Consider the following 205,699-nt stretch of genomic DNA (forward strand, 5'->3'; position numbering starts at 1 on the left):
ATCATTTGTAAAGTTAGAGAAGGGCATTCAGAGGGCATTTCAGGCCAATAACAGTGCCATATGGGACAACTAGTGTTAATATTTGGAGGGAAAAATTTATGCTGTGGCCAAAGGTATAGAAAATTCTAAATGAGAAATTTAGAGACCACAGTAATGTCTATTTAGTTATTTCTGGAACTATAACCTTGAGCTAACAATTGACTTACAAGGGTCTGATGCCCTGAGGTGTGAAGTGGAGTAGGAGCAGAACTTGTGCCAGGTGCCACTCCTTCCACACACACCTGGGGCAAATGACCCTGACTGCCTAGGCCTGATCCTGCGGCCTGTCGCCCCTCCCCCCTTCCTTCTAGGGGAAGTGGTGGCGGGCCACAGCCATCGCCACGTGTGGCTGGCGGCCCAGGATTTGCTGGGTCCTCTCTATGGATTTTCTTAGCTATGGCAGGCGTTTTTGCTGTGTCCAGGAGCCGGCATCCTGTGCACAGGTGCGCCTGTTTGCTTTCCCTCCTCCCCTTGTGGGGGTGGAGTTAGAGCATAAGCGTGGCAGCTGCAGGTTTTTGCAAGCGCTTTTGTAAAACAGCTGACTTAAAGTTACGTTAGACTGAGAGGCCTGGCAAACTAGTTGGAATAGCTTAAGTCATAAGGTACTATGCTACAAGTTTTTCATGGGAGGCACGGTCCCAGTAAGCCCAGGGAGGGCAAGGCAGACAGAGACAGAGGACATGTGGTGGGACCATGGAGGAGACAGAAAAGGTGAGCTGACATCTTAGGTAAGGGAGGGGAAGGCAGAGCCTGGAGGCATGATACATGCCTATGGGATTAGCCATCACCTGTGTCTCTAGGCTGCTCCCATTGATTGGTACTGGCAGGCTTTCAGGAAATGAAACCTCCACTCTCATAATAGCTCTCTCAGAGCTGGAATCGCCTTGAGGCCAGAATTGGCAAGGAGTGGCTTGCTTAACTCCATGACAGGGAAAGTTTTTCTCAGGAAGATAGGAGGAGATAGGTATGGTAAGCAGTGCAAGAAGTCAGTTTACATGGGGAAGGAGGAGGTTTGGAAAGGAATTGGTTGATTTAGAAACTGGTTTACAGGCTGATAGAATCTGCTCAGGGGAACAGAAAGTACAGAGGGAGGATGTGAAGTCAGAGAGCCAGATTTAGATGGAGGTATGAAAAGGCTTGGACATAATGGAATCTCTCCCCATCGCCCTGATCGCTCACAGTAGTTATATGTCCCGTAAAAGGTTTGGATTTAAAGACCCAAAAAGGGGCCGGTGACTTTGGTTGTCTAAAGGATAAGTGGGCCAGATTTGAGTGCAAAAATGGATCAATTTTTTCTGTTTTATCTCTGGGGTCAGACCCAAGGTGTCTAAATTATTGAGGTGGCATTTTAGTGGGGAGTCAGATGGCAAAGAGGAGGTGGCCCCCATAGTGGGAGTGGTTGGAAGGATATATGGAGTCACGGGGAGTCCCCTCGTGGCTCGAATATCCTGAGAACGGTACAAGGTGCACAAGAAACAGTCGTCACTGAAAGTGACGACTGACAAGTGGCTTGTAGGGCCCTGGGGCCGGAGGCTGTGGGTCACCCAGTGCCGGGCTTTGCAGATGGGTGGTTTCGGAGACCGACGACAAAAATAGACCCAAGCCGAACAGAGGAAAGGGAATCCCGATCTACCGTCTGAGTCCCAGAGATATGCGAAAAGGGGGGGTGTTTAAACCCCAGAGACACCGAAGGGAGAGACCGCAAAGGGAGCCCAATAAGGGTATGTGGACTCACCAAAGAATGTCCGGTGTTGGATGTGAGCGAGGGCGATCAGGAGGATGCGTCCTGGCCAATCATGTCCTCAGGGTGGTCGTGGGGTGAGTTGGAATGGGGGTCCCACCAGGATTAGTGGGGAGCCTCCATCCGAGTCATGGCACCAAATGTAAGGCAACATAGGCCCCAAAAGTGACCACGTGGAGAGGAGTGATCTGGCCAAGAGATTCTTTATTGCCAGGTGGGAGAGGGAGAGAGCAGAGAGAGCCAAGAGAGAGAGGGAGAGAGGGGCAGGGGCTTAAATGCCCCTCAGTGGGACTCAGCATGATCTGATTGGTTAGGATCTTATGGTTCATGCTGATTGGAGGTTGGGGCAGAAGGAGGATTCAAGCTAGACTTGAGGCAGGACTGTGACCCTGGAAAACAGAAGCTTAAGGGTGCAGTAAGAACTGAAACCTATCAGCGCCATTATTGCCAACAAGTATTTGTGTATTTTTTTGGGGGGAAGGCCACTTCTTGGGATCAAAGCCAAGGCCTTCCATATGCTAGGCAAGTGCTCTACCATTTGAGTTACATCTCCAGTCCCCAGTGCTGGTCCAATTTCTGCTTCCTTCATCCCTACGTCCATAGGTGAGAATCCCTATGGACACATTTAGCCCCTATGCATTTAGCTACTTTTTTGAAGGCCTCTGGCCCTGGATGGCAATCCTAGAACTTTTGCTCTGATTGACCTCTGGCCCTTTTGGTAACTCATTGGAAGCTCCCAGCTGATGGCAACTGTGACAAACAGTATCTGCATCTACCTATAATCCTTGGAGGTAGCTCTATAGAGGCCAGATTCTGCAAATCTAGCATAAGAATCATTAAAAGGCATCATGGGAAGTTCTAAACTTCAGTCCTCCCTGAAGGTTAGTGTCCTGGAGACCGAGCTGCCCAATGGATGGACATAATGACACTGCCATTTATTTTGCTGAATAATAAGGTGTTAGGAAAGAGCCTTCCCTAGTCTGAGCTCAGCATTTTTATTTGTAAAATGAGGATAATAATAGCACTTACCCAATGGGATTATTGTAGGAATTGAGCTAATGCAAATAAAGAGCACCAGGAACCTAACCAGGTAGCTTTTTGTTTTGTTTTGTTTTATTTTTATTTATTTATTTATTTTTTTGGTGGTACTGGGGTTGAACTTGTGCTTGCTAGGCAAGCACTCTATCATTTGAGCTGCACCTCCTGCCAATTGTTTTGCTTTTTTAAGATACAGTCTTTTGGAAGCCAGTGGCTCACACCTGTAATTCTTAGCTACTCAGGAGGCAGAGATCAAGAGGATCACAGTTCAAAGCCAACCCCAGGCAAATAGACCCTGTCTGGAAAAAACTCATCACCAAAAAAGGCTAGAGGAGTGGCTCAAGCAGTAAGAGCACCTTCCTTCATAGTAAGTGTGAGGCCTTGAGTTCAAACCCAGTGCCACTAAAAAAAACAAATCTTGCTATATTGCCCAAGGCTGGCCTCAAACTTGAGATCCTTTTGTTTCAGCTTCCCAAACCCTGGGATTATAGGTGTGCACCACCTCTCTCAGCCCAAATAGCTGCCCTCCTCCTCCTTACATTTTTATTAGCATATAATATTATAGAGAAAATAATGGGTTTCATTGTGACATTTTATACATGCATGTAATAGACTTTGGTGCTATTCACCTCTCCATTACCCTCTCTTATCTCCCCTTCCCTTAATCCCTTTGTTCTTCTACTTTCAAGACTTTTTTTTTTCCTAGACTCCACATATGAGAGAAAATGTGATTTTTGTCTTTCTGAGTCTGGTTATTTCTTTTAACATGGTGTTCTCCAGTTCCATCCATTTTCTTGAAAATATATGTTTTGTTTTGTTTTTGTTTTGAAATTGGTTTCCAGGCTGGCCTTGAATTCACTACATAGGCCAGGCTTGACTCAAACCTGTGATCCTCCTGCCTCAGTCTCCTGAGGGCTCTACCATGCCTAATTTTCCTTCTCTATGGCTGAATAATATACACAGTGATCTCCAACAAAAGTTTTCAGAACCTCCGTATAAGCAGCTCTCTTACTATGGTCAGTAGGGAAATAATCCCTCTTGTACTCTAATTTCAACCCCTCGTACTAAGATTTCAAGTCCTTCACTTGAGCGCCTTTTGTAGTTCCAGAGCTCGTTTTTAAGACCGCCTGTAGTTTTTTTTCTCTTTCTCCACTCATTCCAGGCACTGTCTATGTGTCTGTGAGGGTGGGAAGGTGGCCTGGGGAAGGGGCTCTTGGGAGCACTTCCCATTCCTTTTTTTTTTGCCCAGAACCTCTCTCTCTGTACACCCAGATTTTAGGTGCTGGCAGTGGGGGCAGGGTGAGAGGGAGGCAAGGTGACTTTCTCACCTGGCCAGGCTTTGATATGGGGCTTTCCCCATTTTCACCCGGATTATTCATAACGCCCCAGGGGGACTATTGACCTTTTCTAGAGTAGGAACAGGTGGGCATGGTTGGCCCAAGTTTGAGAGGGGGCCCTGTTTAGAGCTTAATAATCATCACAAAAGCCTTCCTGGCTAGGGTCCCAGTGTCCTGGGAAGCTGGCTTGGGGCTTTCACCATCTGGGTCTTCAGGCTTCTTTTGATCGCTCACTCTACCCTTAGAGGGGGTCAAGGCTGGGCCTCCCTCAGCTGCCAAGTAATGTATAACAATGGCTCCCTGTTACTGAGCGCTTAGCACCCCCAGGACCATGGCTTAAGTACTTTGTAACAATAATGGCTAGCATTCACTGACGACTTATTAGGTACCATACCTATTGTAACACTTTTGGGAGGAAGATACTGTTACTTCCAAGGAAAAGGAGGCTTCAGGACCTTAACTGCTCCAAGTGACCAGGAAACAAAACAACCCTGAGAACACTGAAAGCCTCTGCTGGGCTCTGACACCCATGCTGTCCTCCTCCCCACCACCTGCACTTCCAAACTCTCCCCTTCTCTCTCCCCCTGACATCTTAGATTCCCCTAGTTCTCCAGTATCTGGAGTACTTTTCTGAGCTCTTTCACCTCACCTCAAGCAACCCACTGGGATTTTTCAATAGCCCTCATCATCAATCATTGTCCCTCTAATTATTCATGGCACCCCTAGGGTCACAAAGGAATTGCTTTCCCAGTCCCTCCCAGTTCAGCCAGCCCTCTATCCTTTTTCATGCCCCTGCTAGCCAACCCACCTAAAGGTCAAAGGTTTCCAGTGCTGAGAAAGGGCCCTGTCAATGCCTTCCTTGCTCCAGGGTCAGTGGAAGTGGCCACTTCCACAAAATCCTCTTTTGTCAAGTTCTTCCTTCCCAGGGTGACCAGGTCTAGATCTAACACAGGCAACCCATCCAACAGAGCTGGGCATCTTAGAGCTCTGGCTCCACCATTTGCCAGCTTTGGCTTTGGCTAAATCACTTAGTTCCTTTGTGTCTCAGTTTCCTTATCCATAAATTGAGAATAAAGATAACCCCAACTTCTGCAGACTCTAGTGAGAATTGTATTAGATAATGCACAGAAATACCAAAAGCCAAATGCTGGAAGAATGGAATGGTTTGGGTCATCAGTTAGCACCATTGGTCCCAAATAGAGATAATCTTACACCTCACTCCCCAGTGATAATCATTTCCCTTTCCTGCTAAAGAATCCCTTGGGAGGCCTGGGTAGTGAGGACATCATTTTGGGAAACCCAAGTGGGGTGACTGACTCCATGGTTATTTACTAGTTTTATATCCTAGAACTCCCTAGGAATAACACCCAGGCTGGCTGCTTCTGCCCTCCTGCCATCCCTCCCCACCTCTCATAGATTTATCTCCTAACTCCACTCCTAAAATCTGGCTCTAAAGAGGCCAATGTTTTGGCAATGTAATCAAGTTTGCTCCCTTCTGTAAGGGCCATTCAAGTTGCTTTTGCTGAAGAGCACTGACTCCTTACTTGGGCCCACAAATTAACTAAAAACAGAAGCTTGGCATCCCTGCCTCCATTTTGAGGTTTGAACTTAGGACCTTATGTTTGTTAGGCAAGTCCTCCACTTGAGCTATGCACCCCCCACCCTCAAACATTCTTATTACTTTTTTTTTGCGGTACTGGGACTTGAACTCAGGGCCTACACTTTGAGCCACTCCACCAGTCCTTTTATTGTAATGGGTTTTTTCAAGATAGGGTCTCATGAACTATTTGCCTGGGATGTCTTTGAACCTCAGTCCTCCTAATCTCTGCCTCTAAGTAGCTAGGATTACAGGTGTGAGCCACCAGTGCCCAGTTTATTATTAATTTTTTTGAGACAAGGTCTCTCTTTGTAGCTCAAGCTGGCCTGGAGCTCATTATGTAATCCAGGCTGGCCTCATACTCTCGAAACTCTCTCTTGCCTCTGCCCACTGAATTACAGCTGTGTGCTACTACGCTGAGCTCAAACTTATGTAAAAGATTTCTTGTTGCTTATCTGTGTTTTCTAATTTATTTGCAAATGAGCATATATTAATTCTGTAATGAAGAAGGAGAAGCCCGTATTTGGGAAAAACTTGAACTGTGACTGACTTTAGCCCCTGGATGGATTCCTGTCATCCCAAAGCCCAGTGAACTCCAGAGTGAGAAGCCACAGCACATTGGTAAGTTTCAGTCAAAGGGAAAAACAGTTGCAAGAAAGAAGATAGGAGCACTTCTGTGGACCTGATTTGGATACTCTTTGGTACCCTCAGTTGTACATTTGGAGAGTTGGGGACATGACCTGGCAGTGCTAAGTAAGGGCTGGAGACCCCATCTCCATTTTGATGCAGATAATTGATGTTTCCTTATTCATGTAAATGAATCTCCAAGATAAGCCCCCAGAGATCAGTTTTCACCAGGTGGACCCTTTGGTACTCCCTGACACTACAGGGGCCTGAGCTACCTCCTCCAGAGATGCCAGTCTTTCTCCTATTGTCCTCTTCCCACCCTTTTCTTCTGCCCTCCCCTTTCTATTGTCTCCTGTTCAAGTGGAGAACCCAGGCTATCCATGCGTGTGTGTGTGTGTGTGTGTGTGTGTGTGTGGTGTGTGTGTAGGGGAGTGTGCTCACTAGGTTGATAGTGACTACGAAAAATGGCTACCCAGATTTAATGGGGATAGTTCACATTTGTTGCAAAGCCTCCAAAAAGTCCAGAGGAGGGGGAGGGCGGCAGGGAGGAGAAATGACCCAAACAATGTACGCACATGTGAATAAATGAATAATTAAAAAAAAAAAAAGTCCAGAGGATGAACTTTGCATCTTCAATGGCATCTTGTACAATAACTTCAGGTAGATATTTATTGAGCCTCCCTATGTCATGCATGGCACTAAGCACTCTTACAGCATCATCTGGTGCCAGTCCAGGCCTCTAACCACTGCTCCCTTAACCAATCAGTTCTCTCCCAGCACATGTCACATCCTGTCTTCACGGTTTATGTGCCTCCCCCACTGTGAGTTGAGTCACAAGAGGGAAAGGGATAACATTGTTCTACCTGGCTGTGAATTTGACACTGCCTTGCCCAAGTCTGGCTCACATGTTGCTGAGTACAGGGGAAAATATGAGATGGTCAGGAAGAGGTTTTCATTCTGTGCCCCTAACCTCTCTGAAGTGGGACCAGTGGAGTAGAGGCTTTCAATGACCAGGTTGGCAGGCCGAAGGACACTGGACATTGAAATGGGCATATTAGAGTACTATATTAGACCCTGGGGGGGTCTGCTGGAGTCTAGATTCAGTGCCCACAGAGGCTGCCGGCACAAACCCTCCATCAGCCTGCATTGCTCAGATCTCGCTGGCCTCATCTGTCTGTCTCTGGATGCCAGGAAACAGATAACTCAGTTACATCAGCTGCAAATGCCACTCAAATGACTGTACAGCACCTGCCTCCAAGAACCCATAAATCAGTTCTATCTGGAGGCCTGACTTGGGTCCTGGGGAGGTGGCCACCTCAGGGCCTGAACACCTTAAGGAGGTTGTGGGTGAGGGTTCCCTTCCTTTTCTCCTTCTTATTCTCTTTCAACATCCCAGCTCACTCACCTCCCCAGTCGTCTACCACTAACTCACCCTACCCCAGGGTAGAACATTTTTCATCTGTGAAAGCAAGCACATAGCTTTAGAGGTAGAGCACAAGCTTAGCATGTGAGAGACCCTTGGTTCAACCCACAGCACATACCACAAAAAAGCAGAGTGCTCAAGAATATAGTCCTCCCTCCACATCTGTGAGGAATTGGTGCCAGGACCTCCTGTGGAAAAGATAAGAATCTTATATAGAATGGCATAGAATTGCCCATAAACCATCAATATATCCTCTTTGTATGCTTTATTTTAATTTTTGTGACAGTATCCACATATAGCCCAACCCTATCTCCTTGGATATATTTTGAAATATCTCTAGATTACTTTTTTTTTTTTTTTTTTGGCGTTACTGGGATTTGTTTTGTTTTTGGCAGCTCTGGGATTTGAACTCAGAGCTTCATGAATTGCTAGGCAGGCATTCTACATCTTGAGCCACTCCACCAAACTTTTTTTGTGTTGGGCATTTTCAAGATAGGGTCTTGAAAACTGTTTGCCCAGGGGTGGCTTGGAACATCGATCCCCCAAATCTCTGCCTCCTGAGTAGTTAGGATTACAGGCGTGATCCTAACCAGCACCCAGCTTTGATTACTTATAGCACCTTAATACATTGCAAAATAAAGTCTGTGCGTATCCTATACATATACACTTTTTTTTTTTTGGCAGTTCTGGGTTTGAGTTCAGGTATTGGTGCTTGCTTGGCAGGTACTCTACAGCATACCGCCAGCTCATAGATGCACTTTTTTTTTTTGGTGGTACTAATGTTTGAACCTACACCATGAACCACTCCACCAGCCCCTTTTTTGTGTATGTGATGGGGTTTTTCAAAATAGGGGTCTCTCGAACCATTTCCCCAGGCTGGCTTTGAATTGCAATTCTCTTGATCTCTGCCTGCGGAGTTGCTAGGATTACAGATATGAGCTACCGGTATCCAATTTCCTTTTTTTTTTTTTTTTTTGAGATAGGGTCTCAATATGTAGCCCAGGCTAGCCTCCAACTCTTGATTCTCCCCTTCCCCCCAACCTCCCAAGTGCTGAGATTATAGGTGTGTACCAACACACCCGGCTTCATCAGTGTTTAGTTGAATGCTCAAATGTGGAGCTAGTAGATAAAGAAGAAAGAATGTCATGCTATATTTTCCCTTAGTCTTTACATTTTATTGGTGATAATGGCTGTTCTGGAATCTTAACACTTTGGGATCATTTTGTTGAGGTAGGGAAGGTGGGGTGAGAGGAAGGGGTGTGTGTGTGTGTGTGTCTGTGTGTGTGTGTGTGTGTGTGTGTGTGTGTGTTGGGAATACAACCCAGAGCCTCCAGAATGCTAAGCACATGCTCTACCACTGAACCACACCCCCATCTCAGGAAGGCTTTTGAGTTGGGTCTTAAAAGATGAAGAGGGTTTGGGCAAGTAGAGAAGAAGGTGGGAGAAAGGTGCTTAGGCCAAAGCACAGAGGTTGCAGCAGAGAAAGAGATGAGAAATGATAGGAAACGAGACTGAAAGGGCCACACCAAAGATTTGGACTAAATTATGAGGGCAGAAGCCATTAGACAGTTTGGGGCCCATGGGTGTATTCCAGCAACACAGAAGTGTTAAAATAGTGAATGTTGGGAGGGGGGAGGCTGTGCCTATAATCCCAGCTACTGGGGATGCTGAGGCAGGAGAATCTCCAGTTCAAAGCCAACTTGGGCTGCACAGTGAAACTCTGTCTCTAAATAAACATCTATCTTATGAGGTAGGTAGAATTATTTCCATCTAATTTTAAAGGAAACTGAGGTATGGAAGATTGTTCAAGGTCACAGCTAGAAATGAATTGATCCTGGAGCCTGTTCCTTTAATCGTCATGACAAGGGGCGGGGGTGGGGATCAGGGAAAAGCTCTGAGAATGTTCAGAGATAGAATAGACACTAAAGTCCGCGTCCACCTGCACGTGGGTGTGAGGATGAAAGCGCTCTCATGGATGAAGCCCAGGTTTCTGACTTGGACGCTGGGAGAAGCGTGCAAAAGCACAGAGACATGAGCCAGTGCAAGTCAGCCTGCCAGGGATCCCAGCCCCGAAGCCGTGGCCGCCCTGGCAGGCGGGGACCTGCGGCCTGGTGGGTGGCACCAGAGCTGGCAGCGCGGCGTCTCTCCAGGCCTGGCCCCGCGCGAGCCTAGCGGGCGATTGAGAGCAGCGCCCCCTAGCGAAGGCCTGGCCTTAGCACCTGGACCCGATGAGGTCACCGCCGGGAGGCATGCCGGGAATGGGAGTCACCCGCCACGGGCGGGTCACCAAGGGGCGGAGAGAGAGGGATGGAGTCATCTGAGGACTGGCTGCTCCTGTCCGGCCTGTGTCTCCTCTGGAGACCCAGTCCCACTCAAGTGCAGGGCCTTCCGACTGGAGGTCCCGGACATCTGGCGTCACCAAGAGCCCTGCAGTACCTTCCCCACCTTCCAGCCTGTGTCCTACAGCTGTCACTCTCAGACCTCTTAGATTCCACCTTCGATCCCTTCCTCCCCCTCCTCCGACTTCAACCACGTTTTGGCTCTCTGCCACCCTCATGTTACATCCCATCTCTTACATCTCAAGGCCAATGTATAAGGAGAGGGGAACCTGTGGATGTTCCCCACTTCCAATTCGACCGCTTCTCTGTGTTCCAACTGTGTCTCTCCTAATTCACACCAACATCCACTCCAGGTTATACTTCTGACCCTCTTCAACCCATTTTCTGCCCTGCAGATGGAGGAGGGATCTTTGTAAAGACTCTGTTGTTCCTAGGGCTAATGCTTTTCTGTGCTCCTCCTTTGGTATAAAGATCAAACTCCTGCATCCGACCTACCAGTCTTTTTACTGCCTGGCCCCTGCAACCAGCCCATTCTCCTCAATGCCACCCTCAGATGTTATCCACAATCTCACCTGCACCAAAATTATAGGTGGAGTTTGTTAAATGTACAGATTCTGTGTCCCCACCCTAAACCACCATATCAGAATCCCTGAGAGTGGAACCTGTTTTAGCACAGCATAGTAGAAACCCTCTTCTTGCAGCTCCTCAAGAATATCAGTGTACTTAAACCTGCTGAGGTGGCTCACACCTGTAATCCCAGATAGGTGGGAGGCAGAAGTAGGAGCATGGAGATCTGAGGCTGGCCTGGTCAAAAGCATGAAACCTTATCTGAAAAATAACCTTATCTGAAAAATAAAGCAAAAAGGGCTGGGGGCGTGGCTCAAGTGGTAGAGTGGGAGGAGGCCCTTGAATTCAAGCCCCAGTACCACAAAACAAAAAAAACCTACCAGGGTTTTCTTCCCTCCGTACACAGGACTCCTTTTCTGAAAAATGACACCTCCTCTGCTTCTGACATATTAAATTTAAAAGTCGTCCCTTCCCTGCTGTTGTGAAGTTCTGGGCATACAACAGCCCTCAATCTAGTGGAGTTTTGCCTATCTGCTTTTTTGCCCAACCAGTATGTAAGTTGTAAATGGTGAGGGCTGAGTCTATCTTGTTCACAGAGTGAGGTGCCTAATAGAAGAAGGGGTTTAATAAATACTTGTTGAATATTGAATGAGTGAATATCTGGTCATAGTCTAAGCTTAAGGCAATTCTAGGACCTGGCGTCAGGGGTGAAAAGAAGAAAAACCCAGAAAAAGGCAGGCCTGTGGATAGAGGAGAATGGGGAGTAGTGGGTTCTTCCAGTCCAAGGTGCCAGCCCTAGGGGGCTAGTTCAGGGCACACTTCCTTCCGAGGATTCCTAGGAGAGCCTGGGTCCAAGTATCATCTCCTTTTTTGGTGGTCTCACGACTTATTCTTCTCTGCTGGGAGTTTTGAGTCCTACATCATTTAGGGCAGCTGGGGATGGCATCTGTGTACTCCAGCAGCTCCTTGTCACAGTTTTTTTTAGTACAAGCTCAGTCCAGACAAATAACTCATGATAGCCTCAAGGAATGAAAGGCAAAAGCCAGGCTCTGTTAAAGAGTCAGCCATTGCCAAGCCTCTGGGGAAGATGCTAAGACAAATGTCCTCTGCAGCCAACACAGACCACTGTTGCATCCTGGGCCATTCCTGACCTCTTCTTTCAAGGATGTCTCCATTTATATTTAGTTGAGGATTCTGGAAAGAATTTGAATTGGACCTTAACTAGAATAACAATTTTTTTGGTTGTTGTTGTTTTTGCAGTACTGGGGTTTGAACTCAGGGCCTACACCTTGAGCTGCCTTGTTTATTTTGCTTTTTGGGATGGTTATTTTTGAGATAGGGTTTTGCAAACTATTTGTCCAGGCTGGCTTTGAACAGCGATCCTCCTGATCACTGCCTCCTGAATAGCTAGGATTACAGGCGTGAGCCACTGACACCTGGCTTAGAATAACAATGTGAATAGCAGCTATGATTTTTATCGGATGCTTATCATGTAGCAAACACTGTTCTAACCACTTGACATTTAGTCTCTCATACTTCAAGCAATCCCTTGCAGACTGGGAAACTGAGGCACTGAGAGGGCAAGCCAGCCCATACACTTGCAGAGAGGGATACAAAGCAGAGTGGTTGGGAAGGGGGTACCTGGTGGGTTGTTTGGGGGCACATTCAGCTCAGGACTGACAGTGGTACAGCTCTTCAAATGGAAGGAAAGTGTATCCGGGGAGTCCTGGTGATGATAATTCTCTGCCTACCAGCCTAAGGTGCTGGGCTTGCTCCTCTGGGCTCCACACCAACTGCTTCTTTCCTCTGTGATTCTGTTTTAGAGGTGAAATGCTGTGGCTCAAGGACCTGGAGCTGGAAGCGCTGACTCTGTTATAGTATTCTCTCTCTCTCTCTCTCTCCAGGACCTCATGAATGTTAAGCTCCTTTCTCCAAGGAGTGTTGCTCAGTCAATTCCAACCCAGTCCACTGGTCTCTAGTCATAGTTCTAGAGCACGATTAAGCCCAGATATAGGAGTAGCTATAATTAAATTCAGTCTTTTCCCCAAATAGCTCCTTTCCCAGTCTCACAGGTGCCCCCAGAACACAGGACGGACACAAAAGAGGGAGATAGGAGAGAGATAGAAGCCCACCTATCTGTACATCCTGGAGTAGATGCAGCCATCTGCAGCCCTGTTTTTATAACAGGTACTATACTGCTTTTGCTGAAAACCTCAGACTCCTTCCTTGACCTACAAATTAAAAACAGGAGAAAAGCTTGACATCCCTGCCTCCATTTTATACTTGTCCTTTGCTCTGAGTCATTCTCTCTTGCAGCCATCTCAGAATCACGGAAGGACAGGACTGATTGATAACACCTTTATGACAAGGGAGAGAAACTACCCCTCAGGAACAGTGGAGCACTGCAGGACAAACTACCCCTCCAATGAGGGCAATTAAGAGGCTGCACCCTGGAGCAGGAGCATCAGCTCATGGGAACCAGATTGCTCCCCTCAAGTGATGACAGTGATAAAACCTCTCCAGAACTCCAGAGAGCAAGGACAGAGATAATGACCAACTAGAACATGGGACTGTTTAACTATACTTTTTGCCCCCTGCTCTAATTCTTTGTCTATTTAACCCTGTAGTTCATGTCTGTACCCCGAAGGTGGCTGAAGACGAGCTGAGTGCTTACTCTGCCTCTTCCCACGGCTGCCTGTGCCAGATAATAAATCTTCTTTGCCTTCACCATTACTATCTCTTTATTTGGACTACAGGGGTGAGTGGTGGACCTGACATATAGAATCCCAAGAGTTTGGGCCTAGGGTCTAAAAACTCCAGTTTCAGCTTGTCCCCTGAAGGATCTCTATGCCCCAAAAGACAGAATCTCCTCCTCCTCTATTTAGTCTGCATTCATTCATTCTTGCTTTCCTCAAAGGGAGGGCCTTCTGAGTGCCAGGCTTGGTACCAGGCTCTGGGATTCAGCTGTGAACAGGGACAGCTGTGTTTGTCTTAGTTCAACTAGCCACCAGGTGTCACTAGTGTCAGTCACATGGCTTCTCACAGGCCTGAGAAGAATGGGCTGGGAGAGGGAAGTGTGAATGGGTGAATTTGACCAGCTCTGCTCAGCCAGCCAGAATTAAAAGTAAGTTCTTCACATAAAAAAATAAAAAAATAAAAAATCTACTTCCTCCCCTTCTCTTCCACCATAAAGACACCCTTGTGACTTCTTCAACAGCCCAGATGGCCTGGGACTTTGGGAATTCACAACCTGAGACCAGTTTGAAATTCTTTCTGTAGTCTGTTCCTCACACAGGCTTCTTGCAAACCTTTTTGATAAACCCTGCCCACTCCCTCACAAGGCAGTCTATGTTATTAGAAGTTTCTTCCTGATTTCAAAGCAAAATTTGACATTCACTTTACTTCTACTTCTGCTATCTGTGATTATGAAACTCTTTGGACATTCCCCTGAGTTTGTTTACATTATTTTCAGCACAAGGGTTTGAACTTAGGGCTTTGCACTTGCTAGGCAGGTGCTCAACTGCCTGAACCACACCTCCTGCCCAGTAAGTCTGTTCACTCATTTATGACTGTAAGAGAACTTACTGTGTGTTGACTTTGGGGCCACAGAAGAGAGCAAATAAGGTTGAGGCCTGTCCTCCTGTGGGTTATAGTCTGAGAAGACAATAACCAGCTGGGTGTTGTGGCCCATTCATGTAATTCCAGCTTGAGAGACTAAGGCAGGAGGATCATGAGTTCCAGGCCAGCCTAGGCTACATAGTGAGTGACTCTCAGGCCAGCCTGAGCTACACAGCAAGACCTTGTCTCAAAAATAAATAAATAAATAAATAAAGTAAAATAAAAGGGCTGGGATGTAGCTCAGTGGTACAAAACAACAACAAAAAAGAAAAGAAGAGAGAGAAAGGAAGGAGGAAAGGGAAGGGAAGGGAGAGGAAGGGAAGGGTAGAAAGCGAAGAGAAACGAAAAGAAAGGAGCCAATAGCCAAGCTGGTGGTAACAATGAGCTGACTGAACAGGAAAGACTGGGCTAGCCTGGAACAGGAGTCCAGACCAGCCTCCCCCAGCACAGGAATTGGGAAGGCTTCCAGGGGAGGTCTTCTGTCATCAACAAAGGGGGAGCAATGCCATGCTGTTTAAATATCAACTTTTTTTTTTGTGGTACTGGGGTTTGAACTCAGGGCCTCATACTTGCTAGCAACTATCAATATTTTAAAGAAAATTGGAGAGGGTTTTGCTGGTGCATCGAGCTTAGTCTGCTCACTGGGAAATGCAGCATCATTGTGCAGGGTGAGATGTTTAGGGGACAGAAGAGGAGCAGGAAGAGCCCTGCCAGCAGTGTAGAGAGCATGGAGTGTCTTGCTGGAATGCACAACTGAGGAAGGAACTTGAGGCATGAGGCCCAGAGGAAAGGAAGAACCACCCCTGAGCCCTCAGCACCATCTGGACCAGTGTCCAATGCTTAGATTTGTTCTGCTGTGGGCCTAAGGGAACCACAAGGTCACCTCCCTCAATGCTGACATAACATTCCCACCAAAGTGGCTCGAGAAAGCATCTGCCTTTCGATGCTGACTGGAGGTGCTCTAATGTCCTGCCGAAGCTGAAGTCTTCATTCAACCTGCTCAGAAGCCACAGCATCCTCATGCAAGGACCCCAACTGAGTGAACAAGCCTCAAACTGAGCATTATTGCTCTTCCTCATTTCCTTCTTTCTCGGTTTTTTCTTGTGTTTTGTTTTGTTTTTGCTTTCTAGTATTGGGAATGGAACCCAGGATCTCACTTGTCTACCCCAGAGCTATGTTTGTGTGTGTGTGTGTGTGTGTGTGTGTGTGTGTGTGTGTGTGTGTGGTACACTTGAACCACTCCACCAGCCCTGTTTTGCATTGGATATTTTCGAAGTAGGGTCTCAAGAACTATTTGCTTGGGCTGACTTTGAATCGTGATCTTCCTGATTTCTGCCTCCCAAGCAGCTAGGATTACAGAAGTGAGTCACAGCTGTCCAGCTGTAGTATTTTATTTATTGTTGTGTAACAAATTATTATTAAATTTAGCAGCTTCAAATAACTAATGCTAATCATCTCACAGGCTCTCAGATTCAACAATTTGAGAGAGGCTTAACTGAATGATTCTGGCTCAGGGCTTCTCCTGAGATTGTAGCTGAAAAGTCAGCTGGGCTTCAGTCGTCTGAAGACATGTCTAAAGTTAAGGCTTCACTGCCATGGTGGTTGACTCATATACCTGGTAAGGTATTGCTGATTGTTGGTGGAGGCCTTGGATCTCTCCACATGGCCATTTGAGTGGTCTTGTGTCATGGAAGCTGAATTTCTCCTGAGCAGGTGCTCTGAGAAAGAACAAAACGGAAAGCACAATGCAATTTAGTCCTATACTTGGGAATGGACTTAGGCTCACCTTTTGATGGGAATAGTATCTGATAAATTGTGGACCTCTTTTTAAACCTCCATACCCTGCAGGCACCTTTCCAAAATAACTGTAATGAACATTTTGTGTATTGGCAACTAGAATTTTTCTCTTACAAGGTCCTGAGTTCAATATGCAGCATTCTTTCTTCCCCCCCAAAAAGTCTTTAGTCTTCTAATCTGGGTGTGGTATCACATACTTGTAATTCTAGCACTTGGGAAGATAAGGCAGGAGAATCAAGACTGTAAGACCCAAGGCCAGGCACTAGTGGCTCATACCTATAATCCTAGCTACTTAGGAGACAGAGTTCAGTAGGATCAGGTTCAAAGCCAGCCCCTGAGCAAATAGTTTGAGAGAACTTATCTAGAAAAAACTCACCACAAAAAGGGCTAGCAGATGTGATTCAAGTAGTAGAGCACCTGCCTAGCAAGCATGAGACCGTGAGTTCAAACCTCAGTACCATAGCCAAAAAAAAAAGTATGAGACCTGGGCTGAAGTAGTGGCTCAACTGGTAGAGCACCTGCTTAGTAAGCATGAGGCCCTGAGGCCCTGAGTTCAACTCCCAGTACTGCCCCCAACCCCCCCCCCCCCGCCCCCCGCCGCCACACACACACAAAAAGTATGAGGACAGCCTGGGTAACATAGGGAGATTCCTGTCTCAAACACACATACACAGAGAAGAGAAAATCCTTCACCAGCTACTTGTATACTGCTAATTTATAGACCTTTTAATTTTCACATTCACATTTCTGTGACTTGCTTTCACCTCAATATATATCGTAAACGTTTCCGTGTCAGTATGCAGTTGCTATTTTTTTTTTTTTTTTTTGAGATAGAGTCTCATTGTGTGTCCCAGACTGGCCTGGAATTCAAGATACTGCAGTTTCTATCTCTATAGTGTTGAGTGTTAGGTTACAGGCATGCTCCACCAACTCAGCTTGCCTCATTTTCCTTTTTTTTTTTTTTTGGTGGGACTGGAGTTTGAACTCAGGTTTCACCCTTGCAAAACAAGTGCTCTACCACTTGGGCTACACCTCCAGTCCATTTTGATTTGGTAATTTTGGAGATGGAGTCTCAAGAACTATTTGTCCAGGCTGGCCTCAAACCTCAATCTTCCCAATCTCAGTAGTTAGGATTACAAGCATGAGTCACCGGCACCGGGCTTGCCTCATTTTCTTAAAGAGTTGCTGATTAAATGTGAAGCCCTGGGTTCAAACCCCAGTCCCACCTCTTTATGTTTACTGCCTAGTTATTTACAGTACAGAAAGATTGAAAATAAGTGCCCAACAATGGGTGACTGATTGAATCATGATTTATAATTCTTTATAATGGAATGCTGTGTATCCATTAAAAATTATGATGGTAATTTTTATTTTAATATAACCACAAATATGCCTATAGTATATTCTTAGTTTAAAAAAAAGAGAGGCTGGGCTGGAGATGTAGCTCAATGGTAGAGCCCTTGCTTAGCATACTCAAGAGCCTGGGTTCAATCCCCAGACTCACCAACTCACCAAAAAAAAAAAAAAAAAAAAAAGAGAGAGAGAGAGAGTCTGGGATACAGCTCAGTGGTAGAGTGAGTACTCAGGTTCAATCCCTTGAACCACAAAAAAACAAAAGGAAGTTACAAAATTTCACATCTGCTTGAGGAGTGACTTAAGTGGTAGAGTGCCTGCATAGCAGGCACAAGGCCCTGAGCTTAAACCCTAGTATTTCTAAAAAACAAAACAGAACAAAAAACCCTTCAGAGCTAATGAAATTCAGGACAAATTCTGATAACAATAATAAAATAGAAAATAGGCTGGGTTGGGCACAATGGCTCACACCAGTAATCCCAGCTAATCAAGAAGCAGAGATTGGGAGGATTGAGATTTGAAACTTGCCTGGACAAAATATCGGGGAAATACCCTTATTTCAACAACAAAAAAGGATTTCATGGTGATTAAATATTTTGGAAACAGTGGTGATGACTACACAACACTGTGAATGTAATTTATGCCCTGATTGTACATTTAAAAATGTTCAAAAATGAGACAGACAGGGTGGTGCAAGTCTGTAATATGAGCACTAGGGAGGCAGGATGACACAAAGTTCAAGACCAGCCTGGGCTACCTGGTGAGACCCTGTCTCCAAAAATAACAAAAATTCATATGTAAATTTAAGGGATCTAAAATAGCCAAGACACTGCTAAAAAAAGACATTATGCTAGGGGTGTAGCACAGTGGTGGAGCCTGTGCTTAGCATGTACCAAGCTCTGGGTTCAGTCTGTGCAACAACACAAAATCTCAAACAAAAACAAGCAAAAAGATTACCTAGAGAACTGGGAAATGACTATTTCTGGGTGTGCCTATGGGGGGTTTTCTGAGGAGACTGGCGTGAGTGTGTTGACTTCAAGGTGCTGGGATTTGCAAATACCTAGGTGTAAACCTAACAAAAGATGTGAGAGACCTCTACATGGAAAACTATACACTTCTGAAGAAAGAGATTGAGGAAGACTATAGAAAGTGGAGAGATCTCCCATGCTCATGGATTGGTAGAATCAACATAGTAAAAATGTCGATACTCCCAAAAGTAATGTACATGTTTAATGCAATTCCCATCAAAATTCCAAGGACATTCATTAAAGAGATTGAAAAATCTACTGTCAAATTTATATGGAAACACAAGAGGCCACGAATAGCCAAGGCAATACTCAGTCAAAAGAAAAATGCAGGAGATATCACAATACCTGACTTCAAACTATATTACAAAGCAGTAACAATAAAAACAGCATGGAACTGGCACAAAAACAGACATGAAGACCAGTGGAACAGAATAGAGGACCCAGATATGAAGCCACACAACTATAACCAACTTGTCTTTGACAAAGGAGCTAAAAATAGACGATGGAGAAATAGCAGCCTCTTCAACAAAAACTGCTGGGAAAACTGGTTAGCAGTCTGCAAAAAACTGAAACTAGATCCATGTATATCACCCTATACCAAGATTAACTCAAAATGGATCAAAGATCTTAATATCAGACCCCAAACTCTAAAGTTGGTACAGGAAAGAGTAGGAAATACTCTGGAGTTAGTAGGTATAGGTAAGAACTTTCTCAGTGAAACACCAGCAGCACAGCAACTAAGAGATAGCATAGATAAATGGGACCTCATAAAGCTAAAAAGCTTCTGTTCATCAAAAGAAATGGTCTCTAAACTGAAGAGAACACCCACAGAGTGGGAGAAAATATTTGCCAACTATACATCAGACAAAGGACTGATAACCAGAATATATAGGGAATTCAAAAAACTAAATTCTCCCAAAACTAATGAACCAATAAAGAAATGGGCAAGTGAACTAAACAGAACTTTCTCAAAAGAAGAAATTCAAATGGCCAAAAAACACATGAAAAAATGCTCACCATCTCTAGCAATAAAGGAAATGCAAATTAAAACTACGCTAAGATTCCACCTCACCCCTGTTAGAATAGCCATCATCAGCAACACCACCAACAACAGGTGTTGGCGAGGATGCGGGGAAAAAGGAACCCTCTTACACTATTGGTGGGAATGTAAACTAGTACAACCACTCTGGAAAAAAGTTTGGAGGCTACTTAAAAAGCTAGACATCGATCTACCATTTGATCCAGCAATACCACTCTTGGGGATATACCCAAAAGACTGTGACACAGGTTACTCCAGAGGCACCTGCACACCCATGTTTATTGCGGCACTATTCACAATAGCCAGGTTATGGAAACAGCCAAGATGCCCCACTACTGACGAATGGATTAAGAAAATGTGGTATCTATACACAATGGAATTCTATGCAGCCATGAAGAAGAACGAAATGTTATCATTTGCTGGTAAATGGATGGAATTGGAGAACATCATTCTGAGTGAGGTTAGCCTGGCCCAAAAGACCAAAAATTGTATGTTCTCCCTCATATGCGGACATTAGATCAAGGGCAAACACAGCAATGGGATTGGACTATGAGCACATGATAAAAGCGAGAGCACACAAGGGAGGGGTGAGGATAGGTAAGACACCTAAAAAACTAGTTGTTGCCCTTAACGCAGAGAAACTAAAGCAGATACCTTAAAAGCAACTGAGGCCAATAGGAAAAGGGGACCAGGAACTAGAGAAAAGGTGAGATCAAAAAGAATTAACCTAGAAGGTAACACCCACGCACAGGAAATCAATGTGAGTCAATGCCCTGTATAGCTATCCTTATCTCAACCAGCAAAAACCCTTGTTCCTTCCTATTATGGCTTATACTCTCTCTACAACAAAATTAGAAATAAGGGCAAAATAGTTTCTGCTGGGTATTGAGGGGGTAGGGGGGAGAGGGAGGGGGCGGAGTGGGTAGTAAGGGAGGGGGTGGGGGCAGGGGGGAGAAATGACCCAAGCCTTGTATGCACATATGAATAATAAAAGAAAAAAAAAGGTGCTGGGATTTGAACCCAGGGTCTTGAGCATGCTAAGTAAATGTTCTACCACTGAACTACACCCTGCTCAGAACTCCAGGCTTTCTGGCCTGGGATTCCAGGACTTGCACCCCTGCTTCCTCTCCCAACCCGGTTCAGCCTTGGATTGAGAACTGTAGCATCAAATTTCTTGGTTTGGAGGCTTTCTGACTTGGCCTGAGCCATGCTACTGGCATCCCACGGTCCCAAGTTCACAGACATTCTCAGCCTCTAGAACCACATGAGCCAATTCCCCAAATAAATTTCTTCTCAAACACAGTTTTTCACACAATGATGTTTCTATCAACAAAGGACTGCATATATGGTCCCATAAGATTACAATGAAGCTGAAAATCTCCTATTGCCTATCAATCTTGTACCCTTTATACCTCACAGCCCAATGCATTACTCATGCCTGTGGCTGTGCCAGAAAAAACAAACCCAGTGCACTGCCACTCAAGCAAGGTACAGTACATACAATGATGTACAATACATGATACTTGGCAATGATAATAAATGACTGCTACTGGCTTATGTATTTATTACACTGAACTTTTTGTAGAAGTGTATGTGGTGATGGGAATTAAACCCAGCCCTTGTTTTTTTGTTTGTTTTTATTTTTTTCTGACAGGGTCTGTCTATGTATCCCAGGCTGGCCTCGAATTTATAATCCTCCTGCCTCCACCTCCCCAGTAGCTGGGATTACTGATAATAAATTTTAGAGAAGACTTTAGGGAGCTATAACTGTGCTGGAAATAGAAGCAAGAGCCTGCCCAGACCAGCACTTCCAGGGCATTAGGAGGGAAGAAGAAACTACCAGTTGAACAGTGGCTTGAGAGTAGCAGCCTGTAAGCCAGGCAACATGAAACTTTGGCTTAACTTCCCTCCATAGCTTTTGGCTTTCTCCTTGGAAAACCTTAGGCCAATCTGGAAGAGCTGTGAGTCCTCTGTCTGTCTGTGCAACTGAGTGTTAAGGACAGTGCCACGCAAGCAGCTGTCATGACACTCCTCAGGCCCTGGTCACAACCCACAAGGTCCTCCTCATTCTCCAGAGCTCTACTTTTATCACTGACCCTGTTAAGGTCAAAATATATTCTGAAGTCCTAACCTCCATTATATATGCAATGTTTTCTGTGGTCAATAACACAATCAATACAACAAACTGGTAAGTTACAAAGACAAAAAAAAAGAATTATTCTGGCTCAGGATTCTGGTTCAAAGTCAAGAGACCTCTTATGATGATGGCTTTCTTCTGGCAGAGTCACAAGTTGGTGCAAGGCATCACGTGACAAGAGATATGGAATGTGTGTGTCTCTCCACTGGTCTTTCTCCTTCTTATAAAACTACTGGGATTCCGTCATGGATGCTCCAATCGTGATGTCATCACCTTTCAAAGTCTCTACCTCCAAACACCATGACTGGATTAAGTTTCCACCCTCTTAACAACTCCCAGTGGGGATTAAACTCCAAAATGAGTTCTGGAAGGGACGAATTACAGCAACTCGTAAATGTGACTTTATTTGGTCCTTGCATATGTAACTGAGGTAAAATGAGGTCATAAGAGGGCCCTAATCCAATGTGACTAGATCCTTATAAGAAGAAGAAGCACTAGGTTAAGACAGACACACAGCAACAGAGACATATGAAGAACACCACGTGAGAAAGGAGGGAGAGATTTGGTTCCTGCAAACCAAGGAACACCTGAGACCACCAAAAAGTGGAGGAGGAAAGGAATAAGCCTCTTCTAGAGCTTTCAGAGGAAGCACGGCCCCACCGACATCCTCAGTTCTGTCTTCTGGCTTTCAGAACTGTGAGAAGGTAAATTTCTGTCATTTAAAGCCACTTAATTTGTGATATTTTGATACAGTAGCCTTAGGAGAGTAATATAGATCCCCAAACACACACACTTCAGCCATACCAACCATTTCCCTGTTCCTCCACAGGCCAAGCTCCTGCCTACCCCAGGGTCTTGGCGTGTGCCACTCCTTTCAGAATGTTCTGTACATACACACCCTCCCATATTCCTTCCAAAGTCCTTCCAAATGACACACTTTCAAGGAATCTGGACTTGAATATTTCAGGTTCCCCTCAGAGTAGCAAGCCAAATGCAGCACCACATCTACAGTTAGCCACTTGCTTGAGTTACATTATGCCAATTTTCCCTGCTCAACTGTAGGTACCATGACAAGAAGGCCTGGCCTGATATGTTCACCAGCAGTACTAGGTCATGCCCAGCACAACAGGAAGACATGCATGGGTAAGAGGTGCAGGAACTCCTAGCAGGACATTTGAGCATTTGAGTTCCAGACAAGCAACCTTCTGTCTCTTAACCACTCTCTGGACCTTTTTCTCCAGCCAATCAGGTTAGATCATGGAATGACCTCCACATACAAGGCTCTGGCTGACCTTCCTGCCTCCTTAGCTTCCAACATTCCTTATTACTGGCCTCCATGCCACATCTTACTCTTTCTATATGACTTGGCCCCGTGCCTTCTGTGCCTACAAGACCTCAATTAAAGCAAGTTAAAATTCAGGGATATAAGGCCAGAGCAGTGGAGAGGGGGACAAAAGTGGCAGAGGAGAAAGAGGACTGAGAGAGTGGAAGGAGGTCCCAAGACACTATTGAGAGTTTCTCTCTTTACTGCATAACTTAAACCTGTTCAATGTAATGAGCAAGGAAAAAAAACAGAATAAAAAGCACAGAGCAATCATTGTTAGCATTTCGTCATCTATCTTTCTAGCCTTTTATGTGAGCCAATCAGAGGGAAGAGAAAGTGTGAGGATTCCCGCCAGTATTATGAAATGATTTTCAAAAATCCAGAGCATTTCCAGGAAGCCAAATTGCTCCTGGGATCCCAGGGATTTATGTGAATGTGTTTTCTTCCTGTATCTTCGTGTGATGTGGAGAACAGTCCAGGTAAGGACCCTCTGACCTGGCAGGGCCACCCTAACCCCACTCCCCAGGCCCTTTCCTGTCCTGAAATTAGCACTGCAGTTTGCTTGACAGCAGCCAGACACTTTCTATGCCAAGGGAAAGTGTATGCATGAGACTCGGTGCTGGCACATACCACCCCTTCTCATGAAGAGCACCCACCAGGCTTCAGGTCTTCACTCCCTCACTTACTTAGTTCACCTCACCGAGCCTCAGATTACCCACCTGTAAAACAGGGATAGACATCACTTCTCAGCCAGCCTTCTCCCTTTGCTGAAAAGGCGGCATTTACAGGAAGTAACTGTGCTCTCCCCGCCCTCCCTCAATCCCCAGTCTTCAGAGGTTCAGTAGGCATCTGGAAATTCCTGTCCATTAGACAGGAAGCCTCCTGTGAGGTGAGGGTCGCCTTTGGTCCTTGTGGGCAGTCCTGCTGGGTATTAGTAAAGCTCATTGGAACCTGAGGGGCTTGTGGGGAAGCTGCTGTGCAGAGTTGTGGCTGCAGGTGAGTGAGTGACTTTTGGAACATCCTTAGTTTGGGGATAGCAAAGAGCAATGAAATGGAGCTTTCTCAAACTTTACCTCCACTTACCCCGACCCCAAGACTCGGGCTTGTGGGGGAGTGTCCTTCCTTTTTCCCTGAGAGGCAGGAAGTACCCTTTTCTGCAGAGTATTTAAAACCGTGGTCTGGCGAGGTGCCAGGGCTGGGGTGCTGCGGAGGAAGCTGCAGTTGTTTTTAAAGTTTCATTTTTAGGTTGTGCTACAAAGGCTTGGTGGCTGTTTGCTGGTAGCTGTTGTGCCAGGCTTTCACTGTCTGTCATCTTCCAGGAGCAAAGCAAGCCCAGGAGGCAGAAGGTAGGGTCGAGAGCAGCACAGCCAGAGCCCTGGGAAGCTGGGGTGGGAGCCTTCTGGGGACAGGGGACCCAGGTCCCCAGGGGTTCCTAGGTCGGTTGGGCAGTACAGGACACTTCTAGGTCTGGGTCTGGAATAATGGCTGCCTTCTTTCCTTACCATAATGGCGGTCAGTAAGGCTCAGTGGGATGTACAGGTGTGGGCCCTGCTCTGTTTGCAACAGTCTCCTGGACAGGAGCTGTGGGAAGGTGTGTCCCCTAGAGGAGTCTCCAAGAGCAGCCTATAGCAAAGGGTGAAGATGGGGAAGTACCCAGCCAGGGCCTCAGTCCCAGAACAGCAGGGGTGCACCAGGAACATGGCCACAGATTTCTTTTTTTGGCTGTACTGTGGTTTGAACTCAGGGCTTCATGCTTGTTAGGCAGACACTCTGCAGCTTGAGCTCTGCCCATGGCCATGGATTTCTTGGTGCCTACAGATGCCGTATTCCAGCCTACATCCATCCATCCCACCACCCAGGGGTCACCGGGCCCAGCAGGCAGCCTTCGTCCTGCTGGGGGCTTGCCTGGTGGCCCTTTGGGAGCTAGGAGAAGCCGCATCCCAAACTCTCCGGTGCCTGGTGCTCTACCTTGCCTCCTTGCAGCTGGAACTACTGTTAAAAGGGGTCTGCTGTCTAGCCGAAGAGTTATACCATGTCCACTCCAGGTGATTCCCTCAAATCCCCCTGGCAACAAGATACCTAACAAATGTCACCTCTTTGACTCCTAGTTCTACTCCTCCCTGAACCTCTCTGGCTGGGTTGGACTGTGATCTGGACTTGGTTGTTCCCTGCAGGTACCAAGGAAGCTACTGGAAGGCTATGAGCGCCTGCCTGGGTTGCCCCATCCGCCGTGGGGCCCTGCTAATGCTGTCCTGCTATTTCTACTTCTACATCCCAAACACTTCTGACCTTCCCCTCAGCTGGACGCTTCCCCTCCTGGGCCTCTCACAGGCCCTGAATATCCTTCTGAACCTCCAGGTATAACGCAGGGAGGTGGAGGTGTGGCTGAGTGGAGGCTCTGGCTAGAATGTGACCTGCCTAAGGTCAGTGCTGGAAGTGGGACTGGTTTAAAAATTGGAGTCCTGGGAGTGAAGCCTATGATGTCCTGGGATGGTGGGTTCAGCCACAGTGGAGAAGGGAGCAAGTTGGCAGTAAGTTGGGAAAGCTTCCTGAAGGAGGAGGGCTCTGGGTATGTTTCATGGAAGCTTTTTAGCCTCATCTGCTGTCCACAGGGCTTGACTCGAGCTGAGGTCTCTGCAGTCTGTGAAAAAAATAACTTCAATGTGGCCCATGGGCTGGCATGGTCATATTACATTGGGTACCTGCGGCTGATCCTGCCAGGTGGGTTACCCATTGTGCCTCCATTTCTAGGCAATAAGACACTCAGTCTTCTGTGTCTCCAGAACTTGCTATACTTTTCAAAACATTTTCATGGATTCCCAATGCATCCTTGTCAGCATGAAGAATATTATTATTATGCCTGGTTTACAGTAAGGGATACGGGGCTGAAAGCCATTCAGTGACTTGCCCAAGGTCATCCATGAATGCTTTTTATAGATAAATAGTTATTGTGTGCATTTTTTCTTTTAACTTATGTATAGTAAGGAAGGGATCACCATCATCCCTATTTTAGATTAAAAAAAAAAGTGTGATTCTGAGAGATAAGAGACTGTCCATTATTACATACCTGAGAGGTGAAGATACGATTTAAACCCAGGTCTGTCCAGAGCGTGGGCCCTGGCTCACATGGAGCCCATATGTCTCACTCCTGTGACTTTGTAAGCTAAGGCTGTGGCTCTCCTGTGTCCCATGGATGCCTTGCTTTGGGCCTAGAGCTTCTGCTAGGAAGCATTCTGGAGCTGGAGACCTGGCTCTCTGCACTTGGGAATGCTGGGAAGTCACATTTCAGAGCTCTGCCAGCCTCAGAATTCTGACAGCTATGGGGGGAAGGAGTGGGGCTGGCATGGAATTCAGGAAAAAGAAAAGAGGTAACAGGGTGGTGGGAATAGGAAGAAGGATGGAGAGGGTCTTGGGTACTCTTTCTCTGCAATCTCCTGTATAATGGTGTGGACTAAATCCTGAGTCTCTTTCATCCACACACTGGGGGGGCAAATGGCCTGGGCCTCAGTGCTGGATTGGGTGGGAGACAGGGTTAAAGGGGATGACTTCTTGGACTTCTTTACCCCAGGACTCCAGGCTCGGATCCAAACTTACAATCAGCATCACAACAACATACTACAGGGTGCAGGGAGTCGAAAGCTGTACATCCTTTTACCATTGGACTGTGGGGTACCTGATGACCTGAGTGTGGCTGACCCCAACATTCATTTCCTGCATACGCTGCCCCAGCAGAGCACTGACCGGGCTGGCATCAAAGGGCGGGTTTACTCCAACAGCGTCTATGAACTTCTGGAGAATGGGCGTCCAGTGAGTGTGCAGGGCACTAAGGGCCCTAGGGGTGGGACCAAGGCCCCCAGAACCCTTCTCTGAGCCTATTTCTCCAGTTGGTTCTAGGGCAAGGCAAGATTCAGTTATGAATGATAATAAGAAGTAACATTTATTGCATGTCAGATGCTATTCTGGGTTCATCATAGACCACGTCATCGAATCTTCACTACCACCCCTGTAGGGTAGGGACTGTTATGATTCCTTTTTTACAAAGGAGGAAACTTAGGCTCAGAGACACAGTGAGAAAGTGGACGATTTCAGCTTGAGTATAGCAAGCTCTTGGCCATGAAGCTTCCCTTGAGGAAGGCTGTGAGAACATCTGAGGGATTTTGTGTGTGTGTGGAAAAACAAGGCCTGAGCTAAACCCCAGAACCCATCCCCAGACTTGATTTCTACCTGGAGTGGTTGGCAGTGCCACGGGCCTGGGATCTTAGGAGAAGGATCCGTGAAGGGTGGTTGAGCTCAGCCTGGCTCTGATTTCAGAAGAGGGGTGTCAGTGACAAAGACAAGCCAAACAACAGAGACCCCATCAGGGTGGCCACCTGCCAGGCCACCTCCCTGCTGACTGAGAGAGTGGGGCCTCAGTCCATAGCACCAGGGTCCAGAGTCTGCTTGCCTTGGGCCCTGGCTCACTCAGGTCTTCTTTTACCTCCTTCAGGCAGGTGCCTGTGTCCTGGAGTATGCCACCCCCTTGCAGACCTTGTTTGCCATGTCACAGGATGGCAGAGCTGGCTTTAGCCGAGAGGATCGGCTTGAACAGGCTAAACTCTTCTGCCGGACACTTGAGGAGATCCTGGCCGATGTCCCTGATTCTCAGAACAACTGCCGCCTCATTGTCTATCAGGGTGAGAGGTTGATGGGGTGGAGGGTAGGAGGAGTCAGGGGCCCCAGTATCTCTAGAGAGTTAGGCTATATGGCTGCAGGCTGCACCATTTCCTGGGTCTCCAAGTGGTCAGAGGTTAAACCTGCCCTTTCCTCTCCTGAGAGAGGTCCCATGCTGTCCTGAAACATTAGATTGCTTTCTGAGGTCTTTATCTGTAAACCTCGGTGGGTCCAAAGAGGGGGTGGTTCTAGGACCCCCTCACTTCATCTAGGGATGCCACAGAAAGCAGAGCATTCTGGCCTGCACCCATGGTTCTGCTACTCCTTAACTATGTGACCTTGGGAAGGCCTCATCTCTAAAAGTGAGAGAATGGGAATCCTTTTCCTTTAAAACCACTTCTAGCTCTAAGATTCCATGAAACTCTAGCCCCAGCGGCTAGCGTGGCAGCGGGGGGTAGGGAGGGCTAGAGGAGCTTCCTAGCAATTCCTTTTTGATGCATTCTAGTAGGAGTGTGTAGGGTCCTCATCATCTCCCCCAACACACACCATGTCCCATGTTCCAGAACCTGCAGAAGGAAACAGCTTCTCGCTGTCACAGGAGGTTCTCCGGCACCTGAGGCAGGAGGAAAGGGAGGAGGTCACTGTGAGCAACTTCCAGACCTCAGTGGTGCCTGGTTCCTCTGTGCTGTCCCAAGAGCCCAGGCTTCTCATCAGTGATATGGAACAGCCTCTCCCGCTCCGCACGGATATCATCTGAGGCCCAGGATCACCTCATCTGAACCTCCAGTGAACCTCAAGACTGTTAATTGGGAGCATCCTTCAGCAGATGGATGTTCAACAGAATGATTTCCTCCCACTGGAGCCTCACAGAAAAGAGGCAGGTCTCTTCCCCAGATTTAACATCTCCAGATGAGTTCTATATCTTTGGACAAGGCCTTTCATCCCTCTGAGCCTGTCTCCTCTTTGAAATGGGATTATACTTGTTACCCTGCTCACCTCACACAGGGTTGTTGCAAGGACTATGCATGTGTAGAAGTTTTGTGTAAATTAAATGCCAAGTAAAGTTAAAGGATGTGCCAGTCTTCTCCCATTGACCCTCTAGGCCTCCTCTGCCCTGGGACACTGACCTATCTGGATGGCCCCTGGCTTCTGGTCATGTTGGCTCAACGGGGAGCTCCAGCAGGGGAATGGAGGGAAAGAGAAGGATGAGCCTGGGATATTCATTCCCTAGGTCCCTCCCAGTAGTTTAAAGATCACTGTGGGCTCTTCTGTCAGGCAACACTCAGCAAACCTGTCTATCTCCAGGCTTCTGGAAGGGCCTCTCCTCCCCTACCCATAGCAACAGTATTGCTCTCCACTGGAGTATTGCTGTTTTGTGTTTTCCTTATATCCTGTCCTTTCTCAATATTCCTTCAAAAAAAAAACACTCCTCAGATTACCCAGTGTAGGTGTGTGATTTTTCAGCTGATAGACTCAGACATATACAATAGATTGGCAATAAATTATTCCTGATGCCCAGATTTGCTTTCCCAAATCTTGTACCCTTCTTCATCCACTACAGAGCAGTTGTGGGATGGGTGTCATTTCAGTTTGGACCAAGTCCACCATAGAGAGGCCCTCATCCCACCTACCTTTTCAATGTCCTTGTCTCCAGTGGGAAGCTTGTGGAACAGGGACCAGGGCTGGGCCAAACCATGCCATGAATGGTACACTGATGCATTCTGGAAAAGGACCACTTGCTCAAAGGAGCAAGAACCACTGAAAAAAATGTTCCCAGATGAGAGAGCTTGCAAAAAGATTAGGGAGGAAGAATGTTTGTGTAAGGAGATGGGACATACCCTGGGAGCCTTGGACAACACAGCCAGACACCATATCATAAGTATACTTATGCCATCATTGTCAGGACAAGCTAGTGACGCAATCATCCCCATCTGGGAGGGAAGGTAGCCCATTTCTACTAGTTCTACCAAGGCTGGACTTACTCCCTTTCTCCTACCTTTGTTTTTATCACAACAAATCCATATGCATTCTTTTTTTCTTTTTCTTTTTCTTTGGCAGTCCTGGGGTTTGAACTCAGGGCCTCATACTTGCTAGGCAGGTGCTCTACCACTTGAGCCACTCCACCAGTCCTTTTTAGTAAAGGGTATTTTCAAGATAGGGTCTTGCAAACTATTTGCCCAGGCTGGCTTCAAACCTTCATCCTCCTGATCTCTGCCTCCTGAGTAGCTAGGATTACAGGAGTGAGCCACCCGCGCCCAGCTTCCATATACATTTTTGAGTATAGCCTCACTTTGGAGAAAGCTCCACACTTAAGCACATGTGTCAGAGGGAACCAGCTGCCCCTAAGGATAACATAGCCAAGGAAATCAAGGGGGAAACAGTCTATCTGTCCCAGCAATCTTGTCCCCAAGACTGGAGGATCCTCCAACATATCAGTGACTTCTACATCAGAACTCAGCCCAGAATCAAGGGCCTTCCCAGCTTGACTTTGCTCACCTATCAGCCCCCAGCCTGGTGCCCAGGCTGTGAAGTCTGATGGATCCAGGTTCAAATCCTGACTTCACTACTTAGTACCTGTGTCCAGCTGGATGCTTTAATAAACCACAGTTTGTCCAAGTGTAAAATGAAGCTAACGTGGCATCTCTTGCCAAGGTTGTTGTAAGGCATGAATGATGTAGCATCTGTAGGCCTCAGATGGGCCCACTGTCTAGCACAGAGCTAATCCACAAGAAAGAACACTCAGCAACCCCTCTACTCCTTGCTATCTTCCTTTATTTCCCAGCTTCCCTGACTGTACAGGGGTGTCACTGAGGCTGCATCCCAGAGGTTGACTTGTCCTTAGGAGTGCCCAGGGTAAAGCACCAGACCCTTCATACATGCCTGTCTGCATGTCTTTTGTTTGTTTTTGCTTCTGGTGGGACTGGGTTTGAACTCAGAGCGGCTTACAAAGCAGGTGTTCTATTGCTTGAGCCACACCTCAAGGTTATTTTGGAGATGGAGTCTCACAAACTACTTGTCTGGGCTAGCTTCAAACTGTGGTCCTGCTGATCTCAGCCCCCCAAGTACCTAGGATTACAGTTATGAGCCACTGGTGCCCAGCTTTCTGCATGTTCTTTTTTTTTTTTTAACCCCCCTCTCCGTGGTACTGGAGTTTGAACTCAGGGCCAGCCCATGTTTGCATGTTCTTGACTGCACATGGGTGAGGTTCTGAGGTGCCAGGGAAAGGGGTGCCTTTCCAGAGAGCTACCAGTAAGCCTTGCTTTGTCTTCTTGATCTTCCCTGCTGACTTTCCCCCCTTCACACTCTTCCCTTTTCCAAACAGTTTCCATGGAGCTTCTTTTCCTTTCCTGTTTTTCCACTAGCTAGAGAATTCTGGATCTGGGAAATGTTTTTGTGGTAAATTCTAGGCTTATCCCTACAGATCTATCCACACAGAAAGTGGGAGGTAATGAAAGTCCCCAAACTTCCCCCATCACATCCTGGGAAGGCAAGACAGAGTCAAGTGGGAACCATTCAAAGCCAATCTCTGAACTAAAACGCTGCTTGGGGTTTCCAAGGGCTTTGAAGGTGGTCAAAAAGGCCTAGGCTCTGCGAACTGAAGGATTGCCTTCCAGTGGGTTAAAAGGTGACAGAGTCCTTCCTTCCCTGAATCCCCAGCGTCTCAAGAGAAGGCACACTAGGGTTCTCTGCCTCACCTTTCCCTGGCTGACCTTCATAGGATCCAGGGCATGGAGAAAGGGCCTTTGACATTCTTGCCTGTGGACAGAATTTTCCAAGTTGGATTCATTTTACACCAAAAGAAAAAAGATCAGGGGTACAAGGAGGGAGCAGGGACTCAGAAGGAGGTTTAGGGTCTTTAGGTCCCTGAGGGGAGGGAGGAATTTCATAAGGGCGGTCTTGACCATTGGGAATGCCTACAGTAGCATGTTTCTGGACAGAATCTTCAAGCTTCTTTTATTTCTCCTGTCACAACAGAGCTTTCTCTGTAAATATTCTGAGAGCACAGTTCCAGCTGAGTTCAGTGGCCCTTCCACAGCTCTGACACCGAGGGTCCAATATGCTAGTGCTTGAATTCTCAGTCCAGTTTCTTGTTCTAAGCCAAATTGGGCTAATGTTCCAACTATCGCTCCTACAGATATGTGACTTCATCAATGCTGGGCCTGGGGAAAGGAAGTCTCTGCTGGGCTTCTTGGTGACTGTCCTGGGAGTTCAACAGACGCCAGTGGATAAGGTAGATGCCATCCTTTGGCTTTGGGTCTGGTGGCTCTGTGGAGAGAGTGGCATGGCCTTGGTGCAGCTTTGGTCCAAAGTGGACTGCCACCACAATACACACTGCCAGCAGGACAAAGACAGCAATGATAACGGTGAGCAGTGGCAGCCCGTCCTTTGGAGGTGGTTCCTGGGCCCCACCTACCATGTCCAGGAGCTGTCTCTGGGGCTCCTGCCCCAAAGAGCCATTCACAGCTGGAGAAGCCTGGAAGGGGAATGGCAGAAGGTTGGCATGGGCACGTGTACACATAGAGGAAGACCAAAACAGAGAAACAGAGAGAGATGGACACCCAAAGGAAACTGAGACAGAGAGGAACACAGGGAGGGTGAAAGAGAGAGAGAGAGAGAAAGAAAGAAAGAAAGAGAGAGCACAAGTACTAAACAGAAAGAGAGAGAGATACACAGAGGTAAACACACACATAACAAAGAGAAAGTCAAAGACAGAGGAGAATACAGAGAGGAAAGAATGCAAAGAGAAAAAAAGAAAAGAAAAAGAGATAAAGACAAAGACAGAAATGAAGATGGACACAGAGACAGAGACAGAAAGGGACAAAGAAAGGGGCTTCATTATGATCTGCATAGTAGTTCAGTTCGTCCCCAAAGTCTCCTCCCCCTGCCTTCTCTTCCCAGGTCTTCATCAAGATTCCTAAATAGATTCTGTGTCCTAACTCAGGACACAGAGCACCCTATGGACCACTGTCCCATGTCCTGGACAGTGGACAGTGTACAGCTGCCTCTTGCTGTCCTGGAAAAAGGGAGTCATCGTCCAGCCTCTTAGGCCCTCCTCCAATGCGCTGGAGGCGGAAAGGTGGTGGTGGGGAGGGGACGTGAGCCCCAGAAGCCTGGGGTGAGTCTTGGAGGGAGTGCCTTTCCCCATAATTCTGCCTCCCTACCCCAGGTCTCAGGGTCACGTTCTGTGGGCCTGGAGGGGAGCAGTGCCCAGTGTAGAGTCCTGGCTCTGCCCAGGACAGTCTGAGCAGATCCTGTGCCAGACTACCTCTGTCAAGGTCCCCAGCTCTTTGTAGAAGAACTGGGGAATATGATCCCTACCTCTGTCTGTCTCCACACTGCTAGATGTTGAGGGGGGGAGGGGGGATCACAGTGAAGGATGTAAATCCCCCAGTTAGTGAGGTTGTCACAGGCTTTTGCTCCTTAGCCTCACCTATCCCCACCCACCACCATGCCCAAATACTAGGGCATGGTCCCATCTCTCTGACCCTAAACCCTCAGCCTTCCCTCCTTATGGGTAGGGTCCAGGAAAGGCTGCCAAGGCAAACCCATTTCCTTTTATCTCTCAGTCACACTGTCCCTTCCATTCCATTTCCTACATGTGTCCCTCCCCCCCAGTACCTGCTCCTCCCCTCCTCCTGCAAGACAGAGCTGTCTGGGTCTGGCCATAGAGCTCCCAGGGCAGGGAGTGGGAAAGCAGCTCCGGATGTAAAGGGGGAGAAGGGAAGTTTAGGCAGGGAAGGGCATGGGGCCCCTGCAGGGAGTCAGGCCAGCATGGTAGGAAGGGGTGAGCAAAGATTCTACCTGGTACATTGTCCGAGACTGGCGCAGGGTTCCCTTGGGACTGGAGGTTAGTTGGGCAAAGGAGAGCTCACTGCCCTAGCTCGGCCCCTACCGGTAGCTGCCACGTCTGCCGGACCCACGGGGCACACACCCTCTGCACACACCCTCACCACTCTTTCCCGCGCTTGCACTTCCGGGAACATGTGGGCTACCCTGGGCCAGCCCTTAACTCTGATAATACCTTGATCTTCCTCCTTGGCATGTCCTTTCATACTGTCTGCCAGCTTCAGGAGCCCAGCTGGCCTGCTCCCCCCTCCCCCCTCCTCCATCAGATCCCAGGCACCTGGTGAGGGGCATTTTCCTTCAACCAGGTCATGCTGACTCCCACCCCTATGGATTTCCTGAAGCTACTCTCTTTAATCTTTTTTTCTTTGTTTGTTTGTTTGGTGGTACTAGGGTTTGAACTCAGGGCCTCACCCTTGCTAGGCAGGAGCTCTACCACTTGAATCATTGTTTTGTTTTTTTGATTTGGGGGATTTTCTTTTTTGATTTTTGTTTTTGTTTTTAGATTTTGAGACAGGGTCTCACTCTGTAGCCCAGAATGGCCTCAAACTTGTGATCCTCCTGCCTCAGCCTCCCAAGTGCTGGAGTGCTGGGATTATAAGCGTGCACCATCCTGCCTGCAAAGTGTAGGTTATTATATACTCTCTATGTAATATACTGTATATATAATATACACCTCTATCCAATCTCTTAGTACTTTGGTGCATCTATTTCTAAAATATTAAGAACTAAGGGTTTGGGAGGGGGTGGGGGCAGGGGGAGAAATGACCCAAGCGTTGTATGCACATATGAATAATAAACCAATAAAAAAAAAACTAAGGAACAACAAAAAAAAAAGAACTAAGGGTTTTTTAAAATTTATTTTTCTTTTTTTTTTTTTTAAATTTGTGGGACTGGAGTTTGAACACAGGTACACTACCGCTTGAGCCACACCTCTAGTGCATTTTGCTCTGGTTATTTTGGAGATGGGGGTCTCGGGAAATATTTCTATCAGCTGTCCTCAAAGATCGATCCTCCTCATCTCAGCTTCCCAAATAGTTAGGATTACAGGTGTGAGACACCAGTGTCTGATTTCTATTTTTATTCTTTATTACTTTTTTTTGGTGGTACCAGGGTTTGAACTCAGGGCTTCATACTTGCTAGGTAGGCACTCTACCACTTGAGACACTCTGCCAGTCCTTTTTTTTGTGTTGGGTATATTAAAGATAGGGTTTCCTGAACTATTTGCCTGGGTTGGCTTTGAACCACAATCCTCCTGACCTCTGCCTCCTGAGTAGCTAGGATTACAGGCATGAGTCACCAGTGCCCAGCCCACTTATTGGTTTTGAGATAGGCCCACTTAATTGGCCTCGAACTCAAAGTCCTCCAGCTTCAGCCTTCTGGGTGCTGGCATTACAGGCATGCACTACCACACATAGAGACAGTTGAGACAGTTTTTACAAGAAAAAATTTTGGTCCCAACTAGTTCTATCTCATTCTGTCCCTTGATGCAGGCACACCATCCCCTCTTTATTCATCAGGAGACCCCAGGAACCAATGATTTGATGAAGCAGGAGGTAGCCTCCTGGTTCCTTGTTTCTTAACCAATCTGCCCACACCCTGACATCCAGGCATCCACTAAGACCTCCAAGCTCACTTAAGCCCAGGTCCCTGGGCTACTGACCGGAAGCTTAAATTACACGAGATCTGTTGCTGGCTAGCCCTGAAGCCCTGCTGATTCCTTCCTCATGCAATCAAAGGCTCTGGCGGCCCTCTGACTCCCACTTTGGCCACTTAGATCCTAGCCAGAGGGAATCTGGACTCTGCCACAAGTCCAGGGCTTCACCCACCACTGTTTGCCATGTTCTGTTACCCTCACAGGCACCTCCACTGGGGCTCTGAGTCCAGAGCCCAATTTCTGATCCTTTCCTTCACTCAGCAATCCTGGGCTTCAGAGAGAATAAGAGGAGGGAACTTCTGGGATCCGACTATGTCCCATCCTCCTCCATCACTTTCCTACCTCCATGCTCACTGTTGTGAGCCACTCTTCTCCCCATTCCCACCATCTTAACCTTGATCTGTGCTGACTTAGTTCAAGTGTTACCTCTTTCCAGAATGTACTCTTCAGCCCAGCATACTTGAGTAGCTTTCCTTCTTTTCTATAAATGCTATAGAAGCATGTTTCTTACCTGCTCCTAACATTTGTTGCACCTTGTCTTTTGTCACAGGTATGGGTGGGCTCATTTTTCCAGGAACTATGTCTCATTTCTTGCTATGTCTCAGAGTTTATCACAGTGCCCAGCAGTATTAGAAGAATGCTCTGCTTACCCCCTCCTCCCGCCCTGCCCCCAACACACACATATCTGTTGATGCTCCAGGCCTAAAGGGAGTAGAGCACCTGGGGGATGATGCTCCTGAGCCAGGATAGTGCTCACCAACTCCCTCCCTCTGTCTCTTTCTGGATTTTGTTGTCACAGAACCTCTCAGGATAGGCACATAGGGCTAAAGAATCCGCTCTTACTTCACAGAGAACAAAAGCCCTGGCTTTAGAGGCTTGAATTCTGGAACCAAAGACAAAAAGATGTCAGAGTCCTCCCCATCATCCCTTGGACCCAGAGGCCCCTGACCTAACCCTGCATGCTGGGGTTACTTCTTCTTTCCCACTCCCCAGGAAGGGTAGAAGTGGCCTTGTTGACCTAAGGAAGGTGAGGAATAGCTCTTCTTCTTCACCCTGTCCCCACTGAAGGAAGCCAGGGTTAAGAGACTTCGAGTGGAGCCAAAGGACAGCAACTTGTGAGGATGTCCTGAATACTTCCAAAGAGGGATACCATGACAGACTGAGGGGAGGTCTGAGAGTCCTATGACTTTTTGGCCAGTGGGAGAAAGCCAGGAGCAAGGGCTGCCCACCTCAATCACACCTCACCTCTAGCCTTCTGATAGAAAGCTACAGGTCTGTAAAAAGTGTGGGGTTTCTTTTGTGGGGCAATGAAAATGTTCTACAATTGATTTTTAATTTTTTTTACTGGTACAGGGACATGAACTCAGAATTTCAAGCTTGCTAGGCAAAATTCTACCTCTTGAGTTACTCTGCCAGTCCTCTAAAATTTATTTTATTTTATTTATTGGTGGGACTGGGGTTTTGAACTCAGGACTTGGTGCTTGCAAAGCAGGCACTCTATCACTTGAGCCACACCTCTAGTCCATTTTGCTCTGGTTATCTTGGAGATGGAGGTCTCACGAACAATACACTCCAGTTGTTTTTCCTGGCTGTCCTGGAGCCATGATTCCTATGTAGTGTTTCAGATCCTGAGTGGGGTAAGGAAGGCATATGAGGGAGATAGTGCTGACAGAGACAATAGCTTGGTTTCTGCAAGGTAAATAATTAAACATTAAGGACAATGTGAACAGATTTCAGAGAAAGCTATATAACCAAAAGCAATAGGTTCACATCTTGATGAGTGCAAAGCCAAAAGGCACAGTTGGGGGATAAAAGAGTTGAGAAAGAGTTATATGACCTGCAGCACTGGGATTATTTCCAAATCAACACTTTTCCCAAGAAAAGGAGGCATGGGATTTTATTCAGGGATCCTATAATACTCATATAGGAAAACACATTGGCAGGACACATTCCTGAGTATGCTCAGTTGAAGATGTAAAGCCTGGCCTGATGGAGAAAGCCTGTAAACCTACCACTCAGAAGGCTAAAGCAGGAGTACGGAGAATTAGAGGACAGACTGGGCTACAAAGAAAGACCCTGCCTCAAAAAAAGAAAAGAAAAAAAAAAAAACAAAACATGAACATTTCTAGGCATACTTAGTTCAATATTATAATGAGCCACGTTTACTCTAGGTTACCTAAGAGTCAGCATGGATCAGTGACATTGGACAGTTCTTTTCAAATTTCTCCAAAGAATCTTAGCTGAAACAAAAAGAAAAGCAACTCTGAAGGTACATTAATTCAGGAGTTTGCCTTCGCTAGTGCCTAACACCAATGTCTCTGAGTACCAGAGAGCGCACTTCCTACCCAGATCAGCTGCTTTTTTCTTTTCTTTTCTTTCTTTTTTGATGGAACTGGGGCTTCTTGAACTCAGGGCTTCACACTTGCAAAGCAGGCACTCTACCACTTGAGCCAAACCTCCAGTCCGTTTTTGCTCTGGGTAGTTTTGGAAATAGGGCCTCGAAAACTATTTCCTTGGGCTGACCTTGAACTGCACTCCTCCTGACCTCAGTCTCCTAAGTAATTAGGATTATAGGCTAGAGCCACTGTCACCCAGACAGACCAGTTTCTTTCTTTTTTCTTTTTTATTATTCATATGTGCATACGATGCTTGGGTCATTTCTCCCCCCTCCCCCTCCCCCTTCCCTTACCACCCACCCCGCCCCATCCCTGTCCTCCCCAACCCCTCAATACCCAGCAGAAACTATTTTGCCCTTATGTCTAATTTTGTTGAAGAGAGAGTATAAGCAATAATAGGAAGGAACAAGGGTTTTTGCTAGTGGAGATAAGGATAGCTATACAGGGAGTTGACTCACATTAATTTCCTGTGCATGTGTGTTACCTTCTAGGTTAATTCTTCTTGATCTAACCTTTTCTCTAGTTCCTGGTCCCCTTCTCCTATTGGCCTCAATTGCTTTTAAGGTATCTGCTTTAGTTTCTCTGCGTTAAGGGCAACAAATGCTATCTAATTTTTTTAGGTGTCTTACCTATCCTTATATCTCCCTTGTGTGCTCTCGCTTTTATCTTGTGATCAAAGTCCAATCCCCTTGTTGTGTTTGCCCTTGATCTAATGTCTGCATATGAGGGAGAACATACGATTTTTGGTCTTTTGGGCCAGGCTAACCTCACTCAGAATGATGTTCTCCAATTCCATCTATTTACCAGCGAATGATAACATTTCGTTCTTCTTCATGGCTGCATAAAAATCCATTGTGTATAAATACTACATTTTCTTGATCCATTCGTCAGTAGTGGGGCATCTTGGCTGTTTCCATAACTTGGCTATTGTGAATAGTGCCGCAATAAACATGGGTGTGCAGGTGCCTCTGGAGTAACCTGTGTCACAGTCTTTTGGGTATATCCCCAAGAGTGGTATTGCTGGATCATATGGCAAATCAATGTTCAGCTTTTTGAGTAGCCTCCAAATTTTTTTCCAGAGTGGTTGTACTAGTTTACATTACCACCAACGGTGTAAGAGGGTTCCTTTTTCCCCCGCATCCTCGCCAACACCTGTTGTTGGTGGTGTTGCTAATGATGGCTATTCCAACAGGGGTGAGGTGGAATCTTAGCGTAGTTTTAATTTGCATTTCCTTTATTGCTAGAGATGGTGAGCATTTTTTTCATGTGTTTTTTGGCCATTTGAATTTCTTCTTTTGAGAAAGTTCTGTTTAGTTCCCTTGCCCATTTCTTTATTGGTTCATTAGTTTTGGGAGAATTTAGTTTTTTAAGTTCCCTATATATTCTGGTTATCAGTCCTTTGTCTGATGTATAGTTGGCAAATATTTTCTCCCACTCTGTGGGTGTTCTCTTCAGTTTAGAGACCGTTTCTTTTGTTGAGCAGAAGCTTTTTAGTTTTATGAAGTCCCATTTATCTATGCTATCTCTTAGTTGCTGTGTTGCTGGGGTTTCGTTGAGAAAGTTCTTACCTATATCTACTAATTCCAGAGTACTTCCTACTCTTTCCTGTACCAACTTTAGAGTTTGGGGTCTGATATTAAGATCCTTGATCCATTTTGAGTTAATCTTGGTATAGGGTGATATACATGGATCTAGTTTCAGTTTTTTGCAGACTGCTAACCAGTTTTCCCAGCAGTTTTTGTTGAAGAGGCAGACAGGCCAGTTTCTAAACATAATTTGCTAATAAAAAGAATGAAAGCTCCTTGGAGAAATAGTTGATTCCAGGTCTGGGGCAGATAAAGTAAGTAGAAGATGAACTTGGGACAAACATCTCATTATTCTAGAAAGTAAAGAAGTGCTCAAAGAATGATGGAGCAAAAGGATTAAAAAACTAGTTTGAACAGGCACTTAGTGACCAAAATGGGGACAATTTGAGCAGCAAATTGTAAATTATTATAATGTATTATAACTCACTAATAATACAGGAATATATGACTCCAGGAAAATATGAATTTAAAAAATTAATAAGTTTAAAATCTGATGAGAAATGAAATATTTCCATAGTATATAAGTATCTTTACACAAAATACTCATTAATTTCAAAGGGGAAAAGCATAATTGCAGAGTGGAGAAAGGTGACTGCAGTGGACTGATGTGTCTCTGTTCTAATTCCCAGAACCTGTGAATTGTACCTTCTTTGGAAAAACAGCCTTTACAGATGTCATGAAGCTGAGGACCTTCAGCTGAGGAAATCATCTTAAATTATTCAAATGGGGTCTAAATTCAATGACAAGACACATAGAAGACATGGAAGAGAAGGAAACGTAAAGATGGAAGTTATGTGGCTACAAGCCAAGGAACATCAAAGAATGCTCAACAGTCACCAGAGGAACAGATTCTCCACTAGAGGCTACAGAGGGAGACCGGTCCTGCCGCACCTTGATTTTGACTGTTGTCCTCTAGAACTCCTGTTGTTTAAAGCTGTGAGTTGTGGTCACCTGTTACAAAAGGCACAGGGCACGAATGCACTGGTAGTCACTACCTTTAAGCAAGTGAGCAACATGAACATTCTCAGGAATAGAACAAATCAAAACCGTGCACCTGCCATGAGCGGTGGTAAACATCTGTAATCCCAGCATTTGGGAGGCTGAGGCAGGAGGATCTCAAGTTTGAGGCCAGCCTGGGCTGCCAAGCAAGACTGTTTCAAAACAAGAACTACAACAACAACACATACACAAAGCCCTTGGTTCTATTCCCAGCACCACACACACACACACACAAGTTACAACAAAAATCATCTACCACTTGATAGGATGGAAAGAGAGGGATACAGTGTTGTCCATGCAACATTCCTGCTAAAGACAAAAATCTGAATCTAGTCATGAGAATACACCAGACAAACCCAAATTGAGGGCCATTCTATAAAATAATTAGACTGCAAGCTTCAAAAGTGTCAGGGTCTTAAAAGTCAAGGAAAGACTGAAGAACTATTTCAGATTGAAGGGAGCTAAAGAGATGTGCAATGAGGAGGGAAAAAAATGAGAAAGAAAGAGAAGGAAAAACACCTCTGAAATCTGATTGTCTTTTTTGGGCTAGGATAGAGTTCAGTGGTACAGCACTTGCCTAAGGTCCTGGGTTCAATCCCCAGCACCAAAAAAGAAAAGACAAAAACAAAACCATAAACAACGACTGGGGATGTCGCTCAGTGGTCATGCACTTTCCTCCTGCATGCATGGCCATGTGTTTGATCCGAAGCATCACAAAATAGATAAGTAAATAAACAGCAAAATTTTAAAAATGCAAAAGAGAAAAGGGTACCCAACATGTAAATAACTGTATATATATTGCATGTTGTCACAGACTGGAAGGCATATAGATATGGAATATACTGATAAAAAGAAAATATTAAGGACATAGCATTGTATGATTTTTCTGCTCTTAGGGCTTTTTTCTTTTTCTTGTTTTTTGTTGTTATTGTGTTTGTTTGTTTTTTGTTTTTGGCAGTACTGAGGATTGAACCCATGCTCCTAAATTTTTTGAGTTTATTTCAATAAATATGTGCTGAGGCTGGCTAAATGGCAGGCATTGTGCCTGGTCCTAAGGATCCTGAAAAAAGGAACAATGCCAGACTGCAGTCTGCTGGAGAGATGTGTTTAAGTCTAGGATGGAGAGTAAGAACAGGGTGCTACCTCCTAGGATGGAGGCAGAGGGAGGGATGCCTGGCATGTGGTCCCCTTGTTTTCATATTAGGAGTAACTATAATGTTAAACTAATCTCCCTGAAAGATGCTCAAGTCTTGCCTGGATTGGGAGCCCAGAGGAGGGAGAGGAATGTGGAGAATTGAGAAACTACAAAACATGGGCCAAGCTTAGGGCTCAGTCCTGGGAGAGGAGGACCTGGTCTGGAACAGAAGACTATGGGGAGGTTGGGGTGTGGGAAGGGGGGTTGGAATCTCCAGGTGATGTGTGGAGAGATCTGAGGGATCTCTTGAAAGGCCAGGGTGCTCTCATTGGCCATCGTGCACTGTCCCCAGAGGAGACCAAGCCACACAGTCGTGCTGCTTAACCTCATATCCTCATCTGGGCTGCGTACTGAGCAGGGCCCCTGGAGCCATGCCCAATCTGTTTCCTTCTATTCTTTGACAGGAAGCTCCCGAAGAGCCAGCCCCCACCCCCCACCCCGCCCCAGCACTCCCTCTCTCTTCTCCACTATGGATAGAGTCTCCTCTGAGCAGCTGCTGGCTGGCCACACACCCAGCTGACATGGGGACCACCAGAGCCATGCAGGTGTGCTGGGTGATCCTGGGCTTGCTCCTGCTCCGAGGTAAGAGGTGCCTGCCACTTTCCTCTAGAAATTCCCACCTGTCCCTCCGCCCACACCAAACAGGTTTCCCATCCAGGTCTCTGTCCGCGGGAGGGAAATTCCAGAGCCTTTCTGCCAAGGGCTCATTTTGACTGGGGTGGTGGGCATGACCAGGCAAGAGGTAAAAAAATGATACTGTTAAACCCATTTGTGGGAAGTTTCCCAGAATGAATCGGGTCCGGCATAGAGCCTAGCCCCTGAAATGTGGGAAGTGGCTGGCTGGGTGTGAGATTGAGACCGGAAAGCCCCTTCCAGGCAGGAGAAGCCGGCTGTTACTCCATCGAGCATTCCCTCTGGTCTGTGTGGATACCACAGTCACTCTGTGGACTGTTGTAGCACAAAATTATCTGCATCTTGGCTTTACAGGCAATCGTTGTTTTCTTCTTTTGTATGAAGAGTTGCAACCTGGGAATTCCAAATACTGACTTTAAGCTCCAGTCATAGCAAGAGGGCTTCAGTTTAAACACAAAGAACTATTTACTGCTAGGTGCCAGTGGCTTACACCTGGAATCCTAGCTACTCAGGAGACAGAGATCAGGAGGATCGAAGTTCAAAGCCTGCCTGGGTAAATAGTCCAAGAGACCTTATCTCAAAAATATCCAACACAAAACAGGGCTGGTGGAGTGGCTCAAGCAGTAGAACGTCTGCCTAGCAAGCATGAAGCCCTGAGTTCAAGTACCCTAGTACTGCCAAAAAGAAAGAAACAAAAAAGAAAAGAAAGAAGGAAAGAACTATTTGGGTGGGGGGATGGCCCAGACAATGCATAACATATGTGAGCAAATGTAAAAATGGTTTAAAAAAAAAGAACTATTTACCAAGGAGGTTGTATATTACACAGGGGGTCAGATGAGATGGCAACACCTCTCAGATTGGCTTATGAGTCGTGAAGTGGCTCATAAGGATCCAGTAATTAAGGAGCAGTTGCTGGGAACCATGAGAAGTCCAGGACACTGACTCACAGGGCAGCAACTTCCCTTTGGTCACCCCTCCTCCCTCAGTCCTCTGTGGAAGATTTATGAGGTCGTGCTCCAAGCAGAAGAAAGAGAGTGCCAGAGTGCTCTGATGGGAGAACTAATGGCCCTGCTTGGTGGTATAGTGAAGGGACCTGAATACCAGAATACTCTACTTCCTGGAGAGGTCAGACATTTCTCTGAAAACCCATGGGCTGGGGGTAAAACTGACCACCCTTCCCTGCTCCACACACAGGATAGAGTTAAAGCTTTGAGCTGGGGCTGAAAGATCAGGTTGTGGTGGAAACTGCAGGGGAGGACATGTGAGGAATTTTCACAGGCCTAGATTTCTCCCAGCTTCAAACCCACTGCCCTGTCCCTGGCACATTGCCAGGGCTTCCAAATGCCTGTGTGCTCTCTACCTAAGCCACTATCACCTTCATCCTCTTATCACCTGTTATCCCAAGAGCTAAGAATACTTAACTACCAACTTCACTTTGGTGGACTGAGAAATCCTTTTGGACATATCCATGTCTGAAAAGCGACTCCTCTGTGGGCAGAGTCAGGGCAGTTTTGAAACTTGGAGGATTTGAGAGAATGAGAAGGAAATTTAAATGTCTAGCACTGGTTGAGCATGAACTTTCTGTCAGGTATTGTGTTCGTTAAGTACTTTTATCCATTTTGTTTTCCTCACAACAATTTATGAGGTATTTATTTATTTACTTGTTTATTTATGCTGAGGATGGAGCCTAGGACCTTGTCTATGTTAAGTACACATTCTAGTGCACATTCCAGCCCCTCATTTGCATTTTATATATATATATAGAGAGAGATTTTTTTTTTTCTGGTGGGACTGGGTTTGAACTCCAGGCCTTGTGCTTGCTAGGTAGGTGCTCTGTTGCTTGAGTAACTCTGCCTACTCACTTGCATTTGTGGGCTTGAACTCAGGGCCTACACCTTGAGCCACTCCATCAGCCCTTTTTTGTGATGAGTTTTATTGAGAGAAGGTCTTACGAACTATTTGCCCTAGATCCTCCTGATCTCTGCCTCCTGAGTAGCTAGGATTATAGGTGTGAGTCACCAGCTCACTTGCATTTTAAAGAAGAAAAAACTGAGGCCCAAATCAGACAGTGAGTGATAGTGACAGAACTTGAACACAAGCCTATCAGACTCTGAAATCCATGATGTTAACTATTAAACCATGCTGCTGAGGAAAACAGGGATATATGGTGGGGGTGGACTGGAAGGAAATGAAGCAGGTAGGGGTTAGGATGTGGAGACCAGGAAAATCAGAAATTCCTATGACTAGAGTTCTTTGGTGTCTGTGTGTCCAGTGGTCAGAGGCACTGACCACTGCAGAAATCGATGCTCCCTAAGTCCCTCTCCTACTCACAGAGAATCTTTCAGGTGACAGGTTGGGAGAGGGGGAGAGGACATTAGGCAAAGGGAGGGCAGGCCACTGAGACTTGAGGCTTGTGACTTTGGACCTCTCCCAAGCTTCTAGATCATTTTCTTCCTAGGTAAATGTGGGAAAGTAGTGCTCTGTGACTTCCCGGGCCTTCTAGAACTTAGAAAGTCATAAGGTACGCTCAACCTGATAGTGTTCAGAGTTGCTTTGAACTGACCGGGTTCCCCCAGAATCATCATCAGTTAGAAAGGGTTCTCTCTAGCCTGGGCTTCCTATAAGTTTTAACTCCCTCTGGACCCTTCACTCACAAGGGAATGGGACTGTGAGATCTTAGCCTGGAAAAACATGGCCCAGGGTTTGGGCGAGCTTCAGCTTGGAAACAATTCTACACTATGAAGTAATAGCCCCATGGAGGAAGGTAGTGACTTAAAGAAAATAAACAGACCAGCAAACTGCCACAGGTTGAGTAGGTTCCTGGCATTCAGCTGCCTCTGTCCTCCCAGGCCTGGGTTTTGTGCTTCCCTGATGTGAGAGGCCAAATGAACAGCAGGGCCAGGCCTGGGGGCTGCCATCCCAGCCTGAGTGGAGGGACGGGAACCCAGCTGGGCGGCTCCACTTCCCTGAGTTGTTTTCCTTTCACATTGTTCACAGGTTTCATGAATGATTTCATTGTGGAAAGTGAGCAAACACAACCTGACCTTTCAGGTCTGCCCCCCTGCAACACACACATGTAGTACACATACATCTGCATAGAGGCCCAAGATACACAAATGTACATACAAAAGAGCAAATGAGGGCCTCTGACTGGGGACTCCTGGCAACTGGCTCCTCTCTGAGTTTGGCCAATAATCACCAGTTTGGAAGTAGTCTTGCCTGTGAGAGTAAATTGTGCCCTCCTTCTAGAGCTTTCTTTCCTCCCTTACATGCCTCAGAGCTTGCTTCTTGTGCAAGCCTCTACCTCCCTGACTGGGGAAGGCAGAGAGAGAGCTCCAATACAAGCCCTAAACCCAAACCCCCTTTCATTCACTTTTCCATGTTCCCATCCTTTCCCCTTGGGGCAGGACCAGAATGGCAGTCTTCATAGGAGAAAACAAATGTCTCAACCATACGCTGAACATTAGCCTAGAGACCTACAGTCCTGGGTCCTTGTCCAGACATGGCAAGTCACTTGCCCTCTGTCTTTGAACATGTCACCTGATCTTGTGTCAGGTAAGTGTGATAGCCATGGAGGACTGAAGAGACAGGAAGGAACTCTGGAACTCTGAACCATGAGGTGATGGTGATGGTGCAATTGAGTCACAGTCTTGTAGGAAGCCAGCACTGTGAGCAAGAGCTTACATCCTTCAGCCTTCTGCCAAGTGTGCCTGCTTTCCAGCATGGGGGCTTAGATAGCCAAAAGGCCTGGGTTCTGCTATGGGCTGTGCTTGGCAGGAGACTTACCAAATTTGTCTGTGTTTTGCTTTCTTTTGCAGGCCACAACTCCCAACCCATAGCATCTCAGACCACTCAAGGTAAGACAAACTTGTAGGGCCTGCTCCACGTTTGGGTCTAGGAGTTTAGGAAGGGTGTGAGAGGAGGGAGCTCTGGACCAGTTTCACACTGACCAGGGGTGAATGGGGCTGGGACCAGAGTTCAGCTTGGTCCAGTCTAACATGCCTTGAAAAAGGAGAGGGATGAATGGTTGTTGCTAGATGAGGGTAGGGAGGAAGAAGAAGCTATGAAGAAGAAGAAAGGGGACAGAGCAGTAGGAGGTAGCAGACCCTTAGCATCAGATGATCTGTTTCAGGACTCTTCAGCAGTCTAAGTCTGACCACAGTGCCAATTTCTCCCATCACAGGTGAGTGAGTGGGTGTGGTTGCCCAGAGGGTGACCTCCCAGTTCCCATATCATACCCCCTATCCCCCAGCCGTTCAGACCTGCTTGGAGCCCAGGGGTTCTTTGATGGGTAAGGGAATGTGGTATCACCAAACCCACTTCACCTCCAACTCCCCATACAGGTGCTCTACCACTTGAGCCATGCCCCCAGTCCCTGCGTCTGTTCTTACAGGAAACGAATCTTCCTCAGAATCTGGCAGCCCAAGGCTTCTGCCCAGCACCAGTGCCCCAGGTAACTCTGCCATTGAGACTACAAATGGCACCCAGGGAGGGCCCCATGGGAGAACCAGAGATGGTGTCTAGTCTACAAGAAAATACAGACGTAGGAGAAGGGACAAACAAACAAGGCCTCACACTGGCAATTTCAAAGCAGGGGTAGGGGGCTGAGGGGGCAGGAGCAGAAGGTGCAAGGAGCCTACTTAAGACTTGGGGTCCAGAGATGAATTCCAAAGGGAGTGGCCTCAGGAGCTGAGCCCAAGAAGGAATTAGAAGAACAGGTGAAGACTGTGGAGTGGAGGGTGAGAAGATGTATTCCAGACAGAATAAATCACAAAGATAAAGGTCCAGAGGTAAACCAGAAAATTGTCCCTTCTGGAATTGAAAACAGTAAAGAAAAGGAGGACTTGGGCCTAATGAGCCCTCCCTATGCATGTGCTAGCTGAGGCCCTGAATAGTCCACGCATGTTCCCTAATCCACAGAAGTTCCATATAAGGCCTCACAGGGCCCCCTGGTATCAAGTAAGCATGTAACGCTGAGGTCAAGCACCTTGGATGGTCACTTCCCATTCTTGCTGGGTCTGACTCAGTCCCAGCCACAGAAGCAGACATCAGAACTTGGTGAGTACTCAGGGTGGGTAGGGCAGTGGTGAAGGACCCTGGGTTATATCTGAGTAGGTTCCTTCTTCTTCTCCTCAGGAGGCCCTGGTTCTGGGGGATCTTGAGGCCAGAAACCACATCAGTGGCACCATGGTTTGGGAAATTATGAGAGAGTTTTGGATGGGAGTAGAGACAGGAAGTTGGGCCTGGTCATAGTGAAGGTAAAATAAGCCTGGACCTGCGACTGAGAAAGGCATAGATAGAGAGGGAGGGAAAGGAGACCCCCACCCTAAATGAAGGGGAAGAGAGGCAGAAAATGTTGGGAAAGAGATAGACCCTTCTTGGGGTAGGCTGGGAAGGGGTGGGTGCCTCCCATCTTTGCCATTTGCTTCAGTTGCAGGCACAGGGGCCCCAAATAGCAATGGCAGCAGCAGCAGCAGCAGCAGCAGCAGCACAAGGGGAGGTATGTCCTGTGTGTGCTCACAAGGAAGAGGAGTAGTGGAATGTGTCTGTGACCCTTTCTCCAAGCTCTTGGGTTTTTCACAGTCCCAGATTTATTTGGGAGAGGGATGAGATGAGAAAAGACAAGGAAATGGAGTAGCAGTCAGGCCTGAAGTGCAGTGAGATGAGCAAGGGAAGAAAGGGGTGACATACCTCTTTTTCAAGAGAGCCAGAAAGTGCCCCTTACTTGGCAGCCTGGCTTGTTGGGTCAATGCCTAAGGATAAGCATTTGGCACCTTTCTTTCCTCCTGTTTTAACCCTTGGCAGAACATAGATGACTGTGTCTTGCCAGGTCTGGCTTCCCATCTCTGCAGCATAAATCCATTTTTTCTTGTGGGCCCCCAGGGGTGTTAGGAAACACCCTGAACCTTCTGGACTCCCATGGAACCAGGAATATAAACAACCAGCAGTGCTGTTCACATGACCCCACGTGTCCACAGTTTTGACCTCTGTCCTCATGGGGTCAGAGTGGCAGAGAGAAAGTGTTTTTTGGTAGGATGTGAGCAATGTGCCCTCTTACCTGGGAGAAGCAGGAGGGAAGGTAGCTTGTCTCTGGTAGGCTGAACCCTACTTTGTTTCAGAAACATCTCAAAATGCTACTCCCAGTTCAATCACCATGAGCCTGAGGACAAGGGAAGACTTGGCTATCCTACCCAGCCCCACATCAGAGACGGTGCTCACTGTGGCTGCCTTTGGTAAGAGAAGGAGGGAAGGCTAGGACATGGGAAGTGACCCCACCCCTAGAACTGACTTGGACTCTGGGTCTGGGAGCACAAGTTCAAATCTTAGTTATTCCAGGAGGGATAGGTCAATGAGCAAGACCCTGATGTAAAGGAGGCTCCACTGGCTGCCAGCAAGATCTTGGCTCTGCTGGGTGTCATGTGCTAATGGAAGAATGGCACTGGGCTAAGGAGCCCACTCTGGCTAGGGGCATCAGGGTAACAGCTCATTTATTCTGCAGAGAATTGGAATTCACTTTGTTTCCAGAGCTGTTTATATAGCACTTAGCTAGGAAGGCAATGCTGTCCCCTCTTCTACCTCCCTTCACCTTCGTTCTTTTCCCTGTTCAGGTGTTATCAGCTTCATTGTCATCCTGGTGGTCGTGGTGATCATCCTAGTTGGTGTGGTCAGTCTCAGGTTTAAGTGTCGGAAGAACAAAGAGTCTGAAGGTACTTGTCTTGACCTGCTGGCCTCCCTTTGCCCAGTGCTGAAGAACCCAGAGCTACAGGCCAAGACTGACACCCAGCCTGGGCTGCAGGAAGGAATGGCACATTAGCATCTGTTGTGTGGGAGGGTTCCCTTGGATGGGCTTTGAGGGAAAAGCTGGGCTTCTGAGTTACAGCATGTAACCCTAGTCTGTGCCTTTGGGTTTTTACAGATCCCCAAAAGCCAGGAAGTTCGGGGATATCTGAAAGGTAAGACTGTCAGAAGCATAGAAGAGGAATCTTCCATCTAACCCCTCATCCCCATAGGCCAAGAGGAAAATGCTTTCTGCTTTCACATACCCCACACACCATACAAACCACGTGTCACACCATACCCATCCACACACACACACCATACAAGTGATGTCACAAACACCACACACCACACCATACCTACATACCCACTACACACAGTGTGCAAACCACATGTCACACATGAATATAACACACACACACACCCCACGCATACCATACAAACCCTGTGCCATACACACACATCACACATGCACACCACATATCTCACATGTACAGAGACACCCCACACACACAATCCTGCGGCCTCTACTGAGGCCTGGGCAGATAGTAGGCCAGGACAGACCTGAAGGAAACAATCAAGTGAGCAGAAATGGGATAGACTCTTCAGCCCTAGAGCTAAACTTCTGTCGCCCCTTCATGAAAACTGTAGGAATGCAGATTCTAATATAAGATGTGTCCCCTCTAAGCTGAGGAACCTCTTTTTTGCTTACCTACTATGTGCCACCTACATTGGCACATAATTTATAGTGTTATCTCAAACCTTTATAGTAATTTTCCAAGGAGATGTGACTTCATTTTATACATTTGAAAAATCGAGGCTTAAGAGAGGTTGAAACTCAATCAAAATCAAATAAGTAGGTTAAAAACAAACAAACAAACACAAGCCAGGCACCATTGGTTCATGCCTGTAATCCTAGCTACTCACGAAGCAGAGATCAGAAGAATCAGCGTTTGAAGTCAGTGCAGGGCAAAAAAGCCCATTACAAAAAAGGGCTAGCAGAATACCTCAAGTGGTAAGAGTGAAATGTGACACCCTGAGTTCAAATCCCAGTACCATCAAAACAAACAAAAAACAAGGTTTAAATACAAGTCTTTGGAGTTTCAAAGTACATTCTCATTTCATTATGGTCCACTCCCAATAACAGACTTTTTTGAAACAAAAAAGGTTCAAGTCAGGCACCAGTGGTTCATGCCTATAATCCTAGCTACTTGAGAAGCTGAGATAGGGAGGGTCACCATGGTTGGAGACCAGCCCAGGCAAATAGTTCTTGAGACCCCCCATCTCCAAAATAACTGGTGCAAAATGGACTGGAGGTGTGGCTCAAGCAGTAGAGCACCTGCCTAGCCAACAACCATGAGGCCCTGAGTTCAAAGCCCAGTCATTCTCCCTCCCCCCCACAAAAGCTTCAATTTCAACACTTCACTGTCTCTTGATTCCCTGTTGCACTGCCCCTCCTCTCTCTCCTCTCTGTAACTCCTTTTCCTTTCCTACTTCAGCTGTTCCACGGCCAATGGAGAGAAGGACAGCATCACCCTCATCTCTGTGAAGAATATAAACACGAACAACAGCAAAGGCTGCCCCTCAGCAGAGAAGGTGCATTTTCTGTTTCCTTCCTTCCTGTCCCAAATTCATCTCGCCCTCCTGCTCCCACTTTCAGGCTCTGCTTCCTTAACCAGGAAGGCTAAGGTCATTTTCAAAAACCCGAGCTCTTCTCTAGCCTACCCTCCCAAGAAGTTTACCCTTCCCTACTGTGTGTTTATTTTTCAGGTTCTTTAAAAGTGATTTTGGGTTCCCATGGATGCAAGGATTGCAGCCACCCTGAGACTGTGAGGAGGAAGAGATGAGAACAAATCACATATAAATTATTTTGTTTCATGTCTGCTCTCTGCCCCAAAGGACACTGGCATTCCTCTTGATCTAGGAGCAAGCCACTCATGTGAGAGTCTCCGTTCCACGTGGAAGCCACTCTAGAAATATAACCTACTCCTTCCAGAATCACAGGAGTTGATAGATAGAACAAAAGCAAGGAAAATGATGAGGTGTACAGATCCTTTCTACTTTCATTAAAATTATTTTCTGGTCTGCAATCTAATTTCTTTTAAGGTCTATAGTCCCATACATATTGCTTCTTTTTTTTTTTTTTTTTTGTTCTTTTTTTTGGAGACAGAGTCTTGCTATGCAGCCCAGGCTGACCTAGAACACACTGACCTCAAACTCGTAATCCTCCTGTCTCAACTCCCAAGTGCGGGGATTACAAGCTTGTGCCACCACAACCACTGCCATGCACATTTCTTAACAGAGTATTCTAGCTACACTGGGGCCTTCTTTCCTAGGCCAGGCATGAATGTGTGTTTCTGCCCCCGTGGGCACCTCGCTGAAAATTAGTAAGGTAAGGGGACTTTTTGTAAGGTCTCCCTTTGTTTACCTAGTTTATTATGTAGGGTTGAAGCACTGACTAACCACCTCAATAGAAAAGAGAAATAAGAGATTGCAAATAGTGACCAATCATCATCAACAATGAAGTTTTACATCTACAGAGCAAGGACTTGGGAAATACAGTGCATTTTGTGTTCCAGTGGTGAGGGGTATATGATATGAAGATAAATGTCTTCTGCCTGCCCCAGGATGGATGGGCATCACTTTGGTTCTAGCCATGGGATGAGCACTGGTAAGATTTGTCTTAAGGACAGGTCTGTGACTTCATAAATCCAAACTCCTCTACTTTATCCTATTCAGCTTTTATGTCTGTACCCTAGAAATAGAATTAAGGACCCAAGATTTACTGTGAAGTCATTTTAAAAAGAGGAAAATGAAGAACATATTTGTCTTCTTGGAAATAGGCAACACAGGTTTGGAAATAAATCTTGGTTGAGAAGAATCACAGGAAGAGTTGTCTGTGTGTATGTATGCAGGGAGTGTTTAATTTTATAGCTTTCCGCTAATCAGCATTTTATAACACAAGAACGTAGCTTACTCACTCTGCAGCAACAATATGCTATTTTATTCTAACTTAGACTTTATAACATGATATGAGAAAAAGCCTATAACATTAACTGTTAAAATGAAACTGGAGAAACCTACTGACTTCTACAATTTTCTAGTGCAGGCTGTGCACCTGCTTACGTTCTAAGTAATAAAGACGGGATTGTGAGTGAAGGAAATCTGGCCATAAGGCTAGGCTCTGCCACAGTCTTGCAGCTTAACTTTTGGGGAAAAATCACCCCTTTTGCCCCACCTGTTTTCTTCCTTTTAAATGAAGTGGATGGGGGCTGAAGGTGGTTAAGCCCCTGCTTTGCATACTGCAAGGCCCAGGTTCAATCCCCAGCACCAAAACAACAAATAAAAATTATAAAGCGAGGTCATTGGAATATTTGGGCTTCATTAACTTCACCATTTCCTCTTGTTTTTTCTTTCTCTCAACAGTACTAGGGTTTGAACTCAGGGTTTCATGCTTCCTAGGCAAGGCGCTCTATCCCTTGAGTCACAATTCCAGCCCCCTTCCTCTTCTTATATTCCACAGCTCTGCAAACTCTAGATGTTAAGTAAAAAAGGAATGTAATCTGTTGAGTAGAGTTCACTCTAAGGGCCAGAGACAAGGTGACTAAGTGACTCTGGGTAAGTCTTTGACATTCTCTGGACTTCCTTCTTCCTGTGTATCAACAGAAGACAGTGATCTTACAGGCTCCTGGGTAGGTAAGATGAATAATAAATGTGGATTTACTTGGGAAGTGAAAGGACTAGTCAGCAATTGTAGAAGACCACCTAGAGCACTGCCCTAGGTGCCCCACTTGTTCCCCACCTGTGGGGAGTGTTGACAGGTGAGGATTCACAGCTGCTGCTGACTGGCTTGCTGGGGGTGAGAGTGGGGATGTAGACATGGACCCTGTGCCTTAGTTCTCCCCCCTCCCCAATCCTGCTTCCATTGCTCCTCACCAATAAACTCTGAGAGTCAGATTTTCTGGAGAACCCAACCTATGTAGCAATACTACAGTTTTTTTTTAATTTCACATATATTTCATTTAAATCAGGCTGCAAAAGGCACATGACATACTAGCCAGTTCCAGAACAAAAAATCCATCATTGGAATAGAACCTTCCAGATGACATAACAATGTCTAGAAGTCCTGGATTCTGTTTGAATGGTTATTATTATTCTGCCATGAGCACTTAGTTCAGCTGCTTAGCATAATGGACTAATCAGGTCAAGGACATGAGTCTCACTCTAGGTAACTCAGCTAATGTCTCCATTACAAGGCCACAAATTTTCCCCTGACTCTGGACAATGTCCTGCAAATATGAGCTGTTAGTCCTAAGGTATTTATCTGTGGGGGAGGGGTGAGCTGGTATTAATATCTTTGAGATGTAAGGCTCTTACCCTGCTACTGACACAGCAGTACATTAGCCATGTTGATCTTCCTGTTGCTAAGTAACTTTATCCTTTGGGGAGGAATCGAAGATAAACTCAATCCCGAGTTCTGCTTGTGAGCAAACTATATTAGAGGGGGTTCTTTGGAGGATCCCACTATTTATGTAAACACAAGACCCCATCTCTGACAGGAAATCCGAGTGCAGCTTTCTGCTGCCCTTGTAGTTTCCCTGAGATCACATCTTTTCCTTGATGTCTAGACAACAGGATGGTGGCCATATACAAGACGACTTCCTCCCTTTTCTTACACAGGATTACATGGTCCTAAAGCAAGAACAGGTGTGTATGTGTAGTTATATAAAATATCCCCTCATTTCTTTTTCCATCCTATGGGAAAGCAACCAACACACTCACGCAGGAACACAGGTCCCACCCGACAGAAGGGGCATTTACTCAATATCTTTCTTCCAGGCCTGGATGAGGCAAACCTGTTGCCAGCAAAAGTTCATTGAACTTCAGCAAATATTTTACAAGTAATTGGAGAAAATTGATAGAAACTTGGCTTTACTCTGGTATAGTTCTCAATTCTATGTGAGTCTCTGGAAAATATTTGTGGCCCTGATCACCAGTCTCTTCCTGGATTTATGGATGTCTCTCTCTTCAAACTTCTTTCTGCACCTACCTCCTTCTCATTGAGAACTGGCTTGGAGACCCATATTTCCTTCCCAGAAGCTTGCTCCTTTTTGCTGCTTACTTTCTCCTGGCTTCTTCACCCAGTACACTTTGAGACCATAGCTTCATCTTTTACCAAACATAGAGACTGAATTTGACGATGGAGATTATTTTTGCTGAGTGCTTTGTGAGTATAAGCAACAACTGGCACAGAAGTGTTTGAATGTTGGAGTTTTGGAGTCTAAGTTTGTCCAAGTGATACAGTCAGAGATAGATTCGTCTAGAAGTGTTAGTGGAGGTGTAAATGAGCTGAAGTGTACATTTTCATGGATCTATCTGAAAAGGCTGCAGTGTTAAGCCATTTTTAACTGTTCTAGGAATAAGTGAGTCTAGAGAAGAAGGGGTGGTGAGGTTTCAGGAGATGGGAGGAAGACAGTGCTCCTCAAGAGACCCCCCAGCTTCCCAGATCTTGTCCAACATTTTTGAACCTGGATTATGAACCTAAGTAATTCTATACTTGTGGTGCCATTTCTCAACGTAGCACCGCCCCCCCCCCATCCAGCTACTTCTGACTTAAGGGTTCTCATTAAGTACTTTCAAACTTCAGCCCTGTGCCTCTGGAATCCAATGTGTACGCTACCTCAGTTGGCCGTCTTCTAGAAGCTTGTTGTCTACCCTCCCCAAAGCAGAAAAACTTCCTTTTTATATCCCTGGTCAGGTCACTCTGTAACAGAACACTAGTGGCTCCCTCAGGATCCAGACTTCTGTAAGTACACTGCTGCCTGGAATATTTGAGCTACTCACAGGTCCAGAGTCCCAGAGTTGGGCCTTTGGCTCATTTCATGGTTTTGGTGCCTCCCTTGCCTCTCAAGCTTAAAAACATAATGTAATCCATCTGATTATAATGAATGATCCTTCTCATACTGATTTACTTTGCCATCATTTGTTCTTTTTGAAAGTGGGGTGAGAGGCCAGGTGCCATGTCTATAATCCTAGCTACACAGGAGACAACTATTAAGAGGATCGTGGTTTGAAGTTAGTCCCAGGCAAATAGTTTGTGAGACCCTATCTTGAAAATACCTAACACAAAACAGGGCAGCCCCAGTATTGCCAAAAAAAGAAAAAAGAAAAAAAAAGAAAGTGTGGTAAGATGACCAGCTTTAGCAGTAGGAGTCAGGTAAGGTCTAGGGTACAGAGAAAAGCAGCTTCCCAGCTCTTTTGCTAGTGTTCTGTTTCTTGTCCTACTTATAGTAATGATTGCCAGATACGCTGGCATAGGGATTCAGGTAAGACATATCTGGAACCTTATAACATACTCAAAATATGCCCCCCATCACTAATTTGCAAAGTCAAATCACAAAAAATAGTTTCTTTTCTACCAAGCTAGTCTATAGTATTGGTTGGCATTTATCAAGCACATACTATAGCCAGATAAGATGGTAAATGTAAACCTTATTTCCTACAGTAGTCCCCATGCTGACTCCTTTACTATACCAAAATTTCTCTTCGAAATAAAATGAAAATGACTAATTGTAAGGAAATGTGGGCCCCAAAGTGACCACGTGGAGAGGAGTGATCTGGCCAAGAGATTCTTTATTGCCGGGTGGGAGAGGGAGAGAGCAGAGAGCCAAGAGAGTGAGGGAGAGAGGGGCAGGGGCTTAAATACCCCTCAGTGGGACTTAGCATGATCTGGTTGGTTAGGATCTTATGGTTCATGCTGATTGGAGGTTGGGGCAGAAGGAGGGTTCAAGCTAGACTTGAGGCTGGACTGTGACCCTGGAAAACAACAGGAGCTTAAGGGTGCAGTAAGAACTGAAACCTATCGGCGCCATTATTGCCAACACTACTTATCTAGACAGCTGTCATTTTCTCAATACTTATGGAGGTGGGATGGGGACAAAGCACTGTCTTTAGATGCTTCACTTGTAATTGATGTTACAAATGACACACACTAGTTTGGTAATTTTCAAATATGGGGGCTTTTCTTTTCTTTAGCAGACCACAAAATATAGAACAGAAAAAAGCAGAGCTGCTTTGATCGAAGAAAGGTAAGGTTGTAGCGACATCTCTGCTGTGCCTTCTCCCTTTTTTACTCCTCATATAAAATCCCAGAGACATGTGTTCACTGAGCCTTAAGAGCTCCACATTTTTAAACCACCAATCTAGTTTTATCTCATCTTACAGGTGAGAAGACTGAGGCCAAAAGAGGAGGAGAAGGCAGTCAGTTAGGGTCACATAATGATTTGTGGGAAAACCCCAACTATCACCCATATTGAACTTCTAGGCCAGTGCTTTTCCAGTGAGAGGCCTTGACATTTGAGAGTTCTAAGTGAGCATGACATCAGTAGTGTGCCAAGGCTATGACTTCAGGGAAGGGCTAGACTTGAATGTCATCTGGGGCTTTTACCCTTCTGGTTTGGGTCCAGGGCTATACATTCCTACATTCGCCCTACTCCCCCAATGCCTAAATAGCTTTGGGTGATATAATTGATTTGGTTTTCTTGGGTAAGATCTAAATGAATTCCGGGTAAATTTTTTTCCCCAAGGTAATTTTTGTTGGGAAACAAACATGATCATTTTACCTGTTTATAGACCTGCTCTTTGGCCATCCCAACCCACTCACCTTCCTGCATGCATGAGGACACTAAGTTCATTCACCTATGAATGCAGTGAAAGTTGCTTTTAAATTCTTTGCTAAACCTTATGCAAACCAGGGTGGATAACAATAAGAATAGTTTTTAATTTCCTTTTTTACTAATTTAGAGCTGCTCCTTCAGAAAAGAATGGGCCAAGGAAAATTGATGGCTGGAAAAAATTCTCAGAGGGGTGCTGGAGTAGAATGGTATGGAATAGGATAAGAAATGGCAAAGAGGGGCTCTGATGCCTACTCCCAAACCTGCCCTTTCTCTACCCCTAGCCCCTAGCTGTCCTTCTGATGCTTAAGGAGCTGGACTAGGGGAAAAGAAGGGGGTGTGGGGTGGGCATATTCAGACTGCACTCTAACCCCGTAAGTCTACTTCTATTTTCATGGCTTTTAAAAAAAATTTTTATGTATTTATTTTTTATACAGTGGCACTAGAGATAAACCCAGGGCCTTGTACATTATAGACAATATTTAACCATCGAGCTACATCCCCAGTCCTCTATTTTCATGGCTCTTAAACTTCCCAGAGGTGGGTTTGACATTTCCAAAGCCACGTCTGAATCTCTAACAGAAAAGGCATTGGTGCTATTACTTTCTAGTGCAGTTTGCGAAGCCCTTCCCAGACAAGACCCTCGATCAAATCCGCTGGATGTTCGCAGGGTTAGACAGGGCAGAAGCCACTGTCCCCACTCTGTAGATGAGGAGGAGCTGGGAGCAGCGCAGCAGCTAGCTGGCTGCACCCCACCACCACCACCAATCCCCCTCCGAGGATCGAGCCTCTGTATCTGTGCAGCCCCGCGGACCTCACAAGTGGGCCTGCCGGGAGTTGTAGTCCCATGCCTGCGGCGGTCCACACGGACTGAACTACAATGACCAGCATGCCCCGCGCTTCGCGCCCCCTTCTCTTTCAGCCTCGGGGACCTGGGAGGCTCCGCGAACCTGCCGAGTGGGAACGGATATGGCCGCCACCCTGGGCAGCGGGGAGCGCTGGACCCAAGGTACCAAGTCCTGGACGGAGGGTGGGACAAGGAGGTATTCCAAAGAGATCAGGGATGGGGCTCCTGAAGGATCGCTAAGGCCAAGATCCTGGGCCTGAGGTGAAGGAGGCCTATGAGAAGATGCTAAGCCTGAGTAGGGTTCCCGATGCTGTGGGGGACCGCCCAAGGCAGAGGCCGGGGGCCGGAAACTCGGAATATTTGCTCAAGCCGGAGTCCGGGCTAGGAGCCCAGAGACACCTGTAACGACTTGTTGCCTCGCGCCCCCAGCCCCGCCCCGGCCCGTGCCCCGCCTAGAGCCCGCGGCCGCGCGGCCCCTCCCGTGCCTGGGAGACTGGACAGCTGGGGTGCTGCGGTCTCCTGCAGCTTGCTTACCTGCCTCTTACCGATAACTCTTATAACTTCGCCAGATTGGGCCGCCTGACCCTCAGTCTGGGTTTGATCTTGTCCCTTCTACCCTCATCAGGACCAGTAGGTTGCCCTCTTCCAGCCTACAGTCGGGCAAAAAGTATTGATCCAATACGTGTTGTGTATCCCTATTATGCTGATTCTGCAGGGAGGATTTTACAGACATGGGCCCCTGAGCTCAGTCCACTGGGAGAGTTTGACGGGGTTAACAGCCAATTACAAAACAGAGTCAGTTAAGTCCTGGGCTAACCCGGCAAGGTCAGGGACTTGGGGAGCACACTGGCAAGACACCCAGCACAGCCTGGGTGTGAAGGAGCCTTCATGGAGAAGGTATTACATCTGAAGACACCAAGGATGCGTTGGAGTTAGCCAGGCAGACTTAGAGGAATAGTGTCAGGAGCAGTGGATAGTCACTAAGGACAGTAAGGCAGGAGAAAGCCTTTTCCAAATCCTCCAACAAAACAGGATTGCATGTAGTGCTTTTTACATTCTGTAGGCGTTGTGATTTATTGAATCCTCATCCACTGAACTGTAACTTCTTTATGGTCAAGAATAGGTCTTACCTGAACACCCCTCTGACAGCCAAGTGTTTTGGTACATAATTAGTTCCATAACTGTTGGATAACAATTGAACTGCTCACTACTTTAAATCTTAGGGGTCAGGGGCATGGCAACAAAAGTTTGCTTTATGAACAATGTCACTAATGACCATGCAGCACAGAGAAACTGGCTTCCTTCTGTGCTGCACTAAAGGCAGGTTATTGGGTAGATGCTTCTTCAGCCCCTATTCTGTCTCTAAGTCAACATGATTTGCTAAATGACCGTTCTATTTGTTGTGCTTCATGCTTCTGGCATTTATAAGTTTTCTTGGGTATGTGCTGTATTTTCTGTATAGTTTCTCATTCAGTTTTGAATGGATACTTAAAAGTCAACATGATGTCCTTAACCTACTCCTCACACTCACTTGCTCATACCTATAAGTGATACCCATCACTTGTCATTGCCTGAGTTAGTGTCCTGGCACAGTCATGTTTGAAGATGCCGGACAAGTAAGTTAGGAGTTAAAGCAAGTTCACACCACAGACCAGGAGTTAAGAGTAAAGCAAACACAAAGTTTATTGAAAGGATAATAAAGCACCCTGATGGGTGGGACTTCTTGAAGAACAAAGCCAAACAATGGCTCAAGTCTAGGAGACGATATAGTGCATGAACTGACTTAGGGCCAACTATTCCACTAATATTTGTGATTGGTTGTGAATAGTTCCAGAGAGTTAAGTCAGGGAGCAAAGTTGATTTATAAATCCAGGTGTGATGTTGCATAACTGTAATCCCAGAATTCAGGAGGTTGAAACAGGAAGATCACAGTTAGAGGTGCTGTTGCCTTGCAGCTTATGTTGATGCAATTAGAAGAAACAAATATGCAGAAGACAGACTTCCTGAGAGTCTTGACCCCTGTGGTTGCTGTAACTGCATGAAGGCACAAAAGGAAAAGAAATATGAGAATGAGCGGAATCAGACCCAGACCCGGCTGGGTGAAGGGAGCTCCACTTATACTGAAGAACAGCTGCTTGGGGTACAAAGGTAAGCGTGCAATGTGATTAAATTGGTGTTTTTTCTGTAAAGTGTTTAGAAGAGTACTTGGCACAGAGGATGTGCTAAATAAGTATTGACATTATTACTGTCGTTATTGCTGTTGTTATTGAAGTACAATAGTTTCTTTACTTCAAAGGGAAAACTGAGTAGAAGTACAGTGCAATGTGAGCTGTCTGTCCTGCTGCGGCTTTAAGAGAGGCAGAGGAAACCAGCTAGACATCACACATATTTATAGGACATTCTATCCAACAGTCACAGAATACACATTCTTTTCAAGGATACATGGAGTATTTTCCAGGATAGAACATTTCTTAGGCAATAAAACAAGCCTCAATAAATTTTAAAAGATTGAAATCATACACTGTATGTTCTCTGAAATCAATTAACAGGGAAATTTGGGAATTCAGGATTAGTGGAAAGGAGACCATAAACCCCAAAAAACAAATTCTGCACAGAATAAATCACAAGGAGGACTGGAGATTTGGCTCCAGAAGTAGAGTACCTGCTTTGCAAAGTGTGAAGTCCTGAGTTCAAACCCCAGTCTCACCCAAAGGAAAAAAAAAAAAAAAAGAAATCACAAGGAAAATTAGAAAGTGCTTTGAGCCAGACTCTGGTTGCTCACATCTATAATCCTAGCTCCTTAGGAGGCAAAGATCAGGAGGATTGCAGTTTGAAGCCAGCCCAGGCAAATAGTTTGAGAGACCCCATCTCAAAAAACCCATCACAAAAAAAGGGCTGGTGGAGTGGTTCAAGGTCCCAGTACCACAAAAAACAAACAAACAAACAAACAAAAGAAAGTGCTTCGAGTTGAATGCAAATGATAAAACAAAACATACTAAAACATAGGGGATGTGATACAGATAGTGATCAGGGGGAAATTTATAGCTAAAAATTCTTTTTGTTTGTTTGTTTTTTTTAAATACCTCAAATTAATAACCTTATCTTCTGCCTTAAGAAAACTAGAAGCCTGGCAGGTAGCATACACCTGTAATCCCAGCATTCTGGAGCCTGAGGCAGGAGGATCAGGAGTTTGAGGCCATTCTGGGCTACATAGTGGCTGCAAAAAAAAAAAGAAAAAAGAAACTAGAAAAGGAACAAACTATATCCACATAAGCAGAACAAAGGATATAATACAGAGTAGAAGTAAATGAAATAGAAGATAGAAAAATAGAGAAAGTTAAAATCCTAAATTTGTTCTTTGAAAATATCAACAAAATTGACAAACTCTTCACTAGACTGGTCAAGGGAAAAAAAGAGAAGACTCAAATAATTAAAATCAGGAATGAAAGAACATCACTACCAATCTTATAAAAATAATAAAGATTATAAAAGAATACTATGAGCAATTACATGTTTTATATGTCAAAAAATTATATACCTAAAATGAAATGGATAAATTCTTAGAAAGATACAAACTTCTGAAACTGACTCAAAAAAAAAAAACCCAAAAGCAAAAAACACAGAACACAGAACAGATGAATAGACATACAACAAATAAGGAAACTGAATTAATAATAATTTTTAAAAAATTTCCCACAAAAGCACAGGCTCAGTTGACTTTGGTGAACCCTAACAAACATTAAAAGAAAAATTAACACTTCATAAACTAAATATATATATATACACACACACAATGATTGGGGCATGTTGGTACAGACCTGTAATCTCAGCACTCTGGAGGATCATAAGTTTGAGGCCAGTCTGGGCTACCTAGAGAGTTTCAGGGCCAGCTTGTGCTATGAGACTGCTCTCAAAAAACAAGTAAAAGGAATACTTCCCAACTTATTCTATGAAGCCAGTATTACCATATAAGGGAAACCAGACAAAGACATCGCAGGAGAACAAAACCGTTAACCAATGTACTTTTTGAACATAAACTTAAAAATCTTCTTCAACAAAATACTAGCAAATCAAACCTAGCAACATATCAAAAGGATCATGGATGTTGATCATCCATGATTTATATCTTGCAGTACTGGAATTTATCCCAGTATTGCAAGATTTTTTTAACACAAAAATCAGTCAATGTAATACATGATGTTAATAGAATAAGCAAGAAAAAAATACTCATTTCATTAGAAACAGAAAAAGCATTTAACAAAATTCAACACTCTTCCATGATTTAAAAAAGAAACCGTCAAAAAACAAGGACTAAAAGGTAACTTCCTTAGTCTGATGATGGCCATCTATGAAAAACCCACACCAACCTTATATTTAATGATAAGTGACTGTATGTTTTCTTACCAAGATCAGGAACAAGACAGGTATGTCTACTCTTAATGCTTCCATTAATTTTTCTAGAGGTTCAAGCCAAGGCATTTAAGCCAAGAAAAGGAAATAAAAGACATCCAAATTGAAAAGATAACATGGTCTTGAATACAGAAAATCCTAAGGAATCTGCATGCACACAAAAATACTATTAGAACTAGTAAATAAGTAGCAAAGTTAAAGGATACAAGATCAATATACAAAAATCATTTTTTTGCATACTAGCAATGAAAATCTGAAAATGAAATGAAGAAAATAATTTCAGGCTGAGGGTATATGTAGCTCAGTGGTAGAGTACTTGCTTGCCTGCCATGCATGAGGACCTGGGTTTGATTCCCAATAACACATACACACACACAGAGAAAAAAATCCATTTCTAACTACATCAAAGAGAATAAGATGCTTAGGAATAAATTGAACAAGAGAAGTGCAAAACTTGTACATTAAAAACTATAAAAATAGCGGAAACGCCAGTGGCTCACACCTGTAATCCTAACTACTTGGGAGACTGGAATAAAAAACTATTATTGCAGTGATGAGCAGGAAGCTTAAAATAGGGGAATCTGTCCAGGCTGGCCTGGGCAAAAACTGAGACCCAAGTTCCAAAATAACGAGAGCATAGAGGCATGGTTCAAAGCAGTAAAGTGCCTGCCTCATACGTGTAAAGCCCTGAGTTCAAACCCCAGTACCACGAAAAAACAAACAAATGACCAAAAAACACAACTATAAGATTACCTTAAAAGAAATTAAAAGAGCCAGGGGTTGGTGGCTCACACCTGTAATCCTAGCTACTTGGGAGGCTAAGATCAGGCTACTTGGCTCAGTTTGAAGCCAGCCTGGGCAAATAGTTCTCAGGATCCCATCTCCAAAATAACCAGAGCAAAATGGACTGGAGGTTTGGCTCAAGTGGTAGAATGCCTGATTTATAAGCATGAAGCCCTGAGTTAAAACCCCAGTCCCAACAAAAAAAGAAAAAAGAAATTAAAGAAAACCTAAATAAATAAGAAGATATCTTATGTTCACTGACTAGAAGGCTTAATATTGGTATTATGATAATAATTCTCCAATTGATTAGCAGATTCAACACAATCCCTACCAAAATCCCAGCTGTCTTCTTTTGCAAAAATTGACAGGCTTATCCTAAAATTCATACAGAAGTTCAAGGGACCCAGAATATCCAAAACAGTTTTGAAAGTTAGAAAGTTGGAGGATTTATACTTCCCAATTTCAAAACCTAGTACAAGGCTGCAATAATGAAGATATTTGGGCTAACATAAGGATAGACATACAGATCAATGGAATAGAATCGAGAGTCCAAAATTAATTCTTGTATTTATTTTTGACACGCGTGCCAAGACTTTTTTGTCTTTTTTTTTTATTTTCTCTTTTTTGTGTGTGTGCGTATTAATTATACACAGGGGTTTCACTGTGATATTTCCATGCATGAAGATAATATACTCTGGTCACATTTACTCCATTACACTTTCTTATTTTCTTTCCCCCTTTTTTGAATAATTTTCAATGGGTTTCATTATTCTATTTTCTTCTTCTTCTTCTTTTTTTTTTTCCCAGTATTGGAGGTTGAACTCAGGGCCTCATGCTTGCGAGGCAGGAGTTCTACCACTTGAGCCACTCCACCAGCCCCGTTACTCTATTTTCTTACATGCATATGAAGTACTTCCATCCTGTCCACCACTATCCCCACCAAGACATTGCCAGGTGCTGGTGACTCAGTTACTACTAGTTACTCAGGAGGCAGAGATCAGGAGAATCTCAGTTTGAAGCCAGCCCAGGCAAATAGTTCAAGAGGCCCTGTCTCGAAAAACCCATCACAAAAAAAGGACTGGTGGAATCTGGTGGAGTTGCTCAAGGTATAGGCCCTGAGTTCAAACCCCAGTGCTGCAAAAAAAAAAAAAAGACATTGTAATGGGGGAAAAAACAGTGTTCAACAAATTTTGTTGTACATGAAACAAATGAAAGAGAATGAACTTGGACCCTGATCTCAAACCATATACAAAAATTAATTCAAAGACCTAATGTTAAGATCTAAGTATAAGAGCTAAAACTATACAGCTCTCAGAAGAAAACATAAATGTAAATCTTCATGACATTGGATTAAGCAATGACTTTTTTTTTAGATGTGGCACCCAAAGCATAAGTGACAAAAGAAAAAAAATATGTAAATTAGATGTTATTAAAATTTAAAAGTGTTGGGATGGGGATGTAGCTCAGTGGTAGAGTGCTTGCTTAGCTTGCCTGAGACTGTGGGTTCAGTCTCCAGCACTACACACACAAAGAAACCTTAAAACAAAACAAAATCTTTTGTACTTTAAAGGATACCATCAAGAAAGTGAAAACTGAGCCTAGTGCAATGGTGTGTGTCTATAATCCCAGCTATTTGGGGAAACTGAGGCAGGAAGAGCTGAGTTTGAGGCCAGCCTAGCTTATGTAGACTCCCATCTCAAAAAAATTAAAAAAACAAAAAAAGTGAAAAGTCAACCCACAGAATGGGAGAAGATATTTTCAAAATATATAGCTGATGACGGACTTTTTCTCTTTTCTTTTTGGCAATACTGGTGTTTGAGCTCAGGGTCTCACATTAGGTAGGAAGGTGTTCTACCACTTATGTCATATTCCCAGCTGCTTTTTCTTTGGTTATTTTTGAGACAGAGTTTCAAGTTTTTGCTGGGGAAGGCCTACACCTGGATCCTTCTACTTCTGCTTCCTGCATAGCTGGAATTATAGGCATGCCCTACCATGTCCAACTTTTTGTTTTGAGATGAGGGTCTCAATAACTCTCCCAAACATCCATACCACCTCAAACCTGAATCCTCCCAATCTCATCTTCCAAATAGATAGGATTATAGGCATGAGCCACTGTACCTGGCCTTGATGAGGGATTTTTATCTACAATATATAAGGTACTGATACTTTTCTACTTACAATGGAGTCATATCCCAATAAACTCACCACAAATTGAAATTATTTTTAAGCAGAAAATGTATTTCATACAATTAACCTACTGAATATCATAGCAACACAGTACACTATAGAGTATCAGTTGTTTTTGTTTTTTGATCTGAGGTCTTGCTATGTTGCCCAGGTTGGCCCTGAACTCCTGGGCTCAAGCGATCCCCCCATTTCAGCCTCCCAAGTGTCTAAGGCATTGCACTCAGCTGGAACGGTATCCTTGTTTACCCTTGTTACAATGCAGCTGAATCAGAGCCGAGGCTTTCTGTTGCTGGCTAGCATGACAAGAAAGTAATGTATAGCATATGCTAGCCCAGGAAAAGAACAAAATTCAAAGTACTGTTTCTACTGAATGCTTATTGTTTTCATATGAAAAAGTTGAATCATTATAATACAGGGACTATTTGTACTCTTAAAATTAAACAATAGAACTGGTGTAATGGCTCAGGTGGTAGAGTGCCTGCCTAGCAAGTATGAGACCCTAAGTTCAAACCCCAGTGCCATCAAAAAAAAAAAAAGAATGATAAAAAGACAAATATGACCCATTTGAAAAAATGGGCAAAAGATCTGAATAGACAATAGTCCAAAAAATGTTATACAAGTAATTAATAAGCATATGAAAAAATACTCTTCATTAGTCATTAGAAAAATGCAAATCAAAACTACACTGAGCTGAGCATGGTGGTGCCACCTGTAATCTCAGCACTCAGGAGATGAGGCAGGAGGATCATGCGTTTGAGGCTAGTCTTAGTTATAGCAAGTTCCAGACTAACCTGGGCAATGTAGGGAAACCCAGTCTCAAAAAACAAAAAAAGGGCTGGGAATGTAACCCAGCAGTACAGCGCTTGCCTAGCATGTACAAGGTCCTGGATTCTATCTCGTGCACCATAGAGGGAAAAAAAAAAAAAAAACCAACAATTTCTGAGATCAAAAAGTTCAAAATTTGCCATTCTAATCTAACGTACTAATCTATACTTCTCACATTTATCTGTTATGAATCAGTCTTCAAAAAATTGTTAGTTTAAAAAAAAAAAAGCAAGATGAGGAAAAGTGATTGTTTCCTTTAGGTAAGGAAAAAACTGGGAGTTGTATATGGATTCTCTATAAACAGCATTCACAGAACACTTCTAATGGTGGTTGTCCCTGGGGTGGGGTATGAAGGGACAGGGAATGAGGAAGCAAGAAAGATTTTTCATTTGGTGTACTTTAGCACTGTTGGTTATTTTTCTTCTACCGTGTGTAGATACTAACTTTTAAAATGCATGCAGTTAAAAAACATAGCCATAAGAAAAACAAGAGAAATAAAAAAAAAAATAGGGTAGTGCTGATTCTTCTGTGGTTCATCTCGTAAGATCTTAGTATGAACTTCAATGTAAGAGTTAATACTTGTCCTACCTACTTACAGGAATATAGGAAGAATAAAATAGTAGATGTAAAAGTACTTTGAAAGGCATTAAGGTCTGGTGGGAGGACTTGAATGTTTCACTAGTGGGTTTGCTTGTCTCACAGATGGGAGGGATGTATTATTTGGCTGTTCATTGTATAAAGGGGCCTTTGGAGATATTAATATTTCTGATTTTTTTTTAGGATCAAGAAGTGCAGAAATTACTATGAAATTCTGGGAGTTTCTCAAAATGCTAGTGATGAAGAGCTTAAGAAAGCTTACAGAAAACTTGCCCTAAAATTTCATCCTGACAAAAACTGTGCTCCTGGAGCAACAGATGCTTTCAAAGGTCTGATCCTGAACTGCTGCTTAATTTTGCCCTTTTTGTCCCAAGCACTTGAGAGTGAACCAGGGTCTTGTGCATGCTAGACAAGCACTCTTACCACTACTACTGAGCTACAACCCTGCCTTTTTTGAAACAGGGTCTTGCTATGTTTTGCTCAGGCTGGCTTCAAACTCAGTATCCTCTGCCTCAGCCTCCTGGGTGCTGAGATTATAGGCGTGCACCATACCAAGCTGTAATTCTTCCCTTTTGATGGTTGTTCAGTAGCAAGTTGTGTTTAGCCTTTCCTGTAGTTGATTTATTTATTTATTTATTTATTTTTGGTGGCACTGGGGTTTGTACTCAGGGCTTCACACTTGCAAAGCAGGCACTCTATCGCTTGAGTCAACCTCCAGTCCATCTTGCTCTGGTTATATTGGAGATGGGATCTCCAGAACTCTCTGTCTGGGCTGGCCTCAAACTGCAATCATCCTGATCACAGCCTCCCAAGTAGCTAGGATTACAGGTGTGAGCCACCATTGTCCAACTCCTGCAGTTGATTTATAAGGCCATTAAGCAAGGTTTTCCTTGCACACCTCTTAAATATTAATAATCAGCATACCTCCTTCTTGTTTTCATCTACTTACTTTAATATTTTTTGTAAAAAAGATTTATTTGTAACACCCTTTGGGATCATTAATTCAGACAACATTTATTGAAGACCTTCTATGTGCCAGGTACCAGACTGAATAAAACAGACAGGGTTCTTGTGGAACTTAGAAACTGGTGGTTGCCATAAGTAGGACCCAGGCATCACTCCCAAACTTCTGTGACTGTGGAACTCTGCTTATGAAGCCTCTGTTATTTACATGTTCATATGAAAAAGTTGTATGTAAGGCTGGTGAAATGGTTCAAGTGGTAGAGTGTCTCCCTATCAAGTGTGAGGCCCTGTGTTCAAACCCCAGTCCTGCCCAAAAAATAAAAACAAAAACAAAAAACATTTAAAGGAAAGAAAGCTGTGTATAAAGGACATGAATACAGCTGGTGGCTCATGTCTGTAATCCTAGCTACTCAGGAGGCCCTGAGTACCACAGTACCACAAAAAAAAAAACCCCAGTGCCACACACACACACAAAAAAAAGGACATAAATATAGTTATAGATCAAAATTTTTTCTGCTGATTTCCATTATATTTTCTTAAAAAATATTTGGACTTATAACACACGAATACACATCTTACTTTAGTGCTTCCCCAGGCCAGATGCTGGTGGCTCACATCTGCAATCCTAGCTATTCAGGAGGCAGAGATCAGTAGGATCATGGTTCCAAGCCAACCCGGGCAAATACTTCATGAAACCCTAGTTCAAAAATACCCACCACAGAAAAAAGTCTGCAGAGTTGCTCAAGTGGTAGAGCACCTTCCTAGCAAACTTAAGGCCCTATGTTCAAACTCCAGTACCACAAAAAAAAAAGAAAAATTAAGTAGATAAATGAATGAATAAAATTTTACAAAAGAGCTTCCCCCACAGTGAAGTCATTGATTCAGGCAAGAATCAACAGTGTATGCTAAACAATAGGATGATAGGTTGTTGTTTCATGCCCTCAAAGTATCACCCCACAGAATACTGACTTACAAAGGAGAAAATTTCCTTTATAATGGAGACATCTGGCTGTCACCCCTTCAACCCAGTGATCCAACTGAACATCACTAATACTGGTAACTAACATTATGTGGTACAACACTAGTATGGTATTTTTGCCCAAGTGTTTGACCTGAATCTAATAATGAGGAAATTAAAAAAAGGAATATACTTTTTATTCTTAAAAAAATTCAATATAATGAAAATCAAAAAAGCTATAGATTGTTCTAGATTGAAGAAAGTAGAGATTTAAAACCAAATGCAATACATGAATCTTTCATGGATGCATCAAATGACAATGAATTGGTGTTCATTTTCTTAGCTATGATAATGGTATTGTGATATAAAAAAAATAGTTGGGTGCTAGTTTCCTTGTTTTTGTTATTTGTTTTCCGGTGCTGTGGATTGACCCCAGGGCCTGGAATTTGCTAGGCAAGCACTCTACCACTGAACTAGACCCCAAACCCTGACTGGGGTAGCAGTATGGCAAATGCTAACAACTGATCAATCAAAGTGAAGGGTATGCAGTTTTTTGGTTTTGGTCCTATGTTTTAAGATAGGGTTTCACTGTGTAGGCCAGAGTTGTCCTGTAATCCTGATCTCCCTGCTTCAGTATCCTGAGTGCTGAGATTACAGTCATGTATCAGCAGGTCCAGATTATATATATATATATATATATATATATTCTATTTTTTTCACCATTTTTATAGGTTTAACGTTTCAAAAAAGAATAAAAAGTAAAAGTAAAGATAGATCTGAGGATTTTTTCTTTTTCTTTTTTTTTTTGTGGTACTGGGGTTTGAACTCACAACTTCATGCTTGCTACTAGGCAGGCACTACTTGAGTCACTCTGCCAGCCCAGATCTGAAAATTTTTAATCAATATTTACCTCAGAGGACAGCTACCTTTGTTGATTTGCATTATGAATCTAATGCTCCCCACAATGTCTCCAAGAAAACATAGATAACCCACGTTCTCTTTACACCTCCATGTTAGGTTTTTCACAGACTAATACCATTTCTTTGGGAAATTTGCTACATTTCAAAGAATGTGCTGTTTAAGCAACTTGTTTAAGTTTTGGGTTTTTTTTTTTTTTGGCTTGGTTATTATTGATGTAAATACTAACACAATTTTGTAGAAGAATCATAAAGTGCTCTTTCTGTGATTCTGATAGTGTTGGCACTAGCAGGTATTTGAATTACAGGTAGAGTATGGGGATGTCTTAAAAGATTTTTCTTGCTGTGCACTGGTGGCTCATGCCCATAATCCTAGCTACTTGGGAGGCAAAGATCAATAAGATTGTGATTCCAAGTCAGCCTGGGTAAATAGTTCTTGAGAGATTATCTCAAAAAAACTCAGCACAAAAAATAGCTGGCAGAGTGGCTCAAGCAGTAAGATCACCTGTCAAACAAGCAGCAAGTGTGAGGCTCTGAGTTCAAACCCCAGTGCCACCAAAAAAAAAAAGAGAGAGAGAGAGATTTTTTTGAGGTTTCTGTTGATTGGTGATATTGATTGTATATTTAAATGAAATTAGGCAAAGTTTGCACATTTGTGGATAGGGAAGGAAAGAAAATATATATAATCTATTCTGTCTTTGATCCCTCATGGAGACATTACAAGTACTTTTTTTTTTAATTGGTAGTACTGGAGTTTGAACTTATACTTGCCACTCCATTAGCCTGCAAGTATATGTCTTAATTTCAAAAAATTTTTCCCAAAAATAAGCTGAAATAAGACTATGAGGGGGACTTTATTTTTAGCCAAGCAGAAAGGTTTTTACTGATGATTCTATTCAGGAGATTATTGTTGACTTTAGTTAGAATACTACTGCTACTATTTATGTGTGAATTGTTTCCAATTGTAAAGTTCTTTTTTTTTTTTTTTTTTGTGGTACTGGGGTTTGAACTCAGGGCCCCATGCTGGCTAGGCAGTAGCTCTTCCACTTGAGCCACTCTACTTTTAACAGTTCCTTCTAGTGAGTTTCACTGTGCTATTTCCATACATATATAATGTAACTTTGATCATATTTACTCCATCCTGCTTTTATCACCTTCTTCTCCCCCCACCAACAACTGGTTTCTCCCTAGTAGTCCCACTTTTATAACCATGTCATATTGTTATTTTTTATTTTTATTTACTTTTTTTTTCGGGACTGGGGTTTGAATTTAGGGCTTCATGCTTACAAAACAGGCATTCTACAGCTTGAGCTACACCTCCAGCCCATTTTACTCTGGTTATTGTGTGTGTGTGTGTGTGTGTGTGTGTGTTCCTTGTCATTCAACCCCTGGTCTTCATGAATGCTAAGCAAGCTTTTTACCTCTGGGCTAAGTCCCCAACCCCAAGAACCATTTTTAATGAATGAGAGTGAAAGCCAGTTGAAGAACACTTCCCAACATGTCTGAGACTTGCAGTGACTGGCAACCTGAACTGAGGGGTGAGGTCCTGATTTTTAGGTCAGCTGGGATAACTCAAGAACTCTTTTTCTTTTTTTTTTCAGATAAGGTGTTGAATTTTTGCCTGGGACTAGCCTTGCACTGTGATCCTCCTACCCTATACTTCCCCTGTAGTCCTGTAAGGTGCTTAAGAATTCTAAAGAGTTTACTCTCACTTCAGCAGCAATTTTTAGTTTGTTTGAGTCCAGTGCTGGTTTTGGCTTACCAAAGTAAATCATGGACGATTTCAAGGCCAAGTAAGCACTTTGGGGAACTTGGCGGACTTAAGCATATCTCCTTGGACTCCTGTGAAGTTGTCCAGTACCAATCTGCTTTGGCCGCATTGCTGCTGTTGTGATCACTCTCAGCCCATAGCAGAGACTGTGCTCATGTGCTACTTCTTGTTGGTTGCAGCAATAGGAAATGCCTTTGCAGTCCTGAGCAATCCTGACAAGAGACTCCGCTATGACAAATATGGAGATGAGCAGGTGACTTTCACTGCACCTCGAGCCAGACCTTATAATTATTACAGGGATTTTGAAGCTGACATCACTCCAGAAGAGCTATTCAATGTCTTTTTTGGAGGACATTTTCCTACAGGTTAGTTTCCCAAAATGATGATTTTTTACAAAAAAAAATTTCTTAACTTACAGCTCTCAGCAAGCTACTGTTTGGAGATACAACTAGAGCTACAGTGGTTTGGTGGAAACAGCAAGAATTTGCAATCAGTTGAACAGTAGTTTGAAGCAAATTTCTACTCTTCAGCTGTGCATAATATTGGCCAAATCATTTAGTCTCTCTCACTCTAGTTGATCACCTGAAAAAATGGAGCTGATAAGAATATTTACTTTGCAGAGTTGCTGTGAGGATTAGAGGGAGTTTTTTGTTTGTTTTTTTGTGGTACTAAGGTTTGAACTCAGGGCCTCACAGGTGCTTTACCACTTGATCCATGCCTTCAGCCCAAGATTTGATACGTTTCAGTGCTTTGTACATCAATAGAAAAATGCCTGTTATTATTTCATTATTACAAAATAGCAGTTAGAAGGATAAGTTAGAAAAGTTCCCACACTTACTATTTGGAAACACAAAGGGATGGGGGATGGGAAGGGAGGGTAATGGGAAGGTAATTATGATCAAGGTTTATGATATATATGTATAAAATGTCACAATGAAATCCACTATTTCGTACAATCATTATAAACTGAAAAGAAAAGTACCCCACAGAGATTTGGAAGTTGGTATAATTCAAGGCTCAGGAAGTAAATTGAATATTTTTTGTGGTGCTGGTTATGGAACCCAAGGCCTCATGCATACGAAAAAAGTCCTCTACCACTGAGCCAAACCCCCCAACCCTATAAATTGAATTTAATGAGCTGCTATTAAAGATACCAGTGACACGAATCTGATATTGAGCACAGAAGGAGACATGAGCATGCCAGTTATAATTCATGGCCCAAATGCTCTCTCTCTTTTAGCCTTTCAGGGTTCTTGCCTTCACTAATTTTTTTTTTTTTTATACTAGGGTCTCACTATGCAGCCCAGGCTGGCCTCAAACTGGAAATCCTTCTGCCTCTGCCACTTCACCTGTTTAAATGAAGTCTGGAGACTTAGGCACATTCCATACCCAGTTGGCTTACTTGACTTACCTACTGTTTTATTTTTTGACTGACTACAATAAGTCAATACTCTGTTCTCAAATAACCTAGTTGGGAGCAAAGACCTTGAAAAAGGCCAAAAAGGAGTATTTACCCATATCCTTTACTATTTGCTTTCTTTCTTTCTTTTCCAGGAAACATTCATATGTTCTCAAATGTGACAGATGACACTCACTATTACCGCCAGCGGCACCGACATGAGAAGACACAGACACGGAAGGAAGAGGAAGAAGATAAACCTCAGGTGCCTAGGGAAGAGAGGAGCTGCTGCTCATAAACAGTTTTCTTGAGCCTACCTCAGTGGTGTATAATCTAGTTCTAGAAGTTAAACCTGAGATGTGTTGCTAAAATGTGCTTTAGGGAAGCAGAGGCCATAAGAACAGCTGGATGATTGGTCTGAATAGGCTGGAATGGTAGCCCCGCCCCCACCCATTCATTCTTTTGTGGCTCTCCCAGGATCTCAGTTTCCCTGTGAGGCCGTCTTAATGAAGGTTTTCTTGACTATAGAAAATAGAAACCACCTTCAAAATGTTCAGAACTAAAAAGGGTGCAGGGTGAGGAATCAAGGGGCTCTCATGAAGCCCAAGGGCCAGAAGCATAGCGGGCCTCCTGACAAGCAGGAACCAGGAACTGGCTGCTCTCACGCTCCCAGGCAGTTGTGCTCACCATCGCGATTTGAAGCCAGATTATGTGTTCCCACCACTCTGCCTCTGTTTTGTTCTTTCTAAGTAGTCTGGCTTATTCTCCTTCCTCTTGCAAATAGCCAGTTCCCAGTGCCTGAGAGTATGTGTCCTTTCCTCAAGTAATGTTCTAGTGGTGAAGGGTAAAAAACCTCAACCCCAAATTCCCAAGGAGGAGAATTTGATTACCCCTGCTAGAGTTAGATGTCCCTCAGACAGTCAGCTATGGCCAAAGCAAGAGAGTTGCATAACACTCACATGACTCCTAGCGCCCTACCCCTGGGAGAGTCATGGACCGCTTACCTAAAGGTATCTGTGTATTGGTCTTAGAAAAGGGGGCTGCAGGAGGTTTACTGAGTATAAGTCCGGGTTGTGGGTGGGCCTCCTTCAGACTTCTCAGCAGAGAGAATACAGTTTGCTTGGTATTTCCAGCTGAAAGTATAGCCTTCCCAGAAAAGTCTTGGGCTTTGTAGACAGTCCTGTGCATTGCATTGGTAATTTGTATTTTCTTTGGAATGTCTTTGTATTTATATTTTAAATAAGGCTTATATTGATGAAAAACACTTACACCAAATACTTTTTTTTTTTTTAGACTACATATTCTGCATTTATTCAGTTGCTTCCAGTTCTCGTGATTGTGATAATATCTGTCATTACTCAGCTGCTGGCTGCTAATCCCCCATATAGTCTATTCTATAAATCGTAAGTCAGTTATTTATAAATCTTTCTTGTGTGTGTGTCAGTACCTTGCTTTGTAGCCTAGGCTGACCTCCAACTCACAATCCTCCTGCCTCCGCCTCTCAAGTGCTAGGATTAGAGGTATGTGCCATCATGCCCAGTTTATAAATATTTCTTAGTAACAATGTGGAAGATGAAAGACTTGAAGGTTTTGTTGATATATTACTAACATTTTATTTCACCTTTCATACAAAACACTGATTTTATGTTTAAAGGAACGGCCCAGTAGTAAAAGGGCAGACTCAAAAATACTGAAGGCAGTTTCCTGTGCTCTTCAGATGGATTATTTTGTTCTACAGTGACATCATCTGGTTAGCTTTAGAATGGCAACAACTGGTTTCTGAAGGATCAATAAAATAATTTACAGTTCAAAGTAAATCTTTATCTTACCATAGTAGAGTTGGAAAGGAACCCCATAAGCTTTGAAGTAGTATTGCTGGATCCCTGTTGGCTTAGAATGATGGTAATTGGGACTAGTGATTATTTTCCATTTTAAAAATTGTATAAGAACTTTTGTAAATGCCACAGTGTACCCTCACCCAGCACAACAATAAAAAAATATATAAATAAAATTTTTAAAAATCACCAATAAATAAATAAATAAAAATTGCAAGGATGGAACATTTATTAGCCATAGTTAAACTATGCTATCAGCTTCTTTGCTTTTGCTGAAAATATAGAAATTCATTGTAGTCTTATTATACATATAGATTATATAAACTCTCATAGGAGTTTTTTAATTCTTTTTTGTTGGTTTGTTGGTTTGATTTGATTTGGTATTGGCATTTGAACTCAGGGTTTCAAACTTGCTAGGTAGGAGATCTACCACTTGAGCCATACCCCCAGCTCTTTTTGCTTTGGTTATTTTTGGGATAGGGTCTTGAGTTTTTGCCTGGGTCAGTCTGGACCATGATCCTTTTGTTTATTCTTCCTGACAGGAGCATGCCACCACCCCTAGCTATTGGTTGAGATGGGGGTCTTGATAATGTATTGCTTGAGTGGGCCTCAAATCCTGATTCTCCTGTAGTTCATTCTATGTAGCTGGTCTCAAACTCACAATCTTCCTACCTTAGCTCCCAAGTACAGAGATTATTGGCATATACCCCATAACCAGCTCTTGAATTCTTCAGTTGATTTGGTTGTCAAAATTTGGTCCTTAGACCAACTGGCAATAAATACTCAGCTGGCAACATGTTAGAAATAGAAACTGTTAGGCTCCCCTCCACAACTAATTGAATCAGAAATTCTGGGGGAAGGCTGGAGGTATGGCTCAAGTAGTTGAGCACCTCCCTAGCAAGTACAAACCTTTGAGTTCAAATCTCAGTACCACCAAAAAAAAAAAAACCCCAAAACACTGAGGGTAAGGACCAACAATCTGAGTTCTAATAAGCCCTGCAGATAATTCTGGCCCACACTAAAGTTTGGAAATCACTGGATTTTCTTAATTAATAAAGAGTTATGAATTCTTATTACTCATTATTATAGTCTAATGGACAGAAATCTTAAAAAGTGGAATTTATGCAACACAGCAGGAAAGTCTCTGTTGGTGATCACTATAGGTTGAAGACTATCATTCTAGGTCAGTATCTTCCTTTTACAGAAAACAAAGCTGAGGCTCTTGCCATCGGGTCACAGTGGCCTGATGCCTGCTACTTTCCAATTTCCCATGGTTTTCTAAATGGGACTTTGACCTCCTTCTTGATAGGTCAATGGAGTACACACTAACCCCTTCCTTCTGCTTCTGCTAACCCCTTCCCAAAGTGAAGTGAGAATAATCATGGCCTGAGCTCCAAGATGTTTGGCAAGATCCTTAAATAGGTTAAAGGAAAGGATGCGGAAAGTCCAAATATTGTTCCTTTATGTGGAATTTGTCACCAGGTTTTGGTGTCTCACACCTATAATCCTAGCTACTTGGGAGGCAGAGATCAGGAGGATCAAGGTTGAAAGACAGCCCGTGCAAATAGTTTGTGAGCCCCTATCTCAAAAATACTCAACACAAAAAAGGACTGATAAACTGGCTCAAGTGATAGAGAGCCTGCCTAGCAAGTGTGAGGCCCTGAGTTCAAACCCCAGTACCACCAAAATAATAATAGTAATTATAATAATAATGTGGAATTTGTTCAGTTTGAACAAAATAAGCTTGGAGTTTGCACATTGCTGTCATATTGAATTTGAGCTGCCTTCTATATGTCCTTATGTTTAGAGTTTAGTCAACTCAGACTAAATGTTTCTGAGCATCAGATATCATTGGATGTCGTAGGCCCGTAGAGAGCCCTGAAGCATCATTGAAATCCTCTTAAGTTTTTTGCCATTCTCACTTAGCAGCTATGTATGAAGTACTTTTTATCATGTGTTAAAAATGGGTTCTAGGTTGGAGCAAGTTACATGTTTTTTTGTAAGTAGTTTAACACTAATCAGTTCATGCAAGCAGCATTTACCAGTAGCCTATTCCTTCAGGTACCATGCTAGGTCCCACACAATAAAATAAACAAATTATTTCTTTATCTTTTTTTCAGAAAGAGTCTTGTTATGTAGCTCAGGTTGGCATTAAACTCCTGATCCTCCTGCTGCCACCTCCCAAGTGCTGGGGATTATAGGCAAGTGCCACACTTTCTGACGCAAATTGGGTTTGTTTTGGTTTTGGAGGGGATTTTGTTTTGTTTGGTTTTGTTTGGTTTTGGTTTTGGCTTTGTTTTATTTATTTATTTTTTTGTGGTAGTGGGATTTGAACTTAGGGCCTTGTGCTTGCTAACCAGGCACTCTACCATTTGAGCCATTCCACCAGCCCTCAAATTGTTTTTAAGCATTCAGCATTCTACTTTTCTCATAGAAAGACACATAAGAGAAGAGAATGCCTGAATAGAATAAACTAAATATTCTAATGTAGAATTCACAGTATGAACTTGCTCATATAATGATAATGATGACTTTCTACTTACTACTTGGCTAGGGGAATAATAAGTGTTGGTTATATTAGCCAATGGTGTCTGCATCTGCCCTGTAGAGAAGTGATCATGATATGGAGACCAAAGCTAAGAATGAGATTGCCAAGTGCTACAAGCTTACCTGAGCTCCTCTCTGTTTCAGGACCTTGGGCTATACCATTTCTAGAGAAACTCAGAACCTGCAGGTACCTTACTTTGTGGATAAAAACTTTGACAAGGCCTACAGAGGAGCTTCTCTACGTGATCTGGAGAAAACAATAGAGAAAGATTATATTGATTACATCCAGACGAGTTGTTGGAAGGAGAAACAGCAAAGTAAGATGTTGTCAAAGGAACTTTTGCTGGTAGCTATGACCACCAGCCTGAGGTGTCCCCAGCTTCCTGATTCCTCTCTCTCCTTGTTTGGGTTGTATGCGTTTATGTGAATAGAGACAGAGGACAGAGGCCCATTCAGGATACTGTGAAAGAAGGGAAAGTTTATTGACAAGATGCATGTGGTCAGGACTTGGAAATCTTAGGAACTTAGGCAACATTCATCATCTGCCTGTCTGTCTCTTTGAGTCTCTACCTCTCTCTGCTGTTACCTTCCCTTGTCTCCTCCAGTCTTCCTTCCTCCCTCCCTTCCTTTCTTTCTTCCTCTCTCCCTCCCATGGTCCATTGTGGTCACTACCCTCCTTGTTGCTCTCCCAGCATCCTTAAGCCCCAGTCATTGGCCTCTTTCTACATCACAAGCTTTCTCATGAAGTTCTTAGTGTCGTCTGGTTTGATCCACAGTTTCTGAATTCCATATTCACGATGGAAATCTGATTGAGCCAGCCTAACTTTTTGAGCCAAACCAAACATTTAGAGGTTGCTGGTATTGAGTTAGGTGTCCACTACACTCACATCTAGTCAGCTGTGGACACAGAACAAGAGTGACCCCCTAGGTCTGTCCTTTCAGTAAAATGAATGTAAGCAGGCCTGCAATTCTCTTTCCCTCTGGAGATTGGGGATGACAGTATCTGCAACTTGGCTTACAACTCCAGTTGTTACTAGGGAGTGTTGGCAATTTACAGTGGAAGTCCTGTTTGTCTGCCAGCAGCTTTACTTTGTATCCCACTTGAATTATACACACAAATTACACACACACACACACACACACACACACAATTACTAACTGCATCTTTGCAGCTTTGGTTGCTTTTTCAAAGCAATTGTAACTTAAATAGTGGGTATCATTAAATACCTGTCTAACTGGGCACCAGTGGCCCATGCTTATAATCCTGGCTACTTGGTAGGATGAGATTGGGAGGATTACGGTTTGAAGCTAGCCTGGGCAGATAGTTTTCAAGACCCCCATCTCCAAAATAACCAGAGCAATATGGACTGGAGGTGTGGCTCAAGCAGTAGAGTGCCTGCTTTGCAAGCATAAAGCCCTGAGTTCAAACCCCAGTCCTACCAAAAAAAAAAAAAATCAGGAAACAGCCTAGTGCAATGCTGTCTATAGTCCATAGTGAGAGACTGTTGCACAAAAAAAAAAAAAAAAAAAAAGGAAAGAATTTGTGACCAAGATTAAAAGCCTTAGGCTAAAGGCTAAAAAGAAGTATATATGTGGATCCAAATCAAGGTGAAAGCCACAGTATATGTTCTAAACATCTCATTGTTCTGGACACTAGGAGGGCTTTTAATTTATTTTTTTCTGCCAGAACTGGATGAAAATCTGCATTTCATAGTCTTAATGCATACACACCACATTCTCTGTAACAATAAATTATAGAACTATGCAGCTGAGTATAGTGGCTCAAATGTGTAATCCCAGCTATTTGGGAGGTGCAGAGCAGGAAAATCAAGGCCAGATTAGGCAAAAAATGAGCATGACCCCATCTCAATGAACAAGTCATGTGTGGTGGTACACACTTGTGGTACGAGCTTCATGGGAAGCCTTAGGTAGGAGAACCACAGTCTGAAGCTGGTCCTTTGCAAAAGCACACAACTCTTTGTGAAAAAAACTAAAGCAACAAAGGGCTGGGGGGTGTGGCACAAGTGGTAGAGCACCTACTTAGTAAGCTAGAGGCCCTGAGTTCAAATTCCAATATCCACCCCCCCCCCACAAAAAAAAGACGTAGAACTATGCAAAGAGTTCACAATAAGGATTGCATTGAAGATGGTTTCTAAGCTTACGTTCCCATCCATTTGAGACCTGGTTTCAAAACTGTGGCACTCTCCAGGTACAAGTAAAATTCTGATGAGTAAGCATGATGTGTGCATGATGTGTGTTCACAGGTTCCAAATGGGGGTTGTCAGCAACATACCCCTTCAAAGTCTATTTCTGGCATTTGAGTACAATGGCTGTTAGGAGCTTCCACACTACCCAGTGCCATTTGAGAACAGGCAGCATCTGCCCTCTGAATTCAGCAGCAAGTGCAGCCAGCAAGGTTAAATTTAGCACTTAGAGCTTGTAAAAATAAACCCACTTGAGAACAAAGTTAACTCTTGGCAAAATACCAAATGGAAATTGTTTTTATTAAAGTTAGCCATTGTCTTTTTTTAAATCTTTTATTTATTTCTTTTCTCTTCCTTAGAATGCTTAATCTGGGTGAACTTTTATGGGTAATCCCTGACTATAAACATTAATTTCCCTGTTTACTCCTTCACTACTGCATCTGTATAATAAAACTGATGCCCGGGGAAGTGGCCATGCCACCAGGCTGGGCAGGACAAAAGTAACAGGCAAGAACTGTCTTCTGGCATAGTCCAGCTGAGCTGAGATCCTGGCCCTGACTGGCTGAGGAACACTTCTTTCCATGCCCTTGAGCAGAGTAACAAAGTAGGTAGAAACCCAGGCTTTGAAATGGGCAAAGGATTAACTTCCTCCTGGAGCAGTTATGGATAACAGGTGACGGGGTGGGTATAACTCTTAGCACAGTGTCTAGCACATAATAAGCACCTGATTTCTGGTGAAGCCCAGGCTTTGCATGGCCTTGTACTGTAGATGAAGTGACTCTGTCTCATGGGGCTGGATCATGGGGATAGTTGGGACTTGCTGGGGGACTTTCCAGCTGTCAGACTCTAGTCTGGACTCTTGTGCAGTATTCTTGGGAGAGGCTCTGGGACTTGCTTCTCTTGGTAGTTTGCCAGAATCAGTTTACCTTTAAAGTTCAACACTCTGTCCATTTGTAACCATGACCTTCGGGGCAAGGAGACATTTTGTTAAGGAGAAAATGTGGCTGGGGCCTGGCTCAAGTGGTAGAGCACTACCTAGCAAGTATGAAACCCTGAGTTCAAACTTCAGTACTGCCCCCCCAAAAAAGAAAAAAAAGGTGTTCTTGCTAGGTAGGCACTCTACTATGCAATGTGATGTTTGAGAAAAGCACTCATAGACGTGCAGTTATCTTTCATCAGCTGATATAGAGTTCCTTAGGTAGAAAATATTTAATGTTCTCTGGAATGGGACTTCAGGGAATGAGGCATTTAGAAAAGGTCAATAAGCAAAAACACCTAAGGAAATTGTTTCAACAAAGAGCAAAGCTACAGAATTGGCTCCATATACTGGTATAACTGAGACTCTAAAGGCCCAAGGGGTAGATTGATTTCATGAAGACCTGCTTAATTTTTTAAGTCAGTGCTTTGTGCTGGCAAGGCAGGTGCTCTACCTCTTGAGCCACACCTCCAGCCCCCTTGGAGGCCTTCTGAATAGGTTTCACAGGCCAGCAAAGCTTGAGAAATGGAATTAGTGCTAAGGGCTGGGCAGGACACAGAAGCAGACTTTTCATTTGGGTGCAGCACATGATCCTTCATGAAACCCTGTCACCTGCAAGATGACTGTGCCAAGGCAGGCCCTGGCTAGCAGACACCGCAGGCACCCTCGCCAAGGGTGAGAGCACATTGTTCTGTTGCCTGGGAGACTTGCAGCTTGCCAAGGCGCTGCTGGGCTAGCGCCCAGGTTCTGTAGCCCCATTGTAGAGGGAGGGTTCTTGTGCCTATCTACCCCTCACCCTGTTGCCCTGCACTTCACCCACACTTTGAGCCTTACTTGGTGTAAATACAATCATTGTGAGCAGAAATGCCAGGCAGTGTTTTGTGTCAATAGAAACTTAATCAGTAAGCAATGTCCATCGTTCCTCCTAGCTAAATTTTCTTTTGTCCTGGCAGTTTGCTGATTAATCAGACAGGTGCTTTTCCTTCCACCAAGAAAAACAAAATTTGTCAGCAAGATGCTTAAGAATGCGTGTGAGAGAGGGCCTGGTGGTATGGTTCAAGTGGTAGGGTGCTTGCCTAGTACAAGGTTCTGAGTTCAAACACTAGTACCCCCCCCAAAAAAAAAGAGAATGAAAAACAAAGAATGGGGGAGAGAAATTGAGACTGTCTCCTCAGCTTTGCAAAAAATTTAAATAAATTCATTTCTCAATTAAAAAAATGAATAAGAATGATAAGCATATTTCAAAATGATTAAAATAGTATTTTCCCAAGTATGGTCCTTTAAACATTGAGTAGCTGCCTGCTCTCAGAAGCCATGCTGCCAACCCAAGCATGCGATCCTGTCACTATTCAACACATCTCTGAAGGTGTTTTTCAGGTGTTCCTCCCTGAGAATATCTCTGTAAAAGAATAAAAAGTTGGGGCAGCCCAACCACCATGGAGTAAGGAAATATAGCAGAGATTCTATTCTAGTTAAAAATAGAATGACCTCTACCAGGAGGAGAAAATGAAATTCATTTAATCAAGGAGACAAAGATCACTGGATCCAGATGATTTCATTTTTAAAAGAGCCCAGCTGCCTTTGGTCTTTTGAGTTGGGGACCCCACATGTGGTAAGGGAATGAAGAAAGCTGTCAGCAACCTGGCCTTCTGTAGATGCTTCCCCACCAGAGGGAGGCCCTGTGTCATGTGTGAGTTATGATCCAGCAATGCTGGGGAAAGAATGAAGCAGTTGTCTTTGTTTCAGATGACAGGAATAGGTGATTGGACTCTAGTCCCTCCAACTACCATCAGAATATCATTGACAGGAAGGCCGTGACAGTCTCCTGTTACTGCACACGTGCATGTTTCCTATGTATGCTGCCAAATGTTTTATTGATAGGAGCTAAGTCCAATGCTTTTATAATAGAGTGCAGGTACTGTAAAACTACAGGAAGACAGGTGTCCTTAATCCTCAGCACCTGAGTACTCCCTAATGTATGTTTCTTGAATAAATGAGTAAATGTTGCTTGAATTTAATGGGAAGAAAAAGCATTAAACACACTTTGATTCCAGAAATATTGGAAAGAAGGGCAGGAGGTGTAGCTCAAGTGGTAGAGTACCTGCCTAGCAAGCATGAAGGCCCTGAGTTCAAACCCCAGTACTGCAAAAAAAAAAAAGGAAAGAAATATTGAAATGAAACAAAGAGCTGCACACTTTGATGAATTGGTTGCCTCTTTTATCTTTCAGAGTCGGAGTTGACAAATTTGGCAGGATTATACAGAGATGAACGGTTGAAACAGAAAGCAGAGTCGCTGAAACTTGAAAACTGTGAAAAACTTTCCAAACTTATTGGCCTCCGCAGAGGTGGCTGAGAGGATGATGACCTGTGCAGGGTTGGGGTTTTGTTACTTGTTACTATTTATGTTCCTAATTCCATTTTATAATACAAAATTAGGAAAGTTGAACATTTTACTACCTTGCTAACTTTGCTTGTTGGACAGAGTTGAAGGAGCTCAAGCATGGAGGCAGACTTGTCATCACAGAATCTTTCCCAGTAAGTGGTTCCTGGAGCAGGAACAGTTCATTTATGTTACAGGAATGGCAAAGCATTTACTCAGCTCCTCTGCTCCATGCCTACCCTGCCTCTGTGACTGCAGTTAGGGCACCCTAGAGCACGTCCCTGTTTTTTCTTCCTCCTTCTCATCTTTAGTGAAGTCTCAGTACCCAGGCATCCCTAGGCTTAGCTAAAGCAGCTTCCTGTTTTTTACAGCATCTGCCAAGAATTATGCCCTTCACCACATTAAAGTCATCATCTCCCCCAAGATTCAGCCCTGTAACTTAAACTATTTAGCCAATAGTTTTCTATTTTCCTAATCTCGGTTCAGAGGATTCAGAAATTAAAAACTGTTGAGCTGTATGATAGTTCAGTGGACAGTTCAGCAGCAGGAAGCAGACCCAAGGGGAAGGTAAAATGCAGACTGATTTTCAGCCCTTCAGTGCAGATTCCTTAGTCTAAAACAGAATCCAGAGAATGTTCTCTGAATCATTTCCTCTTTGGTATCATTACCCTTGAACTGAGTCCCTATACCCCAAAGAGGTATAGCGGTCAGACCCATAGCCATCTAGCACATAGCCAACCAGCATGGTTGTGGCTCAAGCCTAGAGGTAGAAGAAGAAGATGCTCGCTTTGTGGCCATGGAGGACTAGTGTTGGGCCTTAAGCAGTCTTTTGATTAATCCAGTGTCTTATAGTTTGTGGTATGAAATGTTTTATTCAATATTTATTTATTCAGTGCATACCATAAAGCAAGAGTTCTCACATATATTTTTTACCTAAATTTTCTACACAACTTTGTGAAGATTATCTCTGTTTTTATGAAGGAGCACATTGGCCCAAAGAGGATGAATGGTTGACTTGAATTGTACGATAGGTAATGGCAAGGCTAGATGGCAGGCTGCTTATCAAGTAAAAAGTGTAAGAGATCGCCCTCATTTCTCAGGTGATTCTAGTCAGATTGGCCAAGCAGAATCTTTTTCCCAGGATGCCTCTGTCCTCTGTATCCTTCCTATGGCAGTCCTGCATTCATTCAGGATGACTTCTCTACTGGTCTTTAGGAAGGAGGACCCGCTCTACACAAATTGAGGTTCCTCAAAGGCAAAAGGGCAGCCTTTCCCACTGGTGACAGAAAGAGCTAAGGCATTGCCTGGGCTGTGTGATTCTGGACCAGGATTGAGCTGCCCAGATTATCATGGTCTCTGAATTATAAAAGGACCAGTAGGTGACTGTAGTTTACACTGTATGTCTTCTTTGGATTGGAAGAAAAGCTCCTATTGGAAGAAGCAAAATGAGTTCCAAAGTAGTTTCTCCACTCAGGTCATATCTGTGATTTAGGCAGAAGTGTCTAGCATGATTCATGACTCAACATATACATGCTCCACAAAGTCAGGAGATGGGTTCATGAGTAAAGAATGAGGGCTGTGGTGGCTGGTAGGAGACAACTATTCAGCTCTCCTAGGGAGGGGTAGCAGTTTGAAATAGCCAGATTTTGCTGCCCAGATAGGTCTATCCTCCTGGCTTTTTAAGGGCCTCTTTGACCTCCTCTGAGTGACAGGGAATTTACACTGTAAAATATGCCGTGAGCCAAACAGGCTTATGGAAAGTTTATATATATACAAAAATCAAAGTCCTTCTCACCCTAGCCTCAAACCTCTGCTAGAAAATGGGCCATAATGAAACTAATTTGACAGCGTAGAAGACTGTCCTCTAGATGCCCGTGAATAGCATATTCATATGTTTTGTGGATTTCATGATAGCGATGAATTATCTGTGATGATACTAATTAGAGGCAATACTAATTCCACCAAATGTCATACTGATTGTCTGTAACATTGATAGTACTGCTTTATTTATTACTAATAGACCATAATACTCACATCCGGTTTTTCTCAAGGGAACCATATTTTCTTTTGGTTGAAGAATAGTTTAATCTATTTGGTACTATCTAGAATATTTGTTAAACTGTTAATTTCCTTGATTGTATTGTAGATGGATTGTCTGCATGGTGGTAAAATAACTCTTTCCTCTTGCCTACATCCTTTGGAAGAGTTCCTGACAGTATAACTCTTTAGATAAGGCTTTTCTTGCTGTCAGATCATGGCACACAGCTTGTGACTTTCTTTCTGCATTGCTGCAGATTGTACAAGTGTGATGGTAGTGGGACAAAGAAATAAGGTTTGAGGCTCACCCAGAAACTGAACTGAAGCTTCCATTCAGATGAAGGTGCTCTCAGCAGTGAGGAGGGGAAGATGAAAATCTTTCTTATCACAAAGAACTGTGCAGGTTGAAGGATACCATGTCCCCACATTAGCAGCTCTGGGGTTCTTGTGCCCAAGCAAAACAATTTCTAAGCTTTCTTGATCAGCTCCAGGCCTCACAGCTTGGGTAAAGGGACCAGAAAGAAAATAATACTGCTATACTTTCTGTTGGAAACTATTCAAAATGACAGTGAACTCCAAACTCCACCATGGGATCCAGCAGCATGGCCACGCTATGTGCTATTCTCGTTTTCATCTTCACATTCCTCAGGAGTGGCACTAGAGGAGGCATTTAGGGATTCCAGCAGCTTTCTGTTACAAGTGGCCACACATCTGAGTCCATTGTCTTTGCATGCACTGCTCCTCACAGGAGCTAGCACGTAATATGTATTTATTTTAGACTCAGTTAGGGTATCGGCTTAGTGTTCTGATAATATTTTTGGAAAGGGCCAAGTTATTATTCATCTTAGTTTTTGAGCTTGCATTGTTGATACCTCATGAAGTGGCCACCAAGTAGCCATAAACCCATGTGTTAGATATTGATTACATCATTTGCATCACACTCAGTCTTTGGAATTAAAAATGTGAATGTTCTATGACTAGAGTCAGGGATGACACAGATGAAATGATGAAATCAGCTCCTGGTGGAGTAAGACTCCAGAAAAATCTGGTCACCTGATCCATTGCATCTAGATTGAGTGTATTTTAACAAATAAAAACATTAAATGATTTTATATAAAAAGAATGGCTTTATATTTTTCCTTTGTTCTTTTATCTTTGCCTATGGCATCTTCAGGCACTGCACATACTTGACTCCCTTGGAGCCACTTCCTACTAGAGAAGCTGATAACCACTGCTCCAGTCTTCCTCCATCCCTCAGTGGAATTATTTGTGTTTAGAACAGTGCACAGCATGGATGGTATCATGGCTTCCATACTTTCTATCAGATAACAGCAGCTACAGATATCACGGCCAATCTGCAGAACAAAACCATACTTAGCATTAAAAAACAAAACAAAACAGATCCTTGTTGACTTTATTCCCAGTGGCCAATATTTAGGAAAGTCTTGGTTTAGAAATATGGTTCCTTGTATTTATATGAATCAACTTGTTTGTGATAGCTTTTACTTGAAAAAAAAATGGACATGAGTTCAGTTCAGTGAAGGTTGAGAACTTGCTCTGTCAGGTGAGCTGAGCTAATGGTCAGGGAACAAGTGAAACCTAACCCAGAGGCTCCTAGATTAAACATCTAGTGGACAAATGAGGCTTTAGACAATGCACCCCAATGGGGTAAGTGGAGAGAAATGCAGGGGTAGGGACATGGCTCAAGTGGTAGAGTGCTGCCTAGCAAGCATGAAGCCCTGAGTTCACTCCTAATACTGCCAAAAATAAAGATATAGCAAACCCCGGGGGAAAAAAGTCAGAAATCCAGGAGACTATGTGGTACACTGAATTTGGTGTTGCCAATGCACCACAACTAATTTTTTTTGTGGGGGGAGTAGTACTGGGGTTTGAACTCAGAGTCTACACCTTGAGCCACTCCATCAGTCCTTTTTTGTGATGGATTTTTTGAGATAGGGTCTCCTGAACTATTTTGTCCAGGCTGGATTTGAACCTCCATCCTCCTGATCTCTGCTTCCTCAGTAGCTAGGACTACAAGCATGAGCCACTGGCACCTAGCTACCACAACTAATCTTCATGCCATTATGCTGACTCTTTTCAAATTCAGGCTGGCTTCAAATAGTAGAAGGTAGCAAAACTGGTGGCTTCCATTTTTGTACTTGGGAAGAAGCCAGCCAGCATGTAAGTCCGGGTACCCTGAAACCACTATTGCTAACCACATGTAGAAGGCACATAGAAGAGAACCAAGCAGCAGAGCTGACAGCAATAAATGAGAACCCAAATGTATAATGCAAGTTGAGCCATTCATGTCACCTTAGCTGATGGCAGAACAGAAATGCTCAGACTGCAGATTGTAGCCATAGACAACCAAAACACATTGTCAGCCTTTTCCCCCATATCCCTTCCATCTTTAAGACCTGTTATTTTTACCTCCCAAACATCCTAAACCTACTTTCTTCATCTCTGAAACCATTGGATTCCCAAACTACCATCCACTTTCATTGTAGTAGCCTCCCAAGTGTTCTGTAGGTCTCCACAGGCCCTCTTAATCTATATGCCTCACTGTAACCAGAGAGATCTTTTCAAAGCATAAATTGGATCATATCACCCTCTTGCCTAAAATATTTCAGTAGCTTTCTTTTGCCCCCAGAATTAAAACTATAAAAGTTCTTAGCAGGCCTAGAGTGTTTCATAAGGCTCTGCCAAGTTCCTGGCCTCTAATCATTGTCCTATAAATTCTTCTCTGACACACTAACCTTTTAGTTACTACTCTGCCAACTTCTGTTGCCCCAGAGTCTGTGTATATTGTTTCCTCTTTTTAGAACCTGTTCCCACTCACTTGCCCTATTTGCTTTACTAAATGCATTCCAGTTATCTTCATAGGTTTCAGCTGGAACATCACTTCCTCCTAGACATCTCCCCTCCCACAGATGCTTGCCCAGACTAGGATATGTCTCCCTATGAATTCCTTTCATTCCACTGTTAGCACTTGTCATAGCTATAATGCTATTTATTTGAATGATGGTATAATTTGAGATTTGTGTATTTATTTGATTATTGTCTGACTCCTCCACTACACTAAGTTCCAGTCTGGTTTTATCTAAGATGAACCTTGAAGGGAATAACATGCCATCTGACACAAAGATTTGCGCTGGAAGAGTAGCCCAAAATCTTTGATACTACTGCTATTAATAGGTGAGTGGAAGCCAGGTGCTGATGACTCACACCTGTAATCCTAGCTACTTGGGAGGCAGAGACTGGGAGGATCACAGTTCAAAGCCAGCCCCAGCAAATAGTTCTAGAGACCCTATCTCAAAAATACCCAACATAAAAAAGGGCTGGCAGAGTGGCTTAAGTGGTAGAACGTCTGCCTAGCAAGTGTGAGGCTCTAAGTTCAAACCCTAATACTTAAAAAAAAAAAAAAAATTAGGGGAAGCCAGGTGCTAAGGGCTCATGCCTGCAATCCTACCTACTTAGCTGTTTGCAAGACTGAGATTGGAAGGACTGAGGTTTGAGGCCAACCAGGGCAAATAGTTCTAGAGAACCCAATCTCCAAAAATAATCAGAGCAAAATGGAGTGGAGGTGTGGCTGAAGCAGTAGAGCACCTGCTTTGTAAGCACAAAGCCCTGAGTTCAAACCCCAGACCCGCCAAAAAAAAAAAAAGAAAAAGAAAAGGTAAGGGGACTGAGTGTGTCTTCTTCCTCTGAATTATCATTTTGTGTATGTGTGTGTAACTAGGATTTGAAGTCAGGGCCTTGCACTTGCCAAGCAGGCACTCTACACTTAAGCCATGCCCCAAGCTCTCACTCACTTCCCTTGAATCTGGACTGTGTCCAAAAAGTACAGCAGAAGACTGGAATGTAGCTCAGTGATAGAGTGTTTACCTAGCCTCTAGCCTGTGGATTTGGTTCCCAGCAATTAAAAAGAAAAAAAAGTAGCAGAAATGACACTAGGGCTTTTTGCTGGAAGCAGAGTGTGCTATCATCATGGGTCCCATGCATGCTCCCAGGAAGGGCCTGTCCCAGTCAGCTGTGTCTTATCTCCGAACATCCCTGCCTGACTGAACCTGCCTGATGTCTGACAATGTGAAGGAGCAGATTTACAAACTGGCCAAGAAGGGCCTGACTCCCTCACAAATTGGTGTGATCCTGAGGGACTCGCATGGCGTTGCACAAGTATGTTTTGTGACAGGCGATAAAATCTTGAGAATCCTTAAGTCCAAGGGACTTGCAGATGATCTTCCAAAGGAGTTCTACTGTTAAAAAAGCTGTTGCTGTTCGAAACTATCTGGAGAGGAACAAGAATCCATCTGATTCTGATAGAGCAGAATTCACCGGTTGGCTTTATTTTATAAGACCAAGCCTGTACTCCCTGCTGATTGGAAATGAGTCATCCACAGCCTCCGCCCTAGTGGCATAAATTTGTCTTGTATACTCAAGCAATAAAATAATTATTTCAATTTTTAAAAAAATGACACTAAACCAGTAATTAGGCCTTTAGATAGTGGTATTTTCTGGTGTTTGTTTTCTTTCGGTAATGGAGATTGAATCCAGGGCCTGGAATATGCTAGGCAAGTGCTTTGCCTCTTGAGCCATGGCCCCAGGTCCTGTCACTTCTCATGTTTTTTCTTTAACCCAACTACCATTCTATGACAAAGCCCATGAAGAGGAACCATGACCCTTACTCAGCTCCCAGCTGACAGCACCAATGGGCCAGTCATGTGACTGAGACATCTAGGAAGCAGAACTTCTAACTCCAGTTAACCATCCTAGCTGTAAGGAATAGAGAAAAGCTTTCTCCACTGAACCCTGCCCAAATTGCAGCTGTGTGAGCAAAGTTATTGTATATGATTTTTTTTTTAATTTGAGGGTGTTTTGTTAGGCAGCAATAGATAACCAAACCATCAACCAGGATGACAAGCCTGTGCAGAAAGGCAGCCTTTCCCCAGGACAGGATCATAGAGCTGTTTGAGATATCATGTTGCCCCAAATGCATGAAGGGCAGCCTGTTCCAGTTGATGGAGGTGAACGTTGACTGGCAAGAGACATCAAGCAGCACCTCATGAAAGAAAGACCTCAGGCAGGGAAGAGAACATAGTTCCTGGGGTCACTGCCCTAGAGAAATGTACAGCTTTGTCCAAGGTGATTCAGGTGAACATTCACATTTAGTAGACAAAAGTTCTGAGAGGACTCTCTGCTGGGCACACACAACCTACACAGCACCGTCTAGACCCATCCTGTTCAACACAATAGTCACTAGCCACATATCTGTTAAATTTTAAATTACAACCGGGCACTGGAGGCTCATGTCTGTATCCTAGCTACTCAGGAGACAGAGACCAGAAGGATCACGGTTTGAAGCCAGCCCTAGGAAATAGTTTGTGAGACTCTATCTCAAAAAACCCTATCACAGAAAAAGGGCTGGTGGAGTGGCTCAAGGTGTAGGCCTTGAGTTGAAGCCCCAGTACCACAAAAAAATAAAATCACAGTGGTGTATACCTATAATCCCAGCACTAGGGAAGTTGAAGCAAGAGGCTGACAAATTCCAGGCCACCCTGGTCTACACAGTGAGACCCTGCTTCATAAGACCAAAGGTTGGTCTGTAACTCAGAGGTAGAGTGCTTGTCTAACATAGAAAAGGCCCTGGTTCAATTCCCAGCACAATTCAATTCCCAGCACCACAAAAATAATTTTTTGGATCCAGGCACTGGAAATCAAAAGGATCGAGGTTCTAAACTGGCCCAGGCAAATAATTCATAAGACCCTGTCTTGAAAAAAATCCATCACACACACACAAAAAAAAAAAAAAAAAAAAAAAGCTGGTGGAGTGGCTCAAGCAGTAGAGCCAGTGTATGGCCCTGAATTCAAACCCCAGTGCTCTTCTCCCCTCAAAAGAAAAACGCAAAAATTTTAAAAGGTTAAAAATTTAAAAGGGTTAAGAACATTATTTGATAATACTGAGCATAAGTGTGAATACTCAATATACACTAACTTTTCTTATTTTTACCAAGCAAGTGATTGCTTTGTCCTTCCCTGTCTCCATTTTACAATTCTCCTTCAAGCACCACTTCAGTCCTAATTTCTTCCTCATCAAGGCTCTCCTCGATATGGTCGCACAAGGATCTAATGGGGCTGAGTCTGGTATCAAAGCATGAAGACTCATGCTCTCACTCTCGGTTTCTCTTTATCCTCATCAGGTAGCTAAGGCCTCCTAAGAACTGTGTGTGCTCCAGAAGACTGGAGTCTCGTACTACAAAAGTTGGAGATTAGGGTAGGAGAAACAGACTTGTGAAGTTAAACATGCACGGGTGCATAAACTGGCCCTGGAAGAAGGCTGAGGATCCCTGTCTGAGTATTGCCTGCTCACTGACATTTAAAGTGAGTAGGACATCCGCACTGTGCGAGAAACAGAAGTTAAAACAGATGTGTAGAAATCCTGTAAAATTCTGAAGGGTTTGTTAGAGGTTCCTCCTCCGGCGGCTCCTTTAATTATATGTCTGCTTTTGTGGTGCTGGGGATCTAATCTCTAGGCCTCCCAAGCAAACCCTCTACCACCGAGCCACACCCCCCCAAGCCCCAGGCGGGTCCTTTAAGAGGCGGGCCCCATTCCTGCTAACAGAGAAAGTCCCCGCCTCCGGTTGCCAAGGTGCTTTGTGGCGTCGCATTCTCATTGGCGGACAACGGTGGTGAGGCAGCCAGCGGCGGCCATTTCCAACGAGCTGGCGGGGGCTAAACATGGCGACGCCCCTCGGGTGGTCGCAGGGGGGCTCAGGATCTGTGTGTCTCGCCTTCGATCAACTGCGGGACGTGATTGAATCTCAGGAGGAACTGATCCACCAGCTGAGAAATGTGGTAGGCAGGCAGAAAAGCTCAGGAGAGGCCAAACCCCAGGCCTCACGGGTGGGGCGAAGCCAGGCCCTGTTTGGATGCGAGGGGTGTGGCCAGAACCCATGCCGAGAGCGTCATCGGGAAGAGGCGGGGCTCGGATAAGCCTTGGCTTGGAGGGGTGGAGCCAAGAGGGGAGAATTTTCGGGAACATTTACTAGAAACTTTATTATTTTATTGTGCTGGATACATTGTGGCATTTCCAGAAGTTCTCATAATGTATCAAGTATATCATACTACTAGGAACTTTTAATCTAAATCAAGTAACATTCTCTAGTTTGGTTGCTACAGAGCCTAGAAGGTATTCATTGAACCTCTTTTCTGTTTTTAGTAGAGATGACTTCACTGACTCCCCAAGGCCTCACGTGCAGAGAAACTATGTCATCCCCTCCATTATGTGCACCCCTCCCCAGTGTCAAATGCGGTGCCTTGTTGAGTGCAGTAAGCACAGATTTAGCCCATGACCCATGTTGGCTTAATGGTTTCCACCCCCGCCAGGACGTTTTTTTCTTTTGCTTTCTCAAATCCCACCTAATGGAGGCGCAGGTTACTTTCAGTGCTGGTCAGATGGAGTTCATGGTTTTTGTTTTTCTATCTTGGTGACAATGTTGAGATGTATCTCCATCTCATATATAAAACTGGCTTCACATCGGTTTCTCACTAATGATTCTTAGACAACTTCTTCCCTTCTGGGAAGTTGGATGTGGAGGAAGAAAGAGACATGCTCAGTTGACTACCCTAACACCCTACTTCTGCAAAATGTGTGCAACTCTAGGGACTGAATTGCCTTCAATTCTCTAAAGGTACCCAGATCTTTCTGTTTTGACAGCCGACCTTGGCTATGTGTTCCCATCACTGGAACACTTCTCTCTACCTCCTTTCACTCATCCTATTTAACAGTCAGATCTGAGGACTAATGTCACCTTCTCCAAAAGTGATTTTCACCCTTCCCCAGGCTGGTCAGGGACCTTCTCTGGACACTACACCTCTTTGTGCTTTCCCTCACAACCTATAGAGTGTTAAGTCTGGCTGTGGGCTATCTCCTCCATGAGCTGGGTTGCTCTTTTAAGGCAGCACTTAGATCTGGACCTCAGTGAACCTGTGGAACTGAATTCTCCCTCCCCAGAGGTTGCCAAATCCTGGGTGCCCTGGGCATCATCCCATTATCTGTCCTTTGTCCTGGTCCATAGAGGGCACCCTTCTCACCTCAGCCCTAGGCCCTCTCTGAGCCAGGCTCTGTTGCAGATGGTTCTCCAGGATGAAAATTTTGTCAGTAAAGAAGAGTTCCAGGCAGTGGAGAAGAAACTGGTGGTGAGTAATAGCCTGTTCAGGCTCCCAATCTTCCCTCATTTCCCAAGAGCTGTTTGCTTAGGCAGAGTCATTAAGTGTTGAACTTTGAGAACCTCCAGCCCCTGTAGTGAGGCCAGCATCTTCCTATACCTTGGCTTCTATATGCTCCACTGAGAAAGGGAGCTAGTTAAGAGAGCCTAAGAAATTCATTGTACCTTGGGGTAATGAGTGACTTTTGCTGCAGGAAGAGAAAGCTGCCCATGCCAAGACCAAGGTCCTCCTGGCCAAGGAAGAGGAGAAGTTGCAGTTTGCCCTTGGGGAGGTAGAAGTGCTGTCCAAGCAGCTAGAGAAAGAGAAGCTGGCCTTCGAAAAAGCGTGAGTGGACCTCAGGAGGGGGTGTGGAAGTCAGAGGTCTTGTCTGCCTGCTACTCATCTTATCCTCCCCACCCAGGCTCTCCACTGTCAAGAATAAAGTCCTGCAGGAGTCTAGCAAGAAGGACCAACTCATCACCAAGTGTAATGGTAGGCGGGAGGCCCGCACTGCCCCCCAAGCTAACATATATGGGCTCTTTCCTAACAGCCCAGCATCTGTGCCAAAAGCAAGGTTTCACCCCAACTTCAGTCCCCGGATGAGGATACAGGCAGGCCCACATGGGCCACACCTTCGAAAAGGCCTTCAGGGACCAGGCAGGTCACGGAAATGAGGGAAGCAGTTGGTGTACAATATTCTTCACAGCCATAAAGAAATGGGCTCGCTCCCATTTTTCTGGAAACGTATGACCTCCTTACTCCACCTTTTGTTTTCCCACTTTTGATAAGTATTAGAAATGGTGCACTTTACTCATAACCTTGCCGCAAGAACAATAGGACAAGCACAGTCCCACTGGGGAGCTGTTAGTCTCAGAATCAGGGACTCAGTAGAGGACTGGGGACTATGGTGACATGAAAGCCATGCCTTCTCTCAAGGGTTTAGTCACACCCCTATGGGAATGGGGGCCCAGGATTGCCAGATCTTTGAAAAAGGAATCTAGAAACCAAATTCTAATGGAAGCTTTTCTGACTCGTTAGTGTTGGCCTTTAATTTAAACATTTTAAGAAGCATTGTGTGGACCAAGTGGCTACCAGTTTGCAACGCTGCTGTATACACACACCTGTGGCCATTTGCTGGCTCTCTTGGTGCTTTGAGTTGGGCGGCACTTTTAGAGTCAGCTACCCAGTGTCCCTAGCTGTCAGGAAACCCTTTCATTTTCCTAAATGCTGAACTCCTCTTAACCAGTTTGAGTAGTAGATATGAATTCCATACACAGCACTTGCTTCATTCACTGTAGCATATATCAAGTAGAATAGAGACCATCCCAAACCCAAGCCCAAGCCCTGGTGGGGCTCCCAGTTGGAGCTCAGGGCAGTCCTAACCTACCACTCAGGCCTTCTGTCTCTCCTGGTGAGCATTCTCAAATGTCTTGATCTGGTCAGACAAAGCTGGCTCCTGCCAGAGCCTCCTAAAGCCCAGCAAGTAGTGACTGCCTCCATACCCAAGATGCTGGTACCTTTGTCCTTCTCTCCCTGGGCGTCTGCTCTACATCCCCCACAAAGAACCTGTGGTTCCCTCCGGTAAGGCCAGACACCTTCCCTGTAGAGTATTTCCTACAGGGAAGACCAGTCTAGGTTGCAGGGTTCTGTGTCCAGTTGCATATGTCATGGGGATAGGATCTAGCTGCGTCTCCCCCACCACAATGTCCTGCACCCCTCCACTGTGAGGCTGCAAACTCCCTACTGCCTCCCCTTTTTGGTTTCACTTTAGTTCTGACACTTTGTTTTTCTCAGATTTTTTAACCATTTTCTCATGGGGTGCTCCTGGCTTTTATTTTAAGAGTTACACAGATTTCTAGTTCTTTTCCCAAAAGAACTTTAGAAACAATACAGATTAGCTGGATGATCTTGGTCCTGGTCCTGTCATACAGTAAGCTCATGCATGGTTTCTTCTTTTTTATGGCACTGGGGTTTGAACTCAGGGCCTCACTCTTGCTAGGTAGGTGCTCTACCACTTGAGCCATTCTGCCAGCCTGAGTTCATGTTTTCATTCTCACCTCATCGCCTGTGCCTCTTTTCTCTTTCCATTGACTTAGTGCCAGATCTCTTCTGGAAATCTTCAGTGCATCAGCATTTCTGCATTGTCAGAGCTTGTGTTCTGGTTAATCCTTGTCCAACCTTTATTTATATATTTATTTTGTGGTGCTGAGAAATCAAACCCAGGGCTAGACAAGTACTCTGCCATTGAGCTATATCCCCAGCCTTGCCCAGCATTTAAAGGCAGTGGGAGCAGGCACGAGTGGCTCACGCCTATAATCCTAGCTATTCAGGAGGCAGAGATGGAGGTTCAAAGCCAGCCTGGGCAAATAGTTCATGAGACCCTATCTCAAAACACCCAGTACAAAAAAAGGGCTGGCAGAGTGACTCAAGTGACAGAGCAGATACCTAGCAAATGTGAAGCCCTGAGTTCAAATCCTAGTGCAACCAAAATAAATAAAGGCAGTGGGATTTTCTTCTTGTGTAAATCAGAACTTTCCAGGGCTCCACAAGGGGCAGTTATATAAATGAACCACCGCTAGGTTCTTGCATTTTGATACATCCTTGCATCCATTATGTGCTTAATATGGGGGTACTTTTTGCCACCACTGTCACACTGGGTCCTCCCATCACACTGCAGAATAGGGCCTGCTAAAAGATGAGGAAACAGGTCTGAGAAGGGAAACAAGTAGCCCAAAGTGGTAGCATTGCCTCATCAATATGACCTTTATTGAAATGTAGTCTTGCCCTGTTCTCTGATCTGTTTCAGAGTGTTTTATTTTTTTGTGGTGCAAGGGATCAAACTCAGGGCCTTACATATGCTAGGCCAGGGTTCTACCACTAGCTGAGCCACTCCCAAGCCCTCAGCTTCTGAGGTCAGGGACCTTATCTTCTCCCACACCCCCTGAAGCCCTAGCACAAGCTGGGTATCCCGTTAGTCCTCAGTAGGTCTGGCTAGACTGAGATGTCAGTAGGTCTGGCTAGATTGAGACAGCTGAACTAGGTGATGTTTCGAAGTCCTAAATCCCCAAGGGACATCACCTTTAATCATTCCACAAATAAATTTAGTGTGTACCTACTATATGCCATGCCTTAGGGAAAAAGCAGTGAATAATTCAAAAATCCCTGTCCTTATGGATCTTACATCCTAGGAGTGTAGGAGACAAATGAATAAAATACATTGTATATTAGTACAGAGATAAGGAACAAAGTGCAACAGGAAGAGGAGATAGGAAGTACTGGGAAGGGTTGTAATTTCTAGACTAAGGGTCTTGCTAAAGAGGTGACATCTGTAAAGAGCTGCAGGAGTTGAGGGCAGGAGCTAGTTCATCCTCCTGCTTGAGGAGGGCCACCCACTTCCAAGAACATTTATCTGCCTTCAGCAGGTGAGGTCCAGAATACAATGGTAAAGTCATTGATATAATTATAAGACATTGTCCACCCTCCCAAGACTACATAATAAACTCATTCATGCTAAAGTATTAGCAACTGTTCATAGAGAAGCCCTGGGTGGGGGCAGCCAAGTTCCAAAAAGCCCCATGAGGGAAGGCCCTTAGCTCAGGATGGGGCCCATGGGATGGGAGCCACCCCTCCTCCCTGCCTCTCTCCCCCTCACAGAGATTGAGTCTCACATTATAAAGCAAGAAGATATACTTAATGGCAAAGAGAATGAGATTAAAGAGTTGCAGCAAGTTATCAGCCAGCAGAAACAGATCTTCAGGTGAGGGGCCGGGTCAGGCTGGGGGTTGTTAATGGAAGTGGGGAGCCTGACCTCTGGCCTCTACCCCGGGCTGTCTAGCCTACCACCAGCTGGCTCCATTTCAGGAATCATATGTCTGACTTCCGGATCCAGAAGCAGCAAGAGAACTACATGGCCCAGGTGCTGGACCAGAAACATAAGAGAGCTTCAGGAACACGGCAGTCCCGCAGCCACCAGCATCTTAGGGAAAAATAAAATGCTGATCATCTTCCTGTTCTCTGGCTGTAATGCCCAACTTACTTCTCTGCTCTGAGGAGTTCAGCCCTGCCCTTTTCATCCCTGTGAGTCCCTCACCCCTCCAGGGAAGGGGCCGGAGAAGAGACAGCAATTCTGCCTGCCTTCTAGGTCTTAGTGACCTGAGTCCAAGGCCAAGCCTTGGGCCACCCCCTGCCAGGCCATTTTGGAGCTCAGAAGGGGATGCCTCCAGTCCCTGCTACTTCCCTCCTCCCCTTGGGTAATGGTAGGGTCCATGGAGTAGGGGGCAGCTGTAGTCTAGGGGAGGAACTGGGTCTTTGTTGTCTAATAGTCATAGCCCCTTGCTCTGGGTGTTTAATCCTTTCCTACATAAACAACCCTGGTTACCCCAGTAACATCCCACTCCACTCCTGGTAAATTTAGCTCTCAGGGTGGCCAAAGGACAAGATGGCTCTGTGTGTGTGTGTGTGTGTGTGTGTGTGTGTGTGTGTGTGTGTGTGTGTGTCTGTCCTGAATCTGGGAAGTCAGCTGTTACCATATAACGTTATACCTATACATCACATTTGCACCTTATTACACCCCCAAACCGAAGCTCACTAGTCTTCACAAATGGAAGGAGGGAAAAATGACAACACTGTTGATTTTTAAGGTGGGGAAGCAGTATGGGAAAGAGCCACGGCTTGCTCAAGTTGCACAGGCAGGAGTGGATGCAATGGACAGGCTATGTCCTTTCAGAAGCCATCACTAGTGTGCCTAGATGGTCATTTGGACACCCATGCAGGGGATCCATAAAGCTGAGTCAGATTTGTCAAGGCTAGCCTCTGTTGGGGTCAGTGTGAGGGTGAGTACAAAGGAGAGGCCACTGTTCTTGCTGCAGGGCTGGCTGAGGCCTGAGTCATAGCAGGACCTTGAAACCAGAAGTTTAAGGACAAAGTGGTGCCCATTGTGATAAGACAATGACAGGTGGTGGCTGCTTCTCCACCAGCACCTGTCCTTGGCAGGAATGAGGGACTTGTGGAGCACAGGGATGTTCTTGCCTGGGGGAAGGGGGCTTTAGGAGAGAACCACACAAAGGAATATTCAGGCCTTGTTCTCATGCTTAGGCAGCTTGTGAAAGCTAGAGCTGTCCACTCCAGCCCCTTCCTATAGGTCTCACTACAAGCAATGGGTCTAGGCAGAACTTTCCTAAGGCCCCAGCAGAACTTTTGAATTTGGGGTAGACATTTAGTGATGCAAAGGGTGTGTGTGTGTGTGTGGTGGGTGGCTCCCTCAGCTAGAGATTAAGAGCTCTAGTCAGCATCCATCAGAGGGCCAGGGAGTGGGGAAGGTTGCCTTACAGTGAGGAGTGGCCCAGGGAGGATGAAATTACTATGAAGACCTGAGTTCCCTGGCCTGAAGGTCGTCGTGGTCCACACCTTGAAGTGCACACTGTAGCGCTTCAGCTCAGGAAGGCCACTGCCGGGCAGGTTCCTCACCTGGGATAGGTGGGGTTGGGCCTAGCTGCTGGTTCCAAAGTTTCCAAAATTGAGCCTGCCCGACCTCTGACCTGTCAGCCAAAACCTGAAGTCCCACTCCAAGCGCTCCGCCAGTGCTGGAGGAGGTTGGCATGGGGGTTAGAGAGGATGGGGTGCAGGGCCCAGGTCTCGCCTGCTGCTATAACCGCTGGCTCAGGAGTGGACGCGGCCGCTTTAAGGCGCTCTGAACCTACGGAATCCTCGGGCGGGGCGGGGACAGTGCAGGCGCCACCAGCGGAGGCACTGCAAGGGAGGTAGTGCTGCGAGGTGTCCGGCCCACCATGCTGACCACGCTCGCCCCGCCAGCCCTGCTTGGGCTCCCAAGGCGGCTGCCTGCGGCCCCCGCACGGCGCCAGGACTCCTCGGGTTCGTCTGGCTCTTACCACACGGCTCCAGCTTCTCCGGAGCCCCCGGACGCTGGGCCGGACGCAGAAGGCCCGGCGAATTGGCTCTGGGTGGCCTCTGGGCGGGGGGCGGGCACGCAGCCTGTCCTGTCCGTCAGCGCCCAGAATAGCCGCCAGCAGCACTGGGCCGGCTCGGGTTTCCCCCGAGGCCCGGGCTCCGACCTGCCGCCACCCCAGCCCCAGCTGCGCATGCTGCCGTCGGGGGAGATGGAAGTCATCTTCGGTGCCGGGCCTCTGTTCAGCCGCGCGGGCACAGAGGATCACGAGGGGCAGCAGCTCAATGCGCCAGCCTTCAGCGGTCCCTCGCTGCCTGGACCTTCGTCTCCTGCCCCCGTGTCACCGCAATCCCAGCCCCCCGACGGTGGCTCCCGCTGGGCCACCTACCTTCAGGTGCGGCCCCGCGGACCGAGTCCTGCGGCCTCAGCACAGTTCGAGTGTGTGGAGGTGGCGCTGGAAGAGCGCACCGCGCCAGTCAGGCCCCGGACAGTGCCCAAGCGTCAGATAGAACTGCGTCCCCGGCCTCGGAGTCCCTCGCCGGCGGCCGGCGCGCCGCGCCCTCGGCCGCTCTTGCGAACCGGCTCCCTGGACGAATCGCTGGGCCGACTGCAGGCCGCTGCGGGCCTCGTGCAGACGGCACTGGACAGAAAACTCGGCCCCGTGGCCCCTGCCCCAAACGTTACTTTTAGGCCCACAGGGCGGCCAGAACGTAAGACTCAGGAAACGACCCGCAGCACCCGCGTGGTCCTGGAAGAGGCTAAGTCTCGGCCACCCCGTGCACAAGATAGTTTCGTCCCCGCCAGAGCCCCACGACCCTGGCCCAGCCTCCGCGAGCGCGCCATTCGGCGCGACAAGCCCGCGCCCGGGACCGAGCCGCTGGGGCCTGTTAGTTCCAGCATCTTCCTGCAGTCTGAGGAGAAGATCCAAGAAACACGCAACCAGGAACCCAAAACTCGGTTCCCGAGAGAGACTCCGGATCGAACCGTCCAGAAGGCACGTAGTCCACCTTCCCAGGCTAAGGCCCCCAGGGAGGGTCGGAACAGGGCTGTGAGGCCGAGGAGTCCGTCCCTGCCATGGCAGGCTCCAAATGGGGTCGTTCGGGGTCCTCGCTGCCCGTCCCCCCAGAACCTGTCCCAGTGCGATAGGACGGTTTGGAGGGTGAGTAGCCCCACCTTCCCAGAAGCATCCTCCGCGTGGGAAAATCAGAGTGCTGCAGTCGAGGAAACTGTCAGCAGGAGAAGCCCTACTCCTCCAACTCTTGCCCCGTGGGCTCAAGGTATTGCTAGAGCAAGGAGCCCGTCCCCCGAAGCGCCTTCTCCGTGGGAAGTTCCGCATCCGGCAGTCAGGGATGCTGCAGGGCGGGATAGGGGCCCGTCTACTCCAGCCTTGTTCCCAGGGGAGGCACCAGATCGGCCTACTGGAACGCGGAGCCCCTCGCCCCGAGAGACCTGGGGACCTGTAATGCAGAGCTCGCCTACAGCATTTACACGGGAAGCGATGAATGGCGTAGCTCAAGAGTTGGCGCCGCCTACACCACCCGCACCCGGGACTCCAGAACTAACCGAGGTGCACGGTCTGCACACACGGGAGATTCCGGATCTTGCCTTGCGAGGCAGCCCGCCGTCCCCAGAGGTAGATGCACCTGAGCCACCCCGCATCCATCTCGTGAGCATCCTGGGGGACGACGATGCGCGCCCAGAAGCCTTGGGCTCCGGAGAAGCAACTTCTGCACGTCCGCGCGTGGCCATTCCGCGGCCGCGAGACGTGCGCAAGCTAGTGAAGACCACTTACGCTCCAAGCTTTCCGGCTGAAAGCCCAGGCTCCGCGATGCGGGAGCCTACTGCCGACCCCTGCGGGGAGGAGGGCGGGGCACCCAAGACACGAGAGCTCCGGGAGCTGGGGTCCCCTGCCCCGGTTCATTACACTTCAGTTTTTCTCAAGGACTTTCTGCCGGTCGTGCCACACCCCTACGAGTCCCCAGAGCCTCCGGTCCATACAGTCCCCCGGGATGCCTCACAGCCCAATGGGGTCCTGAGGCGGAGAGCAGAGAACAGCACCGCCAAACCCTTCGCGCGCACTGAGATCCGCTTGCCCGGCGCCCTGGCCTTGGGCCGACGGCCCGAGAGAACCCGGGGAGCCGCAGTGCGCCGTCCTGGCGGAGAGAAGCCGGAAGGCGAGGCGCAGCACCTCATCGCAGACGGCGAGGGTCGCACCAGTCCCCTAGGCGGCGCTCGCACCTCCCCCCAAAGGTCCCCAATAGCGCCAGTAGCGACCAGACCACCCCGCCCCGGCTCCCCTCCGGCGCGCCTCAACTCGAGCCCTGGCATCACACCCAAATTGGAGACAACCCCTGTGGCCCTCGAGCCCGAGAATGTCGCCCAGGCGCCCCTCCCGCCAGAGCCCCAGACGTCGGCCGGCAGGACCGCCCAGCCCCATCCCCAGCCCCGCGCTGCCTCGGCGCCTCCTACGGACCGGGTCCCGCAAGGCCTCTCCCAGGGGAGGCGGAGGCTGCCGGGAGCGGCGCACCCGGGGAAGGTCCTGGTGGACCCGGAGAGCGGCCGCTACTACTTTGTGGAGGTGCCGCGGCAGCCGAGGCTGCGGTTGCTCTTCGACCCCGAGAGCGGGCAGTATGTGGAGGTGCTGCTGCCGTCCTCGTCCCCGGCGCCACCCCGGCACGCCTACACCCCGCTGGCCCTGGGGCCCGGCCTCTACCCTCCCGCCTACGGGCCTATCTCTGGCCTCTCCCTGCCCCCGTCCCCGAACCTGCCAGCCCTCGGCAGCCCCCAGCTCCCCTGGGCTTCTGAGGCTGGATCCCTGGACGGGATGTTCTACCTGCCGGTGAGCGGGACCCCCAGCCCTGCTCCACCTCTGCTCCTCTGTGCCCCGCCGTCCAGCTCGGGTCCCATACAGCCCACCAAAGGCTCTGTGTTCCCATTGTGATGCCCGGGGCCTGATCCCCATGGAGTCCCTAGATGGCCTTGGAGGTTCTGGTTTCCAGTCCCCTGCCTTCCTTTCCTCCCATTAACTCTTTCTTTGGTCTGTCCTAGACAGTCAGACCAAAAGTGAACTTCAGCGAATGTATCCGGGACCCCTGGCTGATGGGACTGGAGCTCAGCAAGTGCCTGCCTACTTCCTCTCCCAACAGAAACGCAAATCCCTTCCCCAGCATTCCCAGGGTGTGGTGTGGTGTGTGTGTGTATGCCAGCCAGCCAGCAAACAGGTAAAAGTGGGGAACAGACCCAATAGATGTTGAGGGTTCCCAGGGGCAGCAGGGACAGGGCCACCCCCTAGGTGGTGAGCTGTCTGTCCTCCCTAACACCGGTGCCAGCTGATGTGCGACAGAACAGTGGGCACTGTTGGATGGAGGGAAAGGACTCTGGCCTTCAAAGTTGTTGTTTTGTATTGCTCGAGACAGATCACAGTATATACCCAGCAGGCCACCATAGCACTTGAGATCTTCATGTCTCAGTCTCCAAGTGCTGTGATTACAGGCCTGCGCCAACGAGCCCAATATCAAATGCTGTTCTTTTGAAAGGAGCTGCGCGCGCTCACCTGGGAGGATGTGAGAGAAAATGGTCAGTGTGGCTGCAGGCCACTCAGGGTCTGAGAAAGTGAGCTGTGAGGACAGCAGGTGGAGGTGGAGCAAGGAAGTAATACAGAGACGGGCTATGGACCAGCCTGGAATTGGAGGTGGGAGGACTGGGGTGAGGTGGGGCCTAGGTGGTCATGGTTCCCAGTCGGAAGCTTGGCTTCTCCTTCCTTCCTTTAGCTGAGTCTCTGGTTTCTCAGCTGAGCTGGTTCATGTTGAGGGTAGGACTTCAACAATTCCTACCCAGAGAGGGGACAGGTGAAATGAATCACCAGGAAGTACTTATAAGAGGGAAGATGGGTTGGACTTTTGTCCCAGGGGGGCCTCTTGATCCCTCTGGGTGGCTGGAAGGTGAGTGAGGGCTGGCAGTAAGAGAGATGCCTCTGTGTGGGCTAGGCCAGAGGGTCTTGAAGCTCTAGTTGTGTCCACTCTCCCAGGGACAGATGTGGCAACAATGCCCAGGGATGGGCTAGCAGTGCAGGTTGGTCAGAGCACGGAAAGACCCAGAACCTGTGCTCCAACTACCTTGAGCCTCTGAGAAAGGCTGAAGGAACAAAGGTGGAGGTGTTCTGCATGAGGTGGGAGGTGGTCTGCCTGGAGGCTCTGTGTAGTTCTGAGCCTGAAATGACTAGGCCTTGCTGGACTGGAGAGTGTGTGTTTTGGAAAGGACAGTTCCCCTTAGAAGCAGTGTCAGGGATGAGGATCAATGCCTTCCTTGTTCCCTTGGAGAGCCTAGGTCCCTTGGCGTCTCTGTCCCCTCTCTCTGGACTGGAATCTGACTAGAAGAACCATGAGTCTTCGGGAATATAGAATAATCTTGACATCTCTTGGCCAGAGACACTGGTGCCAACGGTATGGAGGGAGCTGGGGCTACTCCTAGGTGCTTCACCTCATCCTGGTGTGCAATAAATGGCTGACTATGGAACCATGGTGGCTGAAGTAATGACTGATGTAAGGTGCCTAATTTCCTACCGTCTCTTCTATACACCCTCCACAATGCCCTTCCAGGCCTGGTATGGACTGAGTAGAGGGGACCCTAGCCAGGGAAAGAGACCATGTATACTTTCACACACTATGCCTCTGCCTCACCTCATGTAAACTTACCTCCCAGGGAGGCTGGCAACCACACCTATGGTCACAATCTTCCTGGTGACTGAATGGGTTTGGGGGCCTGATCAAGCTGGATTCCCTCACAGCATGGCTCCTCTAGCTGGGTAATTCTTGCTTTCATGTCCTCAGGGGCAGAATGAAGATGTAAGTTCCCAACTGCCTCCTCCCACAAAGTACACAGTACCAGCCACTTCGCCAGGTCACAGCAATGTAAGAGCAATCAGCTCCCATGTGTCCATGCCCAGGCTCAGCCCCTTTTACCTCATTGTTCCCAATCTGTGAAATGGAATTGAGACTGCTGCAGCCTGGGTCCTGTAGAGAGACAGCACACGTGGCATCACCAGGGCCCAGGGGGAGGAGAGAGGATGGGAGGAGTGAGGTGTCAGTTCCCCATTGGTCTGGGCCACAGACAGCACGCACATGCACACTCACATCGGCTCCCCAACCACAGTCCTTGTTTGCTGAGCCAACTCCAGAGGCCATGAAGCTGTCACTGCCACTGTTGTTGCTGTTGGGTGCCTGGGCAGTCCCAGGGGGCCTTGGGGACCGGACCTCGCTCTCGGCGACTGCACCACAACTGGATGATGAGGAGAAATACTCGGTCCACATGCCTGCTCACATGCGCTGTGACGCCTGCAGGGCCGTGGCCTACCAAGTGAGTCCTTCCCTTCGCAGTCCCACAGCCCTTGTGACCCTCCACCTACCTCATATCCCACCACTGGTCTTTGATCCTCAGCCCCCACCACGGAGCATCAAGCCCCAGAGTCAGCCTTCTACACTATTGATATCCCCACCTCACCTGAACTGCCATGCCTCAGTTTACTCATCTGTCTGCCCAACAGAAGGCACACAATCTAGGACACTCCCAAAGAATCTGGAGGCCACAGGGAATCACTCACTTGTCCTCTTCAGATTCTTTCCTGTCTGTACCTCCTCAGGTCTGGACTCCCTCTAAAACTCACGGAGGGTGGGGGGGTCCCTTCATGTATGTGTACGTGGTGCCCACGTGTAGATTGCGTGATTACTGAGTATACGAGTGTCTCGGTGCATACTTGTCCCTGTTCAGCCTGCTTGTGTGCCTGGATGGATCTTGTGTGTGTGGGTATAGGGGTGGGTTATGAATACATGTGTCATTGAAGATTGGGCTACAGTTTTGGTTTTATTTTGCTTTCCTTGGTTTAAAATAACATGTACTACTGGGCAAGTATACCCTGGAGGATATGCCCAGTGCCCAGGCCTAGCCTTCTACTGCAGCATTTCCACCAGATGAGGGAAGTGGACCCTGCCTTCATTGGCTTTGGGGACCAGGGATGGGGGGAGGGGAGGGGAGGTGTCCTGTAGCCTGTCTCACAGGTGTTTCCGGTTCAAACGGCTCCCTTGCCACCTCATTCTCCCCAGACACTTGGGCTCCTGTCCTCCCCTCCTTCCCCCAACTGACCATCAGTCTCCAAAGCCTGGCTCCTAGTCTCTCCTCATTCCAGATGTGGCAACATCTGGCAAAAGCAGAAGCTAAGCTTCATAGTCCAGACTCCAGGGGGCGCCAGGAGCTGAGTGAGTCAGTTTACACAGACGTCCTGGACAGGAGCTGCTCCCAGAGCTGGCAGGAGTGAGTCACCAAAGCAGCCCTAGCCTCCCTCTTCCAGGGGCCAGGGTGCTGAGTGCAGACCCTAACCCTCCCACTCACACGTGCACTGTATGGAGTCTCTGGCCTGAGAGAGGGGCTGGCTGGGATGAAGTCTGGGCTCTGGAACTGGAGCAAGTGGGAGGGTGGATGGTCAGCAGAAAGGTCACTGTGTGGTCTTGGGCCAGGGCTTGCCCTCTCTGAGCTCAGCAAATGCCAGTGTGCCAAGCTTAGTGTGGAAACAGGTCCCTCCCTGCCTGGACTCCCACCAACACCATAACTCATTGCCTCCCTCCCCACTGCCTTCAGCTATGGGGTCCGAGAAGTGAACCAGGTGAAACATCTCATAGGCCCAGGGCTTAGCAAGGAGCCAGAGCCAAGCATCAGCGTGGTGATTACCGGGGGCCTCTGGCCCAGCAGGTAATGACAGGGATGCAAGAGGGTGCTGGTGGGAGCCCTTAGAACCTTAGTTTGTTCCCCACTTCTCGGTGGGGCTGGACAGTCTGAGGCTCTTGCTGGGCTTCCCTAGGCTCTCCACGACATGTATGTACTACCTGGGAGAGTTTGGAGAAGAACGGATCTACGAAGCCCACCAACAAGGCGAAGAGGCTCTGGAAGCACTGCTTTGTAGGGGTGCCCATGCTGCCTGCTCGGAGAAGGCACCAGTCCCAAGGAAAGAGCTCTAATCCATGACTTCTCCTGCCCCTGAGGGGAAGCTGGGGCCTCCCCTGGACTTTCCTCATTCCTCTCTATCAGTGTCTGGAGGGCAGGGGGCCTGGCTCAGTACTGCCACTGTCCTCCCTCTTCTGCTCAGAGGCACTGAGACTGGGAGGGACAAAGTCTTCCTCTCTAGATTCAAATAAAAAAAAACCCAGTGACCTTAAATTGCTCTCTACAAAAGATATTTGGGGGCTGGATGCCGGTGGCTTATACCTGTAATCCTAGCTTCTTGGGAGGCTAGGTTCAGGAAAACCAAAGTTTGGGCAGAAAGTTCATAAGACACTATCTCCAAAAATCACCAGGGCAAAATGGACTGGAAGTGTAACTCAAGCAATACAGCACTGCTTTGCAAGTGCAAAATCAAAGTCCTGAGTTCAAATCCTAGTCCCACCCAAAAAAAAAAAAAAGGTGTTTGGGGGTCTGGGAGGACAAACATTGGTGTTTCTGCTGACATCTCACCTACATTGGGCCAAATACACATCACTACGGTTTCCAGAGGTGAGAGAGAGTTGACATGGTTGGAAATGTGAGCATTATGAAGGGTACATGGAACTAGTCCACTGCAAACATAGATTCATCAGGAGGAAAAGAAAATCAAGGGACACTGCAGGCAGCCACCTTGTGGCCATCCGGACATCTACAATCTGTGCTGCTCCTGGAACAAGTCTCCCTGATCAGTCCCAGCATCCCTCTGTACTCTGCCAGCAGTTGATATGATTGATTAGGTCCTGGGTGCGCCCCTGGGACAGGGCAGGGCAGGGCAGGGCTCCCAGAACCAGCTGAGTTAACATCTTGATTCTCATCTGACTTTCTCTAGAAATTCTCCTTCTCCAGAGGCCATGCCCTTGGGAAAGGATCCCTAGGCTCCTGGGTCTGAAAACCTGGAGTCAGGTAGTGCTGCAACTTTAGTTTCCTTTGTGTCACTGATCCACCGATGCCTGGGTAGAACAGAGGCAGAAAGCGAGGCTCCGACAACAAGAAAAGAGCTGCAGACCATTCCCAGACTGAGTAGTGACAAGGTCAGGAGGGGATTCAGACTTTGAGGGTGGGGCAAGGTCGGCTATTGGAGGAATGGGAAAGACCGTTCCCTCCCAGGGCCTGACCATTCCCAGGCCCTGGGAACGCCCCTGGAGCTCCAGTTCTCCACATCCCATCACCTGTCTAAGATCTACCTGATGTCCTGCCTTCCCTAGCCTGAACCCCAGGGACCAGGAGTGCCAGGGCCCAAGGAATCGGCTGAGCTGTCAGGGGTATGAGGTGTGGGTCTGGGAGGGGGCCTGGGATGAGGACCTGAATGATTCTGTGTTTATGTAGAGTGACTTGGAGACTGTATCAGAGTCTGGGTGCTGTGGGCCCATTTGGGTTTCCAGGCAACTTGGGTCATGTGCAACTTCCCCATCTATGGGTGAGGTCTGGATTGAATCGTGTGATGTGAATTGTGTGATGAATTATGAATTGGGTTGAATTGTGAGGTTCACGATTCAATTGTGGGTGAGGTTTGGGTGAATTGAACTGTGTCTAGGGGTGGGGTCCAGCCCCACTACCCCCTGCAGAGCACTGGGAGGTGGGGGCAGAGGCAAATGCTGAGGAATTGCAGAGGCTCCAAACAGGTTAGAAGACTTTAAGGACCTGAGAGCCAAGAGGGAAAGGAGAGGACAGATGAACAGAGGAAGGAGCCAGGCTCAAAGTTGTGGCATGAAGCTGCTGGAGAGCCATGCTGCCTGTGACTTCAGCCTGGCCTGTGTCCCACCTGGTCATGGGCACAGCAAACTCAGAAGTAGGTAGGCCATGAAGTGGCCAGGTAACCCAGAGGGAAGCAGGTGGGATCCCAGGTCTAACTCTCACCAGCTGAGGAGCTGAGCTGTATCCTCAGGCCCTTGGTTCAGTCCAGGCTGGCCTGCTGACAGGGGAGACCGGTTGGACATGGTACTGGCTTCCCGGACTGTGTGACGCGCAGTCACTCAGGGCCCAGTGATTAGAAAGGCCCCACCCTCAGTTGAATGATCTGCTCTCGCCATGTTTTTTGTTTTGTTTTGTTGGTGGCCCTATTATTCTATGTGGAGAGAGATCACAGCTGAGTTTGAAGGCCAACCTCACAGAATTTAATTTTTTTTTTTTTTTTTTTTGCAGTACTGGGGCTTGAATTCAGAGCCTACACCTTGAGCCACTCCACCAGCCCTTTTTTGTGAAGGGTTTTTCGACATAGGGTCTCTTGACCTATTTGTCTGGGCTAGCTTTGAACCTTGAGCCTCCTGATCTCCTGAGCAGCTAGGACTATAGGCATGAGACACTGGCGCCCAGCAAGGACTGTTTTTCTACCTGCCTGAGTGGCCTTGGTCAAATCATTTTATTTCCTCAATATAAAAGGAGATCCACATGACAGCACAGATGTAAACCTGTGTATCTCTTGCCAATCAATCATTCCTCAGTAAGGAGAATGGTTATGGCAATGATGATAAAGATTAACTTGTTATTCATATAAGCAAGGAAGGGCTTTGTGTGGAGGGTGATTGTGATAAGTACCCATTCCCCCTCCCTTTCCTTGTCAGATTGTCCCCTTCTGTCCCCCGCGACTATGGCAGTCTCTAGGAACACAAGAACTGGTCTCATGCCAGGCTCGGATGCAGGCAGGGAAGGGAATGCTCAGGAGACAAATGTAGCCTAGACTTGGGTGGCCTTTACCACCAAAGCCAGGGTTAATACCTTACCTCTGCCCGATTCCCCTTTCGCAATCCAGAGCTAGGGACCTGGTTACAGATTTACTTCAAACAATGTCTGGTGTGTGGAGTAAAGTCCTTCTTGGCCTTTGTAAAGTCATCCTCTCTTCTCCTTAGGAGCTTCTCACACCTGTGTCCTACAGATGAAGGCTCAGGAGGACCCCGAGGGCCAGATACAGGTGCTGGGGGACTGTGTGGGAACTGGGTGGGGGCAGGCAGGTGAGGGCTGGAGGGCCTATATAGGCCTGTCTGGGTGGGAAGAAACAAAGTTCTGATGAACTTCATAGAAAGTGACAGTCCAGAGCTGAATGTGGCAATTGGGGGATGGGGTGAAGGTGTAGTCTTTAGCTATGGGACTGGCTGACTTGAGCTTGGGGGTCAGTAGGGGCCCAGCCTCCTCCCCAGTGACACCCCTAAGGACCTCCAGGGGGCAGCGGTGGGACCAGAGTGGGCTTATGCACTGTCTTGGCCCCTCCCCTGGTGCCTCCCAGGTCTTCTGACTTAGGGACCCACCCCTGGCTGAATGCATGGGATCTGCAAGCTGTATGGGCGAGTGCAGTGTGTTCATCCCTTCAGGAAGCAATGTGAGATGTGGCCAGGTCAAGTGACCACCAGGCAGACAGACTGTAAGGGAGGGTGGGCACTCCATGCTGCCCACTCAGCCTCTGCGATCGATCATGGGGTGCAGTGGGCTTTGCCTGTTCATCACGCCACCTAAGCTGGTACTCTCTCTGCCCCAGCATGACTCCCCAGGCTCAGCAGGGACTTCCACCAGGGACCCACATTTGTCAAAGCCTTCGGAGCCCCAGTTTGACATGTTGTACAAGATTGAGGACGTGCCACCTTGGTACCTGTGCATCCTGCTGGGCTTCCAGGTGGGCCTCCCTCAGCGCCTCCCCACTCCCAGTTGCACACACCCCAGGGATCCTGGTCCTACCCCAAACCAACAAGGTTATTTCAGGTGAGAGAAAGAGAAACTTAAGGTCAGTACAGCAAGTATCACCAAGCACGGGTGGGAACAGGGAAATGGGATCTGAGAGGGTTGTGGAGTGTTGGTGACAGGGAGGTAAACCCATCTGCAAGAATAACAGGGTGAGGGAGATTAGCACCCCCAAGAGTAGTGAGCAGTAACTCTCTAGGAATCCCTGTGGGGAGTGTCAGTGCAGTGACACACAGGCAGGGTGGCCCAGACTCAGGCCCAGTGAGGCAGGTATGAGGACCTAGGGTACACCTGTTTCTGTGTGAGCTCAGTGGCCCTTGCCTCATGCATTCCTCTGTCACCCTAGCATTACCTGACATGCTTCAGTGGCACCATTGCTGTGCCCTTCCTCTTGGCGGAGGCGCTGTGTGTGGGCCACGACCAGTACATGATCAGTCAGCTCATCGGCACCATCTTCGCATGCGTGGGTGTCACTACTCTTATCCAGACCACACTGGGTATCCGGTGAGCTGCCCGTCCCCATTCACAAGTGTGTGTGGCACATACACACAGGAGTGCACAGGCATGTGCACTGTGACCCATGGGGCAGGAACAGGTGGGCTCAAAAGCTCAGGGGACTTTTATGGAACAAAAAAAATTCAAACCCCCATCTGCTGCTCCTATCCCCAGGCCAACCTTACAGCTAGGCAGCTGGGCCCTTCAATCCAGGGGGTCCTGCTCTGGGGCTCCTCAAAGATAAGGAGTCTGCAGGTGCAAGGGAATGTGCCCTACCCTAAATGCTCAAGACCACCCTCTTCCCTGTCTGCACTCTGAAATGGCCAGCAGGCCTGGGGAGCTCCTAGTCCCATGTGAACATCCCTAGCCTGGGTGGTAAAAAGGATGGTTGTTTGAGTGGTGGGGAAGAGGACAGTGGTGAGCAGAGCACAGACACCAAAACTGAGCCTTCTGCTCCTCATGGTGGGGAACTGGTGTGCAGCTCCAAGACAAGGGCCAGCTTTTGAGCTGGAGCAGCCATTTGTTTGTTCTTGCCCCCTGGAAATGTTAGACAGTCCTGCCTGGATCTTCAATGACTTTCCTCTGCCCTGCCACTACCCGTGCCCGTGTCTCTGTCTGCTCTCTATGCCCCTTCCTCCCAGTCTCCCTGTCTCTATCCCCACCAACCCTGTCACCCCTGCTGCTCGGCGATTGTCTTTTAGGTTGCCGCTGTTCCAGGCCAGTGCCTTTGCATTTCTGGTTCCAGTCAGAGCCATCCTAGCCCTGGATAGATGGAAATGCCCCCCTGAAGGTGGGCATATTTTGGGGGTCTGGGCTGGAGGAGAGGGGAGGCCCAGGGGCTTGAAGGTCTGGGCAACTGTCTCAAGTTCAGACACCAGGGTATATTCATGGAAGTATCTTCTATCCTACTCTGTCTCTTGTTTGTGTGTACCTGTCTTTGTCCCCAGAGGATATCTATGGTAATTGGAGTCTGCCTCTGAACACCTCTCATATCTGGCAACCTCGGATGAGAGAGGTAGGTAGGAGAGGCCTGAGGAGGGGCTAGATGGGAGTGAAGACCACTGCTCAGTTGTGTGATTCAACTGTTATCCTGATAGTGGACATAGTGACTTATAGCTGATTTTTTGCCCTTTTAGATCCAGGGTGCGATCATGGTGTCCAGCACAGTGGAGGTGGTGATCGGGCTGATGGGGCTGCCTGGAGCCCTGCTCAACTATATAGGGCCTCTCACAGTCACCCCCACTGTCTCCCTCATTGGCCTTTCTGTCTTCCAAGCTGCTGGTGACCGAGCTGGCTCCCACTGGGGCATCTCAGCTTGGTGAGAGGCACCAGACCTGATCCCTGCCTACTCCCTGTACCTGCAACCCTTGCATGTTCTGCCCTCTTTGTCCTGGATCCTGGTACCAGCCTGGCCTACCAGCCACATCTTCCTTTTGCCTCTGTCCTCAGCTCCATTCTCCTGATCATCCTCTTCTCCCAGTACCTGCGCAACCTCACCTTACTGTTCCCTGTGTACCGCTGGGGCAAGGGCCTCACTTTCTTCCGCATCCAGATCTTCAAGATGTTTCCGGTAAAGAACTGGAAGGCGGCTGGGGCTGGGACGCAGACAGGGACTGGTCCTGTGCCCAGGGCAAGGGTATGGACAGCATGGGAGCCTGAGAGATGAGGTGCGGCCAGAGGCTGGAACAGGTGTTGGGGCTGGAGTGTGGATGACAGTGGGGGACTCAAGCGGGGGTCTGGGCTGGAGCTGAGTAGAGACAGGTCAGTGTGGTCAGAGACCTCCAGCCCCTACAGTGCGCCCCTCACCCTACTTGCTTCAGATTGTGCTGGCCATCATGACTGTGTGGCTGCTCTGCTATGTGCTGACCCTGACAGATGTGCTGCCCTCAGACCCAGCAGCCTATGGCTTCCATGCACGAACTGATGCCCGAGGGGACATCATGAGTATTTCTCCCTGGATCCGAATCCCCTACCCAGGTAAGCAACTCCCTCAGATCCCTCTGCCTCCAACTGTACCTGAGAGACCCCTGGTGACCTCAATTCAGTTGACAACACAAATAGCATTAGCCACATATTTATAGCATGCAGAATAGTTTTACTCAGACAATGCCTTACTCCAGGTCCAAATAAGCTCCCATAACTGAGCAGCTCCCATTGCAGCTCAAGACCCCTACCAGCCCCCTTCTGGTTCAAGAACTCCCCTGTCCATTCCCCACGCACCACAGACTCCTCACTGTATCCATCCTCCTCTCTTCTCCCAATCCAGGTCAGTGGGGTCTTCCCACAGTGACTGTGGCTGCTGTCCTGGGAATGTTCAGTGCCACACTGGCAGGCATCATTGAATCCATTGGTGATTACTATGCTTGTGCCCGCCTGGCTGGCGCACCACCCCCTCCAGTACATGCTATCAATAGGTATGCTCACTTGCTCTCCCCCACATCTGATCCCTGGGGGGCCACTCAGGGAACAAATGTAGGGATGGGGATGAGTTTTAGACAAGTAGGCTTGGGCAAGTCACTCACACTTCCTGACCTTGTTTTCCTTGCTTCTGGAATAGGGAGGCCCTTATCACTTACTACATGATTGTTGGGAATAGCTAAGTAGATAAATGGAGTCCCAGGGAAACCACAGTCATTGACAACCTTCCATGTACCAGTTTGTTTGTTTGTTTTGACACTGGGGCTTGAACTAAGAGCCTACACCTTAAGCCACTTCACCAGCCCTTTTCTGTGATGGGTTTGTTCGAGACAGTCTCCCGAACTATTCGCCTGGGCTGGCTTTGAACTGAGAGCCTCCTGATCTCTGCCTCCTGAGGAGCTAGGATTACAGGCATGAGCCACCAGCGCCCAGCTGTGCCAGCATTCCAGTGCTCCTCTCATGCAACCTGATATCCGTTCTGTGAGACAGGGACCCTTATAGCCCCACTGTACAGATGAGGACATTGAAGCCCACAAGTGCCTAAGGGAGTAAGTGCCAGGGCACTGGAAGTCGCACTGAACTAGCGCTCTTACTACGGCTTCTGACTCCCAGACTTCTCTCTGGTCTGGAGTGTGGAGTACTACGGACCGATAGTGGCAGCCGGCACAGTCTTAGAAGGGCAGGCAGCCGACGTGGGCAACGGAGGACACAAGCTGATGAAGAGGCTGGACCAAGACCCTCATTCACCCTTTCATTACAGGGGCATCTTCATCGAAGGCATCTGTTGCATTATCGCCGGGCTTTTGGGCACAGGCAACGGGTCCACCTCATCCAGTCCCAATATTGGCGTCCTAGGGATTACTAAGGTGCCCCGCGACAAGCCAGAGCAGCACAAAGTCCCATTTGGGTTCCCAGTGTCTCAGGCCCCGCCCCAAAGCCAGTCCCGGCTTTGGCCTAGCCCTGCCCTGTCTTTGAGAGGCTTCGCCCCCGCATCAAGCCCCAGTCCATACGGGCCTAGTGTCTTCGGCAGCCCCGCCCCCGTAACTCCCCCCCCCCGCCGCAGCCCCAGCCCCGCCCCCGTAACTCGCCCCCCCTCCCGCCGCTGCTCCAGCCCCGCCCCTTTCTTTGCAGGTGGGCAGCCGGCGCGTGGTGCAGTACGGCGCGGCTATCATGCTGGTCCTGGGGACCATCGGCAAGTTCACAGCCCTCTTCGCCTCGCTCCCTGACCCTATTCTGGGGGGCATGTTCTGCACCCTCTTCGGTGAGTGCCCGGCGCGGGCCCGAGGAAGCGGTACGGGTCGCTGAATGGTGGCCTCACCCAGCCGCGCAGCATCTGTAGCGGTTCTCCTGTGCCCGCAGGCATGATTACCGCAGTTGGACTGTCCAACCTGCAGTTCGTAGACATGAACTCCTCCCGCAACCTCTTTGTGCTCGGATTTTCCATGTTCTTCGGACTCACCCTGCCCAATTACCTGGACTCCAACCCCGGCGCCATCAATACAGGTGCCTTCTGGCTGTCGACTGTCTCCGGAGGTGGGGCAGGTGGGTGGGCTCAAGACTGAGCACGCGGGCTGGGAGTGTAGCTCAGTGGTAGAGCGCGTGTCTAGCACGCGCGCGTGCAAGTTCAGTCCCCAGTCCCACAAAACAAAAACCAAACCAATCTCTAAGCACAGCCTCCTCCCTTAGAGGCTCTACACAGGTCGAGCCACAGAGCCTTCCCAACTCTGGGTGTTAATCAGCAGCAGAGTGGCTAATTACTAACTGTCCTTTGCTAAAACACTTTGTGGACAGAAAGTTTTACATGTGCTCATTTAAATTTCATAACACCTCTATAAGACAGACACTGTTATCATCTCCATCTTACAGAGGAGGAACCTGAGGCTCAGAGAGGCTAGGTGGTATGTCCTAAATCAGTAACTGGCAACTGGAATTGAACACAAGGATGGGAAGTACAGATATGTGCAAGTTAAGCCCTTAACCAAGGTTGCACAAGTGAGAAGTCCCTAAGCTCTAGGCAACATCCATTGGCCCTTGGCCTACTCCACAGGCATTCCTGAAGTGGACCAGATTCTGACTGTGCTGCTGACCACGGAGATGTTTGTGGGCGGGTTCCTTGCTTTCCTACTGGACAACACAGTGCCAGGTATGGGTCAGCTCTGGGAGGGAAGGCAGAAATAGGCTGGACTCCAGCAACTGGTCCTGTGAATGGTTGTGACTAGATCTGATGCCATGCAGGTCTGCAAGGAGCAGATAGGCTGGTGGAATGCCCATGGCTGGGAGGACAAACAGAGGCAGACATGCCTCCTATGTCTTGAAGAGGGTGAGGCCATGAGAATTATTTCTGGGTCCTGGAAGTAATTTCCTAGACTTTTTTTTTGGTGGTACTAGGGTTTGAACTCAGGACCTTGAACTTGCCAGGCATTCTGCCACTTGTGCCACGTTGCCAGCCCTTTGTTTTAGTTCTTTTCCAAATAGCATCTCACTTTTAGACCCAGGCTAGACTGAATCTCCATTATCTTTTTTTTTTTTGGTGGGACTGTTTGAACTCAGGGTTTTGTGCTTAACAAAGCAGGTGCTCTACCACCTGAGACACATCTCCAGTCCATTTTGCTGTGATTATTATTATTATTTGCAGTACTGGGGCTTGAACTCAGGGCTTACACCATGAGCCACTCCACCAGCCCCCACCTCCTTTTGTGATTTTTTTTTCGAGATAGGGTCTCGAGAACAATTTTCCCCCAGCTGGCTTTGAACCGCAATCTTCCTGATCTCTGCCTCCTGAGTAGCTAGGATTACTGGCGTGAGCCACTGGTCCCCAGCTTCCCAGAAATGTTTTGATGTGACATAATAAAATTAAAGCACTTAGCACAGAACCTAACGCACTACAGTTACAGTGTTAACTTTAGCCTTCCCCAGGCTTTGGCAAAATAGAAACTCAGAAAGTGACTCAGCGTGGTAAAGCACTTGTCTAGCACTTGTCTGCCTTCCACCAGAACCCCCTCTCCCCTCCACACACATAAAGAAATCATGGATTCAACAACTTTTTAGGATCAAACAGTATTTTTAAGAGATATTTGAGGGCTGGGCATGGGCAAGATCTTGGGCTAGATCCCCAGCCACACACAATTGACTTAGAAGCCTGCCTTAGGACTAGATTATGGGAAGGCAGTAAGAAGGCTTGGGCCTTGGTAAATGACCCCCCTATCCTTTCCAGGGAGCCCAGAGGAACGAGGCCTGATACAGTGGCAAGCTGGAGCCCATGCCAACAGTGAGACGTCTGCCATCCTTAAGAGCTATGATTTTCCCATTGGAATGGCTATAGTAAAAAGGATTGCCTTTCTGAAATACATTCCTATCTGTCCAGTATTCAAAGGATTTTCTACAAGGTCAAGAAAGCAGCCTTCAGTCCCACAAGACACTCCAGAAAATACAGAAACTGGGTCTGTGTGCACCAAGGTCTGAAAAATTATTTCCAAGAAAGGTAGGGTGTGTCCACAGCTTTTGTGGGAGGGCTAAATAATCAAACATTGTTTTTGTAAAAGGAAAACCAAACTACTCATTTTCCATTTTTGTGACCTAGTATCCTCAAGGGGTAGGTGGATGGGTAAAATGTCAGTATGTATTTTCTGGGTGAAATTCCTCAGCTGTTTTATAGTGAGAGGAGAAATTGTCACCTGGTGTGGGCCACTAAGTGGCTGTAAGTATGCCAAGATATTGATCCTCCCAGATACCTGGGCCAAAACTAAGCCAGCAAGCAGTCATGGGCAGCCTCATCCTTGCATTCCAGTATACTGAACAAATACCTGACATTTGATATGAAAAAGGTTGAGAATACCAACACAGCAAACCAGCAGGAAAAATCCTCTATTATGTATTAATTGTTTCAATAGTGATCATAAAATTAAAACCCTCTGAAATGAATTCAGTTACCCTAAAACTATACCAGTACAAGCTCTGATGAGATGATTGTATGTCTATAGGGCTTCAAAATACGTGGGCAGCTGATGCTCTTAAACTTTCCATCTCCACCTGGAATGCAGAGGCCTACCTTTCTAAAGTGATTTAAATGTGCATGTTTCTTCAGACAAGAAAAGTTCCAAGAGAGCTGAGCCTAGACTTTTGTTTTGTTTGAGACAGGGTCTCTGCCACCCAGACTGCATCCAAGTGCTGGGAATGCAGGCATGTTCCATTGCTAGGCAGATGCTCTACTGCTTAAGCCATGCCTCCAGCCCACTTTTTTTTTTTTGTAGTTCTAGTGTCTGAACTCAAGGCTTCATGCCAGCCCTTTCTCTCATCTAGGAAAAGGGTTTCTCGAACTATTTACCCAGGCTGGCTTTGAGCCGCAATCCTCCTGATCTCTGTCTCGGAGTACCTAGGATTACAGGTGTGAGCCACTGTCACCTGGCCAGCCCATCCTTTAATAGTATAATAATAGCAATCATTGTTATGACAGATTGAAAATTCCTTACCCAAAATGCTTGGTATCAGAAGTGTTCCAGACTTTGGAGTTTTTTGAGTTCTGGAATATTTACATAGGTTTTTCTGGTTCACCATCCCTAATCTAAAAGTTAAAAAAAAAAAAAGCTCCAAAATTCAAGCCTGGGCTGTTAACTCAATGCTAGAGCACTTATCTAGCATGTATGAGGCCCTGAGTTCAATACCCAGCACCAAACAAAATGCTCCAAAATCCAAAACTTTCTGAGTGTCCTTTCAGCTTTTTTTTTTTTTTTTTGCTGGCAGTGGGGTTTGAACTCAGGGCCTCATGCTTGCTAGGCAGGCACTCTTATCACTTTAGCCACTTCACTAGCCCTCACATCAGCATTTTAAGAGACAAAACTAAGACACAGAAAGGTTAAGTAACTTGCCCATGATCACTGGATGCTCATCTGGGAAGTGTGGCTAGAATCTTTGCTTTTTTTTTTTGGTGGTGCTGAAATTTGAACTCAGGGCCTTGTACTTGCTAGATAGGCACTCTACTACTTGAGCCACACACCCAGCCCAGAATCTTTGCTTTTAATCATTAGATCATAGTGCCTAGTTCCCTAATTGGCGCCGATTACACTACAGTGTCACAATTTGGCAGTATGAGGAAATGAATTCATTTTCCCCTGAGTTCAGAGAGAAAGGACCTGTATGCCTCACATACTGGGAGCTGGCTTTGTCCTTTGTAGCACTAAACAGAGGGAAGTGATTATATTATGGTTCCAAAAAGAACAGACGTAAAGCATGACTGTTCCAGAGTTTCTTTAAAAACCTGCCTATTTATTAGTGTTGAGGTAGCTATTTAAAAAAAAAAAAAAGATCCCATTGGGGTTGGATGTGTAGCTCAGTGGCAGAGCAGCTGCCTACCCATGTATTTTGGCTCCAGCACTGCCAAAAAACCCAAAACACAACACAACACAAAACAAAAAAACTCCACCCCATCATGCCTTCCATGAAGAGTGTGAGCTAGAAATTACTGTGTAGTATTCTTAATCTTCAGCTCAAAAAGCTCAAGAAAAGCCAAGTGCTGGTGGCTCACACCTGTAATCCTAGCTACTCAGGCAGTAGAGACCAGGAAAATGGAGGTTCAAAGCCAGCCCTGGCAAACTGTTTGTGAGAGCCTATTTTGAAAATACTGAATATAAAAGGGCTGGCAGAGCGGCTCAATTGGTATAGTGCCTGCCTAGCCAGCATTAAACCCTGAGTTCAAACTCCAGTACCGCCTAAAAAAACAAAACAAAAAAAGCTCAAGAAAAGTTCAGGGCCTTGCACATGCTAGGTCAAATTCTCTGCCACTGAGCCATACTCCCAAGCCCAACCAGAGTTTTTTAACACAGCTATCTATGATCGCCCCGATACTGCAGTCTCAAGCCAAAAAAAAAAAAAGTAAAGGCAGGGCTACAGAGTTTATTTTAGTGCTGTATTGTGGATAGACACGTGCACAGCAACATACTTGCTACTGTGTGTTCTAATGAATCCTGCTCTCTCAGCACATTTTGCCAGCAGGGTTGTCCTGAAGTACTGGGCCCACACTAAAATGAGTATCACCACTGGAGAAGTCTGCAGTCCAGCACCAATAAACACAAGCATCAGCTCAGTTCTACTATTATTTATTTTTTTAAATATTTTTGAAAAAATATAATTTTTTTACAATATTTTCAACTTAAACACTATTCACACTGAACACGTATGGCAGCTTAACCTACCCAAATATGAAGTTTAAGAAGCCAAAACTGTTCTAGCTTTGTTAAAAGAAAAGTTGTGCTGCAGACTTTTGTCATGATGGTTAATAAAGCAAGGAAAAGCACCACTCAAATCATGTTACAGTCTTTGTTCAATTGGATTATGGACTGGTGTTGGTCCTAAGTTAGACTTCACACAGTTATGGCTATGATACAGTTAATCCCCTCAAAGGATGAAATTCTCAAATCATATATCCTCAGACATAACGCCAGGAGAATTCAGTATGTCTAACATTATAACATACCAAGAAAGCCAGACTAGCTTTTATCAATCACCAAAGACACACTTTGTTTATAGTGAATTATTTCAAATTAATAGACCTTCAGAAAAAAGGAGATTTAACAATTAGAATGTAATTTAATGTTACTCATTTCTACAAAGTATACACATTAAAAACTGTTAATCTTACAGGACCACTTTGGCCTCGAAGAAGAAAATTTAGTAGGAGTTAGAGGTTTTTAACTTGGTTCTTTGTCACAACTTGACTGGTGCTTCTTTCCTCACTGTCTTTACATTAAGTCAATTCTATTTTCAGGAAATGTTTGACAGCTTTTTACTTAATAACAGTCTCAGCACTTTTATTAAGCATGCAAGACTAACAAAAACTTTGGCAATGCATAAGTGTAACACAGTGACAAGAGAGAGCTTTTACAATTAAGTCTTCTAATACTGCCTTCACAGTGTGGAAATTGTGCTACATCCACCAAAAGAGGGCCCCGTCTACTCAAATATTTTAGTACTTCACCCCAGGAACAAACTCCTTTGCATTTGGATTCAGATTGCTCTTGACCTGGAAAATAAGTACATAAAAAAAAAAAGAAAAAGAAAAAAAAAGAAGCAAGTTCATTACAGATGGCTTCATATACTCAGAAGCATTCAGCCTAGATCCACATGCAAAAAATATCTTCCAGAAAAATACAAAATAAAAGAACCTGGACTGTAAGGCTACGCAGAGAAAGAAAATTGTATCAACCTTCTAAGAGAAAGGAGGAACTGAAACTAAGTTTAAGCATAACCAGAAATTCACTAACTCCACATAAAATAATAGAATAGTACTGAATAAGGAATTCTGTTAATTTAATTGTGATACCTGACTTTTGTAAAACACTTTCATACCATGGAAACATGTTAAGTAAGGGTTGAAATTATGTCTAAAATAATGGGGGCATTGTTGATGAATTAATTTTATTTTATGATCCTCACTGAAAACTTAAGAGTTGTCTTTCTATAATTGCTGTCTTCTAATTCCTACAGGAGGCACGGTATGTAACAGGAAAAGAAAACTACATCAGGAGCCAGAAGACCTAAAATTGAAATCCTAGCTCTGCCCCAATCTAACTTCCTATATAAGCTTGGATAAACCAGACTCTGGGACTCCATTTTTCCATCAGCTTAAAAAAAAGGGAGGAAGGGGCCAAAGTTGGTAAGAATTACAGAGACTTGTACTAACATTATTCTAGGTTTCTAAATCTTTACTTTCCTATGCAGACATGTTAAGTGTATAGAAAGAATAGCTAGAAATGCTCTTCTATCACATTTTGGGTTGTAAGTTGATAAAAAAAGAAACCAGGACAGATTTCAAGACCTAAGTGGAGGTATTTTGACAGTCTTTTACACTGAATTTGATCCCATTGTTACTTACTTTAAGACCAAAACATAATATTAAAACAACATACTGGAACAGTAATTTTAGTTTCATAATTCACACACAATTTTTCTTGGGAAGAGTACAATGTCTCTTCCCCTGGGGGAAATGTATCTACACTTTAAATGTACAGTTTAGAGATGATAATTGTGTGGAGTGCCAGCTTAGCATGCTTGAGGTCCTGAGCTTCTTGATCTCTAGCAACACACACACACACACACACACACACACACACACACACACACACACACACACACACACACAAGGATGAAGAAGAGCAGGAGAAAGTATATGGTTTAAATAAAAAAGCAGCATTCTTGAATGTAGAATCTTTTGGCAACTATTAAAAGTGTTAGGAATGAATTAATGTAATCTCACATTGAGTGAAACCAACTAGCTTCAACTTCTGTTATTTATAGATTTATACTGAGTCCAGGTTAAAGTTATACATCAAGCCTAGCAAAGGGCTTTGTTCATGAGGGAAATCAGGATTACTTGTGACATGACTAATATAGCCATAAGCAAGCATGTCTCAACAGACTCAACTGGATTACTGACATTTACTGCAACAAAGACTATACCACAAGGAAAATTTCAGTGTTCTCCATACAGTAGTTTAAGAAGAATGGTTTCCAAATGTCAGGTGGGAAGGATGGCTATATAATAATCCTCTACAGTGCTAGGTAGGTGCTCTACCACTTGTGCCACTCCGCCAGCCCTGTTTTTTTATATTGGGTTTTTCCAGATAGGGTCTCTTGAACTATTTGCCTGGGCTGGCTTCGAACCTTGATCCTCCTGATCTCTGCCACCTGAATAGTTAGTATTACAGGAATAAGCCACCAGTGCCCAGCCTCTGGAGTGCTTTTTAAAAATTAACACACCTAAGAAAATTGATTTTCCAAGTGAGGGATACAGCTGAGGGACTGATTTTTGTTTCTGATGCTTCATAGGTAATTATCATGTACAGATTAGTTAACTACTGCAGTGAACAGAAGACAATTGCAAAAAACACTTAAGAGTGCAGTGAGAAAATTCCATATAACTTATCTTGAAGAATCAACTACAAATTATAAACATTCAGGCCTACAGAACATTTTGTTTGACATTAAAATAGTTCTTTAATCCTAATTTTAGTGAAGGACTCTTAAGGATATGCTTTAGTGCTTATGTTTACCATAATTCTCAGGGAGGGAACATTGAAAGTAACAAAATGTGACTGCAGGTTTGTGTCTCTTCTGCTAAGAGCTTGTAAAATTCCTTATTATATCACAGCTCCAAATGAACTGGGTACTTGAATGAAAACCTGGGTCAAAAGAGCTCTATGAGTTTTTTTTACCTTTGAGATGAAATTTTTCAAATTTTTAAGTTTCACCAAATGTTCAGATTGAGATTAAAGAGCAAAATCCATCATGCTAGTTTTGAACAGGCAAGTCACATGGTAACACTATATGTGAATTAATTAAGACATGTAAGTATCCTACCACAACTTCAACGATAAAAAGGCAACCTCTAAGACTAACTGTAGCAAGGAGTCTGTTTGTGGTCTAAGACTCCATGGTGTTGCCAGAAGTTACCCCTTGTTTAAGTGACACTGGACGCCTCTGCCCCCACTCTTAAGAAGCGGTACAATTTTGGAAGGGGAAGAGACGTGGAACTCTTCTTAAACAGATGGTAGCTGGTCTTTCCACTTATGGGAAAGATGAGCTAGTGTCTAAAAAAGATGAAAAATAACTTTTTACCACAAGATCTTCCAGAGAAGAGCCATCACTGATAACAAGGTCATTAAATTGGTCTTGGATTTGGTCCATTGTTTGTGGGAGATCTCGAGCTGGAATAAACCACTCATGTTCTTCTTCTTCTTCCAGCATTTCTTGGAAACAACGTTCAATAAATTCTTCTTCCCACAACTCCTCTTCTATCTAGATTTTCAACAAATAGAGGATAAGACATCATTAGGAATGGCTTAAAATGTCTTCACATAAGCCATTTAAAGCCATAATGTTTGGCCTGGTGTGGTAGTACATGCCTGTAACCCTAGCATTTGGGAGGTTGAAGTAGGAAAAAGGTGAGTTTGAGTCAACCTGAACTCTATATAGTAAAACCCTATCTTAAAAACACAAAAGCAGGTCAAGTGCTGTGCCTCACTTCTGTAATCACAGGAACTTGTGAGGTAGAGATAGGATAGTGGTTTGAGGCTAATCTGAGGCAGAAAGTTAGTGAGACCCTATCTCAATCATAAAGCCTGATGTGGTGGCACTCATCTATGATATCACCTAGAAGAGATGGTATAGACAGGAGGACTCAGTTTGAGGTCAGCCCTGAACAAAAATGAGAATTCTACATGAAAAATAACTATAGCAAAAAAGGGCTGGGAGCATGGCTCAAGTCATAGAACACCTGAGTAGCAACTGTGAGGCCCTGGAGTTCATGTTCAGGTGGAACATGACTATAACCTCCATACTCCTCAGGAGGTGGAGACTGGAAAATGGACAGGTTGAGGTTCAGTCTGGGCTCTGTAACAAGAGCCTGTCTTTTTTTTTTTTTTCCCTTCGTTAGGTAGGACTGGGGTTTGAACTCACGGGCTTTGTGCTTTCAAAACAGATGCTCAGCTGGGTGCTACATGCCTGTATTCCTAGCTACTGAGGAGACAGAGATCAGGAGGATCACAGTTTGAATAGTTTGAGAGACCCTACCTTGGAAAAACCATCACAATAAAGGGCTGGTGGAGTGGCTCAAGGTGTAGATTCAAACCCTAGTACCACAAAGCAGATGCTCTACTGCTTGAGTCATACCACCGATGCCAGTCTCAGGAAATAAAAATAAAGCTCAAGGCCCTGAATTCAAACCCCAGTACTGTCTGGGCTAGGGATATAGCTCAGTGGTAGAATGCATGGGTTTGATCCCCAGTATCAGAAATAAAAACATACAATCAAAAATAGTGTCAGACTTTCTCCTTTACTTCCATGCTAAGGGGGGAAAAAATGCTTTCCAAAAAGATCTAAGATGATCTCTTAGGATTTTTCTAGTCTTTACTTCTCTTAGAATACATTTTCCCATTGAGGGCGGCAAGGAATAACAAAGGAAAATACAAAGGAAGTAACAAAGGAAACTTTTAACACTATATAAACCCTCATCCAACCCCAAAATGACTGAAACAAAATCTTATGTGGGGTAGGATCAGGGAATTGTTAAGTAAAAATAGCAAAAATACTCCTGCCAGGCATTGGTAGCTTAAGCCTATAATCCTAGCTACTTAGGAGACAGAGATCAGGAGGATCACAATTCAAAGCCAGCCTGGGCAAATAGTTCGTGAGACCCTATCTTGAAAAAACTCATCCCAAAAACGGGATGGTGGAATGGCTCAAGGTGTAGGCCCTGAATTCAAACTCTAGTCCCACAAAAAAAACAAAAACAAAACAAAACAAAAAAACCCCTCCCAAGTGATCCTAGCATGCAAGAGGACCTGGGCTCAATCCTCAACACCATAAAAAACTAAATAAAACAAAAACACGACACCACAACTGATTCTCACGAAGTGAAGACTGACTGTTTTTACTCTGGAATGTCCGTCACTGGATACAGAGAAGTCAAGCAGGTTACTGATTACCAAAGACCATATCAGTGGGGAGTTAAGATGAGAACAGATGCCAGAAATATGGAAAAGACAACATTTATATGTGTATGAGCATTCTCTACAGAGAAGAATGGTTCCAAATTTTTCAGGCTGATTAGACTGAAGTTCTCAGGTTAAAAATAGTAGCCAGGCACTTGTGCCCAACACCTATAATCCTAGCTGATCAGGAGGACCTCAGTTTGAAGGCAGCCTAGGCAAATAGTTCCATGAGACTCTATCTCAAAAAAAAAAAAAAGAAAAACAACCTAGCACAAAAAAGGGCTGGTGGAGTGGCTCAAGGTGAAGGTCCTGAGTTCAACCCCCAGTACTACAAAAAACAAACAAAAAATATAGCATAGTTTTATACCCTAATATCTTTGTCTGCTCCAGATTTCTGACTTGCACTGCAATCTGATTTGTACAAGGTAGTGGTTTCCAAACTTACTTGCCAGAACCACCTGGGAGCTTTTTAGTTTCCCAGGCTCCACCCTAGTTTTCCTGAATCAGAATCTCCAGGGTGGGACTCTGAAACAAGATGCCCGAGTAATTTTAATGAGCAGGTAAGCCTGGTGGTAATCAGCAGCCAAGTAAAATAGGAGTGGTGGCACATAAACCTACACACTTCAACCTGTAAACGACTAGATAAACACACGTCAGAGCCAAGGATAATCTCATTATTTGAGGACTATAGTGAGCTATAAAAAGAACAGGTCTGTACAAAAAACTAACTTGTCTGTTGAATTCCTCTTCATTTTCCATCCACATGTACTCTGCGAATGGATTGTCATCTTCATGAGAATGACCATTAATAATCACATCTTCATTGATGATGCTTGGGCTAGTACTGCTGCGACTTGGATCTTTCATGGTTGGCGTTAGTTGTCGTTTTTAACCTTAAAAGTAGAACAATACAGTTAATTTAGTCAATCAGTTAAATTAATTAAATTAACAATTTAGTTTTTTTTTTTGGGTGGTACTGGGCTTTGAGCTCAGACCCTTGTGCTTGCTAGGCAGGCATGCTACCACTTGAGCCACTCCACTAATCCATTCTTTCAGCAGCATCATGGTAAGGGTTTACAGGGTGTGTAAACCTTACCTATGGTAAGGTTTTAGATGCACATAAGTTAAGTAATTGAGAAGTTTCCTATTTTTTTCCCAAATGCTTTTAATGTTTAAGTAATAGCTGAGGAGAAGGCTGGGGATCCAGAAGGGTGCTTGCCTAGCATACACAAGGCTCTGGGCTCAATCCCCAGTACCCTCTTCCCTTTCACCCCCCGCCAAAAAAAAAAAAAAAACTGAGGCCAACATGTTTTCGGATAATAGTAAATGAAGGTAGTCAATTGCTTACGTGGAATCTTCAAACCATCCATTTTATTTTACATTTGACATCCCCTGCTTTAAAAACCAAGCATGAGCCAGTGCTGGTAGCTCATATCAGTAATCCTAACTACTCAAGAGGTAGAGATCAGGAGGATTGAGGTCTGAAGCTATCGCCGGCAAATAGTTCGCAAGACCCAATCTTGAAAATACCCAACACCAAAAAGGGCTGGTGGAATGGCTCAAGTGGTAGAGGACCTGCCTAGCAAGCATGAAACAAAACAAAAAAACCAAGCAAAAAGCAGGAACTTATAGCTCGTACCTACAATCCTAGATACCCGGGAAGTTAAGATCCAGTGCACTGTGGTTCAAAGCCAGCTGGGGAAAATTTTTATCAAGACCCCATTTCCAAAATAACCACAGCAAAATTGACTGGACTAGAGGTGTGGTTCAATTGATAAGAGTGCCTGCTTTGCAAGCACAAAGCCCTGGGTTCAAACCCCAGTACCCTCCCCACCAAGTCTGCTCTGAAATATTTAGTCATCATGAAGTGATAAAAAGCAAACTCTTTTTTTTTTTTTGATCTTATTGGGGTTTAAAGCAAATGTTTTTTATAACTGATGTTAGTTAAGTCCAGAGATAGAAAGTAAAAACAAACTTTTAGTAACCTCTGAATTCCTCAGCCCCAGCCTCTGGATCTTTCTGGAAGTTCCCACTGTGTTTTTTTCTCTAGATCTAGCTGAGTTCTGCTATGTCTGGATCTCCCTAATATACAGTGTTTCAGGCATCAAATCTCTTTTTATGTAACTAAAAGTAGTGTCAAATATAGTAGGTCTTGGTTTCTTCAATCTATGCAATAGCATAAGCTAGTTGATTACATCTAAAAATTAAAGATAGGGCCAGGCACTGGTGGCTCACGCTACCTGTAATCCTAGCTGCTCAGGAGAAGCCAGCCTGGGGCAAATAATTCGCCAGACCCTATCTTGAAAAACACTTCACAAAAATAGGGCTGGTGGAGTGGCTCAAGGCGAAGGCCCTGAGTTCAAGCTCCAGTACTGCCAAAAAAAAAAAAAATAAATTAAAGATGGGGCTGGGGATGTAGCTCAGTGGTAGAATGCTTTAAGGCAGTGGTGCTCCATCCCCAGTACCACCAAAAAAAAAAAAAATTAAAAATTAAAGTATGAAGGATTCACTAATATTCTACCAAGTCATTAAGTTTGAAATTACTAAAAATAGATTTATGTATCAGCCAGACACTGATGGCTCACGCCTGTAATCCTAGCTACTTGGGAGTCTGAGATCTGGAAAACTGAAGTTCTAGGACAGCCAGGGTTAATAGTTTGTGAAATCCTATCTCCAAAATAACTAGAACGAAAGTGGACTGGAGGTGTGGCTCCAGCAGTAGAGTACTTGCTTTAGCACAAAGCCTTTAGTTCAAACCCTGGTCTCACCAAGGTGAAAAAAAAAAAAAAAAAAAAGGTCAATTGTATTCTACTTCCCTGGACCCTACCTTTCTGAAGAGCATGGGTCAGGGCTAAGTATTGGATTCACTCATCCTTCCTCATTAATACATTTTTTTGTATATTTCCTAGTTTATTTACCTATTTTCCCTCTCTTTTTTTTTTGGCCAGGCAGGTGTTCTACCACTTGAGCCATGCCCCCCACATCTTTTTGCTTTAGTTATTTTTGAGATAGAGTCTCTATTTTATGCCTGGGCTGGCCTGGACTGTGATACTCCAACTTCCACTTCCTGTGTAGCTGGGATGACAAGCACCTGCTACTATGCCCAGCTTTTTATTGGTTGAGATTGGGTTTCTAGGACTTTTTTCCTAGGCTGGCCTCAGACTATAATCCTCCCAAATTCCACCAAATAGCTAGGATTACAGGTGTGAGTCACTGTGCCTGACCCTTTGTAGTTTATAGCACTGAAAAAAAAAAGTACTAAAGAACTTTAAGAGTCACTTGTACACAAATTCAAGCAGTAGTGCAACTTGTACCAAAGAAAGGAAACAGTATACCTAATATGAGGGCAGAGTTTACAAAGCCTGGAGAGCTGGGCGCTGTGGCTGACGCCTATAATCCTAGCTACTTGGGAGGCTGAGATTTGGGAGATCAAGATTCAAGGTCAGCCTGGGCAAATAGTTCATGAGGCCCCATCTCCAAAATAACCAGAGCAAAATGGACAAGAGGCCAAGCACCAGTGGCCTGTAATCCTAGCTACTCAAGAGGCAGAGATCAGAAAGATTGTGGTTCAAAGCCAACCCAGGTACAGTTCCTGAGACCCTATCTCAAAAACACACAACACAAAAAAGGGCTGGTGAAGTGGCTCAAGGTGTAGGCCCTGATTTCAAACCCCAGTACCACACACACACAAAAAGATGGGAGGTGTGGCTCAAGTAGTAGAGCAACTGCTTTGTGAGCCTGAAGCTGGGTTCAAACTCCAGTCCAAAAAACCTGTTGAGGTATACTATCCCAAAGTTATCAATTAATATCAAAACTAAAATCTCAGGCTGGTGGAGTGGCTCAAGGTGTAAAAGCACTTGCCTAGCAAGTATGAGGCCCTGAGTTCAAACCCCAGAGCCACCAAAAATATTTTAAATTTCCTACTAGAATTTTTTCCCCCCTCTTAGAGTAAGGTTCAGAGGAGAGACCTGTTCTGTGTGTGTTGCCTAGCCCCTTAATTTTATGGACTTACACTTACTAGGGTATCTGTTCATGTAATATGAAGGGTCCTATCCCACATCCAGCATACGTGTTATTTTCTCTCAATACTAAACACTAATATCATCATGGTGATCAAAATTTTGCTAAGTGATTCTCAACTAAAAATTACTGGAACTGTCTGGCCTAGTTGTTATATGTATATGAAAGACAGACAGACTGAGAGGTGTGTGCTAGGGTGTCAGGAGAAAGAAACCATGACTTGGGTTAGAAACCGAAGCATTGTAAAAGCATACAAGTCAGAAAGCAGACAAGAGATATCTGATATTTTTACTTATTAAATCTGGGTGAAATAAAACTATTTTGATAACAAATTTTGACTAAATAGTAATGAGTTCCTTTAAAGAAAATTACTCAATCCTTTATGTCAGGTTACCAAACACTTATCTGCACATCTTTAAACAAATTACATTTTAGATTTTCTTCAAACACTATAAATAGCAGGCTTTGATCCTGTTTTGGAACTGAATGGAACTTTACTGCATCTGCATCTGAATCAACCAATAAGCTATGTTCAAAGATACCTTATTCTTTATGACAGCCTTATTATTTTCCCAACTTTTATTCTATCTGGACTTATACCCATTAAATCCTATCTTTCAGAAGACCACAGTATTAAGAAATACTGGATACACCACTTACATTTTTATTTAAAAATAGAAAAAAATGAAGTTTAGCACAGATTATAAGGTCAATATTCAACTGGAATTGGGATGAATGTTGATAGTAAATTTGTGTGATATATATATATATGCAGAAATACTTCTGTCTTACACTCAAACATGCTTCAGTTTGTATGATATATATGTACATATATATATATATATTGCATAATATATATAAATGCACTTTTTTTGGTGGTGCTAGGGAAGCATATAAGCTAAGCAAGCACTACCACAGGGCTACATCCCTAGCTCTTGTCCACCATGTATTCTGTGTGTGTGTGTGTGTGTGTGTGAGAGAGAGAGAGAGAGAGAGAGAGAGAGAGAGAGAGAGAGAGAGAGGGAGAGAGAGCGCGAGAGACAGACAGACACACGCTGGGGTCTGAATTCAGGGCTTTGTGCTTGCAAAGCAAGAGCTCTACCAACTCCAGTCCTAGTGTGGTTTTTTATTTTGGCAGTACTGAGGGTGAAACTCAGTGCCTACCACTTGAGTCATCTCCCCAGCCCACTGGTGCTTCTTACATTTGTATTAACATATATTATTAGTTGTACAGGGGGGTTGGTTGTGACATTTCCATATAGGCTTAAAATGTATCTTGACTAGATTCACCCTATATCATTCTCCCTCATCCCCGCTCCTGCATGTGTTCTTTCAATGCTAGTCCTTTAGTTGTACATTTCCAATTCTGAAAGATAACATGAGTGAAAAAGATGACTGACTCCATTCCTACCATCAAATATATTCTTCACTCAATTCTTTTCCCAAAGGTAAGTTCTGTTATTATTTATTAATCTTTCCCCAGAAAGTACATACACATACCGTAATAGTAAGAACTTTAAAACAGCTGGCAGAGTGGCTCAAGTGGTAAAGCACCTACCTAAAAACAGTAAGCCTGAGTCACTGAACCGACAAAAAAATAAAAAAATAAATCAGGCCGGGTACCGGTGGCTCACGCCTATAATACTAGCTCCTCTGGACGCAGAGATCAGGAGGACTGAGGTTCAAAGCCAACCTGGGCAAACAGTTTGAGAGATCCTACCTTGAAGCCCATCACAAAAAAGGGCTGTTGGAGTGGCTCAAGGTGTAAGCCCTAAGTCAAGCCCCAGTACGGGGTGGTGGCAGGGAACTAACCAAACTTTAAAAACAGCTGATTGTAGTGGTGCAGAGCCCTAATCCCAGTGCTCCAGAGGCTCCAAATTTCAAGATCCAGGCCGGCCTGGGCTTCGTAGGGAAACCATCTCATAAAAACAACAAAAAGTCCAGAAAACAAAAGGATCAAACAACGACAACCATTATATCTTTCATACTCAACAAGTCCTATGCATAGAGGTATTATGACCAAACTCATTTCAATGATATGGAAATTTAAGTCTTAAGTAACTTGTTCCATGTTACACATCTAATAAACAATGGAGTTAAAATTTAGGTCAAGGCAGCATGACTCTAAAACACGCACCTGTGGCTCAAGGGTAGAGTATCTGCTTTGCAAGCTCAAAGCCCAGAGTTCAAACCCCAGTCCCACCAAAAAAAAAAAAAAAAAAAAAAAAAAAGTTCTGTTCTGTCTTTAAGGTAGTTTGTATTAAGCTAGACACTAGTGGCTCATGCCTGCCATCCTAGCTACCTGGAGGCAGAGATCAAGAGGACTGCAGTTCCAATCCAGCCCTAATAGTTCTCGAGACCCTATCTCAAAAATAGGTAACATAAAACAGGGCTGGAGAAGTGACTCAAGTGGTAGAGTGCCTAACTAGCCCCCCCACCCCCCTGGAAAATTGCACTTGGGATGCAATATGTGCAAAACACATATTCTCTCTTATCCTCCATCTTCTCTTATTTTCCACAATTTTTAATGGTTTCATCATTTTATTTTCATACATGCAGATAATACACTAAGATCCTATTTACCCCCATCACTGACTCCTTTTTTCCCCTCCTCCCTCATACTGTTTCACCTCCCAAACACCTCCCCTTTTATATTCACATCTTTATTTTTGTTTGCTTTTCATTTGTTTAATCTAGATTCTGCATATGAGAGAAATAATGAGCTACATGTTTTGTTTTTTGCTTAACATAATGATCTCCAGCTTCACCCATTTTTCTATAAACAGAATTTTGTTGTTCTTTATGGCTGTGTGTATGTATGTACCACATTTTTCCTTATTCATTTATCTGTTGATGGATACCTAGGATGATTGCACAGCTTGGCTACTGTGACTAGTGCTGCAGTCATGCAAGAAAACAAAAACCAAAACCAAAACCACTTATATTATGGCTGTTTAAAGTTACTTTTTTTTTTTTCTTTTTTTTGGTGGGACTGAGGTTTGAACTCAGGCTTGCAAAAACAGGTGCTCTACCCTGTGAACCACACCTCCAGTTCATTTTGCCATTTTGCTCTGATTATCTTGGTAAACTGTTCCCAATCTCAGTCTCCCAAGTAGCTAGCATTAGGGGTAAAGCACCAGCACCTGGCAAAGTTACTTATCTTTATACTATTAAGTTTAACTAGTTTACAGCTTTCTAAGGCAATCAATTCACAGTATTACATGCAAAACACTCAAATTTTGGTATACTAAAAGAGGGAGGGAAGGAAAGAGGGAGGGGGGAAGGAAGGAGAGAGAGAGAAAAAAGTACCTTGTATTGGCAGTTCACTTTCTGCTGTTTTGGAGAACTTTCTCTTTTCTATCCTTCCTTCCTTCTTTTGTTTATTTATTTATTGCAGTACTGAGGTCTGAACTCAGAGCCTTGTACTGACTAGGCAGGTCCTCTACCACTTGAGCCACTCTGCCAGTCCCTTTTTGTATTAGATGTTTTCAAGATAGGGTCTTCCCAAACTATTTGCCCAGGCTGACTTTAAACCAAGATAATCCTGATCTCTGCCTTCTGAGTAGCTAGGATTAAAGGTGTGAGCCACCAACACCCAGCTACCACCAACACCCAGCTACAAGCTACTTTTAAAGTGGAAGTCTGAGCTGGATGGCTCACACAGTTCAAAGCCAGCCCAGGAAAATAGTTGGTGAGATCTAGCTAAAAAAACCCATCACAACAAAGGGCTGGAAGAGTGCTCAAATTATAGGCCCTGAGTTCAAACCCCAGTACCACAAAAAGAATAAATAACAACAACAAAAAAAGTGGAACTCTGGAATCAAAAGCTTATACAAAGGCTGATGGTGTGGCTTGGTGGTAGAGTGTATGGAGAAAAAAAAAGCTTCTAACCATCAGGGAAGTGCTTAATGAAGGAAAAACAGTTGAATTCTAAAGGGTTTTTTTTGTTTTTTTGTAGCACTGGGGTCTGAACTCAGAGCCAAGCTTGCTAGGCAGGTGCAGCCACATCTCCAGCCCGAGACTGAATTCTTTTTTTTTTTTTTTTTTAAATCCAGTGCCATCATTCCCCACTTCCAAGGATGATGGCAGCCTTGAAGACAATATCCTGTGTTCCTAATACAGGGTGGAGGGGAGCAATATGGGTATTATTTACAAAAATTATGTTTTGACTTATCTCGGTGCTCCTTCTTAAAGGATTGGCTTAGGGTTTGCTATAGTGGTTAAGTGACAGTATGCACACATTTGTTGAACACAGTTAAAGGTAAATGTGTAGTAATAACGGTTGGAGTAAACAATGGATAAAACACGGGTTGGAGGTGTGGCTCAAGTGACAGAGCACCTGCTTTGTAAGCATGATGCCCCAAAACAAAAAAACAAAGTCATCTGCAACAAAATATTGAGGAATACAAAGAAATAAGAAAGTATGACCCATACAAAGAAAATGTTCTAAAGGAAGGTAGGCATTGGACTTATTAGACAAAAACTATGTATGTATATATTTGTGGTACTGGGGTTTGAGTTCAGGGCATCATGCTTGCTAGGCAGGTGCTCTACTACTTGAGCCACTTTTTTTGCATTGGATGTTTCTGAGATAGGGAGAACTACTTGCCCAGGCTGGTTTCGAGTAGCAATTCTCCTGATCTCTGCCTCCCAAGTAGCTAGGATTATAGGCATGAGCCACTGGTGCCTGGTCTAGTCAAGTATTTTAACTATGTTCAAAGAACTAAAGCCACCAGGTGTGGTGACACACTTCTGCAATCCCTGAACTCTCACTCTGGAGGCTAAAGCAGAAGGATCATGAGTTCAAGATCTGACCAAACTACACAGTGAGTTCAAGGTTATCCTGGTTACATACTGATACCCTGTCCTGTGTCAAAAACAAAACCCAAATATGAGGCTATAACTCAATGTTATAGTCAAGTGTGCTTGACTAGCATGTGCAAGGTCCTGTGTTTGACTAAAAGAAGCCATGTACAAAGAACTAAAGGAAGCTGTTTCACTTTGGCAGTACTGGGATCTGAACTCAGGACTTCATGCTTGTTAGGTGGGTGCTCTATTACTTAAGACATGCCACCAGTCCCAGAGAGACAAGTTTTATAAGGAAACAATTCTGGAGTTGAAAAACCAATGAAAATGAAAAATTACTACAGGACTTCAACAGCAGATTTGACAAGGGAGAAAAAAAAATCACCAACATAAAAACAAATCAATTGAAATCACTCAGTCTATGGACCAGAAAGAGACAATGAATATCAGAGGCCTGTGACACCATGAATTGTGTCAACTTATGCATTTAATGGGAGTTCCAGAAGAGACTGGGGTAGCTGATTCTCCATCAGAAATCATGGAGGTTGCCAGGCACCAGTGGCTCATGCCTGTAATCCTAGCAGCGATCAGGAGGATCGTGGTTCGAAGCCAGCCTGTGCAAAATAGTTCCTTGAGACCCTATCTCGAAAAATCCCTTCACAAAAAAGGGCTGGTGGAGTGGCCTGGGCTTACAGGCATGTACTACCATGCCTGGCTTGGTACGTATCTTTTAAAAGAATTTTTAAATTGAATACTTTACAATTCACATGATCATTTATATTTTTACCAGATTCAATGTTTATCACTGCTTTTCTTTTCTTTTTTTTTTTTTTTTTGAACTAGGGTTTGAACTCAGGACTTCTCACTCTACCGCTTGAGCCATGCCTCTAGTCCATTTTGCTCTGGTTATTTTGGAGATTGGGGTCTCATGAACTATTTGCCCAGGGCTGGCCTCTAACTTAGCTCCTTTGATCTCAGCCTCTCAAATAGTAGGATTAGAGGCATGAGCCACCAGTGACTGCCTGATTTCTTTTTTATATTGTTTTGATGGGGCCTTGCTATTTTGGCAGATACATGCCACCATTCCCATCTCTATCCATCTTTTTTGTTTTGTTTTGTTTTGAGATAGCCTCTTACTCTATAGCTCAGGCTGGCTTGGGGATTCTATGGCCTTGCCTCACAAGTACCTGGGCTTACAAGCATGAACCACCATGCCTAACTTTTATCATTATTTCTTATATTCTCTTCCCCTAACTTGGTATCTTTAATTTAAATAGGATATTTCTTCAAAAGTTGCCTGAGGATATGTATTTCTACTACATGTTCCAAAATGTCTTTTGCCTTCATATTTGAATAAAAATTTTAGATGGGACAGAATTCTTAAAGACTGCTATGCTTTTTCAGTCAATCTATATTAAATTATTCCAACTTTCACTGTTGAAGAAAACCAATTTTCTTTCCTATGTAAACATCCTGCTTAAGATGACAGCTAAGCTGGGCACTGGTGGCTCATGCCTGTAATCCTAGCTACTCAGGAGGCAGAGTTCAGGAGGACTGCAGTTCAAAGCCCTGAGTTCAAACCCCAGTACCAAGGAGGGGGGAAAAAAAAAAAAGAAAAAGAAACCAAAATAGCATTTAGATGTTACAATCGTTCTTCCTGAGCTTGATTTCTTAAGAATTGTTCATGAAAATTCAAATTCTGTTTCTTTCATTAATTTACCTTCATAGATCACTTTTTCTCACTCCCTTAGTCTTTACTTTGAACCACTGTGACTCCTGCACCTTAGTTGTTTATCTATTTGGCTCCCAGTTACACAGAGACACACATACACAGGATGACAGGGTTGGAGACATGTAAGCAGTTCAAACCTTAGCACCATGCCTCCCCCCCAAAAGAAAAAGAAGAGCCGGTGGTGGCTCACATCCATAATCCTCAATACTTGGGAGGCAGAGACCAGGAGGATCCGACGATCACATTCAAAGCCAGCTGGAGCAAATAGTTCAACCTATCTTGAAAATATACAACATAAAACGGGGCTGGTGGAGTGGCTCAAGTGGTAGAGCACCTGCTAGCAGTCATGAGGCCCTGAATTCAAACGCCAGTACCAACCAAAAAAAAAAAGGAAAAAAAAAGAAAACAAAAAAAAAACCCCATGGTTGCTGGAACCAGGGTGCTTTATTAGCTGCATAACTGTGGATAATATGGATAAGTAAGTTACTTAACCTGAGTCTCAGTTTCCTAAAGTGTAACATGGGTAATAATAAAAGTACCTAGGTAGATTACCTGGCATAAAACAATTAGAATGATCTGCCTTGATATATAGTAATCATTTAGAACAACTAAGTCTCTAGAGAAAGATACAAGGTAAAAATCACCAGTCCCCTACCTCTAGGAATGAAACAATGTTATAGAGAAATTCCAATCAAAGGCTATAACCCTAATCTGCCCTACAGAGTGACAAAGATGATTCTTTTCTATCATTACTGTTAAAAGCTCAAACACATCAGAAATATCATCTTACCAAATACAGTCTGATATAAAAATAAGCAGAGGCAACTTAAACTTGTGCCAACCATTATGGTAGCCATTAGCTACAGTTAGCCATTTAAATCAACTGAAATTCAGTCTTTAGTTGCACTAACCTTATTTTAAGCTTTCAACAGCCACACATGGTTAATGCCTGTTTTCCTAGACAGCACTGCCTTATTTAAGAGCTGGTGAAGTGGCTCACATAGAGCACCTGCCTAGCAAGTGTGAAGCCCTGAGTTCAAACCCAGTACCGCATTAAAAAAAAAATTTTTAAGAAAAAATTATTACAACTGAACCTTACACTGTAACAATGTAAATTATTAATGGATCTGCCTTCATCACAAAAGGCACATTAATCTTGGACCACAGTCAGAAAAACTAGGTTCAAATCCCACTTATGCCACTAAACATCTTCAGGGAACCTGGACATGTCATTAAATCACAAGCAGCACACAATATAATGGTTAAGAGCATATGCCCTCTGGACTACTTGGATTTGAATTCTAGCTCTTATTAGCACCAAGTTACTTTATGTTCCTCATTTTTTGCTTCATATTACAGTAGTGTCTACCTCTTACAGATGTTGAGGATTAAATAGTTACTATCTGTAAAAGCGCTTATAACAATGCCTGGCATTTCTAAATGCTACCTATTTACTAAGTAAAAATCTCTTAAAGCTATTTTCTCAATTTCAAAATGAGCAAGAACTTGTTCTCATAAGGAATATTTTGTGAATTAGAGAGACGTAAAAGCACCAAATATTAAACTACATTACCTTCTTTAATATCCCACAATATCTACTAAATTGCTCTGCTAGTAGTGGACGTTTTACAAATAATTTTCCATAAAACAGAGCACCATTCTCTGGGGACATAACGGGATAAATTTGTTTTTTTGTACAAGTGAGGTTGAACTTGGGGCTTCATACTTACAAAGCAGGAGCTCTACTGCTTGAGCAACACATCCAGTCCAAGGGATAAACTTAAATAAGGCTTACTGCTTATTCAAGAAAAAGCCTGCTATAAACTTACTGTCCCAAAGATGGAAATTACCTACCTCAATTTGAGTTCTCAAGGAGCAATATGCACAGCCTTTAACCATTACAGTGAGTCGCCATTCCCCCCATCCCCTAAAGAAACAAATAAACAGGCTATAATTTTTTGGAACGTTACCCATTTTGTGAGTTATGAGAGACAGTTGTGTTTTGGGTCACAATAATGAAGATTGTCTCAAATATGCTTTCACAAACCGAAAACAGAACCACCAAACAGCAAATCCGGGGAATCTCATTAAAAATCATTAGAAACCCTTCTCCTGTTTGCAAACACAACCCACAGCCAATGAAATTTCATAGACTATTTAATGAAAATGCAAATCGACAACTGCTAAACTGAAACTTGTGAAAAACAATGCCACCACGGTACAAGAAAAGATGATCCAGAACACACAAAACAGGACTGTATTCTGTTGAAATAAACTTCAAAGGCTGTCAGCTATATTAGACCTCCGAGGCAAAGTGGAAGCCAAATCCTTTCTAGAGTTTGGGGTTTCTGTGAGGTTATGGGGCTGTAAAATTAAGGAAAGCAAGACGACAAAAGGAGGCGGATAAGGTAACTTTTAGTATTCATTAGAAAATTACTGTTAGCTGCTGCAACAAATGTTTTTAAAACTAACTTCATCACAAGTCCCCATCCTTTTTCTTGGTGATAGGGGTGGGAAAGGAGAGTAAGCATATATTACTGAAGTTCATCTAGCTTAAAGCCTCCTGAAGTAAGGATTCCCAGTACCCGCAGACAAAGGCCCTTTGTGGAGCATGGGGAACAACGAAATTTAAAACAAGGGACAGGGATGAAGAAGAAATAGGGAAAAAGGATCAGAACGATACAGGCCCTTCGATGGTTACGGAGTGCTCTCCTATCCTAGGACAACACCGGTCCGCCAGTCCCCCTCGCCCCTCTCTCCTTCCCCACCCAAGCCTCAGCAAGAGCGCGCACGCGCAGCAAGTACGGGTTGCGTGTGGCGACGCGCAGGCGTAAAGTGCGGAGAAACAATGAGCTTTGTTGCCGAGGCGGCAGTGGGGGCGGGGGGGTAGGGAGAGGGTACCCAGCAGGGGCAGAAAAGACAGAGGGCTGAGAGACGCAAGAAAGTGCTATCCCGGCAGCCCTCGCGCGTCACCAAGGACCCGGATAGAGGGTTGCCGAGATCCAAATCATAAGTAATGACAATGAGAAAAAAGCAACGGCCATTTCTCAGGAAAGAAAAAACTCTGAGCTTATCCCTCAGGCTGAAGGAAACAGGCAAGGAATTATGGGGGGGGGGTCCCACGGCACTCAATAGGCAACAAACTGAGGGACCCACAGGCCCCTCAGCCGTCCCCGAGGAGCTGCCCCTCGACCGCCGCACCCTTCTCGTTGCTCCGCCCGAGGTGACCCCCTCACCCAGTGCACGGCAGCGGGGACGGCAGCCAACGAATCCTGTCGGCCTCCGCGGATCTCCACAGGCAGCGCCGCTCCCCCGCTCGACGTGCGCCTCGCCCGCCGCCTCCCTTCTCCAGTCCAAACAAACACCCAGCCCGGAAGTGACTTCACTTCCGCCGCTGGCCCCGCCCTCTCGTTCTGCCAGCGCTGCCCTCCTGGGCCACTAGAGTGCGCAAGAGAGAACCAGTGACTCTAAAAGTCTTTTGGTGTCCTAAGCCGCACACGTTTGCTTCCGGCATGTCGGCGGACTACGGGTTATACTTACATTGTCGCGTTCTCTGTGTGAGGAGGGTGTGGGGGTGTCCCCATCCTTTCAGAATGCTGGGATGTAGTGAATGGCTGACCTGGAAACAAAGATGCAAGGATACACACTCCTACAGACCTAAAACACATGCTGATACCACAAAGGAACAGTCACACGGACATACGCACTAAATATACAGTGTTATATATGTTATATAACATATATGTAATTTATATGTTATGTTACACTAAGTGCCATACACCAATGTCATATTTCTCATGACACAGGAACATAACAGAAATTCAGAAGCATGTTAACTGATTTACAAGCATGTTTAGGGACACAAATACTTTGCAAAATACCCAACAGGTGCCCAGGTGGCACCTGTTATTTAAGACAGGAAGTATCCTTGTCTAGACGGGATAGAAAGCCTCGGGAATTTCCAAGTCCTTTAGTGCACTGGCCCTGTATGTTATTCTTACCCATTCTTCCTTGCTATCATCGACAAGCTTCAAAATATATTTCTAGCAACACTAGCAAGGTAAAGAGTGCATGTGCAAAAAATCTGGTTGTTCAAATATGGACGCACTAATTATATTTGGAAAAGGACATACAAACCGATGATTTCTTTCTTTCCTCTGGGGAAGGGAAAGGAGCAACTGGGAAATAAATGGAAAGAATTACTTTTTTTTGCCAGGCACCTGTGGCCCATCCTTGTAATCCTCAGGAGGCAGAGATCAATCAGGAGGATCACAGTTCGATGCCAGCCCGGGCAAAGGAGGATTGCATTTCAAAACCATCACCGGCAACAAAAGACCCTGTATTAAAACTATTCATCACAAAAAAGGGCTGGTGGAGTGACCCAAGTGGTAGAGCACCTGCCTAATAAGCATGAAGACTCCTCCCCCCACCCCCCGGTTCAAATCCCAGTACTGCCCCCCCCCAAAAAAAAGCTAATCATGAAAGCCAGGCCTATTGCTACAATCTGTAATCCCAGCTTTCTGAAAGTCAAGGTAGGAGAATCATAAGTTTCATATCAGCCTGAGCTACAAGGCAAGACTATCTCAAAGAAGAAAAAGTTAATCATGCAATAACTGAACTTGTTACTTAGTAACACAAACAACTTTGACAGTAATACTGAAAAATACTTGCTAAATCCTGGTTTATATTCATGTGAATCACTCAAAGTCCTATGCTAATTCTACTTTTTTTGTGGAACTGAGGTTTGAACTCAGGGCTTCCCCCTTGCAAACCAGGCACTCTACCACTTGAGCCACACCTCCAGTTCATTTTGTTCTGGTTATTTTGGAGATGGGGGGGTGTCTCACAAACTGTCTGGGCTGGCCTAAATCCTCCTGATTTCAGTGACTAGGATTGCAGGTATGAGCCATTGGCCTCTAGAGGGTTCTCATGTCAATTTCTACATCACAGTGGTTGAGAAAGCTTGATGAGTTGTTTTCCCTTGGCATCCTCTGCGCACACTGGTTACTTGTAAAACGGGTTTCAAGATAGTGATACTAGCTGAGGGTGTAGCTCAGTGTAGAGCATCTATCATGCATGAAGTCCTCAGTTCCACCACCAGCAATCGTATCTTTCCCCCAAATAGTGATGCTTTACTTGGATGGCAGTGGTGGTGACTTGTGAATGAAAAACACTATTAGAGACTAAAGGCTAACAAGTTTGCTGATGAGGACACTACAATGGGATTAAGAGAGAGCTGGTTTAAAAGTACTAGAGAAATTTACCTGTTTTGTGCATATAGCAACAACCTACCTTAAGTTTGAGGTTGAAATAAGAATCAGATGAGCATGGTAAACCTTGTAAATAATTGTAGTCATCAAAATGGCTACAATTAGGCTCCCACTGACCATTACCAACTTCCTACAGACCTCTCTCATTCTTACTAATATGTGAAAAAGTATAATTTCTGAACCAAATACTCCGCATAGGAAGTTATCCAAAGATACTGTACATATGTAAAGACATGTAGGTATGTAAGTATATTCATAGCTATGTTATAACCAAAAAACCCTTAAAAGCCTATTGATAGGGAATTGGTTAAAATATGGTGTCAGTAAAATCAAACATTTGTTATTATAATTACAAAGATACATCCATTGATAGCTAATCAGGAGGCAGAGATCAGGAAGAACATGCTTCAAAGCCAGCCTGGGGAAATAGTTCACTAGATCCTATCTTGAAAAATCCTTCACAAAAATAGGGCTGGTGGAGTGGCTCAAGGTGAAGGCCCTGAGTTCAAGCCCCAGTAATGCAAAAAACAAACAAAAAAACCCTATCCATTGATATTGAATGATACTTTTTGGTGGTACTGGAATTTGAACTCAGGCCCTTGTGCTTGCTAGAAAGATGCTCCACTATTTGAGCCATTCTACCAGTCAGATTCATGCTATATATGTTGTTTTTTCTTCTCCTTTGTTTTAAGCAGGTTGCAGTCAAGGACGGTGGTTACATCTGCAATCTAGATCTCGGGAGGCTAAGGCAGGATTGTGAGTTTAAGGCCAGGCCTACATAGCAAGTCTAAGGCCAGCCTGAGTTAAATAATGAAGATCTTCGCTTAAAAAAAAAAAAAGCTGCAAAACACCATTATAATTTTCTATTATATATGTAAACATGCCTGCATGCCTATAAATGCCAAGTATCTGATACAATGGTTACCAAAATGGATTTTCATTTTTTGTTGAGACAGGGTCTCACTGTGTAGCTCAGGCTTGGTCATATATACTCCATTCTCCTGCCTTAGCCTCCGAATTGAAGTGGATGTGTGTGTGTGTGTGTGATGCTGGAGATTAAAACCTGGCCTCCTGCATGCATATAAAGTGCTCTACCACAAAGCTACTCACCTTCCTGGCACCATATCTAGGTGGTCATATTTTGAGAAATTTACTACTTTCTGAATCATATTGTCCAAATTTTATGAAAGCTTGAATTTCATTTATAACCGGGGGAAAATTCACTAACATCCCAAATAAAGTCTAACACAGGTTCTTGTAATAACTTGGTAATAGCCTTATCCCTATGCTTGTTTCATGTGGAAGTTGCGCAGAGATTGTACGATCCCATTACCGAGTGTTAAACAAAGTCCTGGTACTGTGAGGGAAAGTGTTCAAACCAATAGCTGAGAGGATGCCATTATTACTATTGTTATTTTTTTGAGACAAGGTCTCAATACGTGACCTAAGCTGACTGTGAATTAGTGATCCTCTGCCTTTGCCTCCCCAGTGCAAAGGTTGCAAGTGTGTCATCATGCCTGGCTATCAACATTTTCTTTTTTTTTATGGTGGCAGTGGGGTTTGAACTCAGGGCCTCACACTTGCTAAGGCAGGCCTTCTTACCTCTTGAGCTACTCCACCAGCCATTTTTTGTGATACTTTTTTTTTCCAGACAGGGTCTCAGGAACTATTTGCCTGGAGCTAGCTTCAAACTGAGATTCTCCTGATCTCTGCCTGCCTCTTGAGTAGCTAGAATTACAGGCATGAGCCATCACTCTTCAACACATTTTTGAGGCTGGCGTGCCTCAAGCAGTAGAGTGCCTCTTATGCAAGCATGAAGCACTGAGTTCAAACTCCAGTCCCACCAAAACAAAAGAAACCCTCAAAAAAGAATAAACACTTTTTGAATGCTTACTATGTGCCAGTACTATCCTATGCTTGAAGACCTAGGGTTTTTACTAGAAAAACTTTTTAGTGAAATTTAAAACTATCCTGACTTTTAAAAAGGGTCAAAACTATATAGTAGTTGGAATAGGTAAAGGTTTTGCAGAGTAGTGATATGTGCCTACAGATACGCTAACACTAGAAAGCAGGAGCAAGTCTTCGACAACATGGGCCATGCCCATTCTTGCTGGTTTTGTGCGGCTCAGCTGCTCCTTAAAATAAGAATGGGTCAGGTGGGTGGAATGGCTCAAGTAGTAGAGTGCCTGCCTAGCAAGCATGAGGTCCTGAGTTCAAACCCCAGTACCACCAAAAAAATAAAAGATGAGTCAGATACACTTACCACTTGTGAGCAGTTACCACAATTAAGAAAATGAGTTAGATTACCTTTACAGCCCCACAATCCATTACATCAATAATCATTTAAGCCACAACCCTTACCACAGGCTCTCTCAACAGCACAACTTAGAAAGCTTTCAGCTGGACACCAGTGGCTCACATATGTAACCCTTGCTACTCAGGAGGCAGCGATCATGAGGATCTCAATTCAAAGCCAGCTCCAGGCAAATAGATCCTGAGAGCCTATCGTGAAAATATTCAACACAAAAAAAGACCGGCAGAGTACCTCGAGTGGGAAAGCGCCTGCCTGGTAAGTGTGAGGACCAGAGTTCAAACCCAGTACCACCAAAAAAGGAACAAAAAAAGTTTTCAAATGCTGAGCCTTGCACATGCTACACAAAAGCAGTAACATAGCAACATTTCTAGTCCAGGGTATTTTTTTTTTTTTTGTGGGACTGGAGTTTGAACTCAAGGCTTCACACTTGCAAAGCAGGCACTCTGCTGCTTGAGCCACACCTACAACCCATTTTGCTCTGGCTGTTTTTGGAGATGGTCATGAACTATTTGCCTGGGCACCCTCAAACCATGATCCTCCCAATCTTACCTCCCAAATAGTTAATAGACCTGAGCCACCCACCAGTGCCTGGCTCCCAGTTTCTCTTTACAGAAACACATGGCCTCCTAAGAGTAGCTCATAATGAACTTATATATAGCAGCTCATATAGAACTAAGTAGTTGTCAAGAAAGAACAAATTGTCTTTTTGTGCTTGTGTAACTGGGGTTTAAACTCAAGGCTTCAAACTTAGCCAGGCATATGCTGTACCACTTGATCCACACCTTCGGTCAATTTTTGACCTGGTTATTTTAAGAGATGGGAGCGCATGAACTTTTTGCCCAGGCTGGCCTTGAACCAAGATTCTCCCAATCTATCTCCCAAGTAGCTAAGATTATAGGCATGAACCACCAGCTCTAATTGCCATTTTATATTTCTAGCTAACTCATACGGAAGAAAAAAAAAATCTTCAATTTAGAGACAGGATTTCACTATGTTGCCCAAGCTGCCTTCAAATCAGCCTCCTGAGTTAATCAGGATTTATAAAGTGCTTGCCAACGTGTCAGGCTAATTTCCCATGTCAAATACTCCAAATTAGGTATTAGTGAAAAGCCACCATTTCTGATTTCTCAACCACATTAAAGTTGGGCAATGAGGAATTTACTTTGTTTTTGGTAAGCAGGGAGGGGCAAAAAATGAAACATGAAGACCATTTTGTCCTAGTCAAAAGTAGGACTAGATGGGCACTGGTGGCTCACACCTGTAATCCTAGCTACTTGGGAGGATTGTTAGAAACCAGCCCAGGCAAAGCTTGGGAGGCCGTATCTTGAAAATACCCAACACAAAAAGGGCTGGCACAGTGGCTCAAGTGAGCACCTACTTAACAAGTGTGAGGCCCCGAGTTCAAACCCCAGTACCACAAAACGAACAAAAAACAGGAAGTATGGCTCAGGTGGTAGGACACCTATCCAGTAAGCTCAATGCCTTATAGTACTGCACCTTCCCCCCCAAAGTACGACTTGAGACCCTGGGTTCCATCCCCAAAACCACAAGGCAAAATAAAACACCTGCTCGTAGGGCTCTTGCTGCTTAGAAGCAACTCATAAATCCTGTCATGTAAAGCATAGTACCATGTTGTCAAAGATCATTAGACCTCTAATACCAGTAATTTAAACCTCTAGTAACAGTAATTTTCAACTGAAGTATATACATCCTGCTATGATTGGGAGATAATTTGACTTGAATACACCCGACACGCTGCACTTTTTTTAAACGGCACTGAGGTTTGAACTCAGGGCCCAAACTTTGAGCCACTCCACTTGCCCTTTTTTGTGGTGGGTTTTTAGAAGATAGGGTCTCGTGAAGTATTTGTCCAGGGCTAGTTTCGAATGATCTCTGCCTCCTCAGTAGCTGGGATTACAGGTTTGAGCCACTGGCACCAGTTGCACTTTTCTTTAAAAGGTTCCACTTTCACATGATTTTCATATGCATATTTGGTTTAGAGAGTCCTTAAATCTGTGTATTATAAACTTCTGAGGCTTTTCTTGAAAGTTCAAGCAAAGGTGAAGCTAGAAATACAAAGGTAAATCCTTTTGTGTTAACATATTCTTTTATAAAAATCACTGTGCATGGCTAATGTAGTTTAGCGGTACAGCATGTACTTTGCAGAAGTGAGAATATGGTACAATACCCAACTCAAGCACACACAGTGCTGCATAATAAAGTAAAAAGGAAACCTGTATTTGGCAAAATAGCAAACCCCTGAAATCTTATGTTCTATCCTACTCACCTTGAGATTTCTGACTGCACATTCTCCCAGAAATGGCTGTGTGGGGGGAAAGTTGTAGGGGTTGAAAGTCTGTCTCATATGTTTTTAATGCTCTGAGGCTGAAGGCATGGCAAGCTTTGCACTGGATGGGCCCCTAAACGGCAATTATTTTTCAGTACTTACAGCTTTATTAGAACTCATACTACAGACAATAGTAATCATTTTAGGCATAACTTCAAAGCACAAATACTTCAGTTATAGGTAAAGCAGTAATTCTGAGATCTCTATTCTTTATACCATCACCACCTGGAAACTTGTTTAACATGCAAATAAATTATCATGATCCATCCCAAGCCCTAGCTAATTAGAATTCTGGGAAAGGGTCCAGAAAGATTTGTGGGTTTTTTTTGCAGTACTGTGGTTTGAACTCAAGAGCCTCACTCTTGCTAGACTAGAGCTCTACTAGACGGCGCTGGTGGCTCATGCCTGTAATCCTAGCTACTCAGGAGGCAGAGATCAGGAGGATTGCATTTTGAAGCCAGCCCAGGTAAATAGTTCTCATGACCATCTCGATAAACTTTACCCTAAAAAATTGGGCTGGTGGAGTGGCTCAAGGTGAAGGCCCTGAGTTCAAGCCACAGTACCAAAAAAAAAAAAGAGCTCTACCACTGAGTTACATCCTAGCCCCATGTTAGGTATTTTTGAGATAGGGTCTTGCAAACTATTTGTCTGGGCTGGCCGTGATAAATTATCCTCCTGGTCTCTACCTCCCAAGTAGACAGGTGCTACTAGTACTGGCTGCGTCTCCATGTTAATACATATTATATACTGATTCTAGATAGAATTCACACTATCATATGTGTTGAACTTAAGGCAAGTACTTTACAACTGAGCTACCTATCCAGTCGGGGGAAAGGTCCTCCAAGTCCAGCTGACTTAACAATCAGCTCCCAGGTACTGCTTCAGAATACAATCTCAAACTCAACCACTGGATACCTGAGCTTTCAGTTCCAATAGCCATATACTACAGAAAATGGAAACCAACAAAGTGCACAAAACAACGGCATCTATCGTGCATTATCTCAAAAGGCAGACTATTGGGCTCACATTGGCAGCACATAAACAAAAAGTGGAATGATAGATTAGTATAGCCCCTGGTCAAGAATAACAAACATAGTCATAAAACTTAAAAAAAAAAAAAAAAAGTGAAATACTAAACATTTCTCTGTGACCTAAAAAATTGTGCTGCAGTGTTTTTGCAGATTTCCATTACATGAGCTCTTTTTGGTGATTTTTTTTCCTTGTTGTACTGAGGTCTGAACTTAGGGCCTACACTTTGAATTACTTCACCAGCCCTTTTTTGTGATGGGTCTTTTTGAGATAGGGTCTAGGGAACTATTTGCCCAGGCTGGCTTCAAACCATGATCTTGATTTCTGCCTCTTGAGTAGCTAGGATTACAGAAATGAGCCACCAGCACCCACCCTTCTGGCAATTTTTAACTTGCAGAAAGTTTGCTGTGAACAATGCTAAGCAAAGAAAACAAGTTTCCACCCTTTTTGGGCCACCAGCACCTGAGAAGTACCCCATGATAACCTATCTCATCACCTTAAAATCAGACAAGGAGCCAGGCTCCACTGGCTCATGCCTGTAATCCTAACTACAGTGATAGGAAAGATTCAAATTCAAAGCTAGCTGAAGCAAAGCTTTTAAACTTGAGACCCTATCTTGAAAAGTACACAACACAAAAAAAAGAGCTGACAGGAATGGTTCAAGTGGTAGAACACCTGCTTTGCAAGCATGAGGCCCTGACTTCAAACCTATGTACTGTCAAGAAAAAGAAAAAGAAAAAAAGGGTGACAAGATAACCTCTTACTCCTAAGGAATTCAAATAATAGATATAATCCAAAAAGCTTTTCTAGAACCTTACACATTTATTCTTTGTGTTGGTGCCATAACTATACTCAAAAATTTTTTTTCTTAAGTCAGCGTTTTACTATGTTGCCCAGCCTGGCCCTCAACTCAGGCTTAAGTAAACTATCGGCTACACCACTCCACTCAATAAATGAGTATTATGACCTACAGAAGCTGTCTTGACAGAAAACAATTAAGGACTCCACTGTACACACAATGCTTTCTATACTTGCTATTATTAAAAAAAAAAAAAGTGGGTAATTAGTAAAAGCTAAAATTAAACTGAAATAAACTGCAAGGATCTTTGTACATGTTACATCAAGAGTCATTTGTCCTTACTGGGGAAGAAATAAAAATTTTAACCAACTATTTGAAATATCCCCTTAATACTTTTGGTCTGAGAGCTTCAAAGACAAATCTCCATCACTTCTTTCACCAACGTGTCTAAACATGAACTTTTGCAATTTCTTCATTCTTATTATTTGAAACTCACAAGTTTACAAACACAAAACATGAACAGTGCCATTTTTAGTTATGTAACAGTAACAATGAATCCACCAGCACCACAAAGTTTAAAATTTAGATCTTTAGTAGTATTTTGTAGAGTACTCACTATAGGTTAAAAAACTAGTAATTTGGTAAAGCATGCACAAAAGTGTAACGGTGAATAAAAACCACAACTGACAAATATATTGGTTAATATCCCAAACATGTATTACCAATGAACATGGCCTAGGATTTTTGTTTTTTATTGGTATTCACTTCAGTAACTTGAATCCACAGATATAAGCAGTATATAACCAGAGAGTTACAAGTAAACACAGATCATACATGCAAATTTCTGTTCACAAAGGTCACATGTGCAGGTACATGAGTTAGAAGCGTGCGTCTAGAATTATGGCCACACTTTTTAAAATGCAGAAATGTAAAATTACATCTTGAAAATATGAAGAGATGGTTCACACACTTCAAAAATCAAATGTTGCTTATACCAGAGATGTATGACAGCTATAGGATTCAAGTGACAAGCAGTAAGATCTTAAGAAATTAATACTGGTCAAAGAGAACGAGAGCATTTTTACACTTCACTGAAAGTACATTGACTACTGGAATACGAAACCTAGCAGGAACTCAGGGGGAAAAAAAATTACAAAATCTAAAGCCAATTACTTAATATTTCTTATTACTTAACTGCATAACATTAAAAGAAAACGGCACCTGCATTTGAACTGCCAATCTCACATGAATGACGTTCTCCAAAAATGAAATGCAACCAAAACAGCTTCAAACTCCAAATGAAAAGTCTGCAAGGCTCAGATTAAAATGTGGAATGTTTCACATGAAAGTAATAAAAATACAATTGGTTTTGTTCTTTATTGAATGGAATCAAAACTTGTTGACATTCCTTTGAAGCTTGGAACTACTAAATTTCATTTGTCTGAATGGTTCCTGTTATCTTTTTCTTAGTGGTGCAAGTTGTCTTAGTAGTAGCATACAGAGTCAGTCTCTACAAAGTACTTTTGTCTGTTGCCATTCTGATGAAACAAAACTTTTTCATTAACTTAACCATATGTGTATTTTTTGCTATAACACTTAACACATGAACAGACATCTATTATTTTTCCACTAAAACAAAAGAGTACAAGTTTTCTCCTAACTATCAGTATTATATTTAAAAAAGGTTAACATTAAAAACAAAGAACCATTGTTTTCTTTGAAATCATTAAGCTTCTTGCACATCTTAAGCTTCCTTCTTCTGCCTGCGTTCTTCTGCCAATTTATTCAGAAATTTCTAAGGAAAAAAAAAAGAATTACAGGGATTGAGTAACCTAACAAGAAAAGCAACATATGCATTAATTGCCAAATAAAATATGCTATCCATATTGAGGGATCTCAATGTGACATGAACTACAACTTTATCCATTTAAAAAAAAAAATTAGTTAATTCTTAGAGGACCAAATTAAGTTGGCTCAGAGGACACCACAATAAGGCATGAAAAAAAAAAAAAAAAAGGTATATGTGAAGAATGGGAATTTCAATATGCAATTAACCCTAAATTTTAGACATGAGGAAACAGAGAACACGGTCACATAGAACTGGTGCTACATAGATAAGATTAGATCTTTGTTTTAACTATTCCTGCAATAAGCTAAAACAGCCATACACAAATACCTAAATGAATGGCTGTCATTCCAATAAAACTTCATTTGAAAAGCAGGCAGGTGAACCACTCATAAAAAAGTTCACTGACCCCTTGCTACCTTGTCTACAATTTTTAGACTCAAGATCTAATATGACACTAAAGTGAGTATAAATAACATTTGAAAAGGAAATTTATCAACTCTGGCTACTACAAATTGAGTTAAAAGCCATTATATATCCTTAAAAAGATTAAAAAAAAAAAAAAAAAAAAAGGACCAATTGAAGTATCTAATTATAAAGCATAATATTGTTCATCAAGTATGAAGCGCCTAGAGATCACCTTAACATTATTTCTACACTCTTCTAAGGCAATACATGTAGTTTTCTGATCCAAATAGCTTAAAAGCAATGCAGGTAAAATTCCCATTACTTGGGACTAGTAGGTGTAGTTTAGCGACAGAGTGCATGCAGGGATCCCTTGCACTGGGTGGTGTAAACATGAAATTCACTTATATTTCATATGTACATAATAGAGCCTGAAGGTAAGTATTTTTTTTTCAGTGCTACAAGTCAAACCTATCTCCTACATCATGCTAGTCAAATGGCCACTAACACAGCTCCAGCCCTTAAATATAATTTAATATTTTTAGCATACCATATACTGATTGCAATTTTTTACATGGTAACTGGTATGGAATTTTCTGTTTGTGGCACTCAAAAGTTTCATATTCTGGAGCACTTAGGATTTCCAAAAACCAAAATACTGAAAAACTGTCATCTACAATTATTTGTTCTTTGAAGTTTCCTCCCATTTTATCTACACCAATACTTAGACCTTAAAGAAATCATTAACTAAAAAAAAAAAATCTATTAAGAACTGCTGCCCTTTATTTATTTCTTTATAAGACAGTATTCTGTTATTCATAAAAATAAGTAAAGAGTATCATTATTAATAATTCATGTCACTGGACATAGTGGCTCACAGTTGTAATCCTAGCTATTGAGGAGATGGACATGGAGAGAATCATGATTCCAGGCAGGGTCCCATGAAAAGTTTGCAGGACCCCCATCTCAAGTGAGGATGGTGGCAAGTGCCTGTAACAGAAGGTATACAAATAGGAACCTGGTTTAGGCCATAGCATGGCCCTGATTTCAAAATCTCTGTACCATCAATTAAAAAAAAAAAAAAAAAAAAAAAAAAAAGGTAACATCAACATAAAACTCATTGAATAGGAACCAGCCATGATGGTACACAGCTGTAATCTCAGTATACAGGAGGCGGAGTAAGGAGGATCTTTAGCTTGAGACCAGAATGAGCTACACAGTGAAACACTGTGTCCAAAAAAAAAAAACTAAAATAAAATTTAAAAAATAGGGTACAGCACTTGTAACTAGAGAAATTATCAAGAGTACTGGGGAAATTTTACGCTCATCACAGAATTTACAAAATGGCTAAATTATGATTATTTCACTAGAGTAAACTATTTTCATAGCCCATTAAATTGCTTAAAGCCATCAATTAAGAAAGAAAAATGTCTTCAGGATAAAGCACTGTGTTGGGTCCAGAGACTTACACACATTTTTACGTAGAGATCTCATTTATTTCCATAACTTTAGTAATTTGTTAGTTTTCACAAAAGAACTCTCCTCTTTTAGATTCAGCCTTACCTTTAATTTCTGATAATGAGGAAGGCTGCTGCAATGAGTATTCTTTGCAACTTCTTCATTTGTATAAAAGAGTGAACACAGCTTACAGTAAAACCCTGTTTTAGGTATCACATAGTCTATACCTAGAAATACAAACATACATTCTTACAAATTAAGTAAACTGAAGAGTTTATTTAGTAGTCTCAAATCTTTTTTCCTGTCAATACTATTTGAATCAAACAACATATTTGGGAGAAGTCCAATAAGGCCTAAGCTAAAAACAACAAAACCATAACATTACTAGTTTTCTTTGTACTGAACTTGATGTTCAAGGTCACACCTAACTACTCTTAAAATGAAAGACAGAAATATAACACAGAAACACGAAACAAAAAGCAATGTAATTTTTCAGAAACCTTTATGGTAAGAGAGAACACTGTGGAATGGTAACAAGATAATACAAATCAGGAGACATGTATAAGAAGAAAAGAGAAATACACCTGTTTTAACTTTACGAATTGTTCACCACAGGGGGAAGTTAATTTAACACTTCCCCTAACACTAATTTTTAAATCATTAAGTTTGTAGGGAGGGGAGGAGAAGAGGAAAGAACAAAGCCTTAAAGCTCACCAACAGGAACATTTGGCTGATACGGTCCAATTCTATACTCATCTGGGATGGTATAGTCCTCCTTGTTTTCATCACTTTGGCCATCTGCATTTTCACTTGTATCTTTGTTGGGATCATCAGAACTCTCAGCAGATTCAGCACCTGGTTCAGTATTTTCCTCATTTTTAATTCCATTTTCCAACGCTGCTTCGTTTTCTTGATCAAGTTCTTCGATCTTGTCCACCTTAATTTCAACCAAACCATCATCATTTTTGTCACCAGATTTAAATGCCATGCCTGATTTACGAAGTTTCTGAGGTTCCGAATCTTCCTCATCACCAACCTCATCTAGAGTGACAAAACCTTCCATACTCCCTGGGAAACGACGCTGTTAAGAAAGACAAATTTACTCTGCAACAATTATCCTGCAGCATCCCTTCCATTTGTTTTACTTTAAGGGAAGGGATAAGCGTCTGTATCTTTTTTTTTTTGGAGGCAGGGTCTCATTATGTAGCTTATGCTCGAGTTTGTGATCCTCCTGCCATAGCTTCCAGAGAGGTTGGATTATAGAAATGTACTATCACGCTCAGCATGTCTTTGTCTTTATTCACTCTCTCAAATACTTTTTTCTTTCTTTTCTAAAATCGCTCACTGTCTTTTTAAAACAATTTAGCTTGTTTTACATAATGGGGGTAGGGTTGTGGCTTACTGGTAGAGTTCCTGCTTGTTGTGCAACAATCCCAGATATCCAGCACCCAAAAAAACAAAGAACCAGAAACCAAAAACTATACCCAAACCTAAAATCCACCAAATATAAGGCCTGCCTCACACAAGCAAAGGAAAATAATTTATGTATGTATTCTACACATTCTTAGACAATTATGCTACTAAGAAATGTATCAAGGAACTGATTTGATGAAAATAGTTGAGTAATGTTACTTTTAAGACAGTACCTAAACTTTTTCTACACACTTGTTCAGAAAAAAAAAAAATTCATCTATGCTTTAGAAACTTCCCACGTTTTATCTGAACACTTTATCCTATCCAAAGCCACAATACATAAAATAGCAATACTGGCCTCTTCTCACACTGTTAACTACCACTTTCTAGAAGAGCTCCTACTTCTTCTTCTACAAGTAGCTGTTCTTCTGTCTGAAATAGTATAACTAACTGTTAAACAATTGAGCTGTGGAGCATGACAGCCTAAGTTTAAACTTTAGCACTGATGACTTAGGACAAGTTATTGAAATTCTCCATGTTTCAATTTCCCAATTTATGGAATAGTATTAACAATTATACCTACTTCACATGGTTATTGTAAAGATTAAAGAGCTTAGAAAAATTCATGGCATGCACTAGTACTAATAGTCATTAGCTCTTATAAGGGTAAACTTACACAACCATCCGTTTCCAGTCAGAAAACTAAGGTAAAGTTACGTGACCAGGCCACCAAAACCTAGTATTAGAAGAAACCATTTCAATGTCCTAATACTTAAGCTAGGTAACATAAGGTTTTTTTAATTGTTCTTTTTATTACATATACAATCTTACATTTATATCACCTTGTATTAAACTTATTTTCCTTTTTATCCCCTTCTTTGTGGTGCTAGGGATGATAGGGATGAACCCAGAGCCTTGTACATGTCAGGCAAGTACTCTCACTGAGCTGCCTCTTCAGTCCAGAAACTTATGTTCTAACGAATTATTTTAAAAGCTCTTAAGTTGTCTCAACTTCCATTTCTCAAACAGAAAAAAAAAAAAAAATAAATAAATAAATTCAAATTCAGCAAGCTTTAAATGAAGGGGGAAATGTTTTAAGTACCAGGCAGTTAACCTATGGCAAACACATACCCCTATCTGGTTTTGTATTTGAGTTAGTGGCCTCAGATTCTGAAGAGGTGGGATTAAAGCGATACGCAACCATGCAGCCCACCCCATCTTTCTAAATCAAGCTGTTCAATAAGGGTGCCCTACTTGGTCACATATACTACCACTACAATACAGAAGCATCCCTAATTCAAATCTGTTTTCTATAACTTAAATTTCTTTGCAAGTTGACCTTTTTTTTTTTTTGTAACTGTAATGATATGTGATATGTTCTATTTAATCTAATTATTGCAGAGTTTGGATTTAAAGAATCATAGCTTATTTTTTTCTGTTATAAATAATTCTCATTTGACCCTGCTATGATGGAAATAAATCTGAAAAATTAATCTGAACTAGAGTAATGTTAAAACGAGTATATATAAAGCTTTTTTTTTTTACCTTTTTAAGTTTTTTCTTCGCTGCTGCTGAAGCACTCGCATTTGCATCTTTTTTCACAGCTTTATCTGAAGGCTCCTTTTTCCCATCAGAAGCCACGTCACCTAAATTAGCAAGGTCGGTCTCATCTCCCACTGAACTGCCACTTTCTAGAAGAGCTGCTGCTTCTTCTTCATCTACAAGTAGCTCATCTTCAGATTCAAGAAGCATATTAGGTTCTTGTTCTGTTTGGTCATCCTTTGTATCTTTCTCACCATCTTCACCTGATTTCTCTTCTTGCTCTTTACCTTCAGTTGTACTTTCAGCCTTCTGGGAACCATCAGTTTTTGATTTCTTATCACTTGGAGATTCTTTGCCATCTGGAGAATAAGATCTTTTTCTGAAATAAAATTTCACACAATTATTTTTTCTGGGTTAGAAAATTTAATATTCTTGGCAGTACTGGGTTTGAACTCAACACTTGCTACACAAGCACTCTACCACTTGAGCCACATTCCCATCCCATAAAAATGTAATATACAGCTGGGCACAGGTGGCTCATGCCTGTAATCCTAGCTATTCAGGAGACAGAGATCAGGAGGATCACAGTTCAAAGCCAGCCTCAGCAAATAGTTCTCAAGGCTTTATTTCAAAAAACTATCACAAAAAATTGGGCTGGTGGAGTGGCTCAAGGTGAAGGCCCTGAGTTTAAGCCACAGAACTGCAGAGAGGCAGAGAGAGAGAGAGAGAGAGAGAGAAAGAGAAAGTAATATACAATGCACATAAATACATGTAAAATCAAATTACCGGGATTTATCTTTTTTCAGTAAGTCAATGCCTCTGTTGGGAATCTAAAAGACAAACATTTTACAGAAGTTAAATACACTAACTTGAAGAATATATAATAATCCAGTGATGGTTCCTTATATAATAAACTCATCTCATTCAATCCTGTAACCATATACAAGACAAACTACCTACAGTCAGAAATTCTTCAAAAATCACCAAACGAACAGAGATATGGTTAATAAAATAGTTTGGCAACAAAATTATTCAAATGAAGTTTTCATTGGATAAAAGCTATGAAGATGATCTTTATAAAACATCAAAAAACTTCTATTAGAAGACCAGAAAAAAAGGTTCTCTTTCAATAACCAAATATTTTATTGTCAGCATATAAAAAATTTAACTCTCGAGAATGTTATGGCTTCTGTCAAGCTTGCAGTATGCACCTGCGGTCTTACCTACTTGAGATGCTGAGCAAAAGGGTTACTGAGCACAGGAGCTTGGGACCACACTGGGTAATATAGTAAGGCCCTGTCAATGCTTTTTAATGGTAACAAACCAAGTACTACATACCCTCAGTACCAGTTTTTTATATTTTTCAGACAGGTCAACCTTAACACATCTCCCCTGAAACCAAAGTGCTTTTTTCAAACAATGGTCAACCATTGCCATAGCATCTTCTCTGGTCTCCATCTCAATAAAGGCCTACAAAAAAAAACAAAAAACACACAAAAAGCATTATTTTTCATATAAATTATTAAATTTAATTTTTAGCACAGCAAGTTAAAAAAAAAAAAATCACAAAAAAATTTTACAAATTCCTCAAAAACCACTAAGCACCAATTATTATTACCACCTACTTGCAGTCTTTCTGCTAAAAAAGCAGTAAGCTCAGAAGATACTAATTTAAATACTATAAGAAAAATAAGTTTGAAAGGATACAAACTCAGAATACTGAGTTAAAAAACAATTTTTATATAAAGGAAAAAAAAGAAATGAGAGAGACAGAGAGAAAAGATGTTCTCTTCACTGTTTTTGGGTGCTGAGCACTGAACCCTGGACCCCTACCACCAAGCTACACTGCCCAGTCCTCTGGATTCCTTAAGTAGAAACAGAAGTATAAAACAACTTAATGTGACCATTGAACTTTGATTTTTGAATAGTCTAATGTCTTATGTCTACAGAATACTCTCAATCAATGCTGCTGTGGTTATAAAAGTGGCCATACTTGCTAAAGCTCAATCTGGCAACATTAAAACAAGAAAGCAAGTATCAGGACCCAGAATTTCAATTGTGACATTGTTCCTTCAACTATATGCACTTAAAATATGCAAAAACTAAAAGGCTGCAAGGTCCCTAGAGGACTAAGGATACAACTACAAAAAAGACAACTAAATATCCAGCAACCCACAATGATGATAGGTACATAATCATGTAGAATGCCAGTTAAAAATTCTTAAAAGAACACCTATTATTTGCATAGGAAGATCTCATGAAACAAGCCTTAGAAATAAAACTTTACTAGCACTTTTCATAATTTATTCAATGTTTCACTGAGCATCTACCATGACTTAAAAAAATTTTTTTTCTTATGGTGCTGAGGACTTAATAGTCACTGAGCTATACTCCTAATCAACTCAACTATCTTAAAGTACTTTGAGAAATTATCTTTTTAAAAACCTCTATATGTATTACCTGACTTTTCATCCTCATCAAAATATAATTCTTTATTTTCCCATAAGGTTCAGCAAGCTTGAGAACAGCACTGTCAGAATACCCAGAATGGGGTAAATTGCTGAGATGTATCACACGTCCAAGCTCTTGCTTTTGATCAAACTTCTGATCTGGCTTTCCTTCAGGTTTCTTGAAATGGAATAGGGTAGGAGGGAGATTAAGGGGGCAGGAAAGAGAAAGGGAAGTTTAATGTTGGTAGGTATGCTATAGTTATCAGTCAATAGTTAAGAATAGCCTAGTTCTTAAACAGACAAAATTAACAAATACTAAAATAGTTTACTAAACTAATTACATATAACTTGGAAGAAAAGAAAAAAAACAAACAAAAGGATACTACCTTTATTCTTTTATACTTCTGGGATAAATGAACTCTCACTGGCTTGCCAAATACTAATGCTGGTGTGGTTGTATAATAATCCACTGCAGCCTGAGCATCTTCTGTGGTTGCCATTTCAATAAATGCCTGAAATTATGCAAAAAGAAATTTCTAAAAATATCATGCCCAATCTTTCTAAATATTTTTTAAAAAACAGTGATCCCAATATTCTACTTTATTAAAAGGTACCTCAAATTATATCTATACTACTGAGCTATCATTCATTATGCCTAATGGGTTGAAAAAAATGACTATCTATCATTGTCACAGATGTGAGATGATGTTTCAGAATTTTCCTTTTACAGCCCGGATAGTAATAACAGTAGTAATATTAATAAAGGTTTAATCATAAGTAACAATTGTGGCAATTACTAAAGATCACAAATCATAGTTACAAATAATCCATGAGTATTACTTATTTTTCTAAGTTAGAAAAATTTTATTTTTCTAAATTAGTGATTAAATATTACAATTCTTGAATCCAAATCCACTTAATTCTTTTAGGAAATATATTAGCAGTATAAGTAATATGCTTATTCCAACTCATACCTCATTGATTTTATTTAGAATCAGATGATTTGAAATGACACCAAATGGTTCGACCAGCTGCAACAGTTGGTATCTCAAGTTTTTTCCTCGTTGAAAATCCATGATGTGAACAACTCGACTAGTTTCCTACCCATGAAGAAAAACATCCAAGTCAATTAAAGTTTCTTTAAAAGCAATATGAAGGGGCTAGGAGTGTATTTCAGTGGCTGAGTATGTGCTTAACATATGATAAGCAGGAGGCCTTGATTTAATCTTTGGCACTAAAAGAAATAAAACTAAACATAAAACACATTATTTATTAGAATTTCTTGTACTCTATAATAAACCAGAAAAAAAATGTTCTACTATCTCCCAAAATATCCAAAAGATACCTATCTCTGTTCTGACTTTTTAATTGAATACTATGCATCTAACAGAACAGCAAAGTTCCTAAGATGATGAATCAGGGTGAGATCTCTAGATTATAGGCACATAAAAATTCAAGTGTTAACTATCACCAAAATTATGTAAGTCTAATTGGTTTTTAAACTGTAACATTTCTTCCTGTCACAGGACTGTGATACAGATTCAATTAGTAAGCATTCAAATTAAATCACATTCTCAAGTTAGTAAATACAATAAATGCAATAGCTATTATTACTGACCACTCTGCCTTTCTGCATGTGTCTTGGTCCCTGCAGGTTTCCGTTTCCAGCACCTTTATGAGGGAAAAAGTACATTTTTTTTTCCAGATTTAAAATATTCTTACTATAAAACAACTTATTTTAATTAAAAAACTGTACATCTTCCAAAGGCAAATGAAGGGCTGGAGGCATGGCTCAAGCAATAGAGCACCTGCCCGGGAAATGCAAATCCTTGAATTAAACCCCAGTACTGTGAAAAAAGGTATTGTAAATATAATTGTCTTTTCATGCTGTATTATTTTTGGACAGCATTTGAATAAGTATCCTTATCAGTATAATTACACTGAATTTTTTTTTTTGATAAAAGGTATTAACAAAAGGCAACAGGAGTTTCATATAATCACCCAAATTTCCTCTTGGTCCAACTGCTGGTCCCCCAAGATGAAATGAGGGAGGTGGAGGTCCCAGAATTCCTGGTGCTGGATTTGTAGACTGCTGCAACATGAATGGATCACCCCTAGTAATGTGAAGAAATAAAATATAAAGCACACACACACACACACAAAAGAAATCAGAACCAAGATCTTGTGTTGAAGTACCCACTGTAAGACTATGATAACTTCAATATTTGGGGGCATTTATATGTTAGTTAAAAATTTCTTAAACTACAGAGATTCTTACCAAACTCACATTTGGTAACAAATATTGATGAAATATAGAAGTTAAACCTGGATTCCTTACATTGATCTCCTTTACAAACAATAGTTTAAAATTTTTTAACTTACATTGTGTGTCCTGTATCATTGTCAGGATTCCATTCTGGGTAGCTTTAAAAAGACCAGAAAATTAACTTTACAATAAAACTGTCGTTTTCACAAAGTAGCCTCATTTGGTCTCTAAAATAGAGATCATTTCTTAGTAAGTTATCTGAGAGTCTAAGTGTGAGAAATACTAGTTTTAAAGCTTATTTCAAAAGAAAAATTTCAGAACTTCAAAATATTCCATCTAAATGAGAATAAACTTGGTCTGTAGTGCTTGCAAATATAGGCGATGGATGTTGAAACTGAAATTTTCCTATATTTGCTAAATTATAAGGAGAAAAAGTGTTGTAGAAGGAATTAGCAATGTTGGTTATATAGAGAAATAAGAAGTCCACAAGTTTACTTCCCCAATATTAATTATCAATAGCAGAGTTAAGTTGTGACACTAGAAAGGACAGCCACAACAAAGTTTATGAATTCCATCTCAATGTAGCAGCCTAAACACAAAAACAAAGGTATCTCAAAAGCAAAAATACATCATAAGGGATTTTGCTGGACAGAGACTTTTAATTACCCCTCCACATCTTCTATGTTTTAGAGCATGTACTATTAAAATTGCAGTTATTAGTCTATTTTACATATCAAAAACTGTCATTAAGTCTATCAAATGTCTATTTAAAAGGGCAATGTGTTTATTTATCCTAGAAATAAAATCAAATAATTACCATTATTTTTGCACCTATTATTCAATGTAAGATTACAGATCTAGACATGTTAGCTATAATTAGTACTCTAGACATTATCAACTATGTGATATAGCACTGTGGATATTACAAGTAAATGATGAGCGCCCCCAAACCAGTAACAGCTGTATCTGATTCACGATAAGAATGCTTTAAAGGTATTTCAAACTCCTACATTTCAAGAAGAAGCTGGCATCGGCGACTGTGACTTGCTCCATTGATATGTTGACTCCACTCCTGCAGCAAAGTAAATTAGTAAAATTAACAAAAATAAAACCAATGTATTTTCATCTGAACCAAAGTTTAGGACATTAATGTCTATGTAGTAGCACAGGCTGTACAAACACTTGCCGATTCAGTAAATCACAATAATTTAATTTAAAACTATTTTAGTTCTTGAAGCTTGATCCTGCCCTCAAATACGCTATGCACATTCTTGGAAAAACTGGATTAACTCGGTCAACATGCTAAGAGATCTAACAGGGAAAAGATACAGAGTTAAATAAAGATCAAGAATAGTAACTGACCTTGAGACCAGTTCAACATGTTAACTTCTGCTGTGGATTAAACTTAAGCATCCACTATGTATTAGAACTACTATTTTATAACACTCTAAATGATAAAGTATTCATATGTCTACTTTTTCTAGAAAATGTGTGAAAATTATTAGTTGAGGCATGCTCCAAGTATACTACCTACAAAACATATAGTGAGAATTATACCATAATCAACATTGTCAAAAAGCTAACATAATTTAACAGGAATGACTTATCTAGAAAATGCTCCCCATTTATCAAAAAATTAAATTTCCCTACTTTCCAAAAAACAATGCCTGCTTCCAAAAAATTTTTTTTGTTGTAGGACTGGGGTTTGAACTCAGGGTTACTGTGAAGCTATTAGTGTGAGTCACATCTCTAGTCCATTTTGCTCCAGTTATTTTGGACATGGGGTCTTGTGAACTATTTGCCTGGGCTGCTCTTAAACCATGAGACTCCTGACCTCAGCCTCCCAAATAGTTAGGATTACTGGCACTCGGCTATGTTTGCAAATTTTGAGGGAAACATTCTATTCCACCAATATTTGCTCCTTTGTGGCTAATCTTAAATTTGAAGGAATTGACTAAATTCCGTATTTTATTCAAATAAATTTCATTTAATTTTTTTGGCAATACTAGGGTTCAAACTTAGGATCTCATGCTTGTTAGGCAGATGCTCTACCAATTGAGCCACTCTGCCAGCCCCCCAATTTTCCCTTCTTTAGGGAAAAAAAATCCACATTAAAAAAATAACTTTTCAGTCAATATAAGAAAAAGGAAAAGTGAACTGTGCTGCCAAGCTGCATCCATTCTCAGTTACTTAAATTCATGTGACAATATATTTTTTTGGGGGGGGGGTTGACTAGGTTTTTGAACCCAGGGCTTCCTGCTTGCAGAGCAAGCACTCTAACATTTGAGCCACACCTCTAGTCCATTTTGGTCCAGTTACTTTGGAGATGAGGGGGAGGGAGTGTCTCACGAACTACTTATCCAGGCTGGCCTCTAACTCAGATGCTCCCAATCTCAGCCCCCGCAAGTAGCTAGCATTTCAGGCGAGAGTCACTAGCACTGGGCTTCTCATGGGTTTTGAAAAGCAAATGAATCAAATAAAGTAAACTGCTTAGCAAAACACTATCAGCCACATGGGTAAGTGCTCCAAAAAATTAAAGAAAGTGAACTATCTGAACTATCATATTACTTATAAATCCATCTTGTTTTTTACAATTTATTTTACATGTACTATTGATGCTTCACAAGTTCCTACAAATTGAGGCTATTTCTGGAATATCCAACTAATCTTAATTATTACTGTAATATAAATATAGCCAGGCAATGTGTTTTTCTCAACAGGAGGGAGGGAGAAAAATATAGCATTAAATTACAAGTTGTATCTTTCTGAAAAGTCTCAGAATAGTATTTTATAAATGGGATCCTAATTTCTACAACTTGATTTGTTACAAGTTTACATATTGTCCTATGCCCTAACATAATTAAGTAAAACCTTGTGAAAGAACTAAGACGGGACATATCCAAGCAAAATGGTACTTATTTAGAATGTGGTGAGCTATCAACTACTATTTCTACATCTCTCAAAATGGCTAAGAGGAACTTAAAAACAGATTTCGTAGTTGGCCCTACAATCAGATATTTGGGATATGCAATAAAGTTTCTACCTGCAAAGCAACAGATCACTGACTTATTAGAGGCTACTTTTTAAATGGCTATAAGCAAGAGGTATCAAAGTTAAAATTCACAAAATTCAAAAGCCGGATTAAACAAATATCTTAGAATTTTCTGAACTAAAAATCTTCAGATTTTATCTAAAATATCCTCAAGAAGTAACATTTTAGAAGAATAAATGTCATCTCATTAAGCATGCTTCTAATTTATAGGAGATGGAAAAGATATAGCTGAATGGAAATTATTTCTAACCCTCCATGTTCTTTAAAGGTTCAAACTTATGGTAAAAGTATGGCTGGTTCTTTCAAAGTGCTAGAAAGAAAAAGACCAGAAAATCATCATTTACCCTCCCAAACCACCCATTAGTAATCTACACTACTGTACCAGATCTCTTGCTGTTTGGTTTAAGTTAAGGACTAAGAGTCAAGGTTTTTTGTTTTTGTTTTTTTGATAGATATATATATTAAAAAAAAAAAAAAAAAAAAAAAAACCTTTACCTCTGGATTCTACATTGAGGTAATTCTTACATGAGATCAATGAAGAATAGGCTTGACATTTTGAATTCAGAAGTTTCTGAGGGAAACTACTCACCTTGATGTCTTTGATATATCTTAAGTTATATAAAGATTAATTTGGGGAGTACTTCCAGAATGGCAGAATACACTATAATTTAAGGGCTTCTAAAGTAATACCATAAGGAAAAATAGGAATTCAAGTGACAAGACAGCAGAAGAGCTGCAGTGGGCAATTTTCTTTAAGATTGTATAGAAACACTACTTGATGTTCTAAAATGACCTAGAAAGAAATAAAAGCAAGATCATCATCTAAAGTCACCCAAAACTATAAAACAATAAGGATACTCCAAAGTAACAAATTAGATGTTTTCCACCTAAATTTCTTATTTCATAGTAAGAACTTTTGCCCACATAGATTGCTACTAAACAAGACCACTAATTGAAAGTAACAGATTTTCCAAGTTATGCAGCAATACCAGAGAGCAGGATTAAATGTTTAAAATTTTTTCATTATATACTTCTACCACAGGAATTTTCTTTAAAGTCATTTATATGTCGGTTATAAAATAAAGGGCCCGCTGCTTAAGTAAGTACTTAATTACTTTTTCAGTGATACTGATACACAGAGAACATCAGCTATCAAGGTAACTGGAAAACATCAAGAGAATTCATGTGTTTAAACCTTTTAAAACTGGTCCAACCTATAAAAACTTTGTAAATCAAACAATTAAGCAAAAGGCCTCAAAAGTATTTCTTAAATATATCTAGTATTTTGACAGCATGCTCAAACTAGCTAGAACTGAGCCACTTTCACAGGCCAAAAAGTACCTCTTGACTAGTGTAGAAGGTATCTTACTCTTGAACCCAGAGTTTCGTAAAATATCTGAAGCTGCTCTTTTATTAATTTAGATCTATTTAAATTACTAGCCCTTTTATAGGAACTAGAACGTAGCAAAATTTAGAGAGAAAAGAATAATCATATAGAAAACCAGAAACGTTATCTGATAGGTCCTCTCATGGTTCCCTCTGTGTTCTTTTGTGTTGCCCCAACAGCTTTATGACTCCAGTAGCAAGGATTTCAAGCCACTTCAGATCACTTTCATTCAAGACTCTGTTAACTATTTTCCTTAGAATTTGGAGATCTTTTCTGAGACTACTGATCATGCCACTTCTGGCTATGTGTAAACAGGAAAAGAAGTAACAGAAAACTTTGGAGTCAAAGTTTAATGGGCTTTTCATCACATTAATTTGCACCACACCTAAAAACTGAAGTTTAGTACAGAACAAAAACTAAAATAAATTCCATGATGTATTTAGCATATCCAAAATTATCTGAGAAAAGATAACACTAAAAAGACCTATAAAATAAAATATGCTGACTTTTATGAGTTTGGGGTTCTAACTTTCATGAAACTAAATCTATGAACCTAAACTTAGCATTAATTTTATTTGATATGGAATAAAGATTAAAAGACAAAAATACTGATATACAAACATAGGAAAGGGAGTGATTGGTAATACTCTTTAACAGATATTAAAAACAAAATCACTAACGGTACGATTTACTCTACTCAAAAAACAATACTCAGTTAAAAAAAATGAATTTAAAAGGAATTGATATGAAAAGAAAATGACCCTTCCAGATGTTACTGTAAAGAAAAACCCTGTAACAGTAAACATCAAGTCAATTTCATGGCAGCAACTTACTCCAGTTAAGTAGCTTACTATAAAGCACATTAGGAAAAATGGATGGTCACAGATATAGTTCAAGCTAGTGGGGTGCTATAATTGTTGACTTTAAGTCAATTCCAATATATACTGAAAAAGAAAAAAAAAAACTCAGTGAGAATGAGTAACACTGTAAAAGTTGAAAGAGAAAGGATAACATACTTAAAAGGGCATTTTGAAAAAGTTCCCATTTTGCCAGATGTGACAATTATGGTAAAGGAGAATTAGATTTTTTTTCAAATGACTATACTAGAAGTCTAATAAGCCTAAGTCAGAAAAAGAATTTGATTATGAGGAACACAGAGCAGGATACTGCAGTAATTGATTTATCAAAGTCTCTAAAGGGACAGATGCAATATGGGATAATAAAAAGTGAGCTTTGAAGTATGTTTAAGAAAGCTGTGGAAAAGGAGAAAAAAAATGATGAAAAATTTCATAGTATGAGAGTTTGTGTTAAAGGGAAATTAAAAAAGGAAGAATGAACTAACCTAAAATATGAAACATACTGAAACAAACACCAGGGCTCTACATTAACTCTTTCCCTGTAGCCACAGATAAGGAAAAAAAGAGAATTGTTCAAGACTACATCTTTACTACATACAAATCAGCAATCAAGACAGATGGAGAGCTGAAATCTAGCATCCTAAATGGCAGAGCACATTGACTGTGGGGGGGAGGGGAGGAGAAAAATGCTTAAAACAATTCAACAAAGCAGACAAAAAAAAAAAAAAAAAAACAACAAAATAAAACAAAACAAAAAAAAACCAAACCTGCTTAAATATATGATTAAGAGGAACATATTGATGCCAAAAACCAACAAGATAATCCCAGCAGATGACAGCATTGTGGCCAGAAGTAATCTAGGCAGATTGTATTAATGTAAAGCCCTGGTTTAAAACGCTCAAACACAATTACCTTCCAAATAAAGTGTTCTCAAAAGTATAAAAATTCTTGATCAACTCAATGTCATCAGACTACAGAATTAGAGTAAAAGATATAGGTAAATACAGAATAGGCACTACAATGTAAAAGAAATTAGAAGCATCTGTTGCATTAACTCACCTTATTAGAATGAACTGGCAAATCACATATAGAGCACAGATGGGGATAACCCTTCGGTAAGAGTCCATGGAAGTCTTCAATATTGCTACTTGGAGGAGCGCCCCTCTTTTTCTCAAAGAGAGATCTCTCTTGTAAGGGGCCAGGACCACGTCCCATTCTCTCATACTCACTGTCAAATTTATGATAGTTATGCGAGGTCTCACCAAAAAAGGAATCATCCCTACACCTTTCTCCATCTCTTAATCTGTCATCTTCATAATCCATTCTGTCATAATAACCAGATTCTTGAGAACGACTTCCATGGTCATAATCAAGCACTGGGTTGAGACTAGGACCACGATCATCAAAGCTATCTCTTCTAAAGTGCCTTTTTTCTTCCCAATCATCCCTAGGTACTCTGTATGGTGGCTCCCGTGTAGCAGATCTGCCATCTCTACCATAACTCAATGTAGGGCCTTCTTCAGTTCTCCTCCTTTTAAGCTGTAGAAGGATTTGGGGCAAATTCTCAGGAGTAATCTTGTCCTCTGGATAACGACTCAGTTCATCTAAGTCTCTAGCAGACAGACCAAAGCTGGCCAAAATGTTACTGGCCTGGTCTGTATCTCCACGGTGTTGAGAAGACAAAGGGAGTGGACCTCTACTTCCAATGTTAAATATAGACTGCAAATTATGGGAAGAAGTACTAGCAGAAGACAGTGCACTATGAGCTCCTTGTTGATTCAATGAAGAACTCATTCCAAGATTCATTAAACTAGCAAGGCGTGCAGTACCCTGGTTCATCCTTCCAAGAGATGCTGGCATACTTAAAGACTGGGTAGCAGCAGCAAGAAGGCCTATTCCTGCTGCAGACAGGTCACGCCCATGACCCTGTGAGTCCCTACCGAGAGATGACTGCTGGAATGACTTGGACATTGTAGAACTATCTCTTGTCTATTTTATAGATTGAAAAAAAAATGTTTTTAAAAGACGGCCAAAAAGAAAGCTGAACTAGAAAGCTAGGTTAACTTTGCTTCAAAAAATGGTAACGCCAAGAAAAAGGATCAATAAGGACTGTAGAATCTTCTTCAAGCTGAGAACCAGCAGACAACTCTGTAGAAAAATAAGCAATTTTAGTCATAAATCCCTTTAAGTAGATGCCGTTTTTTTAAGAAAAAAAAACTTACGCATCATGTTGATAAAAAAACATTAAGATCTCAAACTTACAAGGAATTTATTACATGTTAAACAGATTCCAGATGTATGCAGAGTCTGCATATAGATAGTTAAAAAGTAGCTTGTCATTCTAAAATTTAACTATTAAAGGGAATTTCATACTGAGTTTAAAAACATTTAATTCAAGGGCTAGATGTCTGAGCACATCAAAATTTCAGTGAAAACATAGATGGGCTTCTTCTTTTAGAAGGATAAAAATACACCCTAAAGTGTGATGCTTAAGTCCCAGGAGAAGACTTTAAAAAACAAAAACACCAAGGTCAGCAGCAAGTCAAAGATGAAATCAGTTGTATTCTGCTTTGGAAAAATGAGATCTATTATATCACTATCAGCAAGAACCAAGTAAAACCAAAGTAAATGAAGCCTGGGGTAAGGGAGAGGGTCAAGTACCTGATGTAAGATCTAAGACCAAATAATAGCTAAGAACTTCATGCAGCAAAATCAATTTGAGGTGAAGACAGATGTGAATAAGAAAAATACAGTTTTAAAGATTTCTGCCCAAATTTAAGCCATACAATGAACTGCCTTCTTACTAACTATCCTACATCAGGCAGTGCTTGTTTCACATCTACTCTTATAAAAGAGAACCAATTCTGGTCAGTACAGAAACAGGAGACCTTCCAAGAAAAAAACCAGGTACAGGAAATATAGGTGATTTAAAGAAGGGAAACACCAAGTTAGCACCCATCAGTTCTCATTTAATGTTCAGGGATATATAGCACCTCTAGCGCTCAAAACATGTAAAAATGAAAAAAAAAAAAAAGATCTTGGTAACAAGATTTCTTCAAACTTTTCACAAGAATAACCCAATCACCTGAAAATTTTAAATTCTGATTATGATCCTCCAAGATGTATTTCTAGATGACATTTTCTTTCTTAAATCATTATTGTATCTCAAAAATGTATAAGGATATGTAAATCACTTACACGATTCTCATAAAATGTAAGTTAAATGTATTCAGTGAAACAATTTTATAATCACAACCACATACAGAGGTAAGTGTGATGCTATTAGCTACAGAATTCTATTATGAGGCATTGCTTATTAAGTTTTATGTTTGATTACCCACACATCCAAGAACTAGCAGTATAGAGTTAAACTTTATTACACTAAAAACCAGACAAAATCCAAGTTACAAGTCATTATTATGGGACCAATTCCATCAATGATAGATTAAAGCAAGGATATACTGGACGAACACAGTGGCAGAGGGAAGTATAAAAAAAGTTACAGGCAAGAAAGATTTAGACTAGATTTTATAAAATAGATGTCATATAAAGTTATAAAGACACAGAAACTATCAGAGGTGGCTGGAACTACAGATGTTTTTGCACACCAAGAAAGATGAATTTGTGAAAAGACACCAAGGAAACTAGTTCTAGACAAGATCCACTTAAGGTAAACTATAAGCTTTACCTTTAAGACTAATAAAGATAAGAGTTAGTGAACTTCAGATGAAAGTTTCTTTGGTTATGTCTTAAAAATGTCACACAGAACATTGGTATTGGTAGGACCCACTAAATTTTCATGTATACTTAAAAAAAAATCAACAGTTATAGAGTCATTTTCCAAATATGTTCATAAGCACGAGTTATTACTAATTGTAGCTTTGACTTTCATATTATACCAAAGCTTTTTATTATTCAAAAACCAGTCTTTTAAAAGAACTATTCTTTCCCCACAGAGAAATTATAATGACATTTGATTCTGTATAAAAAATTTAGTTATTTTAAGGAAAGATTGTTAAGCTACAAGTTGTCAATCTCATTTTGGCACTTTATATGAAAACAGTGGATCTGGAAAAGAGAAGGTAAAAGATGACAATCTTAAGACAAAACAGAAAATGGATGTCAGAAAAGGCGCAAGACAAACAACATAAATCCCATGACAATGTGTAAATCACCTTAATTTTTTTAAGATACTCTGAGTTTCAACTTAAAACGCAGTTCCATATAACATTAGAGTAGTATTACTGAAAAGGAACTTAACTTGGATTTTTGATTGAAACACAAACCAAGTTCTCAAAATATTTTTATTAGAACAAAGAAATTAAGAGAAATCAAGACATGACAGCACTGCTTAGAAAGTATTTATGAAAACAGACTTCTAGTATTTTGGTCAATGCTGAACGTAAGATGTACAAGCCATTTTTAAGGGCTCATTCACATGGGACTTGCTGCTCATTACTAAAGTTAGCACAATAGAGATATTTACTAAACTACTAATGATATATGAAAGATTAATTTTTTCCCTTTTGGAAACAGTATCTCAAAATGTAGCCCAGAGTGGCCTTGAACTCAGATCCTCCAGTGCTAGGATTACAGTCATGTACCACCATTTCGACATTAATAGATTAGCTTTTCAAAGCCCTGACTTCAATCCCCCAGCTAAACCACACACACAAAAAGACTAGCTTTTAAAACCGTTTTCCCCTGTAATTATAAAACTGTCTCACCAAGAGAATTTAAGAATGTAATGTCAAATTCTGATTTACTTATGAATTATAAAAATGTCCAGTAATATAGAACCTTTTACCTCCACCCTCAAAACCAGGAAACTTAAATGTCACTTCATAAACACTGGGAGGAGGGTAGTTCAGTGGTAGAATATTTGTCTAGGCATCTGTGAGGCCCTGAGTTTGAAAGCCAGTATCACAATAAATAAATGAAATGCATTTTACCATAATATGACAATCAAATTCTTAACAAATGGTCTTAAAATTCATCTTTACAGAAAACTTCAAATAATTAACCTGCAAATTTTTTTTTGGTTTTTTTGGCCATACTTGGGCTGGAACTCAGGGCCTACATCTTGAGCCACTCCACCAACCCTTTTTTTTTGTGTGATGGATTTTTTTTTCAGATATGGTCTTAAGAACTATTTGCCCCGGCTGGCTTCCAACCATGATCCTCCTGATCTCTGTCTCCCGAGTAACTAGGATTATGGATTACAGGTGTGGGCCACCAGCACCCAGTTTATTAACTTGGAATTTAAATCTATTTCATGATACAACTTTCTCAATTATCCTAAAAACAATGTAAGCTTCATGTTCAACATATAAACAAGTATTATCCCTATGCATGGTAGAGAAATGTTTCAGTTAAACTGGGCTAAGCTGGGAATGGTCATGCCTACCTGTAATCCCAATACTCTATAGAGGCTGAGGTAGGAGTCTTGTGAATTGGTCAGCCTATGCTATATAGGAAGACCTTGGCTCAAAAAAACAAACCAAAAAAACCTAAAGAAATGTTTCAGTTAATATTCTACTTCTAATTCCATGATTATCTGATATTCTTCATTAGATTTTCTTTCTTTTCCAATTAAAAGTAGAATATGTCAGAAAGTATATTAAAATGCTGCTTTAAAGACATATGCCATATGAACCTTAATTGCATTCTTAATTACATGAAATACTTTTTTTGGGTAGGATTGGGGCTTGAACTTAGGGCTTCGTACTTGCAAAGCAGGTGCCCGACTGCTTAAGTCAAACCTCCAGTCCATTTTTGCTCTGATTATTTTGGAGATGGGGGTCTCTTTAACTATTTGCTTGGTCTGGCCTTTAACTGTCATCTTCCAGATCTCAGCTTCTCAAGTAGCAAGGTTAATAGGAACGAGTCATCAGCACCAGTTTTACTTCTTAACTAATTTCAGGCTGGAGGTGTGGCTCAAGTGGTTGAGCACCTCCCTAACAAGCATTAAGCCCTGTGCTCAAACCCTACTACTGCCAAAAAATGAAACCAATTTCAAGATGATTTAACTACAAAAAACCACAGATTCATACAAGATGGTTTCTGGTTTTACCACAAAAGTGGGATACTCATGCAAAAATATCTTCATGTTGACATTATTTTAACCCTTCACTCTTATATAAAACTTACAAGCAATAGTTAGAGACATATAGCTTCTTATAGTATTTTCCTGTTCTGAATCATAAATATACACAAAAGTGCAATGACAGCAAGAAATACTCAAAATTTCCAAATGTTTTATCAAGGTTGAACACCTGGTTTATTAACTTATTTATGTGAAAACATAAAAAAAAGTTTAGGTAGCAACCAACAATATCAACATAGTAAAAAGATGTCATAACCAGTACCATTGGCAGATTGCAGGGACCGTTCATTGTCACTAATTTCAAATCAGTATAATTTAGAAAGGTTGCTGCTTGATTTTTTTGTCACCAATCACACAAAAATATTGATTCCTGAAGTGAAGATGGCTCCACTCCCTAACCCAGGGCCTCACTTACGCTGTTAAGCACCCTACCACTGAGCTATACCCCTAACCTTCAATATAGTTTATACCAATTAGTTTTATTTAAAACGGTTATCTGAGTTACTCATTGCTCCCCCTTCCCCCAGAATTTGAGCCACTTCAAAATCTTATATTCAATATCTATTATGTGTTCTTGAGTGCCATAATCTCAGTGTGACATTTTTGAGTAATTGAAGATTTTTTTTTGGGGGGGGGGGAAGTAAAAGAGTTGAGACAGAGTCTTGCTATGTATCCCAGACTGGCCTTGAGAGGGCTTTTTTGTTTATTTAATGAACTTCTAAGCAATTTAAACAGTAAATCCCATACACATAAAGTCCCCAGATTTTTTCTGTTTTGTGTAAAGCTACATGTGTCATCACACAACAAAAAACAAACATTATTTAGTGCCAGGAAACAAGTATTAATATTTGTGTTTTAAAACTATTGGTCTTAATCCACCTAACAAACCTGGATTCAACTTCTAGTCCACTTCTCCATCCTTAGGCTAATAGGAGATAAGAGGGTTGCAGAGTGTTTTCAGCTGCTGAGAAGATAGAAAATTTCAAGTTAATCAGTAGAAGGAATTCTTACTCAGACTTGGAATATTCTTTTTTTTTCTTTTATTCGTATGAGACTTGGAATAGTCTTAAGATTTAAAACTTCCTCCTAGTGTCTTCCAATTAGCCACAAAATATTTTCAGATTAAGGCTACTCAGGAAACTGATTAAGGAAACCTATGGTACAAGATAGAAAGTTATCTATTTACCAGGACTGGCTCTTGACTTTAGCTATAGGATATAAAGTTGGTTTTCCTGAGCAGGGCAATGGTGTCTCACTCTCTGTAATCAATCCTAGCTATTTGGGATTGCAGTTCAAAACCAGACAGGCAAGTAGCTCAAAAAACAAAACAGACAAACAAAAAAACCACCAAAGTTAGCTTTTCTCAAAGCTGGATTCTACATTCTTAAAATCTGCCCCCCTCCCCACAATTTTCTACTCTCCTAGTTTTCACAAACGCCTTGATGTGAATCCTGGTTGGACTAAGAAGTAGCTGTGTAACCTTGAGCAATTTACTTAACACCTCTGTTTATTTCCCCACATGTAAAGCAGGAATAAAACACCTACTTCATAAGGCTGTAAAGATTTAATAATAAATAACACTATCACATAAAAATATTTAAAATAGTGTCTGGCCCATCCATAGTAGACACTGTGATAATCATCTATTTTTATGTAATTTAGTTCCCACAAAACTCAGACATAGGTAAAATTTTTATTTACTTTTTTAGATAAGCAAACCTTTACTGGAGTGGTTCAAGTGGTAGAGTGCCTTCGTTGCAAACATAAGGACCTGAGTTCAAACCCCAGTACCACCAAAAAAAAAAAAAAAAAAAAAAAAAAAAAGGAAAAGAAAACCTTTACAGGTAAAAAGACTGATCCTGGGACACACAAACCATTCACTTGTGCTATATTCCTTATTTCATGTTTCAACTTTAAGATCCTATCCTCCAAAACAAACAGCATCAAAAAAAAAATCCTGATTTAAAAACTAGTAACTTTGAAAGACTGAATCAAGGAAAAGAAGCTGATCCCCGTGAAAGTGCAAAAATTACAACTTCATTCTCTATTGCCCATCTCATCCTTCAGAATGCAGCCCTTACCTCTATTCTTTCCGCCCTAATTCTATTCGATACCCTCAGCCCTCCTGCTTTTCAGTTGGCTTCCATGCATCCATGCTCACAGCTCATCACCAAATATCAACCTGAAACATCATTTTATTCTCCTGCTCAAAAACCCACTCCTCCCCTAGAAGTTAACATGTAAACTCTTCACTATGGTTTTCAATGCCTTTCATACCTTAGTTCTATCTCATTTTTTTGGTTTTTTTTGAACCCAGGACCTCATCCATACTAGCCAAATGGCTCACCACTGAGCTACATCTCCAGTCCAATTCCATCCCAATTCTGTTCCAACCTGTTTTCCTTCATTATGTAGCTTACAGAAAGAAATGTCTGTCTCGCACTGAGACACAGAGCCTGTTCACTGCTTGTGTAAAAAACTTTTTTTTTGGGTGTTTAGGAATAAAATTAACTGGAATTATCCTTTTTCTCATTTAAAGCAATTACTTTAAGTTTTCTTAAACTCCAATGATTTCCCTTTAATCATGTAAAATTACATGATGTATATACTACGGTATATACAAACACCCAAGTCAGGTGAAATCAAGGGCTTTCAGGATAGTATGGTAGTAGTATGGGTAGATCAAAACCCAAGTTAGAAATAAGACACTAGTAAGACCTTACAACATTCTACCTGCCAATTTCCAATATACTCCCTTTTCCCTTCTACAGTCCCTTGTCTTTTAAGTTCTATAAATAATGTATGTACCCTTAAAAATTGATTTTACATTTATGAACTGTGTACAAAATTGACTCAAAATGTATTGTTAATTTTTTTGGTTGTGATGGGGACCAAACCCAGGGCCTTGTGCATGCTGGGCAAAGGCTCTACCATTGAGCTATATACCTCCAGCCCTGTATTTGCTTTTTAAAACTTCCCATTTGCTTTTTATACGTGAACTAAGACTGTACTTTTACTATGATAGAGATAGCATTTTGTATGTACATATACTAATATATTTTGCAATAAAGAACATTTAAACCTCTTTTTTGGTGGTACTGGAGTTTGAATTCAGGGCCTCTTGCTTAATAGGCAGTAGCTTAAGCCACAACCCCAGTCCAGATGATGGACATCTATGAATATCTAAGTGCCTTCTAGTGCTTAAATGCAAAAATTCGCTCCTCCACGGTACTTTCTAGAAATGGACAGACACGTAATTATTAAAACTGGTACTAGCGGTTGGGGTTATGGATTCAGTGGTACAGGGCATACCTAGCAAGTTCAATGGTTTGATCTACAGCCAAATAAGTAAACAAATAATTTGATATTGTTTCTCAACTATTGCATGAGCTAGATCAAGTAGTGACTTTAAAATTTCACATATAGCTTAGCCCTGGTGTCTCACACCTATAATCCTAGCTACTTGGGAAGCTGAGAGACGGAGGATGGCAATAGGAGGCCAGCCAGGACAAGTAGTTCATGAGACCCCCTCCCCCATCTCCAAAATAACCAGAGTAAAATGGACTAAGTGTGGCTAAAGCTGTAGAGCACCTGCTTGGCTTGAACTCCAAGATTGGAGTTCAAACCCCAATCCCTCCAAAAAAAAAAAAACCAGAAAAAAAACCAAAATCACATATAGTAGTTTCCTCTCCTTTGACTTACTTTACCAAAGAATGTTAAATGTACTAATACCCACAAAGGAAAACACACACACAAACACACAAATCATTTTGAAAAACTGAAAGGTATACATCAGCACAAAGTGGAAGGAACAGTTAACACTGCAAATCAAAGAGCCTATCCCTAAGATTTATCTACATGACTACTATATACCTGGTGCATTTACTGCCAAGATCACTAAGACACCTACCATAGGTATTTTATTTTTTTCTCCTTGCCCTTCTTATCCAGCAATAGAAGGTATGAAGAACCACACTCCATCCCAATGCACACCCTCTATTTTCCTACTAGTCTGTTTCTGCCTGAGAAGAGTACTAACAGGTTACTGGGATTCTAGATCAAAGTGAATGCCAAATATGTCATTTAAAAAAGTTTCCTGAAAAACACAAGTCTTTCATATCAACTATCCTTTAATTTTGAAACAGCTTTAAAAATGTTTTTTGGAGATTTTTCTTACTTTCAAAGAGCTAGAGCCTTTTCTATACAGAACATTGGGACTTGAGATACTACTGGAAAATTATCCAAAGCTACTCATCACATTAAAGACATGCTACGCTACATTCACAGTCCTGACATAGTAATTAATGACATGCAGGCCAGGAAAGATGGTATAGCACTTTATTGTAATTCCTATGGTGGGAGCCTGTTATTCTAGCACTGTGGCACAAGGATGATTAGTTTGAGGCCAGCCTAGCCTCCAAGCAAGACCCTGTCTTGGCCAGAGTTGCCACTCTGTCAGAGTGCCTGCCTAGGAAACTCAAGACCCTCAGTCCAAACCCCAGTACCACTGCATACACACAAAGTCAAGGGGTCTGTTGATGTGGCTCAAGTGATAAAGCACCTGCCTAGCCACACAAGGCTTTCAGTTCAGACTCCAGTGTGCCTGTCTGTCTGTCTTTCTCACTCTCACACACACCTCCCCCCATCTAGTCAGGCACTGGTGGCTTACATCTGTAATTCTAGCTACTCAAGAGGCAGAGATCAGAAAGACTGCAGTTCAAAGCCAGCATTAAGCCCTGAATTCAAACGTCAGTACCACCAAAAAGGTAAAAAGACCCTGTTCTCAAAAGAAGCTTGTAAGCCAGGTTGTCGTGCCTGATGCCTGAAACCTTAGCTACTTGGTATATCGGCCTCCAGAGGCTGAGATCAGGAGGATGGCAAAAAGTTCTCAAGGCCTCATCTCAATCAATAGGTGGGCACCTTGGCATCATTCCAGCTGCACAGGGAAGCACAAGCAGGAAGGTGGAGGTCCAGGCCATCCTGCATCTATCTCAAAAATAACAAAGTCTGGAGGTGTGGCTCAAGTGGCAGAGTGCCTGCCTAGCAAGCTCAAGGTCTTGAGTCAAAACCCTCCCAGTACTGCCCAGGAAAAAACAAACTAAAAAACAAAACCAAGTAATGTAATTTCTTCTGGGAATTTCAGAAAAATACCAGAAAGGAAATACAAATAACCCATGATGCCAACATCCAGAGCTAACAAAATTTTTGGACATATCTCTATACTTAGGCTTTTTTTGTTTGTTTACACACTAGAAACCAGTCAAATTTGTAATGTTTTAGTACATCTCTTTTACTCTCCTAAAAAACTGTTTTGAACCCAGGGCCTTGAGCATGCCAGGCAAATGCTTTACCACTGAACTGCCTTCCTCAGCCCAAATCTCAGATTTTTTTTTTCCCGTAGTAGTGGAGGTTGAACTCAGGACCTCACACATGCTAAGCAGGCACTTTACCACTGGAGTCACTGCACTAGCCCCGAATCTCAAATTTTTAACATGCTTAATAACTACTAACATTTATGAGCATAAATCTTCAACTCCCTATTTTCTTAAGATAAATTCCAATAAGGACAGCCCTTCTGAATCCTCCCACATTAGTTCAAAATAAGTAAAAGCTTCCTCTATAGGTATAAACTAAACACAAAATTAAGTGCCAAGAAATGTAAATTTAAAGAACTTCACCCTAAAATCTTCTGGGTAAATGAGCTTTTTCAAATCTTTAACCAATCAAAAGATTTTTCATGTATAAATCTTCGATGGTGTTTAATTTCAAGGTTTCAAAAACACTGTCTACTAGCAAAAGCCTAGTAAACGTCTTTGCAACAAAAAAGTCTCCCCGATCCTTTTTGATTTCTACAATACTAATAATCAAAAATTATGTCCATAGCTGGGCGTGGTGACAGGGGACCGCAATTCAAGCACTCAGGAATTTTGAGACTCTCAAAAAAAAAAAAAAAGTAGACTGTACAGAGTGACTAAACTATTAGTGACACAATGAGCTTCTAAGAGATTTTATTTTGCCTCCTTATTAAAAGTCTAAATATAATCTTTGCCAGCAGGCCAACTATTTAAATTTACCTAGGAAAAAAATGTGTCCTACCAACTCTTTAAAAATCTTAATCCAAGCTTTAATGCACAGAAAGCAGTATAGTCTACTAGCAAGACTAGAAATTTCAGAATCACAATAACCATTCTAGAAACGTCTAGCTGAAAAACTGTAACTGATCCAACAGGAATAGTCTACAGAAGAGGTTATTCCGCAAGACTAGGCCGTACAGCAGGATAAATACCTAGGGGATATTCATCCACGGTAAAAGTAGAACACAGCGCATGGCACAGCGCTAGCAATGGAAAGAACGATGCGGCGACTACACCATGTTATGCCAAACCCTTTGTCTGGAAACCGGAAGGTCTCTCCACATACGATCCTGACCAGAGGAACCTGGACTAACAATATTTTGATAAAGAGAAAAGGGATGTGAGGTGACTGAGTAAACACGCTTCCCAGCGTGCAGAAAGCTTTATTCACGACGCAATACGAATAACAAGCGTTAACGTTTCATTTTCGGCCATTTTTACGCGATGGGGGGGAGAATTGTTCCAGATGTCTGGCTAAAATCGCGCGCGAGCGTGTGGGCGGGGGACGCGGGAGTCTTGGGGGCGCTAGCAAGCGGTGGGCGAGGAACGGCGCGAAGGCAGTGACACCAGAAAAAGAAAGAAACGTTGCTCAAAACGGCTAAGCTGTTCAGGGTCTGCGAAATCCTCCATTTGGGAACACTTTTTCACAGGAAAAAAAAGGCAAACGCACTATTTGGGGCTGGCGCTACCCAAGGACTTTGCTAGCTTAACTATTTTCCCCAAATGGCAGGCCCCCAACGGACAGTCGGTCCCTCAGGCCTCAAACGCTCCTCCCTCCCCCTCAGCGCTGCGGCCCGCGTGTAACGGGCTCGTCGTCCCGCCCCCGCCCACAGAAAGCCCAGTACGCGGAAAGCTCGGTGGACAAACAAATCTCGGTACCCCGCCCCTCCCCCCGACTCTCCCACGGCACCCCGGGGCATTGGCTGGTCGCGTGTCTTCCACCGGGACCGCTCACCTCCACCGCCCGAGGAGGCTGGTTGCGCCGCCACTGCGCTCCTAACATGGCGGCCGCCGATCAGGCGGCTCACATACGCAGCGCAGAGGGAGGCAGAGCGGGCTAGCGGGAGCGAGCAAGAAAGGCGCGCCGCCGGCTCCCCGCGGCCCTGCTCGCCGTCGCTGCCCCCTCCCGGCGGACGCGGAGCGCCCCCAGCCACCCACCTCGACTCTTACCCGTTTCGCGCCTACCTGAGGAAAAGGGAGAGGGAAAAGGAGAGAGACCTCTCTCCCAGCGAGCGGGACGCGGAGGCTCCCACAATCCCCCGCAGCAACGGCGCTGGCAAGAGATGATAGCAGCGGCTGCAGCCCAAGCACTCACTCTCGCGAGAACGCTCGTTCCCACCCCTCCGGTCCTCGTTCGGCGCGCGCCAGACTCCTCCCACTGCACGGCGCGCGTGCCTAGCTCGCGCTCTCGGCCGCTGTGGTTGTTCTTTAATCCTGGAGTCTCTCTATCCCTCATCCGGTTGAGGTGGGAAATGAGGGAAGACGTATAACCTACGTGTTTGAATACCATTCTCGAAAAAGCTTTTTTCCCTCAATCCCCAAACAGCATATTGCAAAATTAAAGAGTATACGTTAGCAGCGCTACGCGGGAGTCCTTAGCTTAAATCTAATTTCTGTCCTTTCCAATTATCTGCAGAGGAATGGTGCCAGAGGGAACCGATACTATTTGGCTAGTTTTTAACCACAGGAATTTCCAGGGTTATTCTGGCAAGAGATACCGAGCCCCTTCCCTTGAAAAGACCTCAGCTTTCTGTTGAATTTGAGTAGATAGAAACATCGTTGGGACTGTGATACTGCACCCAGATTACTGTCGGGTATTTGGGATCCCATTTTCTGATAAACAAAGGTGACCCGATTGGCTAAGACTCTCACAAACCACCCTCACAAAACTCAGTGTCTTAGAGGGCAGGGAAATTTCTCAGCACTATTAATTATGGTAAGAATTATAGCTGGTGCCAGTGGTTCACACCTGTAATTCTATTTGGGAGGCTGAGATCGACAGGATCGCGGTTGGAGGCCAGGCAGAACCAATAGTTCTACAGACCCCATCTTCAAAACAACCGGGGCAAAATGCACTAGAGGTGTGGCTCAAGTAGTTGAGCGCCTGCTTTGTAAACAGAAGCCCTGGGTTCAAACCCCAGTCCCAACCTTGCCCACCCAACGGAATTATAATTCTTACTATGGATTGGGTAGGCAATCCAATAACACTGACAAGTGGCTATTACTAACATCCTATTGACAGATGAGAAAGTCTGTACGGTTTATGAAAGTTGAACTTTTATAGTAACTACTCTTGGAAATCCTTAGGCATTTTCTGAAACGGTATAGCAACAAAAACAGAAGTTAACTTGTCATGACAAGAGCCATTTGCTTTATTTACAAAATACAAAGCAAGTCTGGCTCACAATATTAGTCTACCTCAAGTATTTCAGAAGTGCCTCCTGCATCAGTATGCAAAGTCCAAGGGGAAATGGCAGTAAACTTAGACAAAAGCAATTTTTTTTTTAAGGTGGTGATAAGTCTGAAAAATCATGCTTCCACTGTGAAAACAACAGAGGGGGCAAGAGAACAGAGAAATAGGGTCTAGCAGAACTATTTGCCCTGGCTGGCTTCAAACCAGGATCCTCCTTATCTCTGCCTCCTGAGTAGCTAGAATTACAGGCGTGTACCACCAGCACCCAGCCCAAACCAAGCCTTTTTAAATTGGGGTTTTTTTCTTGGCAGCACTGGGGATTGAACTCAGGGCCTCACACTTGCTTGATAGGCACTCTTACCCCTTGAGTCACTCCACCAGACTATGGGTTTTTTTCCCAGACAGGGTCTCAAGAACTATTTCCCCAGGGCTGGCTTCAATCAGTAATCTTCCTGATACCTGCCTTCTGAATAGCTAGGATTATAGGTGTGAACCACTGGCGTCAGGCTGGTAATGCTGTTCTTTAAGGCATGATGGTACATGTCTGAAATCCCAGCAGGTTGAGGCAGGAGTTCAAGGCAAGCCTGAGCTACATACCAAGATTCTGAGACCCTGTTAGAGTGGTATGTATGGGTCTTGAGCTCCGGTGAAGTTTATGCCTTAGCAACAAGATATAAAATGGGGTATGTAAGAAATATGCCTAAGTATACAGAGTGGCCAGAGGGCCAAGCACTGAGCTCTAACCAAGAATACCAAAGGAAATCCAGTGAACAGGTATTTGTGTGTAAGGGTGGGAGGGGGAACAAACATTAATCTATGTAAAATATGGGGAGGGAGGAAATTATACTGCCTTGAAAACCACAATACTTCCAGGACAAAATGATCAACAGGGTCAAATGCTAGCAAGAGTTCAAGATGAAGACAAAAACAAAAAACCCAGCAACATGGACATCATTAGTAACATTTAGAGTTGCCTGCAATAAAGTAGAGGTAGTCAGCACATGTTAAAAGGGAGATATGAACTACCCAATGTGAAAACACCTGGGCTGAACTTAACACAATTGCAGGAAGGATATTTTAGTTAGCTTTGAGAAATAAAAATTGCAGAGGATACGAATTCTTTAGTGAATCTTGGGTCTTATTTCCACCTGAAATCTTCTGTAATTGAGATTCCAACTGATCTTCCCCATGTTCTCTTCAAAGGCTCTAGTTCCCTGTCATACAGAAATATGACTGCTTGCAAATCTGTTCATATATGTACTTACTCAAATTTTTGCATAAGGCTCTAATGCTACCTGGTGATTGTGTAGGAAAAAAAAAGTCAGGCTTTTTTAATTAATTATTTATTAAGGATCTGACATGATGAGACTCAAGAAATTACAGGTTCTAAGAAGCTTATCAGTAGACACAGGAAAACAAGGTTAATGACTACACTCACCAAATACTTGTCATGAAGGCCACTATATAAAGCTAGGAACACAAAGATAGAAAAGACAAATTCACCCTTGAGGACCTTGATCTGAAGTAGACTAAAGAATCTGGCCTCAAGGAGGGCCTGGTTTTGAGGCGAGATTGATTAAGTGCTCTATTCACATTTGGGTTACTTTGGGGTAGGTGTAGTCACCAGGGATGGTAAAAGGCCTTCAAAGAAAAAATTGCTGTTGAGACTTTCAAAGCCATGTTTGGTACAACTAAAGGACTTAACTTCCAATACCAAGATAATAGCTCTGAAATCTAAACTGGCAAGGGCCTTTTCCACTTCTGAGTGGAGAAAACATACATATATGGAGGGGAAAATGTGTTAAACCACTCATTTGGTCAATACAGCAAGTCATGCTATCAATGTTCATACATTTTACCTATGGTGCTGGGCATTAAACTTGGGGCCTTTTTATATGCTATTCACTCTCCTATTGTATGTACTAATACCATCCGCCAGCTGGGGATTAAATTTGGGATCTCATGCATGCTGAGCACCTCTACCAACTGAGTTATATCCCCAGCCCTTCGTTCTTAGTTTGAAAGGATGAAACTCAGAAAAAACTCATTTCCTAAGCTAAGCAGCCTATAATGCATTATAATTAGCATAATCCTGAACATAAAAGCACCACTATCCCTATACAAGAGATTAATAGGCTGGGGAATATAGCTCAGTGGTCAAGCCAGCTAGGTTGAGTTCAATCCCCAGGAACGAATCAAAAAAGTTTAAGCTTGATTAGTCTTGCAGCTGGAGACAAAACCAGTTTTTTTATTGTATTATACTGCTTTTGGCAGAGCTTTGGCCTCAGGATCTATTGGAACACGTTTAATACCCCAAAGCCAGGTCTTTTGAAGGACACTTAAGAGGTAAAATTTAAGTAATGGCTCTTTTTTACAGTAGGGCTGTTTAAAAGTTTATGAAGTCACACAATTTTAAGTTTCTTCAGTTTGATTACAATATATCTTGGAGGTTGTGATACTCAAACTTGCCTCACAGCATGAAGGATGACATTATATATAGTATGTGGGCTAATTTCAAGCAAGATCAAATAAAACTATTTGGAGTTCTCTGGATCTATCTGGATGTTAATTCACTTCACCAGATTTAAGAAACTTTCTGCCAACTAGGCAGGCGTTTTTTTTTTTTATAATTTTATTTTGTGGTGCTGGGGTTTGAACAAAGGGCCTCATGCTTGCTAGGCAGGCACTCTGCCACTTGAGCCACACCCCCAGCCAACTTTCTGCCAGCTCAACAGCACCATTATCTCAACTGAGACTAATATGCTATTTTAATGTCTCTTAATACCCCCTCACCAAGGAAACTGAAAAATATAAAGGATAATGGTTTCAAGACAGACAAGATTTGGCCATGTAGAAATACTCTGGTAATTGATCAGAGTTCAGGCAGGTAAGTTTGTATGCAGAGAGAAATTTGAAACACTGAACCAAATTATCTGTAATTATAATGGGGAGTAATAATGCCAAATTACTTTGGTATAATGCTACTTCTCAAGAGAAAAGCGATGTTACCCTTTTTACTTACAACTTAGTCCTGAGATGTATTTTTTAACCTTGAATACAAAAGCAGTACATTTTATAAACTTTGTACATGTGAAGGTATTTGGCCAATGAAAATGCCTTAAAAGGAATGTTACACCTTATAAAACTTGTTTTTAAAGCTCTCCACCATGAATTCCTTTCCAGTTTGCTATGGTACTTAACACCAAACCACATTTTAATAAACTTTTGCTTTCTCTGTTCTTGCAATGCATGTGTTTGTTTGGCAGTGGTATTCCGTAACTTTTAAAAGACTTCACTTTTTATTCTAAACTAAAAGTCTCACTGTTACCCAGACTGGCCTTGGACTCCTAGTTCAAGTGCTCTTCCAGTCTTTAATGACCTTTAAGCTTGCTTTATTTTTTGAGTCTGTCACTGAAATTTTTAGTTCAGCCATATCATTTTTAGCTCAAGTACTTGGGTTTTTAAAATTATTTTTTATAGTTGGCTACTGCTGATTTGTTTTGTTTGGTGTAGTCATGGGTTGGTGTCTGTGCATTTAAGTATTTTTCTTTTGAGGAAGGGTCTTGCTCTTGTAGTCCAAGTTAACCTCCAACTCTTCATTACCCAGTCTTCCACCTTGAAGTGCTAGGATGCCGAGCATATAGGACCCTATATGGCTACTTATTTCAGTCTTACAGATTTCAGCAGAAAAACCCCTTCCTCTGTCAGTCACCTCATCCAGAGATTCTGGGAAGACCACATAGTTCATCTTGTGAGCAAGCTAGCTTGGCACATGGGTACACAGTACAGGGGCTCTAGACCCTACTTCAGAGCCTACTCTGAAGCCTAAGCTTACAGATGCCAACCTGGCATCAGGATGAGGCTGGGTGTACAGGTATTGGCTTAGAGTGTGGAGCCATACTGGCACCTGCCCAATCATTGAATTTTACTGTACAGCTGCTGATGAGATCCAAGGCAATCTGGTGCGCATTTTACTCTCCTCCATGCAAATCACCCGAGTTGTACAGCCTGGGATTGGGAGAACATCAAGCTGTCTTTTCTAACATCTTTAATACATCTTTTTTTATTTCTATACCACACCCATGTGTTATAATCTCACCTGACTTCCCTATTTGTTGTAAGATTTTTATGCATTTACAATTGTTCAAATTGAAGCTTCCATAAGGCAACAAGAACTAAGCCCATTATACTTTACCACTTTGTTGACACTGAATGTCAGCTAAGTATATCCTGATCTCTTGTCTACATTTAAAAAAGTAACTATTATATCAGCCATTTCTTATTTTTTCTGAAGTGTCTTTTATACATAACACGTTACTTATGTTTATCATTCTTGTGACAAAGATGGTCATGAATTCTGGTACTGCATGAGTTTATTTACAAACATATACTATGCTGAGAGTTCAAGAGTTTGATCCAGTAGAGTGCCTGCTTTGCAAACACAAAGCCCTGAGTACAAACCCCAGTCCCACCAAAAAACAAAACAAAACAAAACAAAAAAACCAAAATAAAACTTTGATCCATTTTCCGAAGTGCCCCTCTTCAAACATTCTTCATATCTGATTAATGGATGAAATAAAACACCTTTTTAAGCAGCTGGTGTCTTACTATAAAAGATGCAGCAAATCCAAGGGTATCATAACCATTAACTGTCACTTGTTTTCCACTGAAAATGGTACATTCTTCCCTAATCCTCCTGGTAGTGGCTCTAATGAACCAGAGCCACTTCCGAATGTCCACCTCTGGATGCCCTGCCCCAACGTAGCACTGCTGGCAGCTCTACAAAAGGTGCAGAGAAACCAACAAGCCACACATACTACACAAAGTACTCCTTGCTTCACTCTGCCTGCCATTCCTTTCATGGAATGGTGGTGGAATTAATTTCTTTTGTCTTTGCATCCAGAAGGGACCTGTAGATCAAGAGAATGTGGAGATGACATGTAACCTTTAGTATCTTCTTTCATCCACTTGGAATCTAAATGCCACACTGAAAATTCCAAGCCATATGAAAAGATGCCCTGTTGAGGTTTACGGCAGTAAGCTTATGCCAACTGCCAGCCAGAGTAGAGCCTCCAGATTGCTGCAAGCCACCCAGTCAACCTAGACAATTTTCATACATGTTTCAAAGTAAGAAGTTTTTGGGTAAAGGACTGGGGGGACTGGGAGTGCGGGCAGCAGCTCAATGGTAAAGTGCTTGCCTAAAATCTGCAAGGTCTTCAGTTTGATCCCCAATACCTTGAAACAGAAGATTTAGGGCTAGATGTACAGGTAAGTGGTAGAATGCTTATCTAGCATGCATCAGGCCTTGAGTTCAATTCCCAGCACTGTAAACAAAACAAAGAAACCTGAAAATGTTGACTTTACTCAATACTAGTATTTACCAATACTATCCCATTAATTATGACAATCACAGCATCTTAAAATGTCAGTTCTTAGGGGAAAATGGTTATGTGCTTCATGAGAATTCCTTGTACCATATTCTCAACTTTTTCATATACCTACAACTATTCTAAAAATAATAAAATTCCATTCCAGGTCCATTTTGTCATCCCTTTCTCATAAGGCAGTAAGTAACCCTTAACAAGAAGCTGAGAACATTCTTATACTCCAAAGGACCTTTACTGGAAGATAAGGAAGGCCAAAAAAGTAATAGGAATCTTTGACCCAAGCCTCAGGCTACTTAATTGATAAATATATGGCCCAGCAAGTTGGCTCATTATAAATGTTCCTAAACAGCAGTTAAAAAATGTTGCTAAGCAGAGATTTTAAGTATTACAGTTAATTTGTTAATTCACTTAAATTGTTTTCCAAGAGTATACTGACAGTTTCATTAAGTAGAGCTGTTCATGAAGCCCTAATTAAACCAACAAGATTCACAGGAGTCATTTTCACTCTTTTAAAGTTCTTAATGAGTTGCTCTTAGCGGTTGTTTTCCTTTGTGTGAATTCCTAGGCACTTAACCAAGCTTTTTGTGTCCCTTTTGGTTCTGCAGAATTCATCCCTCTGGGATTTGTTCTCCTGATTGAAATTTGAGACCTGATCCAACATTTCAATGTAAAAAATAAAATCCACTGTCACTAGCAAGAAGTGATAATATAATGAGAGGCAACAGGGATAGATAGCACTTAATATAGTTCCCTACTTACCTTTAAAGTTTTCCCTCTTAAGGTGGTATAAGGCCTGGGACCTGAAACTTGGCCAGAACAAGTAAGATTGTACTTGTGTTCTCTACTGCCATCTATGACAGTTGGCAGCTTGGATACTCACAGACCAGTAACCTTGCCAGTCTAATTCCAGTTTCCATTGCAGCATGGGAAAAGGATAGAGTAAGGGGAATAATGAATAAAATGCATATTTACTTCTTAAGTCTCTCACCAGAACGTAAATGTCTTTGTTCTGAAAGAAAAAAAAAAAAAGATGTAAGTCAATACAGCTAAGAAGGTGACCAATTATCAATTACAAAATCCCATTAAATCATTTTAATTGCCTGATTATGTCATTGAAACCTCTTGGGCTATTGAGCACAGGCACACAAATAGCAAATGATTTATACCTCCTCGAGAAGCAACATAGGAACCTCTCTGCCCTATCTGTGGTCAGGAAGGCAACCTGTACACTCAAAGTTTAACTCAAGACCTGACTTAAAACTAGTTCCCAAAGTTTAATCCCCAGTGTAAAAACAAAACAAAAACAAAAAACTTATGGAGCTATTTGATGACATATTTCCCTACCCAAGACACTGATCAAATGCTCTGCTAGAAACTATCTCCCTCTTAGGAGCACATTAAAATGAAGAGAACCACTCTGATAAAAGTATGCCATGCAAAAAGTATGCATAAACAAATCCTAAACACAAGAAAAAAAAGTATTTTACTAGTCCTCTAAAAAGATGAATTTAAGGCGAAGGCATTTATATGCAATGTTGGATTGGCCCTGAATATGCTGCTAATAAGCTGTTGAACTCTCAAGGCCTGAATGGCAAACCATAATCCATTAGCAAATTCTAGCTTGCTACCTGTTTTTGAATAGTCCCAGGAAATAAGAATGGTTTTTGAATTTGTAAATGCTTGGGAAAAATTTGGCATTGGAAATTTTATGAGTCCAATTTCAGTGCCCATAAATACTTTACTAGAACACAGTCATGCTCATTTGTTGACATATTCTCTAATGGCTGCTTTCATGGTACAACTGCATAGTTATAAAGATCACATGGCTGCATAAGTCTAATATATTTACTATTTGGGTCATTTCAGGAAGCAGCAGTGTTTAGTAAACTTTCTGGAATGTTGTTTGAGCTGTTCACTATGGTTGTCAACTAATAAAACATGAAATTGAAAAATGTATTTTAGCTTAATCAACAAATAGCCATATGCAGTATACAATTTATAGCAGCGCTCTAAAAAAATGACATACTTTAGATTCTAGAATTATAATACACTCCATAATTTCTTTTGGTGGTACTGGGATTTGAAATCAGGGCCTTATGCTTATTATTAGGCAGGCACTCTACCACTTATGCCACAATTTTTTTCCTTTTTTTTTTTTGTGGTACTGGGGCTTGTACTCGAGTCTTCACCTTGAGCCACCCCACCATCCCTACTTTTGCAAAGGGTTTGAGAGAGTCTCACAAACTATGCCTGGGCTGGCTCGAATCGTGAACCTCCTGATCTCTGCCTCCTGAGTAGCTAGGATTATAGGCATGAGCCATGGGCGCCAGGCTAAACCAGCAATTTTTGCTTTAGGGTTGCTGTTTATGCCCACGCCAGTATGGACTGTGATCCTCCTTTCCGCTTCCCATGTAAACAGGAATCACAGGTGCATGCCACTGCATCTGTGTTGGTTTAGATGGGGTCTTGGGAACTTTTTTTTTTTCAGCTTGTCTGCTTTTTATTGTAAAAAATGTCAGTGATAAAATGCTTCTCTCCCCAAATCTTTTGTTAGGATCTAAGTTCTTTTTTTTTTATTTTATTATTCATATGTGCATACAAGGAAGGCTTGGGTCATCTCTCCCCCCTACCCCCTCAATACCCAGCAGAAACTATTTTGCCCCTATCTCTAATTTTGTTGTAGAAAGAGTATAAGCCATACTAGGAAGGAACAAGGGTTTTTGCTGGTTGAGATAAGGATAGTTATACAGGGAGTTGACTCACATTAATTTCCTGTGTGTGTGTTACCTTCTAGGTTAATTCTTTTTGATCTCACCTTTTCTCTAGTTCCTGGTCCCCTTTTCCTATTGGCCTCAGTTGCTTTTAAGGTATCTGCTTTAGTTTCTCTGTGTTAAGGGCAACAAATGCTAGCTAATTTTTTAGGTGTCTTACCTATCCTCACCCCTCCCTTGTGTGCTCTTGCTTTTATCATGTGCTCAAAGTCCAATCCCCTTGTTGTGTTTGCCCTTGATCTAATGTCCACATATGAGGGAGAACATACGATTTTTGGTCTTTTGGACCAGGCTAACCTCGCTCAGAATGATGTTCTCCAATTCCATCCATTTACTTGGGAACTTTTCGAATCTGTCTCCCGCACCCAACTTCCATAACCACCCATCTGAGGGAACTTCATGACAAAATGACTACATACATGTGTGACACCAGGCTGTTAGAGATCTGAAGTCCTGATGCAAACAGATTTCTCATTCAGGTGAAGGCACCTGCGATGAAAGGAGGTAAGAATGACCTAAGGTGCTTGGGAATGAAACCCAGGGCCTAAATGTTCCAACACTAAGCTAAAGCCACAGGAACTTTTCTAACAAGGACAACAACAAAAAATTGTTTGCACCCAGACTAGGACCAACTCCACAGGAGGAGCCATTCCACTCTCAGAGGTGCAAAACACTGTCCAAAGGTTCTTGGCCACAAGCCCAAAACGGTGCTTGGAGCCAAGCCTCAGTAAAGACAGTGCTTGCTCTTCCAACAGTGTAACACAATCACAGACATTACAGTAGCCTGGATAGCTGACAACTGCTGGATTATTCCTAAAATTTCTTGGTTTTGTTTCAGATAGTTACTTCTGTCCTGTAGAAGATATGAACATAGCACCACAATTAGTGGGACACTGACTACAGAACAGGTATGGGTTCAGTTTTATTCAATATTCAGAGAGTTCTTGGTATATGCCAGAGACTGAGCTTGGGATTTAGTATTAAACAAAGCAACATACATTATTCCGTAGAGCTATAGAATTTACAGTTTCCTTATAAATTCCTCAGATGGCATGACTTGGCTACACAGATCCTAATGCCTTCACACAAGCCACCAAAATTCTACTTTCATTACCCAGATACTAAATTTGAGGGCAAATAGAGGTGAATTTGCATCCCAATTGTCTCTTGACAGATATCAACTAGCCACCAAGCCTGGCACAGAGAGGTAGTCAATGCTGGAATAAATAAGGACATTTACCTGACAATTCCACATACACACTGTCACTCTCTTCTCTTCAGGAAGGTGAAAAATGCCTTATTTTCAAGTCACCCTAAAAAGGAAGGCAAGAAGATAAGCTTTAGTGACGTATTGTATAAAATAGTGACTATAACAATGCATCATATACTTCCAAATTGCTAAACAATTTAAATATTTTCCCCACAAATATGTAATATGCAATTATTATTTGACAATGAAAAATAAAATAATTACAAAAGACAGAATAGCAAACGAGATACATTTCCCATGGATTTATCTGTTCAACACCCTAGATTAAAACAGCAGCTCCTAAGATCCTTATCTGTAAAGGTGGAAAAAATGTTGGCCATTCATGTATGATCTACAAATTTCTACTATTTGCCTTTTTCCCTGCCTACCTGCCGAATATCATCAGTCCTAAGACCACCTATGTAAAAGGCTATTCACAACATTTGGGCCATTCAATCAAATGACTCAACATTCAGCTGAGAGAATCCTTTTAAGGGAAAGCCAATTGATGGAACAAAATAAGCTTTGATTACTAATTCCCTGCCCATACTCTCCCCCCAACATCCTCACCAGTTCCTCCTATGGAAACTAGGGTGTCACTTTTCACCAAGGCAGTAACTAAGTCGGCTCTCCGAACATTGTCCAGAATCACCCTGAGTGATAAATGTTTGCCTAGAACCAGGAGGCATTTCTTCTCAGAAAATCAGCATTCTAAAATAAAATCATGCTGGGAGCATCGTTTAAGTGGAAGAGCACTGCCTACCCAAGTTCAAAACCCTATCCTGCCAAAATAATACAAAATCAGTGCAAAGGGTACTCAATACTTTCTACTACAAAGCGGCAAGAACGGTTCACTTCTGATGATCGATACCAATACAAATACTTTCAGTTTAAAGCAGGAATTAGGATGGTTTTCCTTAGGCCTTGCTCCCAGAGCCCATCAACCACTATTTTCATATTTGATTAAAGAGCTGGAGAAGAATGCTCATAATTTTTTGTTGTTGATGAGAGAGGGGAGGGTACAGTGGTGTTTTCCTATGTTGTCCAGGCTTGTCAAGTTATCTTAACGATTATGTGCTGGAACTTCAGCAGTGTACCTTTACACTAAATGGCCATAATTAAAACAAATTCTCAATAGTATTTTCTTAAATAGGGCACTTCATGGGGTAACTACAATTATTAAATTCTTTAACAAAATGATCATAGGGCTGGGAGTGTAGTTCAAGCAGTAGAGTTACTGCCTAGAAAGCACAGCTGAGTTCAAATTCCAGTACTGCAAGAAAAAAAAAAAAAGAAGGAAAAAAAAATCTCTTCCCTGGGACTGCCTCAGTTTTATTTGAGCACCAGTGACTTAACGCCTGTAACCCCTGCTACTTGGGAGGCTGAGATTTAGAACTTCAGTTCAAAGCCAGTCCAAATAGTTCTGGGTCAAGAGGTAGAGCATGAAGTTCAAACCATCAATGTCCCACCAGTCTCCCCCCCCAAAAAAAACCCCAAAGGAATCATGACTAGCTTTTATTGTGGGAGGGAGCCAATCACTTTAATTGAAATCCCACTGACTCCCCCTTATCAGGCCCCTTTTGCACAATCTGTAGACAGTAATACATTAAAGCTTCATGTTTATACACCCCTCCCTGGCTTACTTTTGCTGTTTTTCCAAGGTGTGAGTCAAGTAGCTTTATACTACCCAGTTAGACCAGATTCACTCAGGGAGATAGGAGTTTTAGGTTTCTCCCTACAAAAACTCTTGCAGATTTAGTCTTAATGAATAAGCAACTATGCTGACATCCTGGTATAGTTGAGAACAGAGTTGGCAAAAACCAGGCCCAGAATGTCAGCCAGCTTTTAGCTGCTGTTCTCCCAGCGGTGTAACACTTACCTAGGTACAAGGCAACCTAGGCAGCTGCCTACAGCTGGGGCCAAAGAGAGCTTCTACCTTAAGTCCAAAGATGGCTACTCTGCAATCCAAGCATTCCAGGATAGACAAAAGTGAACACGTGCAGCTTTGAGCCCCAGCACTCAAAAATCCATTATTTTTGTGAGGCCAGAGCCACAGAACCAATAGTGGACAAGAAACAAACATCTTATCCTTGGTTATCTTTGTTTTCACAGTTGATTTATTACTTTATGTACAACAGCAGTTCAACAGGAGCACATAAATGGCCTAGACAACTATCATGAAGTTTGAAGCTATCATTTAGCAGCCAAACCACTCAGCAAGTACCTCAATCTCATTTGTAGAATGGGAGTAACAGTGCTCTGTAGACAGGATGGTTGTGAGACGGTATGTGAGTCAAAAGTACTGATATGTGGTAGAGTGGGCATTCAATAAATAACTTGAGCTACATTCCAGAAAGGTATGATGAATAAGGGCGAGTACAAAGGGAAGTCAACCAGGGTGAGCAAAGGGCAGTGAAAATGCAAAAGGCCGGTTTAAACTAGATAGAGGAAAACCTTGAATATGGGACACCTTTTGAAGGACAGTAAAAGCAGCCACTTAGATAAAAAATCACTGAATGCAGTAATGTTTGGGAAAGGAACTACTGACTTAAAGCAATGACCAATATGTCTGCAAAAACGTTAGTAACTATTCCTACACACTCAGCAATATAATTATCCCTATTTGTAGAAGGTTGTTTTATCTAAGCCCATACCTTTTCCCAACCATTTTCAAATCTTACACCTAACCTCCTCCAGATAATTTAAACGAACAAGAAAATGAATAGAAGACTCATTGCTCGGGTCTAAAAAACGAAACTAGTCTGCCTCTTTCAGGTCCTCGTGTTGGAGGGGCTGACTCAATTCCATCCAGACATGTGGTCCTCACAAACCCAAGTCTCTGCCTGCGGTCGCCTTGAGAGGGACGCTCTCGGAGTTCGGCTCCAGGTGACTGACTCCCAAGCGAGAAGACGTGCAGTAGAACACGAGGCGACTCTGAGGTTATGGTTTCCCAGGGTCTCTTCAAGATGCCCTCCAAGCCTGGGGTCACGAGGAAACGAACCACAATTTCGTCTGGTGCCCCGGCAGGAGCCTCCCCACATTTCTTTTGCCTCTGGGCTGGTAAACCACCAAGGCTACTTCCCACCCGGCCCTCACTTACCCGCACGTGTACGGAGCTCCACAAAACCAACCAGCGCAGGCAGAGGCCGCACGGGAAAGGGCAGGCGGCAGCCGGCGGGAGCCCCGCCCCGGGGCGCCGGGGGCGGCTCCATCCCGCCCCGGCCCGCCGGCTCCGCCCACAAAGGGCCGGGTCAGAAACACCCTAGGGCGGTGGTGCACTGGAGTGTCCTCGGCCTCGGTGCTACACCCTGGGGAAGAAAACGCTGGAGTCCGAACAATCGCTATATTTGTTGGACACCCGTCCCATTTCTTACGTAGAAGTGGCGCTGGGTTCTGAGCTGCTAAACAGAGAACATCGTGTGTCCCAGCGGGGCCAGGCTCACTGCCTGCCCGCCCTTAACACGCCTGGGAAGCCTGTTTCACACACACGTGCAGAGCCTTTTGGTTGCCGCAGGTCTGGCCCACGCTTTTGCACTTCCCACGCACATCCTCTTTCTGGCTTTCTGCAGCAGCACTCTCAGTTGGCTAATGGATCTTCCACCCACGCAGGTCACATTAGTTGGGTTTTTTCTGGATATCTTAAGGAGGTTTTAGGGTAGATTAGGCCAGTATGTCCTGGCCTAACACTGCGGACCACATCCTTGGGTGTCCTGCAGTGGAATTCTTAGGTAAGCTGCAGCAGCTAAAGAATGCTGACTTTTTCTGCCAAGTTTTTGCTGCTCCTGTGGCACAATCAGCCAAAGAAGCCATATTCTCGGTTTGGACAGACACCGCCGTATTATCAGGATTTCTTTTGAATACTAACATTTCCTTTCTCCAGTAGTTAGGAGTCATTATGATTCCGTTCAGATGAACAGATGGTGATGCTGGAGCCCAAGGGACCAGGCCCACCAGCAGTAATTCCTAAATCCATTTTATAACTTTAAATTCTAGAGCTCCTCCAATTTTCTGACTCCCTCCCCAACTCTCTTCCCCAGCTTCTTACAGGCTCTGTTGATATATTGTATCTGGCACCATTGCCAGGCAAGCCCCTGGGAATCAGTCACTGCCCTTGGCGTCTTGCCAACCTGTTTTATTATCTATTTCCTCAGCTCTTTCATAATGAAAAAAAAAAAAGTGCTTCCTATTCACCCCAACCCTAGCATAACTCTCCTGAAAAAGCCCAGAGTCCTAAACTGATTCCAACAAGAGACCCTAGGCTATAGGGCCAAAGACCGACTGGAGAAGTGGCAAACCCCAAATCTCAGTTTTAATGGAGTTGAACATAGGTTGTGGTTGGGAAAGTGCCTACATAAATGCAGTAATTTAAAAAGTCACATGATCAGTGTTGGGCTGGTAGGCAGGAGTTCTGTTTTGCAGTTAAATCAGAATATGACTGAAGACTGCTTGCTGCCATAATCATTGCAGCATCCGGCTGTCACAGTGTGTTCATAAAAGAGGGTTATGAGCGCTATAAAACCGAGCAGATTGGGTGGGTAATTGTCCTGTAGAGCTCTGCTAAAGGAGAAATTGCTTTGGTATCTCATATATTTTTCTACCTTTCCTTCCAAACCCACAAAGTGGAGAAGGCAGAGCTACCCTGAGAATTCATGAAAAGGAAAGATGAGGGGTCAACCTTCTTGACCTCCACTCTTAAATTCTGAATTCATGATAATGGGTTGATTCACATGTTCTTTTACCTGTAATATCAGAATTTTTCTGTATTTTCATTTCTTATACCTGCAAAGACAAAATTGTAGTAGTAATTAAAAAATAAAAGGTAATATGAAGATTCAAAAATAAAATTAAAACAAAATTTTTAAAAAAAAGAACATTTCTGGAAAAACAATGCAGCTAAGCGGAAGGCCAAGGATGAGGGCAAGCCCATTTGCTTTGCGTTTGACCTCATAACTAAAAGTCTGGCCCCAAATGACACCAGATTCCCAAGTTTCTTGCCTATGTTTCCCTTTCCCTTCTACCTATCCTCTCCACCTTGCTTCTCTCATTGATGCCTTTTGCTCAAGACTGAAAGAAAGGAAACATGTACACACACATAAAAATATCAATAACAGAAGGACCATGTATTACTGATTCCATCCATATATGCTATGGTTTGAATGTGATTTGTCCCTTGTAATTTCATGTGCTTGAGTCTTGGTCCACAGTGTGGCTATTAAGGTGGTGGGGCCTAGTGGAAGGTGGTTAGATTATTGAGGACACTGCTATCAGAAGGAATTAATGTAATACTCTAGGGACCTTTGTCAGTTCCTGTGAAAGTAGTTTGTTATAAAAAGAGCAAGACAAAAAAAAAAAAACAAAAAAAAACGAGCAAGACTTTCTCTTCCTGGTCTTTGGTGGGTCAAGTGAGCCAAATAAACCTCTTTGTGTGTGTGGTACTGGGGTTTGAACTTAGGGCCTTGCACTTGCTAGGCAGGCTCTCTGCCACCTGAGTCTCTACCAGCCCCTTGTTTTCTTTATAAATTACCCCAGCCTTGTGTATTTTGTTATAGTAATAAAAAATGGATTAAGACAATATGAAAGTCCAGAATAAGACAATCTATTGAGACAGGAAATAGATTAGGTCTGAAAGAGGTAATAGCTAAGGGGTATAGGGTTTCTTTGGGGGATGATATTGGCCATGGTCATGGTTGCACATATTTGTGAATATATTAAAAACCATTGAATATACACTTTAATAAATTATCTCAATAAAGCTGTTGAAACAATAACAAAAACATATCTGTGGACCTGCAGTTCTGCTAGTAATTGTGTGCTCTATGGTCATTTAAGAACTAGAAAGGAGCTGGGCAGTGGTGGCTCACACCTCTAATCCTAGCTACTCAGGAGGCAGAGATCAGGAGGATCATGATTCGAAGCTAGCCTGGGCAAATAGAAACCCTGTTTTGAAAAAACCTAACACAAAATGGAGCTGGCAGAGTGGCTCAAGTGGTAGAGTACCTGCCTAGTAAGTGTGAGATCCTGAGTTCAAACCCTACTACCACCAAAAACAAAAAACAAAAAGAACTAGAAAGGACTTTTTATTTTGGGTCCTGTGGCCTCTCAGAGTTCCTTATTCTATGGAAAACTATGTCATTTGGGCCAGAAGCACAAACAGATGCACAAAGGTACACACATTCCCACACTTCCACTCCTTAACTCAACTTCCTCACAATGACTTGATTCAATGTTTACTGTGTAGAAGGCAGGCAGGACCTGAAAGAACCAGTCTCTTCATTCCCTCAAGGATTTAAAATTAAATTATTATGATACTGACCTCTGTATAAACAAATATAGCTCTTTAAATGAAAGGCAATTAGGTACAAACAATAGTCACTAGGCAGCCTGGGATTCTGAACTTCCTTTATTGAATGTAGGGAAACATAGTGATATGAGCTATAGACCAATTTCCAGTCCTTCTTGGAGCTGAGCAAGTTCCAGGACTTGCCTTCTTCCTCACATGCCTCCAGTCACCCCTTCATTTGGTTGCTAGACTCAATTTGTCAGTCTATTTTCATATCCCTCATTTTCTCACCAACCCCACCCCCACAACATCCAAATTGGCTCTCTAATACTGAAACCATTTGCCGGAAATTCATTAAACTGAACACATGGGAAATTACAGAGGAGATTTCACATGTCACTTATGCTCAAATATAGAAAGTAATTTTAAAAGGACAGTGCTGGGAGTCTATTTTTACCTTGCTTGTTTGTGCTGAGCTTTCTTATCTTGCTGTCTCTCTTTCTGTTACTGGCTATCTCTCTTTTTCCTTGTTTCTTCTTTAATATTGGCCTTTAAAATCTTTGTCCCAGGTTCTCTTATCTTGCTTTTTAGAGTCTGTTTCTGGCTTGTCATTCATTCAACATATTTTGAGTACCTACCATGCAGCAGCCCCTGTGGTAGACCCTAGGAGGGATTCAATGAGGAGGAAGTCCTTATCAGTATGGCCTTTACAGTCTGATGAGGGAGGTGGTCCTTAGGGAGAGTGGATTTCAATTTGGTCACAGGAAAGCTTGGGAGATTTCTTGAGGAATGTGGAAACCAAAGACCTAGGTCTGTATGTGACCTAGGATGAGGGAATAGCAGTTGGGTGTGGTGTTATGTACTTGTAAACCCAGCTTCTCAAGAGGCTGAGATAGGAGGATTACTTAAATCCAGGAGTTTGGGGCCAATCAGTGCAACATAATGAGACCCAGCTCTTAAATTTTTTTTAAATAAAAAAATACTAAAAATAATCTTATTTTAAGGTTGTGATGATTGAATGTATACCATTATCATGTATAAAGGGCATGGCAGGTGTCCAATGTATGTTACTTCCTTTCCATTATTTCTCTAGCCACCCTTGAATCCTATAATTAAAAATAAATACATAAATCTACTGCTAAATAAATTAAAAAAAATAAAGCCTAGTCTCCCAATTGGAAATGAATTTCTCAAATGGTGTTCACTAATCATATGCCTAGAGAGATGAGCTGCTACTAGATTGGTTACTGTAAGTTGTATTATTCATACAGCTTATAAGTGATCACTCCCTTCCTCTGGGAGAAGAAAAAAGCCATAAAAAAATAAAATTACAGTATAGGAAAGAGACTAAAATGAGAGATGGCAAAGGACTTCCTCACTTGGAGAGCTGGAATGTGAGTGGATGCCTTAGAGCTACAGAGAGCCTCTGTCTGAACAGGGTCAGGGCAGGCCTACTTGGAAGTTGAGAATGAACCTGACAGCCTCTTCATGTTCTTTTTAGCCTAAGGAATCCTTGTGGGAGGCATTACAGTTTCTTTTCCTTTTCTAAGCCAGGTGTGCTCTGGGGAGCTGAATGCTGCCATAAGGCTTATTGTTCATAAGGAAAGGAAAAATGGCAGCTGCCATTTCAGGTACTTAATAAGTACACTAAATTAGGAAGCTGCTGATTTGTTTTACCTGATTCCTCCTCTTTGATAAAGAAATCTCTTCAATCAGAGGTTCCTTGAAGCTGAAATGGAAGCCTGAGTTCAACTGCAGAAATTGACAGACAACACACAAATGAATAAGCGGGACTCAGTACCAGGATTCCCTCTCCTGCCCAGCCCTCATCCACAGGAAATTCCAGGGAGCTTTTGGTCAAGTTATTTGCAAAGGGGATTAGTTTATTTGTTTATTTCCCCTCACCACTATTTTTCTTTCTTCTCCTTTTTACCTCCTTCTCATTTCCCTTCCCTTCTCTCTTCTGTCTCCTCCTTTTTTCTTTCCTCTTCCTCTCCTCCTTCCTAATTTCCATTTCAAATATTGGTCTTATCACCAGCCCCACTGTGATTTCTGGTCCAACAACTTTAACATTCCTGCTTGATCTAAAGTAATAATACTATTCTAATCATAAAAGCAATACTCTGTTTTTGTATATAGCAAGGTTTCCCAACATTTAGTCAAAGGCATTGGGGGAAGACATGTTGGATTTTTAGAATCTTTCATATGCTTTAATATGAATTACGAATTACTAAAAATAGTCAGTGATGGTCCATTTTCAAAGCAAGGCATTTAACCCTGGCTGCTTGGTTTTATATCAGCTTGGGGATGCTGGGGGAGGATCAACTGATAAGGAAACTTAAACTGGAAGGGGTAAATCATGATAAAATGAGGAAATGAGTGAAAGCTGTGTGTATATCAGAAAGCATATATCACAGGGAGACCTTCCTGCCACCAAAGGAGACAGATACCACCTAAAGCCCACTTCTAAGATTTGACCAATTCTAAGAGAGGCATATTTTTAAATAACCCAATAGGAAATTTAGGCAATGTACAGGAAAAAATGTACACTCCATAGTACTCAGCCAATGAGGAATCGGTGGAGGGACTTTTGTGCTAGACAATATAATGCCTCTTGTAACCGCTTTGGGTGTCTCTGTTCACCAGCAGCCAATCTAGCAAGATCACTGTTAAAATCTCATAGTACTCTGTCTCTGAGTCCATTCTTTGAGTTTGCACAGGTGAGCATATTTCTCACATGAATGTCCACATGGGGCTAGAATTTTGGAACTCAAATTTCCTAAGGCTCTTTGACATTTTATTTTCCCCTCATAGCTAGACTGAGATAAGTGGTGGAACACATTTCAGAAACAACACTTTGTTGCTTGCTGGCTAGCTGTGTAACTATGAATCAAGCATGCAAATTCTCTGAGCTTCAGTTTTACTCATCTGTAAAGTGGGGCTAATACAAATTCCCTGTCCCATGATAGGACTAGGGCTATAGTCAGTCATCTGAAGATAACTTTGACCAAGACTGGAGGATCTGCTTTGAAGACCATTCATTTTGCTGTTAACATGAACCTCTCCATAGGGTTGATCACAACTTGACAACTGGTTTCCCCCAGAGTGAGTGATCAGAAAGACCAAGAGAAAATGACTAAGAAGGAATCCTGGAAATCACATAGGATTACTTCTTCCATATTTTATTTGCCACACAGACAAACCCTGATACCACATGGGAGGAGACTACAAATGTATGAATACTAGGAAATATGGATCATCTCCAATGAAGTAGATTACCACAACTGGTTTACAGAAAATGTCTTCAAAACAACCATCTCTTCAACATATATGTGGCCTTAAAACACTGGCATTCACATACTTTTTGGGAAAAGGTCTGAACAGGGACAACATGGGGGTTGGGTGGGTAATTTCAGAAAGTTGCTGAAAATCTACAGGTCTTATGTCAATCTATACAAGCATACTTATTTTTTCAAAGCCCTGCTTCCTCTCTGTCTGGCCTCATTATTTCATTCATCCAATTAACTCAATTTGGAATAATCTTAGTTAAGCCTGCAAAGAAAAAACAATCATTTTGAGGAAAGCGATCAGTTTTCAAAGATGGACTGGGACTTCTCTTGGTAATTTAACCTTGAGATGACACTGGATTTTATGAAAGATAAAGCAGGCCCACCCATCCCTCTAGAATCCCTAGGTACCTTCCTGTGGAAGACAGGCATCCTGCCTAATCTAAGAAGAATGACTGATGGAAAGGATCAGAGCATTTGCCTCATCCCTGAGGGCCAGTGCTGGATCTGTCCAGAACAAAGACATGATTCTCTGGAGGCCCAGAGCAGGCCTCCTAGCTCCATCCCCCACCAGGCTCAGCCTCAGCTCTACGTCGGGATCTGGCCAGTTTCCTCAGTTGAGCAGCAGATGGCATCGCAGCCTCAGGAGCGAGCGCTATAAGGAACTTGCTGTTGGCTTGGCATCTGGGGGTTTCTGGGGTGGGGCTCCTGCTTCTCAGCTCTCAGCTCAAAGAAATTTCTGATCTGTGCTTGCAAATGAAGATACTGCCAGGGCACTATCTCAGAGAGCAGGGACTGAGCCCTCAGTTGGGAAACAGATCTTTTCTGAGAAAGATGAAAATCAATAACTACAGAGATTGGTTTTCCTTCACTGGATGTGAGGGGTCCATGTGGAATATATCCTGGTTTGGGGTCTGGGAGGTTCCTAGTAGAAGCCTCCTGGGATGACCAGATGGGACTTGAGGGATCAGTGGGCTCTGGAAATCATCTAGAGAATTCCAAGGATTCCAGACACTGAATCCTCTTTTTTTTTTTCCCCCAGTGACCCAAATGAGGGGCTATAACCAAGCTGCCAGCCAGTGATGCAGTGATGCAGAAGGGACTTGGTTCTGTAGGCCTTCTCTCTGGGCCTCCATCTCTTCCCTCTTCTTGTGTTTCTGGTTCCTCCTCTTCCTTCCAATTTTCTCACCCTCCCTTCTCCTCTGTCATCTCTAGCTCCTTATGTCCTTTGCTCTGTGGATTCATTTCTTTTCCTCTGCTCCAATTCAGAGAAGAAAGTTGGCTACCAAACAACCATAGCACTCAGATTCTCTGTACTTGTTGTTGCTCCCTTCTTCCCTTCTCATGTCCTCCCTACTACTGCTTGATGGCTAAGTCCCTAGGGGGTCTGGATTAAGGGAGGTCCAGAGATCCCCCAAAAGAGTCTACTTTTTTCCTCCAGAACCAGTTCTCCTGCTTTGTAGCTCTAGAGAGGAAAGACCCCAGGGGCTTCCCAGTAGGATGGAGATCCATTGAACTTTATATTCACTGAGCATCCATTATATGCCATTGGAATGTTGGTTCAAAGGCAGGGTCCTGATGATCCTCTGCTGAATCCACAGTATCCAGGACACAGTAGACACTCAATAAATAAGTATTAAAATTAATGAGTTGCTGGGCACTGAGGGCTCAAACCTGCAATCCTAGCTACTCAGGGGGCTGAGATCAGGAAGATCATGGTTCTAAGTCAGCCGGGGCAAATAGTTCACAAGACCCTTTATTGAAAAAACTCCACACGAAACAGGGCTGGCAGAGTGGCTCAAGTAGTAGAACTGCCTAGCAAGCGTAAGGCCCTGAGTTTAACCCTCCTCCACCCCCCCCAAAAAATTAGTGGGTGGATGGAGGAATGAATGCTGAGCAGTGCATTTGACAATAGGGGTAAAAACATTAATGGTGTAATCCTATAATCCTAGTCCAGGGAGAGAAAGAATTAAAAAATAAAATTAATCACCTGCAATCCAGAATAGTAACTGAAGCTGATGGTGATAGACATTGTAGTGGCACCTGAGTATGTACTATGAAAGCAAAGAAGGCCTTGTTCACTCACCCATGGGGACTTACTAGACTCTGGGATACACCCCAGATGCTTGGCTAGAACAGAGTTAAGGTAGGCCTCTTGCCTGAAGGAAATTCCCAGTTGAGTGAAGGAAACACAGAAGCAAAAAACAGGCAGTAAACAGGATCAGTACTGTATTGGGGAAAACACTGGGCAATGGAGCAGAAAGCAGAGGCAGCTTGCCTGGACAGGGATTCCGTAAGGCTTTCTGGTGAAGTGAGTTTAAAATAATCTGCCTGAAGGGTCAGTAGAAGTTAAGAAAAGAGGCGAACAAGAGAGTTCCAAACCAAACAGAGAACAGGCAAGTTTCATGGAACTGAGCAAATGTATCTGAAATTCTGGCTGGAGTACTAGTAGGTTAGTGAGTAGGGCCAAAAGGCAGGAAGCAAGAAAAATGGATAGAAATGGGAGAGAAGAACTCCAACCAAGATGAAGAAGTGATGACTTTACCTTTTGGGTACGGGAAGCCATTTAAGAGTTTTAAGAAGGGATGAGATAAGATCAAGTTTTCATTTTAGAAAGATTATTCTGGTGGTAAGGTCAGAGGGCCATCCTGGAGACCAGTTAGGGAGTAGACATGATGGTCTGAAGGATGATAATGTCTGTGGAAGAAGAGGTCATGTCTGAGTTGAGATTGAGGATAGTTATGAGTTTTCCTGATCCAAGACTTGGGGGTAATGGGGATGCTGGCTTGCTAGAGACAGAAATTTCACATGGAAAAGTTTTAAGAGCTTGGCATGTTCTGGGAAGCACATGTGGTTATGTATTTTTAGCCTGTGAAAGAGCACAGGAGAAGGTAGCGGGAAATGAGATAGGGAGGAGCTAACCTTTGCTAAGAGATTTGGGAGCCCAGAATGAGGCCAGACTCCTTTGTTTGAGCTGGGGAAGGAGAAAGGAGATATGGCCGTCCTCTGCAGTTACCCAGCTTATCTGGAGGGACCAGAGGTGTTTCAGAAAAAATACTTCATCCAACATCCAGAAGACAAGTTCATACAGTGTCTAAAGATGTGAAGGAGGGCATGGAACTTAAGTAATCAGCAGGTGGACCAAGAAAGGGAGTAGGGAGAATGGGAATTCAAGTGCAAAGGCAAACAAGGCTGGGTGAGATAGGTTCCACTGGAATCTGAAATCACTGTTCTAGAATTGTCCAGTCTCTGGAAATTCTGGAAATTCTTCCTTCTTCTGCCTTGAGATCTCAAAGGAATCATAGCTATCTCTAATTTTTTTCCCCCAAAAATGTTAGAAAAGAGTAGAGGGGCTGGGAATGTGGTTCAGTGATAGAGTGTTTGCCTAACATTCATGATGATCTTGGTTCAATCCCCAGCACTGCAAAAAGGGGAGAGAGTATGGCTAAGTTAATATAATGGTTAAAAATCTAGGCTCTGCTTCTCCTTGTTTTGTGACTTACAAGTAACTAAATATAGCCATTTTCCTCACTTGTTGGTGCTGCAAGCTTGAAATGAAGTAATGTGAACAGAAAACTTACATAGCGAAGGTTCACAATAAATCTTTGTGTTACTGGGATTTTGACATGGGTCAAATGGGGTAGAAGATACAGGGAAGAAAGAAATAGGAAATGATGATAAAGGAGGGCTGGGTGGAAGGGGGTGAGTTACATGTTCAGAATTCTTTAATGGTTTTTAAATCCTATGAGCCAAAATCTTCTACTGCTATGTTTTGAGTGTGTTCCCCAAAGTTTATGTGTTGGAAACTTAATTCCCATTGCAACAGTGTTGAGAAGTGGGGCCTGATAAGAAGTAATTAGGTTTTGAGGGCTCTGCCTTCATAAATGGATTAATTAATGTCTTCGTTGAGGGGGGTGAGTTTGTTAGAAAAATAAATTCAGTCTCTTTGTTCTCTTGCTCTCCCTCTGCCTTCTGCCATGTCAGGACCCTGCAAGCCATACATTACCAGATACCAGACCCTTGATGCTAGACTTAGTCTTCAGAACTGTAAGAAATAAATCTCTGTTCTTTATAAATTACCCAGTCTTGTGTATTCTGTTACAGCAACACAAAACAAACTATGACATCAACTGAGGCCGAAGTCTATCTGTCCTGACTCATCTCCTACTGCTCCCAGTCTCACTTTACAGACTAAACATGACAACACAACCTGTGATTCCCAGAAGTTTTTTAAGCTTTTGTACACACTCTTCTTATGAAGAAAAGGTGGATCCTCAAACCTGTCTTCATACTAAATATCAAGAAGCCTTCAGAGACCTGAAACAGATGTTGGGAAGGGACTCAGGGTGTGTTTGTGTGTGTGTGTGTGTGTGTGTGTGTGTGCGTGTGTGTGTGTGTGTTATAAGAGGAGCACAGCACAGTAAAGATAAACAGAAGGGGGAGAAGGTTAATATGGCTCAAATAAATGACATTTGACAGAGTACTTGGGTGAGAAGAGAGACAGGCAGGTTAAATGGTCATGCATCTTTTTGGTGGTGTTGCTTAGATTAGAGGAGAAGAAGAAAAGGAGAAAGGTTTAATGAAACCCCAGTATAGCCCTGTATCTCCACCCCCTTTGCTGTTTTCTCCCTCTTCCTTCTATGAGGGCCCAAGTTCCCTGGTAGGGGTTGCAAGCCTGGGAGTGTTGCTTAAGGACCCATCTGTTCCAGTTAGGAGACTCAATGAAGGCTCCAGAATGCAAAGGCCCAGTTATGTAGAAAGTGCCTTAGGACTTTGGGAGCCTGGAGAAAGTGTAGCTAATTCAGCCCAGGGAAACCTTGGAAGTCTTCATAGAAGAGGGGCACAGGGCCTTGGCAAAGAAATAGATTACCAGATGAGAAAAGGTTTCTTGGCAATGTGCAAATACATGGAGTCCGGCTGTGCCTCCTCCCTCTCCTTGCTTCTCTTTCCCCTAGCCCATCCTTAGAACCACTGAATATTAGAGATGAAAGAAATCTGAGTGATCTTGAAGGTCATCCCAGACTTTGAATTTTGTATTTGGGACACCCAAAGGGACAAAGAGACCAATCTAAGGTCTCAATGGGTGAGGAACTCAGGCCCAGAGAGGGTTTCACACCTATCTCTGCTCATATTTCCCATCACCATGCTGCCCTGGCCATGTTATCTCTATTTTTTTTTCTTTTTTTACCACCAACCAGAGGACTGAGAATTTTTTTTCCCCAGGTGAGGATGGGAAAGGAATTTTTCCTAACCCTGTTATCCAGTGATAGTAACTACAACATTATTCTTTGTTGAACATTAACTGGGTGTCAGGCACAGTTTGAGGTACTGGGGCACAAAACAAAGTCTCTACCCTCATTTAGCTCACATTCTAGTGTAGAGACAGAAGTTAAATAAACAGACCTCTAACATGTCAGGTGTTTGTAACTCAGCTAGGTTAGCTTTCTCTCAAAAGAGACATGGAAAAGAGAAATGCAGAAGCAGAGATACAAAAAACAGGAAGAAGACCAAGATTGAAGAGTATATAATTAGCAGATACAGAATTAATTAAGGGATGGGCAAAATATCTGGGAGAAGTTAAAAAAAAACAGCTAAAGAGTAGAGAGGGGAAGATGCACTTTTTTCTAAATAAATGTTAACTGATAATTGTCCCTTCTGTTTCTCTGGGATGATACTTCTGCAGTGCCTGCCCTTGTTCACCCTTAACATCCTACGTGGAAGGTGGGGTGGCCATCACTCCCCAGAAGTTTCTCATCCCTTCCTTCCTTCCCTAAACAGATTTTTACTAAGTACCACTTTGGTCCAGAGACTACTCAAGGTGCTGGGCATATAGCAGTGAGCAGGCAATAAATGTGTCAATAAGCCCTTTTTAGGGATGTGCCAGGGAAGCTGCCCCAACTAGGGTGTTCTCATCTATGCAATGGGTATAGTTACACAGTATCTTCTTCTCCAGATGGCTGTGGGATTATAGAAGTTAATACATGAAAGTGCTGAGCACAGTGCCTGGCATAGAGCGAGCTCTCATCATTATTATTCCAGTGTGAGCAGGGCCTGTATCTGAGGAAGTGTGTTACCTTCATTGCATTAAGCACTCATTGAAGGAAAGGCCTATTATTTTCTGTAGCATAGACAACCCCATAGCATAGTGTCTGGCATATAATCCATAAATATCTGTCAGATGAATGGATCCCCATTTCATCAATAGAGAAACCAAGGCTGAGAGTTTAGAGGGTTAAAACATCCAGTTACGTTAATAGCAGAGTCCCAGTCTCTGGATCCAGTGATTCTTAGAACGTGGTCCTGATGCCCCAGGAACTTTCTGGATAAAGGCTGGCAGAGAGTGGTGGCATAGGGAGGGATGTGGTAGGACAAGATCCTGAGAAACCTATGGTACGACCTTAAAAGTGGGTTTAAAAGGAGCCTTATTCTCCTTATCTTTTCTGGACACAGACAAAGATGAGAGACTGGCATGTCACTAAAGATTTCCTTTGTGTGTGTGTGTGTGTGTGTGGTATTGGGGTTTGGACTCGGGTCTTCATGCTTGTAAAGCAGGCACTCTATTGCTTGAGCCAATCTCTAGTCCATTTGGCACTGGTTATTTTGGAAATGGAATCTCATGAACTATGTATTCAGGCTGGCTTCAAACTGAGATCCACCCAATTTCAACCTCCCTAGGATTACAGGTGACAGTCCTAAAGACTTCTGAATCTTCCTCATCCCCTACTGTGGGCTGTTCCCCAGCAGCCAGCCACACTTATGCTTTTCATTCTTTTCATTCTTTCTATTGTCAAACCTTGGTTGCTGACAGCTTGCCTTCCTTCTTTCCATCTCTTTCTTTTGCCCACCCTGCCTAAGGACTTCCTCTGTCTCTTCCCGTCTGTTCATTCCTCTCTTTCTGGCTCTCTGATCTCTGTTCCTCCCCTTCTTTCCCTCTATCCCTCCATCCCTTTGGAAAGCACCAGCCTTGTTCTTTCCTCCCTAAATTGAAGGGCAGTGGTATAGTAAAACAAATTGCTGTCAACAAAAGTATATTTCCACTGTATCCATCCTCCTGTAGGGAAGATTTATCAGGGTTTCTCACCCTGTACTGTTATATAAATGTGGTAATCCAATGGAAATATGATATCTAAGGAATCTGAGGATAAAGTCTCCATAAAACTATCAATTACTCACTGGGGCTTGAATTTGCTTAACTCACTCATTGCCTTGCCTGCCTCCTGCCTCTCCCCCTTTTGGGGGGGACATTTTGACAGTTTGCTACAGCATATAAAAGATGCTTTCTGCCTCCTTGAGTCCTGGGAGGTCATCTGGAGGATCAAATGTTTGTAAAGTGCTTGAGAAATTACAAAGTGCTACATAATTCAAGAGTATTATTATTTCTATTGTTGTGTGGGCTGTCTCTGTGCCTCTTTGGTTTGACAGATGTCTGCTCTGTTCACAAGCCTAGGTTAACCTTGGGTGTCTGTAACTTCCTTTCGGCTACTTGCACTTATAATTAATGCTCCTTCTTTCCCCTCTTTCTAGGTAGCCCCTGGGCACCCCAGAATCACCTTAATGTTTGTTTGTCCTAGAAGTTTAATAGGAAGACAATTGTTGAGGGAGTAGAGAATCCTGAGTCACCCTCCACATTCCCAGCCTGCTGGAGTGGAGAGTGGGCAGGTTGTCAGCAGTGATGGGAACTAGAAGGTAGACTAGGATTGTAAACCCAGCCCCAGAGGCCTCCAGGTAGCTGTACTAAGGGCTGAGGATTACATGTGCTGCCCTCGATTACCCAAGGGCTGTACTCAAAGAGGTCTATACTGCCCTAAGACAGGCAGAAGAGCCTGGTGACTAATGGCTCAGGCTGTGAGTCCTGGGGTTTGAGCTCAGCTCTGTTACTTTCAAATTAATTCCCTCTCACCTTTTCATTTGCAAAATGCAAGTGATAATAGAGTCTGCTTCATAGAGTTGTGAGGATAAATGAGACAAACCTATGACAAGCTTAGCATGTAGTAAAACACTTCTGTTGTTGCTTTAAGTGTCAATCAGAGTGTTTTCTAGCTCATGAGCTTTGTCTATCAAAGACCTGGCCATCAGAAAACAGACTTGTCTGGTCTTCTTCACCAATAAAGGGTCTCCAAGCCTAAGTTGTGCCTGTTTCTCTTATAATCATGCTGTTTCAAACCAGCAACCCCTGCGGGATGGAACTGAGGGACTGGAGGAGGCAATAGAAAGGTAAGAAGAGTTTTAGGGGAGGTGGGTGTCTCTTACTAGAAATGTCAAGAGTCAGAGCAGAAAGTGAGGGAGGAGGCGGGGGTGGAGGGAGGGGGGAGAGTATAGGATGTCTCTAAACTGCCAGAATCCGGATGGGGCTGCAGCTCTAGGGCCCTGGCACTTCCTGCCACCCCCAGTCTTGGGAATGAGTCACTAGAGAGAGGAATGATGGAGGTGCCATGATCTTCCCACAGAGCATTGGGTTCTGTTCCCCAAAAGAGGACTGGTGGGAGGGAGAAGGAGATCCAGAGCTTAGGGGCTGGTGGGATGGGGGTGAAGGAGAGTTAGTGGGAATGCTAAGCTCAAGGGGAGCGAGGAGGAGAGTCTAAGGCTGAGCTCACCTCCTGCATGTCAGGGAGCAGGTCTGGGCAGTTCAGTGTACACCATGGCTAGGAAATAGCCATTCACGATTGCTCTTCCGACTTCTGCTTCTGTCTGCCCAGTTGTCTCTGGAGGGGGCTACTTCACATCCTCTGGTCACCCACAATAAGGCTCAGTCCTCCCTTTTCTACCTGGTCAACTCTTAAAGTTTTCTTCCCTCCAAAAGCCTTTCCCTCTTCCCCTAAGCAACCTGTTCATGATTCTTGTGGCACTGAGCTCATTGTTTGTTTTTTCCAAGAATGTCCGATCCTTCAGTCTTCCAGCTCCTCAAAGTCAAGGTTTTCCTCTTCTCCTCTCGTTCCCCCTTCTTCTTTTTCTGGGATGGGTTCTCTGTGTAGCCCAGGTTGGCCTCACACTTGTGATCCTCTTGCCATTCTACCTTCCTCTTTTTTGTGACGGGTTTTTTCCAAGTTGGGTTTCTCCAACTATTTGCCTAGGCTGGCTTTGAACCATGATCCTCCTGATCTCTGCCTCCCAAGCAGCTAGGATTACAAGCATGAGCCACTGGTGCTGGCTGCCTCTTCCTTCTTTATGCACTGTTTTTCCTCTGTCTTCTTTGTAGTTTCCATTAACTGAGCACCTATGTACTAGGTGTCTTTATATATATTTGTAATTTATTTAATCCTAATAAAGACCTAGTGACCATAATAGAGATGAGAAATGTGAGCTCAGTGAAATTAAATAACTTGTCCAAGGTCACAGTCAACAGATGGCAGAACTGAGGTTTGACATCAAAGTCCTCATGTTTTTGTTGTTTTAAGAATTTTATTATTTATTTTGGTAGGACTGGGGTTTGAACTCAGGGCTTCGCACTTGCAAAGCAGACACTCTACTGCTTGAGACATACCTCCAATCCATTTCGTTCTGGTTATTTTGGAGATGGAGTCTGGGCTGGCATTGAATCTCCCAATCTCAGCCTCCCAGGAAGCTAGGATAATAGGCATGAACCATTAGTGCCCGGTAAAGAATTCTATTATTTAAAAGATACAATAATCAAACTTCTTAGTTGTAATAATTTCAAACAAGTTTTAGTAAATTTGTGATTGCCTTTTACTTTATTAAGATGTAATTTACATATTATACATACCCACTTAAAGTATATAGTTCAATGGTTTTTAGCATACTTACAGAGATGTACGACTATTATCTCAGTCAACTTAGAACATTTTCATTACTCCCAAAAGAAACTCC

General features: G+C 43.3%; 10 protein-coding genes, 1 long non-coding RNA gene, 1 other non-coding gene and 1 pseudogene across 30 annotated transcripts; 8 read left to right on the plus strand and 5 right to left on the minus strand.

The window, feature by feature from the left end:
• Positions 1-15,701: 15,701 nt before the first annotated feature.
• LOC141424147 (uncharacterized) lies at positions 15,702-23,800 on the minus strand. Its single transcript, XR_012449047.1, has 2 exons — positions 23,724-23,800; positions 15,702-16,044 (listed from the first exon to the last, which is right to left on the minus strand). It is a non-coding gene; the product is annotated as an uncharacterized lncRNA (long non-coding RNA).
• Sting1 (stimulator of interferon response cGAMP interactor 1) lies at positions 23,393-29,170 on the plus strand. Of its 3 annotated transcripts, none has more exons than XM_074076895.1 (8): positions 23,393-23,483; positions 24,250-24,350; positions 24,823-25,049; positions 25,179-25,362; positions 25,617-25,725; positions 26,573-26,811; positions 27,491-27,677; positions 28,218-29,170. In XM_074076895.1, exons 1-8 carry the CDS (start codon positions 23,438-23,440, stop codon positions 28,409-28,411), a joined length of 1,287 nt encoding a protein of 428 aa, XP_073932996.1. In that variant the 5' UTR covers positions 23,393-23,437; the 3' UTR covers positions 28,412-29,170. The 3 variants fall into 3 exon arrangements, with proteins under 3 accessions (XP_073932996.1, XP_020023516.1, XP_020023517.1); XM_020167927.2 differs by lacking the exon at positions 23,393-23,483 and adding an exon at positions 23,837-23,893; XM_020167928.2 differs by lacking the exon at positions 23,393-23,483 and adding an exon at positions 23,839-24,000.
• A 2,613-nt stretch (positions 29,171-31,783) lies between these two features.
• Positions 31,784-33,554, minus strand: Smim33 (small integral membrane protein 33). Its single transcript, XM_074076897.1, has 2 exons — positions 33,457-33,554; positions 31,784-32,128 (listed from the first exon to the last, which is right to left on the minus strand). The coding sequence occupies exons 1-2, from the start codon at positions 33,463-33,465 to the stop codon at positions 31,784-31,786; spliced, it is 354 nt and encodes a 117-aa protein (XP_073932998.1). The 5' UTR covers positions 33,466-33,554.
• Positions 33,555-41,777: 8,223 nt separating this feature from the next.
• Positions 41,778-50,836, plus strand: Ecscr (endothelial cell surface expressed chemotaxis and apoptosis regulator). Of its 2 annotated transcripts, XM_074076899.1 has the most exons (11): positions 41,786-41,913; positions 45,783-45,821; positions 46,097-46,147; positions 46,358-46,417; positions 46,885-47,022; positions 47,396-47,464; positions 48,084-48,197; positions 48,573-48,671; positions 48,881-48,917; positions 50,241-50,337; positions 50,512-50,836. In XM_074076899.1, the coding sequence occupies exons 1-11, from the start codon at positions 41,853-41,855 to the stop codon at positions 50,518-50,520; spliced, it is 774 nt and encodes a 257-aa protein (XP_073933000.1). In that variant the 5' UTR covers positions 41,786-41,852; the 3' UTR covers positions 50,521-50,836. The 2 variants fall into 2 exon arrangements, with proteins under 2 accessions (XP_073932999.1, XP_073933000.1); XM_074076898.1 differs by lacking the exon at positions 46,885-47,022 and having other exon boundaries at positions 41,778-41,913.
• Positions 50,837-57,293: 6,457 nt separating this feature from the next.
• Positions 57,294-82,718, plus strand: Dnajc18 (DnaJ heat shock protein family (Hsp40) member C18). Its single transcript, XM_020167920.2, has 8 exons — positions 57,294-57,423; positions 59,217-59,409; positions 66,247-66,392; positions 70,852-71,037; positions 72,227-72,336; positions 73,365-73,474; positions 76,598-76,770; positions 81,862-82,718. The coding sequence occupies exons 1-8, from the start codon at positions 57,384-57,386 to the stop codon at positions 81,984-81,986; spliced, it is 1,083 nt and encodes a 360-aa protein (XP_020023509.1). The 5' UTR covers positions 57,294-57,383; the 3' UTR covers positions 81,987-82,718.
• Positions 82,719-87,434: 4,716 nt separating this feature from the next.
• LOC109689179 (small ribosomal subunit protein uS15 pseudogene) lies at positions 87,435-88,470 on the plus strand (annotated as a pseudogene).
• Positions 88,471-90,717: 2,247 nt separating this feature from the next.
• Spata24 (spermatogenesis associated 24) lies at positions 90,718-96,267 on the plus strand. Of its 2 annotated transcripts, XM_074076900.1 has the most exons (7): positions 90,763-90,902; positions 91,610-91,738; positions 92,181-92,246; positions 92,470-92,600; positions 92,677-92,747; positions 95,910-96,012; positions 96,117-96,267. In XM_074076900.1, the coding sequence occupies exons 3-7, from the start codon at positions 92,181-92,183 to the stop codon at positions 96,244-96,246; spliced, it is 501 nt and encodes a 166-aa protein (XP_073933001.1). In that variant the 5' UTR covers positions 90,763-90,902; positions 91,610-91,738; the 3' UTR covers positions 96,247-96,267. The 2 variants fall into 2 exon arrangements, with proteins under 2 accessions (XP_020023514.1, XP_073933001.1); XM_020167925.2 differs by lacking the exon at positions 91,610-91,738 and having other exon boundaries at positions 90,718-90,902.
• A 1,713-nt stretch (positions 96,268-97,980) lies between these two features.
• Prob1 (proline rich basic protein 1) lies at positions 97,981-102,696 on the plus strand. Its single transcript, XM_020167918.2, has one exon. The coding sequence runs from the start codon at positions 98,042-98,044 to the stop codon at positions 101,099-101,101; it is 3,060 nt and encodes a 1,019-aa protein (XP_020023507.2). The 5' UTR covers positions 97,981-98,041; the 3' UTR covers positions 101,102-102,696.
• Positions 102,697-103,260: 564 nt separating this feature from the next.
• On the plus strand, positions 103,261-105,366 carry Mzb1 (marginal zone B and B1 cell specific protein). Its single transcript, XM_020167919.2, has 4 exons — positions 103,261-103,515; positions 104,342-104,466; positions 104,791-104,901; positions 105,011-105,366. The coding sequence occupies exons 1-4, from the start codon at positions 103,342-103,344 to the stop codon at positions 105,165-105,167; spliced, it is 567 nt and encodes a 188-aa protein (XP_020023508.2). The 5' UTR covers positions 103,261-103,341; the 3' UTR covers positions 105,168-105,366.
• A 653-nt stretch (positions 105,367-106,019) lies between these two features.
• On the plus strand, positions 106,020-120,004 carry Slc23a1 (solute carrier family 23 member 1). 7 transcript variants are annotated; one of them, XM_074076903.1, is made up of 17 exons: positions 106,666-106,978; positions 108,036-108,097; positions 108,659-108,793; positions 109,205-109,362; positions 110,055-110,143; positions 110,301-110,368; positions 110,490-110,671; positions 110,803-110,923; positions 111,174-111,330; positions 111,620-111,767; positions 112,532-112,637; positions 112,903-113,032; positions 113,131-113,313; positions 113,819-113,914; positions 114,986-115,039; positions 115,136-115,252; positions 119,251-120,004. In XM_074076903.1, exons 1-16 carry the CDS (start codon positions 106,861-106,863, stop codon positions 115,231-115,233), a joined length of 1,905 nt encoding a protein of 634 aa, XP_073933004.1. In that variant the 5' UTR covers positions 106,666-106,860; the 3' UTR covers positions 115,234-115,252; positions 119,251-120,004. The 7 variants fall into 7 exon arrangements, with proteins under 7 accessions (XP_073933008.1, XP_073933007.1, XP_073933004.1 ...); XM_074076907.1 differs by lacking the exon at positions 106,666-106,978 and adding an exon at positions 106,020-106,220 and having other exon boundaries at positions 114,986-115,252; XM_074076906.1 differs by lacking the exon at positions 106,666-106,978 and adding an exon at positions 106,433-106,451 and having other exon boundaries at positions 114,986-115,252.
• On the minus strand, positions 117,848-137,205 carry Paip2 (poly(A) binding protein interacting protein 2). Of its 2 annotated transcripts, XM_074076909.1 has the most exons (5): positions 137,049-137,187; positions 135,667-135,739; positions 123,984-124,147; positions 121,381-121,560; positions 117,848-118,786 (listed from the first exon to the last, which is right to left on the minus strand). In XM_074076909.1, the coding sequence occupies exons 3-5, from the start codon at positions 124,119-124,121 to the stop codon at positions 118,730-118,732; spliced, it is 375 nt and encodes a 124-aa protein (XP_073933010.1). In that variant the 5' UTR covers positions 124,122-124,147; positions 135,667-135,739; positions 137,049-137,187; the 3' UTR covers positions 117,848-118,729. The 2 variants fall into 2 exon arrangements, with proteins under 2 accessions (XP_073933010.1, XP_020038723.1); XM_020183134.2 differs by lacking the exon at positions 135,667-135,739 and having other exon boundaries at positions 137,049-137,205.
• A 9,061-nt stretch (positions 137,206-146,266) lies between these two features.
• On the minus strand, positions 146,267-189,529 carry Matr3 (matrin 3). Of its 8 annotated transcripts, XM_074076910.1 has the most exons (18): positions 189,408-189,529; positions 186,299-186,371; positions 185,478-185,547; positions 183,260-183,296; positions 163,307-164,395; positions 157,962-158,023; positions 157,068-157,109; positions 156,687-156,799; positions 156,304-156,356; positions 155,660-155,785; positions 155,072-155,197; positions 154,696-154,863; positions 153,574-153,705; positions 153,022-153,065; positions 152,239-152,614; positions 149,995-150,361; positions 149,386-149,507; positions 146,267-147,366 (listed from the first exon to the last, which is right to left on the minus strand). In XM_074076910.1, the coding sequence occupies exons 5-18, from the start codon at positions 164,216-164,218 to the stop codon at positions 147,316-147,318; spliced, it is 2,694 nt and encodes an 897-aa protein (XP_073933011.1). In that variant the 5' UTR covers positions 164,219-164,395; positions 183,260-183,296; positions 185,478-185,547; positions 186,299-186,371; positions 189,408-189,529; the 3' UTR covers positions 146,267-147,315. The 8 variants fall into 8 exon arrangements, with proteins under 8 accessions (XP_073933011.1, XP_020038726.1, XP_020038724.1 ...); XM_020183137.2 differs by lacking the exons at positions 183,260-183,296; positions 185,478-185,547; positions 186,299-186,371; positions 189,408-189,529 and adding an exon at positions 175,673-175,827 and having other exon boundaries at positions 149,995-150,217; XM_020183135.2 differs by lacking the exons at positions 183,260-183,296; positions 185,478-185,547; positions 186,299-186,371; positions 189,408-189,529 and adding an exon at positions 175,673-175,827.
• LOC141424477 (small nucleolar RNA SNORA74) lies at positions 185,665-185,865 on the minus strand. The gene has a single exon (XR_012449392.1). It is a non-coding gene; the product is annotated as a small nucleolar RNA SNORA74 (small nucleolar RNA).
• Positions 189,530-205,699: the final 16,170 nt, after the last annotated feature.

This window comes from Castor canadensis, chromosome 6, assembly GCF_047511655.1.
Source record: "Castor canadensis chromosome 6, mCasCan1.hap1v2, whole genome shotgun sequence".
Lineage (NCBI taxonomy): Eukaryota > Metazoa > Chordata > Mammalia > Rodentia > Castoridae > Castor > Castor canadensis.

What these genes read in the sequence shown, in the direction of transcription:
- Sting1 (XM_074076895.1), top strand. Translation starts at nt 23,438, where the DNA reads ATGTGTTTTCTTCCTGTATCTTCGTGTGATGTGGAGAACAGTCCAG. An exon ending in GCAAGCCCAGGAGGCAGAAG is followed by an intron (nt 24,351 to 24,822) that starts GTAGGGTCGAGA and finishes TGGTGCCTACAG; the next exon opens with ATGCCGTATTCCAGCCTACA. An exon ending in CCGCCTCATTGTCTATCAGG is followed by an intron (nt 27,678 to 28,217) that starts GTGAGAGGTTGA and finishes CCCATGTTCCAG; the next exon opens with AACCTGCAGAAGGAAACAGC.
- Slc23a1 (XM_074076901.1), top strand. Translation starts at nt 106,897, where the DNA reads ATGAAGCTGCTGGAGAGCCATGCTGCCTGTGACTTCAGCCTGGCCTGT. An exon ending in CAGACCACACTGGGTATCCG is followed by an intron (nt 109,363 to 110,054) that starts GTGAGCTGCCCG and finishes ATTGTCTTTTAG; the next exon opens with GTTGCCGCTGTTCCAGGCCA. An exon ending in GCGTCCTAGGGATTACTAAG is followed by an intron (nt 112,638 to 112,902) that starts GTGCCCCGCGAC and finishes CTTTCTTTGCAG; the next exon opens with GTGGGCAGCCGGCGCGTGGT.
- Spata24 (XM_020167925.2), top strand. Translation starts at nt 90,786, where the DNA reads ATGGCGACGCCCCTCGGGTGGTCGCAGGGGGGCTCAGGATCTGTGTGT. An exon ending in CAGTGGAGAAGAAACTGGTG is followed by an intron (nt 92,247 to 92,469) that starts GTGAGTAATAGC and finishes CTTTTGCTGCAG; the next exon opens with GAAGAGAAAGCTGCCCATGC. An exon ending in CAGCAGAAACAGATCTTCAG is followed by an intron (nt 96,013 to 96,116) that starts GTGAGGGGCCGG and finishes GCTCCATTTCAG; the next exon opens with GAATCATATGTCTGACTTCC.
- Prob1 (XM_020167918.2), top strand. Translation starts at nt 98,042, where the DNA reads ATGCTGACCACGCTCGCCCCGCCAGCCCTGCTTGGGCTCCCAAGGCGG.
- Mzb1 (XM_020167919.2), top strand. Translation starts at nt 103,342, where the DNA reads ATGAAGCTGTCACTGCCACTGTTGTTGCTGTTGGGTGCCTGGGCAGTC. An exon ending in TGCTCCCAGAGCTGGCAGGA is followed by an intron (nt 104,467 to 104,790) that starts GTGAGTCACCAA and finishes CACTGCCTTCAG; the next exon opens with CTATGGGGTCCGAGAAGTGA. An exon ending in GGGGGCCTCTGGCCCAGCAG is followed by an intron (nt 104,902 to 105,010) that starts GTAATGACAGGG and finishes GGGCTTCCCTAG; the next exon opens with GCTCTCCACGACATGTATGT.
- Ecscr (XM_074076899.1), top strand. Translation starts at nt 41,853, where the DNA reads ATGGGGACCACCAGAGCCATGCAGGTGTGCTGGGTGATCCTGGGCTTG. An exon ending in GCCCAGCACCAGTGCCCCAG is followed by an intron (nt 46,418 to 46,884) that starts GTAACTCTGCCA and finishes CCTAATCCACAG; the next exon opens with AAGTTCCATATAAGGCCTCA. An exon ending in CAGCAGCAGCACAAGGGGAG is followed by an intron (nt 47,465 to 48,083) that starts GTATGTCCTGTG and finishes ACTTTGTTTCAG; the next exon opens with AAACATCTCAAAATGCTACT.
- Dnajc18 (XM_020167920.2), top strand. Translation starts at nt 57,384, where the DNA reads ATGGCCGCCACCCTGGGCAGCGGGGAGCGCTGGACCCAAG. An exon ending in TGGAGGACATTTTCCTACAG is followed by an intron (nt 71,038 to 72,226) that starts GTTAGTTTCCCA and finishes TTTCTTTTCCAG; the next exon opens with GAAACATTCATATGTTCTCA. An exon ending in TATAGTCTATTCTATAAATC is followed by an intron (nt 73,475 to 76,597) that starts GTAAGTCAGTTA and finishes TCTCTGTTTCAG; the next exon opens with GACCTTGGGCTATACCATTT.
- Matr3 (XM_074076910.1), bottom strand. Translation starts at nt 164,218, where the DNA reads ATGTCCAAGTCATTCCAGCAGTCATCTCTCGGTAGGGACTCACAGGGT. An exon ending in TGCCAGTTCATTCTAATAAG is followed by an intron (nt 158,024 to 163,306) that starts GTGAGTTAATGC and finishes ACTTTGCTGCAG; the next exon opens with GAGTGGAGTCAACATATCAA. An exon ending in ACATGCAGAAAGGCAGAGTG is followed by an intron (nt 155,786 to 156,303) that starts GTCAGTAATAAT and finishes CTTCATGGGTAG; the next exon opens with GAAACTAGTCGAGTTGTTCA.
- Paip2 (XM_020183134.2), bottom strand. Translation starts at nt 124,121, where the DNA reads ATGAAAGATCCAAGTCGCAGCAGTACTAGCCCAAGCATCATCAATGAA. An exon ending in AAGAGGAATTCAACAGACAA is followed by an intron (nt 121,561 to 123,983) that starts GTTAGTTTTTTG and finishes TTGAAAATCTAG; the next exon opens with ATAGAAGAGGAGTTGTGGGA. An exon ending in CTTCTCTGGAAGATCTTGTG is followed by an intron (nt 118,787 to 121,380) that starts GTAAAAAGTTAT and finishes CTTATTTTCCAG; the next exon opens with GTCAAGAGCAATCTGAATCC.